The sequence below is a fragment of the Rhamphochromis longiceps genome, linkage group LG3 (genome assembly GCF_057381845.1).
Source record: "Rhamphochromis longiceps isolate RC_006_pf linkage group LG3, R_longiceps_female_GT1.1, whole genome shotgun sequence".
NCBI classification, from domain to species: domain Eukaryota; kingdom Metazoa; phylum Chordata; class Actinopteri; order Cichliformes; family Cichlidae; genus Rhamphochromis; species Rhamphochromis longiceps.
Genome location: NC_140559.1, coordinates 6,592,538 through 6,867,406, shown reverse-complemented (window position 1 = coordinate 6,867,406; position 274,869 = coordinate 6,592,538). Strand labels below are relative to the sequence as shown.

General features: G+C 43.2%; 10 protein-coding genes, 2 long non-coding RNA genes and 1 pseudogene across 25 annotated transcripts; 7 read left to right on the top strand and 6 right to left on the bottom strand.

The window, feature by feature from the left end:
- The first annotated feature begins 7,692 nt into the window (after positions 1-7,692).
- On the top strand, positions 7,693-27,177 carry LOC146672692 (uncharacterized). The gene is made up of 4 exons (XR_014908364.1): positions 7,693-7,859; positions 14,271-14,446; positions 22,572-22,665; positions 23,004-27,177. It is a non-coding gene; the product is annotated as an uncharacterized LOC146672692 (long non-coding RNA).
- A 9,523-nt stretch (positions 27,178-36,700) lies between these two features.
- LOC146672691 (uncharacterized) lies at positions 36,701-46,660 on the bottom strand. Its single transcript, XM_085400899.1, has 4 exons — positions 46,545-46,660; positions 42,998-43,103; positions 39,538-40,066; positions 36,701-36,852 (listed from the first exon to the last, which is right to left on the bottom strand). The coding sequence occupies exons 2-4, from the start codon at positions 43,013-43,015 to the stop codon at positions 36,701-36,703; spliced, it is 699 nt and encodes a 232-aa protein (XP_085257025.1). The 5' UTR covers positions 43,016-43,103; positions 46,545-46,660.
- Positions 46,661-54,717: 8,057 nt separating this feature from the next.
- On the bottom strand, positions 54,718-64,651 carry LOC146672690 (uncharacterized). The gene is made up of 3 exons (XR_014910589.1): positions 64,581-64,651; positions 57,889-57,994; positions 54,718-55,083 (listed from the first exon to the last, which is right to left on the bottom strand). It is a non-coding gene; the product is annotated as an uncharacterized LOC146672690 (long non-coding RNA).
- A 15,345-nt stretch (positions 64,652-79,996) lies between these two features.
- LOC146672689 (uncharacterized) lies at positions 79,997-97,892 on the top strand. Its single transcript, XM_085387841.1, has 4 exons — positions 79,997-80,068; positions 93,143-93,248; positions 95,676-96,440; positions 96,766-97,892. The coding sequence occupies exons 2-4, from the start codon at positions 93,231-93,233 to the stop codon at positions 97,396-97,398; spliced, it is 1,416 nt and encodes a 471-aa protein (XP_085243967.1). The 5' UTR covers positions 79,997-80,068; positions 93,143-93,230; the 3' UTR covers positions 97,399-97,892.
- An 846-nt stretch (positions 97,893-98,738) lies between these two features.
- On the top strand, positions 98,739-100,927 carry LOC146672688 (E3 SUMO-protein ligase ZBED1-like). The gene is made up of 3 exons (XM_085387750.1): positions 98,739-99,872; positions 100,049-100,301; positions 100,472-100,927. Exons 1-3 carry the CDS (start codon positions 98,755-98,757, stop codon positions 100,886-100,888), a joined length of 1,788 nt encoding a protein of 595 aa, XP_085243876.1. The 5' UTR covers positions 98,739-98,754; the 3' UTR covers positions 100,889-100,927.
- A 16,818-nt stretch (positions 100,928-117,745) lies between these two features.
- Positions 117,746-152,841, bottom strand: LOC146672687 (uncharacterized). 4 transcript variants are annotated; one of them, XM_085387828.1, is made up of 7 exons: positions 136,922-137,340; positions 131,716-131,821; positions 131,151-131,297; positions 126,444-127,292; positions 125,940-126,126; positions 118,687-118,733; positions 117,746-118,538 (listed from the first exon to the last, which is right to left on the bottom strand). In XM_085387828.1, exons 2-6 carry the CDS (start codon positions 131,731-131,733, stop codon positions 118,705-118,707), a joined length of 1,230 nt encoding a protein of 409 aa, XP_085243954.1. In that variant the 5' UTR covers positions 131,734-131,821; positions 136,922-137,340; the 3' UTR covers positions 117,746-118,538; positions 118,687-118,704. The 4 variants fall into 4 exon arrangements, with proteins under 4 accessions (XP_085243954.1, XP_085243933.1, XP_085243924.1 ...); XM_085387807.1 differs by lacking the exons at positions 117,746-118,538; positions 118,687-118,733; positions 136,922-137,340 and adding an exon at positions 152,024-152,841 and having other exon boundaries at positions 125,000-126,126; XM_085387798.1 differs by lacking the exons at positions 117,746-118,538; positions 118,687-118,733 and having other exon boundaries at positions 125,000-126,126; positions 136,922-137,334.
- A 2,106-nt stretch (positions 152,842-154,947) lies between these two features.
- On the top strand, positions 154,948-177,884 carry LOC146672686 (phospholipase D1-like). 8 transcript variants are annotated; one of them, XR_014908353.1, is made up of 7 exons: positions 154,948-155,033; positions 163,517-163,622; positions 168,398-168,994; positions 169,320-169,506; positions 175,504-175,620; positions 176,583-176,676; positions 177,015-177,034. XR_014908353.1 is itself a non-coding variant. In XM_085387724.1 (4 exons), exons 1-3 carry the CDS (start codon positions 175,399-175,401, stop codon positions 176,634-176,636), a joined length of 525 nt encoding a protein of 174 aa, XP_085243850.1. In that variant the 5' UTR covers positions 175,384-175,398; the 3' UTR covers positions 176,637-176,676; positions 177,019-177,884. The 8 variants fall into 8 exon arrangements, 3 of the variants coding, with proteins under 3 accessions (XP_085243850.1, XP_085243841.1, XP_085243860.1); XR_014908352.1 differs by lacking the exon at positions 154,948-155,033 and adding an exon at positions 155,731-155,802; XR_014908350.1 differs by lacking the exons at positions 154,948-155,033; positions 163,517-163,622 and adding an exon at positions 165,804-166,275.
- A 4,680-nt stretch (positions 177,885-182,564) lies between these two features.
- LOC146672685 (uncharacterized) lies at positions 182,565-185,696 on the bottom strand. Its single transcript, XM_085387681.1, has 2 exons — positions 183,476-185,696; positions 182,565-182,764 (listed from the first exon to the last, which is right to left on the bottom strand). Exon 1 carries the CDS (start codon positions 184,879-184,881, stop codon positions 184,210-184,212), a length of 672 nt encoding a protein of 223 aa, XP_085243807.1. The 5' UTR covers positions 184,882-185,696; the 3' UTR covers positions 182,565-182,764; positions 183,476-184,209.
- A 6,635-nt stretch (positions 185,697-192,331) lies between these two features.
- LOC146672684 (syncytin-A-like) lies at positions 192,332-194,255 on the top strand. Its single transcript, XM_085387670.1, has one exon. It carries the CDS (start codon positions 192,332-192,334, stop codon positions 193,652-193,654), a length of 1,323 nt encoding a protein of 440 aa, XP_085243796.1. The 3' UTR covers positions 193,655-194,255.
- Positions 194,256-201,905: 7,650 nt separating this feature from the next.
- On the bottom strand, positions 201,906-222,517 carry LOC146672682 (uncharacterized). The gene is made up of 4 exons (XM_085402237.1): positions 222,434-222,517; positions 208,255-208,360; positions 204,755-205,435; positions 201,906-203,032 (listed from the first exon to the last, which is right to left on the bottom strand). The coding sequence occupies exons 2-4, from the start codon at positions 208,270-208,272 to the stop codon at positions 202,400-202,402; spliced, it is 1,332 nt and encodes a 443-aa protein (XP_085258363.1). The 5' UTR covers positions 208,273-208,360; positions 222,434-222,517; the 3' UTR covers positions 201,906-202,399.
- LOC146672683 (uncharacterized) lies at positions 214,218-216,882 on the bottom strand (annotated as a pseudogene).
- A 9,698-nt stretch (positions 222,518-232,215) lies between the features above and the next one.
- Positions 232,216-242,434, top strand: LOC146672681 (uncharacterized). 3 transcript variants are annotated; one of them, XM_085387629.1, is made up of 5 exons: positions 232,216-232,332; positions 235,518-235,583; positions 235,865-235,970; positions 238,817-239,413; positions 239,739-242,434. In XM_085387629.1, the coding sequence occupies exons 3-5, from the start codon at positions 235,953-235,955 to the stop codon at positions 240,195-240,197; spliced, it is 1,074 nt and encodes a 357-aa protein (XP_085243755.1). In that variant the 5' UTR covers positions 232,216-232,332; positions 235,518-235,583; positions 235,865-235,952; the 3' UTR covers positions 240,198-242,434. The 3 variants fall into 3 exon arrangements, with proteins under 3 accessions (XP_085243755.1, XP_085243763.1, XP_085243773.1); XM_085387647.1 differs by lacking the exon at positions 232,216-232,332 and adding an exon at positions 235,296-235,426; XM_085387637.1 differs by lacking the exon at positions 235,518-235,583 and having other exon boundaries at positions 232,229-232,332.
- Positions 242,435-244,533: 2,099 nt separating this feature from the next.
- LOC146672680 (uncharacterized) lies at positions 244,534-254,458 on the top strand. Of its 2 annotated transcripts, none has more exons than XM_085387610.1 (6): positions 244,534-244,588; positions 247,535-247,802; positions 251,344-252,366; positions 252,609-252,764; positions 253,063-253,155; positions 253,589-254,458. In XM_085387610.1, exons 3-6 carry the CDS (start codon positions 251,350-251,352, stop codon positions 253,910-253,912), a joined length of 1,590 nt encoding a protein of 529 aa, XP_085243736.1. In that variant the 5' UTR covers positions 244,534-244,588; positions 247,535-247,802; positions 251,344-251,349; the 3' UTR covers positions 253,913-254,458. The 2 variants fall into 2 exon arrangements, with proteins under 2 accessions (XP_085243736.1, XP_085243744.1); XM_085387618.1 differs by having other exon boundaries at positions 244,536-244,624.
- Positions 254,459-274,869: the final 20,411 nt, after the last annotated feature.

Sequence of the window (274,869 nt, the reverse complement as noted above, 5' to 3'; positions counted from 1 at the left end):
GTACCTGCTCAGAGTACAGGGAGGCTAAACAAGACTGTGGCTCACCTATCAGACGACTGGACCATCTCACTATCTGATTCAGAGAGTTTTTCTCTGTGACAGAGGTCTGACCGAACCATGCCACCAAACAAAAGGATAAAACAGACTCAATAAAAGAACGATAAAACAAAGTTAAAATTTTTTGGTTAATGTGGAAATGAACAAGTTTCCTAAGGCAATAAAGGTGCTGGTGACCCTTTTTACAAACTGATTTGCAATTTTGATCAAAGTTCAGTTTTTCATTGATTATGGTCCCAAGATATTTATATGATTGTACTTGCTCTATTTTCTGACCTTTAATTAAAGTGACTCCGTGCCCATTTTGTTGTTTCCTAAAATCAACAACCATGTCTTTTGTTTTAGATATGTTCAGCTGGAGATAAGACTCCTCCCACCACTGAACAAAGTCATCAATGACTGGGCCGTGGTTAGTTTCACCCTCTTTCAGTAAGCTGACAATAACAGAGTCATCTGCATATTTAATAATGACCCTGTTTTCATGTCTGCCCTGACACATGTTTGTATAGAGAGTGAATAATAAGGGCGATAGGACGCAGCCTTGAGGAGAACCTGTGGAGGAGAACACTGGGTCAGACAGAACCCCATTTATTCTCACTCTTTGTGACCTGTCAGTTAGAAAATCTAAAATCCAGCCCACCAGGTTTTTCCTGATTTCAAACTGTTCTAAAAGTCTTTTAATTAAAATATGGGGCTGTGTTGTATTAAAAGCCGAAGAAAAATCAATGAAAAGAAGTCTTGCAAAAGTCCCTTTACTCTCTACATGTTTAAGAATCAGATTTAGTAAAGTCAAAAGTGCGTCCTCCACTCCTCTGTTGGGCCTGTATGCAAACTGCATTGGATCCAGCTGACCTTCAGTCTCTTCATAATCACATTTCTGATGATTTTTTCAAAGACTTTCATTACAACTGAAGTGAGGCAACAGGCCTGAAGTCGTTTAAATTTAGGGACAGGAACCACGACTGCTTCTTTGCAAAGAGAGGGCACATGTTGTGTTTGCAAGGATTTGTTAAAAATAACCTGAAATATAGGACTGAGTTCATCAGCACAAGATTTAATTAGGCGGCCACTAATATTATCAGGACCTGGCTCTTGTTCACATTGACTGTATGAAAGGCCTTTTTAACATCGCTGAGTTCAATGATAAAGTGCTGAGTATCTCTCAGTTTCTGTTTCAGTTCCCAAATATCCTCGCTGAAATCAGAAGAACTAAAACGAGCAGAAAACATGTTTAAAGCATTTGAAAATCTCTGTCTGAATTAAAACATCTAAAATGACCTGACTGCTGCTCTGGGGATTTTGAAACCCTGCTATGGTTTTCATACAAGTCCAGGCAGACCCAAAAGTTTTTGCAGCAAATTTGCTTTCAAGAAGGTTTTTGTCTGTTTTGCTTTCAACATCTCGATTTTCATTTCCTTGGTAGCTGTCTGAAAATCGGTAACAGCCCCTCTTTAAAGGCCTGTCTCTTTTTCCTTAAACAGGATTTGACACTTTTAGTGACCCATGGCTTATTGTTAGCGTAAATTTTAACGTGCTTACGGGGTATAATCATGTCTTTACAAAATACTGCACAGGAGCTAGTAACATCCACCAAAGCGTCGAGATCATCTCCACAAGACTGAAGACGGGGCTGTACGAAGTCACTTTATCTCTACAGGACTGTAAGCTGTCGTCTGTGAGGCGTGAGCGTGTTTGTTTGAACACAGTTCACGGTGGAGAACAGCTGCTGACATAATGTGGATCCCAAGATCCATAACTGGCCTACCTGGGGCTGAAAGTCTCCATAAATGCAGGCGTTTCAGCGGCTACACCGGCTTCCACGAGTGTGACGCTTATTTTGAGAAAATAATAGAATATAAATGTATTTTTATATTTCAATATCACAATAATCTTCCAATGTAGAACTACAAGTTAAAAAAGAACTAACATAAATCAAATCCACTTCAGCTAAATACTTCTCATTTATTTCCATCTTACATGCTGTGACTGCAGCCATTCCCACATCTCTGTGAATGGGACTCATGGACATGGATCAGTGGTTGTTGATCAATGGTCCTGAGAATCTGCATAATTAAGATGAAGGAACGGAGCTCCCAGCCCATCGTTCCTGCAGCTGCTTTCAGTCTTTATGCAAATGTCCTGTTTGTAAGACTGAAACCTGCAGCTGAGACTGAAGACGTCACCTGATGATGACGACACGTTTCTCCCACAAAACGCTGCGTCCAGATGAACAGAAGCAACAGACTCACTTTCCTGGATGATTGAGATGCATCAAGACTTCATTGTGTGTTACTTCTCATTCAGCACAGACACATTATTCCTGTTAGGTCATGTCAGCTGTCACTCAGTACAAGCACAACTGTGAACAACACAAACTTCTCTTCAATGTGTCACAGAAACACTAAGTGTGAGAGCCTGTATGACACACAGGACAGACTGTAAGCTCTGCTGGCTGCACAGCACTTTGTAGCAGTTTTCCAACATGTCCTCCACCCGTGATGTCAGTGGTGGGACCCCAGTCACAGCACTCAGCACCACCTCCTTTAAATGGATTTTATAGCAGTTCCTCCCGTTACTCGGTGCAACGCTTCTTAAATGTGTTTTTGCAGGATAAAACACAGCAGGTGGTCTAGAGAGGACGTCAGCTGACGGAGCAGAGGGAGGCAGACTGTGGATAAATGACAGAGTGAGAGGAGAGCAACCATGACAGAAGCACAGGTGTGGCAGATAGAAGTGGCTTTATAGACACTTATTGTCAGTCCTCGTGCATGCTGTGGAAATAAGTGTCTGTGTCATGAGGTGACATGTGAGCTTATCTTTGGTCAATAAAGCTGAACGACCAGTTTTCACTTTGCTTGTTACGCTTGTTTAGTGACGTCTGGGTTTCTGTGGAGCCCGAAATTGGTCAGTCTTTTAAAACTACTTCTCCCTGAAATATTCATGTCAAGTTTTAATTACATTTCGCGGATTTTAACCCTTTATATCCCGGTTTCGTCACATGAGCGCACTGCTTTTTTTGCCCCAAAAACATAAAACATAAAACATAAAATATTTTCCAAAAAAAACATTTGAAGTAATATTTTATTGTTATTATAATTAGGCCTTTAGATGGACAAAAGATTGGCACGAACATTAATTTCGATCCGGTTTTAATTTTTTTTCCAGAAGCCAAAATGTCCCCAGGCGGCGCTGCTGCTCCTGCTCCCCCGGGGAGGAGTGCCTCTGCCGGGGGTGTGTTTCGCGCAGCGCCGGAGCATATGGTTCGGTTCCCGTGTCTGCAGCACACACTTCCGCTACCACGTGAAAACAAATACGTCATTTCCTGTTGATTAAAAAAAAAAAAAAAAAAATCAAACGAACCTAAGGGTAGAAAATGGTCCGGAACGAGCAGCGGGCCAAGCTGCTGCTGTACGCGGGAAATTAGTCTGCCTTTTCCGGGTATCTGTCTCGAGCAGGCCGCTGGAGAACATGTGTATGTTCCAGCAGGCGTCACATGTGGAGCAAGGGCGCCACCCGGTGGACAAATAAAAAAATTACAACTCTAAGGCCAGTACTGCAAGCGGAAGCGGAAACATAACCGAAGACGATCGATTTGACCGTAATTTTTTTGCCGTGAAAAATAGCGTTTATAATGGGTTTCAATGGGGCACAAATCGACCCTAGGACCAATAGCGTAAGTTTATCGCTAGCTTAGCCACTGAAGCTAATTTCCGGAAGTCATACTGAAATTTTAACAGTAAATGTGACCAAACTTTTTTTTGCAGACTTTCGCTATATTCCATTCAACACTGTGCAAATGGCAGGTAATCAAAATTTGAAAATAGCCACAAATCGACCCAAGGCCCTCCAGGGGTTAAGGTTGAAAAATCAACAATAAGCTGATGTAATCAACGTTTCACAAAATGGTCAGCAGCTAAAATCTGGAGCCGTTCTTTGGTGGTAATTAACAGTTTGTTCTTGTTAGCTAATTATGTAATTAAAGGTAGCAGCAGAAGCCTTGTGTTGAAAGCCCATTCACTCACACATTCACACAGTATGTGTGTGTCTGTGTTACACTGTGGACATCCCTTCTGTTGGAGCGCCATCTTGTGGCAGGTTTAAGAAATGTTCTTCTTGTAAATCCAAACTGATGCACCTCCATAGCAGACTGTGGAGGCTTTCAGTGACATGAAGACTTGATTTATACTGTCATATTCTCCTGTTACACAAAGCACAGCACGCTGAACATGGATGAACTGAAACTCCCAGCATCTGACTGAGGAAAAGCACAAATCATTCTCACACTGACTCCTGCTTGATTTTAGATTTGCTTTCAAATCCTCACACTTTCATATGAAGCACTAAATGGGCTCCAGACTGTTTATCTCAGCTTCCTGTCAAACACACTGCTGCTCACACCGAGGCTCAGTTTACTCCTCCAGCCTGGCTTAACCTGCTGTCTGTTAAAAACAGTCCCACACTCCTCTGTTTAATCCTTCTGATCAGACTCTTTGATTTTGTATTGTTTTTACCTGAAGTTGTGTTTTTGACATGGTTCTGTCTGTGAAATAAAGCTCACACACACACTGCTACAGTCCTTCATACACTTAGAAACGAAGCTGCTCCTTTCCTCAGTGCTGACACATAAAGAAGAGTTGGTTTTATATCCAACACGTCTCTGTTCCAGAAAACAGCTTCAGCAGCCTCTGAGTCTGAACTTGGAGTTGGTTATAAGCCACAGGCCTGTGTGCACAGCAATGAGGAAATATAATGCAGTAAGTGAAACATGGATGTGTGGAACAGATTATCCCAAAGGTTGATTCTGTTCATCTGGACGTTCTCAGTGAAACATTTGGTCTCTCGGTCAGGTGACTCCTTTAGTCTCAGCTGACTGCAGGTTTCCAAACCTTTGTCACTGGATCACTCACTTCATCTCCAACGTGTCCCTGACACAGACAGCTGGAGCCGTTACAGCAAAATCATTGATCATCGTTTTTAGAACATTAGCTGGTGTTGGTGGGCAGGCTAGCAGTGCTAATTGTTAGCACTAGTTCTGCTGCTCTCCCTTTGTCTCTGTTATTGTTGGTCTTTAGTGAACAATAGAAAGTGTCTTCATGAGACTGTTGCCTAATGTTCAAATGTAGATAACACCACCTGCACCAACCTGTTACACAGCACAACCCTCTGGTGTAGCTTTGGCTGGAGCACATATTGGCAGCTCCAGTGACATCACCACTCCATGGTGACATCATCTCTACAGACTGTGGCTGTTACATATCCTCACCTGGTAATAATAAGACTGTCCTCAGCTGCACACAGCTCCAAGATGAACAAACTGAAGTAAATACAAATTAGAGTTACGATAGATTGAAATCTTGTAATCAGAGCTAATTCTTAGTGAAACTCTCACAACATCATATCATGATCCTGGGTTAGTGTCTCGGTCTCAGATCACAACATCAGCACAGGCTTGGCTTGGGTGAGGTATTGAGTGGTTCTTGTCCATGACAGCTGCAGGTACAGTGCCATCAGCCATGCTGCACCACATGTCTGCCCAGGAACATTAGTGTGGCTGAGTCTCATGTAAACATTGTGCTAAAGTGGTGGGAAAGTGGCTGCAAGCTGGCTGCACTGTGTCCAGTACTCTCAGTATGATATCCACAAACCTCTGAGTGTCACAGAGTGGGCCTGTGCTCAGCTCACTGTGCCCCATTCAATTCTACTTGCATAGTTTTACAAGTAAAATTAAATATACAAGTTGCTCAATGATAAGTTATTGTAGTAACAACTAAGTCCATGGTCATTATTTGTTAATAGTAGCTTAAAGCTTCTGCACCAATCATGGAGCACCAGGTTTAGAGCATGTGGATCTACAAAAGTAAGTCCCAGTAAGATGGGCTGAGCCTTACATACTAGAAGAAACATGTCATTCCCAGCAGATGAAGCGCCCTTTAAAGCAGGATCTCACTTTAAACCTAAAGAACTTGCTATGAGCATGCAGTGCATTCATGGTTATTATTCATACGATTGTGGGGAGCTAATAAAGTGCAACTATCACATTACATTTTATTATTAAATTGTTGTTAACAATCCCTTCACTTCTGCTTATCTAATTCATGGTTGCAGGATGGCTGACAGCTTCCATTAGGCAGGAGGTAATGTCCATTCTGGCCACAGTGCAACCCACAATGTGTAACTGACACTATTATATTGCATTATGTCACATTGTTACATCTTTTTAATAAATGATGACAGTCAGCTGAATTTGCTGACCCCTTGGTGGAGGACATCAGGATCAGCAGCTGCTGCTCCATCACAAACACCACAGAAGAAGAACAACACTGGATCAGATTATCTGGACGTGTTTGACAGGGACAGTGTTCATGTTCATGGACATCAGGACAAAAACAGACGATGGAAACCTGCCAGATTTGAGCTAAACTGCTCGTTTCCATGTGTAGTCCCTGGGAGGTCACATGACCAACAAAGACACACAAGCTGTGTCCCAAAACGTCGGCTGCATCCTCCGGAGGCCGCATTTGAAGGCCGATGACGTCACAGCCAGGCGACGAAGGCTGTCCCGATTCCTCGACTCCTTCAAATGCGTCCTTCATTCCCCCGAGTTTGAAGGATGGGTCGGGTGTGTCCTTCGTGGCCCACCATATCCCAGAATTCATAGCGCGGCCCAGCCAAATTTCAGCTGCCAACAATGGCGGCCGCTACTAAGTTTTAAAATTTAACGAGGGAGTACTACTTACTTACAATGAATTCCTTACACTATATAATTTTCCCGTCAGTGTTGGGGAATTCTCAATGGTGCTTGGTGCCATACCCTCAGGGACTTTAATGTTATATAAAAACACCGACAGCTCAATATCTGCCTCAGTCACTCTCCCTGATCCAGCTGAGTCAGCAGTGGGAAAAATCTGCTTTTCACAGGAACTTGGTAACAGCAATAAGAGAATACGTAGTTTATTCCAAGAAGATATCATGTCTCTCCCATATATAGAATATCTTACTGGAACCGACATGTTCCAGATATCACCTGGAAGACAGTCTGGATGATCCCATAAATATCTAATTGTGAACAAGGTGAAGGAAATCTCATATAAAATTCTTCATAAATGTTACCCAGCCAGTCACTATATGGTAACATTTAAAAGAGACATAAATACTAATTGAACTTTCTGTGGGGATCATCCAGAAACTGTGGCACATCTCTTTTGGTTCCTCTACACAGAGATTCTGGAAGAATTTAGCAGTTTTGTTATTGTCCATATTTTAAGGGAGTTTTCTTTACGATGGAAAATGTTTTATTCCTTTTCTTTAAGTTCCCCAGGAAGAATGATAAATGTTTTTTTATAAAAAAAATTGTTAATACTTTTAGCTATTTTATATCCATGAATGTAAGTTTATTAATAAAACACCATATTTCTGCCTTTTTATAAGGATATGAATTGTACATACAATCAATTTCAGACTCAACCAACAAAAAGCCTCTCAGAACAATATTTATATGTTGATTTTTTTCGCCTATTCATATCATAATTTTTTTTACTCCTGGTTCTGTATGTTCATGTTCTGTTCTTTTGTAAACTTCATCTGTTTGTATGTTGTATACTCATCGTGTTTCAATAAAGTTCGATTTAAAAAAAGGTACGTTCTAAACGAAGCTTCAGACGTCACTGATCACGTGACTCTGGCCAAACGAATCAAGCCTCGACACGGTGCTTCTGAAGCAGCGCGTTGATCTTTCTGACACACGCACCGGAGCGTCAGCTTCAAGCGGACCATCACTACGTCTCACATCTAAAGGTGTCAAGGTAACTTTGAACTGAGTTCAGTCAATCTGGAGTTTTTCCAAGTTTTCTGTTGCTCTCTGTGAGAGAAGAGCGTTAAAGGCGGGGCTCTCCAGAGTCCAGCAAAACAGGAAACCACAGCTGGGTGTGTGTAAGTGTGCAAACCAATAGAATGCATCGTGGTGGGGGGGGCATCACGGGCAAGAAAAAAAGAAAATAATCGGTCGTACCCATGCTTCCCCGACGTCATGCCAGCGCATATTGGGAAATTCGTAGGCACCGATCGGTTTTCTATCAGCCATTTGCTGGGAGTAAGGGCGCCCTCCGTTTGCGAGGTGCGCCTGCTGCTGGCGGCACAGGGAGGAGAGGGCGGGGCGGCGGGGAGTCTCTGGCTGGCTGGAGCGGCATCTAATAACCAACTCGCAAAAGAAAATAAAAACAACACAACAAACAGATATTATGATACAGACTTATAATCTGCACCGATGTTTTTTCTAAATTCTATAAAGTGAGCGCGAGAGCCCTCGGTGCGCCTGCGCGCTGCTGAAGTCAAAGTAAACTTTATTGTCATCTCCGCTACAGACAGTCCAGCATATAGAGAGACGAGACGACGAGGCTGCAGTTACAGCGGTGCAAGTAAACAAACAATAAATATAAGAAGAGTAAGAAAATAAATCTACACTTTAGGACTCGGGGTAAAGGATCAATAACAATTTAAATTTATAATTTACAGTTTGATGATTTAAAGTCTCACACAACCCGTCAAAAGGGGCGGGGCCGGCTGCTTCCAAGTAGAGCACATTTCATTTATAATGATGTAAATCCAAGCCCATCATGGATTCACGATCTGAATCCTGGGTTGTGTGAAATCCCAGAAATCAACCTTAGACAAAGTGAATCTGTGAACTAAGGTGTAGGTCTGTTAGGTTAATTGTGCTGATCCTCGGGTTGGGGATTTGTGTTTGTACTGGAGCACAAAATTCAAACCAATGGAAGATGGACAACAAAAGTTCAAAGCCATCAGGTTCTCAGGTTAGAAAAAAGAGAAAAGATGCAGGTAAGCAGACGTGTGATTGGATAATGGCAGGTCATCCTGAACCAATCAGACTAAACTCCAAACAATACATTATGTTACAGATTTTAATATTAATTAGTCATTGTTACTTGTTGATTTGTCCTTTTCTCATTGTGTGACGAATTATGACGACTGTTTGGTAGCTCTTATTGTCTCTCTCTCTCTCTTCATGTTCAATTCAATTCAATTTTATTTATATAGCGCCAAATCACAACAAAAGTCGCCTCAAGGCGCTTCATAGATACAGAGAAAAACCCAACAATCATATGACCCCCTATGAGCAAGCACTTTGGCGACAGTGGGAAGGAAAAACTCCCTTTTAACAGGAAGAAACCTCCGGCAGAACCAGGCTCAGGGAGGGGCGGCCATCTGCTGCGACCGGTTTGGGTGAGAGAAGGAAGACAGGATAAAGACATGCTGTGGAAGAGAGACAGAAGTTAATAACAGATATGATTCAATGCAGAGAGGTCTATTAATACATAGTGAGTGAGAAAGGTGACTGGAAAGGAAAAACTCAATGCATCATGGGAATCCCCCGGCAGCCTACATCTATTGCAGCATAACTAAGGGAGGATCCAGGGTCACCTGGTCCAGCCCTAACTATATACTTTAGCAAAAAGGAAAGTTTTAAGCCTAATCTTAAAAGTAGAGATAGTGTCTGTCTCCCGAATCCAAACTGGAAGCTGGTTCCACAGAAGAGGGGCCTGAAAACTGAAGGCTCTCCCTCCCATTCTACTTTTAAATACTCTAGGAACAACAAGTAGGCCTGCAGAGCGAGAGCGGAGCGCTCTAATAGGGTGATATGGTGCTACAAGGTCATTAAGATAAGATGGGGCCTGATTATTTAAGACCTTGTATGTGAGGAGCAGGATTTTGAATTCAATTCTGGATTTAACAGGAAGCCAATGAAGGGAAGCCAAAACAGGAGAAATATGCTCTCTCTTTCTAGTCCCTGTCAGGACTCTTGCTGCAGCATTTTGGATTAGCTGAAGGCTTTTCAGTGAGTTTTTTGGACATCCTGATAATAATGAATTACAGTAGTCCAGCCTGGAAGTAATAAATGCATGAACTAGTTTTTCAGCGTCACTCTGAGACAGGATATTTCTAATTTTAGAGATGTTGCGCAAATGGAAGAAAGCAGTCTTACATATTTGTTTAATATGTGCGTTGAAGGACATGTCCTGGTCAAAAATGACTCCAAGGTTCCTCACCGCGTTACTGGAGGCCAAGGTAATGCCATCCAGAGTAAGAATCTGGTTAGATACCATATTTCTAAGATTTTCAGGGCCGAGTACAATAACCTCAGTTTTATCTGAATTAAGAAGCAGAAAGTTAGCGGCCATCCAGGTCTTTATGTCTTTAAGACATTCCTGCAGTTTAACTCATTGGTGTGTGTTATCTGGCTTCATGGACAGATAGAGCTGGGTGTCATCTGCATAGCAGTGAAAATGTATGCTATGTCTTCTAATGATACTGCCTAAGGGAAGCATGTATAATGTAAACAGAATTGGTCCTAGCACTGAACCCTGTGGAACTCCATAATTAACCTCAGTGTGTGAAGAGGACTCTCCATTTACATGCACGAATTGGAGTCTATTAGATAGATATGATACAAACCACTGCAGCGCAGTACTTGTAATACCTACAGCATGTTCTAATCGCTCTAATAGGATATTATGGTCAACAGTATCGAACGCTGCACTGAGGTCTAGCAGGACAAGCACAGAGATGAGTCCACTGTCAGAGGCCATAAGAAGATCATTTGTAACCTTCACTAAAGCTGTTTCTGTGCTGTGCTGAGCTCTGAAACCTGACTGAAACTCTTCAAATAAACCATTCCTCTGCAGATGATCTGTTAGCTGTTTGACAACTACTCTTTCAAGGATTTTTGATATGAAAGGAAGGTTGGAGATTGGCCTATAATTAGCTAAGACTGCTGGGTCTAGAGATGGCTTTTTGAGTAAAGGTTTAACTACAGCCAGCTTGAAGGCCTGTGGTACATAGCCGATTATTAGAGATAGGTTGATCATATTTAAGATCGAAGAATTAATTAATGGCAGGACTTCTTTGAGCAGTTTTGTAGGAATGGGGTCTAAAAGACACGTTGATGGTTTGGAGGAAGTAATTATTGAAGTTAACTCAGAAAGATCAATTGGAGAAAAAGAGTCTAACTTAACATCAATGGTACTAAGAGTAACTGTAGATAATATTACATCTGTGGGATGATTATTGGTAATTTTTTCTCTAATGATAAAAATTTTATTTGTGAAGAAGTTCATGAAGTCATTACTAGTTAACGTTAAAGGGATGGTTGGCTCAAAAGAGCTCTGACTTTTTGTCAGCCTGGCTACAGTGCTGAAGAGAAACCTAGGGTTGTTCTTATTTTCTTCAATCATTGATGAATAGTAAGATGTTCTGGCTTTGCGGAGGGCTTTCTTATAAAGCAGCAAACTATTTCTCCAGGCTAAATGATGATCCTCTAGATTTGTGACACGCCATTTCCTCTCCAGATTACGAGTCATCTGCTTTAGGGTACGTGTTTGAGAATTATACCACGGAGTCAGGTACTTCTGATTTGAGGCCTTAGTTTTCACAGGAGCTACAGTATCCAGAGTCGTACGTAGTGAGGAGGTGAAATTATTAACAAGATAATCGACCTCTGTTGGGGTAGTGTTCAGATAGCTGCTCTGCTCTGTTTTGGTACAGGGCATTGGAGATGATAACAGTGGGTGGATTATATTCTTAAACTTAGTTACAGTGCTTTCAGAAAGACATCTACTTTGATAAAGTCTACTCTTCACCGCTGTGTAATCAATTATTGTAAAAGTAAATGTTATCAGGAAATGATCAGACAGGAGAGGGTTTTCAGGAAACACTGTTAAATGTTCAGGTTCGATGCCATATGTTAAAACAAGATCTAGAGTGTGATTAAAGTGGTGGGTGGGTTCTTTTACATTTTGAGAGAAACCAATTGAGTCTAATAACAGATTAAATGCCATGTTGAGGCTGTCATTTTTAGCATCTACATGGATGTTAAAATCACCCACAATAATTATTTTATCTGAGCTCAGAACTAAATTAGATATAAAGTCTGAGAAATCAGACAGAAACTCTGTGTAAGGCCCAGGTGGACGATAGATGATAACAAGTAAGACTGGTTTCTGAGTTTCACAGCTGGGGTGGACAATGTTAAGCATCAGGCTTTCAAATGAATTAAAAGTCTGTCTTGGTCTTTCATTAATTAATAGGCTGGTGTGAAAAATTGCTGCCACACCGCCCCCTCGGCCTGTGCTTCGAGATTTCTGGTAGTTAGAATGGCTCGGGGGTGTTGATTCATTTAAACTAACATAATCATCCTGCTGCAACCAGGTTTCTGTAAGGCAGAGTAAATCAATTTGTTGATCAATTATTAAGTCATGTACTAACAGAGACTTGGAGGAGAGAGACCTAATATTTAATAATCCACATTTCACTGTTTTACTCTTTGGTTCAGATGTGGATACTGTATTGTTCTTTCTTTGTAATTGTTTATGTTTAAGTTGTTTGTTGCTGGTTTTTAGTTTGTTTTTTGTCTTTTTGGAAGCTGACACAGTCTCTATGGAGATGGGTTTTTGGGGGGGTAACAGGAGGAGAGAAGCTGCAGAGAAGCGTGTAAGACTGCAACTCTGCTTCCTGGTCTCAACTCTGGATAGTCATATTTTGGGGGGTTTAATAAATTTGTCCATATTTCTAGAAATGAGAGCTGCTCCATCCAAAGTGGGATGGATGCCGTCTCTCCTAACAAGACCAGGTTTCCTCCAGAAGGTTTGCCAATTATCTATGAAGCCCACATCGTTTCTGGGACACCACTCAGACAGCCAGCAATTTAAGGAGAACATGCGGCTAAACATGTCACTCCTGGTCTGATTGGGGAGGGGACCAGAGAAAACTACAGAGTCCGACATTGTTTTGGCAAAGTTGCACACCGATTCAATATTGATTTTAGTGACCTCCGATTGGCGTAACCGGGTGTCATTACTGCCGACGTGAATTATGATTTTACTGAATTTACGTTTACCCTTAGCCAGCAGTTTTAAATTTCCTTCAATGTCGCCTGCTCTGGCCCCTGGAAGACAATTGACTATGGTTGCCGGTGTCTCTAGCTTCACATGTCTGAGAACAGAATCGCCAATTACCAGAGTTTGACCCCCGGCGGGTGTGTCGCCGAGTGGGGAAAAACGGTTAGACACATGAACAGGTTGGTGGTGTACCTGGGGCTTCTGTTTAGGACTATGCTTCCTCCTCACCGTGACCCAGCCTCCCTGTTTCCCCAGCTGCTTGGGACCTGCCGGGGAACAGCTAGCGGGGCCTACGCTATTTTCGGCTGCACCAGCTACAGGGGCCTGGCTAGCTACGGGTGAATGAAGGGTGCGAAGCCGAGTCTCCAATTCAGTAATCCTGGCCTCCAGCGCTGCAAATATGCTACATTTAAATCATGTGTGTTTCTCTGGTGAAACAATAGTTTTGTGTTAATGTTAGGGCTGCACGATTTTGCATGAAATGAGAATCACGATTTTTTGGCTTAGAATTGAGATCATGATTCTCTCATAACAATAAATAAACATAAAACAACAAATGTCTCACGTTTTGTTGTTGCAGCAAAATGTTGTCCTGCTTGAAATTCCGTCTCCACCGTTGCTCGACGCTGCGTGTACAGAGCAGGTAGTGCAACAATAGAAAAATAGTTGCGGGACGGCACTGTGTAGCGTTTGTCTAGGGTGTTGATCGTTTTCCTAAATCCCTCGTTTTGCACAGTGTTGATGGAGCCATATCTTTGGTCAGGTGATAAGTGATAGCCTCCGTAATGTCTTTGTGCCTGCGGGAGTTCGACGTGTATAGGGAAGCGCTGTATAAGGTTCCCGTTATTGATGTTTGGGTGGTTGACCGGGACGGATTTTCTCCTGTCACTTTCTCGTCATCCCTGACGTGCTCTCCGTTGTTTTTTCCCTGCTAATTTTAGCATCACACGGCACAGCTTCTGTATCACGTGGTATAAGGCTCCGCCCTTGGCATTTGTTGAGCAGGAAGAGTGAGCGCTTGTTTTCATGCAGAGTACGTCCCGGATCAAAATGCGGTACATTTGATGCCTGTTGTCTTTGCTTGATGATTGGTTTGAGTCTTGACAATCCACATTGCTGGCGTTGCATCTTTCAATGCCAGCAATGGCAGGTATCAGTGCTCAAACCTTTTGTGTTTGTTTCCAACAAGTTGCCCACCTCGGGAAACAAAAATGTGTTCTTTTACTTGTCAGATGAACATATGAGACACTTTGACTCTTCAGTGCAGTGTGGAGCCTAACAAAGATCTGTTTTGTGTCCCAGCTGATCAGCAGGAGGAGGAGAGTCTGACGGAGCAGCAGAGGAACATTTTCAGCTACTTGGACTCAGCTCAGCCACTACAGAGGAAACAATGAGCTCAACACAGAAGGTGACAGACAGAGCAGGACCATATGACCAAAGATATTTATCACCATATACAGGGAGTGCAGAATTATTAGGCAAGTTGTATTTTTGAGGAATAATTTTATTATTGAACAACAACCATGTTCTCAATGAACCCAAAAAACTCATTAATATCAAAGCTGAATGTTTTTGGAAGTAGTTTTTAGTTTGTTTTTAGTTTTAGCTATTTTAGGGGGATATCTGTGTGTGCAGGTGACTATTACTGTGCACAATTATTAGGCAACTTAACAAAAAACAAATATATACCCATTTCAATTATTTATTTTTACCAGTGAAACCAATATAACATCTCCACATTCACAAATATACATTTCTGATATTCAAAAACAAAACAAAAACAAATCAGCGACCAATATAGCCACCTTTCTTTGCAAGGACACTCAAAAGCCTGCCATCCATGGATTCTGTCAGTGTTTTGATCTGTTCACCATCAACATTGCGTGCAGCAGCAACCACAGCCTCCCAGACACTGTTCAGAGAGGTGCACTGTTTTCCCTCCTTGTAAATCTCACATTTGATGATGGACCACAGGTTCTCAATGGGGTTCAGATCAGGTGAACAAGGAGGCCATGTCATTAGTTTTTCTTCTTTTATACCCTTTCTTGCCAGCCACGCTGTGGAGTACTTGGACGCGTGTGATGGAGCATTGTCCTGCATGAAAATCATGTTTTTCTTGAAGGATGCAGACTTCTTCCTGTACCACTGCTTGAAGAAGGTGTCTTCCAGAAACTGGCAGTAGGACTGGGAGTTGAGCTTGACTCCATCCTCAACCCGAAAAGGCCCCACAAGCTCATCTTTGATGATACCAGCCCAAACCAGTACTCCACCTCCACCTTGCTGGCGTCTGAGTGGGACTGGAGCTCTCTGCCCTTTACCAATCCAGCCACGGGCCCATCCATCTGGCCCATCAAGACTCACTCTCATTTCATCAGTCCATAAAACCTTAGAAAAACCAGTCTTGAGATATTTCTTGGCCCAGTCTTGACGTTTCAGCTTGTTAGAATTAGAATTAGAATTCAACTTTATTGTCATTGCACATGCACAGGTAGAGGGCAACGAAATGCAGTTTGCATCCATCCAGAAGTGCTTTAGTGATATAGGTATATTACAATATATATTAGCAATAGTATAGATATGTAAGTATATTACAGAAATGGCTCTATTATGGTATGTTATAATGTACACGGTATGAAGTATGTTGTGAATATTCTATAACTATAAGTATGTACCGGCTGTAGTGAGTACAAGCTATGTACAGGCTATGAACAGGATATAAATATGAAAAACTATACAGAATATGAAATAAATAACTTTACAGAAATCTGAGATATGCAGCTATACAGAAATGGGAACTATGCAAGTTGTAAACAGTTGTAGGATTAAAGATTATCGAATGTACAGAATGATTATTTACACAGAGCTATACAGTAGTGCAGTTAAGATAAGTGAGGGTGTGGATAATTTCTACAGAGGCTATATAAAGTGCTAGTGGTTGTGAGTGGTGGTTCACTCCATGTTATTATTGTGTGTTTGAGGGTCCAGGGCCCTATTTCAGGAAGCCGGTTTAGTGCAAACTCTGACTAAGTATACCCTGAGTTAACGAAAACTCTGGGTTTTCAGTTTCACAAAGCGAGTTTAGATTCATCCTGAGTGAGTCACTATAACGACACACTCCGTGAAGCTAACCTGCCCCCTAGCAGGTTTACTTCAACTAACCCTGACTTTCTCCGCCTCTGTGTCGGAAACCTGACTGTAGGAAGTGTCAGACATGGCGTGCCACTTCCTTGAAGAGCCAGTAGATGTTGAAGCCCAAATTCTCCGCAGAGCTCTCCGCCGGGAGAGAGTGATTAGAGCGCGTTTGGACATTTTATCATTTCCTGATGATTTTCTGTGTGAACGTTACCGTTGTTCAGCACAATCTATAAGTTATTTGAATAACATCCTCAGGCCTAATATTACTCATAAGACACATCGTGGACATTCTCTCAGTTCTGTACATATTATTTGTATTGCACTTCGGTTTTTTGCAAACGGGAGCTTTCTGTATAATATTGGTGACGCTGAGCACGTTTCCAAGGCTACCGTCTGTCGGGCAGTCAGGAATGTTACAGTTGCTCTGAAACGTCTCCTGCACTCGTTTGTGGTGTTCCCCGGTCATAGACCCACAAGATTCATCAAAGAGGGATTCCACAAAATTGGAGGTAGCAGGATGAACAAAACTTAATTTATGATGTGGTGATACTTGGAGTACTACTTAAATTTTACATTTATTTTCACGGTTCCCAGGCGTGATTGGCTGTACAGATGGCACTCACATTCCAATCATTGCTCCTTCAGTAAGTGAAGGAGACTATGTGAACAGGAAGTCTTTCCACAGCATTAATGTGCAGGTACATAGTTCCCTGTAGCATTTCAAACTAACAAATTATTTCATTATAGTAATGGATGCTAATTTGTGTTCTCTGCACTGTGAAGATCATTTGTGATGCTGCCAACATTATCACAAATGTGGAAGCCAAGTGGCCAGGCTCTGTGAGTGGTGGTGGTGGAGGACCCCCACCTGTTATTCGGGCCTCCGTTTTTTTTCTAGTGGCCATAACGGGTCACATTTGAGCATACAGAGTAAGCAAATATGTACTTGTAATGTGCTCAGATAATTTCAATAAGTGCTTACAGAAAGAAAATTAATGTAGCCTCTAACTGCAATCGATTTACATCGGACAAACAGACCAAGCACTATGGCTCATAATACAATTACACCTTACCTGTTTCGACTATATTTTTATACTTCATTTTTACTTGATGCCAGGAACGTTTGGGGCCTGTTGGGTTGCACTTGTGCTCACATCATCACAAAATAAAATGTATAAAATAAAAAATAATAAAATAATGTGTTAAATGGGTGGAAATCCCTAGATCAATGTTTAAATTAACACTCACGCATTGACTCTGTCGGCTATGTTTTGCCATGCATGCTCCCTTTCTTTTGCAGCTGAGGCTCGTGCACGCACTTAACTTGGGGTTAAAGCAACTCCGCGTTGACTGAACTACTTGTTATCAGCGTTTCTGAAACCGAATATTCCGAGTTGGACAGTTCGGGGTTACTCAACCCTGAGTATCATTTTTCACTCTGAGTTTTCTAAACCGGCTTCCTGAAATAGGCAAGGCAAGGCAAATTTATTTGTATAGCACAATTCAACAACAAGGTGATTCAAATAGGGTACAGTTGTCCATTGTGGGTGTGTGTATGTTGAGTCCATAAGTTAACGTGGGTCAGATGTCAGGAGGCAGAGTTCAGCAGTCTGACAGCTGTGGGGAAGAAGCTGTTCCGGTACCTGGTGGTCTTAGTCCGGAGGCTCCTGTAGCGCCTCCCAGAGGGCAGGAGGGTGAAGAGTCCATGTGATGGGTGACTGGGGTCTTTGATGATTTTCCCAGCCCTTTTCAGTAGATGTCCTGTAGATGTCTTTTATGGCAGGAAGTGGTGCTCCGGCGATGCGCTGGGCAGTTTTCACGACCCTCTGCAACGCCTTCCGGTCCGAGGCAGAGCAGTTCCCGTACCAGACTGTTATACAGTTGGTCAGGATGCTCTCGATGGTGCAACGATAGAAGTTCACCAGGATGTCTGAGGACAGGTGGTTCTTCCTCAGAGTCCTCAAGAAGAAGAGGCGCTGGTGAGCCTTCTTGACCAGCTTGGAGCAGTTGGTCGAGCAGGTGAGATCCTCGGAGATGTGGACTCCCAGGAACTTGAAGCTGCTCACACGCTCCACAGCCGTCCCCTTAATGTGGATGGGTGGATGTGGGTCAGCATTCCTCCTGTAGTCCACGATGAGCTCCTTGGTCTTCTCGGTGTTAAGCAGCAGGTTGTTTGTGTCGCACCACTCAGCCAGACGATCCACCTCCTCCCTGTAGGCGGCCTCATCGTTGTCACTGATGAGGCCAATCACCGTGGTGTCATCTGCAAACTTAATGATGGTGTTGGAACCATCAGCAGGTCTGCAGTCGTGGGTGAAGAGGGAGTAGAGGAAAGGGCTCATCACACAGCCTTGTGGTACATCGGTGTTCATTGTGATGGTAGATGAGCAGTGGTTATCCAGCCGGACGTGTTGGGGGCGGTTGGTCAGGAAGTCCAGTAACCATTTGCAGATGAGGGAACTGATGCCCAGGTCTGTCAGTTTCCTGATGAGTTGTGAGGGGTGGATTGTATTGAATGCTGAACTGAAGTCTATAAACAGCATTCTGGCGTAGGTGTTGTTGTTGTCCAGGTGTGAGAGGACAGAGTGCAGTGCGATGGAGACTGCATCCTCTGTGCTCCTGTTCTGGCGGTATGCGAATTGGTGGGGATCCAGGGTGGGGGGGAGACAGGATTTGAAGTGTGCTAGGACCAGCTGCTCTAAGCACTTAGTGATGATGGGGGTGAGTGCTACTGGGCGGTAGTCATTGAGGCAAGATGGGTTGGAGTTTTTGGGTATCGGGACGATTGATTGATTGATTGGTAATTGATTGATTGGTAATTTCACGATGGAGGTGGATTTGAAGCAGGCCGGTACCACAGCGTGGGCCAAGGACAGGTTGAATATGTCTGTGAGCACTCCTGCAAGCTTCCCAGAACACGCTCCAGGGCTCTAGAGTGCGACCAATTTGGTCGCAAATGCGACCAAATTTTTCAGTGGTGCGACTAAAAAAAATATTTGGTTGCACCTGTGCGACCAACTGTTCGGGTAGCAAAAAAAAAAAAAAAAATCTGCAACCTTCCCTGTGGTCAACAACAGACACACATTTTGCCCCTATCGTGGACTAAACCAATCAGAGATAGTCAGGGGCGGGACCTCTCTGATTGGCCGTGGTCCAGTTGAAAGTGCAGGTGGAAGTGGGAGGTGAGTAGCTTGAATAAAGCGTTATCGATTCATTAAATCCTGAATCGACTTTTAAATATAACTGTGTTTTGCCAGAAACGCCAGATTCTCAGATTAAAGCTCACAAAACCAGTTCAACAACAACCAAACAGCAAATGAGAGCAGGTACACGGATTCCACACAAAGACGTAAACACAGCACAGACCCGACGCATCAGAATTAACTTTGTCTTTCTCGGCTTTCTCACCCGACGGCCCGTAGACGGACACGCTGTCGGAGCTTAGCGATCCTGATGCGTCCGGTCCACGCTGTGTTTACGTCTTTTTGCGCTGATTCTGAGCTGCAGGTTTTGTCTCTCCAACCAAAATTCACCGAGCTGAATTTTGCTGTTTTGCTTCCACGACTATTAAAATCGCACTTCATGCACAGCTAGCTCTCTCTCTCTGTACTTCAAGAACAGCTTCCCGTCTCCAATCTCTGTTTTCTGTATTATTCATTCGCTTATTACCCACCAGTCTACCGTTGTTTACAGCGCTGCGGCTGCTGTCTTTTTCTTTTCTTTTTCTTTTTTTCACTTAAATGACCTCGAACAAGAAAGCCTGTTTTTTCTGTTGTTCAATACTAAAGAAATTTAAACTTTATATGCAGAACATTGTAGAATATTTTTAAGGTTATCTGCTATAAAAAGCCAGACCAGGAAAATCTCCTTCATGTTTTTCTGTGTTTTATTCTCAGTTACTTTCACACAAAGGCATCTGCTGTGATGCTCACAATTCTGATGAAGTCAGTACTGATAAATGATCAGAATTATAATATTTCTGACTGTCTGAGGCTAAGTTGAATCGAATCGGGACTTTGAAAACCGGAATCGAATGGATTATAGAAATCAGTGATGATACCCAGCCCTAGTGAGCAGCCTAGGCACGACAGACGTGGATGTAGCTGTAATAGGAAAAGAACTATTGCTAACTTTTCTTTAAGGCCTGATCCTTCTGAAATTCATAGCCAGTGCTCTGACACGGTGTCATCAATCTTTGAATGCTGAAAAAGCACAGTTTATCCAGAAAAACACATTATATTATATCAATTATTATAAAATTTGTGTGCGCCTAACTTTTGTGCCGGTAATCCTAACTTTTTAAAGTTAGGCGTACTGGTACGCCCGTGGCAAAAAGTTAGTCTAGAGCCCTGCGCTCTGAGAACACGCCCGGGGATGCCATCAGGACCTGCAGCCTTGTGGACATTGATCCTGTTCAGCACCGCTCCTACATCGGTGGGGGAGAGAGTCAGAGGTTGGTGGTCTGGCGTCATGTCTGCTTTGGTTGTGGTTGTGGGGTTCCCTCGCTCAAAACGAGCATAAAAGTTGTTGAGCTCGTTGAGGAAGGAGACATCAGAGGATGCGGGGGAGGGTTTGTTGGTCCTGTAGTCTGTAATGGTCTGGAGTCCTTGCCACATGCGTCGGAGGTTGGAGTTGGAGAAGTGTTCTTCTACCTTCTTTTTGTAATGGTGTTTGGCTTTTTTGATGCCCTTCTTTAGATTAGCCCTGGCTGTGCTGTAGGCGTGTGCATCTCCTGACCTAAAGGCGGTGTTGCGGGCGTTCAGGAGGAGACGAACATCCCGGTTCATCCAAGTACATGGTGATCCGTTTCTGGGTGGTGACACTGTCTGTGGTTTCGGAGATGTAATCCAGTACAGATGAGGCGTACTGGTCCAGGTCTGTGTGGGTGAACATATTCCAGTCTGTGTTTTTAAATCTGTCCTGGAGCACTGCGTCTGTCCCCTCTGGCCACAGTTTAATTGTCCTCACAGCAGGTTTCACACGTTGGATGAGTGGTGAATACCTAGGTGTGAGGAACAGGGAGAGATGGTCCGATTGTCCAATGTGGGGGAGGGGTGTGGCTTTGTAGGCTCCAGCCAGGTTGGAATACACATGGTCTAAAGTCTTGTCTCCTCTGGTGTGGCAGGAGACATGTTGGTGGAATCTGGGGAGGACTGTCTTTAAGTTGGTGTGGTTGAAGTCGCCAGCAACAATAAAAGCAGCCTCGGGGTGTTTATTCTGGTGTTTGTTAATGGCTGCAGAAAGTTCTTTCATGGCCAACCTAGCATCACAAGTATCTGTGACAGTGTGTATACAGATGTATCATATATAAGAGACAAATATTGTTCGTTTAATATGTTGGCATTACTAAATTTGGCTCAATGCTTACATACATGTGTAAAAAGCAAATGTACGAGCTGTGATAACTGTGTCTGATAGAATGAAGAGTAGACTGATATATGAAATATTCCTTTATTGGGTGAGAAAATCAGACCATGTCATAACTGCTGTAAGTCACACAGAATAGATATCAGAGCCTTAAACAGGCTGACTTCTGCTAAATGGGTCAAACTGGGCAGGAAGTCTACAAACACATAACATCCTTATAGAATATGATTTAACACTATAGATCAACTTACCTCAGAATATATAAAGCATATAAACAGTTACAGCAATATGATGCAACAAACACAGCAGCTACTGATCCAAAATACTCAAAGCTTCATAGAACTGAAACCAACATTTATTTTTAACTCCATTCTGCTGCTGATACATACTTTAGGTTTCTGAACATTAAACTTGTTGCTGCCTTTCATAGTGTGTAACTTGAAGGCCCTGAGTACTTTCTCCCACACTGAAAACACTGGGATGATCACATTATTTGAACATTACCTAATAAGACTGATTCAGCACAGACAGTTATGTTAAACTTTCCTAGCAGTCCTTCACAAACAGGGAACAGTCTGTCTATTCTCTCCATCTGTCAGCTGCTGCTGGCTCTTCCTCCTCCTCTTCCTCACACACTGCTGAGTTTGTCCTGGTGGATCATCAGGGCTGCAAAGCCTCACAGATGATGTGCAGCAGTGGCTCCCTCAGTCTGTCCTCACTCTGGACACTTGCAGTCGTCACACATGGAAATCAAATGTGTGATAAGCTGCAGGATTCAGACACAAGTGTAACTTATAAACACATGTTCATACTTTTATTCCACAATCAGAGAGAAAGAAACAGAGAGAGAGTGCAGGACAGACAGACAGGTGACAGTCTCAGGTGTACACACTGCTACACAACAGCACCAGAGAAGCAGGATTTAGTGTTTGTGTTATTACGAGTGTAAACAAGAAGAGTTCCAGATGGTGCAGTGGACACATGTGTGACTGCTGTGATTAAAGCATCTTTCTTTCAGCTTAACAAGTGAACCGTCAGCTCATTTTGGAAAAGCTCCCAGTTTTGGTAACCTGGACTTTTATTTCCCCTCTTCTGCTACAGATGTTGACTGTGACCTCAGAGGCCAACTGGACCACACAGCTGCAGCAGGAGTGAGGGAGAGGAGTCTTCATCCAGCTTCAAAGAAAACATCCAGGTAAAGTGACGTGGATCAGCGGATAAAGCCGTCTCCACTTTCAAAGGAGATCCTCTGAGAGAGAGACTCTCTGAGCCATTTTAGCCTCAAATTATAGGACTTTATAGTACAGCAACACTTTTAAAGGACAAAAATAACATAAACTGTGACTGTAATACAAACAAAGTATTGCATGTGTTTTTAAAAGTGTTCCTCCGATGGGCAGGATATCACTATTAGACTGTCCCACCAGCCAACTTCAACAAGAGACCACAGCAGCATTCAGTGATCAGCACAGATGTTCCTCTAACACTCAGCATCTGATCCCTGTTGGTCTGTGTGCTTCTGCTTTTGCTCAGTTAGAAACCCTGCAGCAACCCGACCCAAAACTGTGTCTTCTTGTTGGCCTCAACGTTGAAGTGTCAAACGTCCAACATCTGGAAAGGAAACCACGCCAGTGTACTGTGATGTTTCACCAACATGTGGCAGACGCTGGTCCTGCCTTTCATGCTGACATCAGCAGAGAGCCCCGCCTACCTCAAAGCCTCCCCTGTCATGTATTGATCAGGATGATTATGAAGATGAGCGAGTGCAAATAAGACTGTAAAAGTCCACGAGCAGAATGTTTGGATGCTTTCTGATGATTCATGAATATCATGAGAGTGTTTGTGTGTTTTGTCTTTTCTTTGCTGACGTTTGTTACTAACAAAGACAATTTACGCTCTGTGTGTGTTTTCATCCTTACCAGCCGCACTCTAACTGCAATGAAGGAAACAAACTGTAGAAATGGTCGACTCAGTGACTTCATAAAATATTGAAGTGGTTCAGGTAGAGCCAGTTTTTAAATGACCATGAACACTGAGCGTATTGTATCTGTACAGCATGTTTTTCTATTAGACAGATTTGTAACAGAGGCCTTGCTCTCAGTAAGTTTGAAATCCTTTTCTGATTTCTTTTGTAATCTCTGATCTTTGTGTATCCTGCTCAGTTTGCATGCTGCCTGTAGGAGTTTCTGTCTTTGTATTTGAAGATAATTCATTGAATATACTCAGCTGCTTCCCTTTGGTGCCTCACACATCACTGAAGTTTTTCAGTGTCCAGTTATTTGTTTTTAATAGCTGTTTGAATTCTCTGTATGTTTGACCCTGTAGACTGTTTAATGGACTGCTCGTCTTCCTGTTTGTAACCACTGCCTGTTTAGGACTAAAGATTTGGATTTCTGACTTTAACACAGCCTCTGCGTGTCGTCCCTTTGTGTCCTCGTCCTCTGTGAATGTGTCACAGATGTTTCCATGATAATAACACAGCTTTCCCACAGTGGCTTGCAGCAGCATTTATTCACAGCACATTTGAGAAAGGTTCAGATTAACTCGATGAGTTTATATTCAGAATGATTCTGACAGTGGGCCACTGTGAATTGTGATCTTTCATCAGGTCAATGTTTAAGTTCAGTATTTCAAAGCAGGAGCTATGAACAGTCATCATGTTGGCATTAGAATTATTATTATTAATCATTATTAATAATGTCGTTACTCATGTATAACTTTGATTAGTATACATGAATTTTATCAATAGTAAAAATAATGAATAATTCATGTATAACTTTTATTGTGTTTTGCATATTAATTATATTTAAATAGAGATGTTGACCCTGTCTCTACAGTAGCATCAGTGTAACATACATTATTGGTCCAAGCTGTCATAAATGGGGAGCCTGATCCTTTATTATGAAAACATGATGAGTATTTTTCTTGTCAGTTGGGAAGAAGTTGGTCTTTTTTTCCTTCTTTTTGCTCAGTTTGTCTTTTCTTTGATAATTGAAACTCTGATCAAACCTACTCATGTTCACAGCATGTAAAAGCAGCTGACAGTCCGTGGCATTGTTGTTTGTAGAGGTGCAGTGTAGTGGGAGCATAAATCAAAAGAAAACAGTAACATTTATGTAATAAAACATCTGAATGAAAATGAACAGGCCCTTTATGAACTTCAAAGGGATCTGAAAACAACACTTTTTAAAAGAGTATCTTGGGGTGTAGGTGGTCAAAATAGAAAACTGAGCTGAGACTCTTAAGTTCAATCCATCCATTGGTTTTTACTTAGGAGGAAGAAATGTCAGGCTAGTGCAGGCTGGTTAGGTGCATGTGGTTATCTTTACCTAAATGAGTTCACTTTGTGGCTGCCAGGTTGGGCAGAAGTACCTGTCCCCTGTTAGGCTTAGCAAGGTTCTCCAGGAGTTTCTCCATGGGTAGAGCTTCTAGCTCCTCCAGCACATCTGTGGCCGTGCAGGCTGCCACTTTCTTGGTTTCTCTTTTTACCCCACTGGTTGTGAGTGTCTAAATACCCCCACTAGCTCGCTTTGGCTGCAGTTAACTTGGGAGGAAGGGGTGGGTGTCCCATGACTAGATGAAAAACAATTATCTGGGACACATAAATATAATAACACATGCATATATCTCTATCAATTTTTATTTCTCTCAGAAATATTGGATCTAAATTGCAAATGTGTTCCAGTTATACTGTTACTGTGTGACAAAGTGGATGAGCTGCAATGGTCTCCATTTGTCCCATATGTGTTTACTTCTTCTTTTTTTGCATATTAAACACTTTATTCTGTTTCTATGTATTTGCTATGATTTGCTATTTGTTAAGTAACATTGCTTCACTCACTATGCCGGGTTTGTGTGTGGAAGCATTCAGTTGCTGGCAAATCAAACATTCTGCAAATGAAGCTGAATACTCAGTTACATGTTTCTTTACATTTTATTATGTTAATAATAATAATAATAATAATGGATTGGATTTATATAGCGCTTTTCAAGGCACCCAAAGCGCTTTACAATGCCACTATTCATTCACTCTCACATTCACACACTGGTGGAGGCAAGCTACGGTTGTAGCCACAGCTGCCCTGGGGCAGACTGACAGAAGCGAGGCTGCCATATCGCGCCATCGGCCCCTCTGGCCAACACCAGTAGGCAACACCAATGTTACAGATTAAGTCATTTGTTCTTACTTTGTTTGTCTTTTCAGTCTTCATGAGGGTCAGGTGTGGGGAAACGCCCGCCCGGCATTTCCTCATTTTAAAGTCCAACCAAGTGGAGGGGTTTGTTTTTCCATAGAGATGCTTCCTTTTGAGGTTTAACCCTTTAAGACCTACCATAGAACCAAGTCCGCCAGAGCTTATATTATATTTTTACATGCTGTGTAGCCATTTTTGGGAGCATTTCAAGTTGCTATACATCAATACAACCATTATAGCCCAAACTTTAATAATATGTCTGCATTAGGTGCATAGTAATTACATAAATTGCAAAAAAGTGCAATAAACTACAAAAAAATTGAAAATCGTTTTTGTTTTTTTAACATATATTTCTAGTTAGAGAAATTTAAGAGGCTCATCCCTCAAAACTGTAAATACAAAAAAGTTGCACAAACTAGTTTCCCACCACAGGAAATTTATTTTGAGTGTCTTCATAGTTTTATTTTTGAAATACACCAATTTTTATATACTGCAGGAAAAACGAAAATAAATATTATAGTGCAAATTTGCAAAATAACAGCATATGCATCAAAATAAACTATTTCCAGCAGTGCAATATGAGTCCTAAGCATCCCAGAAACGACACAGAAAGTCATAAACTCAAACATAACTTTTTAAAACACAAGTATAGGCTCATAAGGCCCCGATCGTAAAAAAACTACATTTCCGCAAAATGACGTCACTTCCGGTTTCGGGCAGGTCATGCGGTCATGTGATAGTTCGCGCTGATGGACGTAGGAAGTGTTACAAACAGCTGATCGGATCGGCGAAGCGTGTTTCTGGAATATCATGTTTTTGTTGCTGCAAGTGATTTTTATGCAGTTTTTGCAAAGCTATATGTGGAAGGAAACTGTGACCGAGGACAAGCTGATGGCATAAGATGTAAGTACAACTCCTCTGGTTTCATATGCAAAAAAAATTATTGCGCTAGCTTACGTGGTTGCAGTGCTACCGGGATTTAAAAATAGTTACGCAAAATGGAGCGTGCCCGCTCCGATCGGCTGTAAAGGGTTAAATGGATTTGTTGAATGTGTTTCTTTTCATCAATACTGCCATTTAGTTGTGTAAATGTGCATGTTAGAAGTGTGAAGAGGTTTTGTGTTTTAGATCATCTGTGGAGAGTTTTAGATCCCTCAATTTGAGTGAGTGGTACTGGCTGGGCAATTGGAGGGAAATTGATGGCCCTATTTAAAGCCAGTCTCTACCATAGTGATGGCTAAATGAAGCTTTCTGAAGCTTGTATTGAAAAACGGTTCATTACTCGAAGCTTTTCAACACAGTCCTCTCTGGTGACATCTGCTGGCCAAAAATATGAAGAGCATATTGAAACCACAAAAGAAAACCAACTGCTTCATAATGACTGCTCACTCTACAGAGTGGAGTTCTGTCTGATATTGGGCCTCCGTTGTGTTGTTTTGAACGTGTATTTTTGGTGTTAAAAAAATGTTTTTTATTTGTTTCATAAATAATTTTGACCAGTAAACTCTCCTTGTTTAAACATGCACCATTGTGTGGTCTTTCTTTGCTTGTGACTTCTTGATGTTGGTAAATACAATAATTGAAAAATACCACGTTACATATAACATACAGTTTGTATCATATCTATCTAATAGACTCCAATTTGTGCATGTAAATGGAGAGTCCTCTTCACACACTGAGGTTAATTATGGAGTTCCACAGGGCTCAGTGCTAGGACCAATTCTGTTTACATTATACATGCTTCCCTTAGGCAGCATCATTAGAAGACATAGTATACATTTACACTGCTATGCTGATGACACCCAGCTCTATCTGTCCATGAAGCCAGATAACACACACCAATGAGTTAAACTGCAGGAATGTCTTAAAGACACAAAGACATGGATGGCCGCTAACTTTCTGCTTCTTAATTCAGATAAAACTGAGGTTATTGTACTCGGCCCTGAAAATCTTAGAAATATGGTATCTAACCAGATTCTTACCCTGGATGGCATTACCTTGGCCTCCAGTAACGCTGTGAGGAACCTTGGAGTCATTTTTGACCAGGACATGTCCTTCAACACACATATTAAACAAATATGTAAGACTGCGTTCTTCCATTTGTGCAACATCTCTAAAATTAGAAATATCCTGTCTCAGAGTGACGCTGAAAAACTAGTTCATGCATTTATTACTTTCAGGCTGGACGACTGTAATTCATTATTATCAGGATGTCCTAAAAACTCCCTGAAAAGCCTTCAGTTAATCCAAAATGCTGCAGCAAGAGTCCTGACAGGGACTAGAAAGAGAGAGCATATTTCTCCTGTTTTGGCTTCCCTTCACTGGCTTCCTGTTAAATCCAGAATTCAAAATCCTGCTCCTCACATACAAGGTCTTAAATAATCAGGCCCCATCTTATCTTAATGACCTTGTAGTACCATATAACCCTATTAGAGCACTCCGCTCTCGCTCTGCAGGCCTACTTGTTGTTCCTAGAGTATTTAAAAGTAGAATGGGAGGGAGAGCCTTCAGTTTTCAGGCCCCTCTTCTGTGGAACCAGCTTCCAGTTTGGATTCGGGAGACAGACACTATCTCTACTTTCAAGATTAGGCTTCAAACTTTCCTTTTTGCTAAAGCATATAGTTAGGGCTGGACCAGTTGACCCTGCACCCTCCCTTAGTTATGCTGCAATAGACGTATGCTGCCCGGGATTCCCATGATGCATTGAGTTTTTCCTTTCCAGTCACCTTTCTCACTCACTATGTATTAACAAACCTCTCTGCATTGAATCATATCTGTTATTAACCTCTGTCTCTCTTCCACAGCATGTCTTTATCCTGTCTTCCTTCTCTCACCCCAACCAATCACAGCAGATTGCCCCGCCCCTCCCTGAGCCTGGTTCTGTCGGAGGTTTCTTCCTGTTAAAAGGGAGTTTTTCCTTCCCACTGTCGCCAAAGTGCTGCTCATAGGGGGTCATATGATTGTTGGGTTTTTCTCTGCATCGCCTTGAGGCGACTTTTGTTGTGATTTGGCGCTATATAAATAAAATTGAATTGAATTGAATAATTTCTCCTGCCTTAAGAAAAATCCCTTCACATGGCACAGAAGAGGCTGGAGTGCAGAGAAACTGGTAAAGATGCAGTTATACAGTCTACCTGGGCCCCACAAACTATCAGCTAAAGAGAATAAATACAGTAAATTGCTGCACATTTTGTAGACTAACATTTTAAGATTATTTTAAAAATAAAATATATCTTTTTATAACATTAAATGTTACGAGTCAAATGGAAGTCTTTCTAAAGATATTTAATGATATTTATATTATGAAAAACAGATTTTTGACATTTTAAGTTTTTCCCGTTTCCAAATAAAATAAACACGCACAAAACAAAAGCAAACAGCCAGAACACAAAGCTGGAAAACCCACCCGATTGACCAAAATCTACTCAAAATACTCCCACACAACAGAACCTCCTCTATTCCTCGCTGGCTCCAAATCTCTCAGTAGAAATATCAGTGGTTTGCTATCTGTCACCATCAAAACCCCGCGAATGATTCACCTGCTTATAAACCATTGAATCAGATACCGAAGCAGTCACGCTCTAAATGAAGCACTGATCACGTGACTCTGGCCAAACGAATCAAGGTTCGACACAGTGCTTCTGAAGCAGTGTGTTCATTTTTTTGACACACGCACCGGAGCTTCAGCTTCAAGCGAGCCATCACTACTCTACCAGATTAAAGAGAGAGGAGAGGTGAGCTGTGTTACCAGATCCATGGTCTGTTGAGTTTTGTTGATACAGTTGATTTGGGGGAAGTTTCACATTAAATTAAGTTCACTGTAAATAAATTGCTCACCTTTGGAAACCTGAAATGTCTGCGTAGTCTGCTTCCCTACCACCTTCCTTGACATTTGAGTCTGACTATCTCACATACTGGTTAGTGTAAATGGGACATAGAAACCTTTACATTTAATCCCTTCACCTGATATCTAGTGTCAAAGAATATCAAAGCTGTAAAAGCTGTGTACAGCTATTAAAACAAGCTCGGCTTTACAAAAGACATGCCCTTGGATAAAAGAGTCTATCTTAAACTTAAGGAGAATATGCTGCAAAACGGGACGACTATGGAAGAAAACCAAACTCCTTAAATGACAAATGAAAACTGTTAGATCAAATATTTTTCTAGACTCATATCAAAAAACAAGAGAAATCCCAAGTTTCTTTTTGACAAAATTAGTGATATTGTCTCCCCAGATGTGGTACCTTTAGATGTACACTCTAAAGTAGATAGTAGTAAACTCCTCCGATTTTTTGTTGACATGATTAAAGAAATCAATGCTGAAATCTCCCCAAAGCTTTCTTGTTCTCCGAGTCAGGCACTCCCTTTGTACTCCTGGTCAACGTTTACAACTGCAAAATATATATTGAAATAGCAGCCCTGGTGGACAAAATGAAGCCACCTACAAGCCCCTAAGACATTGTCCCCACTAAGCTCTTCATCAGTGCTTTTGACACCATTGGTCCTTGGGTTGGGAACCTTTTTAATGTTTCTCTTCAGACTGGGGTGTTCCCCAGCTTTTTAAACATGCCATTGTGGAACCAAGGCTCAAAAAACCCACCCTGGATCCAACACTACTTTAAAATTTAATCTCCAAACTCCCATTTATGTCAAAACTCCTTGAGAAGGCAGTAGCTGTCCACCTCACAGCATACTTGGAGAACTATAACTTCAATGAGCGTTTTCAGTCTGGGTTCCGTAAATTGCATTCCACTGAGACAGCACTACTGAAAGTTACTAATGATATTATGTCAGCAAACTCCGGAGAATACACAGTCCTAGTCTTGTTAGACCTTACCTCAGCCTTTGATACAGTCAACCATACCATCCTGATAAACAGACTGAGAGACCTGGTTGGGATGTCTGCTCTGTTCACTGGTTTTCTTTTGATATATCTGAAAGGAGTTTTAGTGTGTCTGCAAACCAGATCACGTCGGAATCTACAGAGTTGTTGTGTGGAGTTCCTCAGGGCTCTGTGCTGGGACCTATTCTGTTTTTAATATACAAGTTTCCTTTAAGCCAGATAATACAGCAGTTTCCTGAAGTATCTTATCATTTCTTTGCTGACAATATTCAGCTATATTATTCTTTTAAGCCTGCTGAAGCTCATAAGCTCTCCAATCTGATTGACTGTTTAACCAACATTAAACAAGGGTTGAACAATAATTGCTTACAGATAAACCCGGCAGAAACTTTGATTATTGCACCAGACAGTGCCTGATATTAAACGGCGACTGGGTGACTGAGGTTCCTCACAGAAACATAACCTTAGAAACCTGGGTGTTATTTTCGATGAAGCTTTTTCTTTGGAGGGACATTTAAATCAGACAGTAAGAACCTGCTTTTTTCACTTGAGGAACATTTCTAAACTTAGATCCATCGTGTCAACAAGTGAACTCGAGATGATAATACATGCTTTTGTCTCTACAAGACTTGACTACTGCAACAGCCTGTTTACTTGTCTAAACAAGAAAGGGCTAGCTCGTCTACAGGTTGTTCAAAACTGACAGCAAGGCTACTGACCTGCTCGAACAAGGGAGCTCATATGACCCCTGTTTTAAAGTCGGTGCACTGGCTACCAATCAGATTTAGGTTCCATTTTAAAATTCTAGCTTTAACTTTTACATTTTACATTACAGGAACTTTTCTCTTTGTGTCCACTATCAACACTGTGACTCCTCAGAGTGTAAACTTTACTTCAGCAAAACCAAAAACTGAGTTATAGAAGTCGTCACACCAAATGTCTTATGATAACAAGAAAAAAGATGTTTTCAGTACACGGCCTGAATTTCTTCCTCAATTTCTTCTTCTTTCGTCAGCTTATGTTGAGATTATTTCAGTTTGTAGATGATCAGATTACATAATTGTAATTTACATAATTAAACTAAGGGTTAAGATGGCTCCAGTGTGTGTGCTTGCTGTTTACCTCTGTCAATTTTCTTACTGTTTGTTCTGTTTCTGATGATTCTTGTCACTGAAATCAACTCAAAACTGGGGAACACCAAAAACCTTTGGATCTTCAGTTTTTTGCCATCAGCTTTCAGAGCTCTAATCAGAAGAAACAAACAGGGTATCCTCTGCTCCTGGCTGATGTTCCTTAAATACTTGCTACATAAAGTGCCACCACCTGCTCGGACACACCGCCACAGACACCGGGGTAAACGTGCCGGTCAGCTGGTGAAGTTTAAAGCTTGACTTATCTTTTCTTCAGCGGCCGCTCAAGCTGGTTATGGTCCGTTCCGCCACATCCCAAGGCGTCTCCTGGATCCTGTTATCTCCTGTCTGGTTACTGTTGTGGGCTTAGGTGTCCAGAACCCTGCTCACCACTGTTTTTTGCATCGTGGGAGTCATGGAATAAACTTTTTGAATTTGCTCCCATTAACTTGGGCTTCACCGACAACTTCTACCCAGGCTCCAGCTCCAATGAAGATGACTCTAACAAATGCGTGGTCCTTAGCAAACAAAGCTTCATTATAAATTATTTTTTCCTCCAATGGATTGGATCTCCTTTTTGTGACTGAGACACAGATGAGAGTTGGTGAGTCTAGCATTATTTCTGGACTGTTACCCTCTGACGGCTCATTTCTTAATGCTCCAAGGATATCAGGTAGAGGAGAAGGAATATTGACTGTGTTGAAAAATAACTTTCACTGCAAACAACTCCATGTACCTGTTTAAACAAGTGACAATATTCACTAAATAAGCACTAATAATATATTAATTTTGTAACACACTGAAAACAGTTCATCTAACTGTGACTGTAAACATGTTTCCATTTGTCACTTCAGTTTTTACTCTGAAACACAGGAAATGACATCATGGCTCAAATCTTTGTCATTAAAATCTTTCTTTATTTAACATTTGAATTTTTTATTTAACATTTCCAAGATTCAATAACATAAAGAACCCGAACAAGAAAACATTTATGTGCATCAAAATACATTAAAACAAAAACTTTATAATAGGAAACAGAGTTTTCAACCAACTGATGAAAAGAAAGCTAACCACTTGACATGAACACTACAGTAGGACAGTTTTGAAAGCTTAAAATGGAACTAGGGGAAGAGTTTGATTCACAGCTGCCTCATCAGATTTTTACAGGAGATTCTATCTGAACTCTGTGGAGCCTGATCTCAAGCTTTTTGAGTCTGACACAGAAACCAGAGGATCTCTCTGTGTCTTCAGATTGACTGTGATCCAGTGATGGGAGTGATTTCAGCCCTGAGTGATCGCGCTGATGTTTGCACAGAGCAGACAATGAGGTGAATGTTTGGGCACATTGGTAACAGTGAAACAGTTTATTAGTAACGTGGGATCGTTTGTGTTCAGAGTATGAACTGAGATTCCTGAAGCTCTTGTCACACTGGTCACAGCTGTAGTTTCCTTCCATGTGTGTACGTTCATGAATGTTACAATTACCTGACTGTGAGAAGCTTCTCTCACAGTGTCTGCACTTGTGTGGTTTCTCTCCTCTGTGGACTCGTTTGTGTGTTTTAAGCTTCCATGCAGTGGTGAAGGATGACCCACACTGATCACAGAGGTGCTTTTTAACCCCACTGTGAATCAGTTCATGTTGTTTTAACTCACTTGATGTGGTGAAGCTTCTCCCACATTCTTTGCAGTATTTCAGTTTGTCTCCAGTGTGTCTACGTTGATGTACTTTTAGGGTCTTTTGCCGACTGAAAGTTTTTCCACAGAGGTCACAATGAAAGTCTTTCCCACCACCACAGTGATGACAGGGTTGAGAACTGGATCCATCTGTGTCGCTCTGCTTCTAAACAAAGACACAAAGACAGTGTAAGTCAGTCCTTCAACATTTGTATCCTGAACGTCGCCTGAAATAAAGAGCATCTCTGCAGACGTCCAACTACATTTGACTGTTTCAGTTAACACACTCAGTTTACTGGGCTGCAATAACTACAATACTACCACCATAATACTACAGTAATACTAAAATCATAACTGAAAGGAAAATCTAAATAATCACTCAGAGCTGCTTTTCCATGCAGTAGAATTGCTAACATGCTAACACAATTTAATGAGCAGAGTTGTTCCAAACATCCATCCATCCATTCGCTTCCGCTTATCCTTTTCAGGGTCGCGGGGGCGCTGGAGCCTATCCCAGCTGTCATAGGGCGAGAGGCAGGGTACACCCTGGACAGGTCGCCAGCCTGTCGCAGGGCTAACACATAGGGACAGACAACCATTCACACTCACATTCACACCTAGTGGCAATTTGAATTATCCAATTAACCTATCCCCACAAGCTACATGACTTTGGACGGTGGGAGGAAGCCGGAGTACCCGGAGGGAACCCACGCAAACACGGGGAGAACATGCAAACTCCACACAGAAAGACCCCGGCCTGATGTTGGAATTGAACTCAGGACCTTCTTGCTGTGCGGCAACAGTGCTAACCACCGTGCCACCGTTGTTCCAAACAGTCAGGCTAAAATGACAAGATAACAATATAAATACATACCTCACAGTAGCTGCACTTGTAGAGTCTCTTTCTGGTGTGGACCTGTTGCTGTCGTCTCAGGTGACGTGGAGATTTAAAAGTCTTCTCACACAGGTCACATTGATAAGGTCTCTCCTCAGTGTGGGTAAACATGTGTTGTTGTAAGTGTGTGTGAGTTATAAACTCTTTGCCACACTGTTCACAGCAGTACACATCATGTCTTGTGTGAATGCGTAGGTGTGTATTTCGTCTCCCTCTCTGGCTGAAAGTTTTTCCACAGATGTCACAGCTGTATGCCTTAATTCCAGAGTGGGTAACTAGATGTCTCTGTAAGCTGCTACTGTGAGTAAAAGCTCTGCCACACTGATGTCACAGCTGTATGCCTTAATTCCAGAGTGGGTAACTAGATGCCTCTGTAAGTGGCTACTTTGAGTAAAAGCTCTGCCACACTGATCACAGCTGTACGCTTTAACTCCACTGTGGATGAGTTGGTGTTTTTTTAGGGAACCCTTGAAGGAAAAAGACTTTCCACACAAGTCACAGCTGAACGGTCTCTCTCCAGTGTGGATGACCTGATGCTGTTTTAGTTCAGCCTTCCCAGTAAAACCCTTCCCACACTCGTCACAGCTGTATGGCTTAATTCCAGAGTGGGTAACTAGATGACTCTGTAAGCTGCTACTGTGAGTAAAAGCTCTGCCACACTGATCATAGCTGTATGGCTTAATTCCAGAGTGGGTATTTAGATGACTCTGTAAGTTGCTACTGTGAGTAAAAGCTGAATTGAATCATTTTTGTTTAGATGCAAGAAGAATCGTATAGAAATGAAAAAGTAGAAATAGAAATCCAGAGCAAAGATATCCTCTAATTCAGCGTAGCACATGTGCAGCTGCTGCGATTCACGTAAGCATTCGGCTCGTCGCTGTTGCAGATTTTTCTCTCGCTGTTCTGGCTCACAGCGCTGCAAACACAAAAATAAATATCCCCAAAGGTGTGAAAGGGAGCTAATTAGTAAGAGTATTGTTACTCTCCGCAGGAGTAGTCCAGCAGTAGAAATCAGTCCAATAACAAGGTGTGTAACATCTAGCAGGGTGACAGAAAAACCCAGGGTAACTTCTAAGGACCTCAATGTCTCTCTCACATTGTGTTTTTTAAACATGTTTCCATTTGTGTTACGTTCCCCTGGGGGGTGGGGGGTGGGGGTCTAGGCGGGGAGGGGGAAGTAACAAAAGTGACCGGGTCAGAAAAAGGAGTCAAGGAGGCAAAACAGTTAAATAAAACAGTTTTATTGATGTAATTAAACTAAAAAAGACGGACAAGCCGCTATCACCATAAGAGTAACACAAACAAAACTCAGGCGTTGGTCAGTAATGCAAAATGTCAAAAGGAAAACGCAGCTCACTAGCTGAAAACCACAAAACACAGCTCACCAGCTGGAAACACCGCAAAAACACTCAGCTCACTGGCTGTACCCACACAAATGGCACTCTGGCCCAGAGCTCACCCTGCTCTGGGCTTAAATACCTTTAATTGCTGATGGGAGTCAGCTGTACAGGAGGGAAAGGTGGCACCTCGGGCAGGAGGTAGTGGGACACTCCCACACAGGCATCCTCAGGAGAGAGAGAGGCCCTGCTAGGGCCGTAACACCCCCTCACATAAATGCAAACCCATGGTTTGTCAAATTTACGATAACACAAAGTGAGTCCATAGCCGTTTCATGAAGAAATTGCAGGCTTTCCACCTACCAAACCCCATAGCACCGGTTAGGCATTGCCTGCGGAAACTGCCAATCCCATCTCAGTGGGTTCACAACATTCCCAGAGAGTGGCCCCAAACCCTCGAAACAGTGTCCCATGGGATAGCCAGGGCTTCGAACTATCACGTGTGGAGAACCCAGCAGGCAGCTAGCAGGCTTCGCTGAAACACAGACATACTTGTTAGCAAGGGGTGCAGATCTGAAGGGTGGTTTTGAACATGAACCGGAGAAAGGATCAACCAGCGGCAGCTCAGGGTTAGTTGGCCTCGTACACTGATTACGGGGTGCTACCAAGCAATTATGCTCCAGGTTTAGCCTTTCCGTAGGCCTGGCAAGCTTGTCAGTTTGAGAGCCACGACTGACTTTTCTCAAAACAGGCCCCTTTTGTGTTGAGTGGGCTTTCTGTTTGAGTGCCAGTTTGACACAATTGGCAACCACATGGCCAGGCTTGTGACAGAAAAAACACAGTTTGGGCCTAGGTCTTAACACCATAACTGCATTTTCCTTCTTGGCTGGCCCACTTTTACCTGTCCAGGCTGCGCTATAGTGCAGAGGGATATCCTGTTCTACCGCACTTGCTGTATGAGTCAGCTTAAACTCATCTGCCAGGGTGGCAGCTTGCTGTAGAGTTGTAACCCTCTGTTCACTTAAATAAAGGGCCACAGACTTAGGAACAGAGTTTTTAAAATCCTCCACCAGCATAAGCTCACGTATGGACCCCACATCATTAACCTGGCTTGCCGCACACCACCTATCAAAGAGCCTCGCCTTCTCCCTGGCGAAGTCAAGACTGTCCCTGCGCCAACTCCAACCCTCGAAAATGCTGCCTATAGGCCTCAGGTACCAGTTCATAGGCTTGGAGGATGGCACTTTTGATCTTTCCATAAACCAGGCCGTCCTGCCTAGACAGACCAGAACACGCTTCTTGAGCCTTACCTGTCAACCGACACAGCAACATCACCCCCCACACATCTTGAGGCCACTGCAGTGCAGTTGCCAGGCGTTCGAACACACTGAAAAAGCTGTGAACACTGGATTCAGAGAAGTCTGGAACCAGGTGAATGTTATTGCTCACAAACGAGCCTCTAGACACCTGTACACTAGCAGCTGTGTCAACCATTTTGGGGATGGTGAAGAGTTAACAAAACACAACCTAATTAAGACAGTTAACAGACCACTACACAACTTACTTTAGCTGACCAACGTACCTCCCGCCACACACACGTTAACAAAACAACTTACCCAGTTCCAAAACCTTGCCCTGTCTATCTTCCGGAGCGTGCTGGGCTCGAGGCAACTTTAAAGGCAGAACTTCAGCGACCGGAGCCCTGAATTGCTTACCCCCGACAGAGAATTAATCCCCACCCAGGATTACTCCAAAAACAACAAAGGCAAAATAACAAAAGAGTGCCCGAAGGAGGAACTTAAAAAGCTCAGCTGGGCACTCACCTACCTTAACTGGGAAGTTATTAATCTCTAAAAGGTGCCAAAGCGAGATAATCAAAAAGAAAACCAAATCCAACACAGAACTCCCTTTTCAAAGATCCCGGACGAGCCCCCACTTGTTACGTTCCCCTGGGGGGGAACGTCACTTTGGGTTAGCTGGGATAAGTGATGGATGGAGGGAATTTTACTTCAGCCACAGAAATCCTAAACAGGAAGGAGGAGCAGAGTTACAGTGGATCACTATCCAGCAGGGAAACAAGGTTTATTTCAATTTCTTGGCCATGAGTGAGATTTACTGAGTGGGCAAATTAGGGAGACGACACCATCAGATCCCGAGCCCTCCATGTGTTAATCAAGAGACGGCTGCTGTGCTACATCCATAAATAATGAATAAATTAGGAGCTAAAGCTGAAAGGACAGTTTATTTGTACCATCTTCACGTGAACACATTCAAGAACATCACAGATGAAGAAACATTAAAAACTTCCACACTACATAAAGCAAGAAAAATAGTTTTTCTTTCAGGTGGTTTCAGAAAAACAGAAACATCAAACATCTCCAAGACTCTCTTTGAAAGAACTAAAATCCTTTGTTCTCATGGTCCAATCATGAGTGAACTCCCCGATGAAGCCTTGTGTGCTAAAACATGTCAGAGTTTTAAAGGTTAAACATGAGTTTCCAAAACGTTTTGCTGGAGAACAATGAACTATTTGACTGAGTTTCAATCATTTACAGACGAGCAAAACCAGGACAGAGAAAAAAGGACAAAATTGACCCAGTAAAACAACAGAAAAGAAGATCCCATGTAGATCTGTATTATGTAGAAGTTCAGCCCAGCAACCAGTTCAGTTCAACACAAGTTTAAATGATTCTATCTGAACTCTGTGGAGCCTGATCTCAAGCTTTTTGAGTCTGACCAGAGGATCTTTCTGTGTCTTCAGATTCACTGTGATCCAGTGATGGGAGTGATTTCAGCCCTGAGTGATCACGCTGATGTTTGCACAGAGCAGACAATGAGGTGAATGTTTGGGCACATTGGTAACAGTGAAACAGTTTATTAGTAACGTGGGATCGTTTGTGTGCAGAGTATGAACTGAGATTCCTGAAGCTCTTGTCACACTGGTCACAGCTGTAGTTTCCTTCCATGTGTGCACGTTCATGCCTGTTACGATTACCTGAATGTGAGAAGCTTCTCTCACAGTGTCTGCACTTGTGTGGTTTCTCTCCTGTGTGGACTCGTTTGTGTGATTTAAGCTGACTTGCACTGGTGAAGGATGACCCACACTGATCACAGAGGTGCTTTTTAACCCCACTGTGAATCAGTTCATGTTTTTTTAACTCACTTGATGTGGTGAAGCTTCTCCCACATTCTTTGCAGTATTTCAGTTTGTCTCCAGTGTGTCTACGTTGATGTCTTTTTAGGGTCTTTTGCCAACTGAAAGTTTTGCCACAGAGGTCACAATGAAAGTCTTTCCCACCACCACAGTGATGACAGGGTTGAGAACTGGATCCATCTGTGTCGCTCTGCTTCTAAACAAAGACACAAAGACAGTGTAAGTCAGTCCTTCAACATTTGTATCCTGAACGTCGCCTGAAATAAAGAGCATCTCTGCAGACGTCCAACTACATTTGACTGTTTCAGTTAACACACTCAGTTTACTGGGCTGCAATAACTACAATACTACCACCATAATACTACAGTAATACTAAAATCATAACTGAAAGGAAAATCTGAATAATCACTCAGAGCTGCTTTTCCATGCAGTAGAATTGCTAACATGCTAACACAGTTTAATGAGCAGAGTTGTTCCAAACAGTCAGGCTAAAATGACAAGATAACAATATAAATACATACCTCACAGTAGCTGCACTTGTAGAGTCTCTTTCTGGTGTGGATCTGTTGGTGTCGTCTCAGGTGATGTGGAGATTTAAAAGTCTTCTCACACAGGTCACATTGATAAGGTCTCTCCTCAGTGTGGGTAAATATGTGTTGTTGTAACTGTGCGTCTGTTGTAAAGTATTTGCCACACTGTTCACAGCAGTACACATCATGTCTGGTGTGAATGCGTAGGTGTATATTTCGGCTCCCTCTCTGGCTGAAAGTTTTTCCACAGATGTCACAGCTGTATGCCTTAATTCCAGAGTGGGTAACTAGATGACTCTGTAAGCTGCTACTGTGAGTAAAAGCTCTGCCACACTGATCACAGCTGTACGCTTTAACTCCACTGTGGATGAGCTGGTGTTGTTTTAGGGAATCCTTCAAGGAAAAAGACTTTCCACACAAGTCACAGCTGAACGGTCTCTCTCCAGTGTGGATGACCTGATGCTGTTTTAGTTTAGCCTTCAGAGTAAAACCCTTCCCACACTCGTCACAGCTGTATGGCTTAATTCCAGAGTGGGTAACTAGATGACTCTGTAAGTGGCTACTGTGAGTAAAAGCTCTGCCACACTGATCACAGCTGTACGCTTTAACTCCACTGTGGATGAGTTGGTGTTGTTTTAGGGAATCCTTCAAGGAAAAAGACTTTTCACACAAGTCACAGCTGAACGTTCTCTCTCCAGTGTGGATGACCTGATGCCGTTTTAGTTTAGCCCTCACAGTAAAACCCTTCCCACACTCGTCACAGGTGTGTTTTTTCTCTCCCTTTCTTCTGTGAGGTTTGTCGGCCTCCTGAGAGCGCTGACTTCTGGCTCCATGTTGGTCCTGCAGTGACAGAGATACAAACAGAGGCAGTGAGTGAAATGCAGTCGTGGAACAAACTCAACCTTCAAACTCCATTAACACTAGTTTTAAACCTGAAGGTGGAGCGTGGCACCTTAAAGGTCTCTTATCCCCACCTGCTGGTAGTTCTAACACATTACATCCAACCTGGTGTTAAAGATAATTCATGACTGTTAAAACACTAAAATCATGCCCATCACTCCTGATTGTACACACACACACACACACACACACACACACACACACACACACACACACACACACACACACATTATTTTATAATTTAGATTATTTTGTTGTTTCCTATTACATATTTCTATAATTTGTATAGATCTATACATAATTATTCAGTGATAATAAATCCTATCTTTGTTTATTCTAAAGGAACCCCGTTAGCTTCCACAACAGATGTTGCTCGTCTTCCATCAAATACTCACATAAAATATTACACAATAAAGTGGATTCAAGATATCCACATAATTTCACTCTTACATCCACAGTGAGGTTTCACAATTGTTCAAATATAAGCAATCAATAATAATAATAATAATATCAATAACATTGAGGCACATTACACAAATTTCAAAAACAAATCATGTCTTACAATATTTACAACAACTAAAAGCTCTGTAAATCGGCTTTTAAGTGTTCATTGAAGTTTTGAATAATTCTCTAATTTTTTAAGGCAACTTATTCCACTTAAAAGTTGCTCTAAATGTAACAGTTTTACAAAACGTTACTTTTAACTCGAGCATTTACTAAATTGCAGCTTGTTGAAAACTGTGTAATATGATGATGTATTTCATCTGGATACTGCAGCTGAGTAGAATAAATGTGGTGTGTTTAACAGAATTGCTTTCTTTAGAACTACAAGTAATCCATAGAATATTTTAGCCTGTACAGGAAGCCAAGAAAGTTTATTATGCATTTGATCAATATTAGTATAGTATGAACATCTTCACACTAATCTGGACGCCTTATTCTGGACTAACTGAAGTCTGTTAAGAGCTGTCTTATTAGCTGCTGACCAAATGATTGAACAATACTCCAGATGAGACATTACTAGTGCATTAATGACATCTTTCATAATGAAGAAGTGATACACAAAGAGCATTTCATAGCCATAGCTATGCCTTGTCGGCAGAGTTATGTGACATTAGTGATGTTTGTACTTTCAGCGTTAACTTGGTTTTAAAGCCTTTAAAATATACGCCGTTCAATAGTCGACCTTAATCTGACAGAGAATGTGATGATTTTGTGGATAATTAAAGTCAGTCATATATCCACAAACACAACAAGCTGAAAGTCAGTGATGCTGCTCGGTTTGCAGCCCTGAACATCACGGCACAAGCAGGATTCACTGCACTGTTAATGTTAGCTGTGTTATATTGCTGCCTCTGTTCGGTGGTGTCGAGCCAAACGCACTTTAACGTGTGTTTGAACGAGCTGACGGTTCACTCGTTAAGCTGAAAGAAAGATGCTTTAATCACAGCAGTCACACATGTGTCCACTGCACCATCTGGAACTCTTCTTGTTTACACTCGTAATAACACAAACACTAAATCCTGCTTCTCTGGTGCTGTTGTGTAGCAGTGTGTACACCTGAGACTGTCACCTGTCTGTCTGTCCTGCACTCTCTCTCTGTTTCTTTCTCTCTGGTTGTGGAATAAAAGTATGAACATGTGTTTATAAGTTACACTTGTGTCTGAATCCTGCAGCTTATCACACATTTGATTTCCATGTGTGACGACTGCAAGTGTCCAGAGTGAGGACAGACTGAGGGAGCCACTGCTGCACATCATCTGTGAGGCTTTGCAGCCCTGATGATCCACCAGGACAAACTCAGCAGTGTGTGAGGAAGAGGAGGAGGAAGAGCCAGCAGCAGCTGACAGATGGAGAGAATAGACAGACTGTTCCCTGTTTGTGAAGGACTGCTAGGAAAGTTTAACATAACTGTCTGTGCTGAATCAGTCTTATTAGGTAATGTTCAAATAATGTGATCATCCCAGTGTTTTCAGTGTGGGAGAAAGTACTCAGGGCCTTCAAGTTACACACTATGAAAGGCAGCAATAAGTTTAATGTTCAGAAACCTAAAGTCTGTATCAGCAGCAGAATGGAGCTAAAAATAAATGTTGGTTTCAGTTCTATGAAGCTTTGAGTATTTTGGATCAGTAGCTGCTGTGTTTGTTGCATCATATTGCTGTAACTGTTTATATGCTTTATATATTCTGAGCTAAGTTGATCTATAGTGTTACATCATATTCTATAAGGATGTTATGTGTTTGTAGACTTTCTGCCCAGTTTGACCCATTTAGCAGAAGTCAGCCTGTTTAAGGCTCTGATATCTATTCTGTGTGACTTAAAGCAGTTATGACATGGTCTGATTTTCTCACCCAATAAAGGAATATTTCATATATCATATATTTTTGGGGATTAAGTTCGTTTTCATGGCAAAGAAGGACGATGCAGTTCATCTGATCACTCCTCATAACATTCTGGAGTGCAGGCAAAATGCTATTATAAAAACTTAAGCAGCAACTTCTCCAGGTTCCAATATTTATGCAATTCTCAAACCTTTTGGCCACGACTGTATAACCTCTTCTGAAGTTTAGTGGCTATTATACATGGTTATGCTCAGGATGTGTCGGCCAGTTTCCACTGGAAACGCCTTTTGGTTAAACTGTCAGCGAGGAATTTGCATTTGCACTGTTACATTTTTATATAACTTTAATGCACATAAACAACAGCTGCTTGTTTCAGTGAAAATACATTGATGGGTTTTTAATAAAGTTGTGCAGCTGTAAAGTATTTTGTCTGGTGTCAATTCTATCGTCAGCTACATCGTTATGGCAAATGTTCAAATGTATATGGTGATAAATATCTTTGGTCATATGGTCCTGCTCTGTCTGTCACCTTCTGTGTTGAGCTCATTGTTTCCTCTGTAGTGGCTGAGCTGAGTCCAAGTAGCTGAAAATGTTCCTCTGCTGCTCCGTCAGACTCTCCTCCTCCTGCTGATCAGCTGGGACACAAAACAGATCTTTGTTAGGCTCCACACTGCACTGAAGAGTCAAAGTGTCTCATATGTTCATCTGACAAGTAAAAGAACACATTTTTGTTTCCCGAGGTGGGCAACTTGTTGGAAACAAACACAAAAGGTTTGAGCACTGATACCTGCCATTGCTGCCATTGAAAGATGCAACGCCAGCAATGTGGATTGTCAAGACTCAAACCAATCATCAAGCAAAGACAACAGGGATCATTTGTTTCTGTTTATTTAGCATTCACAGCATTTGTAGTTGCCTTCTGTGCAGGGGAAGTCCACGCACACTGTGTGGTACCGCCATCCGCAGAAGGTGCATTCAACCTCTGTAAGAGAAACGAGGTTGTCTGAGACTGAAATGATATTCACTAAAGAAGTGGTGATTTGTAAAACTTCAAGTGTATGATAAGGTGAAAACAAATACACAACTGCATGTCATGTAGTTGAAGGTTTTTTTTCCTTTGGAAGACCGGAAAACACTGAAAGTTATAAATTAGTCCTTTATTTATCCAGGTAAAAAAAAATCTCATTGAGATTAAAAATCTCATTTCCAAGAGAGACCTGGCGTCATGGCAACACAAGTCACATACCACACAGGTATATAACATTTAAAACAAACACAATATCCCAACATGTGTAACAAATGTATTGTGCTTGAAACAAATTCAGAATAGGTGATAAAGCAGCTGCACATGTGTGTCACGAGTAAATCTGGCTGTATAACAAACAGAAACAAGTGATCCTGCTGTCTTTGCTCAATGGTTGGTTTGAGTCTTGACAATCCACATTGCTGCCATCTTTCAATATGTTTGAATGCACCAGTGTAAGTGCAGCCACTCAGACTCAATGTGTTCATAGAAACAGGTGCAGATGTGTCACGAGTTCATCCAGCAGTAGCTATGGCACTTGGCCACAGGGGGCAGCAGTGCACTGACCTGCATTCGAGACTGCTCCAGCTGCTCTGTGACAGTCAGTAGATCTGCTACAAATTGCAGATCATATGCAAGTTTTGGAAATGACATTATAAATATTCCTAACTTAGCCACGGCAGCATTGTTGATGTATTACCTATATACTACAAATTATTCCACCTGCTGAAAAGTGGATCTAATGTGGGCGGACTCACACTTAGCAAATAAACCTGTGATGTGAGAATGTAATCAAACTGTTGATCAGAGGCAAAGTAATTTAAAGTTTATGATGCTATCGTCTAATGTTAGCTGACATGATGTTAGCTTGTAAACTTATGTTGTTGTCTGGGTCTCATGTCTGATCTGATGATAATAACTGTGACAACACAGAGATTAAATAAAGGATGTTGGCGGGACTTCTTATGTTAGAACTATAACTTCAGTTAAGGAGTGAGACGTAAGGTGACAAGGAGAATGAAGAGAATGAGAAAGAAGTAACTGGGAAGAGAAAATGAAAACACAAATTTGAAATGATCAAATTTGTGTTAACAGATGATGTGATTTTAAAAATTCAAGTAATTTAAAGTTTTTATCCTATTTGTTGTTGTTTTTTTTCATATTCTTCTATTTGCAAGAGGTTATTAATAAAACAGGTTCTCTTTCTGGTTTCTCTTTTTGGACGCACTCTCTACAGCTTATCACATCCAAAATGGCGGATGTCAAGTACAAAACCTCGACAGAAACAATCAGCAAGAATTTTAGCATCAGTCCAAAATAAAACTGTCCAACTACAGAGTTTTAAAATCCAACTAAATTATGAACAGAGATCTTTTACAAATAGGCTATTGATGAGATGACAGTGGTAACAAAAACGTACACATCCGCGCACACAGACAAAATGGCGGGAGAGCGTTTAACGGTCGATCTCATGAGTCCGTTACCGTGAACTATGGAGCGGCAGATTTGTGCTGGAACTGAGCTGCACACAGCTGATGTTAGCCAGGAAACATTACACACTGCTAACGTTACCTTCACACGGAGCTCCACACGGAGACGATCAGCGTCAGGCACAAACACCAAGTTCAGAAAAGAGGAACTTTGAGCAGGAAGGAAAGAGTCAGAGAGGCGTTTGAGGACACGTTTACAACCACGAACATCAGAATCTGTCTGTGCTGCATTCAAGTGCAAGTTGGAAACTCACTAATCTCTGTCATGTTGTCCAAAGATGATTTATTTCTGCTGGTTTTCTTGTTTGAAACACAAACATGTGTCAGCACTTTGTTGTTCTTCACCCTGCAGCATTTGAATATTTCAGGAGTAAACTCTCATAAATTCATGAAGTCATGACTGAAAGTGCAGACTGAGAGTGGATCACATGATGTTTGAGGTGTGTCATGTGACATGTTCAGTATTGTCACACATGTCTAGATTGTCCCTGATATCATAACTGCTCAAACACTGATGATTATATTTGAAGAATTATTCCTGATGGCAGCAAAGTTTGAATGGAGCTCTCTGTCTGTGCTGATTTGTCGCCCTCTGGAGGTCAAAGCACAAACTGCATGATGTCACTGTAACCACCACAGTGACAGGAAGTGTTTTTAAATGATGAAACATGTCAGTGATGCTGATAGTGTGTTCATCACAGACGTTCAGGCTTCATGTTGACATGAATCAAAGTTAATGTCATTATGGACCAAGGACAGTACTCTGGGTCTCCTGCAGAACAACTCGAGCTGTGATACCTGAATGAAGAGCCTCTGCTGCTTTAAAGAAGGAGGCTCGAGGAAGAGGTGAGGTGCAGACCAACCAGCTTTTATTCAGCAACTTTAACAGAAGGATCAGAAAAATAAAACTATACAGCACAGTGATGCTGACTGAAGCCACAGCATTAAACTAAACAAACATCGGATCATCTTTAACAACATCTAATAAATAATGACAACTATTTACTCCTGTATTTCCTACAATAAAGCCTGTTCAGATATTTGTTGCTGATGGAAATGTAAAAGGCTCCCAGGAACCAAAGGACAAAAACAGAGGCAACAGTCACAACTGCAAAGGATCCCCTAACACATAAACTGGTTCGAAGATATTTTCTAGCTCTGCAGAGGAGCTTGATTGCACAGACAGTAAAAAGTGGATTCAATAACAGCAGCGAGCGCTGAGTGATATAACGGTGCTGCGAGCAGCAGTGCAAAGGCTCACACAGAGACAGCAGCTACACTGTGTGTGGATGTGATCCACAGTCACAGCTGTGGGTTTCAGTCAGTGTGTCTCTAACTTCATGGTCACATTTCAAAGCTTATTGGAGCCAGAAGATGTTCAAGTAAAAGATTTATTGCTGTACTCGTCTACCAGGATAACAGGAGGTTCATAAAGCTGTGTAATACTTCAGCTTTACATCATGCAGTAGTAGTTGTGTCCCTTTGTGTTTATTAGTGTGTTCACACGTCTACTTTAACTTCACTCTGTAATGAAAGGATTCAAATCACTGATAAATACATACATGCTGACTCTGAGTCTCAGTGAAGGAGGAAAGGATGGATGAAGGCAGCCTAGTGTGGGTCATGTGTGTCCAGCAGTCATCCAGGGCCTGGATCCATCTGTAACAGGAAGACAAAGTCCAGCCTGTAATCATCCTGTCAGGCACAGCGTTTCCATCCAGCATCCTGACTACGCTAACAACCCGTCAAACGTCTCCTCTGGTCCACAGAAGTCACACTTCCTGTGTCATGTTTACCTTTTTAAGTGTGCTATTCAAGCCTGTGTGACCAACTCTGACTCTCCAGATTCCATCCTGGTCTCTGCTGCAGCTTCTTCTACACGACTGTTTTCTGTATAATAATATCTGCCTTTCCCGTCTCTGTCCCAGTGTGCCTGCCACTCGTCCTTCATCTTTACCTTCATTATACTCTTCACCTCACTTTCACTGTATTTTATAGTCAAACCTGCACGACTTCTTCTTGCTGCACCTTTTTAAACTTATCGTCCTGTTCATTGCATCAACACCGATATTCACAGGGAGCCAAAAGAAATCGACTTCTATCCCTCTGTGTTTGATTCTATACAGTAAATGAAGTATATCAAAAACAATATGTTGCCTAGAGTCTGAAGACATATCACCTGTGCTCACTAGCACGCTGCTAGAGTCCCAGCAAACCACATACCTCCATATTAGTGCGTCCTCCACCCAGTTCAAGCCAGTAACATCACTACCAGCTCCCAGTATAAACTGCCACATCATCTGTAATTCTTTTACTCATCACCAAACTTATTTGTGGGAGAACAAATGCAGCAGCCGTTCTTTTATCTGACAGTGTTGACGCATCAGTAAATATCCTCACATGACCTGAGGACTTTCCCACTATATGAACCTGCTTTTAGTCGCCCCTCCTCCCTCGCCACAAGCTTCCTTTACAACATAACTTATAAAAAACAACTTTATTGACAATCAGCAATAACAATTACAGACAGTCTAGAAGAAGAATCACATGATCAAGGAGCAGAAGTTTATGGTTTTAATAGCTTTTACATTTTGGGAAAGTTTTAAAAACATTGTTTGGTTTTCTTTCTAAAGCGTTGAAAGGACGGCTTTGCATCAGAAAAGTAAGATCAGCAAATGAATCCATTAAAGTTCTTTTGCCTTGTTTGCAAAAGAAGCCAAACAACATTTGTGTTACAAAGAGAGACTTCAGAACAGATCAAAGATCACAAACATCAGGCACTGATGGAAACAGCCAAACACAGAAACAGAGGCACCAGCAGGTGAAGGAGGCCTGTTGTAGAAATGACTCTGAGTGCTCAGGTAGAAACGCATGAAGAACCAGTGCGTCTAATATTTGGAAACCAATCTGTGTTTGAGCGTCCTGGATGAAACACAGATCATGTTGCAGAGCGAGGACGTCGTCTTTCCTCCCGAGTGTGTAACTACAGGACGTGTGCAGCAGGTTTAATCGTCCTCCTGACAGTTACTGATGAACGAGTCCTTCAGGGAGGCTCCAGGATCACTGTGGCTTTTACCAGCTGCTGCTAAACTGAGAGGTGTTGCTGCTTCATGTGTGAAGATGTTTGCATGGCTTTAACAGTGCAGACGTTCCTCATGTGCACCCATTTCATATGTTTTATTGTGATGTTTAGTAACATCTGCTTTCCTCCTTCAGGCAGACGATAAAGTGAGCTCAGCCTTAAACATGTGGAGAGAACGTTTGACCCACAGTCCTGGGACGACTGCAGAACAATGGTTTGTTTTTAATGATAAAGTTTCATAATGGAAATAAATGCTGAGCCTGTTTCATGATGTTGGCCCTGCAGCATCAGGCAGGATTAATACTGTAACAAACGTGTGTCACAGTTATAATGACTTTAAATGAAGACTTGGGTTGGATGGAGATGTCAGCTGGATTTGTGCTGACTGTCACTTTAAATGTTTTCAGTTCAGTTCAGCTTCTAAATCTACTTTTGTATAATGTTTGCTGAGTTTTGCACTTCATGACGCTTTTAAGAAGAGCCAATAAATCCTGACTTTACACAAAAATAAAGGTTTAATGTGTTTAGTGTGACAGTGGCATTGGAGGAGAGCGCACATAATAAGAGTCATTAACAGAATGGTGACAATTATAATCTGTCTCATTTTAGGAGCAGCTCACAGGCACAACAGACTACAGAGCAATCAAAGCACCAGTTAAACGTCCATGTGACCGGCTTACAGCCAATGAACAATCAGTCCCCACTGTCCCCACCAACATCAGTGTACTGGAAAGACTGTGCTGCCATGGTCAGAGATGAACTGGTACTAAAATGTAAGGCAGCTGATGTGTGTGGCCTTAGCAGCACAAATGCATCACGGCTGCAACGCTGCAGTGTGTTTAAACATTTGAACATTTCTGTGGCTTCAAACCAGCAGCTGCTCTGTACTCAGTCGTGTTTGTGTGTCTGTCAAAGTGATTGTTGTCTTTAAAAAGCCTTTTGTGTTTGAGTTTTGTGAGCAGTGCCGAGCTTCTCTGTAGTCTAAGCTGAGTCGATATATTTGATTCCATGTTTGGTGTGATTTTCAAAGTCAGCAGCAGCAAACGCTGAACAAGCAAAGTTTGGGCCCATCAGAGACAGCAGTGGACCTGCTGACCTGTAGGTGTTGGAGGTGTTTGTGTGCAGCTGTGGGTCAGTCAGCTTTATTTCACTTATCCATGACAGAGCGCTGTTAGCTGTGAATTAGCATCCACTGAGCTGTTTCATCTACTCTGTCACTGCCAGCAAGCAGAGCCCAGGGTTGGCTTCAGAAGCTGGACGTGGCCTTGCTCAAGGGCACTTTAGCAGCACGTTCCCAGCAGTAACAGAGGGATTCAAACTGGTGACCCTGGAGTAGGAATCACCCAGAAAAGTCACCTTATGCCAGAAGTTTTAGTGAGACGGGAACAACATTACAGCTCTGATGTCATTGACCTGTGCAGTGAGGACATATTGAACTGTGAGGACACAGCTTATAGGTTCAACACTGACCCTGGGTCAGCATGTGCAGGTGACATGGTGTTGGTGTCACCACTACAGACAGCTCAGGTTCAACTGGTTCTTCTTTGATTTGCTTCTATAGCACAAAGGTTGACACCAGTCTGGTCCAGTTAGCATCTGAATCCATAAACGTGTGAGCTCGTCCCACCAGAGGACGTCAGCATCATGGGGATAATGTCTACAGCAGGAAAACACAGGGACAGTTGGGTTTGCTGCACATCTGGAACACACAGTTAGCTCAGATATGTTCATGTCGCTAACACCAATACAGTGACTCTATAGCAGCTAATGCTAACAACTGTAACACTGCTGTTTGTCATGGTTTTCAGACCAAATGATAACAAAACGTTGGGAAAAGTGAAATATTGGAACATGAAATCATAAATTATTACATTTAAACAACAATAATACAGCTAAATTTCCCCTGTTGGCTCATAAGCTGCTCACCTGGATGCTACATCAGTGCAGTCCTCTCTGAACATTAGCTAATCAACACACACACACTTATTGTTGAGAGGCTGACTTCACTAAACTCACAGAAACTCTTAAGAAGCTCCTCAAGTGATGACTTTGGAGTTTTGTGTTACTGTCAGTGTATAAAAGCTAGAAAAGGAAGAAAAGCAGGAGAAATGATCAAAGTGCTGCTGTGTGCAGGAAGAACTACAACATGTTAGTGAGAAACACAAACAGGGTGTGAAACACACTCCAGAGGAAACGCTGTGTGCAGGCTGTCTGTGACTTCCTGTATCTCTGCCACAGACTGGGACAGACACCAGTGAAACCAGTCACTGTGGTCATGTGCTTGTAGCCAGCAGCCTGTGATGTGAGGCTGAAAACTGGTCTAGGCAAACCACTTGAAGGAACTGCAGCATCTAATATTGTTGAATTGGGGAAAGGAGGGCTAGCAGCCAGAACTGCACCAGAGTGACGGCTAAACAGCATGAGAGAGGTGTGGAGGGGCATGAAGACCATCACTGGATTCAGGCCAACCAACAGCAGGGGAGCTGAGGGAGGTGAGAATAGAGCCGACGAGTTGAATCTGTTTTTCAATAGATTCGACACCACAGTGTCTGCTCCCACCCCCACAACCTCACCTGCAGTCAGCCTGGAATCCAGAGCCACACCACTGTGCCAGCCTCTCTCTTCACATGTTGCCTCCTGTGAGATTCCTGACACCCCTCCCCCACCCATCACCTTCACTCAATACCAGGTTGAGATGCAAATGAGGAGACTTCACTCAGGCAAGTCTGCTGGACCAGACGGAGTGAGTCCCCTTGTCCTCAAGGCCTGTGCCCCCCAGCTGTGTGGAGTCTTTCATAAACTGTTTATGCTGAGTCTGAGTCTGCAGAGGGTCCCGGTGATGTGGAAGACATCATGCCTCGTCCCTGTACCAAAGACGCCTCGTCCCAGTGGCCCCCAGGATTACAGGCCCGTGGCACTGACCTCCCACATCATGAAGACCCTGGAAAGGCTCATCCTGGACCAGCTGCGACCCATAGTAAGACCACATCTGGATCCCCTTCAGTTCGCTTATCAGCCTCGTCTCGGAACAGAGGACGCCATCATATACCTGCTCAATCGTGTCTACACCCATCTGGACCAGCCGGCGAGCACTGTGAGGGTCATGTTTTTTGACTTTTCCAGTGCTTTCAACACCATCAGGCCGACCCTCCTGGGTGATAAGTTAGCAGCGATGCAGGTGGATGCTTCTCTGGTGTCCTGGATTGTTGATTACCTGACAGGAAGACCACAATATGTACGTCTCCCACAGTGTGTGTCTGACAAGGTGATTAGCAACACAGGGGCACCACAGGGGACTGTCCTCTCCCCCTTCCTCTTCACCCTCTACACCACAGACTTCAGCCACTGCACAGAGACCTGCCATCTTCAGAAGTTTTCTGATGACTCTGCGGTGGTTGGATGCATCAGCAGGGATGATGAGACAGAGTACCGGGCTGTGGTCGACTCCTTTGTCACGTGGTGTGAGCAGAATCATCTGCAGCTCAACGTGGCAAAGACCAAGGAACTGATCGTGGACTTCAGGAAGACCAGGAAACATTTGACCCCTGTTTCAATCCAGGGGGTCAGTGTTGACATTGTGGAGGACTATAAATACCTTGGAGTACACATTGACAATAAACTGGACTGGGCTAAAAACACCACAGCACTTTACAGGAAGGGCCAGAGTCGTCTCTATTTTTTGAGGCGACTGAGGTCCTTCAACATCTGCCAGAAAATGCTGAGGATTTTCTATGAGTCTGTGGTGGCCAGTGCGATCCTCTATGCTGTTGCATGCTGGGGGAGCAGGCTGAGGGTCGCAGATGCCAACAGACTTAATAAACTGATCCGTAAGGCCAGCAATGTTGTGGGGATGGAGCTGGACTCCCTCAAGGTGGTGTCGGAGAGGCGGATGCTGTCCAAGATAAAGACAATGTTGGATAACACCTCCCACCCACTCCATGACATGTTGGTCAGTCACAGGAGCTCGTTCAGTGAGAGACTGAGATTACCGAAAAGCACCACTGAACGACACAGGAAATCATTCCTGCCTGTGGCCATCTCCCTGTACAACGCATCCACTTAACACACTGTTTGCTGCTACAACTACACATGTTTCTTTTCCAAATATTTATTTATAAGTGACTTATGTATGTATGTATGTATATATATGTATATATTGTACTATTCTTAGTTAGCGTATTGTCTGTCTTGTCTTAATGTTGGTTTAAAATGGAGCACTGTAACAAAAAATAATTTCCCCCAGGGATCAATAAAGTATTCTGATTCTGATTCTGATTCTGAAACTGGGGGGGCTGAGAGGGTGATTGACATGTTGCTGGATCAATCACTGGGAACTGCTCATGTTGCTGATGTGTTTGGGGAATGGCTTGTAAACCGCAAACAGAGGATTTGCTTTCATCAGAGACAGTGTGAATTGAAGATCTGGAGGAACTGCGAGAATGGGGAGGAGATGACTGAATCAGGAGTTGCCTAATCTCCCTCATTGTCATCAGGAGTTCCCTCATCACCTCATCTTGATTGGTGGGTATAGGAGCAGGCGATGTCTCTGGTAGACTTCCTGACTCCCCATCAGGATCCTGCAGCCCATGTGTGTCTGTATCACTATGCTGGCATTCTGTTTGACTCTCTGTATCACATCGAGCACTTCTACTTCCAGGATACTGAACGTCATACTGCTGCAGGTGGGCAAGAGGTCGACTATCACGACCGGAACGTCTCAAATCTTCAGTCAATGGCTGCTGTGAATCCATGACGCTAATGCTACTCCGGCTCGAAGGACCATGTTTTGGAGGAAGGAAGGTTCAGGGTTTCAGTAGTCATCATCATGGGCTCATCGGATTAGAATGAGAATAAGCAGTCATTATTTGCAGGTTTTGTCGTTTTATTGTATAACGGGTAAAGGAAAGAAAGACACACATGGACTGCTCTCTCTCAGCTGCCGCCCCATGTGGGAGTGAAGAAAAAGTGAGAGGTAGGTGAGTGCAGTCCTTCTATAACGAGTGACAGGTAAGTGCAATTAAGGCCAAGCACCACACCCAATCAAAGGTGAGGAAAAGAAACAAGGTGCATCTGGTGAAGTGAATGTGCTAGAAGGTGAGCCTTTACAACAGCCTACATCAGTAAGAAATGCCAAATTATATACACAAAGTTACAGGAATCACCACTCCTGTTGTTCATGATGATTTCAGTAACGTCACATAATAACATGTAAGATCCTGTAAGTATAGTCTGCCTGTGTCTTTTCTCTGCAAATGAACATTTTCAGCCAATATAGGTAATACATCAACATGGCTTCTATCTATCTATCTATCTGAACTCTGTGGACAAAACTGACTCAGTAAAAAACAGAAAAGAAGATCCCATGTAGATCTGTATTATGTAGAAGTTCAGCCCAGCAACCAGTTCAGTTCAACACAAGTTTAAATGATTCTATCTGAACTCTGTGGAGCCTGATCTCAAGCTTTTTGAGTCTGACACAGAAACCAGAGGATCTTTCAGTGTCTTCAGATTCACTGTGATCCAGTTATGGGAGTGATTTCAGCCCTGAGTGATCGCGCTGATGTTTGCACAGAGCAGACAATGAGGTGAATGTTTGGGCACATTGGTAACAGTGAAACAGTTTATTAGTAACGTGGGATCGTTTGTGTGCAGAGTATGAACTGAGATTCCTGAAGCTCTTGTCACACTGGTCACAGCTGTAGTTTCCTTCCATGTGTGCACGTTCATGAATGTTACGATTACTTGAATGTGAGAAGCTTCTCTCACAGTGTCTGCACTTGTGTGGTTTCTCTCCTGTGTGGACTTGTTTGTGTGATTTAAGCTCACCTTCAGTGGTGAAGGATGACCCACACTGATCACAGAGGTGCTTTTTAACCCCACTGTGAATCAGTTCATGTTTTTTTAACTCACTTGATGTGGTGAAGCTTCTCCCACATTCTTTGCAGTATTTCAGTTTGTCTCCAGTGTGTCTACGTTGATGTCTTTTTAGGGTCTTTTGCCAACTGAAAGTTTTGCCACAGAGGTCACAATGAAAGTCTTTCCCACCACCACAGTGATGACAGGGTTGAGAACTGGATCCATCTGTGTCGCTCTGCTTCTAAACAAAGACACAAAGACAGTGTAAGTCAGTCCTTCAACATTTGTATCCTGAACGTCGCCTGAAATAAAGAGCATCTCTGCAGACGTCCAACTACATTTGACTGTTTCAGTTAACACACTCAGTTTACTGGGCTGCAATAACTACAATACTACCACCATAATACTACAGTAATACTAAAATCATAACTGAAAGGAAAATCTGAATAATCACTCAGAGCTGCTTTTCCATGCAGTAGAATTGCTAACATGCTAACACAGTTTAATGAGCAGAGTTGTTCCAAACAGTCAGGCTAAAATGACGAGATAACAATATAAATACATACCTCACAGTAGCTGCACTTGTAGAGTCTCTTTCTGGTGTGGATCTGTTGGTGTCGTCTCAGGTCATGTGGAGATTTAAAAGTCTTCTCACACAGGTCACATCGACAAGGTCTCTCCTCAGTGTGGGTAAACATGTGTCGTTGTAAGTCTGCGTCTGTTGTAAAGTATTTGCCACACTGTTCACAGCAGTACACATCATGTCTGGTGTGAATGCGTAGGTGTGTATTTCGGCTCCCTCTCCGGCTGAAAGTTTTTCCACAGATGTCACAGCTGTATGCCTTAATTCCAGAGTGGGTAACTAGATGACTCTGTAAGTGGCTACTGCGAGTAAAAGCTCTGCCACACTGATCACAGCTGTACGCTTTAACTCCACTGTGGATGAGTTGGTGTTTTTTTAGGGAACGCTTCAAGGAAAAAGACTTTCCACACAAGTCACAGCTGAACGGTCTCTCTCCAGTGTGGATGACCTGATGCTGTTTTAGTGAAGCCCTCACGGTAAAACCCTTCCCACACTCGTCACAGGTGTGTTTTTTCTCTCCCTTTCTTCTGTGAGGTTTGTCGGCCTCCTGAGAGCACTGACTTCTGGCTCCATGTTGGTCCTGCAGTGACAGAGATACAAACAGAGGCAGTGAGTGAAATGCAGTCGTGGAACAAACTCAACCTTCAAACTCCATTAACACTAGTTTTAAACCTGAAGGTGGAGCGTGGCACCACCTATCCCCACCTGCTGGTAGTTCTAACACATTACATCCAACCTGCTGTTAAAGATAATTCATGACTGTTCAAACACTAAAATCATGCCCATCACTCCTGATTGTACACACACACACACACACACACACACACACACACACACACACACACACACACACACACACTATTTTATAATTTAGATTATTTTGTTGTTTCCTATTACATATTTCTATAATTTGTATAGATTTATACAGAATTATTCAGTGATAATAAATCCTATGTTTGTTTATTCTAAAGGAACCCCGTTAGCTTCCACAACAGATTTTGCTCGTCTTCCGTCAAATACTCACATAAAATATTACACAATAAAGTGGATTCAAGATATCCACATAATTTCACTCTTACATACACAGTGAGGTTTCACAATTGTTCAAATATAAGCAATCAATAATAATAATAATAATATCAATAACATTGAGGCACATTACACAAATTTCAAAAACAAATCGTGTCTTACAATATTTACAACAACTAAAAGCTCTGTAAATCGGCTTTTAAGTGTTCATTGAAGTTTTGAATAATTCTCTAATTTTTTAAGGCAACTTATTCCACTTAAAAGTTGCTCTAAATGTAACAGTTTTACAAAACGTTACTTTTAACTCGAGCATTTACTAAATTGCAGCTTGTTGAAAACTGTGTAATATGATGATGTATTTCATCTGGATACTGCAGCTGAGCAGAATAAATGTGGTGTGTTTAACAGAATTGCTTTCTTTAGAACTACAAGTAAGCCATAGAATATTTTAGCCTGTACAGGAAGCCAAGAAAGGTTATTATGCATTTGATCAATATTAGTATAGTATGAACATCTTCACACATCTGGACGCCTTATTCTGGACTAACTGAAGTCTGTTAAGATCTGTCTTATTAGCTGCTGACCAAATGATTGAACAATACTCCAGATGAGACATTACTAGTGCATTAATGACATCTTTCATAATGAAGAAGTGATACACAAAGAGCATTTCATAGCCATAGCTATGCCTTGTCGGCAGAGTTATGTGACATTAGTGATGTTTGTACTTTCAGCGTTAACTTGGTTTTAAAGCCTTTAAAATATAAGCCGTTCAATAGTTGACCTTAATCTGACAGAGAATGTGATGATTTTGTGGATAATTAAAGTCAGTCATATATCCACAAACACAACAAGCTGAAAGTCAGTGATGCTGCTCGGTTTGCAGTCCTGAATATCACGGCACAAGCAGGATCCACTGCACTGTTAATGTTAGCTGTGTTATATTGCTGCCTCTGTTCGGTGGTGTCGAGCCAAACGCACTTTAACGTGTGTTTGAACGAGCTGACGGTTCACTCGTTAAGCTGAAAGAAAGATGCTTTAATCACAGCAGTCACACATGTGTCCACTGCACCATCTGGAACTCTTCTTGTTTACACTCGTAATAACACAAACACTAAATCCTGCTTCTCTGCTGCTGTTGTGTAGCAGTGTGTACACCTGAGACTGTCACCTGTGTCTGTCCTGCACTCTCTCTCTGTTTCTTTCTCTCTGATTGTGGAATAAAAGTATGAACATGTGTTTATAAGTTACACTTGTGTTTGAATCCTGCAGCTTATCACACATTTGATTTCCATGTGTGACGACTGCAAGTGTCCAGAGTGAGGACAGACTGAGGGAGCCACTGCTGCACATCATCTGTGAGGCTTTGCAGCCCTGATGATCCACCAGGACAAACTCAGCAGTGTGTGAGGAAGAGGAGGAGGAAGAGCCAGCAGCAGCTGACAGATGGAGAGAATAGACAGACTGTTCCCTGTTTGTGAAGGACTGCTAGGAAAGTTTAACATAACTGTCTGTGCTGAATCAGTCTTATTAGGTAATGTTCAAATAATGTGATCATCCCAGTGTTTTCAGTGTGGGAGAAAGTACTCAGGGCCTTCAAGTTACACACTATGAAAGGCAGCAATAAGTTTAATGTTCAGAAACCTAAAGTCTGTATCAGCAGCAGAATGGAGCTAAAAATAAATGTTGGTTTCAGTTCTATGAAGCTTTGAGTATTTTGGATCAGTAGCTTCTGTGTTTGTTGCATCATATTGCTGTAACTGTTTATATGCTTTATATATTCTGAGCTAAGTTGATCTATAGTGTTACATGATACACTCTAATAGAGGTACGAGAGAAGAACATTTTTGTACCTATAGGAACATTTTTTTAAATGTTCCCTTAAAAGTACATTACTGGTCTTTAAAAGTCCAGAAATGCCCCTTTAAAGGTTCAATTTGAAATAAAGTACAAATCTGTATTATAAAAACTTAAGCAGCAACTTCTCCAGGTTCCAATATTTATGCAATTCTCAAACCTTTTGGCCACGACTGTATAACCTCTTCTGAAGTTTAGTGGATATTATACATGGTTATGCTCAAGATGTGTCGGCCAGTTTCCACTGGAAACGCCTTTTGGTTAAACTGTCAGCGAGGAATTTGCATTTGCACTGTTACATTTTTATATAACTTTAATGCACATAAACAACAGCTGCTTGTTTCAGTGAAAATACATTGATGGCTTTTTAATAAAGTTGTGCAGCTGTAAAGTATTTTGTCTGGTGTCAATTATATCGTCAGCTACATCGTTATGGCAAATGTTCAGATGTATATGGTGATAAATATCTTTGGTCATATGGTCCTGCTCTGTCTGTCACCTTCTGTGTTGAGCTCATTGTTTCCTCTGTAGTGGCTGAGCTGAGTCCAAGTAGCTGAAAATGTTCCTCTGCTGCTCCGTCAGACTCTCCTCCTCCTGCTGATCAGCTGGGACACAAAACAGATCTTTGTTAGGCTCCACACTGCACTGAAGAGTCAAAGTGTCTCATATGTTCATCTGACAAGTAAAAGAACACATTTTTGTTTCCCGAGGTGGGCAACTTGTTGGAAACAAACACAAAAGGTTTGAGCACTGATACCTGCCATTGCTGCCATTGAAAGATGCAACGCCAGCAATGTGGATTGTCAAGACTCAAACCAATCATCAAGCAAAGACAACAGGGATCATTTGTTTCTGTTTATTTAGCATTCACAGCATTTGTAGTTGCCTTCTGTGCAGGGGAAGTCCACGCACACTGTGTGGTACCGCCATCCGCAGAAGGTGCATTCAACCTCTGTAAGAGAAACGAGATTGTCTGAGACTGAAATGATATTCACTAAAGAAGTGGTGATTTGTAAAACTTCACATTTTGATCCGGGACGTACTCTGCATGAAAACAAGTGCTCACTCTTCCTGCTCAACAAATGACAAGGGCGGAGCCTTATACCACGTGATACAGAAGCTGTGCCGTGTGATGCTAAAATTAGCAGGGAAAAAACAACGGAGAGCACGTCAGGGATGACGAGAAAGTGACAGGAGAAAATCCGTCCCGGTCAACCACCCAAACATCAATAACGGGAACCTTATACAGCGCTTCCCTATACACGTCGAACTCCCGCAGGCACAAAGACATTACGGAGGCTATCACTTATCACCTGACCAAAGATATGGCTCCATCAACACTGTGCAAAACGAGGGATTTAGGAAAACGATCAACACCCTAGACAAACGCTACACAGTGCCGTCCCACAACTATTTTTCTATTGTTGCACTACCTGCTCTGTACACGCAGCGTCGAGCAACGGTGGAGACGGAATTTCAAGCAGGACAACATTTTGCTGCAACAACAAAACGTGAGACATTTGTTGTTTTATGTTTATTTATTGTTATGAGAGAATCATGACCTCAATTCTAAGCCAAAAAATCGTGATTCTCATTTTATGCAAAATCGTGCAGCCCTAACATTAACACAAAACTATTGTTTCACCAGAGAAACACACATGATTTAAATGTAGCATATTTGCAGCGCTGGAGGCCAGGATTACTGAATTGGAGACTCGGCTTCGCACCCTTCATTCACCCGTAGCTAGCCAGGCCCCTGTAGCTGGTGCAGCCGAAAATAGCGTAGGCCCCGCTAGCTGTTCCCCGGCAGGTCCCAAGCAGCTGGGGAAACAGGGAGGCTGGGTCACGGTGAGGAGGAAGCATAGTCCTAAACAGAAGCCCCAGGTACACCACCAACCCGTTCATGTGTCTAACCGTTTTTCCCCACTCGGCGACACACCCGCCGGGGGTCAAACTCTGGTAATTGGCGATTCTGTTCTCAGACATGTGAAGCTAGAGACACCGGCAACCATAGTCAATTGTCTTCCAGGGGCCAGAGCAGGCGACATTGAAGGAAATTTAAAACTGCTGGCTAAGGGTAAACGTAAATTCAGTAAAATCATAATTCACGTCGGCAGTAATGACACCCGGTTACGCCAATCGGAGGTCACTAAAATCAATATTGAATCGGTGTGCAACTTTGCCAAAACAATGTCGGACTCTGTAGTTTTCTCTGGTCCCCTCCCCAATCAGACCAGGAGTGACATGTTTAGCCGCATGTTCTCCTTAAATTGCTGGCTGTCTGAGTGGTGTCCCAGAAACGATGTGGGCTTCATAGATAATTGGCAAACCTTCTGGAGGAAACCTGGTCTTGTTAGGAGAGACGGCATCCATCCCACTTTGGATGGAGCAGCTCTCATTTCTAGAAATATGGACAAATTTATTAAACCCCCCAAAATATGACTATCCAGAGTTGGGACCAGGAAGCAGAGTTGCAGTCTTACACGCTTCTCTGCAGCTTCTCTCCTCCTGCTACCCCCCCAAAAACCCATCTCCATAGAGACTGTGTCAGCTTCCAAAAAGACAAAAAACAAACTAAAAACCAGCAACAAACAACTTAAACATAAACAATTACAAAGAAAGAACAATACAGTATCCACATCTGAACCAAAGAGTAAAACAGTGAAATGTGGATTATTAAATATTAGGTCTCTCTCCTCCAAGTCTCTGTTAGTACATGACTTAATAATTGATCAACAAATTGATTTACTCTGCCTTACAGAAACCTGGTTGCAGCAGGATGATTATGTTAGTTTAAATGAATCAACACCCCCGAGTCATTCTAACTACCAGAAATCTCGAAGCACAGGCCGAGGGGGCGGTGTGGCAGCAATTTTTCACACCAGCCTATTAATTAATGAAAGACCAAGACAGACTTTTAATTCATTTGAAAGCCTGATGCTTAACATTGTCCACCCCAGCTGTGAAACTCAGAAACCAGTCTTACTTGTTATCATCTATCGTCCACCTGGGCCTTACACAGAGTTTCTGTCTGATTTCTCAGACTTTATATCTAATTTAGTTCTGAGCTCAGATAAAATAATTATTGTGGGTGATTTTAACATCCATGTAGATGCTAAAAATGACAGCCTCAACATGGCATTTAATCTGTTATTAGACTCAATTGGTTTCTCTCAAAATGTAAAAGAACCCACCCACCACTTTAATCACACTCTAGATCTTGTTTTAACATATGGCATCGAACCTGAACATTTAACAGTGTTTCCTGAAAACCCTCTCCTGTCTGATCATTTCCTGATAACATTTACTTTTACAATAATTGATTACACAGCGGTGAAGAGTATACTTTATCAAAGTAGATGTCTTTCTGAAAGCACTGTAACTAAGTTTAAGAATATAATCCACCCACTGTTATCATCTCCAATGCCCTGTACCAACACAGAGCAGAGCAGCTATCTGAACGCTACCCCAACAGAGGTCGATTATCTTGTTAATAATTTCACCTCCTCACTACGTACGACTCTGGATACTGTAGCTCCTGTGAAAACTAAGGCCTCAAATCAGAAGTACCTGACTCCGTGGTATAATTCTCAAACACGTACCCTAAAGCAGATGACTCGTAATCTGGAGAGGAAATGGCGTGTCACAAATCTAGAGGATCATCATTTAGCCTGGAGAAATAGTTTGCTGCTTTATAAGAAAGCCCTCCGCAAAGCCAGAACATCTTACTATTCATCAATGATTGAAGAAAATAAGAACAACCCTAGGTTTCTCTTCAGCACTGTAGCCAGGCTGACAAAAAGTCAGAGCTCTTTTGAGCCAACCATCCCTTTAACGTTAACTAGTAATGACTTCATGAACTTCTTCACAAATAAAATTTTTATCATTAGAGAAAAAATTACCAATAATCATCCCACAGATGTAATATTATCTACAGTTACTCTTAGTACCATTGATGTTAAGTTAGACTCTTTTTCTCCAATTGATCTTTCTGAGTTAACTTCAATAATTACTTCCTCCAAACCATCAACGTGTCTTTTAGACCCCATTCCTACAAAACTGCTCAAAGAAGTCCTGCCATTAATTAATTCTTCGATCTTAAATATGATCAACCTATCTCTAATAATCGGCTATGTACCACAGGCCTTCAAGCTGGCTGTAGTTAAACCTTTACTCAAAAAGCCATCTCTAGACCCAGCAGTCTTAGCTAATTATAGGCCAATCTCCAACCTTCCTTTCATATCAAAAATCCTTGAAAGAGTAGTTGTCAAACAGCTAACAGATCATCTGCAGAGGAATGGTTTATTTGAAGAGTTTCAGTCAGGTTTCAGAGCTCAGCACAGCACAGAAACAGCTTTAGTGAAGGTTACAAATGATCTTCTTATGGCCTCTGACAGTGGACTCATCTCTGTGCTTGTCCTGCTAGACCTCAGTGCAGCGTTCGATACTGTTGACCATAATATCCTATTAGAGCGATTAGAACATGCTGTAGGTATTACAAGTACTGCGCTGCAGTGGTTTGTATCATATCTATCTAATAGACTCCAATTCGTGCATGTAAATGGAGAGTCCTCTTCACACACTGAGGTTAATTATGGAGTTCCACAGGGTTCAGTGCTAGGACCAATTCTGTTTACATTATACATGCTTCCCTTAGGCAGTATCATTAGAAGACATAGCATACATTTTCACTGCTATGCAGATGACACCCAGCTCTATCTGTCCATGAAGCCAGATAACACACACCAATGAGTTAAACTGCAGGAATGTCTTAAAGACATAAAGACCTGGACGGCCGCTAACTTTCTGCTTCTTAATTCAGATAAAACTGAGGTTATTGTACTCGGCCCTGAAAATCTTAGAAATATGGTATCTAACCAGATTCTTACTCTGGATGGCATTACCTTGGCCTCCAGTAACGCGGTGAGGAACCTTGGAGTCATTTTTGACCAGGACATGTCCTTCAATGCACATATTAAACAAATATGTAAGACTGCTTTCTTCCATTTGCGCAACATCTCTAAAATTAGAAATATCCTGTCTCAGAGTGACGCTGAAAAACTAGTTCATGCATTTATTACTTCCAGGCTGGACTACTGTAATTCATTATTATCAGGATGTCCAAAAAACTCACTGAAAAGCCTTCAGCTAATCCAAAATGCTGCAGCAAGAGTCCTGACAGGGACTAGAAAGAGAGAGCATATTTCTCCTGTTTTGGCTTCCCTTCATTGGCTTCCTGTTAAATCCAGAATTGAATTCAAAATCCTGCTCCTCACATACAAGGTCTTAAATAATCAGGCCCCATCTTATCTTAATGACCTTGTAGTACCATATCACCCTATTAGAGCGCTCCGCTCTCGCTCTGCAGGCCTACTTGTTGTTCCTAGAGTATTTAAAAGTAGAATGGGAGGGAGAGCCTTCAGTTTTCAGGCCCCTCTTCTGTGGAACCAGCTTCCAGTTTGGATTCGGGAGACAGACACTATCTCTACTTTTAAGATTAGGCTTAAAACTTTCCTTTTTGCTAAAGTATATAGTTAGGGCTGGACCAGGTGACCCTGGATCCTCCCTTAGTTATGCTGCAATAGATGTAGGCTGCCGGGGGATTCCCATGATGCATTGAGTTTTTCCTTTCCAGTCACCTTTCTCACTCACTATGTATTAATAGACCTCTCTGCATTGAATCATATCCGTTATTAACTTCTGTCTCTCTTCCACAGCATGTCTTTATCCTGTCTTCCTTCTCTCACCCCAACCGGTCGCAGCAGATGGCCGCCCCTCCCTGAGCCTGGTTCTGCCGGAGGTTTCTTCCTGTTAAAAGGGAGTTTTTCCTTCCCACTGTCGCCAAAGTGCTTGCTCATAGGGGGTCATATGATTGTTGGGTTTTTCTCTGTATCTATGAAGCGCCTTGAGGCGACTTTTGTTGTGATTTGGCGCTATATAAATAAAATTGAATTGAATTGAATTGAACATGAAGAGAGAGAGAGAGACAATAAGAGCTACCAAATAGTTGTCATAATTCGTCACACAACGAGAAAAGGACAAATCAACAAGTAACAATGACTAATTAATATTAAAATCTGTAACATAATGTATTGTTTGGAGTTTAGTCTGATTGGTTCAGGATGACCTGCCATTATCCAATCACACGTCTGCTTACCTGCATCTTTTCTCTTTTTTCTAACCTGAGAACCTGATGGCTTTGAACTTTTGTTGTCCATCTTCCATTGGTTTGAATTTTGCGCTCCAGTACAAACACAAATCCCCCAACCCGAGGATCAGCACAATTAACCTAACAGACCTACACCTTAGTTCACAGATTCACTTTGTCTAAGGTTGATTTCTGGGATTTCACACAACCCAGGATTCAGATCGTGAATCCATGATGGGCTTGGATTTACATCATTATAAATGAAATGTGCTCTACTTGGAAGCAGCCGGCCCCGCCCCTTTTGACGGGTTGTGTGAGACTTTAAATCATCAAACTGTAAATTATAAATTAAATTGTTATTGATCCTTTACCCTGAGTCCTAAAGTGTAGATTTATTTTCTTACTCTTCTTATATTTATTGTTTGTTTACTTGCACCGCTGTAACTGCAGCCTCGTCGTCTCGTCTCTCTATATGCTGGACTGTCTGTAGCGGAGATGACAATAAAGTTTACTTTGACTTCAGCAGCGCGCAGGCGCACCGAGGGCTCTCGCGCTCACTTTATAGAATTTAGAAAAAACATCGGTGCAGATTATAAGTCTGTATCATAATATCTGTTTGTTGTTTTTATTTTGTTTTGCGAGTTGGTTATTAGATGCCGCTCCAGCCAGCCAGAGACTCCCCGCCGCCCCGCCCTCTCCTCCCTCTGCCGCCAGCAGCAGGCGCACCTCGCAAACTGAGGGCGCCCTTACTCCCAGCAAATGGCTGATAGAAAACCGATCAGTGCCTACGAATTTCCCAATATGCGCTGGCATGACGTCGGGGAAGCATGGGTACGACCGATTCTTTTATTTTTTTCTTGCCAATGCCCGTGATGCCCCCCCCACCACGATGCATTCTATTGGTTTGCACACTTACACACACCCAGCTGTGGTTTCCTGTTTTGCTGGACTCTGGAGAGCCCCGCCTTTAACGCTCTTCTCTCACAGAGAGCAACAGAAAACTTGGAAAAACTCCAGATTGACTGAACTCAGTTCAAAGTTACCTTGACACCTTTAGATGTGAGACGTAGTGATGGTCCGCTTGAAGCTGACGCTCCGGTGCGTGTGTCAGAAAATTCAACGCGCTGCTTCAGAAGCACCGTGTCGAGGCTTGATTCGTTTGGTCAGAGTCACGTGATCAGTGACGTCTGAAGCTTCGTTTAGAACGTACCTTTTTTTAAATCGAACTTTATTGAAACACAATGAGTATACAACATACAAACAGATGAAGTTTACAAAAGAACAGAACATGAACATACAGAACAGCAATCTTTAAAGCCTGAGGCAATCGTGTTAAACACACGCGAGATGCTCACGTAAATCCAAGAGCTGCCCTTTTTTGTTCCCTTTTTTTCTCAGTGTGTTCCTCTTTCAGTTTGTCAATATAAAATTGTACTTAGTAGTCAGTATAAGCTTTGAGTGATATAAGTTTGTATGTGACAGAATACTGCATGATGACCTTTTGATGACTTAGACTTGATAAATTCTTCCTCACAGCGATAATAGCTGAACCAGCTGTGATTATTTCACTCCTGCCAGGAAGAGGAGAGCTGGACACTTTGATCTGCACTAACAAGAAGAGAACCACACACACACTCCCTACACACTAACATCCCTCTGCCTATGAATAGATGTATTCACTGTTGTATTACGTTTGTATATAAATAAAGAAAAGTGCAGGAACAGAGCGCACATCACAGGCCCCACTCTGGTGGGAGCATCTGTGTTCATGCCCTTGCAAGTAAAATCTGCAGCGTCTGTGTGTTTCTACCTTTAGATTCTCAGCTGAAGAAGTGTCTTTAGAATAAATCTCTTGACACAATTAAATCTCAATCACAAAATGTGGCGCTCCGAAATAAGACTCACACCGTTAATTCATCATTTTCACTCTGCGCCACTGCTCTTTATCAGGCCGTGTGAAGCACAGCAAACAGTTCAGTCGAGGCCTTGAGCCACAAACAGACGTTGTTTTCATAACCAAACTGCTTTAGACCCTGTCCCCTAAATCTGCACAAATGCCTTCTGGGTGACATGAAACGCATTTAACCAATAAACAATCAATGGCTTCTTGTTGTTGGAACAGATGCTGTGTTTGGATGTTTGTGTGCAGCATTTTGTGTGTCAGCATAAGCATCTGTTAGTAAAGCATTCTTCATTGCACAAGTGTGTGTGTGTGTGTGTGTGTGTATCACTCTTCATTGCACAAGTGTGTGCATGTGTGTGTGTGTGTATCACTCTTCATTGCACAAGCGTGTGCATGTGTGTGTGTTTGTATCACTCTTCATTGCACAAGCGTGTGCATGTGTGTGTGTGTGGATCACGTCTCAGTGAATTGAATCAGCATTTCGACTTGTGTGCGTGTGTGTGTGTCATTTCTCACTCAATCAACGAGTGCAGATGTGTTCATATGTGTGTTTCTCTTCATTCTGAGTCGGTGTGTGTAGATGTGTGTGTTGGTTTACTTAACAGTAAATTACCATGGTAACATATAGCATGAATTTAACCTGCTCTGGCTTCAATTAGGGAATTATAAATGGGTAGTGTTGGCAACTTGTGACGCACCAGAAAAGAGCTGCTATGCTAGTAAATTGTAGCCTAAATGGAAGCAGGGAGACAAAACAGCAAACATGTCACAGATAGACCATTATCAAAACTCTAAGATTAGGACACAGCAGAATCTGACTGATGAAAACTGAGTGTTTCTTTGAGTTTGTCATGATGTGCTGTGTGACATGCAGGAAGGACCCAAATGAAGGGCTCACAGATGGAAACTTAAAGCGTAGCTTCATTCGCTAGAAATACTTTCATAGGAAATTAACAGAAAAACTAGAAACTAAACTAAACTCAAGAAACGAAGGAAAAACAAAAGCAGGAGCACAGAAGCACGGACTAGATACAGGACACAGTGACAAGAGTTAGTAGAGAAATGACTGGAACAAGAAAAAACATGAAGACAGAACTAAAGCTACACTTGACTTGACTCCAGCAAATCCTGCTTCCTCCCTGGGGCCTCCTCATGCCCCAAAACCCTCTGGACACCCAGGAGGCATCATAGTCAGATACCCAAAGCACCGTAAAAGGGGTCAATCAGCATTCTGCAGAGGTTGGCTGGCCTCTGCCTTAGATATAAGGGGAGGAGCAGGTGGTCAGAGTAGAGCAGCTGCTCCTCTGCATCGAAAGGAGCCATTTATTGCCTCAGTTTCAGCTTCAGTGGTGTTAATTGTCTGAGAGTAAGGCTTAAATCTAAAAATATATGTAGAAAACACATCAAATATAGCATGCTCAATCGTAGCTAAGTCCATGTGCAAAACATATTTAAAGTCACCAAGTACAGTGCAGGTGTGCGTCTCCTCTGCAGGGAGAGTTCAGGTCCAGGATCAAACAGGGACATCAGGAACAGAAGCAGCTCCATTGATCCGACTCCTCTGATGGCTGAGCGATCAGTTCATAGATCCTCTGAACTGTGACAGAGGTCTCACTCTGGAGGAAGCTCTCAGCACTTTCCAGCAGCTCCTCCATCATGGAGGACGTTCCCTCACTGTAACAGGTGGAGGAGAGAGGAGAGGAAGCACAGGTGGATCCTCTGAGGAAGAGGAGCGTTCCTACAAACCACGTGATCACATGAGCAGAGGGGCGTGGCCTTCAGTGGTAGTAATAAAGGAACAGTCCACATGTTCCACTTTGAAGGCTCCAACAAAAAAGACCTGTGATCACTTTGACTCAGTATGATGGATTCTTTGGATTTGCCTTTGTTTCTCTGGCTTTTCTTGTGTGTCTGTAGCTGTGTCCCAAAACGTCAGCCGCATCCTTCGGAGGACCCGGCCTTCCTAGCCTACGTGGGCCGGTGTTAAGTCTAATTGTTGAATGTTGCCATTGTGTTTCTTAAATTTGTACAGTCTTAGTTTAAGCAGTACGATCAAAGCCATTCCTTAGATTCTGACTCTGACCACCTCTCCAGCCACTCTGTGCTGGGGGAGGTTTTATTGTAGATACATCCTTTCTGAAAGGTCTGTTTCTTCTGATGTAAGCTTCCTGGGTTTATGACCCTTTGATCAGCAGACACACACACACACACACACACACACACACACACACACACACACACACACACACATACACTCAGTGTATGTCATTTACATACAGTGCCTTGTCTTTGTAACCAAAGGGGGGTTGCAAGGGGAGGTGTTTTGTAAACTATTGTTTGAAGTTTGTCAATAAAAGGCAGCGAGAGGAGGCCACCATTGTGGTCATTTCGACGTGCTGGTCACAGATGGAAGGGCCTCCCTTGCGCAAGAAATCGATCGAACACTGTTGCCTTGTTTTTCTTTCATGGGAATAAGTCCTGGATACAGCGGGGTCTGAGTTTAGACCCAACAGCCGGGTCCTGCAAAGACCGAGAAGGCCAGAAGTGCGAGGCTGTGAAATGGGACGGTCCAGCCTTCAGATCTGTGTCACCGCTGTGTGGGTGGAGTTTAATAAATTCGCCGTCTGCTCCTTGCTATCTAAAATATTACAGGACACTGGAGTAAACTCTCGACCGTCTCACACTTCTGTTTCATCAGTTTTCTGTTTGACGTTTATTCAGCTGTGTGAAAATCCCGGAGGAACCCACCGATGGATTAATAAAGTTGTATTTAATCTAATAATCTAATAACTTTGATCTCAGCCAAACCGATTTACTCCAGAACAAATGAAACACAGAAAAAAGGCAAACAATTACATTTTTAAGTTATCCGAGTGACTTATGGTAAATGGCCTGTACAGCGCTTTACTTGGTCCTAAGGACCCCAAAGCGCGTCACACATCCAGTCATCCACACACACACATCCACACACTGGTGATGGCAGCTACAGTGTAGCCACAGCCGCCCTGGGGCGCACTGACAGAGGCTGCCGGACACTGGCGCCACCGGGCCCTCTGACTTATATATCATGTTTAACCTGAGTAGCCAAAGAGCAGGGGTCTGAAAACGATGAAGCTGGGAGTCCGCTGCTCTCGCCGGCTGGAGTGACCATTGAACCCCCCGGCTTGCTATCGAGCGGGTGGGTAACAGACGTCTCCGAAAACGTCGGCGCGCTTTTGCAAATATGCGATGTCTTGATGAACCCAGCAGATATTTTAAGTTTACATAGCTACTTTCTCCCCTTAATATATGTTAAAAATTTATTTTGTGGCCCAGAAAGATTAATAAGACTAATTTTAAAACTTAGTAGCGGCCGCCATTGTTGGCAGCTGAAATTAGCTGGGCCGCGCTATGAATTCTGGGATATGGTGGGCCACGAAGGACACACCCGACCCATCCTTCAAACTCGGGGGAATGAAGGACGCATTTGAAGAAGTCGAGGAATCGGGACAGCCTTCGTCGCCTGGCTGTGACGTCATCGGCCTTCAAATGCGGCCTCCGGAGGATGCAGCCGACGTTTTGGGACACAGCTTGGGTGTCTTTGTTGGTCATGTGACCTCCCAGGGACTACACATGGAAACGAGCAGTTTAGCTCAAATCTGGCAGGTTTCCATCGTCTGTTTTTGTCCTGATGTCCATGAACATGAACACTGTCCCTGTCAAACACGTCCAGATAATCTGATCCAGTGTTGTTCTTCTTCTGTGGTGTTTGTGATGGAGCAGCAGCTGCTGATCCTGATGTCCTCCACCAAGGGGGCAGCAAATTCAGCTGACTGTCATCATTTATTAAAAAGATGTAACAATGTGACATAATGCAATATAATAGTGTCAGTTACACATTGTGGGTTGCACTGTGGCCAGAATGGACATTACCTCCTGCCTAATGGAAGCTGTCAGCCATCCTGCAACCATGAATTAGATAAGCAGAAGTGAAGGGATTGTTAACAACAATTTAATAATGAAATGTAATGTGATAGTTGCACTTTATTAGCTCCCCACAATCGTATGAATAATAACCATGAATGCACTGCATGCTCATAGCAAGTTCTTTAGGTTTAAAGTGAGATCCTGCTTTAAAGGGCGCTTCATCTGCTGGGAATGACATGTTTCTTCTAGTATGTAAGGCTCAGCCCATCTTACTGGGACTTACTTTTGTAGATCCACATGCTCTAAACCTGGTGCTCCATGATTGGTGCAGAAGCTTTAAGCTACTATTAACAAATAATGACCATGGACTTAGTTGTTACTACAATAACTTATCATTGTGCAACTTGTATATTTAATTTTACTTGTAAAACTATGCAAGTAGAATTGAATGGGGCACAGTGAGCTGAGCACAGGCCCACTCTGTGACACTCAGAGGTTTGTGGATATCATACTGAGAGTATTGGACACAGTGCAGCCAGCTTGCAGCCACTTTCCCACCACTTTAGCACAATGTTTACATGAGACTCAGCCACACTAATGTTCCTGGGCAGACATGTGGTGCAGCATGGCTGATGGCACTGTACCTGCAGCTGTCATGGACAAGAACCACTCAATACCTCACCCAAGCCAAGCCTGTGCTGATGTTGTGATCTGAGACCGAGACACTAACCCAGGATCATGATATGATGTTGTGAGAGTTTCACTAAGAATCAGCTCTGATTACAAGATTTCAATCTATCGTAACTCTAATTTGTATTTACTTCAGTTTGTTCATCTTGGAGCTGTGTGCAGCTGAGGACAGTCTTATTATTACCAGGTGAGGATATGTAACAGCCACAGTCTGTAGAGATGATGTCACCATGGAGTGGTGATGTCACTGGAGCTGCCAATATGTGCTCCAGCCAAAGCTACACCAGAGGGTTGTGCTGTGTAACAGGTTGGTGCAGGTGGTGTTATCTACATTTGAACATTAGGCAACAGTCTCATGAAGACACTTTATATTGTTCACTAAAGACCAACAATAACAGAGACAAAGGGAGAGCAGCAGAACTAGTGCTAACAATTAGCACTGCTAGCCTGCCCACCAACACCAGCTAATGTTCTAAAAACGATGATCAATGATTTTGCTGTAACGGCTCCAGCTGTCTGTGTCAGGGACACGTTGGAGATGAAGTGAGTGATCCAGTGACAAAGGTTTGGAAACCTGCAGTCAGCTGAGACTAAAGGAGTCACCTGACCGAGAGACCAAATGTTTCACTGAGAACGTCCAGATGAACAGAATCAACCTTTGGGATAATCTGTTCCACACATCCATGTTTCACTTACTGCATTATATTTCCTCATTGCTGTGCACACAGGCCTGTGGCTTATAACCAACTCCAAGTTCAGACTCAGAGGCTGCTGAAGCTGTTTTCTGGAACAGAGACGTGTTGGATATAAAACCAACTCTTCTTTATGTGTCAGCACTGAGGAAAGGAACAGCTTCGTTTCTAAGTGTATGAAGGACTGTAGCAGTGTGTGTGTGAGGTTTATTTCACAGACAGAACCATGTCAAAAACACAACTTCAGGTAAAAACAATACAAAATCAAAGAGTCTGATCAGAAGGATTAAACAGAGGAGTGTGGGACTGTTTTTAACAGACAGCAGGTTAAGCCAGGCTGGAGGAGTAAACTGAGCCTCGGTGTGAGCAGCAGTGTGTTTGACAGGAAGCTGAGATAAACAGTCTGGAGCCCATTTAGTGCTTCATATGAAAGTGTGAGGATTTTAAAGCAAATCTAAAATCAAGCAGGAGTCAGTGTGAGAATGATTTGTGCTTTTCCTCAGTCAGATGCTGGGAGTTTCAGTTCATCCATGTTCAGCGTGCTGTGCTTTGTGTAACAGGAGAATATGACAGTATAAATCAAGTCTTCATGTCACTGAAAGCCTCCACAGTCTGCTATGGAGGTGCATCAGTTTGGATTTACAAGAAGAACATTTCTTAAACCTGCCACAAGATGGCGCTCCAACAGAAGGGATGTCCACAGTGTAACACAGACACACACATACTGTGTGAATGTGTGAGTGAATGGGCTTTCAACACAAGGCTTCTGCTGCTACCTTTAATTACATAATTAGCTAACAAGAACAAACTGTTAATTACCACCAAAGAACGGCTCCAGATTTTAGCTGCTGACCATTTTGTGAAACGTTGATTACATCAGCTTATTGTTGATTTTTCAACCTTAATATCAGCTGCTTTAAAGGAGCCTCGTTCTCTCGCAGTAACAGTTTTCTTCACTAGATGCAGTGCAGGCACAGTCTGTGTTTCTAAACTACACACTAATGTTCATTGTTGTGCAGCTAAATCCTCCCTCTGGATGGGAAGAATCCCTGTCAGGCTTCAAACACCTGGCTTGGTGTTCTGGAGCTAATGTGTCACCTGTGAGGACTCTGAGATGAACACACAGCAGACACTTCAGTTCTCCGTCTGTGTGTCCTCAGTTTCCCAGCATGCCTTGGCTGTGGTGGTGGAGGTGAATGAGGGGGAACATGCTGCTCTGTCAGCACTCAGGTTTCATACCTGGTGATCTCAGAGGACAAAGCGGCGTTACAGCAGCGCACGTTGATGAGACCTGATGCTCTGAACAGTTCAGACTTCAGCCTCACTCTGAGAAAACAAACGACTGACTGTCAGCAGCAACTACACCTGCTCCATCAGTGACGGAGAGAAGAACTGAGACTGAGAGACATACAGCTGCAGGTCAAAGGTCAGAAACGCCCGCTCTTTGTACGGGTCAGGAGTTAGTACTGCAGAGGTCAGAGGTCAGCTTGCTGACAAACCATTTGAAACAGTTTGGAGCTAAAAGCACAACAGCAGAGGAAAGAAGAGACACTGCAGAGATGATGCAAAATATTGTGTTTTGTTCTCAGCTGTCAAAAAGTGTAACACACGTGTTCCAGCACAGCCTTTGTGTACTTTCACTTCTCCATACTGTCCATTGGAAATCCTGTTTGTTACTTTTTGATTTCAGTCCATGTGTCCAAAGCAAACTTCTGTCCCACACTTTCTCTGCTGACTCTTCACCGATGCTCAGATGATCTCAGATGATTTCACCAGAACTCATCAAAATTCGGGCTCCACAGAAACCCAGACGTCACTAAACAAGCGTAACAAGCAAAGTGAAAACTGGTCGTTCAGCTTTATTGACCAAAGATAAGCTCACATGTCACCTCATGACACAGACACTTATTTCCACAGCATGCACGAGGACTGACAATAAGTGTCTATAAAGCCACTTCTATCTGCCACACCTGTGCTTCTGTCATGGTTGCTCTCCTCTCACTCTGTCATTTATCCACAGTCTGCCTCCCTCTGCTCCGTCAGCTGACGTCCTCTCTACACCACCTGCTGTGTTTTATCCTGCAAAAACACATTTAAGAAGCGTTGCACCGAGTAACGGGAGTAACTGCTATAAAATCCATTTAAAGGAGGTGGTGCTGAGTGCTGTGACTGGGGTCCCACCACTGACATCACGGGTGGAGGACATGTTGGAAAACTGCTACAAAGTGCTGTGCAGCCAGCAGAGCTTACAGTCTGTCCTGTGTGTCATACAGGCTCTCACACTTAGTGTTTCTGTGACACATTGAAGAGAAGTTTGTGTTGTTCACAGTTGTGCTTGTACTGAGTGACAGCTGACATGACCTAACAGGAATAATGTGTCTGTGCTGAATGAGAAGTAACACACAATGAAGTCTTGATGCATCTCAATCATCCAGGAAAGTGAGTCTGTTGCTTCTGTTCATCTGGACGCAGCGTTTTGTGGGAGAAACGTGTCGTCATCATCAGGTGACGTCTTCAGTCTCAGCTGCAGGTTTCAGTCTTACAAACAGGACATTTGCATAAAGACTGAAAGCAGCTGCAGGAACGATGGGCTGGGAGCTCCGTTCCTTCATCTTAATTATGCAGATTCTCAGGACCATTGATCAACAACCACTGATCCATGTCCATGAGTCCCATTCACAGAGATGTGGGAATGGCTGCAGTCACAGCATGTAAGATGGAAATAAATGAGAAGTATTTAGCTGAAGTGGATTTGATTTATGTTAGTTCTTTTTTAACTTGTAGTTCTACAGTGGAAGATTATTGTGATATTGAAATATAAAAATACATTTATATTCTATTATTTTCTCAAAATAAGCGTCACACTCGTGGAAGCCGGTGTAGCCGCCGAAACGCCTGCATTTATGGAGACTTTCAGCCCCAGGTAGGCCAGTTATGGATCTTCGGATCCACATTATGTCAGCAGCTGTTCTCCACCGTGAACTGTGTTCAAACAAACACGCTCACGCCTCACAGACGACAGCTTACAGTCCTGTAGAGATAAAGTGACTTCGTACAGCCCCGTCTTCAGTCTTGTGGAGATGATCTCGACGCTTTGGTGGATGTTACTAGCTCCTGTGCAGTATTTTGTAAAGACATGATTATACCCCGTAAGCACGTTAAAATTTACGCTAACAATAAGCCATGGGTCACTAAAAGTGTCAAATCCTGTTTAAGGAAAAAGAGACAGGCCTTTAAAGAGGGGCTGTTACCGATTTTCAGACAGCTACCAAGGAAATGAAAATCGAGATCTTGAAAGCAAAACAGACAAAAACCTTCTTGAAAGCAAATTTGCTGCAAAAACTTTTGGGTCTGCCTGGACTTGTATGAAAACCATAGCAGGGTTTCAAAATCCCCAGAGCAGCCGTCAGGTCATTTTAGATGTTTTAATTCAGACAGAGATTTTCAAATGCTTTAAACATGTTTTCTGCTCGTTTTAGTTCTTCTGATTTCAGCGAGGATATTTGGGAACTGAAACAGAAACTGAGAGATACTCAGCACTTTATCATTGAACTCAGCGATGTTAAAAAGGCCTTTCATACAGTCAATGTGAACAAGAGCCAGGTCCTGATAATATTAGTGGCCGCCTAATTAAATCTTGTGCTGATGAACTCAGTCCTATATTTCAGGTTATTTTTAACAAATCCTTGCAAACACAACATGTGCCCTCTCTTTGCAAAGAAGCAGTCGTGGTTCCTGTCCCTAAATCTAAACGACTTCAGGCCTGTTGCCTCACTTCAGTTGTCATGAAAGTCTTTGAAAAAATCCTCAGAAATGTGATTATGAAGAGACTGAAGGTCAGCTGGATCCAATGCAGTTTGCATACAGGCCCAACAGAGGAGTGGAGGACGCACTTTTGACTTTAATAAATCTGATTCTTAAACATGTAGAGAGTAAAGGGACTTTTGCAAGACTTCTTTTCATTGATTTTTCTTTGGCTTTTAATACAACACAGCCCCATATTTTAATTAAAAGACTTTTAGAACAGTTTGAAATCAGGAAAAACCTGGTGGGCTGGATTTTAGATTTTCTAACTGACAGGTCACAAAGAGTGAGAATAAATGGGGTTCTGTCTGACCCAGTGTTCTCCTCCACAGGTTCTCCTCAAGGCTGCGTCCTATCGCCCTTATTATTCACTCTCTATACAAACATGTGTCAGGGCAGACATGAAAACAGGGTCATTATTAAATATGCAGATGACTCTGTTATTGTCAGCTTACTGAAAGAGGGTGAAACTAACCACGGCCCAGTCATTGATGACTTTGTTCAGTGGTGGGAGGAGTCTTAACTCCAGCTGAACATATCTAAAACAAAAGACATGGTTGTTGATTTTAGGAAACAACAAAATGGGCACGGAGTCACTTTAATTAAAGGTCAGAAAATAGAGCAAGTACAATCATATAAATATCTTGGGACCATAATCAATGAAAAACTGAACTTTGATCAAAATTGCAAATCAGTTTGTAAAAAGGGTCACCAGCACCTTTATTGCCTTAGGAAACTTGTTCATTTCCACATTAACCAAAAAATTTTAACTTTGTTTTATCGTTCTTTTATTGAGTCTGTTTTATCCTTTTGTTTGGTGGCATGGTTCGGTCAGACCTCTGTCACAGAGAAAAACTCTCTGAATCAGATAGTGAGATGGTCCAGTCGTCTGATAGGTGAGCCACAGTCTTGTTTAGCCTCCCTGTACTCTGAGCAGGTACAGAGGATGGCTTTATCGATCCTTAAAAATGGTTCCCATCCTCTAAGGGGTGAATTTCAGCTTCTTCCCTCAGGACGGAGGTTTCTATTTCCGAGATGCAGGACAAAGCGTTATAAAAACAGCTTTGTCCCCGTTGCTGTCACTGAATTAAATAAGAACTGTTTTTGATTCGAAATATTAAAGTATGTGTCACAGTGAGTTTTATATATTTACTAGGTATGTGTGTTTTTAAAGGGATGTCAAATGCTGTCATTTTTCTGTAAAGCAAATTTACCTTGCCTTTGGGTATAAATAAAGTTACCTTACCTGCAGACGCTGTGCGCAGAGGTTCAGGAGCAGAAGTCCCGTTGTAAAGATATCACGGCAGACCTGACGATGTTTGCATGAACGCGCTTTTTTTAAAAGTCAGGTCAAGGCTCCAAAAGCCCAAAGGCGATATAACAGTTTGTGTTTGCTACATGGATCATTGTAGTTCAGCTTTCCTTTGTTATATTTCTTTAAGAGCTCAAAATGTGTTCATTACATAAATCAAATGTAATTTTCTCTGTAGCACTTCATGGATTTCATAAGCAACACACTGTAGTTGTTCACACAAAGCATAAAGGTAAAAACAATATACACAGTGTTATCTTCATTTTAGATGTCACAAAGTATTTGCGGCTCCCAGTGTTTTCCCGAACCCTGACCCTTTGCGTGGAAACCGGGTCCAAAAGGCTCTTTGGGTGTTAAAGGTTGCTGACCCCTGCACTAGGCCCAACTGACACATATATTTGATTCCAAATACAAAAAATAATGTGTAACCTGCTGGAAGAATGTAGGAGGTTGAGACAGGATCTCAACACTTGGTGTCTGCAACAAAAGACAACAATATGTGGGCCGATCGTGGCTCAAGAGTTGGCAGCTCGTCTTGTAATCGGAAGGTTGCCGGTTCGAGCCCCAGCTTGGACAGTCTCGGTCGTTGTGTCCTTGGGCAAAAAAGCACTTTGGGGTCCTTAGGGACAAGTAAAGCGCTCTACAAATACAGGCCATGTAATGGCAGAAACATTCTCTAGTGTAAATCCTGACTAGTTCATTAACTACAGATCAGTTTCAGTGAACATTATTCACAGAGGGATCTGAGTTCCTTATACCAGACTCTACAGAAACTGTAACACTGTACAGCTCTGCGACTCAACAATATGACAACAATGTAACACACACTAGAATCATCAAATAAAGCCCCACTAACCACTAGAACTAGAACTAACTAACTAGCACTGGACACTTGCATATTAGAGATTTCTACCACCATAGGAGGCGAGATATCATCCTTGAACCAGAGCATCCAGCCCTCGGACATAAAAAGCAACGTGGCCAGGCATGATAACACTTTGACTGAACTGCAGGACTGTGCCTCGAACCACTCTGACACCATCGCCACTCTCCAGGCCACTGTGGAGCGTTTGTCTGCGGAGGTAAAGAAGTTAGATGAGAGATGTGGAGCTCTTGAGGCACTCCAGGAGGAATAATTTAAGAACTGCAGGAATACCAGAAGGCACAGAGGGACCCAAGATGACTGAGTTGGTTCACACCTGTTGGCGGAGGCGCTATCTCTCGAGGAGAAGCCACTCATCGATCGAGCACATAGAGTGAATCGCCAGCGTCCCAAACAAAGTCATCTTCCTCGGCCCATCATCTTGAGATTGCACTACTACCACATTGGTGAGGAAATTCTGCTGAAAGCTGCAGAGAACAAGAACCTGATGTATAAGGGTTTTTAAAATAAACATCCTCCCAGATTTCCCTCCCTCTGTTGGAAACGCAGAGCCGCATTTGCAAATATGAGAGGAAGACTACGTGGGATGACCGGCGTCAGGTACAGACTGCTATACCCTGCAAAGCTGTTAGTGACCCATGGTGATGTGAGGAAAAGCTTTACCGATCCCAAAGAGACCGTAGACTACGCGGAGAAGCACCTCTCCCACCCACCTTCAAATGTATTAAAAGCAAGGATATATCTATATGTCTAACGCTGACACAGCACTGTGTTTCTTCTTTTCCCTTTATATTCCATGTAAAGGTGAATATGGAGCGTTTATGGAGCTCGTTTATTGACCAGCTGTCAGTTAGAAGGTAAGAGTTACTAGGTTAACAGAGGTTAGCAGTAACAGTACGGGGAAGTATATTGTGTTGTTCTTTTGTTGGTTTTTATTTTATCGTACTTTACTTTGTTATTTTGATTTTACCTGTTGTGAGTGCTTCCCGTAATTCTCCTTTTTCTTGCGCCGCTGCGGCCAGAGTTCACAACATTACATATTTTTGTATCTATAAACAGGAAGCTGACACTCTCCAGACTTTATCAAAGGTGTGAGCGTCACAGCAGAGGCCTTTGTGTCAACGTAGCTGAAGACAAAACACAGAAACACATGAAGGAGATTTTCCTGGCCTGGATTTTATACAAATATTCTGCAGTACATCAAAAATGAAAGAAAACCATTAGTCAACATATGAACATCACCTCTGAAGTTACAGAGCTTTGACTGGAGACACAGCTGAGCGTTTTGCATTTTGCATAATTAATTACACAATTAATTATGTAACCATAATTAAATGGTTACATCATCTTTAAAGTCCCCAGAGATCAGGAAAAGGGCCTGAGGGTGCTGTGTTTGGAGTCTGCTGTTTACAGTGTGCAGGACCTCACAGGCTGCTGCAGCGTTAGCAGAGGGCGGGACATACACAGCTATCATAATCACGTGTGTAAACTCTCGTGGTAGATAGTACGGTCTCATGCTAACCGCTAGCAGCTCAATGTCCTTACAGCATAGCGTCTCTTTGATAGAGAAATGCCCAGAGTTACACCATCTATCGTTCACAAACACAGCCAGACCCCCTCCTCCCTTCTTACCACTCTCCGCTGTTCTGTCATAAGAGGCTCAGCAGCTAAAGCAGCACACCTGGGTCTCCCAGCCTATTAAAAGCAGCCCTTTGCTTCACCTGCTTCACTAAACATTATTATTTTAAGCAGAGTGGTGTGATTTATGTAGGCATTGCTGTGTGACAGGATGACTTTTCTTGCACACCCACCAAATGAGGGCGCACATGCTTCCACGCCCACTGGTGACTGCACACATCCTTTCAAGGAAGCATTTCATTCATCCCTAACAAATGGAACAAAACACTGTGCAGCGTGTTCAGGTTTGAACGTGGCCCTGGCCTCTCTCTGCATCCACCTGGCACATGCAACACACATCCACTCCCTGCTGAACTGCTTGTATTTGATGTGTTGAAGTTTTGGTAAAGTTTGAATAAATTCCACTTTATTTATAGGAACATTTCATCTGTGGACTCCTGCTTCCCCTCTCCTTGAGCCAGTTTGTGACGGGAACATGACATAAGAAAAGTAATTTATCCCTTTTTGATTCTGTGTATCTGGCGCTCATCCAGTGAGTTCACACTTGGCAGAAACAGACTGAATTTGTCTGGAGAACTTTGGCTTCAGCCAAGTTAGATAAACACACTGTGTCTCTGTCAAAACAGCAGTGTAGTTGTGGCACCCCTGTGAGGGAATGACCACATGAATATTATTTTGTGTAAAACACTCATGTAACGGGACATTTTTCATTGCTATATGTATTTATTTTCAGTTTCTTTAAGAGGATAGAAAATCCATGTAACAGGGATTCATTTTATGTTAGAAAGCAGTGAGGGCGGAACTTTGGTGCTTGCTCCGGGGTTTCGGGGTGCAGTAAGTGGAGCCCACCTTCCGCTGCTTCCTCAGACACGTTCTGGAGGAAAGCAGAGACGCATCGTGTCTTCCTTACTCTGCTCTTCACCTGCTTTTACAGGTCGGTACACGGTGCTCGCACCGAAAATGTTGTTTATTGTCACCATGTTTACCCACGTTAATGTGAACGGGAGAGTTAAGGCGGTCCGCCAAAGTTATTTATATGTAAACACGGGAGAAAACCAGAGGAGTGTCCCGCGCGACCGCACCGCGAGCCCGCTCGTTAGGTGGAGCGCTCGTGAAGCAGAGTCAGTGCGCTCCTATGCTCTGTGCAAACGTGTTGTAATGCTCCAATCAAATCAGTTCTGTGAGATGTGAATGTTAATAGTTCTGTTAAAGTGACTGAGTAGATTAGCTAGTGTAACACAAGCACTCTGAGCAACTCTGTGTAGCTAACAGAGGCATTCATGGGTTGATTCAACAAGCTGTGTTTCATGATGCACTAAATAGTGATTTTGCCAGTAAATTACTGGAGGGAACAAATGTAATGTATTTACCAATGCTGTTATTGAATAGAACTGTTTAGCCAGTAAGACACTGCAGAAGACAATGTGATGTGTTTATTGATATGATAAAAGGATGTAGCTGTTATGGAAAGAAGTGTGAACTTGAGAAACTGAACCAGTTAAAAAGAGTATATTTCACTGATGTTGTGAAATAAGTAAATGTAATTGATGTGAACGAGGAACCAGCTGAACAGTATATTGAAAGCTCATGTTTAGTGTTTTATAGCATTTATTTGTGTGAAATAAATCAGACTCAGACACGTTCTGGAGGAAAGCAGAGACGCATCGTGTCTTCCTTACTCTGCTCTTCACCTGCTTTTACAGGTAACATATTTGTCATCGAGGTCTTCATCCTTGGGACCCGTAACATAGTAACTTCTTCATTGTTATACTTCTATAGTTTTCCCATTTTGTGAGCTGTGGATGTGGAAAGTGTCTCAGTGACACATCCACATGAAAACGGCGTTACCTTCGTTCATTTGCACGTCAAATGAACGAGCTGTTTGGACTTTAACGTCACAGCTGATGCTTCGATACTCGAACTCAAGAGTTCAGCTTCCACTCAGAGGTACAAGTACACACAGCAAAGATAAACGTGTACACAAGGTGGAACCCACAAGTGCACAGCTCCAACCAGAGATGGGCAGTAATCCGATTACTTTTTTCAAGAAACGAGTAAAGTGAGGGATTACTATTGCAAAAAAGGTAATTAGATTACTGTTACTTTCCCGTAAGCACGCTGCGTTACTGTGTTACTAAAACCGCAGCTGTGTGCAGATGAACAATGGATAATCTATCGAGTGTGGAGAGAGTGTGAGCGTGCAGCGTTTAAAGCGTGGAAGCACTGACCTTACTTTGAGTTTGACTCTGTAAAAAGTGACAAAAACATTAGCGTCCGCTGTTCACTGCGTGGGAAGACAACATGCTCACTCACTATGTGTTAATGGGCATGCTTATTTATAACTTTGATAAAATGTCATAAAAATAATTCCATGCCAGCTCACCATTGGTGATCAGGTAGTTTCTGTTCCAGTTCCAGTCCCATAAATCATGAAGCTTGCTGCCAGAAAAGCTTCAAATCTCCTTTGAAAGCTGTTTGTGGTCTTGATTGTGGGAGCTTCAGTTGTCTGACTCCAGCTGCCACACAGTGCTCACTGATATCATTTGCAAAAACCCCAGTGTGACAATATTTATCAGTGAAGCAGAAATCAGGAAGTGACGACTTTTCTTTGAACATTTGCTAAGGCTAAGCTGTGCTTTCTACCACAGTTGGGAATTTCCTGGTTTACAACAAATTATTGTGTCAACACCGCATAAGATTTCAAACTACAGGAAAATCACTGGAGTTATAAGAGGCAGACAACGACACACACACCACATGCATGCTGTTGCTATTTATTGTGGATTAACCTGTCAAGGGCAAGAACAAAAGAATTCTGCCTCAAATACAGGAAATCATAGCTTTCCTGTATTTCCTCCATTGTTGGCATGCTGGTTAGTGCTGTTGCTCCACAGTAAGAAGGTCCTGGGCTAAATTATCCATGAATGTAAACGGCTGTGTGTTTCTATCTGATAGACTGGTGAGCTGTCCAGGGTGTACCCTGCCTGGTAACCTATCACTTCAGGGTTATTTCCCAGCCCTGCTGCAACCAGGATAGAGATAGGAGGACGGTAGTTGTTGTAGACCCATTCAATTTCAATTGAAGGATTAAAATGTTCCAGGAGCTCAACTTACTCCATCTGAACATGTTTCAATCGTGTTTTATGAACACAACATGCAGCTTTACTGAATATGAAAAGGTTGTGTTGATTTAACTCAGTTGTTTAAGTTTCTGCCAAAGCAAAACCTTTGTGTGCAACCAGTGTCCACTATTGAATCAAGTAAATCCAACATGTTTTTGTCAGTGCAAAAGGAGTTACGGTGCCTGTATTCCTGCACAATATTGTCCCGGGAGGGAGGAAAACTTTCTGGTGAAGTTTTGGTTGATTTTTGGGTTTTGCTTGACACTAGGTTGATTTTATCAGTGAGGTTTGGATTGTTTTCTTTCTCTAAGAGAGAGAAAGATGGTTTTATGCTTGGACATGTTTGCAATGGGCCCCAGTATTTGTTACTTTATTAGTATTTTATTGGTTGCGTTTGTTTGTGCTTTTGTTACAGTGCACTGAGATAAGAACATCTGAGAGGTGTGATCCACCGGTGGTGATATTTTGGTATTTTGTGAGTTCCTGATTTAACAAATCAGCTCTTTAATCCAGACCTGAGAGGTTGAACTTTAAAGCGCTATAAAATATTCTTACTGGAAACAGTGGCAAAGTGTTTTTCTCCATGATTATAATGGGCTTGGGAGAAATTCACTTATATGTGACATTGATCACATGAGAAGTCCTGAGCCTAAAAGGATTGCAGCGAGTCAATCCAGTCCAAAAACAAGGAGCTGTTTTCCTTTAAAATGATGACGTCATCTTGCTGGTGATGGAGGCTCGAATAGGCTGCGCGTGAGACTCCATTATCAGCAATATCTGGTATGAATGTGTGTGGATGTATGCATGTGACTGGACTGTGACGGACTGACGACTAAAAGTTTAACTGACTTGATACTGAGACAAAAACGGTGCCGACTTTAGGATTAGTGAATGTCCACAACAATTCACCCAGCCTGTAGAAGAAGGGTGGAGGTTTTGTCTTGCTTTGTTTGTGCAGGAGCAGAAGGATGACAGAGACTAAAGGGGGAGGTTGTAGCTTCACATGAGTGTGAGCTGCAGACTGAACCCTTTGGTTGCTAATGTTGAGTCACTGATGTTTGCATTAAGAAAATTGTGTTTTATTAGCTGTGTTTTAATTAAGGTATCACATTATATTGTTGGGAATGTTAAATGCTAAAGTGAAGAAAAGCTTTGATTTCACTCATGACTGAACATGTTATTATTAACCATAGCAGGCTGTAAAGAGTCAATTAGCTTTTATAGATGGAAAAAAAGGCCAAAAACTCTGTTAATACCTATGAATAACAGGCAATGATAGACTTGTCACATTCAAAATAGAGATATGTAATAACAAACACGGGTCCGTGTCATTTAGGTTCTCCATTGAAATAGTCAATCATTTAGAAAAGTAGAATATATATATATATGTCTCAACGCTGTTTCTCAATAATATTAAAAACCTAAAAACTATTGTTGTGGAAGATAGAAGTCACTGTGACAGCCCTCTGACTGTGGAGGATGTTTGTAATCCTATTTCTGCACTTAAGGCCAACAAATCTCCCGGCACAGATGGTTTAACTGCAGAGTTTTATGAATCATTTTCTAATCTCCTGGCTCCGTTCTTACTGCAGCTTTTCATAGGAAGTGTAGAGAATAACATCCTCCCTCCTACTCTTACTCAGGGTCTCATAACACTTATTCCAAAGCCAAACAAAGACTTACTTCTTATTGATAATTGGAGACCCATCTGTCTGCTCAATGATGACTATGAGATTATGGCTTTAGTACTTGCTAACAGAATGAAAGAGTTCTTGGACACAATTATCGATGAGACACAATCAGGCTTTATGAGAAACAGACACCTTTCTAAGAACATGAGACTGGTTTTAGATCTACTTGATTACTCTGATTTGGTATCTGACTATAGCTTCATTCTCTTCCTGGATTTTTAAAAGGCTTTTGATACAATTGAACATCAATTTATTTTCCACTCTTTGGAAAAATTTGGCATTTTTCTGTAAAGCTATCAAAACCTTGTACACGAATGGCAATAGCTCAATTAAAATGATTAAGACTCCACCCCGAGATTTGACCTGTTATACAAGGAATCAGCACAGCTGATAAGGAGCTCATCATCAGCCAGCTAGCTGATGACACCACACTCTTCTTGAAGAATGCAAATCAAATCCGTCCAGCCCTTAGTGTTATTAGTGATTTCTCTGAGGCATTTGATTTTTGTCGAAATCTAAAAAAATGTGAATTACTAGCAATTAAAGGCTGCACTGCAAATGCTCTCTGTAACATTTCTGTTAAACAAGAAGTCACATATCCAGGACTGTTAATATCCAAAGACCAAAAGTCAAGATGCTGTGTTGGGGAATTCTCAATGGTGCTTGGTGCCATACCCTCAGGGACTTTAATGTTATATAAAAACACTGACAGCTCAATATCTGCCTCAGTCACTCTCCCTGATCCAGCTGAGTCAGCAGTGGGAAAAATCTGCTTTTCACAGGAACTTGGTAACAGCAATAAGAGAATACGTAGTTTATTCCAAGAAGATATCATGTCTCTCCCATATATAGAATATCTTACTGGAACCGACATGTTCCAGATATCACCTGGAAGACAGTCTGGATGATCCCATAAATATCTAATTGTGAACAAGGTGAAGGAAATCTCATATAAAATTCTTCATAAATGTTACCCAGCCAGTCACTATATGGTAACATTTAAAAGAGACATAAATACTAATTGAACTTTCTGTGGGGATCATCCAGAAACTGTGGCACATCTCTTTTGGTTCCTCTACACAGAGATTCTGGAAGAATTTAGCAGTTTTGTTATTGTCCATATTTTAAGGGAGTTTTCTTTACGATGGGAAAATGTTTTATTCTTTTTCTTTAAGGTCCCCAGGAAGAATGATAAATGTTTTTTTATAAAAAAATTGTTAATACTTTTAGCTATTTTATATCCATAAATGTAAGTTTATTAATAAAACACCATATTTCTGCCTTTTTATAAGGATATGAATTGTACATACAATCAATTTCAGACTCAACCAACAAAAAGCCTCTCAGAACAATATTTATATGTTGATTTTTTTCACCTACTCATATCATCATTTTTTTACTCCTGGTTCTGTATGTTCATGTTCTGTTCTTTTGTAAACTTCATCTGTTTGTATGTTGTATACTCATTGTGTTTCAATAAAGTTCGATTTAAAAAAAGGTACGTTCTAAACGAAGCTTCAGACGTCACTGATCACGTGACTCTGGCCAAACGAATCAAGCCTTGACACGGTGCTTTTGAAGCAGCGCGTTGATCTTTCTGACACACGCACCGGAGCGTCAGCTTCAAGCGGACCATCACTACCTCTCACATCTAAAGGTGTCAAGGTAACTTTGAACTGAGTTCAGTCAATCTGGAGTTTTTCCAAGTTTTCTGTTGCTCTCTGTGAGAGAAGAGCGTTAAAGGCGGGGCTCTCCAGAGTCCAGCAAAACCGGAAACCACAGCTGGGTGTGTGTAAGTGTGCAAACCAATAGAATGCATCGTGGTGGGGGGGGGCATCACGGGCAAGAAAAAAATAAAATAATCGGTCGTACCCATGCTTCCCCGACGTCATGCCAGCGCATATTGGGAAATTCGTAGGCACCGATCGGTTTTCTGTCAGCCATTTGCTGGGAGTAAGGGCGCCCTCCATTTGCGAGGTGCGCCTGCTGCTGGCGGCACAGGGAGGAGAGGGCGGGGAGTCTCTGGCTGGCTGGAGCGGCATCTAATAACAACTCGCAAAACAAAATAAAAACAACAAACAGATATTATGATACAGACTTATAATTTGCACCGATGTTTTTTCTAAATTCTATAAAGTGAGCGCGAGAGCCCTCGGTGCGCCTGCGCGCTGCTGAAGTCAAAGTAAACTTTATTGTCATCTCCGCTACAGACAGTCCAGCATATAGAGAGACGAGACGACGAGGCTGCAGTTACAGCGGTGCAAGTAAACAAACAATAAATATAAGAAGAGTAAGAAAATAAATCTACACTTTAGGACTTGGGGTAAAGGATCAATAACAATTTAAATTTATAATTTACAGTTTGATGATTTAAAGTCTCACACAACCCGTCAAAAGGGGCGGGGCCGGCTGCTTCCAAGTAGAGCGCATTTCATTTATAATGATGTAAATCCAAGCCCATCATGGATTCACGATCTGAATCCTGGGTTGTGTGAAATCCCAGAAATCAACCTTAGACAAAGTGAATCTGTGAACTAAGGTGTAGGTCTGTTAGGTTAATTGTGCTGATCCTCGGGTTGGGGGATTTGTGTTTGTACTGCAGCGCAAAATTCAAACCAATGGAAGATGGACAACAAAAGTTCAAAGCCATCAGGTGCTCAGGTTAGAAAAAAGAGAAAAGATGCAGGTAAGCAGACGTGTGATTGGATAATGGCAGGTCATCCTGAACCAATCAGACTAAACTCCAAACAATACATTATGTTACAGATTTTAATATTAATTAGTCATTGTTACTTGTTGATTTGTCCTTTTCTCATTGTGTGACGAATTATGACGACTGTTTGGTAGCTGTTATTGTCTCTCTCTCTCTCTTCATGTGTGTTTCTCTGGTGAAACAATAGTTTTGTGTTAATGTTAGGGCTGCACGATTTTGCATAAAATGAGAATCACCATTTTTTGGCTTAGAATTGAGATCATGATTCTCTCATAACAATAAATAAACATAAAACAACAAATGTCTCACGTTTTGTTGTTGCAGCAAAATGTTGTCCTGCTTGAAATTCCGTCTCCACCGTTGCTCGACGCTGCGTGTACAGAGCAGGTAGTGCAACAATAGAAAAATAGTTGCGGGACGGCACTGTGTAGCGTTTGTCTAGGGTGTTGATCGTTTTCCTAAATCCCTCGTTTTGCACAGTGTTGATGGAGCCATATCTTTGGTCAGGTGATAAGTGATAGCCTCCGTGATGTCTTTGTGCCTGCGGGAGTTCGACGTGTATAGGGAAGCGCTGTATAAGGTTCCCGTTATTGATGTTTGGGTGGTTGACCGGGACAGATTTTCTCCTGTCACTTTCTCGTCATCCCTGACGTGCTCTCCGTTGTTTTTTCCCTGCTAATTTTAGCATCACACGGCACAGCTTCTGTATCACGTGGTATAAGGCTCCGCCCTTGTCATTTGTTGAGCAGGAAGAGTGAGCGCTTGTTTTCATGCAGAGTACGTCCCGGATCAAAATGTGAAGTTTTACAAATCACCACTTCTTTAGTGAATATCATTTGTTACGAACTTGTATGTCCGTGTGTTTGTTTGTGCAGGTGCTGTGTTTTTGTCTATGTTAATTTAGCTGTGCCAGGGCCCTGTTCCGATTGGTGCGTGGACTTACTGCCCCGGTGTGATTGGATCCAGCTGGAGGACCCGCCCAATAAAAGGAGGCTGGAGTGCTACAGCGGGAGAGGTCCTCGCATTTCTCCTCATCACCCAGCAGTAGTCCTGTGGTAGCCGCTGGCTGCAGTATACGTGCGAAAATTGTGGAAGTGGAGTGGGTAGGGGTGAGCTGCCGTTTATTTTGATCACCCGTTTTCTCCTGTTTTTGAGTTGGTTAAGGAGGTCAGACTCTGTCTTTATTTTGACTTTATTTTGGTGAGGTCAGGGGTGCGGGATTTGTGTAGGTTTGTTTTGTTTATTGTTTTGGCCTTGGCTCACCCTGAAGTGTTGACACTCCCGTTTTGGTTCTCTTTATTCACCTTGTAAATAAATCACTTCACATCCAACGGATTTGTTGCGTGTGACTGCTTGGGTCTTGGGGGGGGAAGCGAGTGCCTCGCTCATGTTATGGCCTGGCCCTAGACGGATCGTAACATGAATTGGGGGCTCGTCCTCTGCCTTTTTCTGTGGGTTTTTGCGTGTGTTTGGTCTGTTGGCGGTTTTCTTGGGTGTGGGGGTGGTAGGTGTGTGGAATTATGGAGTTTTCTTTGGATGATTTTGTTACTTCGCCTTCGTGGGATAGAATTGTGAAGTGCAGGAAAGCGGATTTGCTTATCATTGCTAGTTGTTATGACGTTCAAGTGTCCTATGGTGCCCGCAAAGCGGTGGTTAGGGACGCTTTGTGTGCAGAGTTGGTGGAGCGAGGCGTTCTTCCTGCCCCGCAGGCAGCTGTAGAGCAGCCTGATGGCGGGGGTGTGAAGGTGGCTCCGGAGGCTGAGCCGGGGTCGGATGCCAAAGGGCCTGTTAACGTGCTACCAGCCGAGGCGGACTCTGATGCGGCTGAGGCGGGCTCTGACACAGCCGAGGCGGACCCTGATGCTGCTGGGGCGAAGCCTGAAGCAGCTGAGTCTGGTACGGCCGGGGAACCCCTGGCGGGGCGGTCTACGGAAGATCTCCGTTTGACCCTCCGTATTAGGGAGGTGGAAGCCCGTGCTAAAGAGCTTGAGGTACAAGCAATGCACCTCCGTGTCAGAGCTTTGGAGCTGGAGCGAAAGCCCTCCACATCTGCCTCTAGTCATCCTAGTACGTCCACCGCGGTCCCGACAGGTTTTGACATCACCAAACACGTTAAACTGGTTCCCCCGTTTCGTGAGGCCGAAGTGGATTCCTATTTTAACGCTTTTGAGCGTATAGCGGCCGCGTTAAGTTGGCTGAAGGAATTTTGGCCGCTGCTGTTACAATGCAAATTGGTTGGCAAAGCCCAGGAGGTGTGTAGCAGTTTATCAATTGAAGATAGCCTGGATTATGACGTCATGAAGAAGACTGTGTTGCAGGCATATGAGCTCGTCCCAGAAGCCTACCGTCAAAAATTTAGGAAGTGTGAAAAAACCGCCAATCAGACATTTGTGGAGTTTGCCCGTGAGAAAAGTCGCCTGTTTGAACGATGGTTGCAGGCCAGTAAAGCACAGGATTTCGAGGGGCTGAAAGAGCTTCTTTTGTTAGAGGAATTCAAAAAATGTTTGCCGGACCAAGTAGTTATTTATCTGAATGAGCAAAAGGTGACCTCACTTGCTAAAGCGGCAGTGATGGCTGATGAGTTTACTCTCACCCACAAAACTATATTTTCAGCCGCTGTCTCACAGAATATTAGGGTGGGACAGGAAAGGAAGATAAAGTCACCAAAGATAGGACTGAAAGATAGACAGGAGGATGGTGTTAATCGCGACTGTTTTTATTGTCGCGGACCCGGACATCTAATCGCTGCCTGTCCTGCGCTCCGGAGGAAAGAGCAGCGCAAAGGCTCTAGAAATCCAGCGGGCGTAGGTCTCATCAAAGTTGTCCCTTTGCCTAAATCGCATTCCACTCTCACCCGTGATTTGCACCATGTGGATGCAGAAATAGAGCCACGTTTTACACCGTTCATCACGAAAGGCTTTGTTTCTGTGACGGGAGAAGAGGGGGACAAAGTGCCTGTTACTATTCTTCGGGACACAGGTGCGCATCAGTCGTTTATGTTGGATAGTGTACTACCATTGTCAGATAAAACTGCTTGTGATTCGGATGTGTTGGTTTGGGGAATTAAGATGAGCGTTCTTCGGGCGCCGTTACACAAAGTCCATTTACATTCGCCCGTGAAAACGGGGCATGTCAAAGTTGCGGTGAGTTCCCAGTTGCCGATTAAAGGGGTTTCGTTTATTTTAGGAAATGACTTGGCTGGTGGGACAGTTTTCCCACCGCCTGAAGTGGTGGAAACGCCTATTTCTTCTGTCACCGAGGTTGTCGCCCCTTTGTTAAATGTGTTTCCTGTTTGTGCAATCACTCGTGCGCAGTCACGCAAATTTGATGACGTTATGGATGTTGCTGACACGTTTATGGCGACGCCAGACGGGAGAATATCTCCCAGCCGTGAGAGTGACAGAACAAAAAGCGATGTGATGAAACTGATGCCAGAGCTGGATGAGAAATTGAATAGGGATGCATTGATAACCGCTCAGCAGAATGACTCATCACTGGCTCCCTGTTTTCTATCTGTAGCTAAGAGTGCAGGAAGTGAATCACCCACTTCTTATTTTTTGCAAGATGGAGTTCTTATGAGGAGGTGGTCCTCTGACCGGTGTGGTTTGCCTGGTGCTACGCAGGTGGTGGTGCCGAAGCCACATCGAGGGCAGGTGCTTAGCTTAGCGCATGATGCCAGCATGGCTGGACATCTTGGGGTGAACAAAACATATCATCGGGTGTTGCGCAACTTCTTTTGGCCAGGGTTGAAAGCTGATGTGGTGGCATATTGCCGTACCTGTACCACATGTCAGATGGCGGGGAAACCTAACAGACCCATTCCACCTGCTCCGTTACATCCTATTCCAGTAATAGGTGAGCCGTTTGAAAAAGTAATATTGGATTGTGTGGGTCCCCTGCCAAAAACCAAATCCGGACACCAATACATACTTACAATAATGTGTTCAGCAACAAGGTACCCAGAGGCAATTCCACTACGCACGCTGAAAGCAAAACCGGTGCTAAAAGCACTACTTAAATTCTTCTCTACTTTCGGGCTTCCAAAGGTTGTTCAAACAGACCAAGGAACGAATTTCACCTCAAAAATGTTTGCACAGGTCGTGGAGGAGTTGCACATAAAACATGTAAAATCCAGTCCATACCACCCGGAAAGTCAAGGTGCTCTGGAAAGATTCCATCAAACCCTCAAAGCTATGCTGCGCAAGTTCTGCGCGGGGTCGGATAGAGAATGGGATGAGGGTCTGCCGTTATTGTTGTTTGCAGTCAGAGAAACCACTCAGGAATCCTTGGGATTCAGTCCGATGGATCTGGTGTTTGGACACGTGGTCCGCGGTCCCCTCCGCCTTCTGAAGGAGAGGTGGTTGTCAGAAACTTCTGAAACTCAGCATAATGTTCTGGATTATGTTAGCGGACTTCGGGAAAAGCTTCACCTTGCATGTCAGTTAGCTCGAGAGAATCTGTCACATACGCAAGCTAAAATGAAAACTCGCTATGATAAAAAAGCTGTTTGCAGAAGTTTTCAGCCGGGAGAGAAAGTGTTGGTGTTGTTGCCTGTGGTAGGGTCCAGCTTATCAGCTCAGTTCGCTGGCCCATATGTGGTGGAACAAAAACTCAGTGACAACAACTATGTGATCCAGACCCCAGACCGCCGGAGAAAGTCTAGGGTTTGTCATATTAATCTGTTAAAATCGTTTCACTCGAGGAGTCCTTCGGGTGCGCCGTCTCCAGTGTGCGCCGCTAGTACTGTTTCTCCCTATGAACCCTCTGATGACGGGCTACTCCAGAAAAGTGAAGCGCTGGGTAGCGGCCGGTTGAAAAATTCGGAGATCTTAAATGATTTAGACACATATTTAGTCCACCTGTCTGAACCCGCTCGAGCTGACATCACTGATCTGATAGAAAAGAACTTATCACTTTTTTCTGATCACCCTCGTCAAACTGCGGTCCTGTGCCACGATATTGATGTGGAAGGACATAATCCGATTAAGCAACATGCTTACCGAGTGAACCCAGTGAAAAGGGCGATAATGCAGAAGGAAGTTAACTATCTCTTAGAACACGGTTTAGCCTTTCCGAGCGCCAGCGCATGGAGTTCGCCGTGTGTGCTAGTACCAAAATCCGACAACACTCCTCGGTTTTGTAATGATTACAGGAAAGTTAACGCTGTTACCAAACCTGATTCATTTCCTCTTCCTAGAATGGAGGATTGTATTGATAGAGTGGGATCGGCATCGTTTGTAACCAAACTTGATTTGTTAAAAGGTTACTGGCAAGTACCTTTAACTCCCCGAGCCTCTGAAATATCTGCTTTTGTTACACCGGACCATTTTCTCCAGTATACGGTTATGCCGTTTGGGTTGCGTAATGCACCCGCTACTTTCCAGCGCCTTATGGCCAAAGTACTGGCGGGCGTGAATAACTGCAATGCCTACCTGGACGATGTTGTCATTTACTCATCCACCTGGTCTGACCACTTACAAACACTCTCTCTCGTTTTCAGCCGTTTTCAGGAGGCCTCGCTTACGTTGAACCTAGCCAAATGTGAATTTGGCAGAGCCACCATCACATATCTGGGAAAACAGGTGGGTCAGGGACAGATACTGCCGGTGACCGCGAAAATACAGGCGATCGTTGAGTTTCCAGTCCCACAAACGAGAAGGGCGCTGCGCCGATTTCTAGGAATGTGTGGTTATTATAGAGGGTTTTGTAAGAACTTTGCCACTGTCGTCGTTCCTCTCACCGATTTGATCAGTCCGAAGAAGCCTTTTGTGTGGACGCCTGTTTGTCAGACTGCTTTCGAGTCTGCGAAAGCATTACTGTGCAGTTCCCCTGTTCTTACGGCCCCGAATTTCATGTCCCCTTTCAAGCTCGAGGTTGACGCTAGTGCGGTTGGTGCAGGAGCTGTCCTTATGCAGGAAGACCATTGCGGCGTGGATCGCCCAATTTGTTACTTCTCAAAAAAATTCAACAAACATCAGATGAATTACAGTACCATTGAAAAGGAAGCCCTTGCCTTGTTGTTAGCCCTACAGCATTTCGAGGTGTATATCGGATCCAGCTCTATCCCTGTTCAAGTGTTCACTGACCATAACCCATTGGTTTTTCTCTCCCAGATGCAGAACTCTAATCAGAGACTTATGCGCTGGTCCCTTCTCTTGCAAGACTTCAACCTGCAGATTAGGCATAAGAAAGGGACGGAAAATGTCATCGCGGACGCCCTGTCGAGAGCAATTTTGTAGTCTAGGATTAAACACTAGAAGGATTGTTTAATTCTTATGGAAGGGGGTGTTACGAACTTGTATGTCCGTGTGTTTGTTTGTGCAGGTGCTGTGTTTTTGTCTATGTTAATTTAGCTGTGCCAGGGCCCTGTTCCGATTGGTGCGTGGACTTACTGCCCCGGTGTGATTGGATCCAGCTGGAGGACCCGCCCAATAAAAGGAGGCTGGAGTGCTACAGCGGGAGAGGTCCTCGCATTTCTCCTCATCACCCAGCAGTAGTCCTGTGGTAGCCGCTGGCTGCAGTATACGTGCGAAAATTGTGGAAGTGGAGTGGGTAGGGGTGAGCTGCCGTTTATTTTGATCACCCGTTTTCTCCTGTTTTTGAGTTGGTTAAGGAGGTCAGACTCTGTCTTTATTTTGACTTTATTTTGGTGAGGTCAGGGGTGCGGGATTTGTGTAGGTTTGTTTTGTTTATTGTTTTGGCCTTGGCTCACCCTGAAGTGTTGACACTCCCGTTTTGGTTCTCTTTATTCACCTTGTAAATAAATCACTTCACATCCAACGGATTTGTTGCGTGTGACTGCTTGGGTCTTGGGGGGGGAAGCGAGTGCCTCGCTCATGTTATGGCCTGGCCCTAGACGGGTCGTAACACATTTCAGTCTCAGACAACCTCGTTTCTCTTACAGAGGTTGAATGCACCTTCTGCGGATGGCGGTACCACACAGTGTGCGTGGACTTCCCCTGCACAGAAGGCAACTACAAATGCTGTGAATGCTAAATAAACAGAAACAAATGATCCCTGTTGTCTTTGCTTGATGATTGGTTTGAGTCTTGACAATCCACATTGCTGGCGTTGCATCTTTCAATGCCAGCAATGGCAGGTATCAGTGTTCAAACCTTTTGTGTTTGTTTCCAACAAGTTGCCCACCTCGGGAAACAAAAATGTGTTCTTTTACTTGTCAGATGAACATATGAGACACTTTGACTCTTCAGTGCAGTGTGGAGCCTAACAAAGATCTGTTTTGTGTCCCAGTTGATCAGCAGGAGGAGGAGAGTCTGACGGAGCAGCAGAGGAACATTTTCAGCTACTTGGACTCAGCTCAGCCACTACAGAGGAAACAATGAGCTCAACACAGAAGGTGACAGACAGAGCAGGACCATATGACCAAAGATATTTATCACCATATACATTTGAACATTTGCCATAACGATGTAGCTGACGATAGAATTGACACCAGACAAAATACTTTACAGCTGCTACTCTACTAACTAACTAACTAACTACTAACTCTACAGCTACTCCGGGCACGGGAACAACAGCGTGAACATAGTCATTAGCACAAAAAGTCGGCTCAACAAAGGCAGTCTTAGGAGCAATGGTCATGGGTGAGACGGAGAAATCCTTATCATGTTTAGAGGAGACACAAAAAATAGCTCCAGAAGAAATAGATCTAGCATCTGTGTCAAAAGGAACAAAAAGAGTGTCTGCTTCACCCACCACAGCCGACTGTTTTGACATCCTGAAGTCCGGCTGTGGGGTGCCGCGCCGGTGACGCGAACGTCGCTTCCTCCCTGCCGACTGCTCCGGCGGACCGGGCAAAACCTCCGGCGGGCCGGGCAAAACTTCCGGCAGGAGAAGCTGACGTGACTGTTCCGGGGCGGCCGTAGTCCGCTGCTGCTGGACAAAGTCTGTGGATTCCCGAGCTCGCACCACCCCCCGGGCTTTATGCAGGTTGCAGATTAAGCCTGAAACTCCCTTAAGCTGGCAGAGGTAGGGATTTCCTTCCAGGATTGCCTCGATGGCTTTTAACCCCACCACTCTTGCCCTTGCGTTGGTGGTGTGGGTTACCCAGTCCATCAGGCGTCGGATGCGTGCGAGGTCGCTCTCTCCAGACAAAGCTGCTGGATCCATCTTGTGGCTGGTCCGTACTGTCACGGCGAGTGAGAGGAGCCATGTGGAGGAAATGAAGGGGGATCCAAACGCAGGCAGTAGTGGAGAGGTGAAGGTGGTTTATTGAACACAAAATGAGGACAAACAGCAAATGGAGCTCGAACTAAACTATACAGGGAAACAGCTAAACTATAGCGCAGAAACCAGAACATGAACATGAAGCAGGGCGAGCAGAAGCAGACGATGGTTAACAGCAGGGTGAACACACGAGCGAGACACGGTGGTTACACAGACGGACCAGCAACTACAATGACGGAGGACACGACTTGAATACACACAGAGAAACACGGGAATTACACACAGGTGGTGGACACAGCTGGGAATAATCCGTAAGACGAGACAGAAGTAAAACTGAACACTCACATAAGACGCAGACCTTCACAATAAAACATCACACGCAGGCTCGACATAGAGAGACAGACAGGAAATGACATATGAAACTAAACCCACATCTTAAACCCAGATAAACAGAAACATGGAACTCTCATAATAGACATCATATTCATCACCATAACACGACGAGAGAACAAGAACACAATCCCTGATGCAAACTTAAATCAAAACACAATGAACTCAAAATACTGGGTCCAACGGACCCAGAACCGTGACAGATATATGAAATATTCCTTTATTGGGTGAGAAAATCAGACCATGTCATAACTGCTGTAAGTCACACAGAATAGATATCAGAGCCTTAAACAGGCTGACTTCTGCTAAATGGGTCAAACTGGGCAGAAAGTCTACAAACACATAACATCCTTATAGAATATGATGTAACACTATAGATCAACTTACCTCCGAATATATTAAATTCAATTTTATTTATAAGGTTATAGGTTTTATGGAGATGCCATCCTTGTGTTTTAGTGGCAAATAAAGTTGGCAGTCATCGGCATAACAATGAAATGAGATCCCATGCCTTCTAAGGATAGAACCCAGAGGCAATAGATACAGTGAAAAGAGCAGTGGCCCTAAAATTGAGCCCTGTGGGACGCTGCATGACAGAGGAGCAGAAGACGATTCATAACCGAGAAGGCTGACAGAGAAATATTATTATTATTATTATTATTGATTGCTTATATTTGAACAATTGTGAAACCTCACTGTGGATGTAAGAGTGAAATTATGTGGATATCTTGAATCCACTTTATTGTGTAATATTTTATGTGAGTATTTGACGGAAGACGAGCAACATCTGTTGTGGAAGCTAACAGGTTTAGAATAAACAAACATTGGATTTATTATCACTGAATAATTCTGTATAAATCTATACAAATTATAGAAATATGTAATAGGAACCAACAAAATAATCTAAATTATAAAATAGTGTGTGTGTGTGTGTGTGTGTATGTGTGTGTGTGTGTGTGTGTGTGTGTGTGTGCAATCAGGAGGGATGGGCATGATTTTAGTGTTTGAACAGTCATGAATTATCTTTAACAGCAGGTTGGATGTAATGTGTTAGAACTACCAGCAGGTGGGGATAAGAGACCTTTAAGGTGTTTGGTGCCACGCTCCACCTTCAGGTTTAAAACTAGTGTTAATGGAGTTTGAAGGTTGAGTTTGTTCCACGACTGCATTTCACTCACTGCCTCTGTTTGTATCTCTGTCACTGCAGGACCAACATGGAGCCAGAAGTCAGCGCTCTCAGGAGGCCGACAAACCTCACAGAAGAAAGGGAGAGAAAAAACACACCTGTGACGAGTGTGGGAAGGGTTTTACTGTGAGGGCTTCACTAAAACAACACCAAATCATCCACACTGGAGTTAAAGCGTACAGCTGTGATCAGTGTGGCAGAGCTTTTACTCACAGTAGCAGCTTACAGAGGCATCTAGTTACCCACTCTGGAATTAAGGCATACAGCTGTGACGAGTGTGGGATGGAGTTTACTCTGAAGGCTTCACTAAAACAGCATCAGGTCATCCACACTGGAGAGAGACCATTCAGCTGTGACTTGTGTGGAAAGTCTTTTTCCTTCAAGGTTTCCCTAAAAAAACACCAACTCATCCACAGTGGAGTTAAAGCGTACAGCTGTGATCAGTGTGGCAGAGCTTTTACTCACAGTAGCCACTTACAGAGTCATCTATTTACCCACTCTGGAATTAAGGCATACAGCTGTGACATCTGTGGAAAAACTTTCAGCCAGAGAGGGAGCCGAAATGAACACCTACGCATTCACACCAGACATAATGTGTACTGCTGTGAACAGTGTGGCAAAGAGTTTACAACAGACGCACACTTACAACGACACATGTTTACCCACACTGAGGAGAGACCTTATCAATGTGACCTGTGTGAGAAGACTTTTAAATCTCCACATGACCTGAGACGACACCAACAGATCCACACCAGAAAGAGACTCTACAAGTGCAGCTACTGTGAGGTATGTATTTATATTGTTATCTTGTCATTTTAGCCTGACTGTTTGGAACAACTCTGCTCATTAAACTGTGTTAGCATGTTAGCAATTCTACTGCATGGAAAAGCAGCTCTGAGTGATTATTCAGATTTTCCTTTCAGTTATGATTTTAGTATTACTGTAGTATTATGGTGGTAGTATTGTAGTTATTGCAGCCCAGTAAACTGAGTGTGTTAACTGAAACAGTCAAATGTAGTTGGACGTCTGCAGAGATGCTCTTTATTTCAGGCGACGTTCAGGATACAAATGTTGAAGGACTGACTTACACTGTCTTTGTGTCTTTGTTTAGAAGCAGAGCAACACAGATGGATCCAGTTCTCAACCCTGTCATCACTGTGGTGGTGGGAAAGACTTTCATTGTGACCTCTGTGGAAAAACTTTCAGTCAGCAAAAGACCCTAAAAGTACATCAACGTAGACACACTGGAGACAAACTGAAATACTGCAAAGAATGTGGGAGAAGCTTCACCACACCAAGTGATTTAAAACGACATGAACTGATTCACAGTGGGGTTAAAAAGCACCTCTGTGATCAGTGTGGGTCATCCTTCACCACAGCAGGTCAGCTTAAAACACACAAACGAGTCCACACAGGAGAGAAACCACACAAGTGCAGACACTGTGAGAGAAGCTTCTCACATTCACATAATCGTAACATTCATGAACGTGCACACATGGAAGGAAACTACAGCTGTGACCAGTGTGACAAGAGCTTCAGGAATCTCAGTTCATACTCTGCACACAAACGATCCCACGTTACTAATAAACTGTTTCACTGTTACCAATGTGCCCAAACATTCACCTCATTGTCTGCTCTGTGCAAACATCAGCGCGATCACTCAGGGCTGAAATCACTCCCATCACTGGATCACAGTGAATCTGAAGACACAGAAAGATCCTCTGGTCAGACTCAAAAAGCTTGAGATCAGGCTCCACAGAGTTCAGATAGAATCATTTAAACTTGTGTTGAACTGAACTTGTTGCTGGGCTGAACTTCTACATAATACAGATCTACATGGGATCTTCTTTTCTGTTGTTTTACTGAGTCAGTTTTGTCCTTTTTTCTCTGTCCTGGTTTTGCTCGTCTGTAAATGATTGAAACTCAGTCAAATAGTTCATTGTTCTCCAGCAAAACGTTTTGGAAACTCATGTTTAACCTTTAAAACTCTGACATGTTTTAGCACACAAGGCTTCATCGGGGAGTTCACTCATGATTGGACCATGAGAACAAAGGTTTTTAGTTCTTTCAAAGAGAGTCTTGGAGATGTTTGATGTTTCTGTTTTTCTGAAACCACCTGAAAGAAAAACTATTTTTCTTGCTTTATGTAGTGTGGAAGTTTTTAATGTTTCTTCATCTGTGATGTTCTTGAATGTGTTCACGTGAAGATGGTACAAATAAACTGTCCTTTCAGCTTTAGCTCCTAATTTATTCATTATTTATGGATGTAGCACAGCAGCCGTCTCTTGATTAACACATGGAGGGCTCGGGATCTGATGGTGTCGTCTCCCTAATTTGCCCACTCCACTGCAGCAGGCCAGAGACCACACCCCTGCCACAATAAGTAAAAGTATATCCTTGCTGTACCCTTAATGCTAAATGTGCTAAATTAACCGCTGCCTTTGCCCCTTTGGGATTATTCTTATGTCACTGGGATGTTGACCTTTGACCTTCACATTAGAGAGATGGGCAGACATAATTAGTGTATGAATTTTAAAGTAACAGGTAATAAAGAGAGTGTAGCAAATGTAGTCAGGTTTATTACTCTGTATCACACATGAGTGCCCGAGGGAGGCGGGGCTGACTGGGGAGACACAGGAAACAGAGAGACAGGGCTGACTCGACATGAAACGATGAAACGTGGGACACGGGAACAGAAACTAAACACAGGCTGAAATGAACACTGAGGGAGGGAGAACTAAGATTACTGAGAGCCTGATAAATAAGAAGAACAAAAACCAAGAAAAACAAGAGTCAAAGAAAACCAAAAACACAAAGCATTGGGCCAGGACCCACTGCTGTGACATTTATATGTGATAAAAATAGGGGTGTCAAATTATCGCGTTAATTGCGATTAATTAATTACAATGCTATTTAGCGCGTTGTGTTTTTTAATCTCGTTAATCTAATTTTTAATCTCTTGACGTCATTGATTTTGTATGAGAGTTGCTATGTTATAAAATCCGTTTTTATGTGCTGGGCTCCTTGTGCTTGACTTGTTGGGGGTGGAGTCACGTCGTGAGGTCAAGGTGAGAAGTGGTGATTAGCTTACAGTGTGGATATGGAGGCGCATCTGAGAGTTGTTGGCCCAATGAACGGGAAATTTGTATTTCATAAATGCCCCGACGGCACCATTGACAAAGGTAAAGTGGTCTGCCTAGAGTGTAAGAAGGAGTTTGCTTACCACCGAAGCAGCTCAAGTTTGGCCTATCACCTCAACGCAAAGCACCCAGCCGCGAGTGCAGCAACAGCTAGCAGTGAAGACGTTAGCAATATAGCAAGCCAGAGCAAAGCTTTTCGCCAAACAAAACTAGAGAATACCCCTCGTATGAGCAAGTCTGCGACCGACAGGCTGACTAATGTTATTGCCAAGTGGATAGCGATGAACTGTAGGCCGATAAATATAGTAGAGGACGAAGGATTGACAGAGGTGTTGCAAATTGCGTCCAATGACCCGTCATACAAGCCGCCGTGCAGGACTACAGTAACGACCAAAATCAGCAAAATGTACGACGGCGAAAAGAAAAACAAACTTGAGATTTTGGCGGAGGATTCTCCCAACTGTGTTGCTATAACCGGAGATCACTGGACCTCAGCTGGCAACCACAGCTATTTTGGGGTGACTGGACACTTTATTGATAGTGAGTGGAACCTCAACTCATTTGCACTGACCGTCATGAGAACAGAAACCAGGCACTTTGCTGATAAATGCGCCGAACAGTTCCTCAAGGTAGCAAATGACTGGGGTATTGAAAACAAGATATCCACCATTGGCACAGACAGCGCAGCAAACATGCTGGCTGCTATGAGAGCACTTCCATATGAGCACATCGCCTGCAATGCTCACATTCTCCAGAGGACCATCACGGTATGTCTCGATAGCAGTGGTTTTGTCGGTGTACTGGCAAAGTGCCGCAAGATTGTTGGTCATTTTAAACAAAGCCCTGCGAGTACCACAGAACTTAACCAACAACAAGTAGCACTCGGAAAGAAGAGCGATCAACTTATACAGGATGTACCCACCAGGTGGAACTCGACTCTCGCAATGGTCTCACGCCTCCTATGTAACCGAGAGGCTGTCCAGGCTACGTTGGACCAACAGAACCACAGGTTGGTCTTGCCAACCGAAGCTGAGTGGGCAAAACTGCAGAGGCTGGAGCTCCTGCTTGAACCATGCAAGTAAGTTCAAATAAACACCTTCCCATTTTAATTATATAAACTACTGTTACATGTGTAAAATCAAAATTAATGAACATAACAAGGAACTTTTAAGGACAATTAAATTGGAAATCAGTTACACTTTGATTTAAATGAATCCAGCTAGGTTTATTTAGCAAACCTCTCCACCTCTGCAGGTATGTGACAGAGCTGCTGGGTGGTGAGGCCTACGTCTCTTGCTCTGTAGTGCTGCCTGCTTTTCGCCATCTGTACCGTGTCATGGACATTACTGATGATGATCCTGCCTACGTGGTGAAGTTCAAGAATGCCTTCCAGAAGGATCTGGCAGCACGACGAGCTAATGGCAACGAGATATGGTTCGAGGTGGCCACAGCATTGGATCCACGGTTTAAGGATTTGAAATGTCTTCCAAGAGAAAAGAGGGAACAGGTAGGACAATAAGGTTAAGCTGGACTAATGAGTCCAATTCATTATCAAATCAAACTTTTATTTATTATATGGAACACAAAGTTCTTTACAAGATTAAATAAAATTTAAAAAAAAGCACTTAGTTTTAATCACAATCATTCATTCATTCATTCATTCATTCATTCATTCAGGTGTGGACCATTCTGGAGAATATGCTCCAGGCAGCAGAGCCCAGAAGAGCAGATAGTCTCCAGCCCTCCACAGAGGATGATGGACCAGCTCAGAAGAAGAGGAGGAGCGAACTCCTTCTGGGGTCTGACTCTGACTCAGAAGATGGAATTGAGTCTGGAGAGCTGCAGCGCTACAGAGCAGAACCCAGCATCAGTATTGATGACTGTCCCCTGCAGTGGTGGTATGCTCACTCAGGAGTCTATGAAAAGCTGTCAGTCCTAGCACAAAAGTACCTGGCCTCCCCAGCTACCTCTGTACCCTGTGAGATACTCTTTAGCCTTGCAGGCCACATAGTGCAAAAGAAAAGGGCAGCCTTGCTTCCAGAAAATGTTACCAGGCTGGTGTGTCTTAGCGACTGGCTGAGGAAGAAGAAATGAGACACATGTGGTCAGCATAGCTGCTGTGTCATTTGTAGCCTACTAGAATAGATTGCTTGATGTTCAGCACTTTTTTTTGTGATGGAAGAATACTTTGATGTGCTAACTTGCAGCACTGCAATGTCAGTTTTATTTTTCATTATCTGAAGCAGAGGAATTTCAGTGCTGTATTGCTCAGAAAAGAGCAACTCTGATGTGCTAACTTGCAGCACTTAATTTATTTGATTTTATTTGTATTTATTTTTCCACTTATTTTACAAAAGAATACAACAGTATGTAAATGGTTGCATCTGTTTAACGTTTGTTAAACAATAAATGACTTTATAAAGTCACTTTCTTTGTTATATCAGTCTTTTGGTCTGCCACAATAAGTTGAGGGCTTTCCTCAGCTATTTTTAGGTGAGATTAAAAAAGAGATTAATTAGATCAATTAATTAAAAATCATAATTAATTAATCTCTATTTTTTTTTAATCTCTTGACAGCACTAGATAAAAACATTAAAAACTGCTCACATGTTGAAATCTTTCTACGTATACTTTAGGTTCAGCTCTCCAGCCTGGCATTTGGTTAAGCATGATTCAAACATTTGATTTTGTTTAACTGGTTTTAATTATAGTTACTTTTTGTGAACATTTGTTGCAGCATTTAAAAATACATCATTTATTTTCAAACTTTTATTTGATTTAGAGCATCATATTTGACCAACGTAAATGTTTTAATTTCATATAAAATAACTGAAGCAGTGAACTAAATATCTGAAATCTTTCCTTCCTTAAAAGTTATAATCCTACTTAAGTTATAGTGCAAACGCTTAAGCAACAAATATACTTGATGCTAATTAATTCATATTTCCCTTTGATGTTGCAACTATGCGGTCACTTCTGTCTTTGGTTTTGTTTTACAGCCTCTCACAGCCCCGCTCTCGGCGTTCCCTGCGCGGTTCACCTTCCCAGTCCCTCGGTTTCTTCTGGTTCCATACGTTGTTTTTCCGGCTACCCTCACGGGACACCTTTAGTTGTAATAAAATGTACTTTCTTTATTCTCTCCTACCCTGGTGTGTGTGTTCTGCTACTGAGTCCAGCCTGCGCTCGGAACTTCGGTTCATGACAGTACGGACTGGCCAGTATGGACCCAGCAGATCCACTCCGCTCCGCTATTAATAAACAGGGCGCTATCCTCGGTCGCCACGATCAGCAGCTCCAGTCCAAGACCGTTGTCAAGAGCTGAGTGACACTCAGAATAAGTTACAAACTAGGCCTCCCGACCCCGTGCACCGCGGCGTTTCACCTCCGCCGCTGGAACCCTTTCACGCGGAGTTGGACCTGTGTGGGGGGTTCCTTTTCCAGTGCTCCTTGTTTTTCAGTCGCACGCCTCACGCGTTTCCCACGGATGCTGCTAAGATCTCCCACTTCGTGGGATTGTTACGGGGGCGTGCTCTAGCATGGGCTGAAGCTTACTTAAACTCTCACCCCATTCGTGATTGTGATTACGATGAATTCCTGGAGGAGTTCCAGGCTACGTTTTCCCCTCCGGTTTCGGAGGACGATGCCGCGCAGAAGTTGCTGGGGCTCCGTCAGGGGCGGCGCAGTATTGCGGAGTACCTAGTTGAATTCCGTACCCGAGCGGTCGCCGTAGGTTGGCCCGATTCGGCCCTTCGTGGGTTTTTTTTACGGTCATTAAACGACCAGATGAAGGACCAACTAGCGTTTCACGAGGAGACCAGATCCTTTGAAGAATTAGCCTCCCTCGCCCGTAGGATCGATAGACGCTTGCGGGAGAGGGATGCTGAGCGGCGGCCTAAGCCTATGGGCTCCGTAGTACGCCCCGGGATCCGCGTTTCTCCGCCCCCAGCTGCGTGTGCGCGCTCTCCGTCGCCTCCCCCGCCCGAACCCATGCAGATCGGACGCTCTCGGCTTTCTCCGGAGGAGAGGGAACGCCGATTTCGGGCTGGAGAATGCCTGTACTGTGGGAGGCCCGGTCACCGCATCGCTGTTTGCCCGGTCCGCTCAAACGACCCGGCCCACCGGTAAGTCCGGGGATACGGGTGGGCAGCACTCTTAAGTACTACTATACCCCGATTGTTACTGTCCGTTACTATCGTGACTCCTAATCAGACTTTTACATGCCCCGCGTTGGTGGACTCCAGGGCGGAACAGAACCTTATGGATGAGAAGCTGGCTAAGAGGTTAGCTGTGTCTCTTACTCCACTCGAACCGCCCATCCCTGCGTCTACATTAAACAATCAAGTGTTTGCATACATAACTCACCAAACCGCGCCTGTACGGTTAATCACATCAGGTAACCACCAAGAGCAGCTGTCTTTTTTCACTTTTCCCGCTCCTGACACCCCGCTTATCCTAGGCTACCCCTGGTTACAGAGACATAACCCACACATAGATTGGGCCGGAAAGAGTATCGCGAGCTGGAGTGTGTTTTGTCTAGCGAACTGCCTGAGGTCAGCCGTTCCCTCCGCCTCAACGGAACGGAGGCCCGCCCCGCCACCCGCGCCGGATCTCTCTTCCGTGCCCCCCGACTATCACGATCTCCGGCAGGTGTTCAGTAAAGACGAGGCGCTCTCACTCCCGCCTCACCGTCCATATGACTGTGCTATTGATCTGCTCCCGGGTGCTTCGCTGCCCTCTAGCAGATTATACAACCTGTCTCGCCCCGAAAGAGAAACCATGGAGAATTACATCCAGGAGTCGCTAACTGCAGGACGTATTAGGCCGTCATCCTCCCCCGTGGCTGCGGGTTTTTTCTTCGTGGGAAAGAAAGACGGGACGCTCCGCCCGTGCATTGATTACAGGGGGCTGAGCGACGTCACCGTCAAAAACAAATATCCCCTCCCACTCATTAGTTCTGTTTTTAACTCACTCCAGGGAGCTACTGTCTTCACCAAACTGGATCTGCGGAACGCCTACCACCTGGTACGGATACGTGAGGGCGACGAGTGGAAGACCGCCTTCAATACCCCACTAGGGCATTTCGAATATCTGGTGATGCCGTTCGGGTTAACGAACGCCCCAGCGGTTTTTCAAGCCCTAGTCAACGACGTGTTACGGGATTTCCTGAACGTGTTTGTTTTTGTTTACCTGGATGATATTCTGATTTTTTCCAAGACGCTCGAGGACCATCGCATCCATGTGAGGAGCGTGCTACAACGGCTGCTCGAAAATAGACTGTACGTAAAAGCGGAAAAATGTGAGTTCCACGCCTCATCCATTTCCTTCTTGGGCTACATCCTCGCTGGTGGGCAGGTGAAGACCGACCCGGTGAAGATCAAAGCGATATTGGAATGGCCGGTTCCGGAGACACGGAAGAAGCTTCAGAGCTTCCTGGGGTTTGCGAATTTTTATCGCCGTTTCATTCGAAACTACAGCCAGGTGGCCGCGCCTCTCACCCAACTCACCTCACCCAAGGTGTCTTTCACATGGTCCCCTGAGGCCCACGCAGCCTTTGCTAAGTTGAAGCGATTATTCACGTCCACACCCATTCTAACCCATCCTGACTCTTCTAAACAGTTTGTTGTTGAGGTTGACGCGTCTGATGCGGGAGTTGGGGCGGTTCTCTCCCAGCGGTCTGGGCCCCTGAATAAACTCCGGCCGTGCGCCTTTTTCTCACGCCGACTCACCCCCGCGGAGAGGAATTACGACATCGGCGACAGGGAACTCCTAGCGGTAAAACTCGCATTGGAGGAATGGCGTCACTGGCTGGAGGGGGCCGAACAGCCCTTCATTATATGGACAGATCATAAAAACCTACTGTACCTTAGAACCGCCAAGAGGTTGAATCCCCGTCAAGCTCGCTGGTCCCTATTCTTCGCCCGCTTCAACTTCACACTCTCCTATCGTCCCGGGTCACGAAACGTCAAACCCGATGCGCTCTCCCGTCTGTATTCCCCCGACAGTGAGGCGCCCCCCCCCCCCCCCCCCCCCCCCCGCCACCATCCTACCAGCCACCTGCGTGGTGGGTGCTCTCACCTGGGAAATTGAGGAGACCATTTGCCGAGCGCTCCCGGGGGACCCTGACCCAGGGACTGGACCGCCAGGACGGCGCTTCGTTCCCGCCGCCGCCCGGGGAGCAGTCATCCACTGGATTCGCGTGCCACCCGGGCGTGAGCAGAACGGCGCGCCTCCTCAGCAGACACTTCTGGTGGAAATCGCTACTACAGGACGTGAGGGACTACGTGTCTGCCTGTGCCGTCTGCGCTCGTAATAAGTCATCCACGAAGCATCCCGTAGGTCAGCTCCACCCACTCACTACTCCCCACCGGCCCTGGTCTCACATCTCCCTCGACTTTGTTACCGGTCTCCCCACCTCTTCTGGAAAATGTGTCATCCTCACCGTTGTGGATCGGTTTTCTAAGGCCGCTCACTTCATCCCGCTAGCCAAGCTGCCCTCGGCTGCTGAGACTGCCCAAGCATTGATCACTGATGTTTTCAGGCTCCACGGAATTCCCCTGGACATTGTCTCTGATCGAGGTCCCCAGTTCACCTCACAAGTGTGGAGGACCTTCTGCTCCATTCTCGGCGCCAAGGTCAGTTTGAGTTCCGGTTTCCACCCGCAATCCAATGGGCAAACTGAACGTCTTAATCAGGAGCTGGAGACTATGCTGAGGTGCGTAGCCAGTCAAAACCCCTCCTCCTGGGTTACTTACCTGCCCTGGGTGGAGTACGCCCACAATACTCTCACCTCGTCTTCCACCGGCTTGTCTCCTTTCGAAGCGTCCCTCGGGTATCAGCCTCCGCTCTTCCCGGAAGAGGACCTGTCCCTCTCCGTCCCGTCGGCCTCTCATCACCTCCGGCGCTGCCAACGTGTGTGGCGCTGCACTCGCCGCGCCCTCCTGCGCGCGAAGGAACGACAGGCGCACTACGCCGATCATCGCCGCGCCCCAGCCCCTGACTACCAGCCGGGACAGAAGGTTTGGTTGGCTGCTAGGAATATCCCGCTCCGGGGCACGTCCCGCAAACTGGCTCCCCGTTTCATCGAGCCGTACGAAGTGGACCGGGTCATCAACCCGGTGGCGGTCAGGCTCCGGCTTCCGGCCTCTTGGCGTGTACATCCCACGTTCCATGTATCTCAACTTAAGCTGGTCCGCCTCAGCCCCCTGTGCCCTCCTTCCGAGCCCCCTCCTCCCGCCCGGCTCATCGGCGGCCATCCGGCCTATGCGGTCCGGCGGATCCTGGATGCGCGCCGGCGCGGGCGCGGCTGGCAGTATCTCGTGGATTGGGAGGGGTACGGCCCCGAGGACCGCCTCTGGGTCCCGCGCTCCTTCGTTCTGGACCCTCGTCTAATCTCTGCTTTCCGTGCTTCTCTCCGCAGGCGGGGTCCCGGCCAGTCACCTGGGGGCGACCCTTGAGGGGGGGGTACTGTCATGGTCCGCAGCCCGGCGTCCGGGGTGCTGTTGGGATGCCCACGCCCACGGGCGTGGCTGCTAACCCCACACCTGCACCCCATCCCAGGCGATCACCAGGTGGACTATTTAATCCTGCCCTACCTGCTGCTCCACGCCAGTCCGTAGTCGCCTCTCAGCGGTAACGTACACCTGCGGGAAAAACTCTTATGACAAACTCTCCATCGGAACTAACACTGTTTTTTTGCCCTGTGTACCCAGATCACAACTCGGCGTTTTTTACGAGCCACCTGCCTGTCCACCTGTCCGCCTGAGATTCAGATCACCATCAGCCTCGCTGTCTCGACCCCTTTGGAGCTCCCCCCCCTCTGGTTCACTCAGCCCGGCTATCACTGTGAGACACATACTCCACCTTCCCTGGTATGCTGCCTTTTTTTTCCGCACCCCAGTAATCTGTTTCTCTTTTTGTTTTACAGCCTCTCACAGCCCCGCTCTCGGCGTTCCCTGCGCGGTTCACCTTCCCAGTCCCTCGGTTTCTTCTGGTTCCATACGTTGTTTTTCCGGCTACCCTCACGGGACACCTTTAGTTGTAATAAAATGTACTTTCTTTATTCTCTCCTACCCTGGTGTGTGTGTTCTGCTACTGGGTCCAGCCTGCGCTCGGAACTTCGGTTCATGACAGGTTAAAGTTTTCTCTTCAGTTATTGTTCTTTCTGCTGCTTGGTTTGATGGATCTGAGAGCTTTTGTTTTTATTATTGTTATTATAATTATCATTAATATTTTACTCTCTAGAAGCTTTAAAATAGTGTTTGTGTTTGAAAAAATTGATTTAAGAATTGAACAGAAACATCTGTCCTTCTGAAAATCGCCCAAAGGCACGGAGACAAAGTCAAAGGATGCAACCTGTAACTTTCTCTTCCTTCATGTCAGGACCATCATCCATGATTTATATAAAATGCATATAGCAACAGTAGCACTTTAGTTTGGACTTTATGATTTCTGTAACTGGAAAATATTATTTTGTTTAAAGACAGAAGTGACCGCATAGTTGCAACATCAAAGGGAAATATGAATTAATTAGCATCAAGTATATTTGTTGCTTAAGCGTTTGCACTATAACTTAAGTAGGATTATAACTTTTAAGGAAGGAAAGATTTCAGATATTTAGTTCACTGCTTCAGTTATTTTATATGAAATTAAAACATTTACGTTGGTCAAATATGATGCTCTAAATCAAATAAAAGTTTGAAAATAAATGATGTATTTTTAAATGCTGCAACAAATGTTCACAAAAAGTAACTATAATTAAAACCAGTTAAACAAAATCAAATGTTTGAATCATGCTTAACCAAATGCCAGGCTGGAGAGCTGAACCTAAAGTATACGTAGAAAGATTTCAACATGTGAGCAGTTTTTAATGTTTTTATCACATATAAATGTCACAGCAGTGGGTCCTGGCCCAATGCTTTGTGTTTTTGGTTTTCTTTGACTCTTGTTTTTCTTGGTTTTTGTTCTTCTTATTTATCAGGCTCTCAGTAATCTTAGTTCTCCCTCCCTCAGTGTTCATTTCAGCCTGTGTTTAGTTTCTGTTCCCGTGTCCCACGTTTCATCGTTTCATGTCGAGTCAGCCCTGTCTCTCTGTTTCCTGTGTCTCCCCAGTCAGCCCCGCCTCCCTCGGGCACTCATGTGTGATACAGAGTAATAAACCTGACTACATTTGCTACACTCTCTTTATTACCTGTTACTTTAAAATTCATACACTAATTATGTCTGCCCATCTCTCTAATGTGAAGGTCAAAGGTCAACATCCCAGTGACATAAGAATAATCCCAAAGGGGCAAAGGCAGCGGTTAATTTAGCACATTTAGCATTAAGGGTACAGCAAGGATATACTTTTACTTATTGTGGCAGGGGTGTGGTCTCTGGCCTGCTGCAGTGGAGGCTGGTGGCGGGACGTTGGACGGCACAGGTGAGGGTGATGGAGCTCATGACTCTCCCCTTTATAGTGACGGAGGAGACTGGCGTGGGGGAAGCGTGTAGTGGAGGAAGCCGAGGAGAGAGCTGGTTTCTGGCTACAAAGACGGCGTCAAACCAGAAAAGATTGCTCGTGGTCAAATAATGTGTCAATCACCTGTGAATCAAACTGTGTGTGGCTCAGTTCATGTCACAGTGTTGTTTAGTATATCTTCACTTGTCTCACTCTCCTTCTGTTCTGTCCATCAGGACGATCCTCAGCGCGTACACAGATCCTCCATCGATGTTTTGGATCCAATCAGTGATCAGTTCTACGAGGAGGCCTGGATGTTCACCAGCGCTCGCTACACCTCCATCTACCAGAAGGTGAGTGTACTCCTTTGTACTCAGATTAACATTTTACTTCTTAAAATACATTTTCATATATGAGCTTTCTATTATTTCATGGGCCATTTAATCAATATTAAAATTACAAGCATATCAACAAAGGTGAAGCTGGTTTTTTCCACTTGCTGTCACACAGTCATGGAGGAATACAATAAATACATAATCAGTCATAGATCCTGAACAATGACATTAAAAGAAAGTCTGTGGCTCTAAAAACTAAACAGTATAAAGACATGCTCCAAGCTGCTGTTTCTCTCCTACTCCTCTAGGTTTTCCACTGTCGGCCATCCAGCGATGCTGGAGGGCTACCTGGCCAATGCTGGCCTACACAAAGAGGTCCTGGCTCGGAGGAGCCGAAGAAGATCCTTGCCTTCCTCGTCAGTTTCCTCTTCAGTTCCTATCCCAACAAAACCTTCTTGCACCTATTAGCTCCAAAGAGGCTATGGTGCCCGTGGAGGTCTGGACCTGAGGCCTGTGCTCATCACGTGGATAGAAAAAACTCTGACACCATTCTGGAGGTCTGATGGGACTCTGACCAAAACACAGATGAAATAAAACTTGTGGCTGGAGCTTTTAAAATGACTTTTTCACCTCATAGATTAATGCTCATGATTGCATGGTAGCAAGACAGCATCTCCCCAAGGTGAAACTCTCAGGAGACATTTACTCTTAAACTGTAATCTGGTTGAGACTACTTGAGGAGATCTTAGTAGCGAGTATGTGGATTTAGTCTCTTCACCAACAGCAGACAGACCCATGCCAAGAAAGCAGACATGTTCTCAAAGAAAGCCGAGAGCAGAGATTGGAAAAAGCTAAAAAGAAAAAGCTGCAGCTTCAGACGACTATCTGCCTGTAAGGCTGAAAAAGTCCAGTTACGCTCTATTTTGGAAAAGCTCCCAGTTTTGGTAACCTGAACTTTTATTTCCCCTCTTCTGCTACAGATGTTGACTGTGACCTCAGAGGCCAACTGGACCACACAGCTGCAGCAGGAGTGAGGGAGAGGAGTCTTCATCCAGCTTCAAAGAAAACATCCAGGTAAAGTGACGTGGATCAGCGGATAAAGCCGTCTCCACTTTCAAAGGAGATCCTCTGAGAGAGAGACTCTCTGAGCCATTTTAGCCTCAAATTATAGGACTTTATAGTACAGCAACACTTTTAAAGGACAAAAATAACATAAACTGTGACTGTAATACAAACAAAGTATTGCATGTGTTTTTAAAAGTGTTCCTCCGATGGGCAGGATATCACTATTAGACTGTCCCACCAGCCAACTTCAACAAGAGACCACAGCAGCATTCAGTGATCAGCACAGATGTTCCTCTAACACTCAGCATCTGATCCCTGTTGGTCTGTGTGCTTCTGCTTTTGCTCAGTTAGAAACCCTGCAGCAACCCGACCCAAAACTGTGTCTTCTTGTTCGCCTCAACGTTGAAGTGTCAAACGTCCAACATCTGGAAAGGAAACCACGCCAGTGTACTGTGATGTTTCACCAACATGTGGCAGACGCTGGTCCTGCCTTTCATGCTGACATCAGCAGAGAGCCCCGCCTACCTCAAAGCCTCCCCTGTCATGTATTGATCAGGATGATTATGAAGATGAGCGAGTGCAAATAAGACTGTAAAAGTCCACGAGCAGAATGTTTGGATGCTTTCTAATGATTCATGAATATCATGAGAGTGTTTGTGTGTTTTGTCTTTTCTTTGCTGACGTTTGTTACTAACAAAGACAATTTACGCTCTGTGTGTGTTTTCATCCTTACCAGCCGCACTCTAACTGCAATGAAGGAAACAAACTGTAGAAATGGTCGACTCAGTGACTTCATAAAATATTGAAGTGGTTCAGGTAGAGCCAGTTTTTAAATGACCATGAACACTGACCGTATTGTATCTGTACAGCATGTTTTTCTATTAGACAGATTTGTAACAGAGGCCTTGCTCTCAGTAAGTTTGAAATCCTTTTCTGATTTCTTTTGTAATCTCTGATCTTTGTGTATCCTGCTCAGTTTGCGTGCTGCCTGTAGGAGTTTCTGTCTTTGTATTTGAAGATAATTCATTGAATATACTCAGCTGCTTCCCTTTGGTGCCTCACACATCACTGAAGTTTTTCAGTGTCCAGTTATTTGTTTTTAATAGCTGTTTGAATTCTCTGTATGTTTGACCCTGTAGACTGTTTAATGGACTGCTCGTCTTCCTGTTTGTAACCACTGCCTGTTTAGGACTAAAGATTTGGATTTGGATCTGTACAAAGGATGTAAACACTTGATTACAAAGGAGATCTCAGCTGTGTTGTTATGGATGGACTTCAACGTATTTGTTAAAAAAGAGAATAAAGCAAAGTGTTTTAGCTGTTTGGGAGTTTTTGTTTGATTCGATTCAGTTTTATTTCTATGGAGTCAAATAATAACAAAGGCTCTAGAACAGCCCTGAGTTTGTCCAGGTGACACTCCTCTGAAGAACAAAGACAAAGAGGAAGAAGGGGATTCGTTTTCAAGTCTTGTTTCTTTCAAAATAAAAGCTGAAATGTTTTGGAAGCATGATAATATTTTCAGCCAGGATGCCATCTCCAAGGAGACCTGCACCTCAGCGCTGAGCTCCACATCACGCCCTGTGAAAGCACAGATATAAATCTGCTGCAGTGAGAAGAACTTTACCCAACACAAGTGTAGAAGTAGACATTTGACTTTACCTACAACCTGTTAACAACAAAGCTTTCATTGCCTCTGTTGTTGATGTCATGTAGGACTAATCATACTTCACATCAGCCATGCACACGTCAGAGGATCTCCAGGCTTTCAGTAATAAAGCCAAGCAGATGATGTGAACATAGCAATAGTAAAACATGCATCATAATCAGCTGTATGTGTCGACTATGTGGCACCTCAGTCTTGTTGGCATGAAGAAAAGTTGTGTAACATGTAGCATAAGGGCTGCAAAGACATCATGTAGACAGCAGTCGTCTGTTAGTCGTAACGTATCTCCTGTTAAAGAGTTAAATGTGCGTTCTCCATCTCTGTCCTCTCACAGCTCGCCGTACACCAACTCCAGCTGTGGTAACCATGGCTGTGCCCATCAACACGCTGAAGCTGAGACGCCACCCGTCACTATGGCGACTCCAATAGGGTTACCTGTCAGCTGTGGACGCATGAAAGGAAAACAGCAGAAACACAGACATGTTTACTGGAACATTTCCTATTGACAGCTTTATGGAAAAGTGGGTTTAAACACTTTTATATTTATTACTTTGTTTTTTTATGGATTTATTGTGAAAGGAATTTCAAAGTTTTAATTTGACCTTTCCCCTGTTTTTCATACAGACTGGAGACGAATGGATGGTGCTTTCTTTGTTTGTCTAAAGATAATGAATAAAACTCTACACACATCTTAAACCACCCTCCTTTCTATATATTTTGTTATATAAATGGAAAGTATATAAGACACAAACTGAGCTTATATGATACTAAGGACCCTGGAGGTCAGTCCACCTTTATAATTCAGCACAGCCTGGAGTCTCTTAGTCAAGCTTGTTTGTGTTTTCTGTGAGGAAGTTTTCAGCAGCAGCTATTTTCTTGGATGTTGGTTCCCTTTGTTTCCATCCTCTGTTAAGATGTTTCAGTAATGTTGAGGTCTGGGGAGGCCAATCCATGGCTGACGTCCTGTGATGCTGCATTAGCAGTTTGTTCATAGTGAAAAATGAAGCCACTGCCAATCAGACATTTGCACAGTGGATCAACTTCTGATGGTACTGTCCTGAATTCCACACCTATAATATGTTTGCACATACTGATGAATATGTGCAGCTGATTTTCAGTCCAGTTCCTGTGTGACAGACGCCAGTCTTTCTGCCTGTGTCCTGCCTTAACAATAGAGCCATCCTTCCACTGAGACTGTTTCTGATGAGGCTTCACTGAGCAGTAGATGGATCCCTCAGCTCATCTAATCGTCCTATTTCTAACACATGACTGTCAGAAACTGTTAATCTGCTGCAGCTCTTTAACTCCTCCACTTCTTTTTTTGTAATCTCTTAGTTTCCTCATCTTTTAAGGTGGCACTGCACACCAGATCCAAAGTCAACATGCTGTTATATAATGGAGTTGAACCTGTAATGGAGTTTGATTTAAACCAATCAGCAATTAAGTGAATGATGATGAGCAAAGATGGTGGAGGTGGTGGATGAAGACCCGGACAGCTGTGGTTGGCTCCTCGTATAGAGCAGAGTGAGGTTGTGTTTGCACATTATTATAAAACCATGTTCACCATATATTTTAGCTGCAGACAATAACATTATTTCTTTGCTGTGGTGATTTTATTCCACTTTGGTAAAATGGAAAACCATCATTTCTTGCTGTAATTCACACATTATTCCAAGAGCCTCAACACAAGCCTTGTAGTCCGACCATATATAGACAAATCAATAGTTGTGTTTGTAACAGCTCATGAACATGAATCGTTCCACATTACTTTAAAATCATTGTAAACTAAACTGGAATAAATGAGTGTTTATATATAGTTTTGTCTCAGCTGTTCATACACAGTGTTTCAGTTCTTATCAGAGTCCCACCGTCTCACTGTGGTGAACCTTTAGCTCTGTTGTAAGCGTGTTGTTAGACCAGGTTTCCCTCATTTAAAAATAATCTCTCATTAGAAATGGACATGATGTCTAAGACATAGAAATGCTTATTATGGGTTCACTTGATGTCACTGAAAAGATGCACATGGGTAACGTGCAGGCCATCCAGCTCCGAGGTTTATCTCCTCACCTCGAGTCTGCGACACTCTCTCCGTGTCCTCTCAGATAAGGGCGCGCACATTTCTGCACGATCTTCTAAATTACAAAGAGCGATTCACAAAACAGAAGCTCACAAAACACTCATCACAAACCAAAAATGGCTCCACTGAGCGTCAAACTGTCACCAGAATTTACTGATAATCTAAAGACTCACAGAACTCATTTTGTCTCATTGTGTCTTAGTTTGAGACATAAGTGCATGATCATAATACTGTGTAGTTAGATGAGACAGAGCTGATGCTTGCTCTTAATTATCCTCTTCATGTTTCCCGAGCCTCAGCAGTGGAAGCTACCATGGATAGAAAGACTATGACTCATCTTAAATCTCAAATCTTTGTCTCCAAAGAGCTGCTGATGTGTCCGATATGATCCACAAGCTTAAACTAGGATTATAAGTGTGTGCAGTGATGTGTGTGAAACCTCTGAGGACTCACACGTGTGTGCTTCAGCCCACACACACATATGAAGCACTGCGACCTCACACAGAAGTGTTTTACACATCCAACCTGAATCCTGATCATTTCTACAGTTTATTAAGTTCAGCTTCACCTGAACATCAGTGATGAAGCTGCTCTGACTCCATCACAGCTCACAGCTGTTGGAACGAGTCAAACAATGAAGAAGGTTCAGAAACAGCTGATGATTTTACAGAAACATGATGCAAACATGAAAATGGACACATGATTTTTTATTAACAGACACTGTTTATGTTTCACTGTGCATGACGTCATCAACACTGACACCAGGGGGCGCTCATCACCAGCCTGAGGAAGTGTGATAATGGGGGGAGACGCAGTGTTGTGTGTACTGCAGTCGGACAGAAGGAAAAACTTCCTCCTGAAAACATTTTCATCCTTCCCAAAAGTGTTTGAGTCAAATGTTACAAATATATAAATACAATAAAACACAGGGTCTTACATAAAATTAGTGATGTAGTTGTGCACTGAGCACCTTTCCAATGTTCCTTCCTCAGATGAGTCCAGCTGCTGAACACATTAACATCTGTATGTAAATGTAGCCGAGAACCAACCTGAGCACTGCTGGGAAAATACAAAGGCAACCATCAAAGTGCTGTATTATCTTATTTATTCTGAATGTTGATTTAGATCCACACCACGTTTTATGAAACTATAGAACTAAAATAACAACAATCGTCTGCTTCTTTAAAATTTCTTTCATTACATCAAACCAGTGAAAACTGAAAAAAACAAAGAGCTGTTAGCATGTTCAGACCAACTTTGAGACAGAGACTGTAAAGTTCTGCACCTTAAATGCTGCCTGTGTTCCTGCAAATGATTCACACTGAAAGTATCTTAGTTTAGTATTGAGTGAGCCACAAAGCAGCCTGATAGCTTTAAAACAGGAAAAGTAAATGAAATTGACAGTTTCAGTGTAGCTGGATCTATTATTGGGGGGTCATGACCCCCGTAACCCCGCCTGGTCCTGAGGTCAAATCCACCATCTTTGTTTCAGAGCTTCATGTTCTCCCGTGTTTGTGTGCGTCCTCTCCAGTACTCCGGCTTCCTCCCACAGTCCAAACACATGCAGTTAGTGGGGTCAGGTTAGCTGTGAGTGGTTGTGTCTCTGTGTTATTCCACCTTAATAAATGACTTCCTGTTAGCATGAAGTGCTTCTGTAGGACTGATGTCATTTTCATGGTTGGATCATTTAAATGAAGCTGGACTCAGATGCAGTAAATAAGCTGATTGATCATTAATGAATAAAGCTGGTCAAACACATCACGTGGACACATGTGATTGTGTGTTGTAGTATTGATCCCAATGCTGGTATCAGTCCTGGATCAATAACACTGGATGGATGCGTTCAGCATGGAGCCCCTGAGCTGTGTTACAGACAAACATGGAAACTGACAGGTCTGTGTCATTCACAGTCTGTAACACTTCTAAACAACAGAGGCTGACCCAAGTGCCTCAGAGCCAGGCACGCTCACATCACAGCTCTCTAAATAAGCCAGTTTCAAAATAAGAGCTGAAAGCTGTGTTTGCTTGTGTTAGCTCATTATTGTGGAGACTAAGTCAAGTCAAGTCAAGTCAAGTCAACTTTATTTGTCAATTCTGCCACATGTACAGGACATACACAGAATAGAAATTGCGTTACTCTCAAACCCTAGTGATTAGAAAAATGCAATAAAATAATTAAAAAGTAAAAATTTAAATAAATACAATACAATTTTACGTATAACAAAAAAAAAGCTATGCAATATACAATATACAATATTCAAGTAAGAAGGCATAGTGGTGCAAAATAGACAAATAGTGCAAATGGGGATTTAGTAGTGTACGGTAAGAGATAGTGTAACAACAAAGTCTTATGAGGTCCAATGCTTAAGCAGTCCAATGCTCCACAAAGTGACTGGAGCAGGCCAGTGAGTGCGTCAGAGAGTGAGTGTGTGTGTGTGTGTGACAGAGTTCAGTGAGACCGTGGTGGAGAAGAGGGGAGAGGGGGGCAGAATCGGGAGGGAGTTTAGCTTCCTGACAGCCTGATGGATGAAGCTGTCCTTCAGTCTGCTGGTCCTGGCCTGGAGACTCCGCAGTCTCCTCCCTGACGGCAGCAGCTTGAAGAAGCTTTGCATTGGGTGCGTGGGATCAGCCGCTATGCAAAGGGCTTTTTTAGTGAGACGGGTGCTGTAAATGTCCTGGAGGGAGGGGAGAGAGACACCAATGATCCTCTCTGCAGCTCTCACTATGCGTTGGAGGGTTCTAACATTCAGTGATCATGTGTTCAGACTCATAATGATTACTCTCAGAAATCCTGATCTTTGTATTTACTGTGTGTTGGATCAATAACTGAGATTCATGGTATCACACAGCTGTGCTGCTGCTGCTGCTGATGTCAGCACATCTGGAACAATACGAGGTATCTGCTACCAGACTGAGCAGGACGTGAGACCTGTGGACTGTTTAAAGCTGTCCCTCCACAGCTCACTCAGACCTGATCCACACCTCAGTGATATTCTCTGACTTCCTCAGTAGAGACAGAAACCATTCAGATCTGGGACCATCAGCTGACTGATGATGTCACACAGACTGTGTTTTTCAGGAACAGTGATTCTGATGTGAGCCTGCTAGCTGACAGCAGACCTGATGAAAGCACATGTTCACATCTGTGAGGACAGACTGGACTCTTTGACTGCACCTTGGTTCTCCTCAGAGGTCTGTACAGGAGCATGTCCACCCCCACTGAAGATCTCAGTCACTGTGAAACATAGAAAGCTGCTTGTGTGGCCTCTGCCTCACATGTAGATACAGCTACAGGTTTCTCTGTCAGTCAGACTGAAACAGTGTCCTGATGCTGCATCATTCAGCTCTGTGCCCCAGTCAGCATCACTGGGAGCTACCAGTGTTTCTGCCCTTTTCCTGTAACACTACACTCAGCACAGGCTCAGCTGGTATCCAGTGTTGGACTTTGGCTTCAGCTGCTGTGATAGATCCTCTAACATAGATCAGCTCTGCTACATGTTGTTAGATAAGTGCAGCTGCTGTCATGTCCTGATGTTTCTCTGGCTCAGCAGCTTCTCCATCAGAGGTTCACATGGAGCTGATCCAGTATCTCCAGTAACTGTGTTCTGTGCCTCACTGGTTCATCCTTCTGTCTGTGTGACGTCAGTCAGATGTTGAAGTTAAACTCTGTAATCTTCACTGTGTCACAGAGTTCAGTGAGTCCCGTTATTCACAGTATCAATCAGATCATCAGAGAACAGCTGATCAGCAATCAGTGGTGCCAACAGCGCCTCCTGTGGTGAGAGGATGCAATAATGCAATGTAGCATTTTTCCACTCAACACTTGCAGTCATGGAAACTGTCTGTTGGATCTGTGTGACGTTGCTTTCTTGGTTAGAGTTCCTCACAAATGTCCAGATGATTCTTCTAATGAGGCGTCGACCATGTTTTCAGTTCTTTGGAAGAAAACGTCACCCTTTGCCATCCTTACTTTTCTTTGACTTCTTCAAATGCAGCTGAACTCCAGCTGGTATTTTCTTGGACTTTGCAGCTGTTTCTGGTCATCAGTTCATTCCTGCAAACCTCTGAAGCTGAACAACAATGATGCTGCATTGCTGGCTGATCCCAAAAGGTTGATTCTGTTCATCTGGACGTTTTCAGAAACGTTTGCTCACTGATCAGGTGACTTCTTCAGTCTCAGCTGACTGCAGCTTTACAACCTTACAAACAGCACATTTGCACAATGACTGAAAGCAGCAGCACCTGATATATATGATACTAATATAATACATATACATATATAATCCATACTAATGATGAAGGAACTGAGCTCACAGTCCATTGTTCATTCAGTGAACTACTCAGTTTATTTTGGGCCTCAGAAATGCTCACTCTGTTTGTACATCACTGTCAGCAATAGACTCATTCTGCTGTGTGGACAGGAACACATGTGACATCACTTCCTGTTTGTTTGTGACTGAAGAGGAAGAAGTTTACAAGGAATCATTTAGAAGAGTTTCAAACATCAACTGATTGAATCCATGAATCTGAAAACGTGTTTGTGAGTGAAAGAGACAGACATGTACAGACTGAACTATCTGTTCAACAGTCAGAGTGTTTCTGTAACAGGAGACACTCTTTACACTCCACTCAGCACAGGGACACTGAGGAACCAGGAAACCAGACCATAAACCCAGGATAAAGAGTTTGAGTGAATGTGGTGTTGAAGGTGTGGAGGTAGATCAGAGTGTCAGAGGAGACTCTGTAGAAGGACAGAGTGCCAGCAGGACAGTCCACATACACTGCTGCTCTGTTAGAGACAGAGGAGGAGGAGGAGGAGGAGGAGGAGATGGATGTTCGACTGTTATTGTGCCTGACAGAATAAGGACCATCATCAGAGCAGCTCAGACTCCAGGACTGATCATTGTATCCAAACACACAGTCATCACTGCCTCCTTTCCTTCTGATGCTTCTGTAACTCACTGATATACAAACGTTTCCTCTCCACTCGACCTCCCAGTAACAGCGACCAGTCAGACCATTTCTACACAGCAGCTGAGGAACATCAAATCTGTCTGGATGATCAGGATATGACTGAACCTCCTCCACACGTGTCACCTTCCTGTTGTTGTCAGACAGTTGGAGCTTTGTGTGCACTGTGTTTGTGTCGATTGTGAGTTGACAGGAATCTGATGGAGAGAACAAACACAATCCAGCTGCAGTTATTGATCCATCATCTGTTCATTGATTGACACTTTGATGATGACTCCTGACATGATGAAGATGGTTGAATGTGTGCTGCTTTGTTTTCATGAATCCCATTAAAAACACACTTACACTTCCTCAGACCTGGTCTCAACCATCGGACTCCAGCAGGCTCCACCCTGAAAGGAGGAGGGGGGTCAGAGCAGCACAGTCAGCATGCACACATGGACATTACATGGCTCTCACACACACACTGTTACACACTGAGCTCAAAGCTCGGCTCCACTGTTTTATTCAAAGAAATCTACATTTATTTATCAGCACATTTAAAAACAGCTTGAGCCAAAGTGCTGCACAGAGTAGAGAGAAAATAGGAAACATACACAGTAATGACTATAAAGACTGGTCAGGATTGAAAGCTACAGAGTACAAATGTGTTTCCAACCGGCTTTTAAAAATGTCCAGTGTTGGTGACGACCTGATGTGAAGGGCGACTGTTCCAGAGTTTGGCTGCAGCCATCGATAAAGCTCACCTCTGTTTTTACGTCTAGTTCTGGTCAGAAGCTGCTTATCTGCAGACCTGAGGGCTCCACTTGGATTCTTTTGTTAAAGAGAGATAAGATGGAGCCAATCCATTCACAGATTTAAAGACAACCAGATCTGGAAGTGGATTCTACCACGTACTGGTAACCAGTGGAAAAAGCTGGTGATGGGTCGTCTAGCACAGACCCACCGCTGGAACCAGACAATTGATGAGGGAGAGAACTGTGACAGCGCCGTTCCTTCACTTGACCTCAGTCGCTCTCGTCTGCTCCCTCGTAACACTGCTCTTTATTGAGCTTACATGAATATGCACAAGTTCATTAACATATGACGTCTTACACAGGTATGAACAAAGAGTACCAGTCTGTGCATAGTGTGTGTGTGTGTTCCAGATGTGACCCTGTGACCCCAAAGCTGGTGCTAAGAGTCCAGCGGTCCCCCTAACAAAGGGCTCTTATACTTAACCAGACGCAGAGTAGGTGTCCTCCTACACCAGGGGTCTCAAACTCGCGGCCCGTGGGCCAATTGCGGCCCGCAGGACGATAGTTTTTGGCCCCACCTTAATGTGAAAATGTAATGTTAGTTTGATAATGTATGACACTTTACAGTGTTGTGGGCGGAGCTGAATTAACCCACCAATCAGGGTGGGATATGGATCTCAGGGGACACCAGCCGGGCTTGATGCAAGCAGGGAAACATTTCTCAATGAGTCAAAGTTCCAGCAGCGTTGCCCTGGAGTGTTTCTTTCTTTCCTGTGCCTGGCTGGCTTCCTCCTTTCTATTGGGCAAACGCCGACATTCGCCCCAGCGCGCTGCGTTCACAACACTTCAAAAAAAGTTGTTTTTTTAAGTTGCTGCCCAGAGGGACGTTATACGTATATAGATTTATACACACGTCAGTGGGATTTAAAGTTATTTTTCCACAGAGAGAGATCTCATATTAACTCTCACAGTGATGCGTAGGCGGCGGGATAAAAGAAAAGTCATGAACTCAATGCAGCCCAATTTAGTCTGCAGTCACATAGCGACGTCCCGCCACTTCCTCCACTACACGCTTCCCCCACGCCAGTCTCCTCCGTCACTATAAAGGGGAGAGTCATGAGCTCCATCACCCTCACCTGTGCCGTCCAACGTCCCGCCACCAGCCTCCACTGCAGCAGGCCAGAGACCACACCCCTGCCACAATAAGTAAAAGTATATCCTTGCTGTACCCTTAATGCTAAATGTGCTAAATTAACCGCTGCCTTTGCCCCTTTGGGATTATTCTTATGTCACTGGGATGTTGACCTTTGACCTTCACATTAGAGAGATGGGCAGACATAATTAGTGTATGAATTTTAAAGTAACAGGTAATAAAGCGAGTGTAGCAAATGTAGTCAGGTTTATTACTCTGTATCACACATGAGTGCCCGAGGGAGGCGGGGCTGACTGGGGAGACACAGGAAACAGAGAGACAGGGCTGACTCGACATGAAACGATGAAACGTGGGACACGGGAACAGAAACTAAACACAGGCTGAAATGAACACTGAGGGAGGGAGAACTAAGATTACTGAGAGCCTGATAAATAAGAAGAACAAAAAGCAAGAAAAACAAGAGTCAAAGAAAACCAAAAACACAAAGCATTGGGCCAGGACCCACTGCTGTGACATTTATATGTGATAAAAACATTAAAAACTGCTCACATGTTGAAATCTTTCTACGTATACTTTAGGTTCAGCTCTCCAGCCTGGCATTTGGTTAAGCATGATTCAAACATTTGATTTTGTTTAACTGGTTTTAATTATAGTTACTTTTTGTGAACATTTGTTGCAGCATTTAAAAATACATCATTTATTTTCAAACTTTTATTTGATTTAGAGCATCATATTTGACCAACGTAAATGTTTAAATAATATAAAATAACTGAAACAGTGAACTAAATATCTGAAATCTTTCCTTCCTTAAAAGTTATAATCCTACTTAAGTTATAGTGCAAACGCTTAAGCAACAAATATACTTGATGCTAATTAATTAATATTTCCCTTTGATGTTGCAACAATGCGGTCACTTCTGTCTTTAAACAAAATAATATTTTCCAGTTACAGAAATCATAAAGTCCAAACTAAAGTGCTACTGTTGCTATATGCATTTTATATAAATCATGGATGATGGTCCTGACATGAAGGAAGAGAAAGTTACAGGTTGCATCCTTTGACTTTGTCTCCGTGCCTTTGGGCGATTTTCAGAAGGACAGATGTTTCTGTTCAATTCTTAAATCAATTTTTTCAAACACAAACACTATTTTAAAGCTTCTAGAGAGTAAAATATTCATGATAATTATAATAACAATAATAAAAACAAAAGCTCTCAGATCCATCAAACCAAGCAGCAGAAAGAACAATAACTGAAGAGAAAACTTTAACCTTGTAGACTTCATTATGTTCCAGCTGCTCTACAGACGCTGTGACCTCGAACTTAAGCAGGTCGTAAAGTATGTGCAGCTCAATAACTTCATAATCAGACCCTGTGGTATTTAGGCAGCAGAACAACTAAGAATAACAACTACAAATAATGTTTTTAGGTTTAGAAATCAGTCCAATAACAAGGTGTGTAACATCTAGCAGGGTGACAGAAAAACCCAGGGTAACTTCTAAGGACCTCAACGTCTCTCTCACATTGTGTTTTTTAAACATGCTTCCATTCGTAATACGTTCCCCTGTGGGGGGGGGGGGGAGGGAGGGTCTAGGCGGGGAGGGGGAAGTAACAAAAGTGACCGGGTCAGAAAAAAGAGTCAAGGAGGCAAAACAGTTAAATAAAACAGTTTTATTGAAGTAATTCAACTAAAAGAGACGGACAAGCCGCTATCACCATAAGAGTAACACAAACAAAACTCAGGCGTTGGTCAGTAATGCAAAATGTCAAAAGGAAAACGCAGCTCACTAGCTGAAAACCACAAAACACAGCTCACCAGCTGGAAACACCGCAAAAACACTCAGCTCACTAGCTGTACCCACACAAATGGCACTCTGGCCCAGAGCTCACCCTGCTCTGGGCTTAAATACCTTTAATTGCTGATGGGAGTCAGCTGTACAGGAGGGAAAGGTGGCACCTCGGGCAGGAGGTAGTGGGACACTCCCACACAGGCATCCTCAGGAGAGAGAGAGGCCCTGCTAGGGCCGTAACACCCCCTCCCATAAATGCAAACCCATGGTTTGTCAAATTTACGATAACACAAAGTGAGTCCATAGCCGTTTCATGAAGAAATTGCAGGCTTTCCACCTACCAAACCCCATAGCACCGGTTAGGCTGTCATGGTCTACGGTGGGTGGCTGGAGTTTCCATTAGGCTCCTGAACTGACCTGGGATCCGCCCCTGGGCAGGGCCAACTCCAGCTCCTGCACACCTGGAGCCTATTGCAGGCTATCAAGCCAGAGGGATTTAAACCACACATCGATGTTCACTCACTGCCAGTTCGTCATCAACCCATGTTGGTAACAGGTCTTGTGTTTCAAGTTCTCGCTGTGATTCATCTTACTAACTAAGACTCTTTTGTGCTACAGTCGCTGTACCCACCCTGGCTCACTCCACCTCCGGACTCGGAATACCTAATGATCATTTTGGAAATCCCTCTGTGCCTCACCTGCCTGCCCTCCTGCCATCACACTCCATCTGGAGCCCCGGATCTCAGGTCAGCCTTTCCACGCCACTCAGCCTCCCCTGGATCTTCATCATCCCCCTCTCAAACACTCCAGGTCCCTAACTGCAAAGTAAGAATTGCTGCTCTTATACTGGCCACTTCTGAGCTGCCTTCACTACCTGCCTAACTTCTATATCCTCTCCCCTCAGTGTGACTGTTCCCCACTCAGCTCCGTTCCACTTCTCAGGCCTCGTTCCCTCGCCCTAGCCACGTTCCCCTGGGCACGCCACACCAAGGCTCCACGTCTCGTCATTTTCTGTCTTTGCCACGTTTCCCTTTTTTTGTTCCCCTTGCACTTAACCGTAATAAACTATTAAATCATCTACCGTCTCCGCTCTGGGTTTCTGCACCTGGGTCCTATTCAGTACCGGCCATCCGTCGCCGTGACATAGGCATTGCCTGCGGGAGCTGCCAATCCCATCTCAGTGGGTTCACAACATTCCCAGAGAGTGGCCCCAAACCCTTGAAACAGTGTCCCATGGGATAGCCAGGGCTTCGAACTATCACGTGTGGAGAACCCAGCAGGCAGCTAGCAGGCTTCGCTGAAACACAGACCTACTTGTTAGCAAGGGGTGCAGATCTGAAGGGTGGTTTTGAACATGAACCGGAGAAAGGATCAACCAGCGGCAGCTCAGGGTTAGTTGGCCTCGTACACTGATTACGGGGTGCTACCAAGCAATTATGCTCCAGGTTTAGCCTTTCCGTAGGCCTGGCAAGCTTGTCAGTTTGAGAGCCTTTTCTCAAAACAGGCCCCTTTTGTGTTGAGTGGGCTTTCTGTTTGAGTGCCAGTTTGACACAATTGGCAACCACATGGCCAGGCTTGTGACAGAAAAAACACAGTTTGGGCCTAGGTCTTAACACCATAACTGCATTTTCCTTCTTAGCTGGCCCACTTTTACCTGTCCAGGCTGCGCTATAGTGCAGAGGGATATCCTGTCCTACCGCACTTGCTGTATGAGTCAGCTTAAACTCATCTGCCAGGGTGGCAGCTTGCTGTAGAGTTGTAACCCTCTGTTCACTTAAATAAAGGGCCACAGACTTAGGGACAGAGTTTTTAAAATCCTCCACCAGCATAAGCTCACATATGGACCCCACATCATTAACCTGGCTTGCCGCACACCACCTATCAAAGAGCCTCGCCTTCTCCCTGGCGAAGTCAAGATAGAACTGTCCCTGCGCCAACTCCAACCCTCGAAAATGCTGCCTATAGGCCTCAGGTACCAGTTCATAGGCTTGGAGGATGGCACTTTTGATCTTTCCATAAACCAGGCCGTCCTGCCTAGACAGACCAGAACACGCTTCTTGAGCCTTACCTGTCAACCGACACAGCAACATCACCCCCCACACATCTTGAGGCTACTGCAGTGCAGTTGCCAGGCGTTTGAACACACTGAAAAAGCTGTGAACACTGGATTCACAGAAGTCTGGAACCAGGTGAATGTTATTGCTCACAAACAAGCCTCTAGACACCTGTACACTAGCAGCTGTGTCAACCATTTTGGGGATGGTGAAGAGTTAGCAAACCACAACCTAATTAAGACAGTTAACAGACCACACACAACTTACTTTAGCTGACCAACGTACCTCACGCCACACACACGTTAACAAAACAACTTACCCAGTTCCAAAACCTTGCCCTGTCTATCTTCCGGAGCGTGCTGGGCTCGAGGCAACTTTAAAGGCAGAACTTCAGCGACCGGAGCCCTGAATTGCTTACCCCCGACAGAGAATTAATCCCCACCCAGGATTACTCCAAAAACAACAAAGGCAAAAAAACAAAAGACTGCCCGAAGGAGGAACTTAAAAAGCTCAGCTGGGCACTCACCTACCTTAACTGGGAAGTTATTAATCTCTAAAAGGTGCCAAAGCGAGATAATCAAAAAGAAAACCAAATCCAACACAGAACTCCCTTTTCAAAGATCACGGACGAGCCCCCACTTGTTACGTTCCCCTGGGGGGGAACGTCACTTTGGGTTAGCTGGGATAAGTGATGGATGGAGGGAATTTTACTTCAGCCACAGAAATCCTAAACAGGAAGGAGGAGCAGAGTTACAGTGGATCAGTATCCAGCAGGGAAACAAGGTTTATTTCAATTTCTTGGCCATGAGTGAGATTTACTGAGTGGGCAAATTAGGGAGACGACACCATCAGATCCCGAGCCCTCCATGTGTTAATCAAGAGACGGCTGCTGTGCTACATCCATAAATAATGAATAAATTAGGAGCTAAAGCTGAAAGGACAGTTTATTTGTACCATCTTCACGTGAACACATTCAAGAACATCACAGATGAAGAAACATTAAAAACTTCCACACTACATAAAGCAAGAAAAATAGTTTTTCTTTCAGGTGGTTTCAGAAAAACAGAAACATCAAACATCTCCAAGACTCTCTTTGAAAGAACTACAAACCTTTGTTCTCATGGTCCAATCATGAGTGAACTCCCCGATGAAGCCTTGTGTGCTAAAACATGTCAGAGTTTTAAAGGTTAAACATGAGTTTCCAAAACGTTTTGCTGGAGAACAATGAACTATTTGACTGAGTTTCAATCATTTACAGACGAGCAAAACCAGGACAGAGAAAAAAGGACAAAACTGACTCAGTAAAACAACAGAAAAGAAGATCCCATGTAGATCTGTATTATGTAGAAGTTCATCCCAGCAACCAGTTCAGTTCAACACAAGTTTAAATGATTCTATCTGAACTCTGTGGAGCCTGATCTCAAGCTTTTTGAGTCTGACCAGAGGATCTTTCTGTGTCTTCAGATTCACTGTGATCCAGTGATGGGAGTGATTTCAGCCCTGAGTGATCGCGCTGATGTTTGCACAGAGCAGACAATGAGGTGAATGTTTGGGCACATTGGTAACAGTGAAACAGTTTATTAGTAACGTGGGATCGTTTGTGTGCAGAGTATGAACTGAGATTCCTGAAGCTCTTGTCACACTGGTCACAGCTGTAGTTTCCTTCCATGTGTGCACGTTCATGAATGTTACGATTACCTGACTGTGAGAAGCTTCTCTCACAGTGTCTGCACTTGTGTGGTTTCTCTCCTGTGTGGACTCGTTTGTGTGTTTTAAGGTCCCATGCAGTGGTGAAGGATGACCCACACTGATCACAGAGGTGCTTTTTAACCCCACTGTGAATCAGTTCATGTTTTTTTAACTCACTTGGTGTGGTGAAGCTTCTCTCACATTCTTTGCAGTATTTCAGTTTGTCTCCAGTGTGTCTACGTTGATGTAGTTTTAGGGTCTTTTGCCGACGGAAAGTTTTTCCACAGAGGTCACAATGAAAGTCTTTCCCACCACAACAGTGATGACAGGGTTGAGAACTGGATCCATCTGTGTCGCTCTGCTTCTAAACAAAGACACAAAGACAGTGTAAGTCAGTCCTTCAACATTTGTATCCTGAACGTCGCCTGAAATAAAGAGCATCTCTGCAGACGTCCAACTACATTTGACTGTTTCAGTTAACACACTCTGTTTACTGGGCTGCAATAACTACAATACTACCACCATAATACTACAGTAATACTAAAATCATAACTGAAAGGAAAATCTGAATAATCACTCAGAGCTGCTTTTCCATGCAGTAGAATTGCTAACACAGTTTAATGAGCAGAGTTGTTCCAAACAGTCAGGCTAAAATGACAAGATAACAATATAAATACATACCTCACAATAGCTGCACTTGTAGAGTCTCTTTCTGGTGTGGATCTGTTGGTGTTGTCTCAGGTGATGTGGAGATTTAAAAGTCTTCTCACACAGGTCACATTGATAAGGTCTCTCCTCAGTGTGGGTAAATATGTGTTGTTGTAAGTGTGCGTCTGTTGTAAACTGTTTGCCACACTGTTCACAGCAGTACACATCATGTCTGGTGTGAATGCGTAGGTGTATATTTCGGCTCCCTCTCTGGCTGAAAGTTTTTCCACAGATGTCACAGCTGTATGCCTTAATTCCAGAGTGGGTAACTAGATGACTCTGTAAGCTGCTACTGTGAGTAAAAGCTCTGCCACACTGATCACAGCTGTACGCTTTAACTCCACTGTGGATGAGCTGGTGTTGTTTTAGGTAACCCTTCAAGGAAAAAGACTTTCCACACAAGTCACAGCTGAACGGTCTCTCTCCAGTGTGGATGACCTGATGCTGTTTTAGTTTAGCCTTCAGAGTAAAACCCTTCCCACACTCGTCACAGCTGTATGGCTTAATTCCAGAGTGGGTAACTAGATGACTCTGTAAGTGGCTACTGTGAGTAAAAGCTCTGCCACACTGATCACAGCTGTACGCTTTAACTCCACTGTGGATGAGTTGGTGTTGTTTTAGGGAATCCTTCAAGGAAAAAGACTTTCCACACAAGTCACAGCTGAACGGTCTCTCTCCAGTGTGGATGACCTGATGCCGTTTTAGTTTAGCCCTCACAGTAAAACCCTTCCCACACTCGTCACAGGTGTGTTTTTTCTCTCCCTTTCTTCTGTGAGGTTTGTCGGCCTCCTGAGAGCGCTGACTTCTGGCTCCATGTTGGTCCTGCAGTGACAGAGATACAAACAGAGGCAGTGAGTGAAATGCAGTCGTGGAACAAACTCAACCTTCAAACTCCATTAACACTAGTTTTAAACCTGAAGGTGGAGCGTGGCACCAAACACCTTAAAGGTCTCTTATCCCCACCTGCTGGTAGTTCTAACACATTACATCCAACCTGCTGTTAAAGATAATTCATGACTGTTCAAACACTAAAATCATGCCCATCCCTCCTGATTGTACACACACACACACACACACACACACACACACACACACACACACACACACACGCACACACACACACACACACACACACACTATTTTATAATTAAGATTATTTTGTTGTTTCCTATTACATATTTCTATAATTTGTATAGATTTATACATAATTATTCAGTGATAATAAATCCTATGTTTGTTTATTCTAAAGGAACCCCGTTAGCTTCCACAACAGATGTTGCTCGTCTTCCGTCAAATACTCACATAAAATATTACACAATGAAGTGGATTCAAGATATCCACATAATTTCACTCTTACATCCACAGTGAGGTTTCACAACTGTTCAAATATAAGCAATCAATAATAATAATAATAATATTTCTCTGTCAGCCTTCTCGGTTACGAATCGTCTTCTGCTCCTCTGTCATGCGGCGTCCCACAGGGCTCAATTTTAGGGCCACTGCTCTTTTCACTGTATCTATTGCCTCTGGGTTCTATCCTTAGAAGGCATGGGATCTCATTTCATTGTTATGCCGATGACTGCCAAATTTATTTGCCACTAAAACACAAGGATGGCATCTCCATAAAACCTCTCTTGACTTGTCTAGATGACATTAAAGCTTGGTTGGTTCTAAACTTTTTAAATTTTAATGAAAAGAAAACAGAGCTGTTGGTGTTTGGACCCAGTGGTCCCTGTGAGTCCTCCCCTGTTGTTTTAGGATCCCTGGAAGTCTATTTTAAATCTGTTGTTACTGACCTTGGTTTTAAGTTGGACAGTGATTTTAAATTGGACAACAAAATCAGAGCAGTGGTGAAGTCCGGTTTTTATCATTTAAGGCGACTGGCAAGAGTAAAATCTTTTCTTTCGAGGCAGCACCTTGAAACAGTGATCCATGCTTTTATTTCTTCCCGCCTGGACGACTGTAACTCACTTTATGTGGGGGTCAGTCAGTCATTGCTCTCACGTCTGCAGCTGGTTCAAAATGCGGCTGCACGACTCCTAACAGGAACTCAAAAAAAGAGAGCATATAACCCCCGTGCTGGCCTCTCTGCACTGGCTGCCTGTGTCTTTTAGAGTTCATTTTAAAATTCTTATGTTTGTTTTTAAATGCCTTCACAGTCTTGCCCCGCCTTACCTCACTGAGCTTCTTCATCTCCACACACCCTGTCGGTCTCTCAGGTCAGCTGACCAGCTGATCCTGGAGGTACCGAGATCCAGGAGGAAGCTCAGAGGGGGCGGGGCCTTCTCTATTGTGGCTCCAAAGTTATGGAATCATTTGCCCATGCACGTTAGAGAGGCCCCTTCACTGTCCACTTTTAAATCACGTCTTAAAACCCACTTTTATTCCTTGGCTTTTAACCTCAGTGAGACTTAGTTTCTCTTTTAATTGAAGTAGTTGTTTAATTAATGATTTCACTCTTCTTTTATTTGTGTTTTATTTATATCTCATGTAATTTTATGTTACAGTTCCAATGTACAGCACTTTGTGTCAGCTGTGGTTGTTTTAAAGTGCTTTATAAATAAAGTTGATGATGTTGATGATGAATATCAATAACATTGAGGCACATTACACAAATTTCAAAAACAAATCATGTCTTACAATATTTACAACAACTAAAAGCTCTGTAAATCGGCTTTTAAGTGTTCATTGAAGTTTTGAATAATTCTCTAATTTTTTAAGGCAACTTATTCCACTTAAAAGTTGCTCTAAATGTAACAGTTTTACAAAACGTTACTTTTAACTCGAGCATTTACTAAATTGCAGTTTGTTGAAAACTGTGTAATATGATGATGTATTTCATCTGGATACTGCAGCTGAGCAGAATAAATGTGGTGTGTTTAACAGAATTGCTTTCTTTAGAACTACAAGTAAGCCATAGAATATTTTAGCCTGTACAGGAAGCCAAGAAAGGTTATTATGCATTTTATCAATATTAGTATAGTATGAACATCTTCACACTAATCTGGACGCCTTATTCTGGACTAACTGAAGTCTGTTAAGATCTGTCTTATTAGCTGCTGACCAAATGATTGAACAATACTCCAGATGAGACATTACTAGTGCATTAATGACATCTTTCATAATGAAGAAGTGATACACAAAGAGCATTTCATAGCCATAGCTATGCCTTGTCGGCAGAGTTATGTGACATTAGTGATGTTTGTACTTTCAGGGTTAACTTGGTTTTAAAGCCTTTAAAATATACGCCGTTCAATAGTCGACCTTAATCTGACAGAGAATGTGATGATTTTGTGGATAATTAAAGTCAGTCATATATCCACAAACACAACAAGCTGAAAATCAATGATGCTGCTCGGTTTGCAGTCCTGAACATCACGGCACAAGCAGGATTCACTGCACTGTTAATGTTAGCTGTGTTATATTGCTGCCTCTGTTCGGTGGTGTTGAGCCAAACGCACTTTAACGTGTGTTTGAACGAGCTGACGGTTCACTCGTTAAGCTGAAAGAAAGATGCTTTAATCACAGCAGTCACACATGTGTCCACTGCACCATCTGGAACTCTTCTTGTTTACACTCGTAATAACACAAACACTAAATCCTGCTTCTCTGGTGCTGTTGTGTAGCAGTGTGTACACCTGAGACTGTCACCTGTCTGTCTGCCCTGCACTCTCTCTCTGTTTCTTTCTCTCTGATTGTGGAATAAAAGTATGAACATGTGTTTATAAGTTACACTTGTGTTTGAATCCTGCAGCTTATCACACATTTGATTTCCATGTGTGACGACTGCAAGTGTCCAGAGTGAGGACAGACTGAGGGACCCACTGCTGCACATCATCTGTGAGGCTTTGCAGCCCTGATGATCCACCAGGACAAACTCAGCAGTGTGTGAGGAAGAGGAGGAGGAAGAGCCAGCAGGAGCTGACAGATGGAGAGAATAGACAGACTGTTCCCTGTTTGTGAAGGACTGCTAGGAAAGTTTAACATAACTGTCTGTGCTGAATCAGTCTTATTAGGTAATGTTCAAATAATGTGATCATCCCAGTGTTTCCAGTGTGGGAGAAAGTACTCAGGGCCTTCAAGTTACACACTATGAAAGGCAGCAACAAGTTTAATGTTCGGAAACCTAAAGTCAATATTTGTCAATATTTGTCTCTTATATATGATACATCTATATACACACTGTCACAGATACTTGTCTGTGAGTGAAGTGATTAATATAATAACTATAATATTGGCCATATTATATTTACATTACCACAGTGAGATGACTTTAGTCTCATGAACAACATCAGCTAATTGTTATTTACAGCTAATCTTAAACGACTATTCAGCACAGAAATGAAGCCCAACAATCATGTTTCACAGTCCTGTGGTCTCAGCCTCAGATACTCATCAAATCACACAGAGCTCATGTAGAAACAAATGAACTAAATATGTTCTCCTTCATTTCTGTCAAACAAAGCTGTATGAAACGTTTCCAGCTGTTTAGTATCATGGTTGCTAGGCAACCTGGGCCGCGCGACGGAGGCTAGACGTCCCATTTCACGAGCCTATGAGCCTCGCACTTCGGCCTTAGCGGTCTTTGAGTACGCGGCCCTTGAGGACTTTAAAGCTGCAGAACCTGAATCGGGATACAGCCATGATGATCTCCAGCCTCGTGCTCGCCAACATTCTCACCTGAGTTAAGAAGACGATCACTGAAATGGTCTCAGCAGGTCCTTTGATGACAGCAATGAAATGCAGTGGTAAGGCTTTTTGGGGATTAAGTTCGTTTTCATGGCAAAGAAGGACGATGCAGTTCATCTGATCACTCCTCATAACATTCTGGAGTGCAGGCAAAATGCTATTATAAAAACTTAAGCAGCAACTTCTCCAGGTTCCAATATTTATGCAATTCTCAAACCTTTTGGCCACGACTGTATAACCTCTTCTGAAGTTTAGTGGATATTATACATGGTTATGCTCAGGATGTGTCGGCCAGTTTCCACTGGAAACGCCTTTTGGTTAAACTGTCAGCGAGGAATTTGCATTTGCACTGTTACATTTTTATATAACTTTAATGCACATAAACAACAGCTGCTTGTTTCAGTGAAAATACATTGATGGGTTTTTAATAAAGTTGTGCAGCTGTAAAGTATTTTGTCTGGTGTCAATTCTATCGTCAGCTACATCGTTATGGCAAATGTTCAAATGTATATGGTGATAAATATCTTTGGTCATATGGTCCTGCTCTGTCTGTCACCTTCTGTGTTGAGCTCATTGTTTCCTCTGTAGTGGCTGAGCTGAGTCCAAGTAGCTGAAAATGTTCCTCTGCTGCTCCGTCAGACTCTCCTCCTCCTGCTGATCAGCTGGGACACAAAACAGATCTTTGTTAGGCTCCACACTGCACTGAAGAGTCAAAGTGTCTCATATGTTCATCTGACAAGTAAAAGAACACATTTTTGTTTCCCGAGGTGGGCAACTTGTTGGAAACAAACACAAAAGGTTTGAGCACTGATACCTGCCATTGCTGGCATTGAAAGATGCAACGCCAGCAATGTGGATTGTCAAGACTCAAACCAATCATCAAGCAAAGACAACAGGGATCAAATGTACCGCATTTTGATCCGGGACGTACTCTGCATGAAAACAAGCGCCCACTCTTCCTGCTCAACAAATGACAAGGGCGGAGCCTTATACCACGTGATACAGAAGCTGTGCCATGTGATGCTAAAATTAGCAGGGAAACAACAATGGAGAGCACGTCAGGGATGACGAGAAAGTGACAGCAGAAAATCCGTCCCGGTCAACCACCCAAACATCAATAACGGGAACCTTATACAGCGCTTCCCTATACACGTCGAACTCCCGCAGGCACAAAGACATCACGGAGGCTATCACTTATCACCTGACCAAAGATATGGCTCCATCAACACTGTGCAAAACGAGGGATTTAGGAAAACGATCAACACCTTAGACAAACGCTACACAGTGCCGTCCCGCAACTATTTTTCTATTGTTGCACTACCTGCTCTGTACACGCAGCGTCGAGCAATGGTGGAGACGGAATTTCGAGCAGGGCCCTGTTTCAGGAAGCCGGTTTAGTGGAAAAACTGAGTAAGTATACCCTGAGTTAACGAAAACTCTGGGTTTTCGGTTTCACAAAGCGAGTTCAGCTGAAGCCTGAGTGAGTCACTATGACGACACACGCCGTGAAGCTAACCTGCCCCCTAGCAGGTTTACTACAACTAACCCTGACTGTCTCCGCCCCTTTGTCGGAAACCTGACAGTAGGAAGTGTCGGACATGGCGTGCCACTTCCTTGAAGAGCCAGTAGATCGTGAAGCCCAAATTCTCCGCAGAGCTCTCCGCCGGGAGAGAGTGATCAGAGCGCGTTTGGACATTTTATCATTTCCTGATGATTGTCTGTGCGAACGTTACCGTTTCTCAGCACAATCTATAATTTATTTGGATAACATCCTCAGGCCATATATTACGCATGTGACACATCGCGGACATGCTCTCAGTTCTGTACATATTATTTGTATTGCACTTCGGTTTTTTGCAAACGGGAGCTTTCTGTATAATATTGGTGACGCTGAGCACGTTTCCAAGGCTACCGTCTGTCGGGCAGTCAGGAATGTTACAGTTGCACTGAAACGTCTCCTGTACTCGTTTGTGGTGTTCCCCGGTCATAGACCCACAAGATTCATCAAAGAGGGATGCCACAAAATTGCAGGTATCAGGATGACCAAAACTTAATTTATGATGTGGTGATACTTGAACTACTACTTAAATTTTACATTTATTTTCAGGGTTCCCAGGCGTGATTGGCTGTATAGATGGTACTCACATTCCAATCATTGCTCCTTCAGTAAATGAAGGAGACTATGTGAACAGGAAGTCTTTCCACAGCATTAATGTACAGGTACATAGTTCCCTGTAGCATTTCAAACTAACAAATTATTTCATCATAGTAATGGATGCTAATTTGTGTTCTCTGCACTGTGAAGATCATATGTGATGCTGCCAACATTATCACAAATGTGGAAGCCAAGTGGCCAGGCTCTGTCCATGACTCACAAATATTCCGTGAATGTACACTGAGCACAAAATTTGGACATGGTGAGTTGAAAATACTTTAAAATATATAAAGACCAATTGCTTCAGGGACATTTGAACTGAAGTGTATCCTTCTGTCTTAGGAGAGTTCACTGGCTACTTGCTTGGTGATAGGGGGTATCCATGTTTACCCTATTTGCTTACCCCTTACTCTGACCCTGAACCGGGCCCACAGCAGCGATATAATCTGGCTAATTGCAGGACAAGAGCCAGAGTTGAAATGACTATCGGAATGCTTAAGGCCCGGTTCCAGTGCCTGCAAAGACTCAGGGTCACCCCAGAAAGGGCATGTGACATTATTGTGGCATGTGTGATTCTTCACAACATTGCCACAATTAGAGGAGAACACTGTCCTTCTGAACCAAACATCAGCAGTGATCCAAACCATGAACATCCTGACCCTCCCATGGACATACAAGATGGAAGAGCAGTCAGAGACACCATATGTCACAATCATTTCTTTTGACCCATCACCTCAACATGTTGAAAGAAGAATAAACAGATTTTTTGTTCAACTGGCTTTATTGGTCACCTGTGTTTCCTGTACACAAAGTATTAAAAGATGTAAACCTCATAAAGTGTCTCTGTTGCTTCCTCCTCTGTAACAGCTGTCAATGTTTCTTCATTATTTTCCTGTAGTAAAGAAATAAACAACATTGCTGTTCTACTGTAAACTCATATAATCTGTGGAGTAATACTCACAACTGCATGTTGGTCTGGCTCAACAGGAGGCTGCACCAGATGCAGTACACCATCACCATCAACTGATAGAATATGAGGTTTATACAGGTCACTTATAACTTACAAGGGACCAAATGGCAATTAACAAACATATCAATCACCTTACACTTCATTGTCATTATGCTCTCAAAGACAACCAAGACTGAGGCAAGGCAAAATCAGTAGGAAAATAACTTCACTACAAAATAATCCATTATGGTAAAGAGTTTATCAAATGAATGAGTCGCACTGCAAAGGTGACTGTGAAGAAAGGATGTATGCACATCATGTATTATTTTGAATTTACCCCCTATGTAGGCACTTGTGTCTTGCGGGGTTATTGACTCAGAGGATGTCCCCGCAGAGATGCCTTCAGCCACAGGGCGCCCACTGTTTTGGCTGAGGGCCAACTGCTCAGCCTCTGTGAGTGGTGGTGGTGGAGGACCCCCACCTGTTTTTCGGGCCTCCGCTTTTTTTCTGTTGGCTATAACGGGTCACATTTGAGCATACAGAGTAAGCAAATATGTACTTGTAATGTGCTCAGATAATTTCAATAAGTGCTTACAGACAGAAAATTTATGTAGCCTCTAACTGCAATTGATTTACATCGGACAAACAGACCAAGCACTATGGCTCATAATACAATTACACCTTACCTGTTTGGACTATATTTTTATATTTCATTTTTACTTGCTGCCAGGAACGTTTGGGGCCTGTTGGGTTGCACCTGCGCTCACATCACGTCACAAAATAAAATGTATAAAATAACAAATAAAATAACATATGATAAAATAACGTGTTAAATGGGTGGAAATCCCTAGATCAATGTTTAAATTAACACTCATGCATTGACTCTGTCGGCTATGTTTTGCCATGCATGCTCACTTTCTTTTGCAGCTGTCGCTGTGTTACTTTTTTCCGCGGAATTTGCATGTTATCGGCATATGCTGCCATCAGAATTTCGGCCTCAAGCGCTGTAAAATACATTGACCGCGCCTTCTTTCCCTCCGTCTCCATGGTGACTCGCTTAATCTGTGCTCCACTGATCAGGGCTTTATGTATCCTCGTCCGCGCGCTTCACTTGGGGTTAAAGCAACTCCGCGTTGACTGAACTACTTGTTATCAGCCTTTCTGAAACCGAATATTCCGAGTTGGACAGTTCGGGGTTACTCAACCCTGCGTATCGTTTTTCACTCTGAGTTTTCTAAACCGGCTTCCTGAAACAGGGCCCAGGACAACATTTTGCTGCAACAACAAAACGTGAGACATTTGTTGTTTTATGTTTATTTATTGTTATGAGAGAATCATGATCTCAATTCTAAGCCAAAAAATGGTGATTCTCATTTTATGCAAAATCGTGCAGCCCTAACATTAACACAAAACTATTGTTTCACCAGAGAAACACACATGAAGAGAGAGAGAGAGACAATAAAAGCTACCAAACAGTCGTCATAATTCGTCACACAATGAGAAAAGGACAAATCAACAAGTAACAATGACTAATTAATATTAAAATCTGTAACATAATGTAATGTTTGGAGTTTAGTCTGATTGGTTCAGGATGACCTGCCATTATCCAATCACACGTCTGCTTACCTGCATCTTTTCTCTTTTTTCTAACCTGAGCACCTGATGGCTTTGAACTTTTGTTGTCCATCTTCCATTGGTTTGAATTTTGCGCTCCAGTACAAACACAAATCCCCAACCCGAGGATCAGCACAATTAACCTAACAGACCTACACCTTAGTTCACAGATTCACTTTGTCTAAGGTTGATTTCTGGGATTTCACACAACCCAGGATTCAGATCGTGAATCCATGATGGGCTTGGATTTACATCATTATAAATGAAATGTGCTCTACTTGGAAGCAGCCGGCCCCGCCCCTTTTGACGGGTTGTGTGAGACTTTAAATCATCAAACTGTAAATTATAAATTTAAATTGTTATTGATCCTTTACCCCGAGTCCTAAAGTGTAGATTTATTTTCTTACTCTTCTTATATTTATTGCTTGTTTACTTGCACTGCTGTAACTGCAGCCTCGTCGTCTCGTCTCTCTATATGCTGGACTGTCTGTGGCGGAGATGACAATAAAGTTTACTTTGACTTCAGCAGCGCGCAGGCGCACCGAGGGCTCTCGCGCTCACTTTATAGAATTTAGAAAGAACATCGGTGCAGAGTATAAGTCTGTATCATAATATCTGCTTGTTGTGTTGTTTTTATTTTGTTTTGCGAGTTGGTTATTAGATGCCGCTCCAGCCAGCCAGAGACTCCCCGCCGCCCCGCCCTCTCCTCCCTGTGCCGCCAGCAGCAGGCGCACCTCGCAAACGGAGGGCGCCCTTACTCCCAGCAAATGGCTGATAGAAAACAGATCGGTGCCTACGAATTTCCCAATATGCGCTGGCATGACGTCGGGGAAGCATGGGTACGACCGATTATTTTCTTTTTTTCTTGCCCGTGATGCCCCCCCACCACGATGCATTCTATTGGTTTGCACACTTACACACACCCAGCTGTGGTTTCCTGTTTTGCTGGACTCTGGAGAGCCCCGCCTTTAACGCTCTTCTCTCACAGAGAGCAACAGAAAACTTGGAAAAACTCCAGATTGACTGAACTCAGTTCAAAGTTACCTTGACACCTTTAGATGTGAGAGGTAGTGATGGTCCGCTTGAAGCTGACGCTCCGGTGCGTGTGTCAGAAAGATCAACGCGCTGCTTCAGAAGCACCGTGTCGAGGCTTGATTCGTTTGGCCAGAGTCACGTGATCAGTGACGTCTGAAGCTTCATTTAGAACGTACCTCTTTTTAAATCGAACTTTATTGAAACACAATGAGTATACAACATACAAACAGATGAAGTTTACAAAAGAACAGAACATGAACATACAGAACCAGGAGTAAAAAAATGATGATATGAGTAGGCGAAAAAAATCAACATATTGTAACGTGCAGTGGAGATGAAGCCAGCCGCGGAGGTGTGCAGGTGGATAGCGAATGAGCAACAGCTTCTGACTTTCCAAAAAGTACTCATTTATTTACAATATCAAAAATAAAAGTGCTACCTCTACCACACATTACTAAAGAGCACACTAGTCCGCGTACACACGGGAGCATCCATTACAGGAGGAGTGCAAAGAAGAACAAAAAGGGGGTGACACCAGTCGTGAGACAGGAGGCGCCGCCATGTGGTGATACACTGCATTACAATAGCAACTGTTACATAGTCCCCCCCTGGTGAGAAAAAGGCTGTCCTCAGCCGTACACAGCTGAAAAAGCACACACCACACCTAACAGTACTCTATACATAGAGGTTACAGCTAAGATTGGTGCACACACACAGGGCAAAAGACCATTTAAAAATGAAATTGGTGAAAATAAGACGAATATGTACAGTGGAAAATCAGTTTTCTTAGTTTTTTTCACTTTTTTGTTTTGTTCTTTTTTTTTTTTTTCTAAGTAAATGCCAAGAATGAACCTTAACGCACGAAAGAGCCATAAAACTGGATTAAGTAGAGCAAACAGAAACATCTACATATCATGACTCAAAGTAGCAATGCAACAAGACAGCATCAAACAGGTTTAACCAAAACATTTCACTTCAGATCAAGCCTGGTTGTGTGAAAATCATTAGTCCATCTTTTGTTGCTCCAGCCAGACGTAACTCTGGGGCAACGTCTGGGCCTGAGATTGTAATGTCCACCAGCAGCTGGGTGCTGGACAGATCTGGGTGAAACACTCTCTGGAACAGCGCCCACACCAGAAGAAGAGTCAATGTCCGGTAAATCAAAGGGGAATGGCTCAGAGTCAATGTCAGTGTCTGCAGGGGGGCCAGGGTGGGCCTGAGAGTCAGAGTTCAGACCCTCTGCGGTCTCTCTCTCAGCAGGCAATGAAACAGAATGTTCTTTGGAAGTGAGAGAGTCCCAGGTATGGAACGGTTGCATGTTCACAACATGATAAACACCTGCATCCACACCGGAGTCCACCCAAGTGAGCCTGTAATTAACATCACTGAGTCTCTGAGATACACACAATGGTCCCTGAAACAGTGGTGCAAGTTTAGCAGTAAAGTTAGACTGAGCATCTGACCTGGGGTGCGTCTTAACTCTCACAAGGTCACCAACACGAAACGTGGCATGTCGATGTCTCAAGTCATAGTAATGTTTTTGTCTGTCATGGCTATAGTCCAAAGCTGCTTTGGCGTGGTCGTGAGCTTCCTGCAGGGAGGCTCTCAGAGTCTCAGGGTAAGGCACACCCGGTTCATCAACACCTGCTGTAGAAGGCTGAGTGATAAGGTCAAGCGGGGTGTCTAACTCACGACCATAAAGCATCATGGCAGGAGTCATACCTGTACTGTCATGGGGGGCGGTGCGCAGAGCAAAGCAAATCTGAGGGAGAAACTTGTCCCATGATGTGTGCTTATCACCTACATAAGCGCGGATTGCAGTTTTCAGAGTCCGGTTGACGCGTTCAGTAGCATTTGTCTGAGGGTGATATGCCGTAGTGAGTCTGTGCACCGAGCCTAAGGCAGAAACAACATGTTCAAAAAGCTCACTCACAAAAGGAGACCCTCTGTCAGAAATGAGGTAAGTGGGTGTACCATGCCTAGCAAAAATGTCAGTGACGAATTTACCAGCTGCTACCTGAGATGTAGCTTCTTTGACAGCACTGGCTTCAACCCATTTAGTCAAATAGTCAACAAACACAATCAAATAAGCATTACCAGTGGGGGTGCGGGGAAGTGGCCCAACAAAATCCACACCCACATACTCCCAGGGTTTCTGGGGGACAATGGGAACCAAAAGACCGGCTGCTTTTTTCTGACTTGGCTTGGTGAGTTGGCACACTGAGCATGAAATCACATAGCGTTTCACATCAGCTGCCATTTTGGGCCAGAAAAACCTAAAACGCAGTCTAGCCAATGTCTTAGAAACACCCAAGTGACCTGCTGTGGGGTGGTCATGGTAATAGTCCAGCAAGGTGCCTCTCATGGAAGTAGGGGCAAACAGTTTCAGCTCTTTCAAAGGGTGCAAAGCACATGTGGACTTGGGTTCTCTGTGATACAAAAGAGAGTCATACACAACATACTGTAACAAGGTGGCATTGTCCGAGCTGTTCAGAGAGTCTGCTTCAATGTCTCTGAGGAGTGGACCTGTGACATGATCATCTAACTGCAGCTGTCTGAATTGTGAACGGTCAGCCAGAATGACGGGGGGCAGAGTACGAATGTCCAGGCTGCCCATAACAGCATGATCTGGTAAAAGATCAGTCGGCCTGTCACAGGTCAGAGGCAAAGGGTTGCGTGACAGTGCGTCGGGAACTTTGTTCTGTGCACCAGGTTTGTGCACTATTGTGAAATCAAAGTCCTGCAAACGAAGTGACCAGCGGGCGAGTCGGCCCGTTGGGTTTTGACGAGACATGAGCCACCTGAGACTGTTGTGGTCAGTGAAGATAGTAACATGAACACCTTCAACATATGGGCGGAAGTGTTCCAGAGCCCATATCACAGCGAGGCACTCCTTCTCTGAAGTGCAGTAGGGGAGTTCAGCTTTGTGAAGGGAGCGACTAGCAAAAGCCACAACGTACTCACGACCCTTGTCATCCTTTTGCATCAACACTGCCCCAAGACCAATGTCACATGCATTGGCGTGAATGGAAAAGGGACGGTTGAAGTCTGGAAATGACAGGATCGGGGCTGATGTGACATGATCCTTCAAAGTGTCCATGGCCCTTCGACAGCTGTCGTCCCAGAGGAAAGCATTGTCCTTTCTGGTGATGGCGTGAAGAGGTTTGGCATGGCGGGCATAATTCTGAATGAAGCGTCGATAATAGCCAGTCAAGCCAAGGAACTGACGGACGTGTTTCACTGAGGTTGGGGTATCAAACTCCTTAACCGCCTTTACTTTGCCCGGATCGGGCTTAACACCTGATGATGTGATGCGGTACCCGAGAAAGGTGAATTAATCGAGGCAGAATTAGCACTTTTTGAGCTTCAATGACAAGCCAGCAGCCTGGAGTCTGTCCAGCACCTCCTCAAGATCCACTAAGTGCTGTTCAAAGGTAGTTGAGGCGATAACAATGTCATCCAGGTAGACTGCGCACGTTTTGTAAATGAGGCCAGCAAGCACAGAGTTCATGAGTCTCTGAAAAGTTGCAGGTGCGTTGCAGAGCCCAATGGGGCACCACCCGAAAATGGAAGAGACCGCAGTGAGAGATGGCAGTTTTAGGCTTCGAGTCCTCTGCTACAGCAACCTGCCAATAGCCTCGCGCTAAGTCCAATGTCGAGACAAACTTTCCTCTTGCCAGAAAGTCCAAAGACTCATCTACACGAGGCAGGGGATAAGAGTCTTTTTGGGTAACTTGGTTGAGCCCTCGAAAGTCCACACAAAACCTTGGTTCCGTGGCCGCTCTATTTACAATGACTACAGGAGCTGCCCAAGGGCTTGTGGAAGGTTCAGTGATGTTGTCCTTCAACATTTGTTGCACTTGTTCTTGAATCACACATTTCTTAGCAGGTGACGTGCGATAGGGTGGGAGATTGACAGGTGTTGCATTGCCAGTCTCTATGGCGTGCTCAGTGAGAGCCGTTCGACCAAGTTGACCATCAAACAAGGAGCTAAACTTGCTGAGCAGATTTAGTAAAGCATCCTTGTTGTTCTCTGAGAGACTTGCTTCAGACAGTTTGGCTGTTAAGTCTGAGCGAACCAAGTCCAAAGACATCAGTGTTCCAGGTGAATGTGAGTAATCATTTTGAAGGTCCTCGTCATTGTCTGCGAGTGGGCAGGGGATGTCCTCAATGTAGACTGTTCTAGTGGGAATGTGAATAGAAACAGAAGCTCTTGCCATAAAATCCATTCCCAGAATGAAAGGAGAGGACAAATCTGGTATTATGGCAAAACGCTGGTAAAAGTTCTTGTTCATGAATCCAATATTGAGCCAAATAACACCAACAGGGATACAGGGAGCATTATTGGCGAGGTTAACTGCAGGACCATTCCACTCACTTGTGTTTCTAGGGTAAGAGTCATTTACTTGAATGAGATCTGTTCGTACAGCCGAGAGGGAAGCACCCGTGTCGAGGGTAGCATCCACAGATGAAGCATTGAAGTTCACTTTCGTTCTTAGTGGGGTATTCCAGTGGACTTGTGAAAAATTGTCTTCCAAGTGTCCAAGACTGTGTCCACCGTGTAGTGAATCGGGCGTGTGAGGCTCCGTTAGTAACTGGGGGAAGGTTGGCCTCTGTGAAATGTCCTCCCCCCCCTGTAGTTTCCCAACTGCCTGTATTGTGGCTGGGATGTGGTGCTGCTTAATTCCACCTTTTCATGGCCAGGGTCAGAGGGGCCAGGTGCTGGCAATGGCTGGACTGGGCCATGCCTAGCGGTGTTCGAGGCTCGTTGTGGCAAATGAGGTTGGGTGTTACAGTTTGGGCAGGTGCGTGTAGTGAACCCTGGCTGAGAGCATTTGAAGCAGTAAGGTTCAGGCTTATAGTTGTCTTTGCTACATAAAGCAGGCTGTGGTCTTTGTGGTCCAAGCACTGAGTGAAGCTCATGAGCGCGTAGCAGCAGATCCATTACAGAAGTGACATTAGCGCCATACAGGGCAACTCTGTATTTTTCGAGAGCATGTTTACTAATTAGGTCAATTCTGTCTTTTTCAGGTGATGGGCTCTTCAGTTTGTCAAACTCACTCAACATGTGGGCGACAAAGGTTGGGAGCGGCTCGTCCTGAGCCTGAACACGATCCAAAATTCCTCTCAGGATGCGTTCTTGGTTGTCAGGGGGCAGAAAAACTGTCTTAAACAGTTGACAGAATTGAGCCCTTAACTCCACCACTTGTTGGCTAAGGCTAGGAGTCACATTTTCAACTATCTGGCACATAGTTGAAAATGTGCCAGACGTGTGCCAGATGTGCCATGGAACGAGGTAAGTTCCATGTCTGAGTCAGAGTCGTCTGGGCAGTGTGCCATTGCGATTTCAAAAAAATTAAGCCGCTCCAGGGCACAGCACAGTTATTGATATAGCAGTAAAAGAGTCAGGTCAGACTAGAAAGACAAAACTGCAAAAATGCGTTCAAGATTAAATTTAGAAAAACCACATATAAAATTTCGCCCAACAACTGAAATTAGACTGGAGTGATCAGAACCATGTTATTACAATAGCATGTCTGCAACACTAGAGCTCAATGCAAGATTAGTTTTAAGTCGTTTTGTTATACTGAGCCGAAGACCAGCACCAACGGTTGTAGTCGGCCAAGCTATCACTTACATGTGCTACAGTCAGTCTCAGCAGAGGGAAAGGGGAATGAAAAGCCAGCAGAAATGTTCATGTCCAGGCTCTCCACAGAAGAATTAATCCTTAGAAGACGAAACCAACAACAAATAACAAATCCACGGAGTCCATTCGCGTCGCGGAGTCAGCTTCTCTCTTTTTCTTTCTCCCAAGCGGAGCAGCGGCACACCACGGTATCCAGAAATTAGTCGGGTCCCACCTGAGCTGAGGCTGCGGCCATGGCTGGAGAAAACGTCCGAGCGTCCGCAAAACTGGGGGGATTTCCGAGACAGTTCACGTGCTAGAAGAGAAGAATCCTCGGCGGGATGCAAAAATCGTCTGAAGTCCAAGGGGAAAAAGTTCGGGCGCCAGTTGTAACGTGCAGTGGAGATGAAGCCAGCCGCGGAGGTGTGCAGGTGGATAGTGAATGAGCAACAGCTTCTGACTTTCCAAAAAGTACTCATTTATTTACAATATCAAAAATAAAAGTGCTACCTCTACCACACATTACTAAAGAGCACACTAGTCCGCGTACACACGGGAGCATCCATTACAGGAGGAGTGCAAAGAAGAACAAAAAGGGGGTGACACCAGTCGTGAGACAGGAGGCGCCGCCATGTGGTGATACACTGCATTACAATAGCAACTGTTACAATATAAATATTGTTCTGAGAGGCTTTTTGTTGGTTGAGTCTGAAATTGATTGTATGTACAATTCATATCCTTATAAAAAGGCAGAAATATGGTGTTTTATTAATAAACTTACATTTGTGGATATAAAATAGCTAAAAGTATTAACAAATATTTTATAAAAAAAACATTTATCATTCTTCCTGGGGAACTTAAAGAAACAGAATAAAACATTTTCCCATCGTAAAGAAAACTCCCTTAAAATATGGACAATAACAAAACTGTTAAATTCTTCCAGAATCTCCGTGTAGAGGAACCAAAAGAGATGTGCCACAGTTTCTGGATGATCCCCACAGAAAGTTCAATTAGTATTTATGTCTCTTTTAAATGTTACCATATAGTGACTGGCTGGGTAACATTTATGAAGAATTTTATATGAGATTTCCTTCACCTTGTTCACAATTAGATATTTATGGGATCATCCAGACTGTCTTCCAGGTGATATCTGGAACATGTCGGTTCCAGTAAGATATTCTATATATGGGAGAGACATGATATCTTCTTGGAATAAACTACGTATTCTCTTATTGCTGTTACCAAGTTCCTGTGAAAAGCAGATTTTTCCCACTGCTGACTCAGCTGGATCAGGGAGAGTGACTGAGGCAGATATTGAGCTGTCAGTGTTTTTATATAACATTAAAGTCCCTGAGGGTATGGCACCAAGCACCATTGAGAATTCCCCAACACTGTTTGACAAGTTTGACGAGCATCTTGACTTTTGGTCTTTGGATATTAACAGTCCTGGGCATGTGACTTCTTGTTTAACAGAAATGTTACAGAGAGCATTTGCAGTGCAGCCTTTAATTGCTAGTAATTCACATTTTTTTAGATTTCGACATAAAGCAGATGCCTCAGAGAAATCACTAATAACACTAAGGGCTGGACGGATTTGATTTGCATTCTTCAAGAAGAGTGTGGTGTCATCAGCTAGCTGGCTGATGATGAGCTCCTTATCAGCTGTGCTGATTCCTTGTATAACAGGTCAAATCTCGGGGTGGAGTCTTAATCATTTTAATTGAGCTATTGCCATTCGTGTACAAGGTTTTGATAGCTTTACAGAAAAATGCCAAATTTTTCCAAAGAGTGGAAAATAAATTGATGTTCAATTGTATCAAAAGCCTTTTAAAAATCCAGGAAGAGAATGAAGCTATAGTCAGATACCAAATCAGAGTAATCAAGTAGATCTAAAACCAGTCTCATGTTCTTAGAAAGGTGTCTGTTTCTCATAAAGCCTGATTGTGTCTCATCGATAATTGTGTCAAAGAACTCTTTCATTCTGTTAGCAAGTACTAAAGCCATAATCTCATAGTCATCATTGAGCAGACAGATGGGTCTCCAATTATCAATAAGAAGTAAGTCTTTGTTTGGCTTTGGAATAAGTGTTATGAGACCCTGAGTAAGAGTAGGAGGGAGGATGTTATTCTCTACACTTCCTATGAAAAGCTGCAGTAAGAACGGAGCCAGGAGATTAGAAAATGATTCATAAAACTCTGCAGTTAAACCATCTGTGCCGGGAGATTTGTTGGCCTTAAGTGCAGAAATAGGATTACAAACGTCCTCCACAGTCAGAGGGCTGTCACAGTGACTTCTATCTTCCACAACAATAGTTTTTAGGTTTTTAATATTATTGAAAAACGGCGTTGAGACACATATATATATATATATATATATATATATATATATATATATATATATATATACCGACATATAGAGGAGGTGGCTGATATCCAGAAATCCTACCAGTGGCTGGACAAAGCTGGACTGAAAGACAGCACAGAGGCACTAATTATGGCAGCACAAGAACAAGCTCTGAGTACAAGATCCATAGAGGCTGGGGTCTATCACACCAGGCAAGACCCCAGGTGCAGGCTGTGTAAAGATGCCCCAGAGACAATCCAGCACATAACAGCAGGGTGCAAGATGCTAGCAGGCAAGGCATACATGGAACGCCATAACCAAGTGGCCGGCATAGTGTACAGGAACATCTGTGCCGAGTATAACCTAGAAGTCCCGAGGTCAAAATGGGAGATGCCCCCAAGGGTGGTGGAGAATGACCGAGCTAAGATCCTGTGGGACTTCCAGATACAGACGGACAAAATGGTGGTGGCTAACCAACCGGACATAGTGGTGGTAGACAAACAGAAGAAGACGGCCGTAGTGATCGATGTAGCGGTTCCGAATGACAGCAATATCAGGAAGAAGGAACACGAGAAGCTGGAGAAATACCAAGGGCTCAGAGAAGAGCTCGAGAGGATGTGGAGGGTGAAGGTAACGGTGGTCCCCGTGGTAATCGGAGCACTAGGTGCGGTGACTCCCAAGCTAGGCGAGTGGCTCCAGCAGATCCCGGGAATAACATCGGAGATCTCTGTCCAGAAGAGCGCAGTCCTGGGAACAGCTAAGATACTGCGCAGGACCCTCAAGCTCCCAGGCCTCTGGTAGAGGACCCGAGCTTGAAGGATAAACCGCCCGCAGGGGCGTGCTGGGTGTTTATATATATATATATATATATATATATATATATAGATATATATATATATATAGCAGCTGGATAGCGTAGTGGTTAAACTACACGCCTTTGGAACAGAGGATCGCAAGTTCGATTCCTGCCTGGGGCGTCTGTATCCAGTAAGGGTCCTAAGGCTAGACCCCCTATGCTAAGCAAGCCTACCGCAGACATGAGCGAGACAGATAAATATGAAGGCATGCCGGCTCGGACGTCGCCCGGATCAACAAGGTCCGCGTCAGGTGTTGAGGAACCAGGGCACCCTGACGAAAAGTGGGCTACTGGAACAAGAAGGCATCGGTGGGCAAGGGACGAAAACAGGGCGTTGTTGGAATGCTACTACGCAAGTAACCCCGGCGGAAGGGGCTACATGAATAGGATGAGGGACCTATGGATTCTTCGATACCCAACATCCACAATGACGGCGAAACAACTAGTAGCTCAGTGTTCCAACATTCGAAAGAAGGGACTGCTCTCACAGCTAGAGATTGACGAGGTACAACACAAATGCTACGGCAAGGAGGAGTCAGGACGCCAGGTCAGGGGGGAGATATCATCACCCCCACCCGAGATTGGGTACATAGCCCCAAGTGCGATAGGAGAAGGATCGTTGAGTGCGAGAGGAACTGACCTGAAAAATAGGATCATGGCCAAGCTTGAAACCTGGATCCCCCGTAGCCGGTTACCAAGATTACGTGAAGTACCCTCAGAAGGTCTGCTAGATGATGTTAATGCAGCACTACGGGCAATACCTACAACCACGATTACCGACACTAACAAGCTGATCTACAGTACGGCAGCAGTGATCAGTGAGATGCTTGGCTACAAGTTGAACAGCCACAAGGGGCAGTACCCTCCATGGAGAAGGAGGCTAGAGGGCAAGATCAAAGTAGCACGGAGGGAGGTTAGCCAACTAACAGAGTTGCAGAAAGGTGCGACAAATAAGGTGCCTAAGAAATACAGCAAGCTGTCCATACCTGAGGCCTTGGAAACTGCCAAGCAAAGACTCACAGCCTTGGCCAGCCGCTTGAGGAGGTACACCAGAGAGATAGAAGGCAGGAGAATAAACCAGCTGTTCTCCACAGAACCAGCAAAGGTGTACTCTCAGTGGCAAGGGAACAATAAGAGAACAGCACCACCAAGGCTGGAGACGGAGCAATACTGGAAGAGCATATGGGAGAAGGATGCAACCCATAACGGCAATGCTCAGTGGCTAGTGGATCTGAGGGCAGACCACAGCGACCTCCCTGAACAGGGTCCAGTAACCATCACAGTGGCAGATATCCAAGAAAGGGTCTCCAGTATGAAGAGTTGGACAGCACCAGGGCCCGACATGGTTCACGCCTACTGGCTGAAGAAGCTGACTGCACTCCACGAGCGTCTGGCAGCACAAATGAACCAGCTGCTAGTTAACGAGAGACACCCGGAATGGCTAACTGAAGGCCGGACGGTCCTGATCCCCAAGGACCCCAAGAAGGGACCGGTCCCCTCCAACTACCGACCAATAACCTGCCTCAGTACTACATGGAAGCTCCTGTCAGGCATCATATCGGCTAAGATGAACAGGCACATGGGTCAATACATGAGCGGGACACAGAAAGGAATTGGCAAGAATACCAGAGGTGCAAAACACCAGCTACTGGTAGACAGAACAATCAGCCGAGACTGCAAGACCAGACTGACCAACCTGTGCACTGCCTGGATTGATTACAAGAAGGCCTATGACTCAATGCCCCACAGCTGGATACTGGAATGCCTAGAATTGTACAAGATCAATGGGACCCTAAGAGCCTTCATCAGGAACTCAATGGGGATGTGGCGTACAACACTAGAGGCCAACTCCAAGCCCATAGCACAAGTTACCATCAAGTGCGGGATCTACCAAGGAGATGCTCTGTCCCCACTGCTGTTCTGCATAGGCCTGAACCCCCTCAGTGAGATCATTAACAAGACTGGCTACGGATACCGACTACGGAACGGAGCAGTTGTCAGCCACCTCCTGTACATGGATGACATCAAGCTGTATGCCAAGAGTGAACGAGACATCGATTCACTGATCCACACTACCAGGCTATACAGCAATGACATTGGAATGTCGTTCGGACTGGAGAAGTGTAGTCGGATGGTAACAAAGAGAGGGAAGGTAGTCAGAACTGAGGGGATTGAACTACCAGAAGGCAACATTGCAGACATAGAGGACAGTTACAAGTACCTGGGGATCCCGCAGGCAAATGGGAACCATGAAGAGGCCGCTAGAAAGGCTGCAACCACCAAGTACCTGCAGAGGGTCAGGCAAGTCCTGAGGAGTCAGCTGAATGGTAAGAACAAGATCCGGGCCATCAACACATACGCCCTGCCCGTGATCAGGTACCCTGCTGGGGTAATAGGCTGGCCCAAGGAGGAGATAGAAGCCACTGACATAAAGACAAGAAAGCTCCTGACCATGCATGGAGGGTTTCACCCCAAGTCCAGCACCCTGAGGCTGTACGCTAAGCGGAAGGAAGGGGGCCGGGGACTGGTGAGTGTCAGCACCACAGTCCAGGATGAGACAAGGAACATCCAAGAATACATTGGGAAGATGGCCCCAACTGACCGAGTGCTCAGTGAATACCTCAGGCAGCAGAAACCCAAGAAAGAGGAGGGAGACGAGGAACCATCATGGAAGGACAGGCCCCTGCACGGTATGTACCACCGGCAGATAGAGGAGGTGGCTGATATCCAGAAATCCTACCAGTGGCTGGACAAAGCTGGACTGAAAGACAGCACAGAGGCACTAATCATGGCAGCACAAGAACAAGCTCTGAGTACAAGATCCATAGAGGCTGGGGTCTATCACACCAGGCAAGACCCCAGGTGCAGGCTGTGTAAAGATGCCCCAGAGACAATCCAGCACATAACAGCAGGGTGCAAGATGCTAGCAGGCAAGGCATACATGGAACGCCATAACCATAGTGTACAGGAACATCTGTGCCGAGTATAACCTAGAAGTCCCGAGGTCAAAATGGGAGATGCCCCCAAGGGTGGTGGAGAATGACCGAGCTAAGATCCTGTGGGACTTCCAGATACAGACGGACAAAATGGTGGTGGCTAACCAACCGGACATAGTGGTGGTAGACAAACAGAGGAAGACGGCCGTAGTGATCGATGTAGCGGTTCCCAATGACAGCAATATCAGGAAGAAGGAACACGAGAAGCTGGAGAAATACCAAGGGCTCAGAGAAGAGCTCGAGAGGATGTGGAGGGTGAAGGTAACGGTGGTCCCCGTGGTAATCGGAGCACTAGGTGCGGTGACTCCCAAGCTAGGCGAGTGGCTCCAGCAGATCCCGGGAACAACATCGGAGATCTCTGTCCAGAAGAGCGCAGTCCTGGGAACAGCTAAGATACTGCGCAGGACCCTCAAGCTCCCAGGCCTCTGGTAGAGGACCCGAGCTTGAAGGATAAACCGCCCGCAGGGGCGTGCTGGGTGTTTTTTATATATTCTACTTTTCTAAATGATTGACTATTTCAATGGAGAACCTAAATGACACGGACCCGTGTTTGTTATTACATATCTCTATTTTGAATGTGACAAGTCTATCATTCCCTGTTATTCATAGGTATTAACATAGTTTTTGGCCTTTTTTCCTCTATAACAGTTAATTGACTCTTTACAGTGGCCTGCTATGGTTAATAATAACATGTTCAGTCATGAGTGAAATCAAAGCTTTTCTTCACTTTAGCATTTAACATTCCCAACAATATAATGTGATACCTTAATTAAAACACAGCTAATAAAACACAATTTTCTTAATGCAAACATCAGTGACTCAACATTAGCAACCAAAGGGTTCAGTCTGCAGCTCACACTCATGTGAAGCTACAGCCTCCCCCTTTAGTCTCTGTCATCCTTCTGCTCCTGCAACAACAAAACAAAGCAAGACAAAACCTCCACCCTTCTTCTACAGGCTGGGTGAATTGTTGTGGACGTTCACTAATCCTAAAGTCGGCACCGTTTTTGTCTCAGTATCAAGTCAGTTAAACTTTTAGTCGTCAGTCCATCACAGTCCAGTCACATGCATACATCCACACACATTCATACCAGATATTGCTGATAATGGAGTCTCACGCGCAGCCTATTCGAGCCTCCATCACCAGCAAGATGACGTCATCATTTTAAAGGAAAACAGCTCCTTGTTTTTGGACTGGATTGACTCGCTGCAATCCTTTTAGGCTCAGGACTTCTCATGTGATCAATGTCACATATAAGTGAATTTCTCCCAAGCCCATTATAATCATGGAGAAAAACACTTTGCCACTGTTTCCAGTAAGAATATTTTATAGCGCTTTAAAGTTCAACCTCTCAGGTCTGGATTAAAGAGCTGATTTGTTAAATCGGGAACTCACAAAATACCAAAATATCACCAGCGGTGGATCACACCTCTCAGATGTTCTTATCTCAGTGCACTGTAACAAAAGCACAAACAAACGCAACCAATAAAATACTAATAAAGTAACAAATACTGGGGCCCATTGCAAACATGTCCAAGCATAAAACCATCTTTCTCTCTCTTAGAGAAAGAAAACAATCCAAACCTCACTGATAAAATCAACCTAGTGTCAAGCAAAACCCAAAAATCAACCAAAACTTCACCAGAAAGTTTTCCTCCCTCCCGGGACAATATTGTGCAGGAATACAGGCATCGTAACTCCTTTTGCACTGACAAAAACATGTTGGATTGACTTGATTCAATAGTGGACACTGGTTGCACACAAAGGTTTTGCTTTGGCAGAAACTTAAACAACTGAGTTAAATCAACACAACCTTTTCATATTCAGTAAACCTGCATGTTGTGTTCATAAAACACGATTGAAACATGTTCAGATGGAGTAAGTTGAGCTCCTGGAACATTTTAATCCTTCAATTGAAATTGAATGGGTCTACAACAACTACCATCCTCCTATCTCTATCCTGGTTGCAGCAGGGCTGGGAAATAACCCTGAAGTGATAGGTTACCAGGCAGGGTACACCCTGGACAGCTCACCAGTCTATCAGATAGAAACACACAGCCGTTTACATTCATGGATAATTTAGCCCAGGACCTTCTTACTGTGGAGCAACAGCACTAACCAGCATGCCAACAATGGAGGAAATACAGGAAAGCTATGATTTCCTGTATTTGAGGCAGAATTATTTTGTTCTTGCCCTTGACAGGTTAATCCACAATAAATAGCAACAGCATGCATGTGGTGTGTGTGTCGTTGTCTGCCTCTTATAACTCCAGTGATTTTCCTGTAGTTTGAAATCTTATGCGGTGTTGACACAATAATTTGTTGTAAACCAGGAAATTCCCAACTGTGGTAGAAAGCACAGCTTAGCCTGAGCAAATGTTCAAAGAAAAGTCGTCACTTCCTGATTTCTGCTTCACTGATAAATATTGTCACACTGGGGTTTTTGCAAATGATATCAGTGAGCACTGTGTGGCAGCTGGAGTCAGACAACTGAAGCTCCCACAATCAAGACCACAAACAGCTTTCAAAGGAGATTTGAAGCTTTTCTGGCAGCAAGCTTCATGATTTATGGGACTGGAACTGGAACAGAAACTACCTGATCACCAATGGTGAGCTGGCATGGAATTATTTTTATGACATTTTATCAAAGTTATAAATAAGCATGCCCATTAACACATAGTGAGTGAGCATGTTGTCTTCCCACGCAGTGAACAGCGGATGCTAATGTTTTTGTCACTTTTTACAGAGTCAAACTCAAAGTAAGGTCAGTGCTTCCACGCTTTAAACGCTGCACGCTCACACTCTCTCCACACTCGATAGATTATCCATTGTTCATCTGCACACAGCTGCGGTTTTAGTAACGCAGTAACGCAGCGTGCTTACGGGAAAGTAACAGTAATCTAATTACCTTTTTTGCAATAGTAATCCCTCACTTTACTCGTTTCTTGAAAAAAGTAATCGGATTACTGCCCATCTCTGGTTGGAGCTGTGCACTTGTGGGTTCAACCTTGTGTACACGTTTATCTTTGCTGTGTGTACTTGTACCTCTGAGTGGAAGCTGAACTCTTGAGTTCGAGTATCGAAGCATCAGCTGTGACGTTAAAGTCCAAACAGCTCGTTCATTTGACGTGCAAATGAACGAAGGTAACGCCGTTTTCATGTGGATGTGTCACTGAGACACTTTCCACATCCACAGCTCACAAAATGGGAAAACTATAGAAGTATAACAATGAAGAAGTTACTATGTTACGGGTCCCAAGGATGAAGACCTCGATGACAAATATGTTACCTGTAAAAGCAGGTGAAGAGCAGAGTAAGGAAGACACGATGCGTCTCTGCTTTCCTCCAGAACGTGTCTGAGTCTGATTTATTTCACACAAATAAATGCTATAAAACACTAAACATGAGCTTTCAATATACTGTTCAGCTGGTTCCTCATTCACATCAATTACATTTACTTATTTCACAACATCAGTGAAATATACTCTTTTTAACTGGTTCAGTTTCTCAAGTTCACACTTCTTTCCATAACAGCTACATCCTTTTATCATATCAATAAACACATCACATTGTCTTCTGCAGTGTCTTACTGGCTAAACAGTTCTATTCAATAACAGCATTGGTAAATACATTACATTTGTTCCCTCCAGTAATTTACTGGCAAAATCACTATTTAGTGCATCATGAAACACAGCTTGTTGAATCAACCCATGAATGCCTCTGTTAGCTACACAGAGTTGCTCAGAGTGCTTGTGTTACACTAGCTAATCTACTCAGTCACTTTAACAGAACTATTAACATTCACATCTCACAGAACTGATTTGATTGGAGCATTACAACACGTTTGCACAGAGCATAGGAGCGCACTGACTCTGCTTCACGAGCGCTCCACCTAACGAGCGGGCTCGCGGTGCGGTCGCGCGGGACACTCCTCTGGTTTTCTCCCGTGTTTACATATAAATAACTTTGGCGGACCGCCTTAACTCTCCCATTCACATTAACGTGGGTAACCATGGTGACAATAAACAACATTTTCGGTGCGAGCACCGTGTACCGACCTGTAAAAGCAGGTGAAGAGCAGAGTAAGGAAGACACGATGCGTCTCTGCTTTCCTCCAGAACGTGTCTGAGGAAGCAGCGGAAGGTGGGCTCCACTTACTGCTCCCCGAAACCCCGGAGCAAGCACCAAAGTTCCGCCCTCACTGCTTTCTAACATAAAATGAATCCCTGTTACATGGATTTTCTATCCTCTTAAAGAAACTGAAAATAAATACATATAGCAATGAAAAATGTCCCGTTACATGAGTGTTTTACACAAAATAATATTAATGTGGTCATTCCCTCACAGGGGTGCCACAACTACACTGTTGTTTTGACAGAGACACAGTGTGTTTATCTAACTTGGCTGAAGCCAAAGTTCTCCAGACAAATTCAGTCTGTTTCTGCCAAGTGTGAACTCACTGGATGAGCGCCAGATACACAGAATCAAAAAGGGATAAATTAGTTTTCTTATGTCATGTTCCCGTCACAAACTGGCTCAAGGAGAGGGGAAGCAGGAGTCCACAGATGAAATGTTCCTATAAATAAAGTGGAATTTATTCAAACTTTACCAAAACTTCAACACATCAAATACAAGCAGTTCAGCAGGGAGTGGATGTGTGTTGCATGTGCCAGGTGGATGCAGAGAGAGGCCAGGGCCACGTTCAAACCTGAACACGCTGCACAGTGTTTTCTTCCATTTGTTAGGGATGAATGAAATGCTTCCTTGAAAGGATGTGTGCAGTCACCAGTGGGCGTGGAAGCATGTGCGCCCTCATTTGGTGGGTGTGCAAGAAAAGTCATCCTGTCACACAGCAATGCCTACATAAATCACACCACATGAAGGAGATTTTCCTGGCCTGGATTTTATACAAATATTCTGCAGTACATCAAAAATGAAAGAAAACCATTAGTCAACATATGAACATCACCTCTGAAGTTACAGAGCTTTGATTGGAGACACAGCTGAGCGTTTTGCATTTTGCATAATTAATTACACAATTAATTATGTAACCATAATTAAATGGTTACATCATCTTTAAAGTCCCCAGAGATCAGGAAAAGGGCCTGAGGGTGCTGTGTTTGGAGTCTGCTGGTTACAGTGTGCAGGACCTCACAGGCTGCTGCAGCGTTAGCAGAGGGCGGGACATACACAGCTATCATAATCACGTGTGTAAACTCTCGTGGTAGATAGTACGGTCTCATGCTAACCGCTAGCAGCTCAATGTCCTTACAGCATAGCGTCTCTTTGATAGAGAAATGCCCAGAGTTACACCATCTATCGTTCACAAACACAGCCAGACCCCCTCCTCCCTTCTTACCACTCTCCGCTGTTCTGTCATAAGAGGCTCAGCAGCTAAAGCAGCACACCTGGGTCTCCCAGCCTATTAAAAGCAGCCCTTTGCTTCACCTGCTTCACTAAACATTATTATTTTAAGCAGAGTGGTGTGATTTATGTAGGCATTGCTGTGTGACAGGATGACTTTTCTTGCACACCCACCAAATGAGGGCGCACATGCTTCCACGCCCACTGGTGACTGCACACATCCTTTCAAGGAAGCATTTCATTCATCCCTAACAAATGGAACAAAACACTGTGCAGCGTGTTCAGGTTTGAACGTGGCCCTGGCCTCTCTCTGCATCCACCTGGCACATGCAACACACATCCACTCCCTGCTGAACTGCTTGTATTTGATGTGTTGAAGTTTTGGTAAAGTTTGAATAAATTCCACTTTATTTATAGGAACATTTCATCTGTGGACTCCTGCTTCCCCTCTCCTTGAGCCAGTTTGTGACGGGAACATGACATAAGAAAAGTAATTTATCCCTTTTTGATTCTGTGTATCTGGCGCTCATCCAGTGAGTTCACACTTGGCAGAAACAGACTGAATTTGTCTGGAGAACTTTGGCTTCAGCCAAGTTAGATAAACACACTGTGTCTCTGTCAAAACAGCAGTGTAGTTGTGGCACCCCTGTGAGGGAATGACCACATTAATATTATTTTGTGTAAAACACTCATGTAACGGGACATTTTTCATTGCTATATGTATTTATTTTCAGTTTCTTTAAGAGGATAGAAAATCCATGTAACAGGGATTCATTTTATGTTAGAAAGCAGTGAGGGCGGAACTTTGGTGCTTGCTCCGGGGTTTCGGGGAGCAGTAAGTGGAGCCCACCTTCCGCTGCTTCCTCAGACACGTTCTGGAGGAAAGCAGAGACGCATCGTGTCTTCCTTACTCTGCTCTTCACCTGCTTTTACAGGTCGGTACACGGTGCTCGCACCGAAAATGTTGTTTATTGTCACCATGGTTACCCACGTTAATGTGAACGGGAGAGTTAAGGCGGTCCGCCAAAGTTATTTATATGTAAACACGGGAGAAAACCAGAGGAGTGTCCCGCGCGACCGCACCGCGAGCCCGCTCGTTAGGTGGAGCGCTCGTGAAGCAGAGTCAGTGCGCTCCTATGCTCTGTGCAAACGTGTTGTAATGCTCCAATCAAATCAGTTCTGTGAGATGTGAATGTTAATAGTTCTGTTAAAGTGACTGAGTAGATTAGCTAGTGTAACACAAGCACTCTGAGCAACTCTGTGTAGCTAACAGAGGCATTCATGGGTTGATTCAACAAGCTGTGTTTCATGATGCACTAAATAGTGATTTTGCCAGTAAATTACTGGAGGGAACAAATGTAATGTATTTACCAATGCTGTTATTGAATAGAACTGTTTAGCCAGTAAGACACTGCAGAAGACAATGTGATGTGTTTATTGATATGATAAAAGGATGTAGCTGTTATGGAAAGAAGTGTGAACTTGAGAAACTGAACCAGTTAAAAAGAGTATATTTCACTGATGTTGTGAAATAAGTAAATGTAATTGATGTGAATGAGGAACCAGCTGAACAGTATATTGAAAGCTCATGTTTAGTGTTTTATAGCATTTATTTGTGTGAAATAAATCAGACTCAGACACGTTCTGGAGGAAAGCAGAGACGCATCGTGTCTTCCTTACTCTGCTCTTCACCTGCTTTTACAGGTAACATATTTGTCATCGAGGTCTTCATCCTTGGGACCCGTAACATAGTAACTTCTTCATTGTTATACTTCTATAGTTTTCCCATTTTGTGAGCTGTGGATGTGGAAAGTGTCTCAGTGACACATCCACATGAAAACGGCGTTACCTTCGTTCATTTGCACGTCAAATGAACGAGCTGTTTGGACTTTAACGTCACAGCTGATGCTTCGATACTCGAACTCAAGAGTTCAGCTTCCACTCAGAGGTACAAGTACACACAGCAAAGATAAACGTGTACACAAGGTGGAACCCACAAGTGCACAGCTCCAACCAGAGATGGGAAGTAATCCGATTACTTTTTTCAAGAAACGAGTAAAGTGAGGGATTACTATTGCAAAAAAGGTAATTAGATTACTGTTACTTTCCCGTAAGCACGCTGCGTTACTGCGTTACTAAAACCGCAGCTGTGTGCAGATGAACAATGGATAATCTATCGAGTGTGGAGAGAGTGTGAGCGTGCAGCGTTTAAAGCGTGGAAGCACTGACCTTACTTTGAGTTTGACTCTGTAAAAAGTGACAGAAACATTAGCGTCCGCTGTTCACTGCGTGGGAAGACAACATGCTCACTCACTATGTGTTAATGGGCATGCTTATTTATAACTTTGATAAAATGTCATAAAAATAATTCCATGCCAGCTCACCATTGGTGATCAGGTAGTTTCTGTTCCAGTTCCAGTCCCATAAATCATGAAGCTTGCTGCCAGAAAAGCTTCAAATCTCCTTTGAAAGCTGTTTGTGGTCTTGATTGTGGGAGCTTCAGTTGTCTGACTCCAGCTGCCACACAGTGCTCACTGATATCATTTGCAAAAACCCCAGTGTGACAATATTTATCAGTGAAGCAGAAATCAGGACGTGACGACTTTTCTTTGAACATTTGCTAAGGCTAAGCTGTGCTTTCTACCACAGTTGGGAATTTCCTGGTTTACAACAAATTATTGTGTCAACACCGCATAAGATTTCAAACTACAGGAAAATCACTGGAGTTATAAGAGGCAGACAACGACACACACACCACATGCATGCTGTTGCTATTTATTGTGGATTAACCTGTCAAGGGCAAGAACAAAATAATTCTGCCTCAAATACAGGAAATCATAGCTTTCCTGTATTTCCTCCATTGTTGGCATGCTGGTTAGTGCTGTTGCTCCACAGTAAGAAGGTCCTGGGCTAAATTATCCATGAATGTAAACGGCTGTGTGTTTCTATCTGATAGACTGGTGAGCTGTCCAGGGTGTACCCTGCCTGGTAACCTATCACTTCAGGGTTATTTCCCAGCCCTGCTGCAACCAGGATAGAGATAGGAGGATGGTAGTTGTTGTAGACCCATTCAATTTCAATTGAAGGATTAAAATGTTCCAGGAGCTCAACTTACTCCATCTGAACATGTTTCAATCGTGTTTTATGAACACAACATGCAGGTTTACTGAATATGAAAAGGTTGTGTTGATTTAACTCAGTTGTTTAAGTTTCTGCCAAAGCAAAACCTTTGTGTGCAACCAGTGTCCACTATTGAATCAAGTCAATCCAACATGTTTTTGTCAGTGCAAAAGGAGTTACGATGCCTGTATTCCTGCACAATATTGTCCCGGGAGGGAGGAAAACTTTCTGGTGAAGTTTTGGTTGATTTTTGGGTTTTGCTTGACACTAGGTTGATTTTATCAGTGAGGTTTGGATTGTTTTCTTTCTCTAAGAGAGAGAAAGATGGTTTTATGCTTGGACATGTTTGCAATGGGCCCCAGTATTTGTTACTTTATTAGTATTTTATTGGTTGCGTTTGTTTGTGCTTTTGTTACAGTGCACTGAGATAAGAACATCTGAGAGGTGTGATCCACCGCTGGTGATATTTTGGTATTTTGTGAGTTCCCGATTTAACAAATCAGCTCTTTAATCCAGACCTGAGAGATTGAACTTTAAAGCGCTATAAAATATTCTTACTGGAAACAGTGGCAAAGTGTTTTTCTCCATGATTATAATGGGCTTGGGAGAAATTCACTTATATGTGACATTGATCACATGAGAAGTCCTGAGCCTAAAAGGATTGCAGCGAGTCAATCCAGTCCAAAAACAAGGAGCTGTTTTCCTTTAAAATGATGACGTCATCTTGCTGGTGATGGAGGCTCGAATAGGCTGCGCGTGAGACTCCATTATCAGCAATATCTGGTATGAATGTGTGTGGATGTATGCATGTGACTGGACTGTGATGGACTGACGACTAAAAGTTTAACTGACTTGATACTGAGACAAAAACGGTGCCGACTTTAGGATTAGTGAATGTCCACAACAATTCACCCAGCCTGTAGAAGAAGGGTGGAGGTTTTGTCTTGCTTTGTTTGTGCAGGAGCAGAAGGATGACAGAGACTAAAGGGGGAGGCTGTAGCTTCACATGAGTGTGAGCTGCAGACTGAACCCTTTGGTTGCTAATGTTGAGTCACTGATGTTTGCATTAAGAAAATTGTGTTTTATTAGCTGTGTTTTAATTAAGGTATCACATTATATTGTTGGGAATGTTAAATGCTAAAGTGAAGAAAAGCTTTGATTTCACTCATGACTGAACATGTTATTATTAACCATAGCAGGCTGTAAAGAGTCAATTAACTTTTATAGAGGGAAAAAAGGCCAAAAACTCTGTTAATACCTATGAATAACAGGCAATGATAGACTTGTCACATTCAAAATAGAGATATGTAATAACAAACACGGGTCCGTGTCATTTAGGTTCTCCATTGAAATAGTCAATCATTTAGATAAGTAGAATATATATATATATGTCTCAACGCTGTTTCTCAATAATATTAAAAACCTAAAAACTATTGTTGTGGAAGATAGAAGTCACTGTGACAGCCCTCTGACTGTGGAGGATGTTTGTAATCCTATTTCTGCACTTAAGGCCAACAAATCTCCCGGCACAGATGGTTTAACTGCAGAGTTTTATGAATCATTTTCTAATCTCCTGGCTCCGTTCTTACTGCAGCTTTTCATAGGAAGTGTAGAGAATAACATCCTCCCTCCTACTCTTACTCAGGGTCTCATAACACTTATTCCAAAGCCAAACAAAGACTTACTTCTTATTGACAATTGGAGACCCATCTGTCTGCTCAATGATGACTATGAGATTATGGCTTTAGTACTTGCTAACAGAATGAAAGAGTTCTTGGACACAATTATCGATGAGACACAATCAGGCTTTATGAGAAACAGACACCTTTCTAAGAACATGAGACTGGTTTTAGATCTACTTGATTACTCTGATTTGGTATCTGACTATAGCTTCATTCTCTTCCTGGATTTTTAAAAGGCTTTTGATACAATTGAACATCAATTTATTTTCCACTCTTTGGAAAAATTAGGCATTTTTCTGTAAAGCTATCAAAACCTTGTACACGAATGGCAATAGCTCAATTAAAATGATTAAGACTCCACCCCGAGATTTGACCTGTTATACAAGGAATCAGCACAGCTGATAAGGAGCTCATCATCAGCCAGCTAGCTGATGACACCACACTCTTCTTGAAGAATGCAAATCAAATCCGTCCAGCCCTTAGTGTTATTAGTGATTTCTCTGAGGCATCTGCTTTATGTCGAAATCTAAAAAAAATGTGAATTACTAGCAATTAAAGGCTGCACTGCAAATGCTCTCTGTAACATTTCTGTTAAACAAGAAGTCACATATCCAGGACTGTTAATATCCAAAGACCAAAAGTCAAGATGCTCGTCAAACTTGTCAAACAGTGTTGGGGAATTCTCAGTGGTGCTTGGTGCCATACCCTCAGGGACTTTAATGTTATATAAAAACACTGACATCTCAATATCTGCCTCAGTCACTCTCCCTGATCCAGCTGAGTCAGCAGTGGGAAAAATCTGCTTTTCACAGGAACTTGGTAACAGCAATAAGAGAATACGTAGTTTATTACGGCGGGGAGTCTCTGGCTGGCTGGAGCGGCATCTAATAACCAACTCGCAAAACAAAATAAAAACAACACAACAAACAGATATTATGATACAGACTTATAATCTGCACCAATGTTTTTTCTAAATTCTATAAAGTGAGTGCGAGAGCCCTCGGTGCGCCTGCGCGCTGCTGAAGTCAAAGTAAACTTTATTGTCATCTCCGCTACAGACAGTCCAGCATATAGAGAGACGAGACGACGAGGCTGCAGTTACAGCGGTGCAAGTAAACAAACAATAAATATAAGAAGAGTAAGAAAATAAATCTACACTTTAGGACTCGGGGTAAAGGATCAATAACAATTTAATTTATAATTTACAGTTTGATGATTTAAAGTCTCACACAACCCGTCAAAAGGGGCGGGGCCGGCTGCTTCCAAGTAGAGCACATTTCATTTATAATGATGTAAATCCAAGCCCATCATGGATTCACGATCTGAATCCTGGGTTGTGTGAAATCCCAGAAATCAACCTTAGACAAAGTGAATCTGTGAACTAAGGTGTAGGTCTGTTAGGTTAATTGTGCTGATCCTCGGGTTGGGGATTTGTGTTTGTACTGGAGCACAAAATTCAAACCAATGGAAGATGGACAACAAAAGTTCAAAGCCATCAGGTGCTCAGTTTATGTATTTATTTTTGGCCTACATCAGTAAGAAATGCCAAATTATATACACAAAGTTACAGGAATCACCACTCCTGTTATTCATGATGATTTCAGTAACATCACATAATAACATGTAACGTTATTATGTGATGTGCGTACTGTTAATGCTGATACTGTGGTGAAATTCTCTGCTTCTTTTGTGTATTCTGCATCTATTACGTCAGATTGTCTTACCCCTCATATGGTTGAGAATTTTGCCAATACCCTGTTAACTACATGTTCCTCCATCCTCGACACTGTGGCACCTATTAAAATGAAGCGCCCCAGAACTTACTCACAATGTTGGTTAAGTGACTCTGTTCGCGCTCTACGACGTGCGTGTCGGCGGGATGAGAGAAGGTGGAGGAAAGATAAACTCCAGGCATCTTACGACATCCTACGTACTAGTCGCTTGAAGTTTCAAACTGCTGCCAAAATGGCTAAAGCAGCTTTTCTTTCAAAAATTATCTCTACCAATGGTAACAATCCTCGAATTTTATTTAAAATTTTTAACTCTGTGGTCAACCCCTGCCCCACTATGCCGCTGCCATGCTCCACGGTTCTTTGCGAACAATTTTTAAATTATTTTTTAGATAAAGTCTCATCTCTTAAATCTGCTCTTCCTTTAATGACAGGCCCTGCGTTTACCCCTGACTGTTCCTCTTCCTTCTATCAGTTTGAACCCGTTTCACTCCCTACTCTTAAGCGTCTGGTTGAACAACTGAACAATACTAATCTCGTATATGATGTTCTTCCATCTCGTATAGTTAAGGACTGTTTTAGTGCAATTGGACCTAGTATATTGTCCCTTTTGAACTCTTCTTTGCTCTCTGGTTGCGTACCATCAGCCTTTAAACATGCTATAATTCAGCCTCTTCTTAAAAAAAGGAACCTCGATTATAATGATTATGCGAACTATAGGCCGATTTCCAAGCTTCCGTTCTTGGCCAAAATTCTTGAGAAGATAGTGTTGCTTCAACTCCAGGCCTACCTGGATGAGAATAGCATTAATGATAAATTCCAATCGGCCTTCAAACCACATCATAGCACTGAGTCAGCGCTGCTCCGAGTTCTCAATGACCTTCTACTAATGGCTGATAATGGGCGCTCCTCGGTCCTAGTGCTATTGGATTTATCGTCGGCTTTCGATATGGTTGATCATAAAATCCTATTGGCGAGACTTGAGCACGCTGTAGGCATCAAGGGTGTTGCCTTGGATTGGTTTAAATCATACTTGTCCAATCGGCTCTCCTCGGTTCACTTGGCCACTTCCTCTTCCTTCGCTGTACCTGTCTGTTGTGGTGTCCCTCAGGGATCTGTGTTAGGCCCTACTCTGTTCTCATTGTACATGCTTCCATTAAGCGCTATCTTTGAGAAATATCACATCGCTTTTCATTATTATGCTGATGACATTCAGATCTACTTTGAGTTAAATGATGACCTAGCTTTGTCCTTGAATAGTTTTCGAGGGTGCATGTGTGAGGTCAGGCAATGGCTCCTGGCAAATACTCTTATCCTTAATGATAAGAAAACTGAAATTGTGGTCTTTGGCAGTGACGTCCTTCGTGCCAAACTTCGTGATGCTTTTGGTTTTCTCACTAGCTCCTTTTCCGACACTGTTAGGAATTTGGGCGTGTTACTTGACAGCTCATTTAAACTTGATAGACAAGTGTCTGCTGTTGTTAGATCGAGTTTATACCAACTCCGCCTTATTTCTAAGGCCAGGCAGTACATCCCGCATAAAGACCTGGAAAAACTCATCCATGCCTTTGTAACTTCGAGGCTGGATTACTGCAATTCACTCTATTTTGGACTCCACTCTCCCTCCTCCATAGTTTACAGACAGTCCAAAATGCTGCTGCAGGCATTCTAACCAAAACTAAGAAGTTTGCCCACATTACTCCGTCCTAGCTGATTTGCACTGGTTGCCTGTGAAATATCGTATCCAATTTAAAATTCTGCTGTTTACTTTTAAAATCACTAATAACACAGCACCGAGCTATCTTAAGGAACTCTTAAGCTTATATGTCCTGCTAGGGCTTTAAGATCATCCTCACAGTTACTGTTGGTGCAGCCTAGATCTCGGCTGAAGTCTAGAGGTGATCGAGCGTTTGCCCTGGCCGCACCAGAGTTGTGGAACAACCTTCCCATTGGCATTCGGGCGTCTGACTCTATTCAATCTTTTAAATCACGGCTTAAAACATATTTGTTTAATCTTGCGTTTTCTACCGGTTAAATGCTGGCCTTGTCTGCAGTGATTTATTTTACTAATTTTCCTATCTTGCTTTTTATTTGCGCTGTGTATGTCTTATCCCCATTGTGTGTTGATGGCACAGTTATATTGTGCTATAGCTATGTGCTATAGTTATATTTTTTCTATTGGTGGCTTTTTCCTGTGAACATAATTCTACACTTTTATTTTTATGACTCTGATTATACTTGTGTTAATTTGTTCTATGTTAAGCACTTTGGCATGCCGTTGGTTTTTAAATGTGCTCTATAAATAAAGATTGTTGTTGTTGTTGTCCTGTAAGCACAGTCTGCCTGTGTCTTTTCTCTGCAAATGAACATTTTCAGCCAATATAGGTAATGCATCAACAATGCTGCCGTGGCTAAGTTAGGAATATTTATAATGTCATTTCCAAAACTTGCATATGATCTGCAATTTGTAGCAGATCTACTGACTGTCACAGAGCAGCTGGAGCAGTCTCAAATGGAGGTCAGTCCACTGCTGCCACCTGTGGCCAAGTGCCATAGCTACTGCTGGATGAACTCGTGACACATGTGCACCTGTTTCTATGAACACATTGAGTCTGAGTGGCTGCACTTACACTGGTGCATTCAAACATATTGAAAGATGCCAGCAATGTGGATTGTCAAGACTCAAACCAATCCACATTGCTGGCGTTGCATCTTTCAATGGCAGCAATGGCAGGTATCAGTGCTCAAACCTTTTGTGTTTGTTTCCAACAAGTTGCCCACCTCGGGAAACAAAAATGTGTTCTTTTACTTGTCAGATGAACATATGAGCCACTTTGACTCTTCAGTGCAGTGTGGAGCCTAACAAAGATCTGTTTTGTGTCCCAGCTGATCAGCAGGAGGAGGAGAGTCTGACGGAGCAGCAGAGGAACATTTTCAGCTACTTGGACTCAGCTCAGCCACTACAGAGGAAACAATGAGCTCAACACAGAAGGTGACAGACAGAGCAGGACCATATGACCAAAGATATTTATCACCATATACATTTGAACATTTGCCATAACGATGTAGCTGACGATAGAATTGACACCAGACAAAATACTTTACAGCTGCACAACTTTATTAAAAACCCATCAATGTATTTTCACTGAAACAAGCAGCTGTTGTTTATGTGCATTAAAGTTATATAAAAATGTAACAGTGCAAATGCAAATTCCTCGCTGACAGTTTAACCAAAAGGCGTTTCCAGTGGAAACTGGCCGACACATCCTGAGCATAACCATGTATAATATCCACTAAACTTCAGAAGAGGTTATACAGTCGTGGCCAAAAGGTTTGAGAATTGCGTAAATATTGGAACCTGGAGAAGTTGCTGCTTAAGTTTTTATAATAGCATTTTGCCTGCACTCCAGAATGTTATGAGGAGTGATCAGATGAACTGCATCGTCCTTCTTTGCCATGAAAACGAACTTAATCCCCAAAAAGCCTTACCGCTGCATTTCATTGCTGTCATCAAAGGACCTGCTGAGACCATTTCAGTGATCGTCTTCTTAACTCAGGTGAGAATGTTGGCGAGCACGAGGCTGGAGATCATCATGGCTGTATCCCGATTCAGGTTCTGCAGCTTTAAAGTCCTCAAGGGCCACGTACTCAAAGACCGCTAAGGCCGAAGTGCGAGGCTCGTAGGCTCGTGAAATGGGACGTCTAGCCTCCGTCGCGCTGCCCAGGTTGCCTAGCAACCATGATACTAACAGCTGGAAATGTTTCATACAGCTTTGTTTGACAGAAATGAAGGAGAACATATTTAGTTCATTTGTTTCTACATGAGCTCTGTGTGATTTGATGAGTATCTGAGGCTGAGACCACAGGACTGTGAAACATGATTGTTGGGCTTCATTTCTGTGCTGAACAGTCGTTTAAGATTAGCTGTAAATAACAATTAGCTGATGTTGTTCATGAGACTAAAGTCATCTCACTGTGGTATAATATGGCCAATATTATAGTTATCATATTAATCACTTCACTCACAGACAAGTATCTGTGACAGTGTTTATATAGATGTATCATATATAAGAGACAAATATTGTTCCTTCAGTATGTTGGTACTAAATTTGGCTCAATGCTTACATATACCGTATTTTCACGACCATAAGGCGCACTTAAAAGTCTTAGATTTTCTTCAAAAAGTGCGGCGCGCCCTATAGCGCGGTGCGCCCTATGTGTTGTAAGGAGGACGTAGTAGAGAACACCATAAGAACATTAAAGGGTGAAGTGTGGGCGTTGATCGTATATACCGGGACAATCGCACATACCTGTATAAAAGAACAGGTATGTGCGTTATGCAGGACATCGTTGTTTTAACAACCCTGAAAATGGCAAAGAGACACGCTTACGAAGCACAGTTTAAACTGAAGGCCATCAGCTACGCGGAGGAATATGGAAATCGAGCAGCGGCGAGAGAATTTAAGATTAACGAATCGATGGTTCGCAAATGGAGGAAGCTGGAAAACAAGCTCCGGCAGGTCAAGAAAACGCAGCTGAGTTTCCGCGGACATAAGGCGAGGTGGCTCGAGTTGGAGGAAAGACTCGAGCGGTGGATCATCAAGCAAAGAGCGAGCGGGAGAAGCAGTTTCGACGGTCACCATTCAGCTAAAAGCAGTTTCACTAGCTGAAGAGATGAACATTGAACATTTCCAAGGAGGTCCGTCTTGGTGCTTTCGTTTTATGAAACGGTGCCATTTTTCCATCCGGACCAGGACTACGGTAGCGCAGCAACTTCCAGCGGATTATAAGGAAAAGCTGGCCATCTTCCGCTCCTACTGCAGCAAACACATCGGCGACAAACACATCCAGCCCAGCCACATCACAAACATGGACGAGGTCCCGCTCACTTTTGACATCCCGGTGAGTCACACTGTGGAGAAGAAGGGGACCAGCACGGTAGCGATACGCACAACGGGGTATGAAAAGTCTTCTTTTACTGTTGTGCTTGGCTGCCATGCTAATGGACAGAAACTGCCGCCTATGGTGATTTTTAAGCGAAAGACTTTGCCTAAAGAGAAGTTTCCAGCAGAAATCATCATTAAGGCAAATGAAAAGGGCTGGATGGATGAGGAAATGATGAAAGAGTGGCTGAGGGAGGTGTATGTAAGGAGACCAGGTGGTTTTTTTCCACGCATCACCATCGCTGTTGATCTGTGACTCTATGCGTGCCCATCTCACAGCCGATGTGAAAAAACTTGTGAAGCAAATGAACTGTGAGCTTGCTGTCATTCCGGGAGGCCTGACAAAGGAACTCCAACCGCTGGACATCGGTGTGAACCGCCCGTTCAAAGTAAGGCTGCGAGCGGCCTGGGAGCGATGGATGACCGGTGGAGACCACAGTTTCACTAAGAGTGGGAGGCAGTGCCGGGCGAGTTACGCCACAATTTGCCAATGGATTGTAGATGCTTGGGCTAACATGGCTGCTGGCTCTGTTGTTCGAGCTTTCGCAAAAGCCGGCATCGTTTCCGAGGAGCCGCACGGCACGGAAAGTGACTCTGACAGTGAAGAAAGTGAACCTGGCATGTTTGATGGAGATTTAGTGCAGCTGTTCAATTCAGACACAGAGGATGAGGACTTCGATGGGTTTGATTGATGATAAAAATGTGAGTACCAAACTTTGTTTTGCTCCTGCTTTATTTTTAAATACGCACACTTGTATGCTTGTGTGTTGTTGATGATGACGATTACTGGTAATAAAAATGTGAGTACCAAACTCAGTTTTGCTCCTGCTTTATTTTTAAATATGCACACTTGTATGCTTGTGTGTTGTTGATGATGACGATTACCGGCAATAGAAATGTGAGTAAGGTACCGAATTCAGGTTTGCTCCTGCTTTATTTTTAAATACGCATACGGTACTTGTATGCACCCTATGGTCCAGTGCGCCTTATGTGTGTGTTAAATACAGTAAGGGCACACATAACTGAGACTGCGCCTTTTAGCACAGTGCGCCTTATGGTCGTGAAAATACGGTATGTGTAAAAAGCAAATGTAGGAGCTGTGATAACTGTGTCTGATAGAATGAAGAGTAGACTGATATATGAAATATTCCTTTATTGGGTGAGAAAATCAGACCATGTCATAACTGCTTTAAGTCACACAGAATAGATATCAGAGCCTTAAACAGGCTGACTTCTGCTAAATGGGTCAAACTGGGCAGAAAGTCTACAAACACATAACATCCTTATAGAATATGATTTAACACTATAGATCAACTTACCTCAGAATATATAAAGCATATAAACAGTTACAGCAACATGATGCAACAAACACAGCAGCTACTGATCCAAAATACTCAAAGCTTCATAGAACTGAAACCAACATTTATTTTTAGCTCCATTCTGCTGCTGATACAGACTTTAGGTTTCTGAACATTAAACTTATTGCTGCCTTTCATAGTGTGTAACTTGAAGGCCCTGAGTACTTTCTCCCACACTGAAAACACTGGGATGATCACATTATTTGAACATTACCTAATAAGACTGATTCAGCACAGACAGTTATGTTAAACTTTCCTAGCAGTCCTTCACAAACAGGGAACAGTCTGTCTATTCTCTCCATCTGTCAGCTGCTGCTGGCTCTTCCTCCTCCTCTTCCTCACACACTGCTGAGTTTGTCCTGGTGGATCATCAGGGCTGCAAAGCCTCACAGATGATGTGCAGCAGTGGCTCCCTCAGTCTGTCCTCACTCTGGACACTTGCAGTCGTCACACATGGAAATCAAATGTGTGATAAGCTGCAGGATTCAAACACAAGTGTAACTTATAAACACATGTTCATACTTTTATTCCACAATCAGAGAGAAAGAAACAGAGAGAGAGTGCAGGACAGACAGGTGACAGTCTCAGGTGTACACACTGCTACACAACAGCACCAGAGAAGCAGGATTTAGTGTTTGTGTTATTACGAGTGTAAACAAGAAGAGTTCCAGATGGTGCAGTGGACACATGTGTGACTGCTGTGATTAAAGCATCTTTCTTTCAGCTTAACGAGTGAACCGTCAGCTCGTTCAAACACACGTTAAAGTGCGTTTGGCTCGACACCACCGAACAGAGGCAGCAATATAACACAGCTAACATTAACAGTGCAGTGAATCCTGCTTGTGCCGTGATGTTCAGGACTGCAAACCAAGCACCATCACTGACTTTCAGCTTGTTGTGTTTGTGGATATATGACTGACTTTAATTATCCACAAAATCATCACATTCTCTGTCAGATTAAGGTCGACTATTGAACGGCGTATATTTTAAAGGCTTTAAAACCAAGTTAACGCTGAAAGTACAAACATCACTAATGTCACATAACTCTGCCGACAAGGCATAGCTATGGCTATGAAATGCTCTTTGTGTATCACTTCTTCATTATGAAAGATGTCATTAATGCACTAGTAATGTCTCATCTGGAGTATTGTTCAATCATTTGGTCAGCAGCTAATAAGACAGAGCTTAACAGACTTCAGTTAGTCCAGAATAAGGCGTCCAGATTAGTGTGAAGATGTTCATACTATACTAATATTGATAAAATGCATAATAACCTTTCTTGGCTTAACACCAGGTTGGATGTAATGTGTTAGAACTACCAGCAGGTGGGGATAAGAGACCTTTAAGGTGTTTGGTGCCACGCTCCACCTTCAGGTTTAAAACTAGTGTTAATGGAGTTTGAAGGTTGAGTTTGTTCCGCGACTGCATTTCACTCACTGCCTCTGTTTGTATCTCTGTCACTGCAGGACCAACATGGAGCCAGAAGTCAGCGCTCTCAGGAGGCCGACAAACCTCACAGAAGAAAGGGAGAGAAAAAACACACCTGTGACGAGTGTGGGAAGGGTTTTACTGTGAGGGCTTCACTAAAACAGCATCAGGTCATCCACACTGGAGAGAGACCGTTCAGCTGTGACTTTTGTGGGAAGTCTTTTTCCTTGAAGCGTTCCCTAAAACAACACCAACTCATCCACAGTGGAGTTAAAGCGTACAGCTGTGATCAGTGTGGCAGAGCTTTTACTCAAAGTAGCCACTTACAGAGGCATCTAGTTACCCACTCTGGAATTAAGGCATACAGCTGTGACATCTGTGGAAAAACTTTCAGCCAGAGAGGGAGCCGAAATACACACCTACGCATTCACACCAGACATGATGTGTACTGCTGTGAACAGTGTGGCAAACAGTTTACAACTCACACACACTTGCAACGACACATGCTTACCCACACTGAGGAGAGACCTTATCAATGTGACCTGTGTGAGAAGACTTTTAAATCTCCACGTCACCTGAGAGGACACCAACAGATCCACACCAGAAAGAGACTCTACAAGTGCAGCTACTGTGAGGTATGTATTTATATTGTTATCTTGTCATTTTAGCCTGACTGTTTGGAACAACTCTGCTCATTAAACTGTGTTAGCATGTTAGCAATTCTACTGCATGGAAAAGCAGCTCTGAGTGATTATTCAGATTTTCCTTTCAGTTATGATTTTAGTATTACTGTAGTATTATGGTGGTAGTATTGTAGTTATTGCAGCCCAGTAAACTGAGTGTGTTAACTGAAACAGTCAAATGTAGTTGGACGTCTGCAGAGATGCTCTTTATTTCAGGCGACGTTCAGGATACAAATGTTGAAGGACTGACTTACACTGTCTTTGTGTCTTTGTTTAGAAGCAGAGCGACACAGATGGATCCAGTTCTCAACCCTGTCATCACTGTGGTGGTGGGAAAGACATTCATTGTGACCTCTGTGGAAAAACTTTCAGTCGGCAAAAGACCCTAAAAAGACATCAACGTAGACACACTGGAGACAAACTGAAATACTGCAAAGAATGTGGGAGAAGCTTCACCACACCAAGTGAGTTAAAACGACATGAACTGATTCACAGTGGGGTTAAAAAGCACCTCTGTGATCAGTGTGGGTCATCCTTCACCACTGCAGGTCAGCTTAAATCACACAAACGAGTCCACACAGGAGAGAAACCACACAAGTGCAGACACTGTGAGAGAAGCTTCTCACAGTCAGGTAATCGTAACAGTCATGAACGTGCACACATGGAAGGAAACTACAGCTGTGACCAGTGTGACAAGAGCTTCAGGAATCTCAGTTCATACTCTGCACACAAACGATCCCACGTTACTAATAAACTGTTTCACTGTTACCAATGTGCCCAAACATTCACCTCATTGTCTGCTCTGTGCAAACATCAGCGCGATCACTCAGGGCTGAAATCACTCCCATCACTGGATCACAGTGAATTTGAAGACACAGAAAGATCCTCTGGTTTCCTCTGGTCAGACTCAAAAAGCTTGAGATCAGGCTCCACAGAGTTCAGATAGAATCATTTAAACTTGTGTTGAACTGAACTGGTTGCTGGGCTGAACTTCTACATAATACAGATCTACATGGGATCTTCTTTTCTGTTGTTTTACTGAGTCAGTTTTGTCCTTTTTTCTCTGTCCTGGTTTTGCTCGTCTGTAAATGATTGAAACTCAGTCAAATAGTTCATTGTTCTCCAGCAAAACGGTTTGGAAACTCATGTTTAACCTTTAAAACTCTGACATGTTTTAGCACACAAGGCTTCATCGGGGAGTTCACTCATGATTGGACCATGAGAACAAAGGTTTTTAGTTCTTTCAAAGAGAGTCTTGGAGATGTTTGATGTTTCTGTTTTTCTGAAACCACCTGAAAGAAAAACTATTTTTCTTGCTTTATGTAGTGTGGAAGTTTTTAATGTTTCTTCATCTGTGATGTTCTTGAATGTGTTCACGTGAAGATGGTACAAATAAACTGTCCTTTCAGCTTTAGCTCCTAATTTATTCATTATTTATGGATGTAGCACAGCAGCCGTCTCTTGATTAACACATGGAGGGCTCGGGATCTGATGGTGTCGTCTCCCTAATTTGCCCACTCAGTAAATCTCACTCATGGCCAAGAAATTGAAATAAACCTTGTTTCCCTGCTGGATAGTGATCCACTGTAACTCTGCTTCTCCTTCCTGTTTAGGATTTCTGTGGCTGAAGTAAAATTCCCTCCATCCATCACTTATCCCAGCTAACCCAAAGTGAAATAAAGTTTTGCTCGTCTTAAAAAAGCATTACAATAATGGGCATTACCAATGCAAACTGAATGATACAGAAGATGAAAGAAGAGACTTTGATCAGTTAATAAAGCTCATGATCTTGATTCATTGTGGCTGCTACACAGATACTTCTGGGTCACTTCTCTCAGTTAGGAACCTTCCTCACCAAACTGACTGTTGGACCACACCCCTGGTTTCATGAGAAATTGTTTCAGCCATGATTTCTCTTCCTGTATTTCAGAGTAAAGACTGAAGTGACAAATGGAAGCATGTTTAAAAAACACAATGTGAGAGAGACGTTGAGGTCCTTAGAAGTTACCCTGGGTTTTTCTGTCACCCTGCTAGATGTTACACACCTTGTTATTGGACTGGTTTCTATTGCTGGACTACTCCTGCGGAGAGTAACAATACTCTTACTAATTAGCTCCCTTTCACACCTTTGGGGATATTTATTTTTGTGTTTGCAGCGCTGTGAGCCAGAACAGCGAGAGAAAAATCTGCAACAGCGACGAGCTGTTGCAGATGTGCTACGCTGAATTAGAGGATATCTTTGCTCTGGATTTCTATTTCTACTTTTTCATTTCTATATGATTCTTCTTGCATCTAAACAAAGATGATTCAATTTGCTAAATGTTGATGGCTCTTCGTGCTCAGGTGTAAATGAGACGTAATATTTGCTCTTGGTTTGGTTCTCCTGTACAGAACCTTGCAGTACAACAGAAACCTAAAAACATTATTTGTAGTTGTTATTCTTAGTAGTTCTGCTGCCTAAATACCACAGGGTCTAAATTGGTGAGCGTGTTTGCCACTATATTTGCCCTGGATGTAGATGCAGAAACTCTTGCTCTGTATTTGAGAGAGAAACTTAAAAGAGATGTGACCTGTCAAAAAATTGCTAGTAAACGTAGCAGGTTCAGCTCTTTCAAGGTTACTGCTGAATGTAATGATGTGGGTGAAATGTACAATCCTGAACTCTGGCCTGAAGGGGCTCTGGTCCGGCGTTTTTATGAACCTCGTAAGCCCTGGTGCCAAGCTCAGTGGATCCAGCAGGGGAGATAACTGCGCCTTCTGGTACCAACGTATCAACATGAAGATGTCTATTAGGATATTATCTTACAACTGTCGTGGTCTACGTTTGGGACAGAGTGCAGGGGACAAAGCTCGACGGATTGTTGTGGACAGTCTGCTTGCAGAATGTGACATTTTATGCTTGCAGGAGACATGGTTGTCCAAACAGGACCTGGGAAAACTTAACTGTCTAAATGCAAGTTTTTTGGGAGTGGGGGAATCAACAACTGATCTCAGCACAGCTATAGTCAGAGGCAGAATACCTGGAGGGGTTGCTGTGCTTTGGGACAAAAAAATAGACCCTGTGATAAAGCCCATTAGACTGGATGTAGACTGGTGTATTGGTATACAATATACACAGAACAATAGTAGTTTTATCATTCTTAATATTTATTCTCCCTATGAATCTTGTCAAAATGAGCAAGAATACCTCAGTAGGCTGGCTTTTATTAATGCATTTATTCAAGACAACGATACTTACAGCATATATGTTTTGGGTGATTTTAATGCTGATCTCACAGACAGCAGTTCTCAGTTTGCTAACCACTTAACTCACTTCTGTCAAGTTAATAATCTTATCCTGTCTACCAAAGTGTTACTGCCTGCAGATAGCTATACATACATAAGTGAAGCCTGGCATAGTACATCATGGCTGGACCACTGTATCTGTACAGCTGGACATGCAGCTTTAGCAAACATGACTATCAGGTATGAGGTAACTGTGTCAGATCATATACCTTTTGGTTTTACTGTGAATGTGGAACAAATGCCAGCAACAACTGGAAACAATATTGCTACCAGTGTAAAATTAGACTGGTCAGCTTGTAGTGAAGATGATTTCTTAGCTTATCATAGTAACACCGATATACATCTGAACAACATTTCTTTGCCCAAAGAAGCTATTTTGTGCAAGGATGTCAACTGTAAGAATGCTGTGCATAAACCTTTACTCTGCTCCATGTATGATGATATAGTGACTGCTCTGCATGAAAGTGGTACACTGCTTGATAAACAATATAAGCATAAGAAACCTAACATCAGACCTGGCTGGAAAGAACATGTATCCATGTACCATGATGAAGCTCGCATAGCTTATAAATGTTGGGCCATGGCTGGAAGACCTAAACAAGGCCCAGAATTTGAACAGAAAAAATGTGCGAATGCCAGATATAAGTACGCTGTTCGCTTTATAACTAAAAATGAGCAAATGCTGAGAGCAGATTCTTTGGAAAATGTTGTGTAATAATATGGCAGATTTTTGGAAAGAGGTGAAAGCTCTTAATAACTGTAAACCATCTCTACCATCAACTGTTGAAGGTGTTTCTGGGGCAGATAGCATTGCAGCGTCATGGAGACAGCATTACAGTGCGTTGTTTAACTGTATAAAAAGTGATCCATATGAGGACAATCTTGACATGAGTAATGACACAATAAGTGTAAGGACACGTGAAGTATATGAAGCCATTCATAGGTTGTCTGATAATAAATCCTCTGGTTTGGATCACATCACTGCAGAACATTTAAAACATGCTAGTTTAAGGCTAGCTCCTCTTTTTGCGCTCTGCTTCACTGGGTTTATGATTCATGGCATATTACCAGACTCAATGCTGTGTATTTTACTGGTACCAGTTATGAAAGACAAAGCTGCAAAAGTGAGCTGTTTGGATAATTACAGGCCGATTGCACTAGCCAGTATTTTATCTAAGGTGTTAGAAAGAATCTTGTTTGATAGAGTTAGTGTGTTCATCTCTTCTCTGGATAATCAGTTTGGCTTCAAACCAAAGCACGGCACTGACATGTGCATATATGCACTCAAGGAAATAGTCAGGTTGTATAAAAAATTCATCTGTCCTCATGTGTTTCATTGATGCCTCTAAGGCTTCTGATCGAGTGAACCACAGAAAACTTTTTGATAAACTGAAGACACGGGGAGTTCCTCAATACATGGTGAGGATTCTCTCTTACTGGTACGCTCATCAGAACATGCAGGTTAAATGGGGAAGCAGTATTTCTGCCCCCTTTGGTGTCAGCAATGGTGTCAGACAGGGTGGGATTTTGTCTCCAATTTTATTTAATATATATGTTGATGATCTGTCCATACAGCTGAGAGCCTGTAACACTGGGTGTATATTAGGTAAAGCACTGATAAATCATCTCATGTATGCAGATGACCTGGTTGTTTTTAGTCCAAGCAGTGCTGGGTTACAGGATCTTCTTAATGTCTGTACTGAATATGGTGTGCAATATGACATTGAGAACAATGCTGCTAAAAGTGCTGTTCTGATATGTAGAACCAAGCAGGATAAACAGCTAAATTTCCCTTTGTTTAAACTGGCACAAAAAACTCTTGAAGTTCATAAAAAGGTGAAATACCTCGGTCACTTTATTACTGAGCAAATGAATGATGATGATGACATATACAGACACCGATGTAAGCTCTATGTGCAGGGAAATACTATTGCACGCAAATTCAGCTTTTGTTCACTTCCAGTTAAAGTGGCTTTGTTTAAAGCGTATTGCACACCGCTATATACTGCCCCCTTGTGGTCATCCTACAAACAATGTAGCATGCAGAAGCTGCATGTTGCATATAATGATGCGATGAGAATCCTTTGCAGGATACCTAGAAGTGGTAGTGCCAGCCAGGTGTTTGTAGCTGTGAGTGTCTGGACTTTTAAAGCACTTTTAAGAAAGTTAATGTTCAATTTTAGAGAACGACTGGATGGTTCGAGTAACAGTATAATTTTAGCACTTACAAATCCGACAGTGAGTGGTTCCCGTTACTCATCCAGTCTCAGAAAGCACTGGTTAAAGTGTTTGTGTATTTGTTGATTTATTTTAAGTAATTGTGTTTTATGTATATTATGGTTTTATATTTTTACAAATGCTTTATATACTTATTTATATACATATATATATTTAATGGTTTATACCTTGTGGTGTGTGTGTGTGTGTGTGTGTGTGTGTGTGTGGGAGTTGTGTGTGTGTTTCTTGTCTTGTTTTTATGGACATGAAGTCTGCCAATAAAGATTTAATTGAATTGATTATGAAGTTATTGAGCTGCACATACTTTACGACCTGCTTAAGTTCGAGGTCACAGCGTCTGTAGAGCAGCTGGAACATAATGAAGTCTACAAGGTTAAAGTTTTCTCTTCAGTTATTGTTCTTTCTGCTGCTTGGTTTGATGGATCTGAGAGCTTTTGTTTTTATTATTGTTATTTTAATTATCATTAATATTTTACTCATTATGTCTGCCCATCTCTCTAATGTGAAGGTCAAAGGTCAACATCCCAGTGACATAAGAATAATCCCAAAGGGGCAAAGGCAGCGGTTAATTTAGCACATTTAGCATTAAGGGTACAGCAAGGATATACTTTTACTTATTGTGGCAGGGGTGTGGTCTCTGGCCTGCTGCAGTGGAGGCTGGTGGCGGGACGTTGGACGGCACAGGTGAGGGTGATGGAGCTCATGACTCTCCCCTTTATAGTGACGGAGGAGACTGGCGTGGGGGAAGCGTGTAGTGGAGGAAGCTGAGGAGAGAGCTGGTTTCTGGTTACAAAGACGGCGTCAAACCAGAAAAGATTGCTCGTGGTCAAATAATGTGTCAATCAGCTGTGAATCAAACTGTGTGTGGCTCAGTTCATGTCACAGTGTTGTTTAGTATATCTTCACTTGTCTCACTCTCCTTCTGTTCTGTCCATCAGGACGATCCTCAGCGCTTACACAGATCCTCCATCGATGTTTTGGATCCAATCAGTGATCAGTTCTACGAGGAGGCCTGGATGTTCACCAGCGCTCGCTACACCTCCATCTACCAGAAGGTGAGTGTACTCCTTTGTACTCAGATTAACATTTTACTTCTTAAAATACATTTTCATATATGAGCTTTCTATTATTTCATGGGCCATTTAATCAATATTAAAATTACAAGCATATCAACAAAGGTCAAGCTGGTTTTTTCCACTTGCTGTCACACAGTCATGGAGGAATACAATAAATACATAATCAGTCATAGATCCTGAACAATGACATTAAAAGAAAGTCTGTGGCTCTAAAAACTAAACAGTATAAAGACATGCTCCAAGCTGCTGTTTCTCTCCTACTCCTCTAGGTTTTCCACTGTCGGCCATCCAGCGATGCTGGAGGGCTACCTGGCCAATGCTGGCCTACACAAAGAGGTCCCGGCTTGGAGGAGCTGAAGAAGATCCTTGCCTTCCTCGTCAGTTTCCTCTTCAGTTCCTATCCCAACAAAACCTTCTTGCACCTATTAGCTCCAAAGAGGCTATGGTGCCCGTGGAGGTCTGGACCTGAGGCCTGTGCTCATCACGTGGATAGAAAACACTCTGACACCATTCTGGAGGTCTGATGGGACTCTGACCAAAACACAGATGAAATAAAACTTGAGGCTGGAGCTTTTAAAATTACTTTTTCACCTCATAGATTAATGCTCATGATTGCATGTTAGCAAGACAGCATCTCCCCAAGGTGAAACTCTCAGGAGACATTTACTCTTAAACTGTAATCTGGTTGAGACTACTTGAGGAGATCTTAGTAGCGAGTATGTGGATTTAGTCTCTTCACCAACAGCAGACAGACCCATGCCAAGAAAGCAGACATGTTCTCAAAGAAAGCCGAGAGCAGAGATTGGAAAAAGCTAAAAAGAAAAAGCTGCAGCTTCAGACGACTATCTGCCTGTAAGGCTGAAAAAGTCCAGTTACGCTCTATTTTGGAAAAGCTCCCAGTTTTGGTAACCTGGACTTTTATTTCCCCTCTTCTGCTACAGATGTTGACTGTGACCTCAGAGGCCAACTGGACCACACAGCTGCAGCAGGAGTGAGGGAGAGGAGTCTTCATCCAGCTTCAAAGAAAACATCCAGGTAAAGTGACGTGGATCAGCGGATAAAGCCATCTCCACTTTCAAAGGAGATCCTCTGAGAGAGAGACTCTCTGAGCCATTTTAGCCTCAAATTATAGGACTTTATAGTACAGCAACACTTTTAAAGGACAAAAATAACATAAACTGTGACTGTAACACAAACAAAGTATTGCATGTGTTTTTAAAAGTGTTCCTCCGATGGGCAGGATATCACTATTAGACTGTCCCACCAGCCAACTTCAACAAGAGACCACAGCAGCATTCAGTGATCAGCACAGATGTTCCTCTAACACTCAGCATCTGATCCCTGTTGGTCTGTGTGCTTCTGCTTTTGCTCAGTTAGAAACCCTGCAGCAACCCGACCCAAAACTGTGTCTTCTTGTTGGCCTCAATGTTGAAGTGTCAAACGTCCAACATCTGGAAAGGAAACCACGCCAGTGTACTGTGATGTTTCACCAACATGTGGCAGACGCTGGTCCTGCCTTTCATGCTGACATCAGCAGAGAGCCCCGCCTACCTCAAAGCCTCCCCTGTCATGTATTGATCAGGATGATTATGAAGATGAGCGAGTGCAAATAAGACTGTAAAAGTCCACGAGCAGAATGTTTGGATGCTTTCTAATGATTCATGAATATCATGAGAGTGTTTGTGTGTTTTGTCTTTTCTTTGCTGACGTTTGTTACTAACAAAGACAATTTACGCTCTGTGTGTGTTTTCATCCTTACCAGCCGCACTCTAACTGCAATGAAGGAAACAAACTGTAGAAATGGTCGACTCAGTGACTTCATAAAATATTGAAGTGGTTCAGGTAGAGCCAGTTTTTAAATGACCATGAACACTGAGCGTATTGTATCTGTACAGCATGTTTTTCTATTAGACAGATTTGTAACAGAGGCCTTGCTCTCAGTAAGTTTGAAATCCTTTTCTGATTTATTTTGTAATCTCTGATCTTTGTGTATCCTGCTCAGTTTGCATGCTGCCTGTAGGAGTTTCTGTCTTTGTATTTGAAGAGAATTCATTGAATATACTCAGCTGCTTCCCTTTGGTGCCTCACACATCACTGAAGTTTTTCAGTGTCCAGTTATTTGTTTTTAATAGCTGTTTGAATTCTCTGTATGTTTGACCCTGTAGACTGTTTAATGGACTGCTCGTCTTCCTGTTTGTAACCACTGCCTGTTTAGGACTAAAGATTTGGATTTTTGACTTTAACATAGCCTCTGCGTGTCGTCCCTTTGTGTCCTCGTCCTCTGTGAATGTGTCACAGATGTTTCCATGATAATAACACAGCTTTCCCACAGTGGCTTGCAGCAGCATTTATTCACAGCACATTTGAGAAAGGTTCAGATTAACTCGATGAGTTTATATTCAGAATGATTCTGACAGTGGGCCACTGTGAATTGTGATCTTTCATCAGGTCAATGTTTAAGTTCAGTATTTCAAAGCAGGAGCTATGAACAGTCATCATGTTGGCATTAGAATTATTATTATTAATCATTATTAATAATGTCGTTACTCATGTATAACTTTGATTAGTATACATGAATTTTATCAATAGTAAAAATAATGAATAATTCATGTATAACTTTTATTGTGTTTTGTATATTAATTATATTTAAATAGAGATGTTGACCCTGTCTCTACAGTAGCATCAGTGTAACATACATTATTGGTCCAAGCTGTCATAAATGGGGAGCCTGATCCTTTATTATGAAAACATGACGAGTATTTTTCTTGTCAGTTGGGAAGAAGTTGGTCTTTTTTTCCTTCTTTTTGCTCAGTTTGTCTTTTCTTTGATAATTGAAACTCTGATCAAACCTACTCATGTTCACAGCATGTAAAAGCAGCTGACAGTCCGTGGCATTGTTGTTTGTAGAGGTGCAGTGTAGTGGGAGCATAAATCAAAAGAAAACAGTAACATTTATGTAATAAAACATCTGAATGAAAATGAACAGGCCCTTTATGAACTTCAAAGGGATCTGAAACAACACTTTTTAAAAGAGTATCTTGGGGTGTAGGTGGTCAAAATAGAAAACTGAGCTGAGACTCTAAGTTCAATCCATCCATTGGTTTTTACTTAGGAGGAAGAAATGTCAGGCTGGTGCAGGCTGGTTAGGTGCATGTGGTTATCTTTACCTAAATGAGTTCACTTTGTGGCTGCCAGGTTGGGCAGAAGTACCTGTCCCCTGTTAGGCTTAGCAAGGTTCTCCAGGAGTTTCTCCATGGGTAGAGCTTCTAGCTCCTCCAGCACATCTGTGGCCGTGCAGGCTGCCACTTTCTTGGTTGCTCTTTTTACCCCACTGGTGGATGAGCTGCAATGGTCTCCATTTGTCCCATATGTGTTTACTTCTTCTTCTTCTTTTGCATATTAAACACATTATTCTGTTTCTATGTATTTGCTATGATTTGCTATTTGTTAAGTAACATTGCTTCACTCACTATGCCGGGTTTGTGTGTGGAAGCATTCAGTTGCTGGCAAATCAAACATTCTGCAAATGAAGCTGAATACTCAGTTACATGCTTCTTTACATTTTATTATGTTACAGATTAAGTCATTTGTTCTTACTTTGTTTGTCTTTTCAGTCTTCATGAGGGTCAGGTGTGGGGAAACGCCCGCCCGTCATTTCCTCATTTTAAAGTCCTGCTGATGCCACACATGACATCAGCAGGTCAAACCAAGTGGAGGGGTTTGTTTGTCCATAGAGATGCTTCCTTTTGTTTGTTTTAAGGTTGTTAGTGGAAAATGATTCAATGTTTCTTTACCTTCTTTTAAATGTACAAAGATGCCCCTTGTCTGCCCTTTGTCTATGGTTAGATTAGTTTAGAATTATCCTTTTAGACTTTCTCAGCAAAGACATATTGTTTTGGGACATATTGTTTTTGATTGTTTTATCTCTCACAGCTTTCTCCCAGCTCTCTGCTGACGAGACTAGCGCCACATATGGAGTTGTTTATTTTATCTGTTTATTATTTTCTTATCCTGTTCTCACTGTCTTTCCTATAAAAAGTGCCTCTGTTCATGGTGTGAGTTGTCCTGAACAGCTTACCCGTGCGCACGTTAAAGCATAAAAAGTGTCATGGTCCTGAGTCTGAGGATTCAGTGTTTTGTGTTTCGTTATGCTTTTGTTCATTCAGAGTGTGTATTCTGTTGTGATTTTGCCATTTGTTAGGGTTCTGTTCTTTGCCTGCCTGCTCCCACTTCTCTGTGTTCCCTCTGTCTGTCCATGGTGTTATTGTGTCTGCTCATGAGTCTGCCTGTCAAGTTCAGTGTCCTGTCTGGTTCTCTGTGTCTGTTAGTTTCCTGTTTTATTCTGAAGGTTCATGTCTGATGTGAGTGTGTTCAGTTTACATTTCCCCTGTCCCGTCAGCTCTGATTTCTCCCAGCTGTGTTGCCCTCCTGTCTCTCATCCCCTGATTACTGGTGTGTGTGTATTTAAGCCCTGTGTGTTCTCCTGCCTGTTGCCGGTTCGTCTGTGTAACTCCGTGTCAGTCTGCGTTACCCTGTGTTCCACGGTGTCCTGTTCCTCGTTTGCGTCTCTCTGCTTCTCATCCCGTTGTCGTATGCTCCCAGGTCTGTTATTTTTAGTTCTCCCAGTTTAGGTGTCTTTAGTTATTTGTTATGCCCCACTGTTTGTTTGCCACTACACCTCTGTAAATAAACCACCGGTATCTCATCCACTGCCTGCATCTTGGGTCCTTTTTCCAACTCCACACGGCTCGCCTCGGCAGCCGTGACAGTACGAACCGGCACTATGGACCCAGCAGCAGTCAACCCGCCCGAGGAGCTCCGGGAGGACATTATTTACTCAGTAGACAAATTAATTAACTTATGGCTGGAGCATGAGGGGAGAGAATTCCGCCAAGGCATAGCTGTTCGGCTACAGCGCTTACTTTCTGGTCTCCCCTGGTTGCTCAGCTCACTTCACCCGCTCACAGAGAATTTTGTTCTGAACGAGCTTCATCTTCTCCCCCTTGCTACCACCCACCCTGCAACTCATGCTTCACTCCCTGACCCGACGGAGAGCATCCTGCCCGGCCCGTCGGTCCAGCCTTCAAATGGGAAACAGCACTCACGCCGTCGACGCCCCTCGCCACAGTCGGACCCCAGGATATCAGAGCGGCCGACTGTGGTGAGTAAAAAGCATAACCGTTCCAATTTGAACTTTGAGACTTTTTCTTCTGGGGTTGTTCGGGGTGTGTCAGTGGGAGCTAGTTCGCTAAGCCTACCTACCTTCGTGGTAACCGATCTCTCCCAGGTTGGCATTTTTAAGACTTCAGTGAAAGCAAAGGGCTGTTGTTCTTCTGTTTCTTCTGAACCTGTTAAACCCGTGTCAGCTAACCCAGGGTCTGCTAAAACTGTGGCATATATCCCAGAGACAATTAACGCCAGCTCTGATAATACTAGGACTGTTTATTCATTTGAACCGCAACCTCAAGCTCAGTTAGCCGCCCGGCCTCAAGCTCAGTTAGCCGCCCGGCCTCAAGCTCAGTTAGCCGCCCGGCCTCAAGCTCAGTTAGCCGCCCGGCCTCAAGCTCAGTTAGCCGCCCGGCCTCAAGCTCAGTTAGCCGCCCGGCCTCAAGCTCAGTCTCCCATTCCACCACTGTCGTCATCCAAACCATTGTTTCAGTCACCCTCAGTTCAGCCTCCTGTTCAGCAGCCACTAGCCCTGCATCCTGTGTCACTTACTACTCCGGTACAACAAGCTCAGTCAAATCAATCTAAAAGGAACTGTGTTTCATCCGTTTGTTCTAAGCAGAGAGACAAACCTAATGATAACGTAATCATTCCTAAAAAGCTGGCCAGTTCAGAGACTGTGACGCGCTCCAGGGCCTCCCCAGAGGCTGAGTTTCAGCCCTCAGCCCACTCTGGACCCCTGGAGGCTAGGAACCCAGCTGAGGACTGCACCCGGCTGTCACTGCCTGAGCAGAGTCAACGTTCTGGGCAGCTGAAGTCTGCTATGTGTTTGCCAGGGGCCACTGTGCCTGCCGGTTCTGTTCTGTCTCTGCCAGAGGTCCCCGCACCTGCTGGTTCTGTTCTGTCTCCGCCAGAGGTCTCCGCACCTGCTGGTTCTGTTCTGTCCCTGCCAGAGGCCCGTGTGCCTGCTGGTCCTGTCCTGCGCCTGCCAGAGGCCCGTGTGCCTGCTGGTCCTGTCCTGCGCCTGCCAGAGGCCCGTGTGCCTGCTGGTTCTGTTCTGTGCCTGCCAGAGGCCCGTGTGCCTGCTGGTTCTGTTCTGTGCCTGCCAGAGGCCCGTGTGCCTACTGGTTCTGTGTGTTCCAGGGGCCCCTGTGCCCACTGGTCCTGAGACTGCTCTCGCTGGAGGGCCCGAGGAGCCCGTCCAGTCTCCTTCCGCTTCCTCGTCAGCTGGTGGGCCCGAGGAGCCCGTCCAGCCCAGAGGCGGAGCCAGACATTTGAAACACCCGGGGCTTAGCCCTAAAGGGTAGTATGCATGTGGTATTTTTATTTATTATTTTTTTTTGGGGGGGGGGGGTTAGAAATGACTGAAAGATTAATAGGCTCTGTTTTGAGTTTTGTTCAAAAAAGAATGACTTCATATAGGGAAAAATATATATCACATGTGCAGGACATCTTAAACTAGTTTTTTAATTAAGCAGCAAGGCAGAACAAAGTCGGGGCTGTATCAAGACACAGGGACTAAACCCCAATTCAACCAGGCAGAACTGATCCTGAATTAAAACAGGACTACAACAGTTCAAAATCAGGACTACTGAGGACTTAACCAAGACAGAACCAGAATCAGAACTAGATGATAGTAGCACTAAAAATCATCATAGACCTGCACTACACTTATTTATTTAATTCTACCAAAGTACAATATTTAGATTGAGAAAAGTTTATATAATTATTTATCCTTGTTGTGCGAACAAGCCTGCATAACTTAATAAATATAGAATTTGAAAAATAGCAAACCTAAAAAGAAACACTAGGTACGAGATACATGAGGACCTATGATACGGTGATACTTTTGGCAAATGACCATTTGACTAACATGTGTGTCTCACCTGCTCTTGTTCATCTCTGTTCTGTCCTCATTCTCCATCTCCCTCTCTGTTCCTCTCTCTCCCTCTTTGTGCTGACAATCATCAAATATACAGTTGAAACCACATATTTATGTACTGTTCAGATCAAAACACAAACACTTTTTAATTGTAACATCAAATCGGACTAAATGTTTATTTTTTTAGATTGATAAATATAAAAAACATATTTGTTAACTTTAAGAGTAAAGAGAGAAACTATCTGTATTTCTTAATTGCAAATGGCACCAAATTGTATTCAAACTGAGCCACACTTATGGAGCTCCACAGTTCTTTTCCTGGTGTTTTGGTTGACATCTCTTGATTTTCCCATTTCAAAAAAACAGGCTCTGTGTTTTGCCTTATATGCATCCACAGCTGTGCCACCAGTTTACTCACATGGACTCTACTAACCTATCAGAAGCTTCTTCAGCTCAGAATGGAATCGTCTGGAGTTTCTTACTAATTAACAATAAACTTAATGTATATGTACTCCTAAATTTGATCAAAGTGATAAAAAATAGACAGCTCTGTCTCTCTTTATTCTGACATTTAACTAATTCAAAAGATATTTCAATATTTATCTAAAACAAAAGTTTACTCTAAATTGATGTTGTACAGTAAAAATGTTTTATGTTTTCTCCCTAAAGTGTATGTAAATATCTGGTTACAAATGTGAATATCCTGCTGTGTACTGAAATCCCTCTTGTTTTGCATAGAAATATACTGAACAACATACAAAGCATAATATATAAAATAACATTTACCTGAGTTTTTTCTTTGAAAGAAGCCTCTAATGTCCATTCTTATATTTCAGTACATAACTGAAACCGATTTAGTCGGGGAGGGTAAGAACTGAAAATATGAAATAAACACACGTAAGCTAAGACTCTAAAAAAATAGCATTTGTTCGGCTTTTCATTTCGCCATTTGTTGATTCACTTGAAGAGCGAGTAACGTAATATTGGTCAAGTGATCAGTTTGATATCAATCTTTCGTGATGCACCGTCATATTTACATTATTTGTACGGTATGAATGATTTTCTTTGGTAACTGGTCAAACTTAAGCTCTCCTTAGTATGCCTGGCTCCGTTTCTCCAACAGCGCACACAGGCAGCAGCTGCCCCGCCCCCTCGCTCAGTCACTTAGTGCCTGAGCTCGGATCATACCAATATCAGGGGGGATTCACGCACAGTCGTAAATTCCCACAGTGTGCACTATGTGCTTCGAATATTGTGTGTACTTTTTGTTTTATACAGTTGTCAGCCAGGCATCTAACTATGAAAAAATTACACTCCAAAAGACCCCGGGCTTCTGACAAAACAACCCGGGCTTAAGCCCAGTAAGCCACCCCCACGCTCCGCCCCTGGTCCAGCCTCCTTCCTCGTCAGCTGGGGGGCCCGAGGAACCTGTCCAGCCACCAGCTGCTCCACCAGCAGCCTCATCCACGCTTGCAGCAGCAGTTTCATCCTCGCTGTCACCTGGTCCAGCTTCAGCCTCATCATCCTCGCCTGGGTCCAGCTTCAGCTTCCTCATCAGCATCGCCTGGATCCAGCTTCGGCTTCCTCATCAGCATCGCCTGGTCCAGCTTCGGCTTCCTCATCAGCATCGCCTGGTCCAGCTTCGGCTTCCTCATCAGCTTCGCCTGGTCCCGCCTCTGCTTCAGCGTCCTCATCAGCTTCGCCTGGTCCCGCCTCTGCTTCAGCGTCCTCATCAGCTTCGCCGGGTCCAGCCTCTGCTTCAGCGTCCTCATCAGCTTCGCCTGGTCCCGCCTCTGCTTCAGCGTCCTCATCAGCTTCGCCTGGTCCCGCCTCTGCTTCAGCGTCCTCATCAGCTTCGCCTGGTCCCGCCTCTGCTTCAGCGTCCTCATCAGCTTCGCCTGGTCCCGCCTCTGCTTCAGCGTCCTCATCAGCTTCGCCTGGTCCAGCCTCTGCTTCAGCGTCCTCATCAGCTTCGCCTGGTCCAGCCTCCACATCCGCTTCAGCCTCGCCTGGTCCAGCCTCCACATCCGCTTCAGCCTCGCCTGGTCCAGCCTCCGCATTCGCTCCAGCGTCGCCTGGCCCAGCTTCGGCTTCTGCCTCTGCCTCGTCTGGTCCAACCTCCGCTTCGCCTGGTGCTGCAGGGGCCACGCACCCTTCGGGTCCCCTACTACCACCTCCACATCGTCGGTCATCTGCCAGGCCGCTTGTTGGGCATCATCACCACCGTGGCCGCCCTCCGGACTTCTGTGGCCACCCCCGCCTTCTGCGTGGACGACCTCCTACACGCTGCCACTGCCTTCCGCGTGGCCGGCCTCCAGACCTGCATTCGCGCCGCCGTTGCCGTCCGCACGGTCGGCCCCCGGACCTGCACTCGCGCCGCTGTTGCCGTCCGCACGGTCGGCCCCCGGACCTGTTTCCACGCCACTGCCTACTGCGTGGCTGGCCTCCGGACCTGCCCCACTGCCGTTGCCATTCGCATGGTCGGCCTCCGGAACTGTACTGTTTTTGCCTCCAGCGCTGTCGGCCCCCTGAACTTGGCCATCTGGGCCTTTTTGGTCTCTGTCCCTCCGTCCTGGGCCCCCTCCGCCCACCCTGGTCGGGTCGTTTTCTGTTTTGGTCTGTTTTTGTGTTTCTGCTGGGCTGTCTGGAGCCAGCCCTTGAGGGGGGGGGGGTACTGTCATGGTCCTGAGTCTGAGGACTCAGTGTTTTGTGTTTCGTTATGCTTTTGTTCATTCAGAGTGTGTATTCTGTTGTGATTTTGCCATTTGTTAGGGTTCTGTTCTTTGCCTGCCTGCTCCCACTTCTCTGTGTTCCCTCTGTCTGTCCATGGTGTTATTGTGCCTGCTCATGAGTCTGCCTGTCAAGTTCAGTGTCCTGTCTGGTTCTCTGTGTCTGTTAGTTTCCTGTTTTATTCTGAAGGTTCATGTCTGATGTGAGTGTGTTCAGTTTACATTTCCCCTGTCCCGTCAGCTCTGATTTCTCCCAGCTGTGTTGCCCTCCTGTCTCTCATCCCCTGATTACTGGTGTGTGTGTGTATTTAAGCCCTGTGTGTTCTCCTGCCTGTTGCCGGTTCGTCTGTGTAACTCCGTGTCAGTCTGCGTTACCCTGTGTTCCACGGTGTCCTGTTCCTCGTTTGCGTCTCTCTGCTTCTCATCCCGTTGTCGTATGCTCCCAGGTCTGTTATTTTTAGTTCTCCCAGTTTAGGTGTCTTTAGTTATTTGTTATGCCCCACTGTTTGTTTGCCACTACACCTCTGTAAATAAACCACCGGTATCTCATCCACTGCCTGCATCTTGGGTCCTTTTTCCAACTCCACACGGCTCGCCTCGGCAGCCGTGACAAAAAGTAACCTTGTCTCATTGTGTCTTTATTTCTCCTGGGTCTTTTACAGAGTTTTCCGCCAACATTTCTTGGTCCTTCGGAGCCGGAGCGCCTCCATCATGTCCCATCTCCGTGACCAGTCCACGTTGTTCGCCTGTCGACAGCTCACACACCAGGTGTGTGATAAAAGACCAAGAGCGTTAAATTCGGGTCTTGGCCAACGTCTTAGAAAGCGACCCACGGTGGTGGGGCCCGATCGAGGTGGACCAGACCCGGCGACACTGACCAGGTAGATACAGACACACTGACACAATCTTGCGTAAAAGCGTATTTTAAATTCAGGGAATTTAAAATAGCGGAAGTAGCTCGTCGACTGGTAGCTTGGAGCTCATCGACTGGAAGCTCCCCACCTCTGTGGGTTAGGTTTGAAGTAGCTCGTCGGCTGGTAGCTTGGAGCTCGTCGACTGGAAGCTCCCCACCTCTGTGGGTTAGGTTTGAAGTAGCTCGTCGGCTGGTAGCTTGGAGCTCGTCGACTGGAAGCTCCCCACCTCTGTGGGTTAGGTTTGGAGCTCTGGGTAGCTCCCCCAGCTGGGTCTAGACAGGGTCTAGGGAGTAAGTAGCTCGTCTACAGAAAGACTGGCAGCTCCCCTTATGATAAGGGTTCCGATCGCGCGAATAGGTGTGAATGTGTGTGTGTGTGTATTGTTTTAATTAACGGAGCAAGCTGAATTTTCACGGTCCAATAAGAGACTGAGCTGCTCCTACTGTTCACTGACGTGCTGGTGAGTTGAGAGAATGGTCAAGTTCCGTCTCGTAAAGTTCACACCGCTTTCGGAACTAGTCTGAAAGTCGAAGGGCGTGTGAGCAACCACTCTCGTCTCTAATACCAGCGAAGGTGATAGCAGCTGTATCGTGTGTATATATTACTTAAACAAAAATAAGTAAATACATAAATAAGATGGGTAATCAAGCAAGTGAAATTAAAACTCACTCCTGCTGACGAGCAGTGGTGAGAAAAGAAAAGTCCAGACGCCGGACAAAAACAGTGTCTGTAAATTGAGAGATTTAAGAAAACAAAATTGGCTGTACCTACCTCTGTGTGCGTGTGTCTGTGCCTGGTGTATTCCACAAGTGGTGCCGAAACCCAGGAAAGTGCCGGTGGGGAAATGTCCGACCCACAGGCCGCGCCACCCGCCCAGCCTCTGCAATTCTTGGCGCAGATGCTGGCGGAGATGGCGACGATGAGCCGGGATCAGGCGGCCGACCAGCGTGCCCACCTGGCCGTGCTGCGGGAGCAGACGGACCGGCAGACGCAAGTTCTGGAGCGGCTGGTCGGGGCCGCTGCCACGCCGAAGCCCTCGCCACTGTCGGTGGCGGTGCCCCGGATGGGGGACGGGGACGACCCACAGGTTTTTTTTGGAGACCTTCCGTGCCACGGCGGAGGCTTGCCAATGGCCGCGGGAGGAGTGGGCTCCGCGGCTGCTCCCCCTGCTGTCCGGGGAGGCACAAACAGCGGCCCTGAGTCTGCCTCCGGCGTCGAGGAGCAGCTTCGCGGACGTGAGCCGGGCGGTGGTGGACAGGCTGGGGCTCACCGCCAAAGACCATCGCCGGCGGTTCCGGGCCTGTCGGCTGGCTACAACGGACCGACCATTCGCCTGGGCCCGGCAGCTGCGCGACGCGGCGGTGCGCTGGCTGCAACTGGGAACATCGGAGGGGGAGACGAAGCTGGTGGACAAGGTGGTGCTGGAGCAGTTCACGGAGGGATTGCCAGCGGAGACGGCGAGATGGGTCCGGTGCCACCGGCCCGCAAGCTTGGAGGTAGCGGTGACGCTGGCGGAGGACCACCTTGCCGCTGGAGCAGGGGAACCCGGGGACGCCGGACGGAGGCCGAACAAACAGGCCCCAGTGCCGGCCCCGAGGCGCCGTGTGCCGGCACTAGGGCAGGCAGAGCGGCTGCCGGCGCTGAGCCCCACTAACCCTTTCGCGGCGTTGGTGCCGTCCAGGGGAGCCGAGCCAAGTGGAGCCGCCACGGAGAGCAGCACAGACGCCGGGGCCGGAGTGTTGGAAGTGCGGGCAGCCGGGGCACCTGAGGTATCCCATAGTGCCGCTGTTATTAAAGTATAAGGGCAAAACGCATTGAGTAACGGCGGTGGTTAGCCCGCGCCTGTCGCACCCCCTGATTCTGGGTACCAATTGGCCGGGGTTTCATCAGCTACTGGGGCAGTACGCGGGGGTGCGATCACGACCGGAAGTGGGGTGTAGCGTGTGTTCAGCGGTGACGCGGGGTCGTTCGACACCGACTCCGGGGGGGAGGAGCCGGCGGGTCCCTCACGGGACGTCCTGCCGGCCCCGGAAGTGTCCCCCATGGGTGATTTCCCACTGGAGCAGTCTTCTGACGGCACCCTACGCTCAGCCTTTGACCAAGTGATGGCTATTGATGGTCACGTGGTGCGCCCTGAGGCCGCGCAGACCTACCCGCGTTTCGTCTTATTAAATGACCGATTATATCGAGTGAGTCGTGACACTCAGACAGAGGAAACACACACCCAGTTGTTGGTGCCGCAGGGCCGCCGGGAAACGCTTTTCCAGGCGGCCCACTATAACCCCATGGCAGGGCATATGGGCTATGAGAAAACTCTGGAGCGAATAACGGCCCGATTTTATTGGCCAGGCATCCGAGCGGATGTGCGCCGCTGGTGCGCGTCCTGCCCGGACTGCCAACTTGTTAACCAGCCGGCCATACCGAAGGCGCCGCTGCGCCCTCTCCCCCTCATTGAGGTCCCGTTTGAGCGCATCGGCATGGACCTCATCGGGCCGCTTCACCGGAGTGCACGCGGCTACCGCTTTGTGTTAGTCCTGGTGGATTACGCAACGCGGTACCCGGAAGCAGTTCCGCTGCGCACCATCTCTGCAAAGAGTGTGGCGCAGGCACTGTTTCAGGTCATCTCCCGAGTCGGAATCCCGAAAGAGATACTGACTGACCAGGGCACGTCGTTTATGTCTCGTACACTGCGGGAACTGTACCACCTGGGGGGCGGGCAGGTGCGTCCACAGGTGGAGAAGACGGCGGCTATCGCATCCTGCCCGCGCCCCAGGACGAAAAAGGAGGTGAGACGGTTCTTGGGGTTGGCGGGTTACTATCGTCGCTTTGTGCCGGGGTTTGCGCAGCTGACCAGCCCCCTGACCGATCTCACTCGAAAGGGTGCCCCGGATCTGGTCCAGTGGACGGGGCCGTGCCAGGCGGCGTTTGTGCAGGTGAAAAAGGCTCTCTGTGGGGAGCCGCTGCTTCACACTCCTAACTTTTCCCTCCCTTTTGTTCTGCAGACTGACGCCTCGGACAGAGGGCTGGGAGCCGTTTTGTCCCAGCAGGTGAGGGGGGCCGACCGCCCTGTCCTGTACATCAGCCGGAAGCTAGCGGAGCGCGAGCGCCGGTACAGCACCGTGGAGAAGGAGTGCCTGGCCATCCGGTGGGCGGTCGGCTCCCTGCGCTATTACCTCCTGGGACGCTCATTCACCCTCTGTTCGGACCACGCCCCGCTGCAGTGGCTCCACCGCATGAAGGATGCCAACGCCCGGATCACACGGTGGTATCTGGCGTTGCAGCCCTTTAAGTTCAAGGTGATCCATAGGCCGGGGGCGCAGATGGCAGTGGCCGATTTCCTCTCTCGCTCGCGGGGGGGGGAGTTGGCTCGGCCGGACGGCTCCCCGGCCTCGAACGGGCGGTGGGGGTGTGTGGCGGAGGCGTGGCCCCGGGCGCAGCTGCAGGGGAGGAGTGGAGCGGAAGGCTCAACAGGGCGGCGCTGCGAGGCCGGTAAGAACAGCTGATGTTGTTTATGGACTGATGATGGTCTCCCTCCGCTGTGTTTATAGTGAGACGAGGAGGAGCGGCCAGAGGAGAGATCAGCTGGGCTCGTGAGCTGTCAGACTGTGTGACTGAGTCAGCTGTCAAAACAACAACACTTCAATAAATGTGGAAGTTGGCTGTACCTACCTGTGTGTGCGTGTGTCTGTGCCTGGTGTATTCCACAAAAATATAAACAGTCAGAAGAATAGAACTCAACTGCCAGTTTAGTAAAACCAGAAGACGAGACACTGTGCAGTCCCCACAGTCCTTTTAGAAAGCCATCACCCATTCTTGCAGCCGCATCTGCAGCACCACCCATATCAGGAAGAACATAATAATCCCTTATTAAGTGAAAACTAGAGATCAAAGTAGTTTGAAGTAGTTTAAAAGGGTTGAAAACAGACCCCCCTGAGTAGATATAAATATAAAAAGTACGAAATAAAGATAAACAAAGGGAAAATTACAGTAGAAATTCTTTAGAGTATTTCAAATTAATAATAGCAAGGATAACAACCTGTAAAGTGATATTATCAATGAAACACAGTTGGCATGATGACCATGCCCACAATGTATAAAATGAATATAAAGCAAATAATTCACACGAAAATATTTTAATAAAATAAATAAAGTATATTAAGACTGTGTCACTGTTCAGCCAAGGACAGTGTGTGAAAAGGTAACTGTCTCCACCTTGGGAAAAGGATGATACTGCAGGTCATCTGAAGCCCTTGATGGATACAAAATAAAATATAAATAATATATTATAATAGAACTGCCTGGTCCGCCATGCAACAGAGAGAACAAATGTGACCGCAGATTGGATGAATTCTAAATTATCTGTTTGCTGAATAAGATGATCCTAACTAACAAATTGGCTCAGTAGTAGTATAGTGGTACACACTGATAAAATATTATAATATGCTATTGCTGTTATATAAGACAAAGAGGATAATATTAACAATGACATAATATTAATATGAAGAAGCACCTTAATCGGTTATGATGTGAGGTGGATAATTGTTAAGCAGTAGTCTGCATCAAGCTTAAGGTTTGCTGAAACTCAGTGTAATGACATGTGAGATGAAGACAATACAGAGAATAACTAAACTAATGAAGTGCATAGAGGCACTTGACCAGCTTGAAACTTATCATTCTAGAATGACACATTGCTGAGATATAGAGCACACCTATAATAACAACCAATAAGCAAAACCCTGTAGACAACAGCTAAAACTACAGGATTGAGAAGCTGAATTAAATATGTAGACACTGCTAAGCTGATGAGCATGTTACACATTTTCTTTTATTTTTATTTATTTGTTTCTTTTAGAGCAGAAGCTGCATGCTATTAAAAGCCAACATATGCAGACTTCTGCCTTGACATACATACAGACAGCCAGTATGTTTTCTCTGCTGTGCATCATTTTGCAAAAAAAAAATTGGCAAAACAGAGGAATGATTACATCAACCGGAAAACCGGTTCAGCATGCCAACCTCTTACAACGCCTACTGGCTCTTTCATTACTACAGGCAACAACTTTGCTGACAGAGCAGCAAAACAGGCGGCACAAACGACAAACATCACATTGATGGCAGTAAACACACATCAGATTGCACTGGATGTGTTGAAAAATGAACAAAAAGCAGCAAGCACAGCCGAGCAGGCAAAATGGCTAAAACACGGTGCAGTTCTGACAAACGACTTAATGATGTGTTATGGCAAGCCAGTGTTGCCAAAATCCCTCCACAAAACAGCTGAAACCTCAGCAAAACAATTTCTCAGAACGTGCATGACGTGTCAAAAATATAATGCTCAGGAAAACCTGAGACCAAAAAGAGGCCGTTTTCCCACACCACCTTATCTTTTTCACACAATCCATATGAACTTTATTGAGCTAAATGAATGCCAAGGGTAGAAATACGCCCTAGTGGTTATAGATGTATTCTCAAAGTGGCCAGAAATCTACCCAGTGAAAAAGGCAGATACAATTTCAGTAGCAAAATGTATGTCTAAGTTGTAGGAAAATAAAGAGATGATTGTAAATAACGAAGAATGTAATGATGTCTATCAAGTGTCTTGCAGATTACAGCCCGGTGACTGGGTTCTGATCAAAGTGCTCCAAAGGAAAAACTGGAGCGCACCCAGGTGAGAGGGACCACATCAGGTTCTCCTCACCACGCCCACCGCTTGCAAAATAGCGGAACGACCATCTTGGATCCATCAGAGCCAACTGCAGACGAGTAAGTGAAGCCATCTAAACTCAGCCGACACAGGCTCGCCCAATTGTTGTGATCTCGCCCGGTGGAGGGACCAGCCTTTCTGGCCGGGGGGTCTACTCACGACAGGAGGGTGTGTCCTGTTGTCATGAGGTGGTGGCTCCTAATAACTGCAGCGGCCCTGACCCTGGCCGTGCTCCTCATCTTTGCTTCCGTGAGGGACAACAAGTCACGCTATATGAAGAAAAGGCAGACACTGTATGACAAAGACGTCTGGCCTGTGGCCGTACAGCATACCTGAAGATCGCAGTTGGTGCCTGTTGGGCCTGGCAACACATCCAGGCTACGGTACTCTTTGGTCCAAGGCCAACTACAGCATCCCAGCAAAAGCAACCTGGAGGTCATCGTCACTCACGAATGTGAACTGTTCCGGACAGACCTACCTACTGACCTGGCCCCAAGTCCCAGACCCACTGCCTGATGTAATTCTACTGAACAAACTGAACGCAGCACAACTGCCAGTATGTGTGATGAACAACGGATCGCGGGCAGTGGGGGAGCTGCCTACTCACCTATGTAAATACATATACACTTTCTGCCCACCGAGGAACGAGAGGAAGTGTATGGCCTGTTCAATCAACGCAACCTGTGCCAGTAACGCGACGCTGATGAGCATCAACTGTCGTTCCAACTACAGCTACCGAATGCCACTACAAACAAAGACTCAGTACCAGACAGGATGTGCACGGACGGAACCAAGCAGTAGAGGAACCAGAGTTTTGGCTGACTGGTACTTCCTATGTGGCAATAAGGCTTATCTGTCACTCCCTGAAGGTTGGGGGGGTCTGTGCGCCCTGGTGCAATTATCAGATCACGTCTTCTTCATGCAAAGTGTTGCACATCACCCCAGCAGCCGACAGAGACGTGAAGTGGACATCGCCTCACCCAATTCTTTCGGCATCACAGTGGACACCGGAGTGCCGGGAGAGTTTCGCATCTGGGGAGGAGGAGTGAAATTCTTACAGAGCTTGATCCCCGGCATTGGAGTTGCCGAGGTGCGGGATCACGTGGAGATCAACCGATATGCTCTGCTACGACACATCAACTTAACTAAGACCCTGGGAACGGCCTTAGCAGGAGAACAGAAGGCCATCAGAACGATGGTGCTGCAGAACAGACTGACACTAGACTTGCTAACAGCATCACAAGGAGGAGTTTGCAAGCTGATCGGGGAGACATGTTGCATGTTTATCCCTGATGGATACGAAGCTGGAGGAGACATTTATGAAGCTTTGCAGAATTTGACCGTTCTGCAAAAATATGTCACTGACCACACACCTGGAGCAGCTACAGCACAAGGCTGGCTGGACTGGCTGTTCAGCGGTTCATGGCTGGCTGCTGTAGCAAAGCCGTTTGTCCTTCTAGGTCTCATCATGATAGCACTGCTCATATTAGTGTTGTGTGTGTTGCCATGTCTAAGAGTAATGATTTCAAAGATGATAACAACTACAATGACTGCTTATGTTGCCGTGCCTCAAGAAGAACAGCATCACGTTGCAATTCTGTTAGAGGAGAACTTGTAATAGCTGCTAATAAATGACGTGGTGATTAAAAATGACTTGTCAAGTGATCATGCACTGATTAACACATTGGTAGTTTATGCAGGTACAATATAAGATTTTTATCCTTTTCTTTTTTGTAGTTTTAGTTTTATTGTTTTCTCTTGATTATTCCTTTTGTTATTTCATTTACTATACTTTTCTTTGTTCTTTTATTATCTTTTTATTTGTTTAATTCTTTAGACCACATGATTTACATTTCTGATATTTTGAAAATTAGAGAATTGCTAAGCGTAACTAATCAGTAACCTTTTCCGACGACTGTTTTGCACATTTAAAATAAGTTAAAACAGGAGGGAATGTTACAGGAAAAATGATTCTATGTTTCTTTACCTTCTTTTAAATGTGCAAAGATGCCCTTTGTCTATGGTTAGATTAGTTTAGAATTATCCTTTTAGACTTTCTCAGCAAAGACATATTGTTTTGGGACATATTGTTTTTGATTGTTTTATCTCTCACAGCTTTCTCCCAGCTCTCTGCTGACGAGACTAGCGCCACATATGGAGTTGTTTACTTTATCTGTTTATTATTTTCTTATCCTGTTCTCACTGTCTCTCCTATAAAAAGTGCCAAGCCTCTGCTCACGACGTGAGTTGTTGTTCGCAGCTCACCCGTGCGCACGTTTGATAAAGAAAGTAACTTTGTCTGATTGTGTCTTTATTTCTCCTGGGTCTTTTGCAGAGTTTTCCCCCAACACACATGAAATAAAAACAGTGTTTGTTCCTCTGAAGCAGCTGCATTATAACCAATCTGCTCCTTTGTGGCCGTTTAAAACAGCCTTAAATAACTGTTGTTATATTTGTTGCAGCTTCTGCTCCTCTTGGACAGACGACTCTGGAAAAGACGTTTTTGAATTTCAGCTTTTAACTGGATAAATATCGGATATATAAACGTCTGCAACAAACTGATTCCAGCTTCTACCTCATGATAGGAATGTTTTTGTGGCTCAAGATGACCTGATGTCTTTCATGATGGACACATTTGACACATGTTTCACATATTATAGACCAACAAGTTCTTCATAGCAGTTTAAATACAGGAGTCACTTTTGGGCCCAGCAGATAAAACAGAGCCAATATTTCCTTCTTTGTTTAAGTGACGTGTGTCACAGATGTGACCTAGTAAAGTGTAGCTGAACATTAGTAACGTTATTAACACTCTCAGCTGGTCCTTGTTCCAGACCTGAAGATCCTCTTCTTTCATTCAGCAGCAGCTTCAGGTCTCTGATGGTCCAGGGCTTGTTGTTGGGAAACAGCCCTGCTGGGATGATGGTGTCCTCACAGAAACAGTCAGTGATGCTGTTGATCTCCATCACAGAGCACGTCCCAGTCTGAAGGCTCAGTCCTGCAGGGCCTCGCTGGCTTCCTGACTCCACCCAGTCAACAACAGGAAGTGTTTGAAGTGCAGGAACAAACTGAGGCTGTGGTCAAACAGGAGTTTTTATCTCCTCGCTCTGACTCTCACTGCGGCCCCGCTGCTGTGTCAACATGTGTTTGTGCTAAACAATGATGGAAAGTGTTATAAATGACTTGTTGGCCTCTGATCTGTCACAAACAGCTGAAACGTGTCTCTCATGAGTCACATGAAGGTTTTTGACAGAAAGGACAAAAAGTAGCTGCAGTCAGTTTGTGTCATTTTTATATTTATTCATCTGGGAGAAAAATCTGAGGGACATTAAAATGTGTTTTCAACAGAGACAAGAACATGAATATAACAGAACAGGTAAATGAACATGTTTCAAGTAAACAGCTGGACTGATCAGGTCCAAACACAGAGTGATAAACTTGTCAAACAGCTGTCATATCTTTATATAGAAGCTCTTTATAAATGCTGCTCACTGCAGTCTGTTTACTAATAATGTCAAAGTGTTAGAAACACAGAAACATCAGAATGGTCTTTGTTCACAGAAACCTGTCTGGGATCCTTTGTTGTTCTTTTGATGCAGAGTTACATTATAAATATAAAGAGTTATTTCAGAGTCTCATCAGTTTTCCTGCATGTCTTTATTTAACACATCAGCAGGGCTGAAGCTCTCATGTTAAACACACACTGATCTATGGACACGTTCATGTGTTTCTAACAGAACCAGGCTGTTATCAGCCTGCACTAACATTATGTCACACACACTGAATGTAACAGTGACAGTTTACATCATCACACAATCAGCTGTGATTGTTTCACTGTCATCAAACGAGTCAACAGGAAGTAGAATCAATAGAAACCAATCATTTACTGACAGCATGTCTGATGGAAATAAGTGCAGATTATGTATGAAGTCTAACTGCACACAGTAACTGTGTTACAATAAGGACTTAACAGCGCCCTCTGCTGGAGTGTTTCAGTACTGTGTGGTGCACCCCACCCTCACTCTACACCTGAGCCACAGACCACACCCTCCACCTCAATATACACCACAGTTTTCTCTGCTGTGGAAATGAGATCAGGAGGAAATCATGATTATTATTATTTAATAAACGCTCACATTAATGTGGGCTTATTTGTTTCATATTAGAAACATTAGTTGAGTGTTTTTAGTATAAAATGGTCAAAGTCCCTCTTTTTGCTCCTCCCCTCACCTGTGGATGGGCGGTGCTGTTACCGTGGTGACAGCTTGGATGTGTTTCAGTCCTGCCTGGTTATCACTGCAGGAATCTTTCACATTTATTACAGGTAATAACTCTGATTTTTCTGTGTATTATGAACCAAATGTATCCTGATACACACAGAGATGGATGAGCAGAGGTCACATGATGAAAGAACAAACATGGAGTCTTTGATTTATTTAGATATTTATTGATGAATGCAAACAAACCCTGACACTGAACCATCGTCCAGCAGAACAAACCTGATCACATGACCTGCTGACCCAAACAGTGCAAAGCTCCATGGCAACAACAACAAACAGCCTCACATATGTTAACAGAGGCTGTTAGAAGCACAGAGTCTTTACAGTCTTTCTCCTGTTTGGACACAGATCTCTGCACATCTTCATCACAGTTACTCACAGACGTGCAGAGTGTGTGGCTATCAAAGCTAAGTTTCCACCATGTTTGTAGTCTGTACTGGGACTCATGGAGCATCTCTCTATGAGCACTCAGTGCTTTAAACAGTGAGTCCCAGTTTAACCAGCAGCCTTCACACCACACATCACACAGACATGAAAACTTCAAACCTCAGACTGAAGACACCATCAGAAATAAACAGATTGTGATGAAGATGAAGAACTGGACCAGTTTGCTGTGGTTTCTTCTGTTCCTGTCAGAAATAAGAGTCTGGCAGCACTTTGCTCTCCTTCCACATGTTAAAGGAGGAAGTGAAGAAGAGCGAGTGAGTCGTCTTCCTGAGGTGATTGACACATTATTTGACCACGAGCAATCTTTTCTGGTTTGACGCCGTCTTTGTAGCCAGAAACCAGCTCTCTCCTCGGCTTCCTCCACTACACGCTTCCCCCACGCCAGTCTCCTCCGTCACTATAAAGGGGAGAGTCATGAGCTCCATCACCCTCACCTGTGCCGTCCAACGTCCCGCCACCAGCCTCCACTGCAGCAGGCCAGAGACCACACCCCTGCCACAATAAGTAAAAGTATATCCTTGCTGTACCCTTAATGCTAAATGTGCTAAATTAACTGCTGCCTTTGCCCCTTTGGGATTATTCTTATGTCACTGGGATGTTGACCTTTGACCTTCACATTAGAGAGATGGGCAGACATAATTAGTGTATGAATTTTAAAGTAACAGGTAATAAAGAGAGTGTAGCAAATGTAGTCAGGTTTATTACTCTGTATCACACATGAGTGCCCGAGGGAGGCGGGGCTGACTGGGGAGACACAGGAAACAGAGAGACAGGGCTGACTCGACATGAAACGATGAAACGTGGGACACGGGAACAGAAACTAAACACAGGCTGAAATGAACACTGAGGGAGGGAGAACTAAGATTACTGAGAGCCTGATAAATAAGAAGAACAAAAACCAAGAAAAACAAGAGTCAAAGAAAACCAAAAACACAAAGCATTGGGCCAGGACCCACTGCTGTGACATTTATATGTGATAAAAACATTAAAAACTGCTCAGATGTTGAAATCTTTCTACGTATACTTTAGGTTCAGCTCTCCAGCCTGGCATTTGGTTAAGCATGATTCAAACATTTGATTTTGTTTAACTGGTTTTAATTATAGTTACTTTTTGTGAACATTTGTTGCAGCATTTAAAAATACATCATTTATTTTCAAACTTTTATTTGATTTAGAGCATCATGTTTGACCAACGTAAATGTTTTAATAATATAAAATAACTGAAGCAGTGAACTAAATATCTGAAATCTTTCCTTCCTTAAAAGTTATAATCCTACTTAAGTTATAGTGCAAACGCTTAAGCAACAAATATACTTGATGCTAATTAATTAATATTTCCCTTTGATGTTGCAACTATGCGGTCACTTCTGTCTTTAAACAAAATAATATTTTCCAGTTACAGAAATCATAAAGTCCAAACTAAAGTGCTACTGTTGCTATATGCATTTTATATAAATCATGGATGATGGTCCTGACATGAAGGAAGAAAAAGTTACAGGTTGCATCCTTTGACTTTGTCTCCGTGCCTTTGGGCGATTTTCAGAAGGACAGATGTTTCTGTTCAATTCTTAAATCAATTTTTTCAAACACAAACACTATTTTAAAGCTTCTAGAGAGTAAAATATTAATGATAATTATAATAACAATAATAAAAACAAAAGCTCTCAGATCCATCAAACCAAGCAGCAGAAAGAACAATAACTGAAGAGAAAACTTTAACCTTGTAGACTTCATTATGTTCCAGCTGCTCTACAGATGCTGTGACCTCGAACTTAAGCAGGTCGTAAAGTATGTAAGGTAAGGTAAGGTAAGGTAACTTTATTTATACCTAAAGGCAAGGTAAATTTGCTTTACAGAAAAATGACAGCATTTGACATCCCTTTAAAAACACACATACCTAGTAAATATATAAAACTCACTGTGACACATACTTTAATATTTCGAATCAAAAACAGTTCTTATTTAATTCAGTGACAGCAACGCGGACAAAGCTGGTTTTATAACGCTTTGTCCTGCATCTCGGAAATAGAAACCTCCGTCCTGAGGGAAGAAGCTGAAATTCACCCCTTAGAGGATGGGAACCATTTTTAAGGATCGATAAAGCCATCCTCTGTACCTGCTCAGAGTACAGGGAGGCTAAACAAGACTGTGGCTCACCTATCAGACGACTGGACCATCTCACTATCTGATTCAGAGAGTTTTTCTCTGTGACAGAGGTCTGACCGAACCATGCCACCAAACAAAAGGATAAAACAGACTCAATAAAAGAACGATAAAACAAAGTTAACATTTTTTGGTCAATGTGGAAATGAACAAGTTTCCTAAGGCAATAAAGGTGCTGGTGACCCTTTTTACAAACTGATTTGCAATTTTGATCAAAGTTCAGTTTTTCATTTATTATGGTCCCAAGATATTTATATGATTGCACTTGCTCTATTTTCTGACCTTTAATTAAAGTGACTCCATGCCCATTTTGTTGTTTCCTAAAATCAACAACCATGTCTTTTGTTTTAGATATGTTCAGCTGGAGATAAGACTCCTCCCACCACTGAACAAAGTCATCAATGACTGGGCCGTGGTTAGTTTCACCCTCTTTCAGTAAGCTGACAATAACAGAGTCATCTGCATATTTAATAATGACCCTGTTTTCATGTCTGCCCTGACACATGTTTGTATAGAGACTGAATAATAAGGGCGATAGGACGCAGCCTTGAGGAGAACCTGTGGAGGAGAACACTGGGTCAGACAGAACCCCATTTATTCTCACTCTTTGTGACCTGTCAGTTAGAAAATCTAAAATCCAGCCCACCAGGTTTTTCCTGATTTCAAACTGTTCTAAAAGTCTTTTAATTAAAATATGGGGCTGTGTTGTATTAAAAGCCGAAGAAAAATCAATGAAAAGAAGTCTTGCAAAAGTCCCTTTACTCTCTACATGTTTAAGAATCAGATTTAGTAAAGTCAAAAGTGCGTCCTCCACCCCTCTGTTGGGCCTGTATGCAAACTGCATTGGATCCAGCTGACCTTCAGTCTCTTTCATAATCACATTTCTGATGATTTTTTCAAAGACTTTCATGACAACTGAAGTGAGGCAACAGGCCTGAAGTCGTTTAGATTTAGGGACAGGAACCACGACTGCTTCTTTGCAAAGAGAGGGCACATGTTGTGTTTGCAAGGATTTGTTAAAAATAACCTGAAATATAGGACTGAGTTCATCAGCACAAGATTTAATTAGGCGGCCACTAATATTATCAGGACCTGGCTCTTGTTCACATTGACTGTATGAAAGGCCTTTTTAACATCGCTGAGTTCAATGATAAAGTGCTGAGTATCTCTCAGTTTCTGTTTCAGTTCCCAAATATCCTCGCTGAAATCAGAAGAACTAAAACGAGCAGAAAACATGTTTAAAGCATTTGCAAAATCTCTGTCTGAATTAAAACCATCTAAAATGACCTGACTGCTGCTCTGGGGATTTTGAAACCCTGCTATGGTTTTCATACAAGTCCAGGCAGACCCCAAATTTTTTGCAGCAAATTTGCTTTCAAGAAGGTTTTTGTCTGTTTTGCTTTCAAGATCTCGATTTTCATTTCCTTGGTGGCTGTCTGAAAATCGGTAACAGCCCCTCTTTAAAGGCCTGTCTCTTTTTCCTTAAACAGGATTTGACACTTTTAGTGACCCATGGCTTATTGTTAGCGTAAATTTTAACGCGCTTACGGGGTATAATCATGTCTTTACAAAATACTGCATAGGAGCTAGTAACATCCACCAAAGCGTCGAGATCATCTCCACAAGACTGAATAAAAACTTCCCAATCTGTACACTTAAAACATTCCTGCAAGGTAAGCACAGATTCTTCTGACCATATGTCAACATCCTTAGTCTTTGTCTTCTCTCGTTTTAAGACAGTTTTATAGAAGATGCACACAGTTATGGTCAGAAGATCCCAGAGGAGGAAGCGGGAGGGATTTATAAGCATTCTTCACCGATCCGTAACAGAGGTCCAACATTTTATCCCGTCTGGTAGGACAGGATACAATGTGCAGCTCAATAACTTCACAATCAGACCCTGTGGTATTTAGGCAGCAGAACAACTAAGAATAACAACTACAAATAATGTTTTTAGGTTTCTGTTGTACTGCAAGGTTCTGTACAGGAGAACCAAACCAAGAGCAAATATTACGTCTCATTTACACCTGAGCACGAAGAGCCATCAACATTTAGTAAATTGAATCATCTTTGTTTAGATGCAAGAAGAATCATATAGAAATGAAAAAGTAGAAATAGAAATCCAGAGCAAAGATATCCTCTAATTCAGCGTAGCACATGTGCAGCTGCTGCGATTCACGTAAGCATTCGGCTCGTCGCTGTTGCAGATTTTTCTCTCGCTGTTCTGGCTCACAGCGCTGCAAACACAAAAATAAATATCCCCAAAGCTGTGAAAGGGAGCTAATTAGTAAGAGTATTGTTACTCTCCGCAGGAGTAGTCCAGCAGTAGAAATCAGTCCAATAACAAGGTGCGTAACATCTAGCAGGGTGACAGAAAAACCCAGGGTAACTTCTAAGGACCTCAACGTCTCTCTCACATTGTGTTTTTTAAACATGCTTCCATTTGTCACTTCAGTCTTTACTCTGAAATACAGGAAGAGAAATCATGGCTGAAACAATTTCTCATGAAACCAGGGGTGTGGTCCAACAGTCAGTTTGGTGAGGAAGGTTCCTAACTGAGAGAAGTGACCCAGAAGTATCTGTGTAGCAGCCACAATGAATCCAGATCATGAGCTTTATTAACTGATCAAAGTCTCTTCTTTCATCTTCTGTATCATTCAGTTTGCATTGGTAATGCCTATTATTGTAAAGCTTTTTTAAGACGAGCAAAACTTTATTTCACTTTGGGTTAGTTGGGATAAGTGATGGATGGAGGGAATTTTACTTCAGCCACAGAAATCCTAAACAGGAAGGAGGAGCAGAGTTACAGTGGATCACTATCCAGCAGGGAAACAAGGTTTATTTCAATTTCTTGGCCATGAGTGAGATTTACTGAGTGGGCAAATTAGGGAGACGACACCATCAGATCCCGAGCCCTCCATGTGTTAATCAAGAGACGGCTGCTGTGCTACATCCATAAATAATGAATAAATTAGGAGCTAAAGCTGAAAGGACAGTTTATTTGTACCATCTTCACGTGAACACATTCAAGAACATCACAGATGAAGAAACATTAAAAACTTCCACACTACATAAAGCAAGAAAAATAGTTTTTCTTTCAGGTGGTTTCAGAAAAACAGAAACATCAAACATCTCCAAGACTCTCTTTGAAAGAACTAAAAACCTTTGTTCTCATGGTCCAATCATGAGTGAACTCCCCGATGAAGCCTTGTGTGCTAAAACATGTCAGAGTTTTAAAGGTTAAACATGAGTTTCCAAAACGTTTTGCTGGAGAACAATGAACTATTTGACTGAGTTTCAATCATTTACAGACGAGCAAAACCAGGACAGAGAAAAAAGGACAAAACTGACTCAGTAAAACAACAGAAAAGAAGATCCCATGTAGATCTGTATTATGTAGAAGTTCATCCCAGCAACCAGTTCAGTTCAACACAAGTTTAAATGATTCTATCTGAACTCTGTGGAGCCTGATCTCAAGCTTTTTGAGTCTGACCAGAGGATCTTTCTGTGTCTTCAGATTCACTGTGATCCAGTGATGGGAGTGATTTCAGCCCTGAGTGATCGCGCTGATGTTTGCACAGAGCAGACAATGAGGTGAATGTTTGGGCACATTGGTAACAGTGAAACAGTTTATTAGTAACGTGGGATCGTTTGTGTGCAGAGTATGAACTGAGATTCCTGAAGCTCTTGTCACACTGGTCACAGCTGTAGTTTCCTTCCATGTGTCCACGTTCATGAATGTTACGATTACTTGACTGTGAGAAGCTTCTCTCACAGTGTCTGCACTTGTGTGGTTTCTCTCCTGTGTGGACTCCTTTGTGTGTTTTAAGCTGACTTGCAGTGGTGAAGGATGACCCACACTGATCACAGAGGTGCTTTTTAACCCCACTGTGAATCAGTTCATGTTGTTTTAAGTGATCCGATGTGGTGAAGCTTCTCCCACATTCTTTGCAGTATTTCAGTTTGTCTCCAGTGTGTCTACGTTGATGTAGTTTTAGGGTCTTTTGCCGACTGAAAGTTTTTCCACAGAGGTCACAATGAAAGTCTTTCCCACCACCACAGTGATGACAGGGTTGAGAACTGGATCCATCTGTGTCGCTCTGCTTCTAAACAAAGACACAAAGACAGTGTAAGTCAGTCCTTCAACATTTGTATCCTGAACGTCGCCTGAAATAAAGAGCATCTCTGCAGACGTCCAACTACATTTGACTGTTTCAGTTAACACTAGAGATGGCACGATACCACTTTTTTATGTCCGATACCGATATCATAAATTTGGATATCTGCCGATACCGATATGAATCCGATATAGTGTTTTTTTAATCAACAAAACTGTTTTTTAAAATATCTTGCTGCATTTTGCAAGTCTGCAAGTTCATACTCAAGTTTAAAACAACAACTACACTAAAGCTATTCTGTTATACCTGTATACAAAAAAAAAAAATTTCATAGTTCAGCAATACTGATCAATCTAATAAACTTAGACCTACACCATCCTCCCTATTCTGGTATTTTAAAGAGTACTTAGCGTAAATATTAAGCAACCTAACTAATAGGGTTCCAACTCCCAGCAACAACAAAAATAAATAAATAAAAAATAGGGAACCACCCCTCACGCGCCACCTCATGATGCTTAATCGACGTAATCAACCTTAATTTGATGCAGTGTAAAAAAAAAAAAAATGCACAGAAATCAATTATTTTTCAAGAAATATTAAATAGATTCAACATCTTTCTTCAACAAAATTGCAGACTGCACAGATGGTACCTTCCCAAAGTAAAAAGTACTATAGCTTACTAAGGTATATATATTAGACTTAATAGTCACCATATACAGTAATTGACTTCTATTCATTTTACATCAAATTAAAACTTTGGGTGTCAGATAATTATTTATTAAAAGCTCGACATTTTAAATGAGAATAAGAAAGAAAAGTATGTCTTTGTGCCCCCTTTTCCCAGTTAATGCCCTATCGGCCCCCCTGGCTAAACTTTGCTAGATCCGCCCCTGCACAGTTACCAGCGTCAGCTACATAGAAAAAGATCCTGGTGTAGAAAGTAATATTAAATAAATTCTAACAACAGCTTATCAAGCTTAAACGTGCTGCTGTTGTTCAGCCGCTGGTTTCCTCTTTCTGGTGCAAAGTGGACCAAAAATAAACAAGAGAGACGGACTCGCGACAGAAAAGCCGATCAGCTGATCATTTAAGCAGTTTCACGATTGAAGTAGCAGCCGGAGAGCGAGAGGCAGTCGCTCGTTAAGCTTAACGTGGGAATGCTTTACAAACATTCAGAGATGGACTTACACACTTGCTTTACTTCTCTCGGGGATAACTTTGTCAGAGATGAAATGCCAGGTTGCTAGCGAAGCTCCAAATGCTATCCAGACCACCGACAGGTCCCGCATGCCACAGCTGCTCTATCACGTGATGCATACTGCTACGACGTGCTAACGTTCTGAGGCGAGTTACGGCGTGTTGCAAGTTTTGCGAGGTGCTTTCGTGATATTTAATGGATCGGATTACATTTTTTATTTTTCTCCGATATCCGATCCAGTAATTTAGGTCAGTATCGGACCGATACCGATACGTAATATCGGATCGGTCCATCTCTAGTTAACACACTCAGTTTACTGGGCTGCAATAACTACAATACTACCACCATAATACTACAGTAATACTAAAATCATAACTGAAAGGAAAATCTGAATAATCACTCAGAGCTGCTTTTCCATGCAGTAGAATTGCTAACATGCTAACACAGTTTAATGAGCAGAGTTGTTCCAAACAGTCAGGCTAAAATGACAAGATAACAATACAAATACATACCTCACAGTAGCTGCACTTGTAGAGTCTCTTTCTGGTGTGGATCTGTTGGTGTTGTCTCAGGTCATGTGGAGCTTTAAAAGTCTTCTCACACAGGTCACATTGATAAGGTCTCTCCTCAGTGTGGGTAAATATGTGTCGTTGTAACTGTGCGTCTGTTGTAAACTCTTTGCCACACTGTTCACAGCAGTACAGATCATGTCTGGTGTGAATGCGTAGGTGTATATTTCGGCTCCCTCTCCAGCTGAAAGTTTTTCCACAGATGTCACAGCTGTATGGCTTAATTCCAGAGTGGGTAACTAGATGACTCTGTAAGTGGCTACTGCGAGTAAAAGCTCTGCCACACTGATCACAGCTGTACGCTTTAACTCCACTGTGGATGAGTTGGTGTTTTTTAAGGGAACCCTTCAAGGAAAAAGACTTTCCACACAAGTCACAGCTGAACGGTCTCTCTCCAGTGTGGATGACCTGATGCTGTTTTAGTGAAGCCCTCACAGTAAAACCCTTCCCACACAAGTCACAGCTGAACGGTCTCTCTCCAGTGTGGATGACCTGATGCTGTTTTAGTGAAGCCCTCACAGTAAAACCCTTCCCACACTCGTCACAGGTGTGTTTTTTCTCTCCCTTTCTTCTGTGAGGTTTGTCGGCCTCCTGAGAGCGCTGACTTCTGGCTCCATGTTGGTCCTGCAGTGACAGAGATACAAACAGAGGCAGTGAGTGAAATGCAGTCGTGGAACAAACTCAACCTTCAAACTCCATTAACACTAGTTTTAAACCTGAAGGTGGAGCGTGGCACCAAACACCTTAAAGGTCTCTTGTCCCCACCTGCTGGTAGTTCTAACACATTACATCCAACCTGCTGTTAAAGATAATTCATGACTGTTCAAACACTAAAATCATGCCCATCCCTCCTGATTGTACACACACACACACACACACACACACACACACACACACACACACACATTATTTTATAATTTAGATTATTTTGTTGTTTCCTATTACATATTTCTATAATTTGTATAGATTTATACAGAATTATTCAGTGATAATAAATCCTATGTTTGTTTATTCTAAAGGAACCCCGTTAGCTTCCACAACAGATGTTGCTCGTCTTCCGTCAAATACTCACATAAAATATTACACAATAAAGTGGATTCAAGATATCCACATAATTTCACTCTTACATCCACAGTGAGGTTTCACAATTGTTCAAATATAAGCAATCAATAATAATAATAATAATAATAATATCAATAACATTGAGGCACATTACACAAATTTCAAAAACAAATCGTGTCTTACAATATTTACAACAACTGAAAGCTCTGTAAATCGGCTTTTAAGTGTTCATTGAAGCTTTGAATAATTCTCTAATTTTTTAAGGCAACTTATTCCACTTAAAAGTTGCTCTAAATGTAACAGTTTTACAAAACGTTACTTTTAACTCGAGCATTTACTAAATTGCAGTTTGTTGAAAACTGTGTAATATGATGATGTATTTCATCTGGATACTGCAGCTGAGCAGAATAAATGTGGTGTGTTTAACAGAATTGCTTTCTTTAGAACTACAAGTAAGCCATAGAATATTTTAGCCTGTACAGGAAGCCAAGAAAGGTTATTATGCATTTTATCAATATTAGTATAGTATGAACATCTTCACACTAATCTGGACGCCTTATTCTGGACTAACTGAAGTCTGTTAAGATCTGTCTTATTAGCTGCTGACCAAATGATTGAACAATACTCCAGATGAGACATTACTAGTGCATTAATGACATCTTTCATAATGAAGAAGTGATACACAAAGAGCATTTCATAGCCATAGCTATGCCTTGTCGGCAGAGTTATGTGACATTAGTGATGTTTGTACTTTCAGCGTTAACTTGGTTTTAAAGCCTTTAAAATATACGCCGTTCAATAGTCGACCTTAATCTGACAGAGAATGTGATGATTTTGTGGATAATTAAAGTCAGTCATATATCCACAAACACAACAAGCTGAAAGTCAGTGATGCTGCTCGGTTTGCAGTCCTGAATATCACGGCACAAGCAGGATCCACTGCACTGTTAATGTTAGCTGTGTTATATTGCTGCCTCTGTTCGGTGGTGTCGAGCCAAACGCACTTTAACGTGTGTTTGAACGAGCTGACGGTTCACTCGTTAAGCTGAAAGAAAGATGCTTTAATCACAGCAGTCACACATGTGTCCACTGCACCATCTGGAACTCTTCTTGTTTACACTCGTAATAACACAAACACTAAATCCTGCTTCTCTGGTGCTGTTGTGTAGCAGTGTGTACACCTGAGACTGTCACCTGTCTGTCTGTCCTGCACTCTCTCTCTGTTTCTTTCTCTCTGATTGTGGAATAAAAGTATGAACATGTGTTTATAAGTTACACTTGTGTTTGAATCCTGCAGCTTATCACACATTTGATTTCCATGTGTGACGACTGCAAGTGTCCAGAGTGAGGACAGACTGAGGGAGCCACTGCTGCACATCATCTGTGAGGCTTTGCAGCCCTGATGATCCACCAGGACAAACTCAGCAGTGTGTGAGGAAGAGGAGGAGGAAGAGCCAGCAGCAGCTGACAGATGGAGAGAATAGACAGACTGTTCCCTGTTTGTGAAGGACTGCTAGGAAAGTTTAACATAACTGTCTGTGCTGAATCAGTCTTATTAGGTAATGTTCAAATAATGTGATCATCCCAGTGTTTTCAGTGTGGGAGAAAGTACTCAGGGCCTTCAAGTTACACACTATGAAAGGCAGCAACAAGTTTAATGTTCAGAAACCTAAAGTCTGTATCAGCAGCAGAATGGAGCTAAAAATAAATGTTGGTTTCAGTTCTATGAAGCTTTGAGTATTTTGGATCAGCAGCTTCTGTGTTTGTTGCATCATATTGCTGTAACTGTTTATATGCTTTATATATTCTGAGCTAAGTTGATCTATAGTGTTACATGATACACTCTAATAGAGGTACGAGAGAAGAACATTTTTGTACCTATAGGAACATTTTTTTAAATGTTCCCTTAAAAGTACATTACTGGTCTTTAAAAGTCCAGAAATGCCCCTTTAAAGGTTCAATTTGAAATAAAGTACAAATCTGTATTATAAAAACTTAAGCAGCAACTTCTCCAGGTTCCAATATTTATGCAATTCTCAAAGCTTTTGGCCACGACTGTATAACCTCTTCTGAAGTTTAGTGGATATTATACATGGTTATGCTCAGGATGTGTCGGCCAGTTTCCACTGGAAACGCCTTTTGGTTAAACTGTCAGCGAGGAATTTGCATTTGCACTGTTACATTTTTATATAACTTTAATGCACATAAACAACAGCTGCTTGTTTCAGTGAAAATACATTGATGGGTTTTTAATAAAGTTGTGCAGCTGTAAAGTATTTTGTCTGGTGTCAATTCTATCGTCAGCTACATCGTTATGGCAAATGTTCAAATGTATATGGTGATAAATATCTTTGGTCATATGGTCCTGCTCTGTCTGTCACCTTCTGTGTTGAGCTCATTGTTTCCTCTGTAGTGGCTGAGCTGAGTCCAAGTAGCTGAAAATGTTCCTCTGCTGCTCCGTCAGACTCTCCTCCTCCTGCTGATCAGCTGGGACACAAAACAGATCTTTGTTAGGCTCCACACTGCACTGAAGAGTCAAAGTGTCTCATATGTTCATCTGACAAGTAAAAGAACACATTTTTGTTTCCCGAGGTGGGCAACTTGTTGGAAACAAACACAAAAGGTTTGAGCACTGATACCTGCCATTGCTGGCATTGAAAGATGCAACACCAGCAATGTGGATTGTCAAGACTCAAACCAATCATCAAGCAAAGACAACAGGGATCATTTGTTTCTGTTTATTTAGCATTCACAGCATTTGTAGTTGCCTTCTGTGCAGGGGAAGTCCACGCACACTGTGTGGTACCGCCATCCGCAGAAGGTGCATTCAACCTCTGTAAGAGAAACGAGGTTGTCTGAGACTGAAATGATATTCACTAAAGAAGTGGTGATTTGTAAAACTTCACATTTTGTTCCGGGACGTACTCTGCATGAAAACAAGCGCTCACTCTTCCTGCTCAACAAATGACAAGGGCGGAGCCTTATACCACGTGATACAGAAGCTGTGCCGTGTGATGCTAAAATTAGCAGGGAAACAACAACGGAGAGCACGTCAGGGATGACGAGAAAGTGACAGGAGAAAATCCGTCCCGGTCAACCACCCAAACATCAATAACGGGAACCTTATACAGCGCTTCCCTATACACGTCGAACTCCCGCAGGCACAAAGACATTACGGAGGCTATCACTTATCACCTGACCAAAGATATGGCTCCATCAACACTGTGCAAAACGAGGGATTTAGGAAAACGATCAACACCTTAGACAAACGCTACACAGTGCCGTCCCACAACTATTTTTCTATTGTTGCACTACCTGCTCTGTACACGCAGCGTCGAGCAACGGTGGAGACGGAATTTCAAGCAGGACAACATTTTGCTGCAACAACAAAACGTGAGACATTTGTTGTTTTATGTTTATTTATTGTTATGAGAGAATCATGATCTCAATTCTAAGCAAAAAATCGTGATTCTCATTTTATGCAAACTCGTGCAGCCCTAACATTAACACAAAACTATTGTTTCACCAGAGAAACACACATGAAGAGAGAGAGAGAGACAATAACAGCTACCAAACAGTCGTCATAATTCGTCACACAATGAGAAAAGGACAAATCAACAAGTAACAATGACTAATTAATATTAAAATCTGTAACATAATGTATTGTTTGGAGTTTAGTCTGATTGGTTCAGGATGACCTGCCATTATCCAATCACACGTCTGCTTACCTGCATCTTTTCTCTTTTTTCTAACCTGAGCACCTGATGGCTTTGAACTTTTGTTGTCCATCTTCCATTGGTTTGAATTTTGCGCTGCAGTACAAACACAAATCCCCCAACCCGAGGATCAGCACAATTAACCTAACAGACCTACACCTTAGTTCACAGATTCACTTTGTCTAAGGTTGATTTCTGGGATTTCACACAACCCAGGATTCAGATCGTGAATCCATGATGGGCTTGGATTTACATCATTATAAATGAAATGTGCTCTACTTGGAAGCAGCCGGCCCCGCCCCTTTTGACGGGTTGTGTGAGACTTTAAATCATCAAACTGTAAATTATAAATTTAAATTGTTATTGATCCTTTACCCCGAGTCCTAAAGTGTAGATTTATTTTCTTACTCTTCTTATATTTATTGTTTGTTTACTTGCACCGCTGTAACTGCAGCCTCGTCGTCTCGTCTCTCTATATGCTGGACTGTCTGTAGCGGAGATGACAATAAAGTTTACTTTGACTTCAGCAGCGCGCAGGCGCACCGAGGGCTCTCGCGCTCACTTTATAGAATTTAGAAAAAACATCGGTGCAGATTATAAGTCTGTATCATAATATCTGTTTGTTGTGTTGTTTTTATTTTGTTTTGCGAGTTGGTTATTAGATGCCGCTCCAGCCAGCCAGAGACTCCCCGCCGCCCCGCCCTCTCCTCCCTGTGCCGCCAGCAGCAGGCGCACCTCGCAAACGGAGGGTACGACCGATTATTTTATTTTTTTCTTGCCCGTGATGCCCCCCCCCACCACGATGCATTCTATTGGTTTGCACACTTACACACACCCAGCTGTCGTTTCCTGTTTTGCTGGACTCTGGAGAGCCCCGCCTTTAACGCTCTTCTCTCACAGAGAGCAACAGAAAACTTGGAAAAACTCCAGATTGACTGAACTCAGTTCAAAGTTACCTTGACACCTTTAGATGTGAGAGGTAGTGATGGTGTGTCAGAAAGATCAACACGCTGCTTCAGAAGCACCGTGTCGAGGCTTGATTCGTTTGGCCAGAGTCACGTGATCAGTGACGTCTGAAGCTTCGTTTAGAACGTACCTTTTTTTAAATCGAACTTTATTGAAACACAATGAGTATACAACATACAAACAGATGAAGTTTACAAAAGAACAGAACATGAACATACAGAACCAGGAGTAAAAAAAATTATGATATGAATAGGCGAAAAAAATCAACATATTGTAACGTGCAGTGGAGATGAAGCCAGCCGCGGAGGTGTGCAGGTGGATAGCGAATGAGCAACAGCTTCTGACTTTCCAAAAAGTACTCATTTATTTACAATATCAAAAATAAAAGTGCTACCTCTACCACACATTATGTCCGGTAAATCAAGTCAATGTCCGGTAAATCAAAGGGGAATGGCTCAGAGTCAATGTCAGTGTCTGCAGGGGGGCCAGGGTGGGCCTGAGAGTCAGAGTTCAGACCCTCTGCGGTCTCTCTCTCAGCAGGCAATGAAACAGAATGTTCTTTGGAAGTGAGAGAGTCCCGGGTATGGAACGGTTGCATGTTCACAACATGATAAACACCTGCATCCACACCGGAGTCCACCCAAGTGAGCCTGTAATTAACATCACTGAGTCTCTGAGATACGCACAATGGTCCCTGAAACAGTGGTGCAAGTTTAGCAGTAAAGTTAGACTGAGCGTCTGACCTCACAAGGTCACCAACACGAAACGTGGCATGTCGATGTCTCAAGTCATAGTAATGTTTTTGTCTGTCATGGCTATAGTCCAAAGCTGCTTTGGCGTGGTCGTGAGCTTCCTGCAGGGAGGCTCTCAGAGTCTCAGGGTAAGGCACACCCGGTTCATCAACACCTGCTGTAGAAGGCTGAGTGATAAGGTCAAGCGGGGTGTCTAACTCACGACCATAAAGCATCATGGCAGGAGTCATACCTGTACTGTCATGGGGGGCGGTGCGCAGAGCAAAGCAAATCTGAGGGAGAAACTTGTCCCATGATGTGTGCTTATCACCTACATAAGCGCGGATTGCAGTTTTCAGAGTCCGGTTGACGCGTTCAGTAGCATTTGTCTGAGGGTGATATGACGTAGTGAGTCTGTGCACCGAGCCTAAGGCAGAAACAACATGTTCAAAAAGCTCACTCACAAAAGGAGACCCTCTGTCAGAAATGAGGTAAGTGGGTGTACCATGCCTAGCAAAAATGTCAGTGACGAATTTACCAGCTGCTACCTGAGATGTAGCTTCTTTGACAGCACTGGCTTCAACCCATTTAGTCAAATAGTCAACAAACACGATCAAATAAGCATTACCAGTGGGGGTGCGGGGAAGTGGCCCAACAAAATCCACACCCACATACTGCCAGGGTTTCTGGGGGACAATGGGAACCATAAGACCGGCTGCTTTTTTCTGACTTGGCTTGGTGAGTTGGCACACTGAGCATGAAATCACATAGCGTTTCACATCAGCTGCCATTTTGGGCCAGAAAAACCTAAAACGCAGTCTAGCCAATGTCTTAGAAACACCCAAGTGACCTGCTGTGGGGTGGTCATGGTAATAGTCCAGCAAGGTGCCTCTCATGGAAGTAGGGGCAAACAGTTTCAGCTCTTTCAAAGGGTGCAAAGCACATGTGGACTTGGGTTCTCTGTGATACAAAAGAGAGTCATACACAACATACTGTAACAAGGTGGCATTGTCCTAGCTGTTCAGAGAGTCTGCTTCAATGTCTCTGAGGAGTGGACCTGTGACATGATCATCTAACTGCAGCTGTCTGAATTGTGAACGGTCAGCCAGAATGTCGGGGGGCAGAGTACGAATGTCCAGGCTGCCCATAACAGCATGATCTGGTAAAAGATCAGTCGGCCTGTCACAGGTCAGAGGCAAAGGGTTGCGTGACAGTGCGTCGGGAACTTTGTTCTGTGCACCAGGTTTGTGCACTATTGTGAAATCAAAGTCCTGCAAACGAAGTGACCAGCGGGCGAGTCGGCCCGTTGGGTTTTGACGAGACATGAGCCACCTGAGACTGTTGTGGTCAGTGAAGATAGTAACATGAACACCTTCAACATATGGGCGGAAGTGTTCCAGAGCCCATATCACAGCGAGGCACTCCTTCTCTGAAGTGCAGTAGGGGAGTTCAGCTTTGTGAAGGGAGCGACTAGCAAAAGCCACAACGTACTCACGACCCATGTCATCCTTTTGCATCAACACTGCCCCAAGACCAATGTCACATGCATCGGCGTGAATGGAAAAGGGACGGTTGAAGTCTGGAAATGACAGGATCGGGGCTGATGTGACATGATCCTTCAAAGTGTCCATGGCCCTTCGACAGCTGTCGTCCCAGTGGAAAGCATTGTCCTTTCTGGTGATGGCGTGAAGAGGTTCGGCATGGCGGGCATAATTCTGAATGAAGCGTCGATAATAGCCAGTCAAGCCAAGGAACTGACGGACGTGTTTCACTGAGGTTGGGGTATCAAACTCCTTAACCGCCTTTACTTTGTCCGGATCGGGCTTAACACCTGATGATGTGATGCGGTACCCGAGAAAGGTGAATTCATCGAGGCAGAATTGGCACTTTTTGAGCTTCAATGACAAGCCAGCAGCCTGGAGTCTGCCCAGCACCTCCTCAAGATCCACTAAGTGCTGTTCAAAGGTAGGTGAGGCGATAACAATGTCATCCAGGTAGACTGCGCACGTTTTGTAAATGAGGCCAGCAAGCACAGAGTTCATGAGTCTCTGAAAAGTTGCAGGTACGTTGCAGAGCCCAAAGGGCAGCACCCGAAACTGGAAGAGACCACAGTGAGAGATGAAGGCAGTTTTAGGCTTCGAGTCCTCTGCTACAGCAACCTGCCAATAGCCTCGCGCTAAGTCCAATGTTGAGACAAACTTTCCTCTTGCCAGAAACTCCAAAGACTCATCTACACGAGGCAGGGGATAAGAGTCTTTTTGGGTAACTTGGTTGAGCCCTCGAAAGTCCACACAAAACCTTGGTTCCGTGGCCGCTCTATTTACAATGACTACAGGAGCTGCCCAAGGGCTTGTGGAAGGTTCAATGATGTTGTCCTTCAACATTTGTTGCACTTGTTCTTCAATCACACGTGTCTTAGCAGGTGACGTGCGATAGGGTGGGAGATTGACAGGTGTTGCATTGCCAGTCTCTATGGCGTGCTCAGTGAGAGCCGTTCGACCAAGTTGACCATCAAACAAGGAGCTAAACTTGCTGAGCAGATTTAGTAAAGCATCCTTGTTGTTCTCTGAGAGACTTGCTTCAGACAGTTTGGCTGTTAAGTCTGAGCGAACCAAGTCCAAAGACATCAGTGTTCCAGGTGAATGTGAGTAATCATTTTGAAGGTCCTCTTCATTGTCTGCGAGTGGGCAGGGGATGTCCTCAATGTAGACTGTTCTAGTGGGAATGTGAATAGAAACAGAAGCTCTTGCCATAAAATCCATTCCCAGAATGAAAGGAGAGGACAAATCTGGTATTATGGCAAAACGCTGGTAAAAGTTCTTGTTCATGAATCCAATATTGAGCCAAATAACACCAACAGGGATACAGGGAGCATTATTGGCGAGGTTAACTGCAGGACCATTCCACTCACTTGTGTTTCTAGGGTAAGAGTCATTTACTTGAATGAGATCTGCTCGTACAGCCGAGAGGGAAGCACCCGTGTCGAGGGTAGCATCCACAGATGAAGCATTGAAGTTCACTTTCGTTCTTAGTGGGGTATTCCAGTGGACTTGTGAAAAATTGTCTTCCAAGTGTCCAAGACTGTGTCCACCCTGTAGTGAATCGGGCGTGTGAGGCTCCGTTAGTAACTGGGGGAAGGTTGGCCTCTGTGAAATGTCCTGTCCTCCCCCCCCCCCCCCCCCTGTAGTTTCCCGACTGCCTGTATTGTGGCTGGGATGTGGTGCTGCTTAATTCCACCTTTTCATGGCCAGGGTCAGAGGGGCCAGGTGCTGGCAATGGCTGGACTGGGCCATGCCTAGCGGTGTTCGAGGCTCGTTGTGGCAAATGAGGTTGGGTGTTACAGTTTGGGCAGGTGCGTGTAGTGAACCCTGGCTGAGAGCATTTGAAGCAGTAAGGTTCAGGCTTATAGTTGTCTTTGCTACATAAAGCAGGCTGTGGTCTTTGTGGTCCAAGCACTGAGTGAAGCTCATGAGCGCGTAGCAGCAGGTCCATTACAGAAGTGACATTAGCGCCATACAGGGCAACTCTGTATTTTTCGAGAGCATGTTTACTAATTAGGTCAATTCTGTCTTTTTCAGGTGGGGGGCTCTTCAGTTTGTCAAACTCACTCAACATGTGGGCGACAAAGGTTGGGAGCGGCTCGTCCTGAGCCTGAACACGATCCAAAATTCCTCTCAGGATGCGTTCTTGGTTGTCGGAGGGCAGAAAAACTGTCTTAAACAGTTGACAGAATTGAGCCCATGATGTGATGTGGGAGCTCAGTGCCTTAAACCATTTCCCGGGCTCTTTTGCAAGAAAGTGTGGCAGTTCGTTTGGCAATTGCCCATCAGTTAGGTTCAATGAGGCTTTGTATGTGCCAACTGCATTTAACCAGTCCTCAGGTTGCACTTTTCCGTCCCCAGCATACACAGGAGGCTCCAGCTTTGCGTGATGTAAAGCTGCCGCAATCACTCTGGAAGTGCTGCTGAGTTCAAGTGAGTGAGATGGGAGGAAAGGATTTGTAGGTTGAAATGGGTTGCTGGGCAGGAACGGATTGGTACTGTTGGTGGGTTCAGTTTTGTCCATCACATGAACATGAGGTGTCGATGTGGCCATTGGGAAAACAGGAGACTGTGGGACTGCAGGAGGGGGAGAGTTCCCCGTTGTGAGTTGGTCCCACTGCCTTAGTAAACTGCTGTATGTTCAGTGAGTCACGTGAACAATCACTAAGCTTATTCACCTCAGTTCTTAACTCCACCACTTGTTGGCTAAGGCTAGGAGTCACATTTTCAACTATCTGGCACATAGGTAACGAGGTAAGTTCCATGTCTGAGTCAGAGTCGTCTGGGCAGTGTGCCATTGCGATTTCAAAAAAATTAAGCCGCTCCAGGGCACAGCGCAGTTATTGATATAGCAGTAAAAGAGTCAGTTAGGTCAGACTAGAAATACAAAACTGCAAAAATGCGTTCAAGATTAAATTTAGAAAAACCACATAAAATTTCGCCCAACAACTGAAATTAGACTGGAGTGATCAGAACCATGTTATTACAATAGCATGTCTGCAACACTAGAGCTCAATGCAAGATTAGTTTTAAGTCGTTTTGTTATACTGAGCCAAAGACCAGCACCAACGGTTGTAGTCGGCCAAGCTATCACTTACATGTGCTACAGTCAGTCTCAGCAGAGGGAAAGGGGAATGAAAAGCCAGCAGAAATGTTCATGTCCAGGCTCTCCACAGAAAAATTAATCCTTAGAAGACGAAACCAACAACAAATAACAAATCCACGGAGTCCATTCGCGTCGCGGAGTCAGCTTCTCTCTTTTTCTTTCTCCCAAGCGGAGCAGCGGCACACCACGGTATCCAGAAATTAGTCAGGTCCCACCTGAGCTGAGGCTGCGGCCATGGCTGGAGAAAACGTCCGAGCGTCCGCAAAACTGGGGGGATTTCCGAGACAGTTCACGTGCTAGAAGAGAAGAATCCTCGGCGGGATGCAAAAATCGTCTGAAGTCCAAGGGGAAAAAGTTCGGGCGCCAGTTGTAACGTGCAGTGGAGATGAAGCCAGGGGTGTGCAGGTGGGTAGCGAATGAGCAACAGCTTCTGACTTTCCAAAAAGTACTCATTTATTTACAATATCAAAAATAAAAGTGCTACCTCTACCACACATTACTAAAGAGCACACTAGTCCGCGTACACACGGGAGCATCCATTACAGGAGGAGTGCGAAGAAGAACAAAAAGGGGGTGACACCAGTCGTGAGACAGGAGGCGCCGCCATGTGGTGATACACTGCATTACAATAGCAACTGTTACAATATAAATATTGTTCTGAGAGGCTTTTTGTTGGTTGAGTCTGAAATTGATTGTATGTACAATTCATATCCTTATAAAACGGCAGAAATATGGTGTTTTATTAATAAACTTACATTTATGGATATAAAATAGCTAAAAGTATTAACATGCCTCAGAGAAATCACTAATAACACTAAGGGCTGGACGGATTTGATTTGCATTTTTCAAGAAGAGTGTGGTGTCATCAGCTAGCTGGCTGATGATGAGCTCCTTATCAGCTGTGCTGATTCCTTGTATAACAGGTCAAATCTCGGGGTGGAGTCTTAATCATTTTAATTGAGCTATTGCCATTCGTGTACAAGGTTTTGATAGCTTTACAGAAAAATGCCAAATTTTTCCAAAGAGTGGAAAATAAATTGATGTTCAATTGTATCAAAAGCCTTTTAAAAATCCAGGAAGAGAATGAAGCTATAGTCAGATACCAAATCAGAGTAATCAAGTAGATCTAAAACCAGTCTCATGTTCTTAGAAAGGTGTCTGTTTCTCATAAAGCCTGATTGTGTCTCATCGATAATTGTGTCCAAGAACTCTTTCATTCTGTTAGCAAGTACTAAAGCCATAATCTCATAGTCATCATTGAGCAGACAGATGGGTCTCCAATTATCAATAAGAAGTAAGTCTTTGTTTGGCTTTGGAATAAGTGTTATGAGACCCTGAGTAAGAGTAGGAGGGAGGATGTTATTCTCTACACTTCCTATGAAAAGCTGCAGTAAGAACGGAGCCAGGAGATTAGAAAATGATTCATAAAACTCTGCAGTTAAACCATCTGTGCCGGGAGATTTGTTGGCCTTAAGTGCAGAAATAGGATTACAAACGTCCTCCACAGTCAGAGGGCTGTCACAGTGACTTCTATCTTCCACAACAATAGTTTTTAGGTTTTTAATATTATTGAGAAACAGCGTTGAGACATATATATATATATATATTAGGGGTGCAACGATACACAAAATTACGGTTCGGTTCGGTTCGATACTTTGGTGTCACGGTTCGATATTTTTTCGATACAAAAAAAATGTTCATGCCTTTTTAATTTGTCATTTATTAAAATTATAAATATATATTTTAACACAAAAGTACAGTTTTTAAATTTAACCCTAACCCTTGTGCGTGTTGTTTTTTAGCTCGTCATATTGCAGCCACAGAAATTCTTTTGTCCATGAAACCATAAAGCTGCACTTTCTTTTTGCCTTATAGTCTGATTTGTCATAACTTCTCCGTTTTGTGGTAAGCTTTTCTTTGGCTGTCACTTCTTCACCCTGACCTGTCTTATTTGGCTCAGCAGAACTAAAATATATATCTGTCTGTGAAGGTTCTCAATCATCCAGGTCATCGTAGTGAAATATATATCCTGCGCGATCAACCTCTCACATGTTTAAGCTGCGGGAGATTTCACTTGTCATGTTTGCATAGTAAGCTAACAATTAATAAGACGATGTCAGAGGAATTGGTGCACAAATTATCATCACTCACAGATCAGTGCTGTCGCTCTCTATACACAGTTCGCGCGATTGCAAAGTGAAAGCAAAAAAACAAGCGCAAATTCAAACACGATTTCAATATGTCACATATTGACAGTGGCTCACCCAATGACATAATTACCCAGCTACATTTCTGAAAGAATGCAAAAGCATTGACATATATTTTTCCTTCCTACAATAGCCCGACATGCAGGGCAGAGATAGCCCCGGGACATCGGGCTAGCGATATTGCGAGCCCTGTATCTGATTGAGGAATCACTCATCTTTGGAAAAGAGAGTTTATTACAGAGAAATGTCTCTTTCCAAAATAAAAGCTATACTATCCGCTTCTTCTGGGCTATATTCTCAGCAGCATATTAAACATATCAGGTCTCCATAAGGAGAATCCTGTGCTAACAGCTGTCTAAATGACTCGGCTAAAGTTTGTAGCATGCATGCTTGTTGTTTTTGTCTTTGCACTAGGATGATGTCGGCGTAAATGTGCAGTCATATTCGTTGTGTTCCCACTAGTGCTTTCAGGTTAATCTCGTTGAAATAACCTTAACGCCACAACACGGCAAATCTCCGTTAACGAGCTACCCTATACAGAGGGGCTAGACGGCCAACACGTTAACGAGCTAACTGCGCTAACACACTAGCTCCCACCCATGTAATTGAGCATTGCATGGCACATCCAACATACTGTTTTACTTTAGTCCATGACTCGCTTACCTTCAGGGTCATACGTCACATGAAAACCAAAATAATTCCAAACGCCAGATCTGAATGAGGGTGGGGAGGTCCACTTCTGTCTCGCTAGCTTGCCCTGCGCTCTTCCTTCTGACCATGCTGTCTGTGTTGAGTGCTCAGTGAATCTGCGTTCGACTACTCCGCCTAGGCTGCACTCTCGAGCCTAGGCGGAGTAGTCAAATGCAGATTCACTGAGCGCTCAACACAGACAGCATCGTCAGAAGGAAAGTTGATAAAATAAATTACAAATTTTGTATTGTTCTTTTTTTTTCCTCCCCTTTGGTTTTCTTTCTTTCTCTCCCCCTCTTTCTTTCATTCTTTCCCCCTGTCCTATCCCACAGTCATGTCTGTCCCGTTTGCAACTGAAAATAAAATAAATTCATAATTATAATAAAAGTCAATCAAATGGACCAATATGATGATCCACTTAAAATAAATCCTCTTGGCATCTTTCTTGGCCTCAAGACAACAATTCTGATGGCTATAGATCCAAACGGGACACAAAAAAAAAAAAAAATTGAAAAAAATTGTATTGTTCGATACATATGCGTACCGAACCGAAAGCACTGTATCGAACGGTTCAATATCGATACGAATATCGTTGCACCCCTAATAAATATAAATATATATATATATATATATATATATATTCTACTTTTCTAAATGATTGACTATTTCAATGGAGAACCTAAATGACACGGACCCGTGTTTGTTATTACATGTCTTTATTTTGAATGTGACAAGTCTATCATTGCCTGTTATTCATAGGTATTAACAGAGTTTTTGGCCTTTTTTTCCATCTATAAAAGCTAATTGACTCTTTACAGCCTGCTATGGTTAATAATAACATGTTCAGTCATGAGTGAAATCAAAGCTTTTCTTCACTTTAGCATTTAACATTCCCAACAATATAATGTGATACCTTAATTAAAACACAGCTAATAAAACACAATTTTCTTAATGCAAACATCAGTGACTCAACATTAGCAACCAAAGGGTTCAGTCTGCAGCTCACACTCATGTGAAGCTACAGCCTCCCCCTTTAGTCTCTGTCATCCTTCTGTTCCTGCACAAACAAAGCAAGACAAAACCTCCACCCTTCTTCTACAGGCTGGGTGAATTGTTGTGGACATTCACTAATCCTAAAGTCGGCACCGTTTTTGTCTCAGTATCAAGTCAGTTAAACTTTTAGTCGTCAGTCCATCACAGTCCAGTCACATGCATACATCCACACACATTCATACCAGATATTGCTGATAATGGAGTCTCACGCGCAGCCTATTCGAGCCTCCATCACCAGCAAGATGACGTCATCATTTTAAAGGAAAACAGCTCCTTGTTTTTGGACTGGATTGACTCGCTGCAATCCTTTTAGGCTCAGGACTTCTCATGTGATCAATGTCACATATAAGTGAATTTCTCCCAAGCCCATTATAATCATGGAGAAAAACACTTTGCCACTGTTTCCAGTAAGAATATTTTATAGCGCTTTAAAGTTCAACCTCTCAGGTCTGGATTAAAGAGCTGATTTGTTAAATCGGGAACTCACAAAATACCAAAATATCACCAGCGGTGGATCACACCTCTCAGATGTTCTTATCTCAGTGCACTGTAACAAAAGCACAAACAAACGCAACCAATAAAATACTAATAAAGTAACAAATACTGGGGCCCATTGCAAACATGTCCAAGCATAAAACCATCTTTCTCTCTCTTAGAGAAAGAAAACAATCCAAACCTCACTGATAAAATCAACCTAGTGTCAAGCAAAACCCAAAAATCAACCAAAACTTCACCAGAAAGTTTTCCTCCCTCCCGGGACAATATTGTGCAGGAATACAGGCACCGTAACTCCTTTTGCACTGACAAAAACATGTTGGATTTACTTGATTCAATAGTGGACACTGGTTGCACACAAAGGTTTTGCTTTGGCAGAAACTTAAACAACTGAGTTAAATCAACACAACCTTTTCATATTCAGTAAACCTGCATGTTGTGTTCATAAAACACGATTGAAACATGTTCAGATGGAGTAAGTTGAGCTCCTGGAACATTTTAATCCTTCAATTGAAATTGAATGGGTCTACAACAACTACCATCCTCCTATCTCTATCCTGGTTGCAGCAGGGCTGGGAAATAACCCTGAAGTGATAGGTTACCAGGCAGGGTACACCCTGGACAGCTCACCAGTCTATCAGATAGAAACACACAGCCGTTTACATTCATGGATAATTTAGCCCAGGACCTTCTTACTGTGGAGCAACAGCACTAACCAGCATGCCAACAATGGAGGAAATACAGGAAAGCTATGATTTCCTGTATTTGAGGCAGAATTCTTTTGTTCTTGCCCTTGACAGGTTAATCCACAATAAATAGCAACAGCATGCATGTGGTGTGTGTGTCGTTGTCTGCCTCTTATAACTCCAGTGATTTTCCTGTAGTTTGAAATCTTATGCGGTGTTGACACAATAATTTGTTGTAAACCAGGAAATTCCCCACTGTGGTAGAAAGCACAGCTTAGCCTTAGCAAATGTTCAAAGAAAAGTCGTCACTTCCTGATTTCTGCTTCACTGATAAATATTGTCACACTGGGGTTTTTGCAAATGATATCAGTGAGCACTGTGTGGCAGCTGGAGTCAGACAACTGAAGCTCCCACAATCAAGACCACAAACAGCTTTCAAAGGAGATTTGAAGCTTTTCTGGCAGCAAGCTTCATGATTTATGGGACTGGAACTGGAACAGAAACTACCTGATCACCAATGGTGAGCTGGCATGGAATTATTTTTATGACATTTTATCAAAGTTATAAATAAGCATGCCCATTAACACATAGTGAGTGAGCATGTTGTCTTCCCACGCAGTGAACAGCGGACGCTAATGTTTTTGTCACTTTTTACAGAGTCAAACTCAAAGTAAGGTCAGTGCTTCCACGCTTTAAACGCTGCACGCTCACACTCTCTCCACACTCGATAGATTATCCATTGTTCATCTGCACACAGCTGCGGTTTTAGTAACGCAGTAACGCAGCGTGCTTACGGGAAAGTAACAGTAATCTAATTACCTTTTTTGCAATAGTAATCCCTCACTTTACTCGTTTCTTGAAAAAAGTAATCGGATTACTGCCCATCTCTGGTTGGAGCTGTGCACTTGTGGGTTCAACCTTGTGTACACGTTTATCTTTGCTGTGTGTACTTGTACCTCTGAGTGGAAGCTGAACTCTTGAGTTCGAGTGCATCATGAAACACAGCTTGTTTAATCAACCCATGAATGCCTCTGTTAGCTACACAGAGTTGCTCAGAGTGCTTGTGTTACACTAGCTAATCTACTCAGTCACTTTAACAGAACTATTAACATTCACATCTCACAGAACTGATTTGATTGGAGCATTACAACACGTTTGCACAGAGCATAGGAGCGCACTGACTCTGCTTCACGAGCGCTCCACCTAACGAGCGGGCTCGCGGTGCGGTCGCGCGGGACACTCCTCTGGTTTTCTCCCGTGTTTACATATAAATAACTTTGGCGGACCGCCTTAACGCTCCCATTCACATTAACGTGGGTAACCATGGTGACAATAAACAACATTTTCGGTGCGAGCACCGTGTACCGACCTGTAAAAGCAGGTGAAGAGCAGAGTAAGGAAGACACGATGCGTCTCTGCTTTCCTCCAGAACGTGTCTGAGGAAGCAGCGGAAGGTGGGCTCCACTTACTGCACCCCGAAACCCCGGAGCAAGCACCAAAGTTCCGCCCTCACTGCTTTCTAACATAAAATGAATCCCTGTTACATGGATTTTCTATCCTCTTAAAGAAACTGAAAATAAATACATATAGCAATGAAAAATGTCCCGTTACATGAGTGTTTTACACAAAATAATATTAATGTGGTCATTCCCTCACAGGGGTGCCACAACTACACTGTTGTTTTGACAGAGACACAGTGTGTTTATCTAACTTGGCTGAAGCCAAAGTTCTCCAGACAAATTCAGTCTGTTTCTGCCAAGTGTGAACTCACTGGATGAGCGCCAGATACACAGAATCAAAAAGGGATAAATTACTTTTCTTATGTCATGTTCCCGTCACAAACTGGCTCAAGGAGAGGGGAAGCAGGAGTCCACAGATGAAATGTTCCTATAAATAAAGTGGAATTTATTCAAACTTTACCAAAACTTCAACACATCAAATACAAGCAGTTCAGCAGGGAGTGGATGTGTGTTGCATGTGCCAGGTGGATGCAGAGAGAGGCCGGGGCCACGTTCAAACCTGAACACGCTGCACAGTGTTTTGTTCCATTTGTTAGGGATGAATGAAATGCTTCCTTGAAAGGATGTGTGCAGTCACCAGTCTATCTCAGGGCTTTAGACACAACCAACCATTCACATTACAACGGGACTTCTGCTCCTGAACCTCTGCGCACAGCGTCTGCAGGTCGGGGTTGTACGAAGTCACTTTATCTCTACAGGACTGTAAGCTGTCGTCTGTGAGGCGTGAGCGTGTTTGTTTGAACACAGTTCACGGTGGAGAACAGCTGCTGACATAATGTGGATCCGAAGATCCATAACTGGCCTACCTGGGGCTGAAAGTCTCCATAAATGCAGGCGTTTCGGCGGCTACACCGGCTTCCACGAGTGTGACGCTTATTTTGAGAAAATAATAGAATATAAATGTATTTTTATATTTCAATATCACAATAATCTTCCACTGTAGAACTACAAGTTAAAAAAGAACTAACATAAATCAAATCCACTTCAGCTAAATACTTCTCATTTATTTCCATCTTACATGCTGTGACTGCAGCCATTCCCACATCTCTGTGAATGGGACTCATGGACATGGATCAGTGGTTGTTGATCAATGGTCCTGAGAATCTGCATAATTAAGATGAAGGAACGGAGCTCCCAGCCCATCGTTCCTGCAGCTGCTTTCAGTCTTTATGCAAATGTCCTGTTTGTAAGACTGAAACCTGCAGCTGAGACTGAAGACGTCACCTGATGATGACGACACGTTTCTCCCACAAAACGCTGCGTCCAGATGAACAGAAGCAACAGACTCACTTTCCTGGATGATTGAGATGCATCAAGACTTCATTGTGTGTTACTTCTCATTCAGCACAGACACATTATTCCTGTTAGGTCATGTCAGCTGTCACTCAGTACAAGCACAACTGTGAACAACACAAACTTCTCTTCAATGTGTCACAGAAACACTAAGTGTGAGAGCCTGTATGACACACAGGACAGACTGTAAGCTCTGCTGGCTGCACAGCACTTTGTAGCAGTTTTCCAACATGTCCTCCACCCGTGATGTCAGTGGTGGGACCCCAGTCACAGCACTCAGCACCACCTCCTTTAAATGGATTTTATAGCAGTTACTCCCGTTACTCGGTGCAACGCTTCTTAAATGTGTTTTTGCAGGATAAAACACAGCAGGTGGTGTAGAGAGGACGTCAGCTGACGGAGCAGAGGGAGGCAGACTGTGGATAAATGACAGAGTGAGAGGAGAGCAACCATGACAGAAGCACAGGTGTGGCAGATAGAAGTGGCTTTATAGACACTTATTGTCAGTCCTCGTGCATGCTGTGGAAATAAGTGTCTGTGTCATGAGGTGACATGTGAGCTTATCTTTGGTCAATAAAGCTGAACGACCAGTTTTCACTTTGCTTGTTACGCTTGTTTAGTGACGTCTGGGTTTCTGTGGAGCCCGAATTTTGATGAGTTCTGGTGAAATCATCTGAGATCATCTGAGCATCGGTGAAGAGTCAGCAGAGAAAGTGTGGGACAGAAGTTTGCTTTGGACACATGGACTGAAATAAAAAACTAACAAACAGGATTTCCAATGGACAGTATGGAGAAGTGAAAGTACACAAAGGCTGTGCTGGAACACGTGTGTTACACTTTTTGACAGCTGAGAACAAAACACAATATTTTGCATCATCTCTGCAGTGTCTCTTCTTTCCTCTGCTGTTGTGCTTTTAGCTCCAAACTGTTTCAAATGGTTTGTCAGCAAGCTGACCTCTGCAGTACTAACTCCTGACCCGTACAAAGAGCGGGCGTTTCTGACCTTTGACCTGCAGCTGTATGTCTCTCAGTCTCAGTTCTTCTCTCCGTCACTGATGGAGCAGGTGTAGTTGCTGCTGACAGTCAGTCGTTTGTTTTCTCAGAGTGAGGCTGAAGTCTGAACTGTTCAGAGCATCAGGTCTCATCAACGTGCGCTGCTGTAACGCCGCTTTGTCCTCTGAGATCACCAGGTATGAAACCTGAGTGCTGACAGAGCAGCATGTTCCCCCTCATTCACCTCCACCACCACAGCCAAGGCATGCTGGGAAACTGAGGACACACAGACGGAGAACTGAAGTGTCTGCTGTGTGTTCATCTCAGAGTCCTCACAGGTGACACATTAGCTCCAGAACACCAAGCCAGGTGTTTGAAGCCTGACAGGGATTCTTCCCATCCAGAGGGAGGATTTAGCTGCACAACAATGAACATTAGTGTGTAGTTTAGAAACACAGACTGTGCCTGCACTGCATCTAGTGAAGAAAACTGTTACTGCGAGAGAACGAGGCTCCTTTAAAGCAGCTGATATTAAGGTTGAAAAATCAACAATAAGCTGATGTAATCAACGTTTCACAAAATGGTCAGCAGCTAAAATCTGGAGCCGTTCTTTGGTGGTAATTAACAGTTTGTTCTTGTTAGCTAATTATGTAATTAAAGGTAGCAGCAGAAGCCTTGTGTTGAAAGCCCATTCACTCACACATTCACACAGTATGTGTGTGTCTGTGTTACACTGTGGACATCCCTTCTGTTGGAGCGCCATCTTGTGGCAGGTTTAAGAAATGTTCTTCTTGTAAATCCAAACTGATGCACCTCCATAGCAGACTGTGGAGGCTTTCAGTGACATGAAGACTTGATTTATACTGTCATATTCTCCTGTTACACAAAGCACAGCACGCTGAACATGGATGAACTGAAACTCCCAGCATCTGACTGAGGAAAAGCACAAATCATTCTCACACTGACTCCTGCTTGATTTTAGATTTGCTTTCAAATCCTCACACTTTCATATGAAGCACTAAATGGGCTCCAGACTGTTTATCTCAGCTTCCTGTCAAACACACTGCTGCTCACACCGAGGCTCAGTTTACTCCTCCAGCCTGGCTTAACCTGCTGTCTGTTAAAAACAGTCCCACACTCCTCTGTTTAATCCTTCTGATCAGACTCTTTGATTTTGTATTGTTTTTACCTGAAGTTGTGTTTTTGACATGGTTCTGTCTGTGAAATAAACCTCACACACACACTGCTACAGTCCTTCATACACTTAGAAACGAAGCTGCTCCTTTCCTCAGTGCTGACACATAAAGAAGAGTTGGTTTTATATCCAACACGTCTCTGTTCCAGAAAACAGCTTCAGCAGCCTCTGAGTCTGAACTTGGAGTTGGTTATAAGCCACAGGCCTGTGTGCACAGCAATGAGGAAATATAATGCAGTAAGTGAAACATGGATGTGTGGAACAGATTATCCCAAAGGTTGATTCTGTTCATCTGGACGTTCTCAGTGAAACATTTGGTCTCTCGGTCAGGTGACTCCTTTAGTCTCAGCTGACTGCAGGTTTCCAAACCTTTGTCACTGGATCACTCACTTCATCTCCAACGTGTCCCTGACACAGACAGCTGGAGCCGTTACAGCAAAATCATTGATCATCGTTTTTAGAACATTAGCTGGTGTTGGTGGGCAGGCTAGCAGTGCTAATTGTTAGCACTAGTTCTGCTGCTCTCCCTTTGTCTCTGTTATTGTTGGTCTTTAGTGAACAATATAAAGTGTCTTCATGAGACTGTTGCCTAATGTTCAAATGTAGATAACACCACCTGCACCAACCTATTACACAGCACAACCCTCTGGTGTAGCTTTGGCTGGAGCACATATTGGCAGCTCCAGTGACATCACCACTCCATGGTGACATCATCTCTACAGACTGTGGCTGTTACATATCCTCACCTGGTAATAATAAGACTGTCCTCAGCTGCACACAGCTCCAAGATGAACAAACTGAAGTAAATACAAATTAGAGTTACGATAGATTGAAATCTTGTAATCAGAGCTGATTCTTAGTGAAACTCTCACAACATCATATCATGATCCTGGGTTAGTGTCTCGGTCTCAGATCACAACATCAGCACAGGCTTGGCTTGGGTGAGGTATTGAGTGGTTCTTGTCCATGACAGCTGCAGGTACAGTGCCATCAGCCATGCTGCACCACATGTCTGCCCAGGAACATTAGTGTGGCTGAGTCTCATGTAAACATTGTGCTAAAGTGGTGGGAAAGTGGCTGCAAGCTGGCTGCACTGTGTCCAATACTCTCAGTATGATATCCACAAACCTCTGAGTGTCACAGAGTGGGCCTGTGCTCAGCTCACTGTGCCCCATTCAATTCTACTTGCATAGTTTTACAAGTAAAATTAAATATACAAGTTGCTCAATGATAAGTTATTGTAGTAACAACTAAGTCCATGGTCATTATTTGTTAATAGGAGCTTAAAGCTTCTGCACCAATCATGGAGCAGCAGGTTTAGAGCATGTGGATCTACAAAAGTAAGTCCCAGTAAGATGGGCTGAGCCTTACATACTAGAAGAAACATGTCATTCCCAGCAGATGAAGCGCCCTTTAAAGCAGGATCTCACTTTAAACCTAAAGAACTTGCTATGAGCATGCAGTGCATTCATGGTTATTATTCATACGATTGTGGGGAGCTAATAAAGTGCAACTATCACATTACATTTTATTATTAAATTGTTGTTAACAATCCCTTCACTTCTGCTTATCTAATTCATGGTTGCAGGATGGCTGACAGCTTCCATTAGGCAGGAGGTAATGTCCATTCTGGCCACAGTGCAACCCACAATGTGTAACTGACACTATTATATTGCATTATGTCACATTGTTACATCTTTTTAATAAATGATGACAGTCAGCTGAATTTGCTGCCCCCTTGGTGGAGGACATCAGGATCAGCAGCTGCTGCTCCATCACAAACACCACAGAAGAAGAACAACACTGGATCAGATTATCTGGACGTGTTTGACAGGGACAGTGTTCATGTTCATGGACATCAGGACAAAAACAGACGATGGAAACCTGCCAGATTTGAGCTAAACTGCTCGTTTCCATGTGTAGTCCCTGGGAGGTCACATGACCAACAAAGACACACAAGCTGTGTCCCAAAACGTCGGCTGCATCCTCCGGAGGCCGCATTTGAAGGCCGATGACGTCACAGCCAGGCGACGAAGGCTGTCCCGATTCCTCGACTCCTTCAAATGCGTCCTTCATTCCCCCGAGTTTGAAGGATGGGTCGGGTGTGTCCTTCGTGGCCCACCATATCCCAGAATTCATAGTGCGGCCCAGCCAAATTTCAGCTGCCAACAATGGCGGCCGCTACTAAGTTTTAAAATTTAACGAGGGAGTACTACTTACTTACAATGAATTCCTTACACTATATAATTTTCCCGTCAGTGTTGGGGAATTCTCAATGGTGCTTGGTGCCATACCCTCAGGGACTTTAATGTTATATAAAAACACTGACAGCTCAATATCTGCCTCAGTCACTCTCCCTGATCCAGCTGAGTCAGCAGTGGGAAAAATCTGCTTTTCACAGGAACTTGGTAACAGCAATAAGAGAATACGTAGTTTATTCCAAGAAGATATCATGTCTCTCCCATATATAGAATATCTTACTGGAACCGACATGTTCCAGATATCACCTGGAAGACAGTCTGGATGATCCCATAAATATCTAATTGTGAACAAGGTGAAGGAAATCTCATATAAAATTCTTCATAAATGTTACCCAGCCAGTCACTATATGGTAACATTTAAAAGAGACATAAATACTAATTGAACTTTCTGTGGGGATCATCCAGAAACTGTGGCACATCTCTTTTGGTTCCTCTACACAGAGATTCTGGAAGAATTTAGCAGTTTTGTTATTGTCCATATTTTAAGGGAGTTTTCTTTACGATGGAAAATGTTTTATTCTGTTTCTTTAAGTTCCCCAGGAAGAATGATAAATGTTTTTTTATAAAATATTTGTTAATACTTTTAGCTATTTTATATCCATGAATGTAAGTTTATTAATAAAACACCATATTTCTGCCTTTTTATAAGGATATGAATTGTACATACAATCAATTTCAGACTCAACCAACAAAAAGCCTCTCAGAACAATATTTATATGTTGATTTTTTTCGCCTACTCATATCATCATTTTTTTACTCCTGGTTCTCTATGTTCATGTTCTGGGCCCTGTTTCAGGAAGCCGGTTTAGTGGAAAAACTGAGTAAGTATACCCTGAGTTAACGAAAACTCTGGTTTTTCGGTTTCACAAAGCGAGTTCAGCTGAAGCCTGAGTGAGTCACTATGACGACACACTCCGTGAAGCTAACCTGCCCCCTAGCAGGTTTACTACAACTAACCCTGACTGTCCCCGCCTCTTTGTCGGAAACCTGACAGTAGGAAGTGTCAGACATGGCGTGTCCCTTCCTTGAAGAGCCAGTAGATCTTGAAGCCCAAATACTCCGCAGAGCTCTCCGCCAGGAGAGAGTGATCAGAGCGCGTATGGACATTTTATCATTACCTGATGATTTCCTGTGCGAACGTTACCGTTTCTCAGCACAATCAATAAGTTATTTGAAGAACATCCTCAGGCCATATATTACGCATGTGACACATCGTGGACATCCTCTCAGTCCATTACATATTCTTTGTACCGCACTCCGTTTCTTTGCAAACGGGAGCTTTCTGTACAATATTGGTGACGCTGAGCACGTTTCCAAGGCTACCGTCTGTCGGGCAGTCAGGAATGTTACAGTTGCACTGAAACGTCTCCTGCACTCGTTTGTGGTGTTCCCCGGTCATAGACCCACAAGATTTATCAAAGAGGGATTCCACAAAGTTGCAGGTATCAGGATGAACGAAACTTAATTTATGATGTGGTGATACTTGGACTACTACTTAAATATTACATTTATTTTCAGGGTTCCCAGGCGTGATTGGCTGTATAGATGCACTCACATTCCAATCATTGCTCCTTCAGTAAATGAAGGAGACTATGTGAACAGGAAGTCTTTCCACAGCATTAATGTACAGGTACATAGTTCCCTGTAGCATTTCAAACTAACAAATTATTTCATTATAGTAATGGATGCTAATTTGTGTTCTCTGCACTGTGAAGATCATATGTGATGCTGCCAACATTATCACAAATGTGGAAGCCAAGCGGCCAGGCTCTGTCCATGACTCACAAATATTCCGTGAATGTACACTGAGCACAAAATTTGGACATGGTGAGTTGAAAATACTTTAAAATATATAAAGACCAATTGCTACAGGGACATTTGAACTGAAGTGTACCCTTCTGTCTTAGGAGAGTTCACTGGCTACTTGCTTGGTGATAGGGGGTATCCATGTTTACCCTATTTGCTTACCCCTTACTCTGACCCTGAACCAGGCCCACAGCAGCGATATAATCTGGCTGATTGCAGGACAAGAGCCAGAATTGAAATGACTATCGGAATGCTTAAGGCCCGGTTCCAGTGCCTGGAAAGACTCAGGGTCACCCCAGAAAGGGCATGTGACATTATTGTGGCATGTGTGATTCTTCACAACATTGCCACAATTAGAGGAGAACACTGTCCTTCTGAACCAAACATCAGCAGTGATCCAAACCATGAACATCCTGACCCTCCCACGGACATACAAGATGGAAGCGCAGTCAGAGACACCATATGTCACAATCATTTCTTTTGAACATGTTGAAAGAAGAATAAACAGATTTTTTGTTCAACTGGCTTTATTGGTCGCCTGTATTTCCTGTACACAAAGTATTAAAAGATGTAAACCTCATAAAGTGTCTCTGTTGCTTCCTCCTCTGTAACAGCTGTCAATGTTTCTTCATTATTTTCCTGTAGTAAAGAAATAGACAACATTGCTGTTCTACTGTACACTCATATAATCTGTGGAGTATTACTCACAACTGCATGTTGGTCTGGCTCAACAGGAGGCTGCACCAGATGCAGTACACCATCACCATCAACTGATAGAATATGAGGTTTATACAGGTCACTTATAACTTACAAGGGACCAAATGGCAATTAACAAACATACCAATCACCTTACACTTCATTGTCATTATGCTCTCAAAGACAACCAAGACTGAGGGAAGGCAAAATCAGTCGGAAAATAACTTCACTACAAACAAATTCATTATGGTGAAGAGTTTATCAAATGAATGAGCAGCACCGCAAAGGTGACTGTGAAGAAAGGATGTATGCACATCATGTATTATTTTGAATTTACCCCCTATGTAGGCACTTGTGTCTTGCGGGGTTATTGACTCAGAGGATGTCCCCGCAGAGATGCCTTCGGCCACAGGGCGCCCACTGTTTTGGCTGAGGGCCAACTGCTCAGCCTCTGTGAGTGGTGGTGGTGGAGGACCCCCACCTGTTTTTCGGGCCTCCGCTTTTTTTCTGTTGGCTATAACGGGTCACATTTGAGCATACAGAGTAAGCAAATATGTACTTGTAATGTGCTCAGATAATTTCAATAAGTGCTTACAGACAGAAAATTAATGTAGCCTCTAACTGCAATTGATTTACATCGGACAAACAGACCAAGCACTATGGCTCATAATACAATTACACCTCACCTGTTTGGACTATATTTTTATATTTCATTTTTACTTGCTGCCAGGCACGTTTGGGGCCTGTTGGGTTACACCTGCGCTCACATCACATCACAAAATAAAATGTATAAAATAACAAATAAAATAACATATGATAAAATAACGTGTTAAATGGGTGGAAATCCCTCGATCAATGTTTATATTAACACTCACGCATTGACTCTGTCGGCTTTGTTTTGCCATGCATGCTCCCTGTCTTTTGCAGCTGAGGCTGTGTTACCTTTTTTTCTGCAAAATTTGCATGTTATCGGCATATGCTGCCATCAGAATTTCGGCCTCAAGCGCTGTAAAATACATTGACCGCGCCTTCTTTCCCTCTGTCTCCATGGTGACTCGCTTACTCTGTCCTCCGCTTATCAGGGCTTTATGTATCCTCGTGCACGCGCTTCACTTGGGGTTAAAGCAACTCCGCGTTGATTGAACTAATTGTTATCAGCCTTTCTGAAACCGAATATTCCGAGTTGGACAGTTCGGGGTTACTCAACCCTGAGTATCGTTTTTCACTCTAAGTTTTCTAAACCGGCTTCCTGAAATAGGGCCCTGTTCTTTTGTAAACTTCATCTGTTTGTATGTTGTATACTCATTGTGTTTCAATAAAGTTCGATTTAAAAAGAGGTACGTTCTAAATGAAGCTTCAGACGTCACTGATCACGTGACTCTGGCCAAACGAATCAAGCCTCGACACGGTGCTTCTGAAGCAGCGCGTTGATCTTTCTGACACACGCACCGGAGCGTCAGTTTCAAGCGGACCATCACTACGTCTCACATCTAAAGGTGTCAAGGTAACTTTGAACTGAGTTCAGTCAATCTGGAGTTTTTCCAAGTTTTCTGTTGCTCTCTGTGAGAGAAGAGCGTTAAAGGCGGGGCTCTCCAGAGTCCAGCAAAACAGGAAACGACAGCTGGGTGTGTGTAAGTGTGCAAACCAATAGAATGCATCGTGGTGGGGGGGCATCACGGGCAAGAAAAAAATAAAATAATCGGTCGTACCCATGCTTCCCTGACGTCATGCCAGCGCATATTGGGAAATTCGTAGGCACCGATCGGTTTTCTATCAGCCATTTGCTGGGAGTAAGGGCGCCCTCCGTTTGCGAGGTGCGCCTGCTGCTGGCGGCACAGGGAGGAGAGGGCGGGGCGGCGGGGAGTCTCTGGCTGGCTGGAGCGGCATCTAATAACCAACTCGCAAAACAAAATAAAAACAACAAACAGATATTATGATACAGACTTATAATCTGCACCGATGTTTTTTCTACATTCTATAAAGTGAGCGCGAGAGCCCTCGGTGCGCCTGCGCGCTGCTGAAGTCAAAGTAAACTTTATTGTCATCTCCGCTACAGACAGTCCAGCATATAGAGAGACGAGACGACGAGGCTGCAGTTACAGCGGTGCAAGTAAACAAACAATAAATATAAGAAGAGTAAGAAAATAAATCTACACTTTAGGACTCGGGGTAAAGGATCAATAACAATTTAAATTTATAATTTACAGTTTGATGATTTAAAGTCTCACACAACCCGTCAAAAGGGGCGGGGCCGGCTGCTTCCAAGTAGAGCACATTTCATTTATAATGATGTAAATCCAAGCCCATCATGGATTCACGATCTGAATCCTGGGTTGTGTGAAATCCCAGAAATCAACCTTAGACAAAGTGAATCTGTGAACTAAGGTGTAGGTCTGTTAGGCAGGGCTGTGCAGAGAGGTTTAAAGGGGCGGGTGCTCAAAGTTAAAAAGGGGCACATTGAACCAGGCTGAATAACAACAACACACTTTCATCAAGAATCTAATATGGGCAACAAGGCAAAGCAAACGTAGCCGATGCTTTACCTGATGGGTACAATGTTGCTGTTGAGGGGTTGCTGTGGATAGTGCTGGAGGGCAGGGCTGTGTTGGTCTGAGACTGTAGACATTAAAAAGTCCACAGGAGAGATGGTAGCTGATTAAACAAGTGTCATGAGATAATAACTAAATGCAAAGATTGGTGACAGCGCTTGGAACCATAAGGCAACGAAAAACTGTGAGAAATAATTTAGGCTCTGCCTGTGAATCACTCTTTGCTTCTCTTCTTCCTTCCATCCCATCATTTCATATATCACTCTGCACTTGCTGTCTATGTGAGAACAAGGCACAACTTGCTATTGCAATAAACTATAATCTAATTATCCACACCTAACAACTCTTGCACTTAATCTATAATAAAATGATGACAGAAAAATGTTATAGCCCTGCCTTTAGTAGCCTCACACAGCTCCTGCTGTTTCCTCCTCATGTCCTTACCAGCCATGTCTGCACAATGTTATATCATGAGTAATGTTTTTTTTTAAAAATCCATCTAAATAAAACACACACATGCACGCACACAGTGACATGTTAGACCTTCTTCAGAATACTGTATATACTATGGGCATCCTTACATTATTATTCATTACTAGAGCTACAATAATAAAGCAAAGAGGAGGGGGAAGTAATAAATATGAAATAATGTATTTATGATGATTCCATGTGTTTCACTATCCACTCTGTGCAGGGCAAAGCTTATTACATGTTTAAACTGTAGAGATACAATCATTTTACTGCTGTAACATCCAACTTTTGTCTTATTTAAAATATAAATCTAATATAATCTGCTTCTTAATGTATGTTCTTTAAAATACAGCGTGTGTTTTTAATATATTATAATTATAATAATGCATAATTATGTGGACATGCATATTAGATCGTTTTTAGTGAAATATAATCCCTCCAGAAAGGCAGGAAAAGCCCGGAAACTTGCTTTAAAACTAAATATGTTCCCTAAAACGGTGACAGAGCTACAGACCCATGACAGCCTTACACAGGTAGCCAGCAGCTGTGACCAGCACTACTTGTGCAGTTAATAAAAGGACAGGTAATGTTTGTCGCGCTGTTGCACACACAGCACGCTCGTTTGTTTCAGTTCGTCAGTAGCAACAAGACAGCTTACCAACGTGTACGTAATAAGCTAATACTCCTGTGTGCTACACACTACAGTGTGCGCTGTACACCTACTTACTGGTTGTGTCGCATCAGTCTGTGTCTCTGAGTTAACTTGTGTTTCTCCTACAGCTCCGGACTGCTAAAAATGCGCGTGCTCTTTGTGAGCTCGTTCCCGGCTCGTAACCAGCGCGTTCTGCCGTCAAGGGCGATCATTGGTTAAATGTGATCATGTGACTGATGCAAGCCAGACCCTTTTATTTAGCAAAACTGTGATTAATAGTTAAATATTATTGTTGAGGGGCACAGACAGGACTCCGCACGCACACACACATTAAAAAAATAAAATAATAATTAAAAAAAAAAAAGTTGCCTCAACAAAAGGGCACCTTGGGCACCCATCAGGAAAGGGGCATGATTCTCTCATAACAATAAATAAACATAAAACAACAAATGTCTCACGTTTTGTTGTTGCAGCAAAATGTTGTCCTGCTTGAAATTCCGTCTCCACCGTTGCTCGACGCTGCGTGTACAGAGCAGGTAGTGCAACAATAGAAAAATAGTTGCGGGACGGCACTGTGTAGCGTTTGTCTAGGGTGTTGATCGTTTTCCTAAATCCCTCGTTTTGCACAGTGTTGATGGAGCCATATCTTTGGTCAGGTGATAAGTGATAGCCTCCGTAATGTCTTTGTGCCTGCGGGAGTTCGACGTGTATAGGGAAGCGCTGTATAAGGTTCCCGTTATTGATGTTTGGGTGGTTGACCGGGACGGATTTTCTCCTGTCACTTTCTCGTCATCCCTGACGTGCTCTCCGTTGTTTTTTCCCTGCTAATTTTAGCATCACACGGCACAGCTTCTGTATCACGTGGTATAAGGCTCCGCCCTTGTCATTTGTTGAGCAGGAAGAGTGAGCGCTTGTTTTCATGCAGAGTACGTCCTGAAACAAAATGTGAAGTTTTACAAATCACCACTTCTTTAGTTAATATCATTTCAGTCTCAGACAATCTCGTTTCTCTTACAGAGGTTGAATGCACCTTCTGCGGATGGCGGTACGACACAGTGTGCGTGGACTTCCCCTGCACAGAAGGCAACTACAAATGCTGTGAATGCTAAATAAACAGAAACAAATGATCCCTGTTGTCTTTGCTTGATGATTGGTTTGAGTCTTGACAATCCACATTGCTGGTGTTGCATCTTTCAATGGCAGCAATGGCAGGTATCAGTGCTCAAACCTTTTGTGTTTGTTTCCAACAAGTTGCCCACCTCGGGAAACAAAAATGTGTTCTTTTACTTGTCAGATGAACATATGAGACACTTTGACTCTTCAGTGCAGTGTGGAGCCTAACAAAGATCTGTTTTGTGTCCCAGCTGATCAGCAGGAGGAGGAGAGTCTGACGGAGCAGCAGAGGAACATTTTCAGCTACTTGGACTCAGCTCAGCCACTACAGAGGAAACAATGAGCTCAACACAGAAGGTGACAGACAGAGCAGGACCATATGACCAAAGATATTTATCACCATATACATTTGAACATTTGCCATAACGATGTAGCTGACGATAGAATTGACACCAGACAAAATACTTTACAGCTGCACAACTTTATTAAAAACCCATCAATGTATTTTTACTGAAACAAGCAGCTGTTGTTTATGTGCATTAAAGTTATATAAAAATGTAACAGTGCAAATGCAAATTCCTCGCTGACAGTTTAACCAAAAGGCTTTTCCAGTGGAAACTGGCCGACACATCCTGAGCATAACCATGTATAATATCCACTAAACTTCAGAAGAGGTTATACAGTCGTGGCCAAAAGGTTTGAGAATTGCATAAATATTGGAACCTGGAGAAGTTGCTGCTTAAGTTTTTATAATACAGATTTGTACTTTATTTCAGATTGAACCTTTAAAGGGGCATTTCTGGACTTTTAAAGACCAGTTATGTACTTTTAAGGGAACATTTTAAAAAAATGTTCCTATAGGTACAAAAATGTTCTTCTCTCGTACCTCTATTTCCGAGAGTGTATCATGTAACACTATAGATCAACTTAGCTCAGAATATATAAAGCATATAAACAGTTACAGCAATATGATGCAACAAACACAGCAGCTGCTGATCCAAAATACTCAAAGCTTCATAGAACTGAAACCAACATTTATTTTTAGCTCCATCCTGCTGCTGATACAGACTTTAGGTTTCTGAACATTAAACTTATTGCTGCCTTTCATAGTGTGTAACTTGAAGGCCCTGAGTACTTTCTCCCACACTGGAAACACTGGGATGATCACATTATTTGAACATTACCTAATAAGACTGATTCAACACAGACAGTTATGTTAAACTTTCCTAGCAGTCCTTCACAAACAGGGAACAGTCTGTCTATTCTCTCCATCTGTCAGCTGCTGCTGGCTCTTCCTCCTCCTCTTCCTCACACACTGCTGAGTTTGTCCTGGTGGATCATCAGGGCTGCAAAGCCTCACAGATGATGTGCAGCAGTGGCTCCCTCAGTCTGTCCTCACTCTGGACACTTGCAGTCGTCACACATGGAAATCAAATGTGTGATAAGCTGCAGGATTCAAACACAAGTGTAACTTATAAACACATGTTCATACTTTTATTCCACAATCAGAGAGAAAGAAACAGAGAGAGAGTGCAGGACAGACACAGGTGACAGTCTCAGGTGTACACACTGCTACACAACAGCACCAGAGAAGCAGGATTTAGTGTTTGTGTTATTACGAGTGTAAACAAGAAGAGTTCCAGATGGTGCAGTGGACACATGTGTGACTGCTGTGATTAAAGCATCTTTCTTTCAGCTTAACGAGTGAACCGTCAGCTCGTTCAAACACACGTTAAAGTGCGTTTGGCTCGACACCACCGAACAGAGGCAGCAATATAACACAGCTAACATTAACAGTGCAGTGGATCCTGCTTGTGCCGTGATATTCAGGACTGCAAACCGAGCAGCATCACTGACTTTCAGCTTGTTGTGTTTGTGGATATATGACTGACTTTAATTATCCACAAAATCATCAAATTCTCTGTCAGATTAAGGTCGACTATTGAACGGCGTATATTTTAAAGGCTTTAAAACCAAGTTAACGCTGAAAGTACAAACATCACTAATGTCACATAACTCTGCCGACAAGGCATAGCTATGGCTATGAAATGCTCTTTGTGTATCACTTCTTCATTATGAAAGATGTCATTAATGCACTAGTAATGTCTCATCTGGAGTATTGTTCAATCATTTGGTCAGCAGCTAATAAGACAGATCTTAACAGACTTCAGTTAGTCCAGAATAAGGCGTCCAGATTAGTGTGAAGATGTTCATACTATACTAATATTGATAAAATGCACAATAACCTTTCTTGGCTTCCTGTACAGGCTAAAATATTCTATGGCTTACTTGTAGTTCTAAAGAAAGCAATTCTGTTAAACACACCACATTTATTCTGCTCAGCTGCAGTATCCAAATGAAATACATCATCATATTACACAGTTTTCAACAAGCTGCAATTTAGTAAATGCTCGAGTTAAAAGTAACGTTTTGTAAAACTGTTACATTTAGAGCAACTTTTAAGTGGAATAAGTTGCCTTAAAAAATTAGAGAATTATTCAAAACTTCAATGAACACTTAAAAGCCGATTTACAGAGCTTTTAGTTGTTGTAAATATTGTAAGACATGATTTGTTTTTGAAATTTGTGTAATTTGCCTCAATGTTATTGATATTATTATTATTATTATTGATTGCTTATATTTGAACAATTGTGAAACCTCACTGTGGATGTAAGAGTGAAATTATGTGGATATCTTGAATCCACTTTATTGTGTAATATTTTATGTGAGTATTTGACGGAAGACGAGCAACATCTGTTGTGGAAGCTAACGGGGTTCCTTTAGAATAAACAAACATAGGATTTATTATCACTGAATAATTATGTATAAATCTATACAAATTATAGAAATATGTAATAGGAAACAACAAAATAATCTAAATTATAAAATAATGTGTGTGTGTGTGTGTGTGTGTGTGTGTGTGTGTGTGTGTGTGTGTGTGTGTGTGTGTGTGTGTGTGTGTGTGTGTACAATCAGGAAGGATGGGCATGATTTTAGTGTTTGAACAGTCATGAATTATCTTTAACAGCAGGTTGGATGTAATGTGTTAGAACTACCAGCAGGTGGGGATAAGAGACCTTTAAGGTGTTTGGTGCCACGCTCCACCTTCAGGTTTAAAACTAGTGTTAATGGAGTTTGAAGGTTGAGTTTGTTCCACGACTGCATTTCACTCACTGCCTCTGTTTGTATCTCTGTCACTGCAGGACCAACATGGAGCCAGAAGTCAGCGCTCTCAGGAGGCCGACAAACCTCACAGAAGAAAGGGAGAGAAAAAACACACCTGTGACGAGTGTGGGAAGGGTTTTACTGTGAGGGCTTCACTAAAACAGCATCAGGTCATCCACACTGGAGAGAGACCGTTCAGCTGTGACTTGTGTGGAAAGTCTTTTTCCTTGAAGCGTTCCCTAAAAAAACACCAACTCATCCACAGTGGAGTTAAAGCGTACAGCTGTGATCAGTGTGGCAGAGCTTTTACTCACAGTAGCCACTTACAGAGTCATCTAGTTACCCACTCTGGAATTAAGGCATACAGCTGTGACATCTGTGGAAAAACTTTCAACCAGAGAGGAAGCCGAAATACACACCTACGCATTCACACCAGACATGATGTGTACTGCTGTGAACAGTGTGGCAAAGAGTTTATAACTCACAAAGACTTACAACAACACATGTTTACCCACACTGAGGAGAGACCTTATCAATGTGACCTGTGTGAGAAGACTTTTAAAGCTCCACATCACCTGAGACGACACCAACAGATCCACACCAGAAAGAGACTCTACAAGTGCAGCTACTGTGAGGTATGTATTTATATTGTTATCTTGTCATTTTAGCCTGACTGTTTGGAACAACTCTGCTAATTAAACTGTGTTAGCATGTTAGCAATTCTACTGCATGGAAAAGCAGCTCTGAGTGATTATTCTGATTTTCCTTTCAGTTATGATTTTAGTATTACTGTAGTATTATGGTGGTAGTATTGTAGTTATTGCAGCCCAGTAAACTGAGTGTGTTAACTGAAACAGTCAAATGTAGTTGGACATCTGCAGAGATGCTCTTTATTTCAGGCGACGTTCAGGATACAAATGTTGAAGGACTGACTTACACTGTCTTTGTGTCTTTGTTTAGAAGCAGAGCGACACAGATGGATCCAGTTCTCAACCCTGTCATCACTGTGGTGGTGGGAAAGACTTTCATTGTGACCTCTGTGGAAAAACTTTCAGTCGGCAAAAGACCCTAAAAGTACATCAACGTAGACACACTGGAGACAAACTGAAATACTGCAAAGAATGTGGGAGAAGCTTCACCACACCAAGTGAGTTAAAACGACATGAACTGATTCACAGTGGGGTTAAAAAGCACCCCTGTGATCAGTGTGGGTCATCCTTCACCACTGCATGGAAGCTTAAATCACACAAACGAGTCCACACAGGAGAGAAACCACACAAGTGCAGCTACTGTGAGAGAAGCTTCTCACAGTCAGGTCATTGTAACATTCATGAACGTAGACACATGGAAGGAAACTACAGCTGTGACCAGTGTGACAAGAGCTTCAGGAATCTCAGTTCATACTCTGCACACAAATGATCCCACGTTACTAATAAACTGTTTCACTGTTACCAATGTGCCCAAACATTCACCTCATTGTCTGCTCTGTGCAAACATCAGCGCGATCACTCAGGGCTGAAATCACTCCCATCACTGGATCACAGTGAATCTGAAGACACAGAAAGATCCTCTGGTTTCTGTGTCAGACTCAAAAAGCTTGAGATCAGGCTCCACAGAGTTCAGATAGAATCATTTAAACTTGTGTTGAACTGAACTGGTTGCTGGGATGAACTTCTACATAATACAGATCTACATGGGATCTTCTTTTCTGTTGTTTTACTGAGTCAGTTTTGTCCTTTTTTCTCTGTCCTGGTTTTGCTCGTCTGTAAATGATTGAAACTCAGTCAAATAGTTTATTGTTCTCCAGCAAAACGTTTTGGAAACTCATGTTTAACCTTTAAAACTCTGACATGTTTTAGCACACAAGGCTTCATCGGGGAGTTCACTCATGATTGGACCATGAGAACAAAGGTTTTTAGTTCTTTCAAAGAGAGTCTTGGAGATGTTTGATGTTTCTGTTTTTCTGAAACCACCTGAAAGAAAAACTATTTTTCTTGCTTTATGTAGTGTGGAAGTTTTTAATGTTTCTTCATCTGTGATGTTCTTGAATGTGTTTATGTGAAGATGGTACAAATAAACTGTCCTTTCAGCTTTAGCTCCTAATTTATTCATTATTTATGGATGTAGCACAGCAGCCGTCTCTTGATTAACACATGGAGGGCTCGGGATCTGATGGTGTCGTCTCCCGAATTTGCCCACTCAGTAAATCTCACTCATGGCCAAGAAATTGAAATAAACTTTGTTTCCCTGCTGGATAGTGATCCACTTTGCTCGTCTTAAAAAAGCATTACAATAATGGGCATTACCAATGCAAACTGAATGATACAGAAGATGAAAGAAGAGACTTTGATCAGTTAATAAAGCTCATGATCTGGATTCATTGTGGCTGCTACACAGATACTTCTGGGTCACTTCTCTCAGTTAGGAACCTTCCTCACCAAACTGACTGTTGGACCACACCCCTGGTTTCATGAGAAATTGTTTCAGCCATGATTTCTCTTCCTGTATTTCAGAGTAAAGACTGAAGTGACAAATGGAAGCATGTTTAAAAAACACAATGTGAGAGAGACGTTGAGGTCCTTAGAAGTTACCCTGGGTTTTTCTGTCACCCTGCTAGATGTTACACACCTTGTTATTGGACTGATTTCTACTGCTGGACTACTCCTGCGGAGAGTAACAATACTCTTACTAATTAGCTCCCTTTCACAGCTTTGGGGATATTTATTTTTGTGTTTGCAGCGCTGTGAGCCAGAACAGCGAGAGAAAAATCTGCAACAGCGACGAGCCGAATGCTTACGTGAATCGCAGCAGCTGCACATGTGCTACGCTGAATTAGAGGATATCTTTGCTCTGGATTTCTATTTCTACTTTTTCATTTCTATATGATTCTTCTTGCATCTAAACAAAGATGATTCAATTTACTAAATGTTGATGGCTCTTCGTGCTCAGGTGTAAATGAGACGTAATATTTGCTCTTGGTTTGGTTCTCCTGTACAGAACCTTGCAGTACAACAGAAACCTAAAAACATTATTTGTAGTTGTTATTCTTAGTTGTTCTGCTGCCTAAATACCACAGGGTCTGATTATGAAGTTATTGAGCTGCACATACTTTACGACCTGCTTAATTTCGAGGTCACAGCATCTGTAGAGCAGCTGGAACATAATGAAGTCTACAAGGTTAAAGTTTTCTCTTCAGTTATTGTTCTTTCTGCTGCTTGGTTTGATGGATCTGAGAGCTTTTGTTTTTATTATTGTTATTATAATTATCATTAATATTTTACTCTCTAGAAGCTTTAAAATAGTGTTTGTGTTTGAAAAAATTGATTTAAGAATTGAACAGAAACATCTGTCCTTCTGAAAATCGCCCAAAGGCACGGAGACAAAGTCAAAGGATGCAACCTGTAACTTTCTCTTCCTTCATGTCAGGACCATCATCCATGATTTATATAAAATGCATATAGCAACAGTAGCACTTTAGTTTGGACTTTATGATTTCTGTAACTGGAAAATATTATTTTGTTTAAAGACAGAAGTGACCGCATAGTTGCAACATCAAAGGGAAATATGAATTAATTAGCATCAAGTATATTTGTTGCTTAAGCGTTTGCACTATAACTTAAGTAGGATTATAACTTTTAAGGAAGGAAAGATTTCAGATATTTAGTTCACTGTTTCAGTTATTTTATATGAAATTAAAACATTTACGTTGGTCAAATATGATGCTCTAAATCAAATAAAAGTTTGAAAATAAATGATGTATTTTTAAATGCTGCAACAAATGTTCACAAAAAGTAACTATAATTAAAACCAGTTAAACAAAATCAAATGTTTGAATCATGCTTAACCAAATGCCAGGCTGGAGAGCTGAACCTAAAGTATACGTAGAAAGATTTCAACATGTGAGCAGTTTTTAATGTTTTTATCACATATAAATGTCACAGCAGTGGGTCCTGGCCCAATGCTTTGTGTTTTTGGTTTTCTTTGACTCTTGTTTTTCTTGGTTTTTGTTCTTCTTATTTATCAGGCTCTCAGTAATCTTAGTTCTCCCTCCCTCAGTGTTCATTTCAGCCTGTGTTTAGTTTCTGTTCCCGTGTCCCACGTTTCATCGTTTCATGTCGAGTCAGCCCTGTCTCTCTGTTTCCTGTGTCTCCCCAGTCAGCCCCGCCTCCCTCGGGCACTCATGTGTGATACAGAGTAATAAACCTGACTACATTTGCTACACTCTCTTTATTACCTGTTACTTTAAAATTCATACACTAATTATGTCTGCCCATCTCTCTAATGTGAAGGTCAAAGGTCAACATCCCAGTGACATAAGAGTAATCCCAAACCCCATCTCTGTGTTTGCCCTGTGATAGACTGGTAACCTGAGCTGCCAACTCTTGAGCCACGATCGCCTCGTGTTTAATTTGGCCACCAGAGGGGAGTAAAACATAATTACAAGATATTCTGCTACTGGGCATATATCTATATTGGTCATTTCATCAAGTCCCATCTAGTATATAATGTTAAAAAATGTAAATAAGATGGAATTCACAGCTGGAAATTGTAAATTATTTCTGAGAAGTAGAATATTAAAATTATCGATATAAATTAAGAAGCTGTAATTTGAAAATGCTGAGAATTTTGACTTAGACTTTTTGACCACATGAGAACTAAAATGAACAAGAAATATATAATTATTACAACTAAAACGTAAAAATTATTCATGATGTATCAGGACTTTGCCTCTATATGATCTTATGACCTGTACACTAAATTTGGATTTGACCTAGCTAGTAACAGGAAATTTGCAACGCTGAAAGCATGGTTACATGTTTTAAGCTGCAGCTCACAAAGCTCAGCTGCTGCCCCCAGTTATGAGTTTAAATAAATCGTTAATCATGATCTTTTCCCTTTCAGCACTTTCACTTGGCCTTGGGCTGTTTTGACTGAGCTACACAGTATGTTTCAAATGTTGTAAATAACCAAAGTCTTGAACTGGGAGTGATTTGGTTGTATTATTGGTTTGTTTGTTGGTGATATATTTCCATGTAGATGAATGAAGACAGATTCATTCTTACCTTTTTCAAATGACTGTGAGGTCCAGCACGTCTGTGCTTTTCTGCCTCTTCCTGCGATCACCCCAGTGATTTTCCCTCGGTCTGAAATCTCACCTGATCTTTTGTAATTGTGAGTCATCTGGCAGCTAACCACTCTTACTAGACTGTATCACATCATCTCAAGAAGAACTGAGACGTGTTAAGTAGTTAAGTTTCATGCAGATCGTATACAGGGAGTGAAGAATTATTAGGCAAATGAGTATTTTGTCCACATCATCCTCTTCATGCATGTTGTCTTACTCCAAGCTGTATAGGCTCGAAAGCCTACTACCAATTAAGCATATTAGGTGATGTGCATCTCTGTAATGAGAAGGGGTGTGGTCTAATGACATCAACACCCTATATCAGGTGTGCATAATTATTAGGCAACGTCCTTTCCTTTGGTAAAATGCACTCTAAAAAGTGTATTTCAGCAGTAGTTGAAATTACGTAAAGTTCAGAGTTAGTTTCATTAAGATTTCTGCTTTAGTGGAGCCAATCTACATTTGTGGAGTATATCAACTTGTTATTACGTGTTGTTCCCTCAGTACACATGTAACCTGCTATTCTCATTAGAGTCAACCTGCATCAATTAGGTTTCTCGTGACGCAGTGCGTCTGATGTCATGACGTCTCCGCCTTCTCCAGAATTTTCTACCTGCGGCTGAGAACAACAATTTGAGAGGCACTTGGCTGCAGGCAGGACCTCGTGAACAATTTGGTCAATAAGGTAACGAAGATATTACTTTTTCCATAGTCCTTGAAGGTAAGTCAAATGTAGAACACATATTTTAATGTATTAGATATAAAAATATTCCAACTGTATTGTTAAGTTTGTTAAGTGTTTAGTAAACTGACCTGACCAAACCGCTATCATTCAGCCCTGCTAACATTAGCGAAATGTCAGACCTGTTGGTAGTTTGTGCTTGGACATGTAGGTTAAGTTAGTAGTTTGCCGGCGGTACTCTCTTGTTTTAATATCGTAACGCTAGCTTAAACTTGTGTATTCATGCAGTGTGTCGGTGTTGGCTTACTGTTAGTTATTCATTAGCATTAGCACATTATAGCGGCAAGCTGGGCCGCGGTTCTCTTCAGACTACGTTACTTCGTGCGCGCGCATTTATTTATTTATTTATTTATTTATTTATTTATTTTTTTTTTCTAAATGACATCAGAAACAGCAGTATGCGATATTACGTGATGGCAGAGCTTCAGTTCATCCTTTGTCTTTTTTTTTTTTTTTTTTAATAAATAGGACAGGGGGAATGAATGAGAGAAAGAGGGGGAGATAAAGAAAGAAAACCAAAGGGGAGAAGAGACGGTGAGAAGGGGGGGGGAAGAGAGAGAGAAAAAAAAGAACTCCTGGGTCACCTGTATGGAGAAAAAAAACAAACAAACAAAAAAAACAAACAGAGGAGACAGCAAACAACAAAGAGCAACATAATAATAGAGAAAACAAAGCACCATCACAATAAACTAGCTAGTCATAGATATCAATATTTACTAAATAATAAACGATATTGTGCAGCACGCAAGATAGACAGCGCACAGTGTGCTTTGAGGCAGCAGCCAAGAAAGCTTTAGTCCGCGTCTGTGAATACCCATGTGTGCATACCTGTGTGGATCAGCATGCTTGCATTCCAAAGGTTTCTCCATGTAATGATCTGCTAGGGAGTGTGGGGGGGCCACAGCCCCGTCCTCCAGGGTGTGAAGCGGGTATGGAGGAGATCAAAACTCCAGACATCCAGAGGCCCCCAGAACACAAGAGACCATGGAAGACCAACAGAGGGGCAGCCGCGCCACTGTTCCAGTAAGAGCTGAGGAGAGTCCCAGATGAGGGCTCGCCCAGCAGCCGCGGAGCAGAAGTCAGGGGGAGTTGCAGTGACGCGCCTGTGAGCTCCGCCGGCCCCCAGCTGCGCCTGAGTGACCGAGCCCCAGGCCGAGAGGCCGGGGGCACCCCACCTCCAAAGGGGCCCGAGCGAGCCCCAGGCCCCAGGCCCCGACAAGCGGCCGCCAAGGAGTGAGCCGGTGTGTACCCGGACGCCCACCCCCAGACACAAAGAACCACCAACACACCGACACCTGAGGGAGTCCGCCACCGGCAGGGGAAGTGGTGGTGGGTGGAGATAGGCCTCCAAACCTTGGAGGGCCTGAGGTGTCCCCAGAGAGGTGGCGTCTGATACCCAACCTGACATATAGACACAGACATACAGGCACACACAGACACAAACATCCATTCCCACCCTCATGCTCTCATATGCACTCACTCCACACTCAACCAACGTGGAGACAGACATAAAGAGACGCTGTACACACAATCACACTCCCCAAGCGTACTCTACAAACCGGGTCTAGGTACCCTTGCCCCTGGAGGGGGCACCCTCATGCTCTCGCATTTATACACGAGTGGTTGTTCGCAGTATGCCTGTCGGCGCGAATAGTTCAAGCGGTCACGGCCACGGGTGATGTAGGAGGTAAAGTTTAGCTGTGGTGGCTCCAGGAAGCATGCATTTACTGCCGCTTGCATTGCTTTCAATGTACATGACGTTAAGAAGGCGAGGAGAAAGGGTGCGTGCAGCGCTCGTACACGCACGGATCAGCTGTGTGAGAGGGAGATGGTGTGCGGCAGAAAATCAAAATTAGAAATCATAGAAGAAAGTATCCGGTTGTTCAGTGATGACGCGACGAATCCTACTTCCGGGTCTAAAGTAGTCTGCGTTTAATATGGCTTTTGTGTTGTTAACATGTTTAATTTTATGTATTTTCTTCTATTTGATCTCAAAAAGCTCCTAAACAGTCAGTGATCACTGTTGACCTCCCTCGGCTTTTATTACTGCTAATCATTTATTTAAGCTCAGTTTTTAAAACCTTACGATGTAACTACATCCCAGCCCATGCAGCAGTATATGAATGACTAACCTCGTATTGTGGATGGATTATCTCAGTTGTTCTCCTGGCTGAAGTTTGGTCCTTTTACAGCATCCTGCCATGCGATTACATTTGTTCCTGACCACCGAGAACACTCACATTAACTTTTATCGAGTGGAAAAAAAGTTAGCTTGTTTATATTATGCTAACATAGCTGTGTCGCTAGCGGTCATGTAGCACATCATTATATACCAGCTAGCCCAACTTCAGTAACCCTACAAACGTCACTGCTGTTTAGTTTTCTGTCTTCATTTATGCTGGAAGTGATAGCAGAGCTGTACGTTTTAATTTGTTTCCAAAACCCCGCAGTCAGGACATGCTATATTGTATTTAGATAGAAGCTAGCGAGCTAATTCCCTGCTAACTTCTAACTCTGTTAAATGTCATAAATTCCGTTTTCATGGATGCCTGGATGTTAAACTCAAATGTTACACCTGGTAGAGCAGAACGCTGATCATTTTATTAAAGATGAAAGACTTTAGACAGTTTTTCAACTCTCAGTAATGCCATAGTGATCGTTTGATATATGGACCTGCAGCGGAGTTTAGACCCAGACATGGCTAGTGACGTCAGACTGAACAACCGGATTACGCTATTGAACACAGAAAATACAGCCATCAGATTTCTTGTAGACCTAGCACACTTCTGGTCTGTGTCTGAATACATATATAAGTACATAGATGCAGATGAACACTGTAAAGATGATGAAAGATCGACAGACTAACTCGAACATATCTTTAATCTTTAGGACTTTGGGTAGCGCTTCCTTTCCTTCCTGTCAACCTCTCCAGAGGGGTGTCTGCTGATGGCAGAAAGATTACATCACCTCTGGTTGGAACCCTGGACAGTGCCACAACCTTTGGCTTGGTGTAAAATGTGATGCCCCATCGCCACCTTCTGACCTAACTTCTTCTCAGCTCTGTGACTACTTCAAGAGGGGCATTCCTGTGTGGAGGTGTGCCAGGCAGCTCGTTTTACCTGTGAACTTGCGTACTTTCACTTCATCAACAACAAAGGTATGCAAGTTCAAAATAGTAATGTCTCATTTAAACTTAATTCAGTTTTACACTGAACAGGAATCGGCTTTATATATAAAACAATTGCAAAAAAAAAAATGTACCTATGGGCATTTGGGTTTTGTTTTTAAACTTTTGTTTTGAACTTATCCCTTTAAAATCTAATTAGAGAGGGCTGGCTACATTTGATGAATACATTTTGTGTTTAAATGATTCGCTTTGTGTTGGGCAATGTGGCAAAAAGCTGAGATGAGATCTAGTCTCATATCACCATATTGATATATTGTAATATTGCCCAACTCTCCCTCTGTGTTTTCTCAAATTATTTATATACACCCAGTAAAGCGTGTCTCTTTGTTTCTCCAGTGCTATGCTTCATGTGGAGATGCAAGGACTGTGGGACAACATTAACAAAAAGATCTGAATTGCTCAAACACTACAAACTGATTCATAGGCATTACGGACGAGGCCACTCATATCCATGCACTTATTTAAATTGTGCATGTAGGTTCAAGACTTGGAACGCCCTACTGAGCCATCTATCAAGAAATCACCCTGCCCAACAAGCAGTCTCCAAAGCTGCATCCAAATTCACTTGCCATATTTGTGGCCATAATCAACTCTCCACAGAAAGAGAATATTTTCAACATATCTATCAGCATCTTAAAAATAAGGAAACTGTAACATGTGTGTTCCAAAACTGTGAATATAAAACCAATGTCTATGAGAACTTCAAAAGTCATAAATACAGAAAACACTCTGGTACAGTGAACACATTTAAGCCTGGAATAAGTTCTGTTGATGAATCATGTGCCAGTGTTGCCAGTGATATTTCAGATGTGGAAATTATAGAGAGTGATGTAAATTTAAATTCTGCTTTTGACAATGGGTATTCTGAAAACTTAGAGAAGGATATTGAGCTTCAGTGCTCCTTAAGTTGGAACACATCTTTCTTGTGTCTAATGCAGCTGTAGATGAGCTTTTGCAGGAGTTAAACTATTTGATTGGTTCTGTCTCTGTGGCGATTACCCAAAAGACTATTAGCCAAGTATTACAAGACAACGGATGCCAATTTGACCAGTCAGTTGTTGAAAAGCTAGCCAGTGTACTCTGTGAGACAAACCCTGTAAAAAAAGCAATTGGAGATAAAGGTCCACTTTCCAGTCCTTGGAGACGAAAAGCATACTATAAGAGCCACTTTAAAGTAGTGGAACCAGTGGAATATATACTTGACAGAAAAAATAACAAGTCATTCCAATATATTTCAATTTTAAAGTCTTTGCAGCATATTCTTGACTGCCAGACAATCTTGGATCAGGCTGTTAATTTGAATACTGTAGATAATCAGCCTCAAAAAACTTCTGTGCACTACAAAACTATCTTCGATGGTGACTTCTTCCATGAAAATGGACTGTTGTCCAAGCAGGAAAGCATTTCATTGATATTATACATTGATGAATTCGAAATATGTAATCCCCTTGGTACATCACGGAGGAAGCATAAAATTTGTGGATTGTACTGGGTTTTGGGTAATTTGCCCCCAGGCTGTAATTCTTAATCAAAAGTAATGATCTGAAGTGCTATGGGTATGAGAAAGTGTTAAAACCTGTAATTAATGATCTTGTAATTTTGGAACAGAGTGGGATATTTCTGTCAAAGTTGGGCAGAACAGTAAAAGGCACTGTTCAGTGTGTTGTTGCCGACAACCTTGGTGCACACAGTATTGCTGGATTCTTTGAAAATTTCTCAGGAACATACGTATGTAGATTTTGCACTGCAGAAACATCAGAGTTCCAGACTATTGAAGTCAGAAGTGAAGTCTTTACTTTAAGAACAAAAGACATTCATGCAGATCATTTACGAATTATTGAGGAAAACAAATGGCCCAGTTATTATGGTGTGAAATCAAAGTGTATTTTGTCAAAGCACCTCTCACATTTTGATGTTACCACTGGGTTTCCACCTGATGTTGTACATGATCTTTTTGAGGGAATTGTTCCTTTTGAACTTGCGCTTTGCCTCAATTTGTTAATCAAAAAAAAGTATTTCACATTATGTACATTGAATGAAGCAATATCATCTTTCAACTTTAAGTGGGCTGACAAAACAAATCGACCTCATCCTGTGGCTCTCAGTTTTGCATCCAAAAAAAGTGTAGGAGGGAATGCACACGAGAACTGGAGTCTTATCAGATTTTTGCCTTTGTTCGTTGGGCAGAGTGTACCCTGTGAGGAGCCTGCTTGGCACATCTTAACAGACTTGAAGGACATTGTTGATCTTGTTGTCAGTCCTGTTCATACTGAGGACTCCATTGCATATCTTGGTTTTAAGATCTCCGAGCACAGAATCAAGTTTCAAGAGGTTTTCCCAGATGTTAATCTTAAACCAAAGCACCACTACTTGGAACATTATCCATACTTGATTCGTAAGTTTGGGCCACTGGTTGCACTATGGACTGTGCGATTCGAAGCAAAGCATAGTTTTTTTTAAAAGAGTTGCAAGGAACATCAGATGCTTCAAAAATGTACTTCTTTCCCTTTCACAGAGACATCAGTATCAGATTGCATATCATTTGCATGCAATTAGCTTTGCCAATCCCCCACTGGAAGTAACAGATGTTTCCACTGTTCACATTGATGTTCTTAACAAGGACATCTCAAATGCACTGAGACAGAAGTCTCCAGATATGGACAATGTGTGCTTGGCTAAAAGTGTAGCATATAATGGAATAATCTACAAGTGTGGGATGATCTTGATCCACGGCTCACTGGGAGGACTGCCAGAGTTTGGTGAAATCATCCAAATGGTGATACTGCAGGACAAACTAATCTTCATTCTGAAAAAGCTTAGCGGATGGTATATGGAACACTACAGAGCTTATGATCTCAAAACATCACCAAGCAAAGAAGTGGAACTTGTTGAGCCACAAGAACTGCATGATACCTACCCACTGGCAGACTATAAAATTAGAGGGATGCGTCTTGTCACCTTGAAAAGATATGTCCATGTTTAAAGGGTGAGGCCTCAAAATATGATAAAGTATTTTCTTAAGTGGGAAAACAAAACCCAGACCCATACAATACTAATGTGTTCTCAGAACATATTTATTTTATACTGCAAGCCAAAGTGGTGTGATGATGTCATTGGCAATTCATCAGTTATGTCATTTTTTTAATGCAGGTCGCTGGATTCCAGTCAGTGAATGCTAATCCTATGCTCTCCCCCCTTCTGCTTCTCTTCTCTTTTTCTTCTTTCCTCTCCTTGTTGTCTCCTATATTCTCCTCACCTCCTCTCCTTCTCTCTTCTCTTCAATGTCTTCCATATTCTCGCCATCTCTCTTCTCCTCCCCTCTCCTCTTCGGTTTGCCTTCTCTCCTCGCTGCCTCAGCTGATCTCCACCTCTCCTCTTCATTTTCTCCTCCCCTTTCCTCCTCTCTTTGCCTTCTCTCTTTTCCTCTAGTTTGACATTAAATTCTCCTAATTGGAAATGTCAGTGGTTTACATGTTGATCCTCACTAACTGTGCTTGTGCTTTGTTCTCAGACCACCATGGCTGGTTCAACACCTGCAAGACTGAAGGTGATTTTAGGAGAGAACAACATTGAAAAGCTGACTCTTCCAAATGGCATCCCAGAGTCACTTGAAGACCTTCTCAGCACGATAAAGACTACCTTTGGGTTAAAAGGTAACTTCAGACTGCAATACATGGACCAAGACTTTGGCAACGACTTCTTCAATCTGAATTCTACCACCGAACTTCGGAATTTGGGGACAATCAAAGTGATCCACCAGCAAACAAATCCACCTTTGATCAGTGCCGATCAGTCCACTTCATCTCTGTCTCTTTCATTTGAGTCTGATGACGGTATTTCGGTGGCATCAAATGACACAATTATCCTCTCATCCCCTGAATCTATGTCATCTCGAACACAACAGTGGCCAGAAGACTTTGCAATTCCCCAATTTTCATATGACACAGAGCTACAGCTAGAGAGGGGGAATACTGAGTACCGTGTGAGCCAAAAAATGTTGACTTTAAGCGCCCGAATGCTGTCTGATATCCTGAAAAGAGTTGCAGAAGAAATTTACCGTTACAAGGCCTATCCAGAGGATGCACATTTCTGCGCAGCTGCAGAGGCCCTTATCAAAAAGCACCCATGTTTGAAAGAACCTGGATCATTCAATGGCTGCTACGGTTGGAAACAACGACTGAAGTACAAAATGGCAAACTACAGGACCCAGCTCAAATTACAGGGGTGTCCAGAGCTGTGTGTAAACTCACTGAAATCTAAAGCTACTACAGATGCTTTCCCTGCTAAAAAAGTGAAGAAGCCAAAACGTTCTGAAGCTAACTTTTATCCATCCTTTCCTACTGGTGAGACTCTGGACAGCATGGAAAAAGTGAGACTAGAACTTCTGACAGAGATCGGGATAAGGGACAATGAAAGGGTCATCGCAGACAAAATGGCTAACACGTTTGCCTACAGACGACATGAGGTGGTAAACCAAGAACCAAGCATTCAGGAACTGAAGGACAGATGGCCTGCACTCTTCACACAGAAAGAGGTAAGAATGGAACTGAAGTGATCGAAGTCTGTATGCTTCAGGATTTATTGCAGTTAACTTTCATGAATCGGTCATAACTTGATGTGGTTGAGATTTTATAACACTGAACTTAATGAAAGAATTTACATTTTGAATTCCCATATATGTTGTACTTTTTGGGATATAGACATTTTGGCATACAATCAGTTTCAGCATTTTGTTCCATAATACAATATCTACTGTCATTTGTGTTTTGTTTTTAGATAAATACAGAGTTCCAGAGGCTCATGGCTGTTCCTCTTGAGTGGAAGTTCATGGCCCAGTTAGACATGCACTCAAGTCAGCTGATCAAAGTCATACGTGCCAAAGGAGGAGCAACACGCCAAAAGATTGCGAACATCATGGACACATTGGACCAGGTAAATCTGTACCATCAAACAAGATACTTCGTAACTAAGAGGGCTGTCAAAATATATCTGAATCCTTCATAAAGACAATATGGGCAGGCCAATGCTAATCATGGCTTTCATATGCATGAATGTTTTTAGCGACTCAAAAAATACACCACTGAACTCATCCCCTTTTCTTTTTGTAATGAATCTCTGGGCTTGTGAATTACTGTTTTTAAATAAAGTACATGTAAGTTAAGCAATAAGAGTAAGGATGTCTGTCTTATGAAATTTAGAGTTTAAAATTAATCAACATTTGTTGTTCTAGACAGTGGACATTAATCATCGGAGGGAATGTGTGCTGAAAGCCCTCACCATCTTCCTGGGAGAAGATGCAGATGGCCTGATCAAGGAATACCTTGTAAGTTTCAACAGTTTGTCAGAACATCTTGTCAAAGGGACACAAAAAAAGTTAACTGTTAGAACAAACATAACACGTGAACCATAGTTGGATTGCTGACATGTATTTATTATCATGACCATATTGGACATTATGTAATTCCCAGCAACAACACATTACATATTGGATTGACTTTGTTTTAAGTAAGACGGGCTTACTTGATTATTTAAGTTCAAAGGAATAGTTTGACATGTTGGGAAATCTTATCTTTCTTGCTTACAATTTGATTAGAGTCAGATTGATACACCTCTCTCTGCTGTTTCTGGTGTGTGATGACACCCAGCCAAGAAATAGCCCAGCACATAACACATATTGGTACATCACCCAAACACTTAATCACAGTAAGAAGTGAGGCTAATGATGATTTGTGTTTGTGTCTTGTACCCCTCTGTAGGACTGTGGAGCAGATGATGTTCAGAGGGACCTGGAGGAGGTCACCATGGCAGTGTATGTGATTCGGAAGGAGGGGGAGGGACTGCAGGAGCCACCTGAAGACATTGGCATTGTCATTGAGGGTGTGGAAGTGTTGCATGAACTAACTTCGGTTGCCTCAGCTTGTGCCCTGCTTCTAGGTTTGATCTATGCACTCAACCTAGCTTATCCAAAACCCTTTCGCTTCACTTTTGAAGTGCTCCAAAAAATCTTCATGCAGCTTGATCAGCACAAGATGTCCCCCAAAGTCCAAAATCTGTATATCAAACTTCAAAGCTCCCAGTAATGGCACAGAACAATGACCAACAAATGGCCTTGTGCCATAATGCGAAGGAACAACTGTGTTTGGACATATAGCATGTAAAATATGTAGTCTCTTTTGGATGTTGGGCCTTTTTTATGCTCCAAGAGACCTCAAACCCTAATTTAATGTGCTTTTATACATACTTTGTATGGTATTTTTATTTTATTTTATTTTTTTTTTTCAGACATATTTGCCTTCGTTTCAAGGGAAATGTTGCATTTCAGGTTTGATGTGCTCAGTTATACAACAAACTGTTGTGACATTCTAAAACTCTAAAGGAGTGTTTATATTTTTTCATCCCCATTGGTCAGCTACACTGTTCAGATATTTATTCATTGACAGTTTCTGAATACTCTTGGGGCACTTTTTCATAGTTGACACTATATGTGTTGAGATTGATATTTGTGTAATACTGTGTTGCACTTTACACTTTGATGACAACTTTGTGGTCCTACTAAGCGTTACTTGCATTTTGTGCATATGTGTTTTAAAAAGGACAAATGTGTAATGTGTTTGACCAAAAGCTGTGTTGGTTGCCATAAAGGTAATACTTTATTACATTTATACAATAAAGCATTTAAAAAAAAAAACAAAACATTGGATTTTGAATTTTTTGAAAAATATTTTCAGCCAACTTAAAATTTTGATTTAAGCTTTATTAAACAAACTAAAATTTCATTTTAGAGTCACTACAAAAAGTAATTTACACTAAACCACATTATTAGGTTAGCAAAGAGCAATATTTTACTTTTGGGTTATGCAAATTATTGGGTTGGAAAAACTGAAAACTTTAAGTTGAAATGTCTTAATTTTAAGTTGGATTAATGCAAAATGTTTATTTGACAACAATTAATTTATTAAGTACATGTAACTTAAATCAGTTGTGTTAATCTAATGTATTAACTTCATTTCAAGGAACTTAATTAAATTTGGTGTTACCAATTGAAATAATTCAATTAAGTTGGTTCAACTATTTTCTTTTTTCAGTGTGGGACCCACAGCTAATAAATAGTAATATGACAAAAAATAACAACTTTGTGTGGATGTAACCTTGTGAGATTTGAGATTTTGACAGCATTTTTATGTGACAACTTCTCTTTTTAGATAAATGCAGAGTTTAAGCGCATTACCACCATGCCACTGCAGTCCAGATTACTCTCGCAGATAGATGTGCTATCTGACAAACTAATAAAGGTCTTCAAAAGGCGATGAGGACAAATAGGAAGAAGACTTCAGAACATTCTGGAGCCCACGGCCCAGGTAAGAAAAAAATTAATTTGTGTATACACTTTAGGGAAAATAATAATTTTAACAAAATGCTGCTTGTCACTCTATGCCAGGAGTATGTTGAAAATCACCTGGGATTTTCACAATTTACCATGGGTGCGGTTTTTTTCTTTTTCTTTTACCTGCATTAGAACTATGTGTGGAGTTCATAGTTGAACACCTCTCTGTGCTCTGACAGTATTCTGCTTCTTTGCATGGAGATTTCACTTCATGCATTACCTTTTTAAGCATTCTGAGGACTCAAATCACATGCTGTAATGAATCCATTTTTGTTCACCTAATGTGTTAATGTTAACATTTTTTGGAATAGTGACACAGATTAAAATAAGATTTGGTATAATGTTCTTTGACCAGTGTTCTGTTTAATTAAATTTTGGAATTCTGCATTTTCTAGGCCACAGATGAAGCCATTATCCAACGATCTAATAAGGAAACAACCATGGGAATTTACATCATAAAGTCAAGAGATGCCAATGGCAGCCTTGAGGACATCAGGATAGTCCTTGAAGGCCAGAGTCTGGCAGGATTTGGATAACTGTACCCTAGCAGCTGCAATGCTGTTTGGACTAATGTACACTTTGAACCTCACCTACCCACTGGAAAAGTATACCTTCGAGGTATTATAGAAACTGGTTATGGAGCTCAAAAGGAACAGCCTTTCAAAGGCGGCCCAGGTTTTCAGGACCAGACTGTACGATTGAACAGTTTTCCAGTTATGATGTGGGAACAACATGTTTACCTCTTCGAATATGTACCATCCTTTCTTTTAAGCCAGCACTGGTAAAGTTGCAGGACATAGTGAAACTTATTTTTCTGGCACTTTTCAACTTGGGGCCTTTATTACTGCAGTTTTCACTTTTCAAGCCACGGCTCTTTAAAAAAAAACCCTCAAACTTTGAATGTCCATTTTTCTCAATGGAAATGGTGCCTTGCACCAATTTCACCAGTTTGCAATTTTTTTCCCAAGGTGCACCACTACAAACAGATTGCATTGTCTAGTATTACTGATTATGATGTTTAGTGATAGAAGCAAGCCAATACTAATCAGTTTAGGTCTCTTGGTTTTGTGCCTGTGGGTTATAATGTTATTTTAAGTCTCTTCTTTGTGTCATTTTAATAATTACACCCCTGTTGCCATATTACCTTATGGCTCTTACATTTAAAAAACTATTTTTTACATAAGCGCGATGTCATAAGGCCCCACAATGTTGAATTCAGGTTACAGCAGATAACTTTGAGGAATGTTGTGGAATGTTTTTCAAGAGATGCATTGTACAAATATGACTCATGTATATTTTGGAAGCCTGAATTGAAAGTCCATTGTTACAACTGTGTAGTATTTTCAAAAATACAGGTCATTGTTCAAAAATGTTTTGCTTATTTCTTTGATTGAAGAGAAAGTGTACAGTACATACAGTAAGATCAGCCTTAATATTAGATTATATATTATATATTAGAAATTTGTTATAAAATAAAATAAGATTACCATAAAATAATCTTGTCAATATAACACATAGTAGTCCAATACAATTAACACAAAAAGTTCATGTCTGATAAACAAGTGGTTTCTATAAATATTTGACCGGAATGGAAAAACATAACAACAACATAAAAAAGTCATGTTCGTGTTACCAGAAAAATGTGTGCAGGTATAACATAAAAAACTAAGGTTAACCAAACATAACTTAATTTCGTGCAACCGATTACAATAATTTTTTTTATGTTTATCCCACTGATTAGTTTTTTCAGTGTACTTGGTCACTTAAATACTACATGTTATCTTCAAATTACATTTTGCTATTATATTCTAGTATCAAATACACAATTTTCAAATGGAGGCCTTATAACAGATTATATTGTTCTCTTCCAAGATGGTTGCTGGCATCCACTAGTAACCTTTCAAAACAAAATGTCTAATTTCACTGCATTGACAGTAGGTAAAGAATTAAACTGACATTACTCCTCCACTGAATCTACATAAATCAACAGTTAAATAATGTCAGTTCTTCCGTGTTCTCTGGAATCAATCACAGCAAAGAAATTAGACTGTTTCTTTTGAAAAATGTTGGGAAAGAACAAATCAAGATCAAAAATCAAGATTCAGTTAAACAACAATTATAACTAAACAATTTGAGATAATGTTAGTTTCCATTAACATTAAATTAGGTTACTGAATTGGCAAACACCTTCCTATTAACATTACCCATTTTACCCCAATAACTAAAGAAATTAGCACTTGCAGGTCAAAACCTTTATTCAAGAGATGCAAAAATAACATTGATACAGTGACTGTCAAAAATTACAGCACTGATCATACTGTGACATGTTGGTTCAAAACAGCACACTTAGAAATATTCAACATTCTTGCGTGCTGCACAATATCGTTTATTATTTAGTAAATATTGATATCTATGACTAGCTAGTTTATTGTGATGGTGCTTTGTTTTCTCTATTATTATGTTGCTCTTTGTTGTTTGCTGTCTCCTCTGTTTGTTTTTTTTGTTTGTTTTTTTTTTTTTCTCCATACAGGTGACCCAGGAGTTCTTTTTTTTTTCTCTCTCTTCCCCCCCCTTCTCACCGTCTCTTCTCCCCTTTGGTTTTCTTTCTTTCTCTCCCCCTCTTTCTCTCATTCATTCCCCCTGTCCTATTTATTAAAAAAAAAAAAAGAAAAAAAAAAGAAAAAAAGAAATATTCAACATTCTTTACTTCAACTGAATGAAACTGAAAACACCATTTCACACGACCCAGATGGGATATTTAGACTGTATAACTGTTCACGCTACATCTCTTCACTAGTAAAAGAAAGAAAAAATACAAAGAGAAATTTAAAAATGCTGCCAAAATGCTGCACAGAGCAAAAGGAAAAACAAACAACAACAAAAAAACGGCCCTGTCCTCATGGCAGTTGCAGTGTATATAAAAATGAACCCTGCGATCTGTTCCTGGAATTGAGCTTCAAAAATGCAGCAGAACAAGTGTGAGATTTAAATGTCTTCTCACCTAGAGCTGATCACCTTGCATGCATAACAGTGAGCTTTCCTTGCAGGAGCAGTTTTGTCTTAGTTGTGAGCTTTTCTTGTACCGGACTCTGCGCCCCAATTTTAGTGTCAGACCACACCTTCAGAGTATTCCATCAGAACCAACCACGACGCAAGAGGAACACTGATGACGTGCAACCCCATGACCCAATCTGGGGCAGTGATGTACCAGCGGAGTTCAAGTTGTGGACCACCGGACAGAAGGTCCTGCACTCACTGTTCCCATGGGTCGGAACTGGAAAAAACACGTTAAGAATTGAGACTCTTGACTACCGATTTGGACTTTTCCTGAACAGCTCAACAAAGATGAATAAGGCTCAGAATGAGGAAATCGACGCGATCAGAATAGTGGTCATGCAACACAGGGTCGCCCTGGACATGATTCTCGCTGAGAGAGGGGGCCTCTGTGTCTTATTCAACACCACTTGTTGCACCTATATCCCGGACAACGTGCACTCCTTGACCATGACCACCGCCCTAGACAAGTTGCGACAACTGAGTAATGCGCAGCAACAAGACTATGTCACGAACAATGAGGACTGGCTGACCTGGCTGCTGAGTGGCAGCTGGAAGACCCTCGTGATAAAAGGACTCGTAGTGATAGGAGTTCTGCTTCTATTATTGTGCTTGTTTTCTACATGTATCCTACCATGCATAAGATCCATGATTGACAAAATGGTACAGGCCACAGTAATTACCTATGTTGGACTGACAAACCTCACAGAAGAAAGGGAGAGAAAAAACACACCTGTGACGATTTAGTATAGAAACACACACACACATACTGAATGATGCTACAATTGAAAATGTTATAAGCAAGTGATTGTTGGCTGATAATAAAGTATGATTAAGTGAAAAATATTAACATCAGGAGGGGATGTTAAAGAAGAAACGCTTTTATGAGTTTTATGTTGCATTAAACTACCTGCTCATAGACAGAGTGGGCTGAAGAAGCAAGCCCAAATCCGCCTTGGAACCCTGAACATCGGAACAATGACCGGAAGAAGTCGAGAATTGGCTGATGCCCTCAAAACCCGCCGCATCGACATCGCGTGCATTCAAGAAACCAAGTGGAAGGGAGCGAAGGCACGGGACATTGGAGAAGGCTTTAAGCTTTTCTACAATGGCAACCGGGCCCAGAATGGAGTGGGCATAGTGGTGAGTCAAAAGCTCCGGGACAACGTGGTCGAAGTTACCCGCATATCGGATCGCATCATGTCAGTGAAGATCGACGCCGACCCGACCGTCCTACGGATTATCTCCTGCTATGCACCACAGACCAACTGCCCCGACGAGGAGAAGACAGAATTCTGGCGCGCCCTCGACGACCACCTGCAAACGATTAGCCCTGAGGAACATGTGGCGGTAGGTGGCGACCTAAATGGACATGTAGGCAAGGGGAGAGACGGATATCACCGATTCCATGGCGGCCAAGGATTTGGGACCAGAAACGACGACGGTTGCCGGGTACTGGACTACGCAGAGGCCCACGATCTTGCCGTGACTAACACCTTCTTTAAAAAGAAGCCGGCACACCTCATCATGTACTCCAGCGGCGGCAGAGACACCCAAATCGACTACTGGCTAGTCCGAAGACCCCATCTCAGCCTAGTCACGAACGTAAAAGTCATACCATCAACCCATATTGGCCCTCAACATCGGCTACTTGTGATGGATCTCCGACTCAACCTTGGCCAACGACGACGAAGAACACCAACCATGACGGTGGAGAAGATCAAGTGGTGGCGCCTCTCTGAGTGCAAACAGCAGCTTATAGACGCCCTTGAACACCTCAACGTGGACTCCAATGAGCCAGTGGACAAGGCTTGGGAGAACGTCGCCAGTCAAATACGTGACGCAGCAGGCAACACCCTTGGGGCGACGAAACCAGGGAAGCACTTCATCGACAAGCAAGTATGGTGGTGGAATGATAGCGTGCAGCAAACCATCAAGGAAAAGAAGTCGGCACTCAAAGTGTGGCTTCAATCCCGCAGCGATGGCGACTACCAGCAATACAGGGCCCTACGATCGGCCGCAAAGAAGGCGGTAGCAGCGGCAAAGGCATCGCACTATGACCAACTGTATGAAGAGTTGGACACGCCCGGAGGAGCGAACAAAATCTACCGCCTTGCCAGTAGCCGCCATCGAGCAACACAGGATATTGGCCAGGTCAAACACATTAAGGATGCTAACCATCAAACCCTCCGCGACCCGCCCGCCATCCTCAATCGCTGGAGCGAGTATTTCTCCGATATCTGCAACGTGGAGTTCCCTCACCAGCCAATCCACAGTGCCCCGCCCGTCCCAGGACCTGTCCCGCCAATCACCATCAAGGAAGTGGAAACAGCCGTTAAAAATATGAAGAATGGCAAAGCGACCGGACCAGACGATATACCAGCCGAAGTCTGGAAACTGCTCGGGCGCCAAGGCGCCTTAGTCCTCGCCAGCCTGTTCAATAGCATCATCAGAGACGGGACCGTCCCAGCAGCCTGGTCAACCAGCATAACGGTGCCCATCTGGAAAGGGAAAGGCGATGTGGCTGAATGCTCCAACTACCGCCCGATCCGACTCCTAAGCCATACCATGAAGGTTTTCGAACGGATCATCGACGCCAGGATGCGAGAAATCGTCAACTTAACGCCCAACCAATGTGGCTTCATCAGGGGGCGTGGCACGATGGACGCCATCCATGCTGCCCGCCTGCTTTTGGAGAAGCACCGAGAGAAGTCCAAGACCATCCACATGACCTTCCTCGACTTGGAAAAGGCGTTTGACCGTGTCCCACACGACCTTATCTGGCACTCCCTGCGATCACATGGAGTTCCTGAAGCCTACGTCAACTGGACAAAGCTCCTCTACCGACAAGTCATCAGCGTGGTCAGAAGCCCAGTGGGAACATCGTCGCCCTTTAACATCAATGTGGGCGTCCACCAAGGCTCGGCACTCTCCCCGCTGCTCTTCATCCTTTGCATGGACACTGTGACGGCGGATCTCCAGTCACCCCATCCCTGGACACTTCTCTACGCCGACGATGTCTTCCTGGCTGATGAATCGCGAATAGAACTGCAATATCAAACGCAGCAGTGGAAGACTCGCCTAGCTGACTTCGGCCTGAGGCTTAACACCAACAAGACCGAATACTTAGAGGCTGGCCCCCAGACCGACGGTACGATCAGCGTCGATGGAGAAGATCTGGCGAAAGTACCTCATTTCAAATACCTCGGATCGATGATCAGCAATGACGGCGATATCCTACTAGATGTACGAGCCAGGATCAACGCAGCGTGGATGAAATGGCGCCAAGTCACCGGCGTCCTGTGTGACCGAAGAATGCCCAATCGCCTCAAGTCAAAGATCTACAAGAGTGTAGTGCGCCCTGTCGCCCTCTATGGATCCGAGTGCTGGCCAGCCACCGCAAAGCACGAACAAGCCCTCCACGCGATGGAAATGCGGATGCTGCGATGGTGCCTAGGCCTGACACAATGGGACCACGTCATGAACACCGACGTTAGAAAGAGGATGGGAGTCGCGCCAATCACAGATAAGATGCAAGAAGCGAGGCTGCGGTGGTACGGACATGTGGTACGGAGCGATGAGAACTCAGTGGTGAGAACAGCACTGCGGCTCAGCCCCCAAGGACGTCGACCTAGAGGCAGACCAAAGCGGAGATGGATGGACCGAATCAAGGACGACGTGAAGAAGATCGAAGTCGATCTGACCGACGCCCTTGATCGACCCAAGTGGAGACGACTTTGCAGAAAAGCGGACCCTGCAACCAAGCGGGAAAAACGCTAGGAGGAAGATGTTGCATTAAAGTATGTTCATATTTTACTCTTAATAGGAAAAGAACAAAATGTACTACTCGCTCTGTTTATAGAAAGAGGAAGTTCACCCTATGACATTTATACGAACTTAGACACACACACACACACACACACACATATATGCAAAATTAGAGGAAACTGCTATGCTTGTTTCACCCTGCTATAAATAATAAACGACTACTGCAGCTCGGTGTGAGTCCTCTCTGAGCCCTCACCCGTGCAGCACGTTAACCGTCTCCAAGTGTCTCAGTGTTGTTTATTCACCTAACTGTTTGATAACTGTAAATCTCTGACAAGAGTTTATTTATACCATCTTCACGTGAACACATTCAAGAACATAACAGATGAAGACACATTAAAAACTTCCACACTACATGAAGCAAGAAAAATAGTTTATTCCTTTATGTAGAAAAAACAGAAACATCAAACATCTCCAAGACTCTCTTTGAAAGAACTAAAAACCTTTGTTCTCATGGTCCAATCATGAGTGAACTCCCCGATGAAGCCTTGTGTGCTAAAACATGTCAGAGTTTTAAAGGTTAAACATGAGTTTCCAAAACGTTTTGCTGGAGAACAATAAACTATTTGACTGAGTTTCAATCATTTACAGACGAGCAAAACCAGGACAGAGAAAAAAGGACAAAACTGACTCAGTAAAACAACAGAAAAGAAGATCCCATGTAGATCTGTATTATGTAGAAGTTCATCCCAGCAACCAGTTCAGTTCAACACAAGTTTAAATGATTCTATCTGAACTCTGTGGAGCCTGATCTCAAGCTTTTTGAGTCTGACACAGAAACCAGAGGATCTTTCTGTGTCTTCAGATTCACTGTGATCCAGTGATGGGAGTGATTTCAGCCCTGAGTGATCGCGCTGATGTTTGCACAGAGCAGACAATGAGGTGAATGTTTGGGCACATTGGTAACAGTGAAACAGTTTATTAGTAACGTGGGATCGTTTGTGTTCAGAGTATGAACTGAGATTCCTGAAGCTCTTGCCACACTGTTCACAGCAGTACACATCATGTCTGGTGTGAATGCGTAGGTGTGTATTTCGGCTCTCTCTCCGGCTGAAAGTTTTTCCACAGATGTCACAGCTGTATGCCTTAATTCCAGAGTGGGTAACTAGATGCTTCTGTAAGTGGCTACTGTGAGTAAAAGCTCTGCCACACTGATCACAGCTGTACGCTTTAACTCCACTGTGGATGAGTTGGTGTTTTTTTAGGGAACCCTTCCTGGAAAAAGAATTTCCACACAAGTCACAGCTGAACGGTCTCTCTCCAGTGTGGATGACCTGATGCTGTTTTAGTTTAGCCCTCACAGTAAAACCCTTCCCACACTCGTCACAGCTGTATGCCTTAATTCCAGAGTGGGTAACTAGATGCCTCTGTAAGTGGCTACTTTGAGTAAAAGCTCTGCCACACTGATCACAGCTGTACGCTTTAACTCCACTGTGGATGAGTTGGTGTTGTTTTAGGGAACGCTTGAAGGAAAAAGACTTTCCACACAAGTCACAGCTGAACGGTCTCTCTCCAGTGTGGATGACCTGATGCTGTTTTAGTGAAGCCCTCACAGTAAAACCCTTCCCACACTCGTCACAGGTGTGTTTTTTCTCTCCCTTTCTTCTGTGAGGTTTGTCGGCCTCCTGAGAGCGCTGACTTCTGGCTCCATGTTGGTCCTGCAGTGACAGAGATACAAACAGAGGCAGTGAGTGAAATGCAGTCGTGGAACAAACTCAACCTTCAAACTCCATTAACACTAGTTTTAAACCTGAAGGTGGAGCGTGGCACCAAACACCTTAAAGGTCTCTTATCCCCACCTGCTGGTAGTTCTAACACATTACATCCAACCTGCTGTTAAAGATAATTCATGACTGTTCAAACACTAAAATCATGCCCATCCCTCCTGATTGTACACACACACACACACACACACACACACACACACACACACACACACACACACACACACACACACACACACACACACACACACACACACACACATTATTTTATAATTTAGATTATTTTGTTGTTTCCTATTACATATTTCTATAATTTGTATAGATTTATACAGAATTATTCAGTGATAATAAATCCTATGTTTGTTTATTCTAAAGGAACCCCGTTAGCTTCCACAACAGATGTTGCTCGTCTTCCGTCAAATACTCACATAAAATATTACACAATAAAGTGGATTCAAGATATCCACATAATTTCACTCTTACATCCACAGTGAGGTTTCACAATTGTTCAAATATAAGCAATCAATAATAATAATAATAATATCAATAACATTGAGGCACATTACACAAATTTCAAAAACAAATCATGTCTTACAATATTTACAACAACTGAAAGCTCTGTAAATCGGCTTTTAAGTGTTCATTGAAGTTTTGAATAATTCTCTAATTTTTTAAGGCAACTTATTCCACTTAAAAGTTGCTCTAAATGTAACAGTTTTACAAAACGTTACTTTTAACTCGAGCATTTACTAAATTGCAGCTTGTTGAAAACTGTGTAATATGAGCAGAATAAATGTGGTGTGTTTAACAGAATTGCTTTCTTTAGAACTACAAGTAAGCCAGAGAATATTTTAGCCTGTACAGGAAGCCAAGAAAGGTTATTATGCATTTGATCAATATTAGTATAGTATGAACATCTTCACACATCTGGACGCCTTATTCTGGACTAACTGAAGTCTGTTAAGATCTGTCTTATTAGCTGCTGACCAAATGATTGAACAATACTCCAGATGAGACATTACTAGTGCATTAATGACATCTTTCATAATGAAGAAGTGATACACAAAGAGCATTTCATAGCCATAGCTATGCCTTGTCGGCAGAGTTATGTGACATTAGTGATGTTTGTACTTTCAGCGTTAACTTGCTTTTAAAGCCTTTAAAATATACGCCGTTCAATAGTCGACCTTCATCTGACAGAGAATGTGATGATTTTGTGGATAATTAAAGTCAGTCATATATCCACAAACACAACAAGCTGAAAGTCAGTGATGCTGCTCGGTTTGCAGTCCTGAACATCACGGCACAAGCAGGATTCACTGCACCACCACAGACCTGTGATAGCACTATCCCCCTGCTGAACGAGCTGAACACTTTCTTTGCTCGCTTTGAAGTCCAAAACAGCACCACTGCACAGAAGACCCCACCCCCTCCTGGTGACCAGGTGATGACTCTGTCCCCGGACAGCGTGAGGAGATCCCTCAGCAGGATCAATGCACGTAAAGCTCCGGGTCCTGACAACATTCCTGGTCGTGTACTGAGAGACTGTGCAGTGGAACTCACTGATGTCTTCACAGACATCTTCAACATATCACTCATCCAGGCTGTCGTCCCCACATGTTTTAAAGCCACCACAATCATTCCGGTTCCAAAAAAGTCATCTCCCTCCTGCTTTAATGACTACCGTCCTGTTGCACTTACTCCCATCCTGATGAAGTGCTTCGAACGACTAGTCATGCAACACATCAGGACTGTCCTGCCCCCCTCCCTGGATCCCTTCCAGTTTGCGTATCGGCCCAACCGCTCAACCGATGATGCCATCTCCACTGCACTCCACTCGAATGCTGTTCATAGATTTCAGTTCAGCATTCAACACTATAATCCCCCAACAGCTCACTCAAAAACTGGTCCAGCTGGGGCTCAACACCTCACTGTGCAACTGGCTGTTGGATTTCCTCACCGGAAGACCTCAAGCAGTACGGGTCGGCAGTAATACATCCAGCACCATCATTTTAAACACGGGGGCCCTGCAGGGATGCGTGCTGAGCCCCCTCCTCTTCACTCTGCTGACCCATGACTGCACTCCATCATACAGCTCCAACCTCTTCATCAAGTTTGCGGACGACACAACGGTGGTGGGTCTCATTAGCAACAGGGATGAGACCGACTACAGAAGTGAGGTGAGATGCCTGGCCACGTGGTGTGCTGACAACAATCTCTCTCTGAATGTGGAGAAGACGAAGGAGATTGTTGTGGACTTCAGGAGAATGCACACCCAACATGCTCCTCTGACCATTGACGGAGCGTCTGTGGAGAGAGTGAGCAGCACCAAGTTCTTGGGTGTGCACATCACAGAGGATCTCTCCTGGACGTACAACACCACAGCACTGGCCAAGAAATCACAGCAGCGTCTCTTCTTTCTCCGCAAACTAAGAAGAGCAGGAGCACCAGCCCCCATCATGTACACTTTCTACAGAGGCACCATCGAGAGCGTCCTGTCGAGCTGCATCACTGTGTGGTTTGGAGCCTGCAATGCGTCCTGTCATAGAACCCTCCAACGCATAGTGAGAGCTGCAGAGAGGATCATTGGTGTCTCTCTCCCCTCCCTCCAGGACATTTACAGCACCCGTCTCACTAAAAAAGCCCTTTGCATAGCGGCTGATCCCACGCACCCAATGCAAAGCTTCTTCAAGCTGCTGCCGTCAGGGAGGAGACTGTGGAGTCTCCAGGCCAGGACCAGCAGACTGAAGGACAGCTTCATCCATCAGGCTGTCAGGAAGCTTAACTCCCTCCCGATTCTGCCCCCTCTCCCCTCTCTCCTCCATGGTCTCACTGAACTCTGTCACACACACACACACACACTCTCTGACTCACTCACTGGCCTGCACCAGTTACCAGTCACTTTGTGGAGCAGTGGACTGCCATTACCTCATAAGACTTTGTGTTACACTATCTCTTACCGTACATTACTAAATCTCCAGTTGCACTATTTGCCTATTTGCACTACTCTGCCTGGTTTACACTCAATGTCATTTACCCTTACTTGACTATTGTATATTGTATATTGTATAGCTTTCTTGGTATAATCGTATTGTATTTATTTAAATTTTTACTTTTTAATTATTTTACTTGCATTTCTTAATCACTCTCTTATATTTAAATGTTCTTTTGCTATTTCATCTAGGGTTTGAGAGTAACGAAATTTCTATTCTCTGTATGTCCTGTACATGTGGTAGAATTGACAAATAAAGTTGACTTTGACTGTTAATGTTAGCTGTGTTATATTGCTGCCTCTGTTCGGTGGTGTCGAGCCAAACGCACTTTAACGTGTGTTTGAACGAGCTGACGGTTCACTCGTTAAGCTGAAAGAAAGATGCTTTAATCACAGCAGTCACACATGTGTCCACTGCACCATCTGGAACTCTTCTTGTTTACACTCGTAATAACACAAACACTAAATCCTGCTTCTCTGGTGCTGTTGTGTAGCAGTGTGTACACCTGAGACTGTCACCTGTCTGTCTGTCCTGCACTCTCTCTCTGTTTCTTTCTCTCTGATTGTGGAATAAAAGTATGAACATGTGTTTATAAGTTACACTTGTGTTTGAATCCTGCAGCTTATCACACATTTGATTTCCATGTGTGACGACTGCAAGTGTCCAGAGTGAGGACAGACTGAGGGACCCACTGCTGCACATCATCTGTGAGGCTTTGCAGCCCTGATGATCCACCAGAACAAATTCAGCAGTGTGTGAGGAAGAGGAGGAGGAAGAGCCAGCAGCACAGAAATGAAGCCCAACAATCATGTTTCACAGTCCTGTGGTCTCAGCCTCAGATACTCATCAAATCACACAGAGCTCATGTAGAAACAAATGAACTAAATATGTTCTCCTTCATTTCTGTCAAACAAAGCTGTATGAAACGTTTCCAGCTGTTAGTATCATGGTTGCTAGGCAACCTGGGCAGCGCGACGGAGGCTAGACGTCCCATTTCACGAGCCTACGAACCTCGCACTTCGGCCTTAGCGGTCTTTGAGTACGCGGCCCTTGAGGACTTTAAAGCTGCAGAACCTGAATCGGGATACAGCCATGATGATCTCCAGCCTCGTGCTCGCCAACATTCTCACCTGAGTTAAGAAGACGATCACTGAAATGGTCTCAGCAGGTCCTTTGATGACAGCAATGAAATGCAGTGGTAAGGCTTTTTGGGGATTAAGTTAGTTTTCATGGCAAAGAAGGACGATGCAGTTCATCTGATCACTCCTCATAACATTCTGGAGTGCAGGCAAAATGCTATTATAAAAACTTAAGCAGCAACTTCTCCAGGTTCCAATAGTTATGCAATTCTCAAACCTTTTGGCCACGACTGTATAACCTCTTCTGAAGTTTAGTGGATATTATACATGGTTATGCTCAGGATGTGTCGGCCAGTTTCCACTGGAAACGCCTTTTGGTTAAACTGTCAGCGAGGAATTTGCATTTGCACTGTTACATTTTTATATAACTTTAATGCACATAAACAACAGCTGCTTGTTTCAGTGAAAATACATTGATGGGTTTTTAATAAAGTTGTGCAGCTGTAAAGTATTTTGTCTGGTGTCAATTATATCGTCAGCTACATCGTTATGGCAAATGTTCAAATGTATATGGTGATAAATATCTTTGGTCATATGGTCCTGCTCTGTCTGTCACCTTCTGTGTTGAGCTCATTGTTTCCTCTGTAGTGGCTGAGCTGAGTCCAAGTAGCTGAAAATGTTCCTCTGCTGCTCCGTCAGACTCTCCTCCTCCTGCTGATCAGCTGGGACACAAAACAGATCTTTGTTAGGCTCCACACTGCACTGAAGAGTCAAAGTGTCTCATATGTTCATCTGACAAGTAAAAGAACACATTTTTGTTTCCCGAGGTGGGCAACTTGTTGGAAACAAACACAAAAGGTTTGAGCACTGATACCTGCCATTGCTGCCATTGAAAGATGCAACGCCAGCAATGTGGATTGTCAAGACTCAAACCAATCATCAAGCAAAGACAACAGGGATCATTTGTTTCTGTTTATTTAGCATTCACAGCATTTGTAGTTGCCTTCTGTGCAGGGGAAGTCCACGCACACTGTGTGGTACCGCCATCCGCAGAAGGTGCATTCAACCTCTGTAAGAGAAACGAGATTGTCTGAGACTGAAATGATATTCACTAAAGAAGTGGTGATTTGTAAAACTTCACATTTTGATCCGGGACGTACTCTGCATGAAAACAAGCGCTCACTCTTCCTGCTCAACAAATGACAAGGGCGGAGCCTTATACCACGTGATACAGAAGCTGTGCCGTGTGATGCTAAAATTAGCAGGGAAAAAACAACGGAGGGCACGTCAGGGATGACGAGAAAGTGACAGGAGAAAATCCGTCCCGGTCAACCACCCAAACATCAATAACGGGAACCTTATACAGCGCTTCCCTATACACGTCGAACTCCCGCAGGCACAAAGACATTACGGAGGCTATCACTTATCACCTGACCAAAGATATGGCTCCATCAACACTGTGCAAAACGAGGGATTTAGGAAAACGATCAACACCCTAGACAAACGCTACACAGTGCCGTCCCGCAACTATTTTTCTATTGTCGCACTACCTGCTCTGTACACGCAGCATCGAGCAACGGTGGAGACGGAATTTCAAGCAGGACAACATTTTGCTGCAACAACAAAACGTGAGACATTTGTTGTTTTATGTTTATTTATTGTTATGAGAGAATCATGATCTCAATTCTAAGCCAAAAAATCGTGATTCTCATTTTATGCAAAATCGTGCAGCCCTAACATTAACACAAAACTATTGTTTCACCAGAGAAACACACATGAAGAGAGAGAGAGAGACAATAACAGCTACCAAACAGTCGTCATAATTCGTCACACAATGAGAAAAGGACAAATCAACAAGTAACAATGACTAATTAATATTAAAATCTGTAACATAATGTATTGTTTGGAGTTTAGTCTGATTGGTTCAGGATGAGCTGCCATTATCCAATCACACGTCTGCTTACCTGCATCTTTTCTCTTTTTTCTAACCTGAGCACCTGATGGCTTTGAACTTTTGTTGTCCATCTTCCATTGGTTTGAATTTTGCGCTCCAGTACAAACACAAATCCCCCAACCCGAGGATCAGCACAATTAACCTAACAGACCTACACCTTAGTTCACAGATTCACTTTGTCTAAGGTTGATTTCTGGGATTTCACACAACCCAGGATTCAGATCGTGAATCCATGATGGGCTTGGATTTACATCATTATAAATGAAATGCGCTCTACTTGGAAGCAGCCGGCCCCGCCCCTTTTGACGGGTTGTGTGAGATTTTAAATCATCAAACTGTAAATTATAAATTTAAATTGTTATTGATCCTTTACCCCGAGTCCTAAAGTGTAGATTTATTTTCCTACTCTTCTTATACAGTGGGGCAAAAAAGTATTTAGTCAGCCACCGATTGTGCAAGTTCCTCCACCTAAAATGATGACAGAGGTCAGTAATTTGCACCAGAGGTACACTTCAACTGTGAGAGACAGAATGTGAAAAAAAAAAATCCATGAATTCACATGGTAGGATTTGTAAAGAATTTATTCGTAAATCAGGGTGGAAAATAAGTATTTGGTCAATAACAAAAATACAACTCAATACTTTGTAACATAACCTTTGTTGGCAATAACAGAGGTCAAACGTTTACTATAGGTCTTTACCAGGTTTGCACACACAGTAGCTGGTATTTTGGCCCATTCCTCCATGCAGATCTTCTCGAGAGCAGTGATGTTTTGGGGCTGTCGCCGAGCAACACGGACTTTCAACTCCCGCCACAGATTTTCTATGGGGTTGAGGTCTGGAGACTGGCTAGGCCACTCCAGGACTTTCAAATGCTTCTTACGGAGCCACTCCTTTGTTGCCCGGGCGGTGTGTTTTGGATCATTGTCATGTTGGAAGACCCAGCCTCGTTTCATCTTCAAAGTTCTCACTGATGGGAGGAGGTTTTGGCTCAAAATCTCACGATACATGGCCCCATTCATTCTGTCCTTAACACGGATCAGTCGTCCTGTCCCCTTGGCAGAAAAACTGCCCCATAGCATGATGTTTCCACCCCCATGCTTCACAGTAGGTATGGTGTTCTTGGGATGCAACTCAGTATTCTTCATCCTCCAAACACGACGAGTTGAGTTTATACCAAAAAGTTCTACTTTGGTTTCATCTGACCACATGACATTCTCCCAATCCTCTGCTGTATCATCCATGTGCTCTCTGGCAAACTTCAGACGGGCCTGGACATGCACTGGCTTCAGCAGCGGAACACGTCTGGCACTGCGGGATTTGATTCCCTGCCGTTGTAGTGTGTTACTGATGGTGACCTTTGTTACTTTGGTCCCAGCTCTCTGCAGGTCATTCACCAGGTCCCCCCGTGTGGTTCTGGGATCTTTGCTCACCGTTCTCATGATCATTTTGACCCCACGGGATGAGATCTTGCGTGGAGCCGCAGATCGTGGGAGATTATCAGTGGTCTTGTATGTCTTCCATTTTCTGATGATTGCTCCCACAGTTGATTTTTTCACACCAAGCTGCTTGCCTATTGTAGATTCACTCTTCCCAGTCTGGTGCAGGTCTACAATACTTTTCCTGGTGTCCTTCGAAAGGTCTTTGGTCTTGGCCATGGCAGAGTTTGGAGTCTGACTGTTTGAGGCTGTGGACAGGTGTCTTTTATACAGATGCTGAGTTCAAACAGGTGCCATTCATACAGGTAACGAGTGGGGGACAGAAAAGCTTCTTACAGAAGACGTTACAGGTCTGTGAGAGCCAGAGATTTTCCATGTTTGAGGTGACCAAATACTTATTTTCCACCCTGATTTACGAATAAATTCTTTACAAATCCTACCATGTGAATTCATGGATTTTTTTTTTAATTCTGTCTCTCACAGTTGAAGTGTACCTCTGGTGCAAATTACTGACCTCTGTCATCATTTTAAGTGGGGGAACTTGCACAATCGGTGGCTGACTAAATACTTTTTTGCCCCACTGTATTTATTGTTTGTTTACTTGCACCGCTGTAACTGCAGCCTCGTCGTCTCGCACTCACTTTATAGAATTTAGAAAAAACATCGGTGCAGATTATAAGTCTGTATCATAATATCTGTTTGTTGTGTTGTTTTTATTTTGTTTTGTGAGTTGGTTATTAGATGCCGCTCCAGCCAGCCAGAGACTCCCCGCCGCCCCGCCCTCTCCTCCCTGTGCCGCCAGCAGCAGGCGCACCTCGCAAACGGAGGGCGCCCTTACTCCCAGCAAATGGCTGATAGAAAACCGATCGGTGCCTACGAATTTCCCAATATGCGCTGGCATGACGTCGGGGAAGCATGGGTACGACCGATTATTTTATTTTTTTCTTGCCCGTGATGCCCCCCCACCACGATGCATTCTATTGGTTTGCACACTTACACACACGCAGCTGTGGTTTCCTGTTTTGCTGGACTCTGGAGAGCCCCGCCTTTAACGCTCTTCTCTCACAGAGAGCAACAGAAAACTTGGAAAAACTCCAGATTGACTGAACTCAGTTCAAAGTTACCTTGACACCTTTAGATGTGAGACGTAGTGATGGTCCGCTTGAAGCTGACGCTCCGGTGCGTGTGTCAGAAAGATCAACGCGCTGCTTCAGAAGCACCGTGTCGAGGCTTGATTCGTTTGGCCAGAGTCACGTGATCAGTGACGTCTGAAGCTTCGTTTAGAACGTACCTTTTTTTAAATCGAACTTTATTGAAACACAATGAGTATACAACATACAAACAGATGAAGTTTACAAAAGAACAGAACATGAACATACAGAACCAGGAGTAAAAAAATGATGATATGAGTAGGCGAAAAAAATCAACATATTGTAACGTGCAGTGGAGATGAAGCCAGCCGCGGAGGTGTGCAGGTGGATAGCGAATGAGCAACAGCTTCTGACTTTCCAAAAAGTACTCATTTATTTACAATATCAAAAATAAAAGTGCTACCTCTACCACACATTACTAAAGAGCACACTAGTCCGCGTACACACGGGAGCATCCATTACAGGAGGAGTGCGAAGAAGAACAAAAAGGGGGAGACACCAGTCGTGAGACAGGAGGCGCCGTCATGTGGTGATACACTGCATTACAATAGCAACTGTTACAATATAAATATTGTTCTGAGAGGCTTTTTGTTGGTTGAGTCTGAAATTGATTGTATGTACAATTCATATCCTTATAAAACGGCAGAAATATGGTGTTTTATTAATAAACTTACATTTATGGCAGTGGCGTGTCTAGAAAACTTTTGTTGGGGGGGCCAGGTAGGGGCACAGATTTGGAGAAGGGTGGCAGATGTAATTGGCAGATAATGTTTAAAAAAAATTCTACCAACCATTAACCATAATTCAATAATCCTGTAAACCTAATAACCGAATGCGCTTTTAACTCTTATTAGAATGAGATTTTAACCACTCCGGTGCAAAGTTTTTAGATACTGCGTTGATAAAGTACAAGAGATACAATCAGTGCTTTGTCAGTGTTTACTCAGCATTCAAGGACAGCAATATTTGCATAGTGTTTTTACTGACATATAGTGCACATATGTTTTGGGGAAAAACATTTTTTAATATTAAAATACGAACATTTGTAGCAAACAATTGACAAATTAGCCAATGCCAATGCAAAACTTTTTCTGCCTATTAAAAAAAGAAGATAATCTTCTCACAAACTGGTGTTTGATTTTGAAACAGGGAAAAAGTGGGGAAACAAATGAAAAGACTAATATTTGAATAAAACCTGAAAGCAAGTAAATACTTTCTTTGCTTCCTTATGGTAAACTTTGGTAATATTGATAAAGAACAACACTGGCTGATGATGAAATACAGTCAGCTGGCATGGTGACACTGCCAGTATTAACCTGCAGGGCTGGACTGGGACAGAAAATCGGGCATTTTGACTAGAGACCGGCCCACCAGGTATTAAAGCCATAAAGCCTTTGAATGAAAACAAACCCTGTTGTGACAGTGATGTACAGTTTTGTTGGTATATGTATGATTTCTATACATTTTACGTCAGATAAAAACTTTGGTTGTAAGATTTAGATAATTATTTAATAAAAGCTAGATATTTTAAATGAGAATAAGAAAGAAAAGTATTTCTTTGTGCCCCCTTTCCCTGTTAATGCCCTACCTGGCCCCCTGGCAAAAATTTGCTAGATCCACCCCTGCACAGTTACCAGCTGTCAGCTACATAGAAAAGGATCCTGGTGTTGTTTGTCTCTCAGAAACAGTTCATAACTTCCCTTCAACTCATTCATGTGACCTAAAAGGTAAACCTGTTTCTCCATCACCTGTTCAGCTCTGATGATTCAGTAAGGACATCTCCTGGTTTCATCTTCATGTTTCCCTCTCACCACATATACAAACCGACATCATGACCAGCAAAGTGGGCGATAAATAAATGAGAGAGAAAAGCCGATCAGCTGATCATTGATCAGTTTCATGATTGAAGTAGCAACAGGAGAGAGAGGGTGAGAGAATGAGAGAAGAGGCAGCTGTGCAGCATAAAGACAGAATAAATCCAGCTTTGTGTCTTTTTCCATTCTAGCTAAAGTCCAGGACAAACTGCGTCTCTTCTCAGCTCAATACGAAACGTGTAATATTTTCTCTGAATGAGGGACCATTCCATTTTTTTAAGGAGCCGTTGGCATGAATAAAATAAAGTTCACTATCAGTAACATCATAGCACCCACCCAGCTGTATAAAAACTCCATCAAGCTGGCTAGAACGCAGTACGAGTTATTGCAACTGAGGGTAAAAAGTCAGCACAACAAAAATAAACTACACCTAAACTTAGTTTATATCTGACCCAGATAGACTGCAGGTCATAACTTCTTACCTGAAGTTCAGTTCACCTGACACTCGGACTGGTGGCCGCCTCGGGGCTCTCCTCCTGCCTCCCCTTCCCTCATCCACCTGCTGGCCTCTGTGAAAGCCCTGCCATAGCCACCACCAAACAACTGACTTATTTTTAC

Excerpts from the sequence above, each read along its gene's own strand:
- LOC146672691 (XM_085400899.1), bottom strand. Across the intron at positions 36,853-39,537 it reads TGGCAGAGCTTTTACTCACA|GTAAGGCTCAAGAAGCGTGT; the intron begins GTAGCAGCTTAC and ends GTCGGTTGACAG.
- LOC146672689 (XM_085387841.1), top strand. Across the intron at positions 96,441-96,765 it reads ACAAGTGCAGCTACTGTGAG|AAGCAGAGCAACACAGATGG; the intron begins GTATGTATTTAT and ends GTCTTTGTTTAG.
- LOC146672688 (XM_085387750.1), top strand. The coding sequence starts at position 98,755 with ATGGAGGCGCATCTGAGAGTTGTTGGCCCAATGAACGGGAAATTTGTA. Across the intron at positions 99,873-100,048 it reads CTCCTGCTTGAACCATGCAA|GTATGTGACAGAGCTGCTGG; the intron begins GTAAGTTCAAAT and ends CCACCTCTGCAG. Across the intron at positions 100,302-100,471 it reads CAAGAGAAAAGAGGGAACAG|GTGTGGACCATTCTGGAGAA; the intron begins GTAGGACAATAA and ends TCATTCATTCAG.
- LOC146672687 (XM_085387807.1), bottom strand. Across the intron at positions 127,293-131,150 it reads TGATCGTCTTCTTAACTCAG|GACCAACATGGAGCCAGAAG; the intron begins GTGAGAATGTTG and ends CTGTCACTGCAG. Across the intron at positions 126,127-126,443 it reads ACAAGTGCAGCTATTGTGAG|AAGCAGAGCGACACAGATGG; the intron begins GTATGTATTTAT and ends GTCTTTGTTTAG.
- LOC146672686 (XM_085387724.1), top strand. The coding sequence starts at position 175,399 with ATGTGTCAATCAGCTGTGAATCAAACTGTGTGTGGCTCAGTTCATGTC. Across the intron at positions 175,621-175,910 it reads ACACCTCCATCTACCAGAAG|GTTTTCCACTGTCGGCCATC; the intron begins GTGAGTGTACTC and ends CTACTCCTCTAG. Across the intron at positions 176,160-176,582 it reads ACTCTGACACCATTCTGGAG|ATGTTGACTGTGACCTCAGA; the intron begins GTCTGATGGGAC and ends CTTCTGCTACAG.
- LOC146672685 (XM_085387681.1), bottom strand. The coding sequence starts at position 184,881 with ATGACCGACGATGTGGAGGTGGTAGTAGGGGACCCGAAGGGTGCGTGG.
- LOC146672684 (XM_085387670.1), top strand. The coding sequence starts at position 192,332 with ATGACAAAGACGTCTGGCCTGTGGCCGTACAGCATACCTGAAGATCGC.
- LOC146672682 (XM_085402237.1), bottom strand. Across the intron at positions 203,033-204,754 it reads ACAAGTGCAGCTACTGTGAG|AAGCAGAGCGACACAGATGG; the intron begins GTATGTATTTGT and ends GTCTTTGTTTAG.
- LOC146672681 (XM_085387629.1), top strand. Across the intron at positions 239,414-239,738 it reads ACAAGTGCAGCTACTGTGAG|AAGCAGAGCGACACAGATGG; the intron begins GTATGTATTTAT and ends GTCTTTGTTTAG.
- LOC146672680 (XM_085387610.1), top strand. The coding sequence starts at position 251,350 with ATGGCTGGTTCAACACCTGCAAGACTGAAGGTGATTTTAGGAGAGAAC. Across the intron at positions 252,765-253,062 it reads TCATGGACACATTGGACCAG|ACAGTGGACATTAATCATCG; the intron begins GTAAATCTGTAC and ends TTGTTGTTCTAG. Across the intron at positions 253,156-253,588 it reads GCCTGATCAAGGAATACCTT|GACTGTGGAGCAGATGATGT; the intron begins GTAAGTTTCAAC and ends ACCCCTCTGTAG.